This window comes from Melopsittacus undulatus, chromosome 8 (genome assembly GCF_012275295.1).
Source record: "Melopsittacus undulatus isolate bMelUnd1 chromosome 8, bMelUnd1.mat.Z, whole genome shotgun sequence".
NCBI classification, from domain to species: Eukaryota; Metazoa; Chordata; class Aves; order Psittaciformes; family Psittaculidae; genus Melopsittacus; species Melopsittacus undulatus.
Window position 1 is genome coordinate 17,224,332 of NC_047534.1, and position 278,891 is coordinate 17,503,222.

At 50.0% G+C, this 278,891-nt stretch overlaps 9 protein-coding genes across 22 annotated transcripts in view; 7 read left to right on the forward strand and 2 right to left on the reverse strand.

The window, feature by feature from the left end:
- Nucleotides 1-4,948: 4,948 nt before the first annotated feature.
- LOC101880044 (syntaxin-binding protein 4-like) lies at nucleotides 4,949-39,979 on the forward strand. Its single transcript, XM_034065846.1, has 21 exons — nucleotides 4,949-5,020; nucleotides 10,871-10,966; nucleotides 11,782-11,851; nucleotides 12,773-12,847; nucleotides 19,631-19,716; nucleotides 20,348-20,468; nucleotides 23,406-23,547; nucleotides 23,743-23,849; nucleotides 24,558-24,711; nucleotides 26,248-26,320; nucleotides 29,257-29,354; nucleotides 31,474-31,570; nucleotides 32,632-32,759; nucleotides 33,310-33,402; nucleotides 33,964-34,029; nucleotides 34,112-34,300; nucleotides 34,592-34,708; nucleotides 35,887-35,936; nucleotides 36,803-36,933; nucleotides 38,272-38,329; nucleotides 39,102-39,979. The coding sequence occupies exons 1-21, from the start codon at nucleotides 4,954-4,956 to the stop codon at nucleotides 39,205-39,207; spliced, it is 2,124 nt and encodes a 707-aa protein (XP_033921737.1). The 5' UTR covers nucleotides 4,949-4,953; the 3' UTR covers nucleotides 39,208-39,979.
- Nucleotides 39,980-47,099: 7,120 nt separating this feature from the next.
- On the forward strand, nucleotides 47,100-86,574 carry SEC14L5 (SEC14 like lipid binding 5). The gene is made up of 17 exons (XM_034065664.1): nucleotides 47,100-47,172; nucleotides 50,610-50,713; nucleotides 52,633-52,708; nucleotides 67,116-67,265; nucleotides 67,377-67,508; nucleotides 69,671-69,799; nucleotides 70,453-70,678; nucleotides 72,686-72,798; nucleotides 77,100-77,289; nucleotides 78,134-78,222; nucleotides 78,734-78,804; nucleotides 79,444-79,615; nucleotides 80,269-80,403; nucleotides 80,792-80,929; nucleotides 81,695-81,940; nucleotides 82,291-82,469; nucleotides 83,554-86,574. The coding sequence occupies exons 3-17, from the start codon at nucleotides 52,646-52,648 to the stop codon at nucleotides 83,657-83,659; spliced, it is 2,139 nt and encodes a 712-aa protein (XP_033921555.1). The 5' UTR covers nucleotides 47,100-47,172; nucleotides 50,610-50,713; nucleotides 52,633-52,645; the 3' UTR covers nucleotides 83,660-86,574.
- A 2,009-nt stretch (nucleotides 86,575-88,583) lies between these two features.
- On the reverse strand, nucleotides 88,584-98,127 carry NAGPA (N-acetylglucosamine-1-phosphodiester alpha-N-acetylglucosaminidase). 2 transcript variants are annotated; one of them, XM_031050394.2, is made up of 10 exons: nucleotides 97,448-98,127; nucleotides 95,744-95,883; nucleotides 95,442-95,550; nucleotides 94,997-95,125; nucleotides 93,797-94,005; nucleotides 92,686-92,733; nucleotides 92,204-92,332; nucleotides 91,038-91,154; nucleotides 90,794-90,854; nucleotides 88,584-89,929 (listed from the first exon to the last, which is right to left on the reverse strand). In XM_031050394.2, exons 1-10 carry the CDS (start codon nucleotides 98,017-98,019, stop codon nucleotides 89,707-89,709), a joined length of 1,737 nt encoding a protein of 578 aa, XP_030906254.2. In that variant the 5' UTR covers nucleotides 98,020-98,127; the 3' UTR covers nucleotides 88,584-89,706. The 2 variants fall into 2 exon arrangements, with proteins under 2 accessions (XP_030906254.2, XP_033921576.1); XM_034065685.1 differs by lacking the exon at nucleotides 92,686-92,733.
- Nucleotides 98,128-98,944: 817 nt separating this feature from the next.
- ALG1 (ALG1 chitobiosyldiphosphodolichol beta-mannosyltransferase) lies at nucleotides 98,945-108,639 on the forward strand. The gene is made up of 13 exons (XM_005150744.3): nucleotides 98,945-99,199; nucleotides 99,308-99,385; nucleotides 99,650-99,753; nucleotides 100,226-100,374; nucleotides 101,119-101,208; nucleotides 101,842-101,952; nucleotides 102,864-102,985; nucleotides 104,063-104,101; nucleotides 104,667-104,726; nucleotides 105,521-105,631; nucleotides 106,593-106,707; nucleotides 108,016-108,091; nucleotides 108,411-108,639. The coding sequence occupies exons 1-13, from the start codon at nucleotides 98,977-98,979 to the stop codon at nucleotides 108,543-108,545; spliced, it is 1,413 nt and encodes a 470-aa protein (XP_005150801.2). The 5' UTR covers nucleotides 98,945-98,976; the 3' UTR covers nucleotides 108,546-108,639.
- Nucleotides 108,640-110,712: 2,073 nt separating this feature from the next.
- On the reverse strand, nucleotides 110,713-116,784 carry EEF2KMT (eukaryotic elongation factor 2 lysine methyltransferase). 2 transcript variants are annotated; one of them, XM_034065850.1, is made up of 8 exons: nucleotides 116,623-116,784; nucleotides 116,470-116,532; nucleotides 115,412-115,492; nucleotides 115,117-115,218; nucleotides 114,808-114,941; nucleotides 113,728-114,035; nucleotides 111,896-112,045; nucleotides 110,713-111,189 (listed from the first exon to the last, which is right to left on the reverse strand). In XM_034065850.1, the coding sequence occupies exons 1-8, from the start codon at nucleotides 116,698-116,700 to the stop codon at nucleotides 111,089-111,091; spliced, it is 1,017 nt and encodes a 338-aa protein (XP_033921741.1). In that variant the 5' UTR covers nucleotides 116,701-116,784; the 3' UTR covers nucleotides 110,713-111,088. The 2 variants fall into 2 exon arrangements, with proteins under 2 accessions (XP_033921741.1, XP_033921742.1); XM_034065851.1 differs by lacking the exon at nucleotides 115,412-115,492.
- A 52-nt stretch (nucleotides 116,785-116,836) lies between these two features.
- Nucleotides 116,837-119,811, forward strand: NDUFB6 (NADH:ubiquinone oxidoreductase subunit B6). Its single transcript, XM_005150670.2, has 4 exons — nucleotides 116,837-117,118; nucleotides 117,200-117,292; nucleotides 117,819-117,863; nucleotides 119,654-119,811. Exons 1-4 carry the CDS (start codon nucleotides 116,939-116,941, stop codon nucleotides 119,720-119,722), a joined length of 387 nt encoding a protein of 128 aa, XP_005150727.1. The 5' UTR covers nucleotides 116,837-116,938; the 3' UTR covers nucleotides 119,723-119,811.
- A 5,914-nt stretch (nucleotides 119,812-125,725) lies between these two features.
- On the forward strand, nucleotides 125,726-185,815 carry CAPN15 (calpain 15). 10 transcript variants are annotated; one of them, XM_034065251.1, is made up of 18 exons: nucleotides 125,726-125,818; nucleotides 131,190-131,550; nucleotides 131,640-131,810; nucleotides 134,785-134,825; nucleotides 135,366-135,418; nucleotides 136,459-136,604; nucleotides 141,990-142,308; nucleotides 170,110-171,613; nucleotides 175,230-175,438; nucleotides 175,651-175,834; nucleotides 178,893-179,116; nucleotides 180,310-180,435; nucleotides 181,153-181,305; nucleotides 181,482-181,643; nucleotides 182,332-182,561; nucleotides 182,745-182,905; nucleotides 183,198-183,376; nucleotides 184,019-185,815. In XM_034065251.1, exons 7-18 carry the CDS (start codon nucleotides 142,133-142,135, stop codon nucleotides 184,194-184,196), a joined length of 3,486 nt encoding a protein of 1,161 aa, XP_033921142.1. In that variant the 5' UTR covers nucleotides 125,726-125,818; nucleotides 131,190-131,550; nucleotides 131,640-131,810; nucleotides 134,785-134,825; nucleotides 135,366-135,418; nucleotides 136,459-136,604; nucleotides 141,990-142,132; the 3' UTR covers nucleotides 184,197-185,815. The 10 variants fall into 10 exon arrangements, with proteins under 10 accessions (XP_033921142.1, XP_033921139.1, XP_033921141.1 ...); XM_034065248.1 differs by lacking the exon at nucleotides 136,459-136,604 and having other exon boundaries at nucleotides 184,019-184,196; XM_034065250.1 differs by lacking the exons at nucleotides 135,366-135,418; nucleotides 136,459-136,604 and having other exon boundaries at nucleotides 184,019-184,196.
- Nucleotides 185,816-232,312: 46,497 nt separating this feature from the next.
- Nucleotides 232,313-235,848, forward strand: PRR35 (proline rich 35). Its single transcript, XM_005150742.2, has 2 exons — nucleotides 232,313-233,925; nucleotides 234,918-235,848. Exons 1-2 carry the CDS (start codon nucleotides 232,313-232,315, stop codon nucleotides 235,846-235,848), a joined length of 2,544 nt encoding a protein of 847 aa, XP_005150799.2.
- Nucleotides 235,849-249,639: 13,791 nt separating this feature from the next.
- Nucleotides 249,640-278,891, forward strand: part of PIGQ (phosphatidylinositol glycan anchor biosynthesis class Q) — a 32,183-nt gene continuing 2,931 nt past the window's right edge. Inside the window, exons 1-10 of one of the 3 annotated variants that reach the window (XM_034065331.1) lie at nucleotides 249,640-249,660; nucleotides 253,204-253,904; nucleotides 259,465-259,596; nucleotides 260,767-260,887; nucleotides 266,333-266,459; nucleotides 267,646-267,799; nucleotides 269,365-269,476; nucleotides 272,227-272,307; nucleotides 273,601-273,715; nucleotides 277,389-277,450. In XM_034065331.1, the coding sequence (XP_033921222.1) occupies nucleotides 253,231-253,904; nucleotides 259,465-259,596; nucleotides 260,767-260,887; nucleotides 266,333-266,459; nucleotides 267,646-267,799; nucleotides 269,365-269,476; nucleotides 272,227-272,307; nucleotides 273,601-273,715; nucleotides 277,389-277,450 (1,578 nt within the window). In that variant the 5' untranslated portion in view covers nucleotides 249,640-249,660; nucleotides 253,204-253,230. Of the gene's footprint in view, nucleotides 249,661-249,681; nucleotides 249,718-249,787; nucleotides 249,834-253,203; nucleotides 253,905-259,464; nucleotides 259,597-260,766; nucleotides 260,888-266,332; nucleotides 266,460-267,645; nucleotides 267,800-269,364; nucleotides 269,477-272,226; nucleotides 272,308-273,600; nucleotides 273,716-277,388; nucleotides 277,451-278,891 lie in introns of those variants that run through there. The other 2 variants (XM_034065330.1, XM_034065329.1) reach the window with 2 other exon arrangements.

Here is a 278,891-nt window from a genome sequence, read left to right on the forward strand (position 1 = left end):
ATCCTTTGACAAACATGTAGAGGAGAGGTGGATATAATAGGTTAGATCTTAGGCAGGAATTCTTCCCTGTGAGGGTGCTGAGGCGCTGGCACAGGGTGCCCAGAGAAGCTGTGGCTGCCCCATCCCTGGCAGTGTTCAAGGCCAGGTTGGATGGGGCTTGGAGCAACCTGGTCTGGTGGAAGGTGTCCCTGCCTGTGGCAGGGGTTGGAACTGCATGAGCCTTAGGGTCCCTTCCAACACAAACTGTTCTACAATTCGTGATTCTATGATAGTAACATAGCAGAGAATTGCATCTGGTTGTGATTTCCTGTTGGATAGAAAGGAAAATCTCATAGATTTTTTTGTATCCCTACCTGAGCTATTACTTTATATTTCTGATCCTAATGGTGCTTTCTAAAGCAAGAAGGTGGGCATCTCCTGCACTGGGTGCTGAAGGGGAGGGAGCCTCAAGGCAGCTGTCCCTCAGCTGGAGGTAGAGGAAGATTTGTCATTGTATTTAGAAGAAAATCCAGAGAAGCGAAAGAGCGCATACTACCATGGAGCCTGCAGACCTTCACAAAGAGCTTGGAAACTAGCATCGTGTAAGTGCAGGAGCTGGTCACTTCAAACCCTGGAAGTCAGAGATGCTGCCTGTCCCTGGGCAAGCAGCCCTGCTCTGTCACAGCACAGTATGCGGGGCCTCTCCAACTGAGGAAGTGGTGGAGTTGTCTTCTTGGCTGTCCCACCAGGAAAGTTGCATCTCCTTTGATATGCTGAAGACATTTCTCTTGTTCTAGCTTCAGACAAGGTGGGTTCTCCACCAGCTGAAGGAGTTCCATGGGCTGGGGCTGCCCATGCCTTCCAGATCTCTGCCATCAGTCAGTGCTGAAGGTTAAGATGCATGAAAATATTAGTTCCTGGTTTTCAGCCTCAGTGTTGGGGCTGGAATAATTGAGGGGATTGGTGGCTCTATGTCTTTGCTTGTGTGGCCTTAATGTGATCTGGAGAAGACCCTGCCTGAGTAGACAAGCTGCAAGAACCCCCAGTTTTAACTGACAGTGTGTGTCACAAGAGACAAGCCTTGAGCAACACCTTCCCATGCAGCTTTGCATTTTCTGCTGAACATCTCTCTGCCCCCATGTTGACCATTGATGCTCCAAATGACATTAAACCCATGAGCTCTACACCTTGTGCACCAGGTGTTCCCAGAGCTCTTTGCTTGTAAGTCTCTATAGGAAGGGCAGAGGGAGACTTGAATGAGAAATAAAAATAACTGTACTTGGTTATGCTTCTTTCAGGCATTCTCTTCCCCTCCTTTCTTTCTGAACCCCAAATGTAGAACTTCCAGCCTAGTTGATTCTATGAGTCAATATTACCACCATCTTCTCCACCTGCTTGCTCTTGGCGGTGGTCAGTTTGGTGGTGTGGGGGATGGCATGATGCCCTGGAGGAGGCAGTGAGGTGTTATGTAGGGCACGGGCACACTCTGTAATGCACTTCCTTTCTCTGCCTCTCCCCAGTGCTCCCAGTTTCTCTCTTCCCCACTTGTGCTTCATCATCTCTTAGGAAAATGTGGGTTTTATTTTGCTGGTGGCATTTTTTTACCTTATGGTCCTGCTCTGAGACTTATTTTGATTCCCCTAATAGCTTTGCCCACCCTTGCTTATACATGCTAGTGTTAAATAAAGCTGACTGATAGAGATTCACTCAACTGTTTAGATTAAAAACTCTTTTTCAAGGAAAGAAAAACTTTGTACATAGAATGCTGGGTTTTTGTTTCAATGAGTTTAATGAGTTTTCAAACTCATTTTCTAGCAGATGTGTAAAAATTGAGCATCCAAGTTGAGCAGGTTTGCGTGCTGTCAAGCCCCTTCTCTCCTCATGCTCACCAACGTGCTTCTCCACCACCTGAAACCCTTGTGGTTGGGTTTTCTCTCTTTCTGTAGCTGCTTTTCACTATAAACCTCACAATTCCCCATCCCACAGCCAGTACTGCTGCAGTGAGTGCCTGCCTGTGAGGAGCCAGCCCTGATTTGTGGGGACAAGCACTTGTGTTTCCTCCATCTGCGAGTGTGATTCGGTGGCCACTGTTCACCAACTTTGGTGCTCACGCTGGTCTTTCCCAAGAAGCAGGGAAGGAAGTAGACAAGACAGATCAAGGGAGAAATGCAGAAGAGGCTTTTATCCACAGACAGGCTAAAGGCTGCTTTCCCAGAGTATCCTTTGACAAACATGTAGAGGAGAGGTGGATATAATAGGTTAGATCTTAGGCAGGAATTCTTCCCTGTGAGGATGCTGAGGCTCTGGCACAGGGTGCCCAGAGAAGCTGTGGCTGCCCCATCCCTGGCAGTGTTCAAGGCCAGGTTGGATGGGGCTTGGAGCAACCTGGTCTGGTGGAAGGTGTCCCTTCCTGTGGCAGGGGATTGGAACCTGATGAGCTTTTAGGTCACTTCTAACACAAAGTATTCTATGATTTTATATGGTATGATGGAGCTTACTGTGACCTTGGTTGTCCCCCAGGGCTTGTAGGGATGCTGGACCTGTGTCCTCCCACTGCCTGCAGCTCCTGGGATTTTTTTTCCATTTCACACCATGCTCACCAAGACCACAGCCCTGCTGCTGCCAAACCCCAAACAAGGGGCTTGTCCTAGGTGTGTGCCTGCTCTCTGGCCATCCTTGGATAGTCTGTTTTCATCCCTCCCTCCTCAAGTCCCAGAAAACAGAATTCATGGTCTCTTACTGCTTCTCCTGCTGTCTGACATGCATCAAGGCAGGGTGGAAGAGGCTGTTTAAATGCAAATCAAACTTCTGACCTCCCAACAGGCAGCAGAACAGCTGAACTTGCTTTGCATTAAGAAGGAAATGCTATGGACTGGAAAAGATGCTAAAAGAAAAGAAAAAAACAACAAAACCATCCTAAACCCATAAATGCTACAGTCTGTTATTACTTCCAAAGCTTTGTGACAGATTTTAAGCCTTTAGGGATGGTGAGCACACATGACCTGCAGTGAACACTGCCCTTCATCCCTGGAGGGGCTGTTCCCAGAGATACACAATAGGATTCATCCAAATAATTATTCTGTTGTCTTAATGATGAGCATGACAGTGCTGCTGGGGGCTGGCAGAGCTCCCACCCCGCTGCTTTGGGAAGGCGCTTGTGATGGGCCGTGTTGGCTTTGGCTTGCATAAGCTTTAATCTAAAGTTGGAGATGTTTTTAGCTGATCTGTGTTAATGTTGGGTGGAATTAACATGCATACGGGGAGACCACGTGACCCCTCCGGCCTTCCCCCCCTTCCTGTATTTTTGTTGTTGGTTTTTGGCGTTTTTTTGTCATCGCTTGAACGGATTCCTGCCAAATCGGAGTGGCTGGTGCTGGGCAGAGCGGGGCTGCTGCTGCTGCCAGCAAGATGCCCGCCGTCTCTGTCCTTTACAAGGGAGTCATCATCATCAGCAGGTAATCCCTCTGCAGCTGGGGCAAGGACTGGAGAAGGGGCATGGGGCAGTGCTGGGGTTGTGGTGGCCACCTCTAGCCAAGGGTTGTCTGCTGTGGCTTCTCCAGGACCAGGTTGCAGTGGCAGAGGAGTCTTGCACACAGCAGAAAGAGACAAGGATGCCATCACTGGTGCCTGTTGTTGGGTTTCTTGCACCTCAGATTGCAAAACTCACTTCTGCTCTGCCGATCGGGCGTCGCACAGGGATAAAAGTTGACCGTATTAAGTAGGCATCTGCTTTACCAAACCCTCCGTCCTTATGTCGTGTTTCAGACCCGTCCGAGCTATTTATGTTCATTTGTGGTGGAGTTTCTTTGGTGATTTACTCAAAATACTCTGAAAATCATGATAAATTGAAGCAGTTGGGGCCCAGGGCTGCTCTGGCTTCCTGGGACACCTTCCAGTCCCAAGGCACCAGATGCAGCCAGTTGTTTGCCCAGCCTCTTGAATATGTGAAGCATTGTAGGAATATCAAGGGGGGATATTTTTACTGAGGTGAAAAAGCTCCCAGTCCAGATCTTAGAGGGGGTGTTACTGGCTTTGCAGAACAGCTAGACATTTTGAGAGGTATTTTGGAAAGAGATCTTCTGAGTTTATTCCTCTCCTGCATCTGCCAGACTTAGAGGAACCTGTTTGTGCCCCACAGCATTGTCCCTTCTTGGCTGTGTCCAGGTTTGGGATCCAATATTGATTCAGAAACTCTTCTCCACTTGCAAATTAAATCCTGGGAAGTGGAGCGGTTTTGGAGCTACTCATCCCCGTTTTCCTTCCTGGCTCTGGGTTTTTCACATCAAGGTCCACCCATCCTCATGGGGTGCCCACCATGGGCCACCCAAGGAGGAGAAGTGCCAGTGGTCCAGGTTTGGAGTCTGGTGTCACCTTGCCAGAGGATGTCTAGGGGGAGGCTCAGGTTAATGATGCTCTTCCACCCACTTTGGTGCACGATGAGAAGCTCCCACCTCAACCTGGCAAGGCAGGGACCTGAAGCAGCTCAGCAGATCTGTGCATCCTCCTTTTCCAACCTCCCTGCCAGAGGGATGGAGACTGCCCACAGATCATGCCTCGCCATCTTCATTACAGGCTGTCTGTATTTGTGAAACTGCTTTATTCCTGGAACATTGGTCTGAGCTCTGATCTCATTTCCTGGGAGCTGGACAGCTGTCCAGCCCTGTTAATCTGGGGTAATGAATCATAGACAGGTCCATCAGATTTGCTGGGTGGGGAAGATGATGTCCAGCCCTGCACAAATTCTCTCATTTATCTGTAGAAACTTAAGGGGTGGGTGAGAAGGGGTTGATTTTTGCCAGTGTGGGCTTCATATGCGGCACCGTCTCCCTGAACCTGTGTGTCTACATCGTTCCATAGGCAACGTCTGGGGCGGTGGGAAGGATGTGCTTGTGTGGGTGTTGGTTGGTCACCTGGGTGTCTGTTTGCTTTGGCCTATGAAAGAAAGATGCTTCTCTTCTCTCTCCCAGGACACTGATGGGACCATATGGGATGGATCGAATTGTGCACTGCTTTGATTTCTACGACTGTGCCAATGGGCTGGGTGAGTTCTGAGGGTGCCAGGGTGGGCAGGGGCAGCTCGAGCATTCCTCCATCCCCAGCACCTCTGTCGTGATGTGCCTCCCTGTGTGAAGTCTGATCTCTCACAGGAATACTGGTCCTGGTGCCTGCCTCTGTCAAGCATCTGCTGGCACCTTTTGCAGCTGAGAGGTTAAAATAAGGTCAAAATCCTGACTAATTCCCTGTGGATGGTGAGCAGCTGCAGTGCTGGGAGCTCTGCAGGAGCCCAGGGCAGAGCCCGTCCCCTGAGCAGGATGGGGGGAGGCTTGTCAGAATGTTCTGAATTTATTACATTAAAATTTACAATTAAACTAATAATAAAAGGTAAATACAAAGCTAAGCCCTTCCCAGCTGCCTGCTCCTGCCCTGCTGCAGGCCCTGCTGGGAAGCCACCGCTATGGGTGATGCAGAGCGTAGCAGCTCTCCTTGGGCACAGGGCTGTGTGAGCTGGTTTGGGAAAGCTTGGCCCACAGGTAAAAGTATGAGCACTGAACGAGTCAGATGTCCTTCCATGGAGCTCTGAACATCAAAGCATGGGAGAGAAAGGAAAAGGGAAGGTAATATCTGTAAGAATGTGAGAAAGAGTCACAGGTTCATGAAGCTCAGCCCAAAAGGATCCCGCATAACCTCTCATCTGATCTCTGTGTATCCAGCAGCATAAATGCTGCTGCTCTTCCATGGACTTGATAAAATCCTGTGATCCTGCATTAGGATTTCTGGGGGTCCACCTCATGGCCTCTTCCATCAGTTTTAATCATGAGCGCAGCCTGTCACCCCAGAAAGCACTCGTGGGCCTCTTGGTGAGGTCCCTGGGTGACCATTGAGGACCCCTCCTGGGAAGTCAAACTCACCAAAGGAACAAATTCAGGTTTCCTGAGACCTGCAATTAATTGTAAACTCATTACTGGCTGTTTCCAGCTCGTGGGTAATGGGGCTTTCTGCATGGAGCAGATTTGCTGACACTTCCCCCTGTCTTCTGTTTATGAGGTTCATGGGACCTCAGTGAAATATGATATTTTAATCTCCAGAGGTTGATTTGGTCGAGTTGATGGGATTTTAGCTTTTGGGTTAGATTAGCTTGTTAAAGGAGGAGACCCAGAAAAGCCTGACTGGGCTGGCACTGACCTCTGGAAGAAGCACACAGATGTTGCAGCCCACTGTGAGCCACTTTGCTGTGTCCAAATACTCTTCCTTTCCCCCAGTCTGTGTGTGAGGGTCTTCGCAGGGTCTTGTGGACCCTCTACAGGGTCTTGTGATGTGTTGCAGGAAGGTATAGTGTAGTTTTCTAATGCCACCATCAGCTTTCTCCATCCTCTTCGAACACCCAAGATAAATGATTGTCCTTCAGAAATCACCCCTCTCTGCCGACAACCAACTGGTGCTTGCAGGAGCCCCATGTCTGCCGTAGGTGTAGCTGCTCAGAAAATGGCTTCTTTGGGGGGAAAAAAGTACCTCCATAAGTTTCTTCTGTTTGGATGTGCATGTTATTCCAGCAGAGTCTCTTTAGAACATCATCAGCCCTCTCAGTGCCAGCTTGGCAGGTCAGCGTTTGGCCCCGGGTCTGTTGCTCTGTGGCTTTAGGTGGCAACCCACATGTGAACCTCAGCAGAAGTTCAAAGGGGTTACCTGGGCAGCTCCTAAAACCTGAACTTTGAATTAAAGAATAGCCATCAAAGGGAAGTGCTGATTAAGAAGCCTTTCTCAGAAACACTGAGATCCCATTATCTTGACCTTCATCTTCTTAGGACAGGGCAGCGAGTGATTCACCTCCAATCTGTCCCTTCCTCTAGACAGAAAAAGCTGGCTGGGGCTGCAAGATCAACAGGGGGATTAAAGGAAATGTAATTGAACATTGCTGGCTTAGGTCTGTGCCGGCAGCCGGGAGCACGGCACGGCAGCCGGTGGGATCGGGATGCGCTGGAGATGATTACAGTTTGGCCAAACAACTGGCTTAGCCAGGACACCCCTTGACCTGTGGTACAGGGAGCCAGGAGCAGGTGAGATTACAGCCTGAGAAGTTGAGAACTGCAACAACGGCATTAGTAGGAATGGGATTAGATGCACCAGAGAAGCTCGAGGGTCTTGAAGGAGTTTATAGGATCACTAAGAACCTAAAGAAAATGCCATCTGAGACAGTCTAGCCTGTATTTCCACCTGGAGTTTCACCCTAAGCATTTGTTCTGCAAACCAGAAAATACTGGGGATGTGGGCATCAGCACCAGGACCTTTGCCAGAAAGGAAAGATTAGATAGAGGAATCCAAAATAGGCTAGATTATCTGGCCCTAAGTATGACTTAATAAGCATTATACCAGGACTGTGATAATTAAAGAGCTGTTATTTACCTAAACTGGGTCCCAAATAGGAATTTAATTAAAGTATAAAATACTTCAATCAAATACTTTTTATAAAGTTTATAAAATGCAAAGACTTCCAAGCATTCTGCCACCACAATCTTGGACAGTTCTGATTGGTTGCAAGCAGTCCAGGGCTGTCCCATATCTTGATCTGTGCCTGGGCAGGGGTAAGCCCTTCTTTCTCCTTCTCTTCCTCCTCTTCCTCCATCCTGCCATGGTAAGAACTTCCCAGTGCACTCCTCTGGGGTAAAGCTGCCATCCACAGTGCCTCCGTGGCTGGGAGGATGGTGTGGGCAAGGCCTGGCAGCACCCAGAGGGTTTTGGTTTGGGTTAAGAGTCAGGGTGTTTTTCCTCCCCCCATTAAAGTTGGAGTGTGTCTGGGAGCAATACTGTGAGTAATCACTGATTTTAATAACAAGATCGGATTTTCTCCTGACATCGCTGGGGATAAAGGAGGATTTGTAGATACTGCAGCTATATTAAGGCATTATTACAATTGATTTGTGGACACAAAAGGGAAATGAGTCATTATTGAGTTGATACCTCGGTAGAGGAGCCTGTCACAAGCAGGTCCCATTGTGCTGCTGAGTGATGCTGCAGCTGTGCCTCTTCTGAGATGCAGATTTTTACATTGTTTGTCTAATGTGTTTTACCATTCCTAATTAATTCATGTTCCTGTGTGATGAAAGATGTAGGATGACTTCCTGACCTTGGCTTAAGCTGGACTTCCAGTGTCCTCCCTGTCCAGGAGAACTGACAAGGCTTTGCTTCTGCAGGAACCCCCCATGCCAGGGGTTTCCCAAAACCATCCCAAGTGTGAGACTGCTCCCCAGGGTCTCCCTCCCAGCAAAACCCACTGGCAGCCACCAAAGCCTGGTTGGAAGCTGAGGAGATTTCCAGCTGAGCATCTTCACTGATGAGAAGGTTTTACTTTCTCTTACCATCTCTTCCCTGCATTGCTCCCATTCCTTGGTGAGGCTCGGACCACTTGGAGATACCTCTTTTGGGCAGTATTTCCAATTTTGATGAATTTCTTTTAAAATCATAGAATCATAGATTAATTTGGGTTGGAGGAACCTTTAGAATTCATTCAGTTCCAACCCCCTGCCATGGGCAAGGACACCTTTCACTAGACCAGGTTGCTCTAAGCCCCATCCAGCCTGGGCTTAAAAACTGGCAGGGATGGGGCAGCCACAACTTCTTTGATCAATCTGTCCCAAACTGCAATGGAGAACAACATTGGTGTCTGTTCCTGACATATTCTTCTGTCTGTTCCCAGTGCTGTCAGTAAAATGGGTCCTCACAGGGACTTGGGTGTTAATACATGAAGTTAATACATGAAGACTGGGGAACGAACTCCAGCACTCAGAAGGCCTGGGGTTTTGCTTTCAGGAGAAGCGGTGATTGGTGCATATAGGAATGAAACGATTGTAATGATCTGTTTTTAATCACAGTTTTAATGTAAAGGTGACTTGAAAGACAGGGTATTTCCCTAGATGTAGCTGAAAACTGTGTGGGTCCTCAGAGCAGGAGAGCTAGGGATGGAAATAGCACCATAGTTCCAAGTAATCCTGATCCAGGGTCTACTCTGCTTCCTTCCTGCTTGTTTTGGAAAGGGTTTTTGTGTTATAGAACCATAGAATCATAGAATAGTTAGGGTTGGAAAGGACCTTAGGATCATCCAGTTCCAACCCCCCTGCCATGGGCAGGGACACCTCACACTAAACCATGTCACCCAAGGCTTCATCCAACCTGGTCTTGAACACTGCCAGGGATGGAGCACTCACAGCCTCCCTGGGCAACCCATTCCAGTACCTCACCACCCTCACAGTAAAGAATTTCTTCCTTATATCCAATCTAAACCTCTCCTGTTTAAGTTTCAACCCGTTACCCCTTGTCCTACCACTACAGTCCCTAATGAATAGTCTCTCACCAGCATTCCTATACTAGGTAAGAAGCTGTGTTCTGCTCCCCTGGAGGACTGTGTTTCTTGCATGGGGTCACTTTACGCACCTCAGGACCTCACCAAGGCTTGGAGCAGCTCATAACCCCCGGCAGCAGCAGAGGATGAAGCTGCTTGGTGCTGGCAGTGCCCATCTCTGCAGTGCTGCCTGTCCTCAGCGTGCCCTCCTGCCCAGAGCAGCCAAATGCCTGACCAGCGGCTCACAGGAGAGATTTGTTAATTAAAGCCAGGCTTTTTAATCCTTCTGTCCATGGCCTGGATCTTGGAAGCAGGACTTAATGAGCCCTGGACAAACAAGTCTCTTGGGCCTTTTCCTGCCAGCCAGCTTACACATGCCAGCAGAGACAGGTCCCATGGCTGGAGAGGCAGCTGTGCAGAGCATGAGCCCTTTACCAAAGTGCTGTGGGGCACATGAACCACCCTTGGGTTTCAGAGCCATGATAAAGACGCTTCTTACACCCTGGCTCCTGCCACTGGGCTGCTCCTCCAGGGTCCAGACACTGATGAGAGGTGGCTGCTCCTGATGTCCAGCTCTGCTATTGATGGCAGCTTCCAAGGCTGTGGTGATGTTGCTGGACCCTGTCAGGAGGGTGAACTTGCAGTGGGGATGTTCTCACAGCTGTACTGGAGCTGGGGCTTGTCCAGCCATTGTACTTCAAAGGGGATCTCACAGGGAGAGCACTCCAGTAACGTTCCTTTCTAAGCACAGGCTGAGACACCCACAGCAGAATAGAATCCTTTCCCATCATGGATGAACTTGGAGCTGTTGTAGTGAGTCCAGAGGAGGCCACGGAGATGCTGTGAGGGCTGGAGCAGCTCTGCTCTGGAGCCAGGCTGAGAGAGCTGGGCTTGTTCAGCCTGGACAAGAGAAGGCTCCTTAAGGGGAGACCTTAGAGCAGCTCCAGTGCCTAAAGGGGCTACAAGAAAGCTGGAGAGGGGCTTTGGACAAGGGCCTGTAGGGACAGGCCAAGGGGGAATGGCTTTAACCTGACAGAGGGGAGACTGAGATGAGCTCTTAGGCACAAGTTCTTCCCTGTGAGGGTGCTGAGGCACTGGCACAGGTTGCCCAGAGAAGCTGTGGCTGCCCCATCCCTGGCAGTGTTCAAGGCCAGGTTGGATGGGGCTTGGAGCAACCTGGTCTGGTGGAAGGTGTCCCTGCCTGTGGCAGGGGGTTGGAACTGGAGGAGCTTTAAGGTCCCTTCCAACCCAAACTATGACTCTGTGGGTTTAGTGCTGGGGAAGATGGTGGCTCCTTACCTATTAACCTACACCTTTCTCAGAAACTTTGTCTCCACAACTGCTCCAAGCAGTACCCTCTGTGTTGTGTCAGCAGCTGCATCCTCTTGATTCTACTGCTGCTGCTTGTGTAGAGCAGGGGATAGTGGGGGCTTTTCACAAGTGGTTTTTAAAGGCGTGTCAGGCAGTGCTGGGGTGCCTGGGAGCTGGAACAGCATGTGAGATGTCCTGTGGAAATGGCAGTTCTGCCTCTGTGTCATGGCACTTCTTTTCCTCCAGGTATTAAAGTGATTGGTGGCATCAAGGAACTCACTGGAGATGAATATGGAGTTTATGTCAAGAGGATCCTTCCAGGGGGTGTTGCTTATGCGGATGGTGAGTTAAATCTGGTGCTGAGTCCTGCAAAGTCTGAGAAAAGCCCAGATCCAATGTGTTTATTTTATACATTGTCTTATTAAACATTTCAGGTGCTTCCTTCAGATTTTCTAGCAGTGCAGGCATTTGTTTAGTGTGGCAGTCACCGTAACATCCACCTGCAGCCTTGCCTTGGCTTCTCAGTATATGCATGATTGCTTCATGTCTTCAAAGCAAGATCCACCTCTTCCACACACAGAACTTTGCTTTGCTGCCTGTCCCTTCCCACATGCCACTCAGTGCTTGTAGCTCCAAAATGACCCGAGATCCTTCTGCAAATTCAGCTCTGCTCTGGGGCACTGATTCCATTCTGAGTAGCTTCAGATGAGCAGGTATTAGGCAGGGCTCTGCAGAGTTCACCTTTTGTAACTTAAACCAAAAAGATGCTTTGGTTTGGTTTTTTTTTTCCCCCAAATGTTACAACATTATTTTTCCACCTAATAAAGAAAATGGAAGGGAGAACAGGTGGAAATGCCGCTCATGGTTTTCTACCTGACCTCAAACTGCACATAGTAAAAGCTTTATTGTGTTTTTTGGGTACTGACTTTCGTAACTTCCCCCAGCTGAGGAAGTGCTGCAGCACTGTCATCAGCTGCTCAGGGAGGTTGCAGAAACCTCATCTCTGGACATCTTGAAAAACAGGTTGGAGGAGCATCTCAGGCACAACCTATGCATATTTCATCCTGTCTCTGGGCAAAGGGAGGAACTGCCCAACCTCGCCCAGTCCCTTCAAGCTGTATTTTCTGAAGTTTCTACCCATTAGTTTTTTTTTCTAGGGCGCCTGCAGCCAGGAGACCAGATCCTGGAGGTCAATGGAGAGTCCCTAATTGGGGTTACAAGTGAGAGGTACCATATCCGGATGGAAATTGTGCATTCCTGTTGCTTTTGTATAATTCTGGGAAGTGGCTCAGTCTGCAGGTTGAGGACACAAGAACACTGTTTTGTCTGTACTCCGAGGCAGACTATGCTGTTCCTAAGAGCCAACTTGGGAATTATCAGACACACTGTATAAAAACAGATGGCTGAACTCAAACTGTGCTTGTGAGATATTCTGGCATTCCCCAAAATACAGCTCTCGGCACCCCCACTCCATCTGCTGCAGCTTCCCAGCAAGTCCCACAGCTCCCAGCACAGGAGATTAGCCAGTGCCTAAGCAAGAGCTCTGTGCAGGGATTCCCTCCGGAGCTGCAATCCAGCCCCTCAGCTCCCTGATCCAGAGGAGTACTACACTTCTGGGGCACCTCTTTTCATTAATCATGGTGTTAGCCTGCTGGTTGCCTTCCATTCCTGCTGGATGGATGCTTGGGAAGCAGCACGAGGAGCTTCTCCTGTTCCCAAACCCCCAGAGCAGCTGGGTTTGAAGACAGTCCCTGAGGACATCTCTGCAGTGTGTGTCTCAGCACACTGCCCTGACTCCCATGGGGACACATGTATTTTGAACCAGAAAGCAGCTATCCCTGAGATGGAAACTTCCTAAGGAAGGAGATGTGCTGGGAGGCATCTGCCCACCGCCATGTGCATCTTCTGGGTCTCCTTGTTACTGGGGACTTCTTGTTTATTGCAGAAGTGAAAAACCCAGGCTGCGACTTGGCTGCCCTGTACAGGGCAGGGAATGGGGGTGTTCCACAAGCATCCAGATATAGTGATGGGTTGATGCCCAGGCCACAGGTCTCTGCCAAGTTTGCTGTGAGCTTTGGTAGGTGGCTGGGTGAGTGGTGGAGCACTGCAGTGAGCTGGCACTGACATGGGTCTATCCTTATCTTGCAGGGCTGTGGACATCCTGAGGACAGCATCGGCCACCAGCCACATGCGCCTTCTCATAGCCCGTGATGACGATGCCAAGTAAGAGGTGTTACCTGCACTGGGACTGGGGATCACAGCACTTGTGGGCACCTGAGCTGGGCTGCCTTTGAGCTAACACGGCTGAAAGCCCATGGTGAAGACAGATGTGGCCAAGGGTCTTTGATAACCGTACACTGGTGGGAATGCGCTGGAGCTGTAATGGGGAGGAAGCAAAGCTGGTGGCTTCCAGCTGCAGACTTGGCTCCAAGCCCAGACTGTGCCAGGTCTGTAGGGCATCCCGGCATCCAGCAGGTTTCTGCAGGAGGACCAGGGCAGCTCCAGCCTTGGCTGAAGGGGGGATATGGGCTCCTTCAGCTCCCTGTGGCCTATGACATCCTGTGCAGACCTTTGGATGAGTATGTACAGGGGCAGCAGGATCTTCCCTTTCCTTTTGTGTTAGATACATCGAGTTAAGGTCTTCCTGAGTGGATTCCTCCTTCTCAGGGAGGACAAGCAGTTTCTCCCTTAAAACTCTCCCCCTGCTGCTCCCTAGAAAACCTTGTTTTCTCTAGACTCTCTTGGAGGTTTCGAAAGGAGAAGGAAAGGGTTCAGTTTTGTCTTGGCTGGATTTAAGCTGTATGGAACAATGAGAGAGGGCAGGGTTGTGGAAACCAAAGTATGGGATTAGTAGAGTCTTTGCCTGCATCCCCTGGGAGATCTGGCACTATGTGCTGGGGCATCCCCTCCCTTGCATAGAAGCATATGTCTGAATACTTGAGGTGCACCAGGAACCACCAAAATGAGAGTGGGTCTGGGCAGAGAAGTCATGCGCTGGTGGCACTGAGGCTTTGCACTGCATATGAGTGGCTGGAGATTACAGAGGAGTTTGCTCAACATTCCCACATCCCGTTAGCATCAGAGGTGATGGTTCCATTCCTTATCCATCAGCAGCTGTGGAGCGTTACTGCCTTGGCAGGGCAGTGAGAGCGCTGTAATGACAGGGATGAGACTCATTTTGACACAGCAATACACTGGTGGAAGAATTATTTGCTATTAATGACACTATTACCTACACACTTCCAGCGAAAATAGCACCTCAAATGGTTATATTAAGTGCAAGTGGTTCAGCAGCTGCTGAGGAAGCACTGGGTGAAGTGAGCAGGTCACACAGCCAGACTTCTTTGGAGGAAGGATGCACAGGATGCACTGCTTCACCCCTGCGGTCCCTACACTTGCCTTTGTGGGGAACCAGCAGTGGGCACAACACACTGTCCCCTCTGCATGGCTGTTTCCAGGGCTGGTCCCCAGCAGGAGGGATGGGTTGCTGCAGCTGAGCACCTCCCTGTGTCCATCAACAGCAGAACTTGCTTAGGGAAACTTCATTTCTCAGCCAGAGCCCCCAGAGCAGGTTTTCTGCCTTCACCCAAGCTTTCCAGTATCTCGGTGTGCCTCCTGTATCTTAAATTGCAGCAGATATTTCTTACAGCCCTTGGATTTGTCAGCAGCTCTAGCTCCTTGCTGCATCTCCTGGCAGTCCCTGTGAAGGAGCAGCTCCAAAAACCCACTGAGGGACACTCAAAGGGCAACAAAACAATTTATTTGGCCTCCATTTGCCATTGGTTATCTGTTAAATCTGCAAAAGGTTAGCCAGCGGGAGAGCGGGGAATAATCACTTTAGTTAGTTATTTATTTTGTTTAAAGATTTGCAGAGATTTCACTTATGTAATCATCTTGCAAACTGTTTAATACACAAATACACAGTTCCAGGATTAAGGGCTGCAGAAATGGGGGAGGTATTTTTTTGCTTTCTACTTTCTTTTCCCCTTAGTTTTGTTTTTATGGATGCCCTACTGTCTTTTAAGTGTGTCCTTGAGAGGAGATGGCTCTTTGGGTGGGGACTGTCATCTCTGGAGGTGGTATCACAGACATGCTGCACCATGAACCCCCACGAGTGGAGGGCAGCCTTGCACCTTCCCACTGCTCAGCAGTGTGGCTCATGAGGCATGAAAGCTGAAGGAAGACACAGGGAGGAGTGTAACTCAGTGTATTCACAGACACATACATGCAGGTTATCTTCATAAACTCTGAGCACACAAGGCGTGCTGGAGGAGGAAACGCAATAGCTCTGGGTTTGGAAGACGGTCCAACCCGCCTGCCAGTTTTCTCAGTGACTCAGCTGAGCAGCATTTTGTTGTGGTTGCCCTTGGATGAGTTTGACTCAGAAACACTATTATTTGTCCCTGGAGTTAATTATAGGCCCAAATTACCTGTGCTTTTAATGGAACTCAGTCCTGGCGTGTATAAGATGCATGTTTTCAGCCTGTCGCATCAGCCATGCTGCAGAGAGCAGCTGTAATGCTAGGGCTTAAAGCAGAAAATTCAGATTTTGAGCTGGACATGCTGCGTTTGGAAAGTGGTTGGATGTGATTTTTGTCTGTGCTCATCTTTAGCTAATGAGGATAATTCTATTGCATACATGTAATTATTGTTTATTCATTCGCAGCCTGAAAGTTGCAATAGTTCCTTGTTCTGGTGCATTGCACAGATATCATCCTGGTCTTTCAGGTTTATCACTGTGAGAAAGCCAGTTTGCAATGCACCTCGTAGTACCTGCATGATAAAACACTAAATACATTGTATCTCCACATGACTTGCACTGTCAGCTCAGGGGGAACGGGTTCTTGCATTAACAGGGCTTGCTCAACAAGCAGGAAGGAAAAGGAAAGCAGTCTGCTTTTCTCCAATATCCAGGAATCAGCAGAGAGGCTGTTGCTGGGGATGATAGAATCATAGGATGGTTTGGGTTGGAAGGGACCTTAAGGCTCATCCAGTTCCAAGCCCCTGCCATGAGCAGAGACATCTTCCACTAGACCAGGTTGTTCCAAGCCACATCCAACTTGGTATGAATGCCAAGTTATCCCATTTTTCCTGTGAGCCCTGCATGTGAGAGTGGCAGCTCAGCCCATGGGCTGTCCATTTGGTGCTAAACTGGACAGGAGCTTGGCCAGCTCCAGCAAGCCTGGGGTGTCCCAGGGTCATCGGCTGCTCTTTGGGGAAATCCATGTATCTTTCTACCCAGAAGCTGGGAGGCATTGGTGCATGTCACTGCTTCCATAGCGTAAATGGAAAAGTAAAGCCCAGCAGCAGTGTGATGTGCTGCCCTGTGCAGCCAGGACTTGGGCTCTGTGCCAGAGCTGCTGCTCCAGAGCATCAACCCAACTGGACAATGGTGGAAATGCTGCAGCTGCTGTGTGGGAAAACTTGCTTTTGTGGTACTTCAGGTTCACGGCTCCCACTGCCCTGCAGGCTTTGGTTTTTTTGAGACAAGCTATTCATTTATCTGGTGTCACAGTCTCCTCTTTCTCCCCCAGCTGTGGTGCAGAGCTGAGGTTTCCAGATGCTCTGCTCTCATACAACCTTTGAGATAGGATTCACCCTTTGCTCCCCCAAGAACAAAAGGGCAGGACAAAAAGGTATTATGAGATAAACCAACAATGTTCTGCAGGAAAATTGATCCCCCATAGCTTAATCTGTAGCAAAGTCGGCCTACAGCTGGTTGCTGCTGGCAAACCCCATTATCCTGCTCCATGCCATGGGTGCGAGCTCTGTTACAGGGATCCTCCAGACCTCAAATGAAAAAGAGCTGTGGAAGCAATTGTTAAAATGAGCTTTCCACCTAATGCAACCCCATGGTTTGATTTTTCTTAAATAAAGCTGGACATTTTAGCCCTGCAGGAATCTGACAATTTAGAATGTTTTATTAAGGGTCAGATTTTAAATATTAAAGACATCTCCTGGTGTTTAGAAGTACAAAGCAAGACCCGTTGGCATTCCTTCAGTGTACTACATTCAGTGGCAGCGTCTGGGCATCATCTGCTCACTCACGAATTCCTTCAAATATAGCACAAAATTAATTTCTGGGAGATTGACACCAGAAAGTGTGCTGCTTGCTGCTGGGAGAAGCATGTACTTCAGGATAGTCATGTGTTTATGTCCTTGCTGGAGCTGGGGCTGCCAGTATTGACCAACAAAGCAGGAGCTGGGACAGAGCTACATGATGCAGCATTTAGTCACTTTGTCCCTACAGCGAATGGCTGCGCTGGATCTGGGCTTGACAGCAACCCTGGGCTGCGAGCAAGTAGTTCAGGCTCTGAGCAAATAATGATGAATAGTCTTTTGTGGATAGACTTAACTACATGAAATAAACAACAACAAAGAGTGCTCAGGTCATACCTGCCCTTGCTTATAACAGAGGTTGACGGCCTGGATCTGTGATTGGGGCTGCATTGTTTAGTAAGATTTAAAGAGCTGCCTGACTAGTTGCATTTGCATTGACTAAGAGTTTTTCAGCCATTGTTTTAAGTTCATAACCTGTTCTGTGCTCTGGTGAATTATTATCTGAGGAAAACGTAACAATAGATGACCACAGAAACATCCAGCCCAGAACAAAAACCCGGCTGCTCGTGGCTTGGTAACTACTGGAAATAATATGTTAGCTTCCAGCATGTTAGACCTGCATTGCAATAGGTCAGGGAGGGACAAGGCCATCCCTGTATGTGTTACCAGTGAAATGGGAGTGTGAATCAACAATAGGAATACAAAGGCTTTACTGGAAAGTTGGAAAAACTCTGCTGAGGTAAGACCTATCCAAGGCTTAATCCAGGGAATCACAGACCAGCAAACCACTGTCCTGCTGCTATAGGATCTAAGTAGCCTGTCCACTCTCTCAGTGCTTTTACACGTATTTCAGTGTCTGATGCTATGAAACTCCCTGTTAAAACAGGTTTGTGGAAGGTGGGCATTCTGAGCAAAGCAGTTGTCTGTCTTTAAGTCCATGGGTTCAGTTGACAAATACAACAGTGTTAATGCAAAGTACTGGGATTCCCCAAGACATTCCACTGAGTATTGTGTGACACTTGGATTTGAAATTAGCATTAAATGGAATAAATAAGGCATAGATTTGATGGCAATATTAGATAAGGCAGGCATTGGTCTTTGAAGTTTGTTTGATGAGCTGGTTGTTAATGGGAAGATGGAAATTACTGAGAGCACTTCCAGCAGGAACCTAAGGAGCTGATGACTCATTCATCATTTAATATTGTTGACTCTAATCTAGCCAATAATACATAACTTCTGTCCCGGTAAAGTACGCAGATGACACAATGTCTGCTTGTGTGTAAGAGCAGTCTTCTCACTGAGGAAACTTTGCTGTGGCTGGCTTACTACAGATTTATGTCTTGAGCTTGTCTGACAGTCAAGTCTGAGAACTATTCACTCATAACCAGGTTATTCCTGTGGCTATAGCATCAAGAAGACACCTTCCCATGGGGATTCCCTCATGCCTTCAAAGTGGACATCTAATGTGGCTACAGAAGCACTTTCAGGGTCCCTCCCCATTGCTTGGCTGCTTGTGTAATGACACATGTAAGAAATGAGTCATCCTTGAGGCTCTTCTCTCTGCCAAAAGGTTGGATCAGTCAGGTAGTGCTGGGTTATGAAGGGAGAGGACCACACAGTTGCAGAGGGGCAGCATGCTCCTGGCAGTGAAGAGCCACCATGGCAGAGATGGGCACAGCAGGCTGATGCTTGAGCATGGCACCCCGTTTCCATGCCTCCTCATCCCAAAGGATATGAGAGGCTCACAGCAGCTCAAGGAAGGGTTTCAGAAACACTGCAGGAAGTGGTAAACATGGTTTCTGGGGGTTCTTAATGGGCTTTAAAACTCAGCATGTTCCATTTGACAAAAGGAAGGTCAAGAAGCAGTTCACTGTTGTGCACAGGTAGTTGCAGCTCATCAGGGGCTCAGCATGCTTGAGTAGTTATATGGTGGTCAAACTCAACCTAGAAGCAAAGCATTAATGAAGGCACTTGGGCACTGAGCCATCTTTCCATGGATGGTGTGGATGAGGCTACATTGCAGGGATGTAATTCAGGAAGCAGGGGTGGCTTACCTCAAGACAAAGGGATCACACTAACTGTGGGCTGCCATTCTTCCCTGTTCTTGAATTCCCTGACAAGCCCTTCTGATCTTGATAGCTGTACATTTACTGCACACTTAATGCATGCAGGTCTTTGTTAAGGAATTACACTCCAAGAGTTTAGCCTAAGAAGTTCACAAAGGACATTGCCATGGATTGATTCAGAGTAGTGGGATGCTTCTTTTGCATGTGCTTCAGAAGCCATCTTCCACCTTTACCACAGCAAGAGCTAGAAGGATCTGCTTTCTGTCTAGGAAAGGAGAATTAATACCAGAATAAACTACACTTAACTATTCGAGAAGGAGTCAGCAACAGGCCAAGCATTTCTGGTTTATGTTTGCATAGTTGCAGCTCCTTCTGGCAGTCTGTGTGATTTGTGTGGCCTCTTAACAAAACTTTGGAGTCTTTCACTTGGGGGTGAAATTATTCCAGCTGATTCCTGGGAGGCTCAGTGTGGTGGGGTGCAGGGCTGGGGTGCGAGGCAGGGTTCCTGTGTTCATCAGGCCTCCCTCAGGAAGAACAGTCCCCAGCACCAGTGCTTGTCCATATGTCCCTTCTGAGCTCCTTTTGCCCAAATTTGCCCTCAACGCTTCCCAGAGCAGGGAAGGAGCACCCCAAAGCTCCAGCTCATCACCGGAACATGCATTGCCATGGGATTGATTATTTGCCTCAAGCCTTGCACAGCCTCCTGAAACCAGTGGGGTTACCCTTACAAATGAGGAAGCTCTGTCTGCTCCCCACTGCTGGCAGGTGCTAGCCCTACAGACTTGGTGGTAAACTGCTGCCATCAGAGGCACTGCTGTGGTATAATCAGGTGAGGAACAGTTTTGAGCAGCCGCTGACTATGCCCTGGTTTTGTTTGCAGGAGAGAGTTTTCTGAGCTGCTGGAGAAGTTCGGCTCCCAGAGCAACACGGGCTCAGCACGGAGCTCACCAATCCTGCATGGCAGCAGTGAGTAGCTCAGGATGCTTTTGGGGGGAAACCAAAAGCCCCTCTTGCTGCTGAGACAGTTTTCCTTTGCCCAGTGTTGTATTGCAGGAGTGGTGATTGGATTTGTGTAGGTGTTTGGGTGGAGGTTTGAGGAAGAGAAGTCCTGTAACTGCTTGCCAGATCCCCACACTCTGCTTCATTGGTGTGCTGGGCAGGTTAACTCATCAGCACCTGCCTCTGCAGGTGCAGCTTTCTGCTATGGATTTCAAAGCATTTCAGCAATAATTCATTCAATGATTATTAGGTTTTCATTTGCAAAAGGGAAACATTCAATGACATAAATGGGGTCAACCCAAGCAAGGTGCCAGGACACCAAATCATGTGTGCATAGGGAAAGAAGCCATCCCTCTGGCTTAGCATCCTTCCCCTATGCAGAGGTACATAGGGCTGGCAGAGGGGTGAAAGGCCCAACTGGAATTATGCTGAGGCAGCTCCAAGTTTCTTCTCTATGAGCAATAAACTGAGGTCTTCAAATATGTGATTTATCCCAAAAGGCTGGGAAAATGGTGTCAGCTCTCAGTGTTAGAGTATGTAAGGAGGATGATCCTGGAGTATTTGTGTTCCCTGCACTGACTCTGACTTTGCTGTTCAGGTCGGTACCTGGAAAGTACATCCTCAGGCTCCTCCTCACGCTCCCAGAGTCCGCTGCTGCTGAGCCCTGCCAATTCCCATGGCCCCTTCATCGGGAACCCGGTGCATCCCCTGAACGCACAGTATGTATGGGTCACGTAGGGCTGGCCCTGCAAACCTATCCCTTGGTCAGTCATGAAGATCGTAGAATCATAAGACTGGAAGGGACCTTAAAGCTCCTCCAGTTCCAACCCCCTGCCACACGCAGGGACACCTTCCACCAGACCAGGTTGCTCCAAGCCCCATCCAACCTGGCCTTGAACACTGCCAGGGATGGGGCAGCCACAGCTTCTCTGGGCACCCTGTGCCAGCGCCTCAGCACCCTCACAGGGAAGAACTTCTGTCTAAGAGCTCATCTCAGTCTCCCCTCTGTCAGGTTAAAGCCATTCCCCCTTGTCCTGTCCCTACAGGCCCTTGTCCAAAGCCCCTCTCCAGGTTTCTTGGAGCCCCTTTAGGCACTGGAGCTGCTCTAAGGTCTCCCCAGAGCTGACACTGTCTTAGAGGAAGATCCAGTAAATAATTCCAGTGCTTGAAGAACTTCTTTGTCCATCCTTATGCCCTCTATATGGCCATATCACCACGATGGCGAGGAGACTACAGCATCTTCTAGAAGTCCTTGTTGCAGTGGTATCTTGACTGCTCCTGGGAAGCCTGGGCCCAAGAGCTGACAGCTTCCCTGTAGAGGCAGTCAATATGCCTGCAATATGGTTAACCACACAACTGCTCCCCTTCCTCTTCTCTGACACCCAGGGGGAAGCTGTAGCTTACAGCCCACGGAAGAGACCCTGCACATCACCTTTATCGACCATGTCATGAGCAGAGTATCTCTCAGCTCCAAGTTTCCTGTGTTTGAGTGTTTGTGTGAGGCCAGCGGTGCCTTCAGAAGGTGTTTCAGGAGCTTGTTTTCTATTGCCCTGCTTCCAGCACGTTGACATCATGCAAAAGCACAAGCACTGCCCTCTTGATGCAAATGCTCTGACACCCTTTGTTTTGGTTTCAACAGTGGCTGCCTACAGACACTGCATCCTTTTGTCTGTAGAGCATCTCCTGAAGCATGTGTTTTCATGTGGTCATCTGTCCCTTTCATATTTTGCAGGGTCAGAGGTTGGGACAGGCAGAGCTTGTTTGTCTGTGAGTCTCACCTCCGGGTGCTCGGGGTTGCCCTCCTCAAGAGGGACAGCTCGAAGGCTGTTAACAGTTGTGGAATTGGGACCATGCTGTCCCCAGCATTTGCAGCTTCCTTTCTTTTGCCAGCATAAACAAGCCAAGTTGCTGGTAAAGAGAATCAGCCCTCACTGCAGAACCAGTAAATCCTCTTGCTAAATACCAGCTTATTAAGGATTTGCAGAGGACAAATATTTGGCACCAGAGGTTTAAGCTGCTTGCGTGAAGTGAGAGACCCTTACACAGGAGAGACCAGCTCATCTCCTTGGCAGCTGGTTTGGACAGATGAGACATCCTTGCTCTGCTGTTAACCCACTCCAGGCTGTGATATAGGCTGGAGGGGACTTGGTTTGGTGACATCCTCACTCACCTGCTCTTCTGCTTGTCTCCATGGCACTGCCAGTCCCCCATGGTATTCTCCTGGGAGCAGCAAGAGCTGTTTCAAATCCCAGACCACTGATTGCCGCTGAGCAAGGTCAGCCACAGAAATGTCACTTTGGCCATGGGTCTTTTCATGCATGTGGCTGCCATCCCTTCTACTCACCACACGTTGTTCCCAGGCTGTGGCCTCCCATCGTGGTGTCATCTGAAGTTCCATCACCCCATGGAGCAACGGGACTCAGATATGATTCAGTCTTGCCCAAGATAGTGTCTGATACTTTGATTTTAAAGAAGAGGTTTAGAGCTAAATTTTGTGGTATTGTTTTCCTAAAATATTTCTTAGAGCAATGTTTTTTCATCAGACTAAGCTGCATGCTGCATGAATACAGTCCCTTTCCCCATCAAAGCCTTTCCCAGGGGCCCGCTGCCAGTCTGGGGGTGCTCTGTCACTAGGGTGTCTGACCACTGGGGATGGCACTGCTGTGAGCACAGGGCAGTGACACACTGGTGTCACTGTGAGGCATGGGATGCACATCAGTAGCTATCGTTGTGTCTCAAGTTATCAGGTAACACAGGGAGGAGCCTCTTTGGTGAGTGCTTGCTATGGAAATAAACTGAGAGAGAAAAGCCAGCTGACCCCAGCCCATGAGGAGGAAAAGGCTTGCTAATCCCACCAAATCCTTCCCAACACCTCCCTGTTGCAATGCTGTCCATCAGTGCATGTCTGGTCTGTGAAATCTCTGCTCCCACAAACACTCGCTGCAATCCCTAAACCTCCCTCCTGGCACAGAGCTGCCTGCTGTGGCCTGCTCTGGGTGGCTGGTTGGGTCCTGTCTAGCAGGCAGCTCTTGGAGGGTAGGATTCAACACTGGTGCTCCATCTGCAGCACATCTTTGATGGGGCAAGTCATCTCTACCACTGCCAACAAAGTCAATCACAGGAGGTAGGTATTTGCTATAAAGATGCTTAAGGGCTCATTTCTTAAGGTATCTTGTGAGATTTTGAGTCCAAACCTCAGGTAAGCCATAGCTCTGTGTCCTGAGCTTCAATTTAACCTTTGCTAAGGGCTGGTTAATAGCTGGCCCATTTGCAAATTGGCATCTGGTGATTTAGCTGGATTCAGACAACAACCACATTAATCCTTTGTGTCCTTTTGCCTATAAAAACCCAGGCTGACAAATTCCTGTTAAAACTTTAGTTTCTTCTCTCTTTATTTGCTAAATGCAAACAAGTAGTCCCCAGCATTTGGGATTATGTGAGCCAGTTATCTTCCTAAAGCTGCACAATGTCTGCTGAGAAATGGGAGTCCTTACCTCCTCTTTCCATGGTTGGTTGGAAGAAATGATGCAGAGGTAGGAAAAGTTGGGAGAAGTTAGAAGGCTCATGCATGGAAAGACTCGCAGGCGGTTTGTTCAGTGACATGGGAAAATAAACCAGATCACCTGGAATCACCTGCTAACATCTTTCCCTTGCAGCTACTCCACTGAATCAGGAATCCAGAGCATTTCTATAGCAAACTCCTCAGGCTTAGGGCTGACAATCAGTGGTGGATCCAACAGGCCTGATGGCCCCATGGTTTATGTTCAAGAGCTTCTGCCAGATGGTGACTGTTACAAGGTAAGGCAGCGTGGAGACCCTCGGTGACTTTGCAAACAGGGGCCTCTCCTAGAGGATGTAGCTGTTCTGAAGCAGCTTTTCTAAGAATAGATGAATAATGTGTTGCATGGACTAATGATGATTTTGGCTGCAGGAGAAGGCTTTGGGGAGAGAGACATTCCTTCCCAATGCTGTGACTTTCTCCTCTTTGTTTAGGATGGTCGGCTCCGACCTGGTGACCAACTGATTGCTATCAATAAAGATTCTTTGGTGGGCAGCACATATGAAGAGGCCAGAAAAACAATTGCAAAAGCCAAATTAAGGTGAGCATATTTCCTGTCATCATCATGGTGCTGTTGAGTCTTGGGCAGAAACTCTTCATTTTATACCAGTGTTTGGCTTTAAGAAGCATGAGGCTTTTTAGCCTTCATTGATGCTTCAACCTTTCACAAGGGCCTGTAGGGACAGGACAAGGGGGAATGGCTTTAACTGGACAGAGGGGAGACTGAGATGAGCTTTTAGGCAGAAGTTCTTCCCTGTGAGGGTGCTGAGGCACCTGCACAGGGTGCCCAGAGAAGCTGTGGCTGCCCCATCCCTGGCAGTGTTCAAGGCCAGGTTGGATGGGGCTTGGAGCAACCTGGTCTGGTGGAAGGTGTCCCTGCCTGTGGCAGGGGGTTAGAACTGGATGAGCTTTAAGGTCCCTTCCAACCCAAACCAGTCTGGGATCCTGTGGTCCTGATAGGTGGTCATATGAGGAAATCTTGAGTGCATGGATCATCCTGAAGTGTAATCCAGACCTTCCCAATGTTCTCGTCCTCATGAATATCCCCCATCAGTCCCCAGCAGAGTTCTGCAACAGAACTCAAGTTCAAACAAGCTACAAGGCGAGTGAAGATCCAGCTACACTGGTGCAGGCTACACAAGCTTAAGTGAGATTATCTTGGAGAAAGAGCCACAGGCATGGAAGTTCTGCAACTTGTGCTTCTTATTTTCTTGTTGTTACAATGTTCTGTACTTGTTGTTTGTTTAAGACATGAAGGAAGCACAGAAGTGGCCTTTATTCCTGGAAGGGGACGGTTACATCCTGGACTGTCAGTGCATAACAACATCCCATTGCCACCTCCAAAGGCTGTGGGAAACGGTCTGAGTTCCTGCAGGCTGAAGGTCCATGTGAGGTCCCCAGAGGTAGGTTGATGTTCATCTTTAAGACTTATCTTGCAGACATCAGTCTGTGATCTTTCTTTGATCAGAAAACTCTTCTTTAGGGACTGCATGGCAGTCCTTCCAGATGGTGGGAAGTCTGTAATGCTGATGTATATAGCCCTGGTTTACAGCCAGGTATTTTAAATCTGAAATATTGTTTCTTCTGTCTTGGATTTGAGACATCTGTGGAGGTAATGAAAGGAGTTTCATCTCCAGAGCCTGCATTCAGACCTGCTTCAGAAGTCTCAGGTTTTAAAAACACAAACCCCTTCTGTGGATAGGAACCTGCATCTCATTCAACACCAGTCATAGAGCTGGAAGGGATCTCCGGAGTCGGTTTGATCTAGTCTCCTACGCAAAGGCATGAACAACTTCCTACCCAAAGGCAGGAAACACTCTTTATTTTGCTCTGATGAGGATGAATCCACAGCATTCCTCAGCAGCCCAGTTCTGTTCTTCACTAGTCTAATGATAAACCAGGCTAATTCCTCCCATGAAGCCTTGCCCTGTATTTGTGTTTGCAGAGCCAAGTACTCAAGCTGTGCGTGATGAGGCAGTTTAACCACACAACCCTCATGATAATTTAGGTCTGTGGCTGGATTCTATGCATTTGTCACCCCTCTCCTGCACTGGTGCTGTTCCAGGTGTCTCTTCTGCTCTCTTTCACATAAGCTTCTGTTAGCAAAGGCCATCAGGGTGTTCCCTCCATACAAGCATCATTCATAAACCATCTTTCTTTCCAGACCCTATGGAGGCACAGATTGGCAGGAATGTCATACACATACTGGCTTTGGGTGTAACAGGCTGGAGACATGCTCATGAAAGTCAGCCTTAGCCCACATATATGTAGCTGGGTGACGCAGTTAGATCCTTCACTGGCAGAAGGCTGAACTTGTGTAAAGTTGTGCACCTGTATGAAATTACACTGCCAGCTGGAATTCAATTGCTCCTTTCCTCCTTTTGCCCCTGAAAGATGGAACTTTTAATGAGGTCTGGGCTTCTACACTAGGGAAAGTTTGTTCCGGCACCCATGGTATCTGCCTCTATGTCCTCAGCACTTGTCCTGTGCTCCTCTTAGCATCTAAGTTCCCAGCTGTGGAAGCTCCGTCTCGGTGGTGCTCAGCATATCCTACCCTCTGACTATTTTTCCAGCCATGACCTGGCACTTAAGAAAGGCTCTGCACTGGGTTCAGCTTCCTGCCATGCTCACTGTGATAACTCTGTGTTTTGGGGCAAATGATAAACTGGCTGTGGTCAGGTGCAGGACCTCACTGGTAGGTTGGATGCAGAGGCTTAGGGAGAACCTCTATGGGAAAACCATACAAGGTTAAATGCATCCTCAGCTGTCAGTCACAGTTCCAGCTTGGCCCATCTGCACAAGAGATGTATATGTGGGACCTTTACTCTTTATAGGACAGATGGGTTTCTCTCTCTCAAACACATCTATCTTCTGCTTTTTATTTATCCCAGCAGATTCCGCTTAGCAACTGTTTGTGCTGTTTTCTCTTGTTTTTCTAGAACAGACATGAAAATAATTTTCCTGTGCCTTCTTTGTCACCAGACATTTGCCCACCAGAGCTTACTGTGTCAGGTAAGAGCCCTGCTAAACTGTTTCCTTTGTGTAGGTGACAAGCACAGCCTTGGCTCTTCAGTGTTAAGGAGGATGGAATTAATTCTGATCAGTGTTTATTCTGCTGTAGTGGAATCTAAAGGGGTGATAATGACCCTCAGCCTGCTGGGAGAGAGGGAAGGCAGCAGCTTGGCTTTCTTAATGGGTAGTAATTATGTTAATGTTTGTCCATAGTGGCAAAATTCTTTACTAAGGCCTAAGAGGTCTCAGGTATTCATAGGAAACAACTTCTCCCATTCCCGGCCTGTGGTTCAGCTGCAGCAGTGTCTTTGCCCATGTGCAAAGATCATGTCAGACTTGCACGCAGCAGCTCTCCTTGCAGGCAGCATTCCCTTCTGCTGGAAATGGTGGTTCCTTGGGACACAGCTTAAAAAAGTCAGCTAATGAGAGCTGTGCTGTACACAGTGACCTGGGGTGTTATGCAGTCTATGATGTCAACACGAGGAAGTGAACTCAAATCATCATGTAGTTTCACAGGTCTTATAGAAATCAGAGAAAAAATCAATAACTGCCATGGTCCACTGCCAAGGGAGATGTCCTCCAATAAGATATTCCATATTCCTATAATACGAAGGTTACTCCTGCCATAAGCAAAAGATGGGCTTTCCCTGATGAATCCCTAGCAAGTGCTACCATCATTCTCATGATTCAAGTTTGCCAGCCTTTCCTTCCCCATGCATTGCCAAGGCACTGGCCCTGCTTGCCAATCCCTGTGCCATGTTGTAATTCCCATCTGGAAGGCTGAAAGCAAGACTGCAAGGTAAATTGTGTTTAGTCTATACATGGGATTAGCAGGAGAGACAGGGAGCAGACAGTGCTGGCTTGGGTGTGCATCAGTGTTCTGCTCCCAGGGATGCCTGTCTCAACATGGGCAAGCTCAGCAGGCTTCATGCTTCCATGCTGCTCACTGCAAAGACCCTCAGACTACCCTTGCTCTGTCCTCCCTGTCCCGAGCATCCTGCAGCCTTGATTTTGAGTAGGCTCTTAGGTGGCCACCATTGACAGCCAGAGGTCCCAGTGATGGTATGTAAAGACTGGGTCATGTAGAGAATCCAGCAAATAGCAATGACCTCATTGCTTCCTGACTTAGCCAGGGGATTTTATTACACACAGGTTTTTCACGTGAGACGCTGAGGAGGCTTTGTGTCAGTGTTGTCATCCATGAAACCAGACAACTGGCTTTGAAAGAGCAGCAGCCAGGCCTGGAGCTTGGGCCAGTGACTGCCGCTCTCTCTGTGCCTGATGGCTGCCCTGAATATCTCCATATCCAGAGCCAGCAGGAAAGCCACGTGGAGCTAATCCTGATAAGCCATGCGCTGAAGGGTAAAAGCTCTGCCCTTGAACCTGGAGAGTAAAGTGTTGGTGGCCGCTCTAGCAAGCCCATTTATTACCTCTTGCTGCTTCCCAGCTGCTGGTGTTAGCAGGGCGGATGAATACCTGGATTAGGAGGATTACACTTGTGCAGCACCTCCCCTGGCTCTTGCTGCCTTCTCCTTATGCCTGGTCCCTGCCCTGATGGGCAGGAGGGGTTCAGGAGAAGCGGTGTTCATTGGCAATCCAGGGCTTCCTGTGATGTTAAATAAATCCCAGGCAGGGGAAAGAAATTGCTCCCTCAGCAAATCCCGTGCCACTGGCAGGAGAAGCAATTTTGTCACCAAGCAGGGCTGACAGCTAGGGTGTGAGCAGGGCTACACCTTTGGAGTTTGGGAGCTCTGGAGCAGGTAACGCCTTCTGCAGCCCTTTTCCCAAGGAATGTCACGTTTCCTTATAGACAATAGTTAATCACAATGGGAAAGGTGGGGTTCTCTTGAGGGAGGGAGGAGCACAGCTGGCAGGCCATGGCAGCAGGGCTTGTACTCTGGACCATACCAGCTGTGAAGGCAGTGCTGGTAAGGATGATCTCAGGGCAGCTTTTTGCTTTCCTGGTGCCATTTCTGCCTCTTTCTCCCTCTGTGTCTGCCTCATACAGCATGTGGCTCCTTCTACCCAAAACCACTTTCCTGCCCAACTGAGGGTGCAAGGCTTTCTGCAGTCTTGGGGAAGGAAAAAGTCTTGCACCAGTGTTTTTCCGCCTTGCTTTAAATCCATTGACTCCCTTTTCCATGGATGTTGTGAAAGCCAAGGCTGCATTTTCCATTCTTTTATCTTCCAATACCTAAAGAGGCTACAAGAAAGCTGGAGAGGGGCTTTGGACAAGGGCCTGTAGGGACAGGACAAGGGGGAATGGCTTTAACCTGAGAGAGGGGAGACTGAGATGAGCTCTTAGGCAGAAGTTCTTCCCTGTGAGGGTGCTGAGGCGCTGGCACAGGGTGCCCAGAGAAGCTGTGGCTGCCCCATCCCTGGCAGTGTTCAAGGCCAGGTTGGATGGGGCTTGGAGCAACCTGGTCTGGTGGAAGGTGTCCCTGCCTGTGGCAGGGGGTTGGAAGTGGAGGAGCTTTAAGGTCCCTTCCAATCAAAATCATTCTATGCTTCTATGATTTTATACAATGTTCCGTTTCAGTTCTGTTTAATCAATCAAAGAAGGCAAAATCAGGCAGGTTGTTGCTGGTTGGTTTTTTTTTTTCTTTTCACAGATCACCATAAATCCAGACTCCACAAAAATTTGTGATCGGACATTTCCAAAGTGCTGGTTTTGCACTCCTAGGTCTGTGGATGGAATGTCCCATTTCAAACCCTGCAGAAGCCCAGTTTCAGCAAGGGTTTGCCCCAGTATCCAATCTTTTCAACTGTGCTCTAGCTTAGCCTTCCAGGACTGGATTTAGTGAATCCTGGTCTTTGATTTTTGGCTTTCTGCACACACTTTATGTTTCATGCAGCAACAGTTCTCAGCTGTGCTTTGCAGGTACCTTTTTCCTCTATGAAATACTCCTTCATGAACTTTATATTTGCTTTTTCAGCACCTGCTTCAGCATCTAATCACAAAGCAGGTTCAGCCACCAAATCAAAAGTAGCACTGGATCCTCATATCCGGCTCAAGGATGGGAAACTGGAGCTGGTAAGTGGAATGAGCATCTCTCCCCAAAGTGAGATCTCCTCTCAACCCTCTCCCAAGGTATGCTACACAGAAAATAATCCTCCTTGCTTCCAGCTGCCACCACAACAAACTTAAGGTGAATGGTCTCTTTGTATAGATATTGTGTGAAAGAACTGATCGAGACCTTTTGGCTTTGAATCTTGGAGCAGTGTCACACTGAGGCATGTGACAACCAGGTCAGGGGGTCACTATGTTGCTTATTTTTTGGAGAGACTAAAAAATGCAAACCTGAATAGATAGAGTTGAAGAGCCCCAGCTCGCTTCTTTGCGCCAAGTAAACCTATAGCACTTGATCAGTGCTTTCACCTACACACACATCATCCTCCACCAAACAGCCTGCTCCAGCCTAATTCCCGTTCACTTCTCTGGGATACCAACCAGGCTGTGCTGGGAACACCAACAGTGATGTGGGGTGCAGAGCCAGTGTCCAGTCTCTGAAGGTAAAAAGGGAGAAGAGGGTGTATTAAAGCATCCCAGCTGTGTCTGAAGGGGAATTTAAGCACACTTTGTTTCCTCTTGGCGATTTCCCAATGCTCCAGGGAGCTCCAGAAGTCTCCTTCTGGCAGTTGCACCTCCCTTAGACATAATGCATTTGACTCAGGGCCGTAGGTGTAGGCAGCTGCCCTCCGAGCTTGTTGCTGTCGCTGCTGGGGTTACCTCGGGCAGCCCAGTGTGGGCAAGGGAAGGCTGAAATACGGGATATCTCACCGAGGGTCCAACCAGAACTGCTGCTCCTTTCATCATTGTCTAGAAAATCCATCCCATGGGCACCTTCAGAGTGCAGGGAGTGGAGCTGCCCATTGCTCACCGAGACCCCAGTGAAGGGCAGAGTATCCCTGGGGGGGATCCATACCCCCACTCTGGTTTTGGGGTGCATTTTTCCCCCTCCAGATACTGCTGGAATTTGAAGGGCCCTTGTGCAGGGCCTGGGGACTGTGAGGGGGACCTGATGCCACGAGCATCTGCTGCCACCCGACGGCAGCCGGAGCGCTCACTCTTCCGCTGCTCCCGGGAAGGCAGCTCACAACCAGGAGCTTCTATTCTAAACCCGCATAATTCTCCCAAAGCAGGATTTAGGACTGCGTTTTCGCAGCGACCTCTGCTCGTCACGGGTATAAACGCAGCTCCTCTCTGGTGGGAGGAGGGGGGACTCTCGGCCTCCCCTTTTAAAAGCCAGTGTTACAAGTGGGCAGAGATGGCAGGGTCAAGACATGCATAGTGACCCACCGGTACAACCGGAGGTGGTTTTGGCTGGCCCAAGCCAGGAGCCAACATCAGCACCCCAAATTCCAGCAGCCTGCAGCACCACCTCGAACAGGGGTGGTGGGAAGGGGGCAGCCCATGGGCTTACTGGTGATAGGAATATGCACAAGGATTCACCTCCAGCCCCTTCCCATGGGACCGTGCTGGGCTGTATGGGTGCAGGAACTGTGTGTGCAGCCTGGGACAGGCAAGCGTTTAACTCTGGCTCTTTCCCAGAGTCTGCTGAGCTTCACTTTGTCTTTTTAAAGCTTTTAGTTGTTGCTGCCAGCAAAGTGGGGTTTGCACAGGTTTATCTGCTTCTGTGTGGTGCCCTGGGGTTGAACAGATAATATCAGTAAAAGACAGAGAATCAGGCATAATGAGAGAGCAAAGGATGCAGTGGAGAAGCAAAGTGTTTGAATGTCTCCTGTTGCCATGGGAAATACCCTATGAATAGCTTTTATCTTCTCTGTCCCAAACACAATTCCTGGGCAGTAAGAGAAAGAGCAGAGGCTGGGCTCTTGGCAGCTGAGCCTTGTTACAGCTCTACCAGCTTTTGATAAAGCCTTCACAGTCTGTTATAGCTGCAAATTTGATTGCAGTCTGTGTAAAATGTTCTTGGAGGGATGTGAATATATCCCTGTGTTTCAAGAACAGACATTTCTGTACATGTGTAGGAAGAGAGAGGCTGGAAATCTAGCCCAAGTCTGCTCCTTTGGGAGATCCTGCCTGAGAACCACTTCCAGCAGAAACCCAGCACCAGGTCTTCCCAGCACTTCCTTCAAAGAGTTGCTTTTCCAGTATTTTTCTTTTTAAAGGCTCATTGTTTCTGCTCAAGGTTCTGCAGTATCTTGGTCTGGATGTGACTGAGGAGAAGAAGAGGCAGTTACGTCAAAGCTTGACCACAGACTCGCAAGGGACAGTGGCCTATGGAGGTGAGCAAACAGCTCTGTGTGTGATGGGCTTTTCATTTCTGCATAGCTTTTCTGGCTGCTAGGAAAGGACAGAAGTATCTGCTGAAGGGTGGCAGGTAAGAGCCCTGCCTCCATATTGATGTAGCCTTGAAACAGCTAAGAAAAGTCACTAATACAAAAGAAAGCATTTGGCAGAAGCATATGTAAAAGCAGAATAAAAGAAAGATGCAGTGAGAGCTCACTTTCCCTTAAACCCCAGCTTTCCTGGTGAGAGCTGGCCAGCCGACACGCAGAAGATAGAAGCCTGCTCTGGTTTCTGTGACCTGCTGGAGCTGGTCTGGCCCACAGGGTCTGCTCCCTAGAAGTTTTTCCACAGAACTTCAAAGCCATCAGCATTGTCCCCACCACGCAGAGCATCCTGGTTGGATGTTGTTGCGCTGAGTGAGCCATGGCATCTGGAATCACGCACCTCTCCCAAGAGCTAAGGGCTTTGTAGTTGGTGGCGATAGAAATAAGGACGATTAGGGATGTTTGGCAAAGATGCTGGCAGTAAAGACGCTGCTCATGTGGAAAGGCTTCAGCTCCTGGTGCAGTCCAAGCTGCCACCATGTAGCTCCTCATGCTGTACTTCCCTCCCTGTCAGGAAGCAAAATGAACCTGGATTTTCAGACTAGACAATGTGACACCTTTTCTAAGTGCTGAAGACATTGAGTTGGGGCTTCTTGTGTTGTTTAAATAAGCAGCATGAGAAATGCCAGCAAGCAGGAGGGTGCCTTTTGTTAGACAAATGTGGTTTTGACTTAAAATATTAGAACTCTGAGGACCACAGCCTAAAAACTCTTCTGTGAAAATATCTGGAGTTTGGGAGCTTCAAAAGATGAAGTCTTTTTCAATTGGGTAAGAAACAAGAGTCTGGTAAAGAATGTCAACAACTTAAGCTCAATGGGATGGTCCAAGAACCCACGAGTGTTAGAGCAGACTTTGGCAGTCAGTGGATATCCCCACAATCGATGGCATTTTCTCCTACCACATTTTTAGCACTTTTCTCTTTCAGCCTGGTAAAAACTAGTTCTTTCTCACAGATCTTCTCCAAGCACTCAGGGATCTGATGCAAGAGGAGCTGGACGTGTCTGGTCTGGATTCCAACTCCATGCTCTTCACGCAGCATGAAGTGGCCAGTTTGCTGGATACGTCAGCTTTTCACTCTCCGGTCAGTCCAGCGCTCCTCTACATTGAATCTGTGAATCTTCCCTGGGGAATTCATGAAATTCTGAGATGGGAAAAGCTAAATTACGATTTTCTCATAGTTCTAGAGCTATAAAGAGAAAGCAGAAGTATTCACTAATCCTTTTGATTATAAGAAATGCTATAAAAGACCTCAAACTTCTCATTTTTTAATAAGGAAATGATGATATCTATGGGATGATGTGAAGGAAGCAGCCTGGCAGGGATGCAGAAGGAAATATAGTCAATCAATTCCAGCTGATTTCACCTGGTTCACAAAATGAAAGCTCACTGTAGCACAGCTATTCCAGCTGTGTCAGGGATCAGAGAGTGAAATCCCATGGGGTGCAAAAAAATCCCACACAGTTGAATTCTTCAATGTGCCTTTTGATCTGTTGCATAAAACTGCTGACTCCTTTTCAAAGTGATTCTGATTCATCATTATTCTGGGTAAGGAAAGGAATATGCCTGTCATAAAGCCCCATGCCTTTGGTAAAGCATAAGCAGCATGTAATGTCTGTCCCTCTGCCTTGTAGACCTTTGACTCTCTCAGCTGTAATGGCAATGAGGAGCTGGAGCAGCTGCAGCTGGACATGATGGATCTGCGGCAAGAAGTCCGAAGGCTAAAGGTGAAGCCTCTCCTCTAAGCAGATTTCTTGGCTGGTGCCTTCTGCTGTAGCTTGATGTAGTTTATGTGAGGGTAATAGCGTAGCTCAACCCTCTTAAGAAGTCACCAGCTCGCATTCTGTGCATTCCTCATTACAAAGGAGACTCACCCTCAGCTCTCCTTAACTGCCTCTTTCTCGCTCTCAACCTCAAATGAAAACTGATTTGTTCCTATCACTTGGAACAAAATTGATTTGCACTGAAAGTATGCTGTCACTTTCTTTAGCATTGAGTAAATGTGTTTAAAACTACACAAACATCTCACAAATAGCTCAAGTCCTTGAATAACAGAAGCACATCCTCTAATCCTGACCCAGCTGCAAGTTGCTGGCATGGATGTTAAGCACCCTGGCTGTGTCCAGGTGGATCTCTGCAGGCATGTCACAGCTCAGAAAGCATTGTGCTGGGGAGAGTGCACATGGCTGCTGCTGTAAAATATTAGCATAGGGGCTACAAGGCCAGGGCATCTTTTGGGAAAGTCCTATTGCTTGTTGCTTCTAATGCAGTGAAAATATTTTCTGTAGTCTCTCCTGAAAGAGATGGAGAACAGCAAGAAGTTGATGGAAGATGAGCTTCAGAGGCTGAACCAGGTTAGTGAAGAGGTTGAAGGGGGTCTTCGGGTGGTTTTGGTGGTTGGCAGCACATGGTATGATGACTTCTCACTGCTTCCAGAAAGCACTGGGGTTCCTTTCTGAGAACCGGATGCTGCACAGCAAGCTGCAGATGGCAGAGGTCATGCAGAGACAGGCTCACAGTGCAGAGCAGGACTATGAGGAAGTGATCCATTTGCTGGAAGCTGAAATTGCAGAACTGAAGATGCAGTTGGCAGGGAAGAAAGCAAAACACGTCTCTGAAATAGAGGTAATGCAACCTCTCAACCTGGGAAAAACCCCACAACCCGCCTGGCTCCTTCTTGCATACGTTCTCATCCTGTTTATAAAGGAGAAAAGGAACATAGCACACACGTCATTTGCTGTGTATGACCACAAGGCCAACATGGTCTCTAGCTCTGTGTTACAATCCATAGCATTTCCACTGTCCATTCCAAAAGAATAGTGCTTTTTTGTCTGTAGCAAATGACATAAATCGATGTTTCCAAAAGCCAAGGCTGAAGTGTCATCACCACCTTTCTCTTCTCTCTCCTGGTCACAGGAGGACATCCTGGAGCTGAAAAGACAGTTGTCCCTGGCTGACGGCCAGTTACGAAAATCAGAAGTCTCACGGAAGCGCCTGGAGATCTGCAATAGGAAACTGCTCCTGTTTGTGCAGGTGAAGTGCTGAACCGGTGCTGGTGGCATCACTGTGGCCTCTTACCTTAGGGGTGATTTTGCAAGTCCAAATAGCTTCCTGCTCCATAAGCAAGAGATAGCTATTTATTTTGTCTATCTCATCCTAAAAAGGCACTGTCTGTTGGTTAGGAGAATTTAGGAAATGAACTCATATATTTTCATATATCCAAGAGCTGTGTACACGCCATGGTGCAGGTTTTGCCTGGTGGCTATGCTATCCCCAGCTCACCCCATCCCACCACCACGATGCTCCAGCTGAGGCTGTCAAAATCATGTCCTTTAACCTTCCCTTTGTATAACTGATGTTTGCTTCTCTACACAACAAATGTAAACTTGCAAAGTGGGTTTGTTCTTCCAGTGCTTTTTTCCCTCCAGATTTCCTGCAAAATCTCACATGTAATTGCTTTAGTCTTTTAATTGACCCTTCTTCCACTTCACTACCTGTACTGGGAATACAAGCTTGTGTAATTAATAAGCTGGCCAACATGGGAAGCACTAGTATTCAGTCTATTTGCAACATCTACTAGTAGGCTGTCCCGAGAGCTTTTGAAATCAATAGGAAACAGTGGACCAAAAGGAAGTGTAGATGCTGTGTCCTGTGCTTCAGAGCAGGAAGAATTAAGATGCCTCTAGACTGCAGCACTACGTGTTGGTGCCCATGCAGTTTGGGCTTGACCTTGAAAATTGATTTGACTTGGCCCCAGGTTCAAGCATCAACCACTGGAACAAGATGTCTTCCTTTTCTATGCATCCCTCAGCAGTGTTTTAGAACTCACCAACCATGCATGGTTATGAGAGCTCACACATGCAGAACCCAGGGATTGCTGGTAATGATGCTGAGGGCTTGCTGAAACACAGCCCACAAAATTGTTCTTTGGAAGAGTATTTTTATATTGCATTTCATATATTTCAATGTTGGTATTAAAATACATAATTCAGATGTGTCTGTATATTTGCATAGGCTGTGAATGTTGCCTGAGTTGCAAAAGGCCTTGAGATATTCGCTCCAAGGGCAATGAATAAGCAGAAGCTGATTACTTTCATATTCAATCTTATCACCAGGAAAAGCCCATGGGGTTTGTTCTCAAGAATTATTCATTCCTACAAGTTTGAAACCTTTTTTTCTCTTTTTTTTTTTTTTTTGTTGTTGCATGGCAGAACGTTCACAAGGTCCTGAGCGCAGCCCGTCATTTACCCGATGAGAAAAGGTAGGAGATGGCTTCTGGGAACCATGAACGGCTATGTGAAAAGTCCTTTTCTGACCTTTCTCAGGGGAAGGTGATTCACACGTAACCTACCCAGAGTTTCTAAACATACTGTCACTTTGGAAGTGAAACCCTGGCAGAAAGATGATCTGGAGGCTGCTGCTGGATTGGCACTTGGTGGGGGCTGGCCTCTGCTCAGGCTTTTTTTGGGAGTGAATAGATGAAACACTTCTCTGGTTAAGTTGCCCTTGTTAGCAGATGCCCTAAGCAGATTGCCTTAAAGAAGCTAAATTTTAATCCATCTGCTTTTCCTAATATAAGCCAGCTCTTGGCTTCAGGACCATGTTAATTTTTATTAGCAGTTACAGTAACTGACAGAATGTAGACAAATGGCTGGCGTGACCCTCAACTGCAAGCACGACTGCAGAAAAGAAGTTCAGATAGGTACAACCCGAACCTATCTCCTATCACTTGGAACAAAATGTATTACAACTGTTGGGTGTGTTGCTATCTGGGTAAACCATTGGAAGGTCGCTGTCCCGTTGATAATGAGGTGAGCCCTTAAAAAAAAGTCATTTTGAAGACTGATGGGAAACCATTTTTAACTTTCTAAGATCGTTACTTCTAATACAGTGAAGGAAAAATGGTTTTGAGACATGCAAAACAATACTTTGATACCTGTCTGTAACACAGTGATGTTTAGATGTAAGTATGTATAGAAGAGAGTCTCCTGTGCTATTGAGTAATTGAGGTGCGACCTCCCCTGAATACACAGAGTTTACACAGAATATCCTTCATGGGAAGCTGGCCAGGATGTTCAATGACCAATCTATGATAGATGTATTGATGGCACTTTCCATATTTATAAGAATCAACAGTGAAACAGAAGAGGATAAAACAGACGCAGTTTCAGATACATCTCTTCCATCTTCAGATCTTGTTGACCTTTTGTTATCAGAAGCTAAAGAACTGCTAGCGCCAATCCTCTCCAGCCAGGATGGTAAGCACTGAATTAACTGGAAAAACCTGAATCCAAACAAATCTCCAGGGTATCTCTTTGGGTTATTTACAGTTTCCACCACTTTCTATATCCATATTTTTTGCCATACCAGTTAGGCCTCCTATACATGTACCTGATGCTCTTCTCCTAACTGAGATGTAATTGCCCTCCATGTATCCATGTGACTCATCCTTTAATCCGAAATGCAGACTCACAGCCTAAGGAGGCAAAGGGTGTGATCTGTGCCCAGGGCCAGAGAAAAGGCATTTATCCAGGGGAAAAACTGAATAGACAGGAGGATGGTTTCACAGAACCACAGAAATGCTGTTTGAAAGGAACTGCTGGAGATCAGAAGTCAAATCTTCTGCTCTAGGTAGGACCATCACACTAGATCAGGTCTGTGGCAGGTGTAAAAGCTGTGCTTTCAGCTCTAGTGCTGGAAATCTACAGTCTTTCTGGATAATGCATTCCCCACGCCATGTTATGCTCTTCTGAAGAAGGTTTTCCCAGTATCTAGTCTGAATTCCCTCAGGTGCAGTAAGTGGCCACTTCCCCAGTTACACTGTCTCCCACCACCAAGGAAAGCTTGGCTCCAACATCCTTCTAACTGCCCTTGGGTAGGAGTGAGATTGTCTCTCAGCCTCCTCTCTGCCAGGCTAAACAAGCCCAGCCCTCAGCCCCTGCCAGCCTCTCCTTGCAGGTTATGAGCCCTGGGGCTTCCTTTGCTGGACCACGTCCAGTTTCTCAAGAACTTTGTCCCAGGGATCCAAACCTTTGTTACACCATCCAGGTATGACTACAGCAATGCTGAGCAGATGAGAACAGTAATCTCCCTGCTTCCTTGGTGTACAGTCAGCCTTGACTCCCTTCCTTTTATAAGTCTGTGGATGGGAGAAAATCAGAGAAAAGACATCTAGCTCCAAGGGAGCCAGAATTAACTTTCCCAGTCCGGGTCTCTGAGCTCAGTCCATGAGCTATAAAAATTTACTGGCAGCAGTTATTTGACCCCACTTGTCTCCTTTCATGCAAAACAAGAGTTTCTGTTCTCCATGTCACGACCAGGTGAGTGTGCAGCCCCAAATAGGTGGCCAGTCTTTACTCTTTGATGCTATTCACCAACTGAACATGGCCATGGGCCAGTGTTGTCTTCGTTTCAAAGCACAAACAGAAGGAAAATAATTGTAGGCTTTAAGGAGCACCTCTGATATATGAGTGTGTCAGCATTTTCTGAGTTCCTGCATCATTTAAATGTGCATTATCATCATGCAGCAGTCCTACTTGCATTGGGCATGTTTTCTAACCCTACACTTATACTTGGCTGTGTGCTTCCACCTGCAGCTTCGCCATGTGACAAAGACCAGTGCCTGCCTGCTGAAGGAATCCCAAATTACAAGGAGTAGGTGTCAAAACTGCTGGTCTGTAATATGCATACTAAAAATTCCTGTTTGTTTGGTCGGGGTATTTTAATCAACTTTTTTGCTTGACAACTTTAAAGCAGATAATCAGGTAGAGGCCTCCAGATGGCTGTGTCACAGAAAAACATCCCTTCCTAGACAGCAAGAGACTTCCTGCCCTCCACAGTAAAGTATCATGTGAATTCCTGGACCTCTTTTGTTTTCTAAACTGTTCTTTCTCCTTCAGGCCAGACTGGAATTTACAGGTCTATGGCTTATCTAGCTGGCAATTTTATGGATCACTGTGTCCTGAGTAAGGGAAAAATCATCACTCAATGTGTTAATCTTTTATATTGGGGTATCAAGAGAAGTCCCAGCCAAGAAGAGCAGGGCAACATGGCTTTGTTTGGACCCTCAGTGTTTGAAGAATTTCCCTAAAACCTCTTAAGTGGGTTATATTTAACAAAGCCATGTCCTAAAGATATCTGTTGAAAAGGCATTTTGAGACCTAAATGTCTACATCCACTGTCTTAGCTGATCACCTTAATTCAACCTGAACATCTGCCAGCACAGCTTTTAGTTAGGCACACAGTAGACATTTGCAAACCATGGTTATGAAAAGCGTCTTCAGACAAACAGATGTCCAGTACAATCCACTTAGCCGTGCAAGATCCATGGACTCCTCCTCTTCCCTAAATAACCAATGTTGTCTTCATGTTATCTTCTGTGCCCTTCTCCCCACGCTATGTAAAACATTTCATTCCTCATTTACAGCCACCTTCATCAGAAGACCACGTGGCCCCCTCCTGCAAGCCAGCCCAAGAGTGACCAACCACAGCCACCAAGTCCAACCAGCGAACTGCCTCAGAAGCCCACCTAAACCTCCCATGGCTTGCTCATGCTCCAGACCACCACTATCCATAGCACAGCTACTGCTGTGCTGGGAGATGGGAAGGACATATCACAGGTGCTTCAGCTTCCAGGCAAACCAGACTGAGAAATGAGCTTTCAAACACAAGACTAACTCTTCCTAACTACCCAAGACTTTTTCAGCAACCTCCCCTGCGCGTCTACCTCCGAGTTATCATACAAGGCTATTTGCTCATGGTTTTGCAGCTTTATAGGAAAAATATTCTCAAGAGGCTACAAGGGCCTGAATTTCACTGGCAGCCTTTTAGAGCTTGTATTCTGGGCAGTAAAAGAAGCATGAATATACCCAAGAGACTCAGGGGTCTCCAGCAGATACCTTTTGGTATTTCATAAGAAAAACCAAAGCATATTTAGCTACTGTAATCAAAGCAGCTTCATCTGTGGCTTCCTAGCTGTCTTGGGATAGGTACTCTCTTTTTATTCTATTTGTATAGCTTATCCCAGCCGCAATGCTTGAAATGCAAAGCACCAGCTCAGCTAGTTGGTGGACAAAGAATGCAGAGATAACCAGCTGTTTGCTACCAGTGAGGACATCTTGCTGAACACAAAGCACTCCATGGAACGCAGAGCACATAGTGAACATAGCTCAGTAAAGGCCCTGCAGTGTCACTTGGAAATTAGATACACATGATGCAAGATTGTATTGCAAGATAGCCGTGAATGGGGTAAAGCTCTGAGATGAACAGAAGCTCTGGAAAATAAAATGGAAACTCTACCCATAAGGCAGTTGCTTTCTGGCTTGTGATTGCAGTTGCTAGTTCAGTGTCTCTGCAACAAAGACCTTGCCCGAGTCCATTTTTTCCTCCCTCTTATTTTATCTTATCAAGATGTATTGAGAAGCTGCAGGAAAATGTGGTGCATTCTGGCTTCTACACAGGATTGTTACAATACTTCAAAGCTCCTTTGTGGGGGTTCAAAGCATGTGGATCCTTTATAGCCTAAAATAAAGGCTTGAGAAAAATCATGACCCTCACCAGTATTTACTGTACTCAAAGGTATCACTGCACTGCTAAAACCATAACTGTGTGGTGGAGCTGCACAGACACATAAATAACCAGTCTGAAATATTGGTTAAATACAATTTCATAGCACAGGGTATATGAAATTTTTTGAAGGCATGCCTCAGAATATAAATGAAAGGACTTCTTTTAAAGCAATAATTTTTTTGACCACTCACAAGGAATACTCCCAGGAAGAGGTTTGCAACAAATATTAATCTTGGGATACCCTATGGCTAATAGCTTGTTCCCAGGTGCTTCTGTTTTAATGGAATGATAGCAAATACTGGTGTTACTTTTGAGTTTAGCTCTATGGCTTTGCTCTCATCTCATGTGTTACGTAGACAGGGCAGAGCTGCAGGAAGACAGGTAAGAGATGCAGGGAGCAAGATCTAGTTTCACCAGTTCAGTCTACCCTGTCTCAGGAAAAACACCTCCAGTTCCCCTGGGGTTAGATGGCAGATCCCAATCTGCTCGTAGCAGGGTGTCTTCAAATGCATTTGGCTGGAGGTTGCATCCTAGGGAGATGTCTCCAGCCACTGCTCACCACATTTGCCAGAGAACTGTGAAAACAAGATGTTGGGAAGCAGCAGGTCTTCAGCTGTACTGTGTCATTACATATACCCAAGGGCACTTGAGAAACCTAGGAGAAATGGGACAAGCAGAATTGTTTAGGCCAAACTTTCACCTTGTGGAAGTCATAGAGTCATAGAATTCCAGGCTGGAAGGCACCTTGAGGATCATCTGACCCAACGTTTCTAGGCAAAGCATGACCTAGACTAGATATTCCAGCAGCCTGTCCAGCTCAATCTTAACAGTGTCCAGTGCTGGAGAGACTATTGCAGTGACTGGTTGCTTCCACTGTGAAAAATGTTCGTCTTGTATCCAGCCAGAATCTCCCTAGGAGTAACTTGTGACCATCACCCTTTATCTTCACATGACTCCTTGTAAAAAGGGAGTCTCTGCCTTATTTTTAGCCACCCTTTATGTTAACAGGAGCTTTGTTACCAACTCTGAGAATCATGGAATTTTCTGAGAACACATGTATTGACTTCCATGTCCCTGCACACTGGAAGGGCACAGCAGGGGATGCCAGGATCCCCAGCAGGGATCAGTTACATGGTATGAAGAAAATGCTTGATGATGTTTCCATAGAAAAGTGATTTGTATTTTAATGTCCTAAGAGAGAAGATTTTGTATAAAAGTATCACAGTGGGTGAGGCCATGAGCCAAGCCTGACAAAGCTCAAACATTGTGAAGTTTTGTGATGCTAAGGCAAGGCAGAGGATGCCTTACAGTGAGATGCTGACAAGGCAGTGAGATGCTGACCCAGGGCTGCTGTGTTTTGTGTATCCTGAGCTGCCTGCTAGCAAAAGGACTGGGAAGGTATTAACTTTTTAAAACACCCAGACAGTTCTGTGCTCTCAACTTACTCCAACCTCTTTGGAAAAGAAATCCTGCAGGTTTCTGTCAGCCACTGGAGATCCTTGCATTGAGTAAGGATCAAGCATTGTGTGCTTTTCAAAGCAGTCATATTCCTTAGCTGGTTTTCATTATTTTCTTTGCATTTATTATGTTCCTTTTGCCTTTGCTTGAAGCACAGAAAACTTTCCGTTCTCTATTAATAGCATTGTTGCTAACTGCTACCTTCAGAGCAACGTTGAAAGCTAAGATATGACAAGAGATGTGCTCCTGGAGGTGATGTTTATTTCAGTGACCCAGAATAATAAACCTGTGTCATGATTTATTCCCAGGCAAGTGGAAGTAGGCAGAGCTCAGCAAGTCATGGAGCAACGACTCCTCACAGTACTACTGAGAGGCAAAAAGAGAAATGCATAAAGGAACAAACAGCACAGAAAGAGAAGTCTGAGTCTGTCATTCAGACAGCACTCAATTTATTTAGACAGGGTCTGCCCAGCACTCTTGCAGAAAGTTGGATTCTGTCTACATTTGCAATATGACAGCCTGCTTCTAAGATTGTGGAGATGTGCTGCTGTTGCAATGTGCTGTATCTAAGAGGGTCCCAGTATGACTAAACAGAAATGAGGAGGAGACTCTGAGGAGACTTCCAATACCTAAAGGGGCTACAAGAAGAGCAGCCTTCCAATACCTAAAGGGGCTACAAGAAACCTGGAGAGGGGCTTTGGACAAGGGACTGTAGGGACAGGACAAGGGGGAACCCTGTCAGAGGGTTAACCTAACAGAGGGGAGACTGAGATGAGCTCTTAGGCAGAATCTTTTTCAGCAACCTCCCCTGTGCGTGTACCTATGAGTTATCATATAAGGCTATTTGCTCATGGTTTTGCAGCTTTATAGGAAAAATACTCTCACGAAGCTACAAGGACCTTGATTTCACTGGCAGCCTTTTAGAGCTTGTATTCTTCTTAGGCAGAATTATGGCGAGGCACTGGAATGGGTTGCCCAGGGAAGTTGTGAATGCTCCGTCCTTGGTAGTGTTCAAGGCCAGGTTGGACAGAGCCTTGGATGGCATGGCTGAATATGAGGTGTCCCTGCCCATGGCAGGGGAGTTGGAACTAGATGATCTTAAGGTCCCTTCCAACCCAACCATTCTATGATTCTAGGAGGAGTATTTCTCCTAAAAATGAGTCCTGCATGATATCAGACCTTCCTGAGTGAATAAGATGGAAAATTGCAAGTATTTTATAAGCCACCAGAGAATATGCAAACAGTCCCCTTAAATGGACATAATAGACCATGTTCAACACATTCCATGTGTATGAACTCATAAAGATCTATTGAAAATGTGGTCAGGTGTTGACCTGGAAACTTTGGGGGTTAAATATAACTGACATGATGGTTTTATTTCGTATTTTTCTTATTCAAAGCAGAACTTCAGTTCTTGACAGTTGGTGGGTCAGAGGCTGGGAGACCTCTTTCTCTCACAGAATAAACCAAACCAAGATATGGACAATGTAAGTACTTAAACAGCTGCAGAGAAGGGAAAGTTGGGCAAGTAGCCACCTTGGCATTATCTTAAAAGGTGAATGTAGCAGCGAGCCATTAGCACAGTGTTTATCTGCAGTCTGGTGGGTAAAGTAACTGAATCTGCTGTAAATGTGCCGGACGAGAGCTCATTAGCTCTCAGGTTTCACCTCCACCCCTGATCTCTGCCATCTCACTGTGTGACCTTGGGCAGCGTGTTTCATCTGGTCTGAACCAGAAAAAAATGGAACTGGAGTGTCAGTTTCTCTGAGTGGCACCGGGAAGGCAAAGCTCGAGGGGATACAGGGCACAGTGTTCTGGCTCAAAAGGATCTGGCAGATGCTGTGGTCTGAGGTACTGCTGATCTGCATGTTCAGTGAAGAAAGCCTTGGTATTTTAACTTCTGCTAGCTCTTGAAACAACACATCCAACTTTTGCTTAGCTTTTGTGAAACAGAGCTAGGCTAAGTGCAAAAGTATTTTCTGTGTTCAGTTCTGGGCCCCTCACTACAAGAGAGACATTGAGGTGCTGGAGCAGGTCCAGAGAAGGGCAATGGAGCTGGTGAAGGGTCTGGAGCACAAGTGTGATCAGGAACGGCTGAGGGAGCTGGAGGGTTTAGTCTGGTGAAGAGAAGGCTCAGGGGGACCTTATCGCTCTCTAAAGCTACCTGAAGTGAGGATGCAATGAGGTGGGGTTTGTCTCTTCTCCCAAATAACAAATTGCACAAGAGGAAATGGTCTCAAGCTGCCAGGGAAGGTTTAGACTGGATATTAGGAACAATCCCTTCTCCAAAAGGATGCCTGTTCCCAGCACTGAAGGCTGCAGATCCTCCTCTTTCTCTCAGCTCCACTCAGTGACATGGGCTGGACTGAAGCCCAGTTCTAGAGAGTGGAAATACACTTTCACGTGGCTTTAGATACAGCTCTAAAAAGCAGGTGAACTTTGTTGATGAATTTTTAAAAGAGTCTCTTTAATGTTTAAACAATGCTGTTTTTCTAATGGTTGTTGAACACATGTGTAAGAGGGCTGGAAAGAACCTTAAGTGAGACAATGCAGAAAGGGCTGGGCTGGCTCCATGATGCTGGTTTCTGCTGCACCATGATCTTCTTCCTGCATGGGGCTGAGTCTATCCCAGCACCTCCAAGACAGACCACAGAATCTTCTGGCCTCACTGACTACACAATTGCCACAAACCTCCCCTCCATCTTCTTCAGAGCTCAGCTGCTTTTGTAGTAAAGTAAATAAGAATAACAATACCTGGAACAATCCAAACAAGTTTTTTTTTCTGCACCAGCTCACCTGAATTTCTGTTGTGTTTTTCAAATTAATGCCCACAGTTGAGGAATAAAAGTTGAGAGGAAGAGATATTTGCAGTGAAAAGTCCTTGGTAATGGAGGAAGTGGAGGATGGATAGTATCTATCTCCAGACCAGGTGTCCTTCTGGCAGATGTTCTCTAACTACAGAGACTGGCAGGAGATCCTGGATGAGCTTCTAGGAGGTGAGAACTTCTTTCTGAGCAACTCCTGTGAGAAATACTGAGGGTTGAATGCCAGCCCTTGAAGCAAGCCCCACTCCTAGGTGGCGGAAGTATAGCAAGAGGCTTCAGAGCCTCGGGAATGCCAGGGAGTGCTGGCTCTGTGTCAGGAGAAAAGGCAGCCTAGACACTGGAAAACACCAAGGTGACCTTTCAGTGGCAGGAATCATAGAATCACAGAACAGTTTGGACCTTAAAGCCCATCCAGTTCCAACCCCCTGCCACAGGCAGGGACACCTTTCACCAGACCAGGTTGCTCCAAGCCCTGTCCAGCCTGGCCTTGAACACTGCCAGGGATGGGGCAGCCACAGCTTCTCTGGGCACCCTGTGCCAGTGCCTCAGCACCCTCACAGGGAAGAACTTCTGCCTAAGAGCTCATCTCAGTCTCCCCTCTGTCAGGTTAAAGCCATTCCCCCTTGACCTGTCCCTACAGGCACTTGTCCAAAGCCCCTCTCCAGGTTTCTTGTAGCCCCTTCAGGCACTGGAGCTGCTCTAAGGAGAAAGCAGGAATTCTAGTCAGGGCTGCTCTAGCAGAGGAAAGGATGGGATGTTACTCACCAAACTCTCAACTAGCTTTTTCAACTAGAACAAATGGAAAACTACTGCAATTAGGCCATAAAGTAGTAATGGGCTGGTGTAAGTTTTGTAGCAAGAGAACAGAAATAGCTTTTTACTTTTTTTTTCTGTTTCCTCTGAGGAAACTTAACAGTGATGGAAGAACAGGAGACAAATACCATTTCTTGAAAAAAAAGAAATCCCAACCTAAGTTTCATTCTGAATGTGAAAAGGCAGCATTTATTTATAAAGAACGCAGATGCTGCAGACCTTGGTAACTGCTGTTTACAGAGCAGTGTCAGACTGGGCTCCTCGGGCTGAGAGAGCAGAGCAGAACACTTCAGGAAACATTGCTGATCAGAAATAGGACCACAGCTTCCTGAAATGCCTGCCCAGATAAGGGGATGCTCTACAGCTGGAAGTGATAAGGAAGGAGGAAAAGAAAAAGCTGTGGTGAATGGGATTGTGATGTTTTTCAATAACAACACACAAAGCAGCAGCTGGTCCCTACAAAGATCTTGAAAGGAGGCTTTGAAGGTGCAAAACATTCCCAGGCTGGGCTCCCAAATCCTCCACCACTTCTTGGAGCCACATGTTGCTCTTGCTCCAGGACCAGGCACCTGCTCAGCAGCTGTATCTCCCACCCCAAAGCGGCCGCAGGTTGGGCATCTCTACCTCCAGCAGAGCCATGTCCTTAGAGACCCTCCCCAGATGGTGACAACCATCTCATACAAGCCTCGTGGTTTGACAAACTCAGCACGCGCTCTTGAAGCACAGGGCAAGCACAATCCCCTCAAGGCTCATGAAACAACATTCAGGTTTTTCAAACATACAGTGGGAGAAAAAAAGTGGAGAGGTGAGAATGCACCTCAGTGTCCTCCTCAATGCCACTGAGCTGGATGGTCGCCTTTTACCTTGCAAGGAGAATCCAGTTATGGGAACATTTCATAGAATTATAGAATCCCAGATTAGTTTGGGTTGGAAGAGACCTTAAAGCTCATCCAGTTCCAACCCCCTGCCATGCACAGGGACACCTTCCACCAGACCAGGTTGCTCCAAGCCCCATCCAACCTGGCCTTGAACACTGCCAGGGATGGGGCAGCCACAGCTTCTCTGGGCACCCTGTGCCAGCGCCTCAGCACCCTCACAGGGAAGAACTTCTGCCTAAGAGCTCATCTCAGTCTCCCCTCTGTCAGGTTAAAGCCATTCCCCCTTGTCCTGTCCCTACAGGCCCTTGTCCAAAGCCCCTCTCCAGCTTTCTTGTAGCCCCTTTAGGTGCTGGAGCTGCTCTAAGGTCTCCCCTTAAGGAGCCTTCTCTTGTCCAGGTTGAACAAGCCCAACAGAAAGTGTGAGTCTGCAGCTGTGTAACAAATCAAACCTCGGTGAACTGCAGCGACAGTTTAAGGATGGGGTGAGCTGCCCCCTCAGCTCATGCAGTCCTGACCCCACTGTGATCTCTGGCTCTGGGCCCAGTCTGGGAGCTGCAGCTCTGTCCGCTCTACCCCAGACCCCAGTGGGTTTCTGCCCCTCACGGCCCGGTGACTGCTGGGAAGCTCCTGAGGTACAATCCCGGCCAGCCCCGTCCCACACCGTTCGCCCTCGGCCGGGTCTGCAGCCGCCTGAGCCCCGCTCCGCGGCATGGCGGCGGGCGCGCACGTGGCGGGGCCGGGCCACCCCCCTCCCCCGCAGCACAATGGACAGCGCTCTGCAGCGCCGCGCGGGGCGGGGCCCGGGGCGGAGCCGGCGCTGGGGCGGGGCCGGCGCGCGCGGCGATTGAAGCGGCGCTGGGAGCCGGCGGGAGCGGCGCAGCCCGGGCGGGGACCGCGGTCGGCACCGGGGCTGCCGTGCTCGGGATGGGCCCGGCTGGGCCCCGGCGTGTCTGTGGTGAGGGGTCGGGACCGGACCGGGCGGCACTGCTCGTCTGCGGGGGTCTCTCGGGGCGGCTCTGTGAGGGGGGCTGGGGGCTGGGGGCTGGGGGCTGGGGGCTGAGGGCGGCCGCTGGACCTCACGCCGTGCACGGTGTGGCGGAGCCGGGAGTAAGCGGGGCGGTGCCGGTGTTAAGGTGGCGGGAGCCGTGTCTGTGCGGCTGTGGGTAGCTGAGCGGGACGTTCTACCCCAGTGCTGCGGGGGTTATGGAGGGAGCGGATGAGCGGCTCCCTGCGGCGGGCCGGGGCTGACCGAGGGTCGCTTCGGCTTTATTTAACACCAGAAGTGGGTTTCGAGTTCGCTGGTTCGTGTTGGTGCGGCCGTGCCGGGCTCGGGAGCGGTGCCTCCGGCCCCAGCCCACCCTCCGTGCCCCTGCAAGTCCAGAAAGCCACCCAAAACTGGCCCTGTGGTGTTTGTGTGCTCAAAGGCTGGCGCTGGTGAACTGCTGCCAAAGGTACCGATGGATTTGGGTCAGCTCCTCTATAAAACCCCGCCGGCTGGAGGGCAGCGTTAAGCCATGTGCTGTACCTGGGTCACTTGGTTTAACTCCCCCAAGTAGCTGATTTGGCTTGCGGGTGGCAGGATGGGCTTGTGGTGGTGGCACCACTGGGCTGGTGGGGTTCATGTGTATAAAGAAACTTTCAGTGAGGAGGAGCTGAGATGGTTTTGTGCTGTGGCTTTGCTGCACTAAGTGATCTGTTCACTGGAGCTGCTCTTGGTTCACGTGTTAAGCTGAAGTGCGGCTCTTTTCCTAAATTGAACTTGAGTATTGAGCTGTTGACAATAGCACTGATGGACAAAGTGGCATACATAGTAGGAGTTCTGATGGAGTAGAGGGTGCAGAATAAGCGGCTTTCCTTCAGGAATGCTTGTGTACTGTTGCAGGTTGGCAAATACCAGTAATTTTGTCTGTGGCTGTGCATAATAGGTCAGTTGGTGGTTCCTTGGTGAGAAAATTGTGTTATGGAGGTGTGGAAGCATTAGTCATGAAGCTTAGTTTGATATATACAAGGCTTAGAGAGCAGAATGCTCTATGCTGTTTCTTTTTCTTCTTCCCCTCTCAGCCAAAGAGACTGTTCCTCATGGTGCTGTGAAGAATGTGTGAATGCTGTTGTTTGAATGTTTGTGTTCTTGGCCTTGGATTATAGTCTACAGCAGAACCCCAGGCATCTCTGCAAGGTGTACAGAGTGGGGGCCAGGCTCTGTGCTGGCCTGCAGCCCTCTGTGCTGCTTTACCCTGGGACCACAGCAGTTTCTCAGGGGTAAGGTGAAGTTCTGCTTGAGAAAAATGTCTGCTTCTGAAAGACAGCAAAGACTTCTGCTGGCACCATTCTGCTTTGAAGCTTCCTTGTGTCAAGCTGTGAAAGACTTGTTCTCAAGTTCTTACATGAAAGAGTTCTAGTGAATATTCTACAGCTTGGTACCTTCTTACCATGCAATGGTTTGGGTTGGAAGGGACCTTAAAGCTCATCCAGTTGCAGCCCCTTGCCATGGGCAGGGACACCTTCCACTAGACCAGGTCACTCCAAGCCCAATCCAGCCTGGCCTTGAACACTGCCAGGGATGGGAAGATGTTGTTAATGTGTAAAGCATCAGCTGTTGTGTCAACATCTATGGAGTGAAAGGCATCTCAGCAGAAGAAGTATTGCACACCTTTCTCTCCATCTTATCCTAAAAGCCCTGCAGAGTCCCCCTTTTTTGAACTGGCAATACCAATTTAGCTGGCTGCTGCAGCTGCCTTTCACATGCTGCAATAGTAGTTGAGGAAGTCTGGAATTCTGCTATTTTCAGCAGTTCTTTGTCAACAACAACTCAAGAAAACTGCTCAGTTCTCCTTCAGCTAAAAAGAAGCCACCACAGGTGGAAGAAGTTAATAAAGTCACTTGCTGCCCAGTTTCACTGCTTAACAGGCAGCTCTAATGTGGAAAGAGCTGAGTGAGTTTGTATTAGCCCAGATGAGAAGCAGGATTTGGAGGCTTTGGTTTGAGGCTTCATATGTATTTGATATATAAAGTCAACTTCTGATTTCCAGCCATCTGCATGTTCTGTATTCCATCAAATAAGTGTCTCCTACAAATATCAGAATAAAAAGCATATGGAAAACCCCTTAGGTACATAGTTGATGATTCTAAATAAAAAGGAAACACATAATATCCCTGCTTCTCTTCCCTTTGCTGTGTCTGTAGTGATATGTGTCCCTTATGGGAGCCTGTGTAGTCTCCAGGCTCAGCTGATCTGTAGTGGTACCTTTGAGTGCTATGTGTTTGCCACTTCTGGTTAAGAATTTGCCTTTTCTCTGAAATGCTCCCTAAGTTACTGCAGGAACATGCAAGTGCCATCAGGGCTTTGTATCCTTCCATGTCATGCCCCCTTCCCTGCTCTCCTCCCCTGGTACATGCCAGCTGGTGTAGCTCAAGCTTACAACTGACTTTCTGCCTTGTAGGGTTTGGTTCTTCAATTCATGTGTGAGTTGCTGCATGCGCTGTGGTGAAGGGGGCACACAGGCTTTGCAGGGAGTTGTAGCCTGTTGGGTCTCCGTGCTGCTGGCACTGCTGTCAGCATGTCGTGGGATGCTTTGTGCAATGTGGTAGCTGCTGCTGCTCCCCTCTGTGTTCAGGTGTGCAATAAGTGAGACACTTTAACAATCTCAATTAGATATTATTGTGAGATATTTTGCTTCCGTGCATTGTCAGCTTCAACTTCTGAATTGTTACCAACTGCACTGGGCTTGGCTTACTGAAACGATGCCCTTCTCTGGTGTTACCCTGCCTATGGCTATAGGTCTGCCTCTGGCTGTGGGTTGGGATTTCCAAGTGATCAGGCTGTAGTTTAGTGAGTTGGTACTCTTCAGCTGAGCTGTGGCTCTTACTATGTGCTTTTAGCCCAATGAAAATGCAAGGTAAGCAGGTAGCCTGGGCCACTGTGGAGGCTGGAGTGGTATGATGGATGTTGATAGGAGCAGGCTTATTCTGTAGTTGTGTAGTTCCTTTCTGGTTTTCCTTAGAAGGTGACCAAAATTATCTGTTTATAACTTGAGTCGAATACATGAGAACTTTAAAAGCATGTCTCTTTTTTTGGTGCTAAAGCTCTATGAGGATGTGTGTCTTCAGCTATTACGGACCAGCTGCCTGGTGGTAACAGCTGAAAATCTTGTTATTAACACAAAATCTCAGACTGATTTGAATTGGAAAGGACCTTAAAGCTCATCCAGTTCCAACTTCCTGCCATGGGCAGGGACACCTTCCACTAGACCAGGTTGCTTCAAACCGTGTCCAGCCTGGCCTTGAACAAGGCCAGGGATGGGGCATCCAGTTCTAACTATTGGTGCTCATCAGCATCTGTATCTGTGAACAGCTTTCACTGCCTTTCTGATCCAATTTTTTTTTTTCCCCCAGGAATTCTAGCTGGAGTCCTCTTTGCATTGAGAAGCAGAATGACTGCCTCGTGGCTCTGTTCTGAGGAAAGGCTGTAGAAAGTCTGTCACTGCTCTTTGCCTAAGGTATGCAAGGTTTCTAGGGCAGGAGCGAGTTATCAGCTGTCTGTCTTCCACAGCTTCCCATGGATATAATAGTTACTGATGCTTTTTCTCAAGCTTCCCTCAGCTAGAGGAGTACAGGGCAATAAACCTGTGACAATCAGTTTTGCAGTTGCTGAGGACCAACGGAGCTTTTCAAGCAGCATGGACAAGGCTGTTGAAGTACAGCTTGTGCCATCCAGTTCTGTTGGTGATGACTTTGTTTGTGGGCTGTAGGTGTTTTCTAGACTGATCTGTCCTGAGACCTCCTCCTGTGGAGGTCCCTGACTCCCTTCTACAGAGTGCAGGAATTCCTGGTTTAGCAGGTGAGGTCAGAACAGGGAGCAAGTTACAGCTAAAAATGTTTGAGGCTTTTTTTGCTATATTTGCACTTCCTCAGATGGTTCCTGCACAGCCAAGGCATGGCTCTTGCATCATCATATTACAGCATTGTGTTACAAGGTGCCCCGTGCCTCTTGGCTTGGGTGTCTGATAAATGATAGCAGCCTGGGCTTCCTGGGTGTTTGCTTGCCCCTGTCTGCTCACTTCAGTGGGAGCTGGATGCTCTGCTGATGCATTCTGCCTACATTTCTGTGTGGACTGGGTTTTAGCACCAGTAAAACTGCTGCAGATCCAGCAAGTCCTGAATATTGCTGCTTGGATAATGTGATCATCTGCAGAGTAACTGTCCAATTGCAAGACCCTTCTTCTACAAACACTTCCTGTTTGCAGGTACTCCTACTTTTTAAAGTCTATTTCCCCTCTCTCTGGCTTAGATTTTACTGTGTAATGGCATTTTGCAGCAGTCTGTCTGAGGGATAGTCTATTGCTGTTTGCCTTTTAATTCATGTTTCTCCTCCATTTTTGGGCTTAAAATATCAGGGATAAGTTGACTTAATGCTCTGACTGTTGAGTTCACTGCGTCACGTTGCCGAGGGCTGTATCTGCTTAGCAGTAGAATTTGAGTGGGGTGGAATCAGCATCATGTCTCAAACAAGACGTCCAGTCTTTTGTGTTTCTGATGCCCATAGATGGTATTAATAGAAACAATATAATGGAAACTAAAGGAATCACAGAAAGCTGCCTAATAACTGCCTTTAAATGGTCTGTGTAGTTCCTTGAGATGCTAGTTATTGATGCATATTTGAGGGTTAAAGCTCTAGCAAGAGAGTCTGAGGGAGGAATCCTGATGAGCACAGTGAGAGGAGGCTTGGAGAAATGAAATGCTGAGAACGGAATTGTTTCCATTGCATGCAGTTATTGCCTTGGTTCAGCTGGAAGCAGTGGGCATCCAGTCAGTGGGATGTGATTGCTAGCTTAGCATCAGGCATGTTCTTTAGGCATGCTGCTTCCTTTTCTTTTAGTGGGTTAAAACAACTGAATGGTACTTTGTACACCACAGCATTTAAAACACCAAGATATAGGAAGCTGTGGAAGCTTTCAACAATGGGGATTTTGCATAGTGATTGCAAATCTAATGCAGAAAAGTGAGGTAGGGAGAAGAACTGCCATCTCAGCCTTGCACAGCTCCTAAGACAGGCTCCTTCTCCAGAGAAGGAAGAAGAATTGTACTTCTCCAGAGTACAATTGATTCTGGCTTTACATCTGCTTTGTGCTTTAATTATTGTGAGTTTTGTTGGAGCTCCATGTTTAATTTACTGCAGTAGTGTTAGAAAGCAGGAAAGGATTCTACCGTGTGCTGGATTGGGACTGCAGGGACTTACCTTTTGTTCTGTCTCTGCCACTGACTTGCTAAGCAGGTTACTGTACCTAATATGCCTCCTCCTCTCTATCTGTGAGAAAGAGTTAAGGCTTCTAGCAAGTTGTGAGTGAGAGAACTGTTGGGATGTATTGTAGTGGTTGTCGTAAGGGTTCTGAAATTTTCCAACTTCTTTTTATTACAGGTGCGTAGTAAAAATGGTGCAGAAATACCAGTCCCCAGTTCGAGTCTACAAGTATCCTTTTGAACTCGTCATGGCAGTGAGTAACACTCAGCACTTTTACTGCTCCAGCTGCTAAGGGCTGTGACCTCAGGCCGGTGGGAGGTGGGGGACTGCAGCTTTGGCTAATGTATCTTTGTGACAACCTTATGAGTACGCTGCAGGAACAGAGATTCAGCTCTCATTATCTTTTTGTCCTTCTATTTTTCCATGAAAAATAAAAATCAGCATCTCAGAACTGTAAGAGAGACATTACATGGGAAGGGGGGGAAGAAGCCCTCCCAAAACAACAAACCTAAGCCTGCTGTAATTACTCTTTCACAAGGAAGTAAAAAATTGTGACATTCAGGTAGGCGGAATCAGTTTGTGTCCAGACACTGTCTTTGCCTTATCACCAGATGCCATTCAGTTTAGAATCTCTCTAGATATGATCCAAATCAGTATTGTAGGATGTGTGTATCTAGAACTTGATTCTAAATCGTACTGAGCTTTTTGGTTGAAAGCTAGAAATCTTTAGAAAAATCATTTTCTGTTCACACTGTGATTGAAATGTTGGGAGAGATCTCTCCAAATTGCGATTTCTACAAGAAGCTGTAATTGAAGTTCTGCTGGTGATGCAGAAAACTAGTGTGACCATGGCAGTGTCCTTAGAGTTTAAAGACATTTCTGATATTCTGGACTTTGCTGCTGCTCCTCAAGGTGTGAGTCAAATATCATTCTGAAGGGGTTGCTGCTTGCATTTCAAGGGCAGCACTAGCATTTGGGCATTTATCTAAGTATTTATGTGCTTGCAGACTTGTGCAAGGCTTTGTTTTGTAATCTCTTGGGCATTTCAGTCTACTGGAGGCAGACTTAGTATGTGCCACTTTGCTGCTTTCTCCATCTTCTCCCCTGCAGAACAAGGACACCAGTTTTCTTTAGTTTATCAGGGATCAAGAGTGAAGGTGGAAAGCTATAGCCATTTCAGGTAGCTGACATTCCCATAAAAGGGAGAGCCTGACTTAATGCACTGCATTGCTCTTGACAATCTTGCATCTTCTAGATTCAAGTGCCAAAAGATCTGTTTTACCCCAAGTGGCCTCCTTCCATTTCAATAGTTAAAACTGGGGGAGAGATTCTTTTGGTCTTAAGTGTGACTAATAGACCCCAAAGGTTCCTCAGCTCAGAGTGGTTGCCATTCATATGATGCTCTCTGATCATCCAAATAAACGCTTTTTTTGACAGTTGGGCTCCCTCCCTAATCCCCTCTGCTTATTTTTTTCCAGTCTTACCCAGATTTGTCGTGTCTGTTAATAGCTGAGCCAGTAACATGCTGTAAAAGCACCCCAGCCAGTCTGGGGCTGATGTCTGTGATAGTGAAACTTTCCTGGCCATGTGCTTTCTGCTCTCAGTGCATCCTGAATTAGATTTAGAGCAGTATCTTCATAACAAGCCCTGGTGTAGTCTTTGCTCTGTGCATACCTTTCCACATTCCTCTTGTCTATATTAGCAGGATAAGCCTAACACCAGATGCCTGTTAATAGTCTGGCTGCTAATATAGGAAGGCTGTCTCTAGACAAATCCCCTGTAAGCTTGTTAGCAGAAAATCTAAAGGCAACAGTTTGATGCGTTTTGTTTTCAAATGGTTTAGTTTTATTTGCTTTCAGTTTTTCAGCATTACAGGACTTAAATTCCCTGAGTTTTCAGGATGGGGATTGTAAATGTCATCCTCTTGTTGTTCAGCAAACTCAAATTCCCATTACCTTAGTGAAGATATTAGTCCTCTTTCATATGAAGATCAGGTTACTTGTCCAGGGTCATCCAAAGGGCTGGAGTAGGGAGCTGAATATAGACCCATTTAGTCCCACTCTGTCCTGTGAAATCATGTGTTTGCAGCAGGATCTGCTTACTTACCAAGACTGGCATTACAAAGCAGCTTTTGAATCTAGTGGCAGGGCATGCAGGCTGAGTTGGATGCAGCTTTGTTATTGTGTTTGTGTTCAGATGGCTCTTCCATGCGTGTGGAGGCATTGCAGGCATCACAGAGCTGTCAGGTGCTTGCTGTCAGCTGCTGGAAGTTCTGCAGGGAGAGTGGGTGTGCAGTGAGGCTGTTTTGCTCTTCAGCACGTGGCATTGCTGTTAATCTGCTTCGACATAAATCTGACAGCAGCTTCCTCAGCACTGGCAATCTGCTGTTCAGCTGCTTTCATCTTTTTCCCCTCAAATGCTTTGTGTGAACCTTTTGGAGTGCTGAAGGCTTATACTGTGGTTAATGGTAGGAAAGCAGGGGTTGTAAGGGTGAACTCAAGACACCTTATTTTATGTGTCCTTGTGCACTCTGCAGCCTGATACACTTGGGCTTGTGTATCATCTGTATATCAAGAAGGGTCATACTTCCTGTGATCTGTTCAGGCTATGTCATGAGGGAAGTGGTGTTTGTTAGGAAAAATATTTTTTCTCCCAGAACCTTGGATATTTGGACTCCACTGTAGAAAATAGTGTGTGCTTCGTTGAGATAAGAGGCCTGAGAAATAGGGTTGTCATAGCCAAATGAGGCAATGGCTTCATTGCTTTCTTGTTCAGACACACATGGGAACATGTCTTTTGTTGTGTTTTGCCTTGTTTCAATTTATCTTCCTTGGGCTTGTACAGGTGGATGGTATGCTGCTCCTCCTCTAGACAGCACAGGGCTGTGCTTGACAGATGAGCTGGTGCTCTTACAGTTAATTCCTTTTGTTATTGTGTAGCTATGGGTAATTGTTTATGGATTTACACTAACTAATGCTTGTGCAGCTTGGGTTCTGGCATTCATAGGCAGTAGGTTTGACATATCTTCTAAGTCCTTGGAAGGAGGATGACATTCCCCCTTCTTGCTCTCTTTGCCAGTCCTGTACATCTGAGGAACTAAAAAGGAATCTGCTTACCAAGCCTCTTCTGGTCATTCAGGAGCTCTGAACTTTTTCTTGTTAGAAGAACTCGCCTTTCTAAAAAGGCTTAAAGAAAGGATGATCTTCCCACATCTCTTCTGATTCACAGTACTCGTATTCACCTGCTTTGTTCCTAACCTGCACTCACTTTAAAGAATCAAATGTCATGCTCTTCAAGTTATAACCAGTGCCTGACAGCTTTATTCCTTAAAAAGAACCTAGGTGTTCTGTTATCTCGTCATGTTTTTCCTTTCAATTTTATCTCTTCTGTTTTGCATCTCTTTTTAAATGGGGCTGCCCCTTCAAACGGCTTGTCCATGCTTCTTTGGGCCTGATCGTGTCTTCAATTAGATCAGTGGGTTTGAAATTGCAGATGTCTCCTGATTTTATTTTACACACAAGAAAATACCTAAGTATAAATATACCCTTTGGTTTCTTTGTGTAATAGTTGTACTTTTAAAGCTGAAAGGTGGTTTTTTTGTTTTGGGTTTCTTTGGGTTTTTTTTTTTGGTTGTTTGTTTGTTTGTTTTACTAAAATGTTATAATGAGGGAAAAATCCAGAAGGTAATTCTGCAGTAGCTCATGAGTGGTGCCTTACTCTGTAACTTGTCGTGAGACTTCTCTGTGTGGATATGAGAATTTGAGTTGGGTGAGCAAGTCCAAAATGCATAGCTATACAGGAAACAAAGCTGAGACCATGTATTTAACATCATTGTTTGCCAGTGAATTATTAGGTTTATTAGTGAATTTACTCATTTTAGCTTTGACAGCATAGGGAATTTTGTTCCTATTAATTTTAGTAGTGAGTTCAACCCTTTGCACTTGCAAATGACACCTGCCATTTTCACATGCTTTGTAGTATACGCTGAGTGTGCTTTGGATGGTTCCTAAAGCTACAGATCTGAAATAACATCCCCCCTAAGGACTCTTCCATACTTGATGTATAGTCTGAGTTGCTGCAATTGTGGTGTAAATGAGAAGCTTAATGACAGCACTTGTGTCAGTTATTTGGTCCTCTTGCCACATTGACAATGTGCCTCACATTCAGCTCTTACCGCTACTAACAGCGATTGATAGTTTCCACTGCAAGCCAAGGGTCTTCCTGCACAGCTGATGCTGAAGGAATGGTAAAGGATACAGAGCCTGAAAAGAGGAATGATCTGCTTGCAGGTTTTGCACCTTGAACCAAATCAAACCTTTATGACATTACTCTCTGAGATACATATTTTCTATGAAATGAAAGCTCTGCAAAACATAACACTAGTAGGTGAAATGCTAGGTTTAGTCGAAGCTGAAAATCTGTATGTATATGTGAATATATATATGTGTGTGTGTGTAACTTGACATTTAAGCTTACTGCATACAGGATATCAGCTTTATGTTTGCAGCCTTTGAGAGATTTACTACTGTTACCTGAAAATATGTCATGGCTTTAAAAAAGACAGACCAAAGCTCTGGCATCTGGTAGTTTGCAGCAGCAGTATCAGCTCTCAGTGCATGTACCAGTTGTACACCATGCTTCAGACCAAGCTGCTCTTGAGCCCTGCATGTGCACAATGTGAGTCGGTGCTGCTTTCTGCTTGACCTCTTTCTTGGTGCTGCCTGTGGCATGTGTTGACACATGTATGAGCAGTTCAGAGCCCTGTCTCTTGAAAACACACACATGGACAGCAGTGATGTGTGCTTCTCACTGCACCAGTTGAGTGATACTTCTGTCTAGGGTGTTTCTACCGTGTGCAACATCCTTTTGGGAAGGGGGGTGGTTGTTCAGTGGATGCATGTATGGTATGTGAGTATTTCTTACGTTGAGCATTGCTCAGTCTCTAATAAATCTGTTGGGTGGCGGCAGCTTGTGATTCTTGCCTATGTCTGCAAGTGAAAGCTTGGCCATCTGAGGTCCTTGTAAACAGCCCTGTGATTCTCTTCTAGTTTCAGTGGCAATTCTTTGCATGTAGTTAATATTAAGTGCTCTGTTTTTCAGGTAAGATAAAGTAGGAAATTGTGTATACATCTGTTTCTTCTCAGTATGGTTTAAGTAGAGGGGGCAGTAGCAAGCTAAGTGGCAAATTTAATTCAGGCTCTTAATGTTGCAGGTTTATTTAGAGTCAGAAATGGAAGCAAGCAGCAGAAAATACTCCTCCATCATATTTTCTCTCTGATCTTGTAACACAGGGTTGTAGCCCATTGAGAGCAAACATCTGTTGTCCGTGTGTGAGATGCCATTCTCATGCCTGACTCTGCTGAAGCAGTCTGGATGACAGTAGCTGGATTTGGCAGGGGTCCTCACTCTTGCCCCTGAATAATCTAGCAGATCAGCCTTGGCTACACTGACTGCACACTGGCAAAGCTGCTTTGCAGCCACTGAAGCTTTGCTCCTTTCCAGCAGTTGAGGTTCTGGTTCACAGTTACATGCACAAGTCAAACATCCTGTACAACTAAAATCAAAGTGCATCGCTTCTTGCACAATGATCCCAACGTTCTTTTGTGCCAGTAGTGTTGGAGGCTTGCATATGCATTCTGATTGAAAGCCACTTTTGAAAGCTCAAAAAGCTGCTTTTGCTGTCAGGTTTAGCTGCAGAAGAAACTCTGAACACTGAAGTTCAGGTCCTGACAGCTACAATTGCTTTCCACATATCTTTTCAAAATTATTTGTGCCATTTCAACATCCACATGCATTGTGTTAAAGATGTCAGATCTTTGAGTAGCTTTAGTTAACGACTTCTTTCTGTTGCGTTTAGCACATCAAGTGTATAAAGAGACTGCTTAAATTCTGATGTATAGTGCATGCTCTCTAATGCTGTGGTGTCTTAAGGGGTTCAGTGTTCCACTGACTGATGCTTTTTGCTTGCTGCAGAACCTCTGAGCTCATCTTTTGCTGGGTAAGCACCACAGCGTGGCCCAAACAGCTTGCAGTGTAAGTTGGTGACAGATAAAATGGGAGAGGGGTGTGTGGTAAGAGAGAAAATGGTGTGTGAAAGCAGTACAACATACAAGCAGACTGATGTCTAGCAAATTTCGCATTAGTTCTGTGGGTTTGTTTAGAGTGACAAGTTCAGTGTGTGTGTTCACAGCTCATCCAGGTCTCGGGCTACTGCTGTCTTGCTACATAAGGTATGCAGATTTGCTGTCTAGATCAACTACTGTCTATTATCCTACAGTGCCTACAGCACAGATGCACCACAGAATACAGTTCTGGGGATTCCTCTATATTATAATTAGATAGAACATCCCCATCTGGAACTCCACGTTGTCATCATTCTAGTATCATCCCAGGCTAGTCTTTAAAGTAGAATCTTAACTACTTGATGTTTGTTCATAGACTCTACTTTCAAGTTTGAACACTGGAAGCAGAGGAGCATGTGCTGCAGGGAGAGCAGAGCGGTCCCTGGCAGCTGGAATCTGTCTGAAACAGCAGTGATGGTGCAGCTGATCAGAGGGCTCTGCAGAGGAGCCAAAGAAATTGGAGTAGAGCTCTAAATGCAGCATCTGCAGGAGTGCCAAAGAAGTTCCTGCAGTGGCCTGCTACCCACTGTGTCCTTGGATAGCTGCAGATAGCACAGGGTAGAGCTTTGCAGTGTGTAACCAGTATGCCTAGAGCTCAAAAGCTCCATTGGAGCTACTGGGATGTAGATAATGATGCATGGTTTTCAGATGCTGTCTGAAATAGTATTTCTGATGGATGATACCCTGGAGATTGAGAAAGAAGGAATATGCAAGGGGGAAATGTTTCAATCCATGTCACACGTGTAATCTGAGCAGCAGTTAGGAAATGGATACTCCCCTACAAAACAGAATCTGCTGTGCCTGTCAGGATTGTTAAATCTATAGCACTTGCCTCTTCACTGCAGACAAATCATCTCCAAATGTGGATGGTCTGTTTGCAGGCATGGTTTGTGCCAGGTATCTCATAAAAGGCAGCTTCCCTTGCGTATCTTTTTGCTGTATTTTGAAGGTAAGTTTGTAGTGATTGTCAGAAGCTATTGAGTTAACATTCTATGCACTTATAGAGGATCTAGTGTTGACTCAAGACATGAGGGTTCAGTGTGACTTGATGTTTTGAAACTGTACTGTCAAGATACACTATAAATATCCCATCATCTTAATGCTGAGAAGCATTTGGCAACAGAAGTCTAAAAGTAATGATCTCTGTCAGCTGGAACGATTCTTCACAACTGTACTTGTGTGTTGAGGCCCTGTGCCCTGCCACCACCTCTTCCTGGTATTAAGCAGGCTGAGAGTGAGTAATAGGCTGAGAAAAGAGCTGATGTTTCCCTTGAGATTATGGTGCAGGACATTTCCCCTCAAGTGAGTAGAAAATGTCTGAGTGCTGGTTTACCACAGCTGCTGGAAGTGGGTGGAAGAGCTGCTGATTTGTTCCAAGTCCTGGAGAACTGCTGGCAACCTTGCACATCTGGCCTGCTTAGTGTGTCTTGTGGGGATCATCCAACTCTCTTCAGCTTTACATTTCCACTAGTAAGACTGCTGGGCACGAATGGTTTAGGAGTTGATGGTGCTGGTACCATGTGTGGTTTGAAGTTGTACAATAATTCAAAGGGTCTGTAGGGGATAGTCCTTGTTTAATCACCTTCTCCAGTTGTAACATGGAGGCTTATTCCTGTGCCTCATGTTTAACCTGATCAGTACAGTGTAGCGCAGGAATGGATTTGCTCTAAAGTAAGCTACAGTTCAACGGCACTGATGCATAGCACAAGGAGACAACAGAGCCAGAGGTATCACTGTTAGCTTGTATTCCTGTAGTGACCAAAAGACCCTTCTCCCTTCTATTGAATGTGTAGGTGCAGAAGACACATAATAAGCTCTTGAGCAGGGATTAAAAGAAGTGAGAAAATGCAGCAATCCATGATGATTCTGGATCTCACGCAGCATGGATTTTTAAGCTGCTGAGCAGTGACCTGTCCAGGTTTGACCCCATATTATGGCTAACTTACATTCTCACAGCAGCTTCTGGCAATGACAGACTATACTTCCAGCTAGGCATTACTTTGTAAGTTGGCCTTTTTGCCTTTGGGGTGACTCACTGAGCAGTGTCTGTGTGATGTGACACTTGATTGGTGTGTTTTACTCTTTAAGGTGTTAGCCACATGAGATGTCTGCTCCCTTGCTTTCCTGTTTCCATGTATCTTGTGCTCTCCACCACAGGCTATGGCAGATGTGCCATAGAATCACGGACTGGTTTGTGTTGGAAGGGACCTTAAAGCTCATCCAGTTCCAACCCCCTGCCACAGGCAGGGACACCTTCCACCAGACCATGTTGCTCCCAGCCCCGTCCAACCTGGCCTTGAACACTGCGAGGGATGGGGCAGCCACAGCTTCTCTGGGTTCCTGAGTAAGTCATCACTTCCGCAGTTCTTTGTAAAAGCCTGTGTGTTGTACTATGTGACTTGACCTGCTCCAGCCCCAAGTGTCTTCTCTAGGAAGCAGAGGAGAATGCTATAGCAGAGTAGCTGCAGTGGGATATTGGTTCTTCCCAGGCAGGAGGTCAGACATGTTAGTAGTTTCCTGAGCTAGCTTTGTGCAGCTGCAGTGCATGTCCTGGTTTTGCTGTGTCACTCAGATGTGCCTTTATTGTAATAGGCAGCTGCTGCTCCCTGAATTGTTTCTTTCACCAAAATCTGAAGCAATGAGGCAAATTATTGGCTGGAGTCCAGAGAGAGAGAGAACACTGGGACAATGTTTGTAGCCTGGGTACTGTGGTCCTGTGGACTTCACTGGCAAGTCTTTCTCTTTCTAGCAAATGTTTTGTTTGTGCTTTGTTCATTTGTGTCCTGCTTGAACCCAGGACATTTTGTTTTTCTTTCCTTGGGTCCCAGAGATGTTTTCTGCTACTCTGCAGATGCTCTGCACCTCCTTAAAATTAAGTTCCCTTTTCCCTAACGTCAGTACACTTCTGTACCCCAACTATTCATTTGAACTCTCCCCTCTCCCTGTTGTTCCATGTGTTTTTTATTTTACATTACTGTGGTTAGCAAGTAGCTGGCTCCTGTTGTAGTGGTTACAAAGCCAAGGGATTACTGTGTCTGGTGAATACATATAATACATATAGTCTTGTTCTTTCTAGCACTGAGATTAACAGGAGGGACTGCAAGATGAAATGATGACTAACCTTCCTAGAAGGTCGTAATCTGAAAACATCTGAATCTGGAGAGGAGCATTTATGTATCATCAGGTTGCTCAAAAGCTAGTCCAGATGCATCTGTTTCCTACTTAAAAGTTATGAGGGATCTTGTCTTGCTTCTAGTTTTTCCTTCTCAAAAGGATGGTGATCTGGACATCTTTAGCTCAAAGCCTGTTATATATCCTCCTCGTTTCCCATTCATCTGAACATAGGTGTATACTTTCTTCCTTTATCCTGGCAAACTGTATGTGACTGTAACATGACCTTGAAGAATCTTAATACAGCTTAAAACAGTGTTTGATCATGAGAGATTTAAGTGTTCTAGCTTTTAGCACAAGGATGAAGTTTTATCCTTGTAATATATTCATACAATATTGACTGTAACAGTTTCTGTTTACATCAGGTGCATAACAGATGTTTTCTACTTAACGCAATTTTTCCCCATAGCTGAGCTTTTACACTCTGGAAAATCCTGAAGTTCATCTTGGCATCATATAAGAGTCAGTACATACTTTTTCCCTTTCCTATGCTCTTGCTCGAATCTGAAATAGCAGATCTCCATGATGCTGTCACTAAGGAATCACTTCAACTATGAAAAACCCCAACCAACAAAGCCCTGAGGGCACGATGGCCATGCAGCCACTTCAGAGCATCACTTGTCAAGTAGAAGATGTCTTCCTGCCAACTGTCATTCCAAAATAGCTTGACGTGTTTCTACATGACTTCATGCATAGCAGCATTCAGCATGCAAGCTTTACTTTGCTAAAGGATCTACATGCTGATAGGGAGAGCCCAAACCAGTTTGCTTATTTGCTGTGTATTGGTGAGAAGCTTGAAGAATCGCCTCTCTTAGGTGACTGGTGCAGGGAGAGCCAGATCTACTCTGGGAGTTGGGATGCAGCTGCAAGACTGAGAGGATAATGTTCCCTCTGGGATACTAATGTGTGAAACTAGATCATCTACCAAAAGGTGCCTCTTCTTGGAGCACATCAGAACTACCCAGGACCCAGCAGAGAGTGGGCTGACAGAAGCTGACAAAAGTCTCAAGGTGTGCAGGAGGGTTTGGGTTTTGAGGTATTTTGTTTCATGCAGTAATTCAGTGCTTGGAAGTCCTGTTGTTGTGGATTCCTGAGGCTTCTGTGTAGTTGGTTACATGGTCACTTGCTAGGAAGGGATGTTGAAACCTGCAGAAGAGAAACAGGAATAGCTGTTGGAAAAGACCCTGCCCTCTGGCCATGTTCTCTGGCTTATACAGGGAACAGAAGTGATACAGCTATAGTCAGTTTGCAGGAGACTAAACTGGAAGGGGAGCAGGAAAGCACTTGCATTGTCAATATGTAACACCTCGGTTCTGCTAAGGCAAAGGACTCTGCTTTGGAGAGGAAGGGGTTAGGCAGGTGAAGTAGGGGGATTCTAGAGGAGGGTAATGTCTCCTTTTCTCTGTGGTTGTGAGGCTGTAGAGTGTTACTTGATTTGGTCACTTGTAGAAGTTGTTAATGTTTGGCATCTGCCTGACCCTCAGGGCAATCTCACAGATGCTTTTGTGTTTTTGTTGGGTTTTTTTTGTACTGGTTATGGTGTATTTCACCTCCCCCTCCCCTCCTGCCAAGTGTTAAGAACACTTAAGTGTGGCCTCCTTCTGTTTTCAAAGACTCCTCTCACAAGCTGATTTTCTTCTGTCTCAGTGTTGGTACATCTGTTTGGCCAGCAGAGGTAGAGCCACTCAGAAGCATTTCCCAAGAGACTGCAGGGACACCTTGGTCAAAGTGCTCTTTACTGATTTAATCTTCAGCCATATCACTGTTGGCTAATCATTGCTTGATGTGACTAATTGTTTGTCAGCTTTGGCTGAGATGGGACTTTAAAGCTCATCCAGTCCCAAGCCCCTGTCATGGGCACGGACACCTTCCACTAGACCAGGTTGCTCCAAGCCCCATCCAACCTGGCCTTGAACACTGCCAGGGATGGGGCAGCCACAGCTTCTCTGGGCACCCTGTGCCAGCGCCTCAGCACCCTCACAGGGAAGAACTTGTGCCTAAGAGCTCATCTCAGTCTCCCCTCTGTCAGGTTAAAGCCATTCCCCCTTGTCCTGTCCCTACAGGCCCTTGTCCAAAGCCCCTCTCCAGATGTTTTGTAGGCCCCCTTTAGGCATTGGAGCTGCTCTAAGATCTCCTCAGAGCCTTCTCTAGTTCTGTCAATGGCTTGGAAAACCACCTTGAAACATTTGTCTTTATGACTTCCCTCCCATTTCTCTGTTGGAACAGAAATCTAGTGTTTTTGTGGAGGATGCTGGGTGCAAAGGATGGGTTGTTCTCACAGGTCAGTCCCTTAAGTGGTAGAAGCTCAGGCTGTGTTAACAGCACAGCTTTATTGCGACAGCAGTGTGGTGCTTCAGCTGTCCTTCATATGATCTCAGGCATCTTCAGCTGCTGTATTTTTAGAGTAGTTGTGCGAAGAAGATTAGCAAAGGACTTGGAATCCCTTTCACACATTGGTATTTTCTCAAATATGGAAATGTATCACCTCTTTAGGTGATGGGTTCAGACTGATCTTTGTTATATCACCAGGATTGTGCATAGACATGTCTGAAATAGTGACTGCACTCTGTTAGTGGTTGAACTGTCAGTAAAACCAAGACCAGGACATTAGGAAGCTGGTCTCTGGGTCAAGTGCATACTTAGTGGAGAAAGAAACAGCTGTGTGATGAGATCCAGTGGCGTTATCTTCAGGTGGGAGCCAGAGGTACCTGGATTCAGTGGTGTGGGGAGCTTCAGATTGGCCAGTGTGTCCTTTCTGTGGTGAGGAGGCTCTTGCAGTTCAGTACCCCAGTGAAGCAGTTGAAGTGAGGCTTTGGAATGGTATCTGTACTTTGATCATTAGTAGAACAGCTCTTGTTTCCCTGCAGACTCCCTCAAATGTTCCTGGCACAGCTGTACCCCTGAAAGAGCAGAGGGTGAGAAGCTGACATCACCCTATTTGGCAGCTCCTTCTGCTCCAACTGCTTTGCAACTCTTAAATTTGTGGGCAATATGAGTACTTGAGGCAAGAAATCTTTGGCCAGCCCTAATTCAAGAGAAATAGCGGTAGCTCAGCCTTTTGTTCCTGCTTGGTGAAGGTGGAGCCCTGGCACATGCCACGCTACCTGCTTCCTGGCACTGTGAGCTGAGGTGGAGGAGACTGTGCCTGTGTTCAGGCAGCATGGGGCATGGTGCTGTGAGCTGAGGGTAAGGAGGGCTTGGCGCTCCTTGCAGGAACAGAGCTGTGGGATTTTATGGGTGTTTGGGTGAACTTGTGATCTGCTGTCAAAAGTATGGATAATCCTAGTACCATTCTCAAGGTAACCTGGCTCTAGAAGTGGTGTCTAACCTCTGTGCTAGGTACTGTTTTCCAAAGCCATGGGGTTATGTGGGGCAGCCTTCTTTTAGGGTAGGAGTTTCAGTTATACTTGTTGCAAGTGTGTTAAGGGCACATGTAAGAAGTAGCATGGGACAAACAGTTGCTAAATATTCTGGTATTCCAGTGGCCTACAAAGGTGTTCACAGCTTTTACTGTCTACTGAGGCTTCAGTAATGAGGAATGGTGGCCTGGAGAGGCTCTTGCTTGTATGTGCTAGAATAGAAAAGCTTATCAAGGTAAAGGCTTTGACCTCCAGATGGCATTATAAGGTGGGTTGGAGTCTGGAGGATTGGGAGAGGATAGGTAGAGGCACAAGCAGAAAGTATTAGCTTTGCCTGAGAGGATTAATCTGCTGGCAACTGCAGATACCTGAGGGCAGGTAATGAGGGATGCAACCCCTCTGCTCTGTGACCCTTGAGGGAAGTGCAGTGTAACTAGGAGTGGATAGCTGGGAGCATCTTGTAGCAATACCTGATGGGCATCCATGAATTCCCATTGTAACAAATTAAGCTGCTTAAAGAAACGTGTGTGCTTTTGTTGCGTGGAGCCAGGTGGATTGGTGTTGGAAACTCACTTGCTGTGGGAAGTTCTGTATTTATAAAAACAGGTTTTGTTCTTGTAACCAGGAGTGAAGGCACGTGCAGTGGTCCCTCAGATATGGGTAAAGTTCTCAAAGAAATGTGGCAAAGCAAGCAGAACATTACTCACTGACTTGGAGAGGACAGCTTCAAGACGTCTGCACTTTGTTTCTGGCTAACTCAATGCTGGCAGCCTGTTTGCTCTTTCCTCCTGATACTAGAGCAACATGATAATCTGAAATAACTTCTATTCCATTCAGAGGTCTAGGAGCAGGAGATAGGGAATGTGTCCTTAAGTGCCTGAGCTATTTTAAGAGCAGGTATTGTTCCAAGGTACAGGAATGGGGCAACTAGCCTTCAAACTGCTGTGGTAATGGAGACTGCAGCTACCCTGAGCGTGCCCACAGTGCTGTGCATGCGCTTCAATTGAACTGATCTTTATCATTATCACATTAATGTTTTTATGGTAGATAAAGATATAAAGACTCATGAGAGCACTATGTGCTGTATAAAGCAGCTGTCTCTTACAGAAGATAGGAAGATAGCAGCTGTTTGTAGAGGTTGGGCTCAGCTCTGGACTGACAGCAAAAACATCTTATGACCAAACCAGCGTAGCTCTTGGAGTGCTATGGAAAGAGAGCACAGGTTCTCCCTCCTGCTGTAGCTGAACCCTGGTCTGCTTGTACTATTGTTGCTTGAATTACGTATTTACAACAGCATCACAAAATGCAGAATGTTTTTCAGAAATGCAGGGAAAACATTCCATCCTGCAAAGAACCTGCAATGTAATGAGAGGTTAGGGAGGAGTCATGGTAGCTACCATTTATGCAAGGGCCATGGAAGCTGGATTTTTGCTACAGCTGGTGAAGAAGCTTTGGGTAAAAGGCTTCAGAGGGTTTGGTTAATTAAAACTTCAGAACCAGGACAGAATTATAGAAATGGATAAAGTGAGTAGCCAGTAGCTGGTGGCCTTACCCTTGATAGGTCAGGGCAGCTGGAACTGTTTCACACATCACATTTTAAGGCAAAGGAGTACTAAATATTTTTCAATAGCCTTCTTCATACAGGCAATGCCTGACTTGAATGTTGTCGTCTCTGGGTCAAGTCTTTAGCTAGCAGAAATCAGCAGAGCTGTGCTTGCTTTTGCTAGCCAAAGATTAGATTCCTGATGTTTGAGTTATTTTGCTTCTACTTCTTATGTGAAGGATAAGTTATATTAAGACATGCTTAGCTTGATGACTGACATGAGCAGATCTTGGCTCTGTTCACAACTATTTGGCTTTAACTTCAACCTCTGTGTTGGTTCCCTTTTCTTCAGAGGTGAAGGGCCTCTGTTCTGTGTGGCTTTTACTGTAAGGGAATTAATTCATTTGGAAAGAGTTAAAAGTTGATCTATCCAGAAGCTGAAACTTGCTTTGTTTTCATTCCCAGGCATATGAGAAGCGCTTTCCTACATGTCCAGAGATCCCAGTCTTCCTGGGGAGTGAAATCCTTCATGAATCCAGGAGTGATGATGGAGCTATACATATCATTGAACGGAGCTGCAAACTGAATGTGGATGCTCCTAGGCTGCTGAAGAAGGCAAGTGGAACCCTGGTGTTTGTTGACTGGGTCAGATAGATAAAGGCTGCTAAAGTTACTCTTTCTCTCTTTTTTTTTTTTCTCCTCCTTTTGGTTCTTTATCTTTCTCAGATTGCAGGGGTAGAATATGTGTTTTTCATCCAGAAAAACACAGTCAACTGGAAAGAGCGAACTCTCCGCATTGAAGCCCACAATGAGACTTTTGCCAACCGTGTTGTTGTCCTTGAGACATGTAGCTACTCAGTAAGTGCTTCCAACCCTTCCTTCACAGACAAATAGAAACAAAATCCTGTACTCATATACAGGGTAAGGTTGCTTGGCTGAATTTGAGCACTGGACTGTAGTGTACTATGGTTAGATACTCTTAGACTGGGAAGACTGTTGGATCTTAGGGTTTTCCAGTGCTTTTGTAGACCTTGAGAAACTTTCTTAGATTGACTGTGCTTCTCTGATTGGAGTGCTAGGCATTACAGTGAGAGTAGAAAACACAGCGTTCCCTGAGTTTGTTTTTGGTTGAAATTCAAGTTAGCAAAAGCATTTGGAGCTTGAGTGTGTATTTAGATCTAGATATTTAGAAGGAAATCCTCAATATTTATTATGATGAGGGCCAGAGAGAACTCCGGCAATTAGTTTTGCCCACAAATAAGCTGATAAAACTTGCACTTGTTATGATCTTCATGCTTGAAATATTTGGAGGAAGCTCCGGAGCTCTGTTTGTGGTCTAAGGTGTCTCACTTTGTGGCTGTATCTTCAGCAGGAGTATGCTTTTTCATTGTAACTATGCTGTTAGGGCTCAATCACCATTAGCTTCATCTGTTTCTGGAAGCAATCAGATACTGCTCTTTGTTCTCCAAACAAAAGTCCAGATCCTGTTACTTACCTGCCTCTTTGGCAACTGGACAACAGCTCAGCTTCTTGGGAGTAAGCAAACTGTAAGTAGCTGCTGTTTCAGGCAGGACAAAGAGTTGAAAAGCTGTTAAATGTTTTTGGTGCTGATGGGGTTTCCTGTGGCAGAGATCACTTGCTGGCTAAAAGGGACTTCCAGAAAAACTGCAGTAGATCAGGCTTCTGTCACTGTGAGAGCTGCTGACAGCTCCCAGGTCAGCTCTGGAATTGCTCAGACACTGTTGCACTTGCTGATTTCGGCTGTGTTGCCTCCTGCTCATGTCCTTGGGAAGGAAAGTCAGCAGCAGGGCTCAGAGGGAAGCACTCTTCCTGCTCCAGGGCGGGAGCTCGTGGGCTGCTTCCCGGCTCTATTTTTATCAGTTCCCTTTTCCCTGCCAGAGTGCACCGGAAACAGGTTTATTCTCATCTTTCCTTTTCTGCAGTGCTCTCTGAAGCAACTTGGAGAAATAGGATCCTGCTCTTGCACTTACTTAATATGTTCCCCTGAGGGAATTTGTGTCCTTTATAGAGCTCCCATCGTTGTGTGTGGACTGGAATTTCTTTCTGTCTTGTCAGTTTGTGAACAGCAGCACCTGCCGAGAACAGGCTGAGCCCTCTCAGAAAAGGGTTAAATTTGAAAAAGGAAAAGATTACATAGGTTTTATGTAGAGTAACTGAGAGGAACTGGATGGAAAGGAAAGGTGTATATGGATACTGAAGAGAGACACTTTATCAGGAACTGTAATGATAGCCTGAGGGGTGATGGATTCAAACTAAAACAGGGAAAGTTCGGGTTAGACATAAGGCAGAAGCTCTTCCCTGTGAGGGTGCTGAGGTGCTGGCACAGGTTGCCCAGAGAAGCTGTGGCTGCCCCATCCCTGGCAGTGTTCAAGGCCAGGTTGGATGGGGCTTGGAGCAATTTGGTCTGGTGGAAGATGTCCCTGCCCATGACAGGGGGTTGGAAGTAGATGAGCTTTAAGGTCCCTTCCAACCCAAACCAGTCTGGGATATTGAACTGACAGTGGGAAATCCCTCTGCTCTGTCATGTCCTGTGTTCTGAGGGGAAGACCAATATAAGTGGTTGAGTTTCCTGTGCAAAACTAGAAATAAAGTTTTGTGTTTCTCCTCTTGCAGATGTAGGGATTTTCAATTGCATGTGCAATCCCTGCCTTTCTGTAAGGAAACTTTGACAGGATTTCAAGAGACAGGTCACTATTTTAATGCAACTTTTGCTATGAATATTACTGTTCAGGTCAGCTGGGGCAGGGAGAGTTTTTAATCTTGTGCATGTGAAGAATGCCTGGTTAACCACAAACATCAATATGTCCGGTTCATGATGCATTCCATTACTCTGGGAGAATTAACCTGACTGTTATCTGTTGGTGCCTCATAGGAAGCCTTTTCCATGTCCTTACTCTCTAGCTCTGGAGATTAAATAGCCAGCTGTACCAGGGGCAAGGGCACTGATATGTTGTGAGATGTCTGCTACCATCCAACCCTGTGTCTATCTTTGGGCTTAGGTTCACCCTGAGAATGAAGAGTGGACTTGCTTTGAACAATCTGCATCTCTTGACATCAAGTCATTTTTTGGCTTTGAAAGCACAGTGGAAAAGATTGCCATGAAGCAGTATACCTCGAACATCAAGCGGGTAAGATTGGCTTTCCTTTGTGCCAGAAACCCCGGATTCAAACACCTGCTCTCAGTGTGCCTCTGAGAGACAGACCCAGTCTAGTTTTATACCCTTGCTGATGTCTCTGAAATCTCTCAGTAAGAAAAAGCCAGTGTACAATGAGCAGACAAATAGCATGCTTGCTGGAATGTGTCTGTGCAGAGGAGGGAGCAGGCTGTGCCAGAGGAGGATGGCAGTGGATGTGGTGGGTGCCAGGCTCCTCGCACACTGATGACAGTGTTCTTCTGCAGGAAGAGAAAGTTCTGGGTAAAAATTGGCACCCTGTCTCTAAGCTTGGGAAGAGCTGTTTCCTTTTGGTGGCCTTTTCTTTTCTCTGGGCTGCATAGGAACAGGGCAGCTAATTGATGGCTTGGGAGCAGAAGAGGGGATACAAGTGTTATAAAGGTAGCTGCATCCATAGCATTGGTATTTCCTTGACCAGTGTTGTAATTCACCATTTGTATGGTGCTTTCATACTGGAAGTTTTCCAGCAGGGTTGTGCAGGTGGAAAGAGACAGCTATTTTCTTCTGTTTAACAGCATTAGTCATCTGTCCTGAGGAAAGCTCTCCTGCACCTTGCTGGTTCTGGGGAAATGGGCTGGCTTTTTCCTAATGAGAGTTATCCCCTTCAGGGCAAGGAGGTTATTGAACACTATCTGAAGGAGCTGATCTCCCAAGGGATCACATTCATCCCCCGCTGGACACCTCCCCGTGTATGTGGGCAGAAGGATGAGCAAACCCCAGCCGCTGGAGAGGATGCTGCTGCTGCTGCTGCAGCCCTTGACTCTGAGGCTCTTGGAACTACCAAAGAGCAAACTGGCAGCTCCTGCCCTCCAGCAGAAGCTCTCAGCTCTGATGGTATGTGATGTCCAGATCTAAGTGCCTTGAGTAGCACTGACTAATAAGTTTAGGTTTACTACTTTTGGTATGAGGGTTTTCTTCTGGATTGTGGGTGGGGAGGGAGGAAAGTTATTTTCTCCAGGAAAAACACAAACAATTTTCTTCAAGAAAAACACAAACAATGGAACTTTTTCCAGAAACAACCCTGAAAAGCCAAGAAAAACTGCCTGCAGTATGTTTAGTTTGAGCATAGGAAGAAAACTTGGTTTTAATCTAACTTTAAGGTACTTTATACCTTATATTTGAGAAATGTAAAGGTGTCTTGAGTATGCTATACCTAAATTATAATGAAACATTTTAGCTATTTCAAAATTAATGTTCTTGGGGATTTGTTTGGATGGGTTTTGTCCCTCTATCAGGCCAAGACAAACTTGTGGAATGTTGCCTAATGCCTTTCTCATACAAGATGCTTGAATTGGATTTTATCTTTCTAGATCTTTGTGTGTTGATCGGATGATATCTTCTAGACTAAATGAAAATCTTCTCTGCAAAAAGAAATAGGAGAGACTTTTTAATTGAGAGCTGTGGTATTAGAAAGAGGAATTGTCATTCCTCAGAAGGAAAGACAGCACTTGTTTTGCTGAGTGTAACTAGGGGAAAGGCTTGGAATTTGGAACTATCAATGGTTCTGGTGTCACCAGACCTTCTCTGGTAAGAGAACTGGAATCCACCTGGAAAAAGAATCAAAAACCTCGAATGAGAAATATTCATGTGCTTTGGGATTCAAGTTAATCTGAGAGAGGGACTCTTCATCAGGGACTGTAGCAATGTGATAAGGGATATTGGGATCAAACTTACATAGGGAAAGTTCAGGTTAGGTATAAGGAAAGAGTTCTTCCCTGTGGTGATGTGCTGGAACAGACTGCCTAGAGAAGTGGTAAATGCTCTATCCCTGGCAGCGTTCATGGTCAGGTTGGACAGAGCCTTGGGCGACATGGTCTGGCGTGATGTGTCCCTTCCCATGGCAGGGGGTTTGAACTGGATGATCTTAAGGTCCTTTCCAACCTGAACCATTCTATGATTCTGAGAGTGGCAGATCCCATCTAGCAGAAGAGGAGAGTAGCTCTTTTTTATTTGCTTATATTCATGTTTAGGAAGTGATCAGCTTCACTGGGACTGCTCTCCTGTTTGCTGGCTTGGTGGAATCAGTGGGGGCATAGCACTTCTATGCTATAATTTCTGTATTATCAGTCAGTACCAGCATATCCTGTGGGTGTCCAGGCCTTATTCTGTAGTTAATGTGACTTGCTGAAAGTATTGATGAAGAGCTAGCTCAGAGGTGGGTCTCCCAGCCCTCCTTCTCATGTGCCTTCGTACCTCCAGCACAGCTATTGGCCTGTGCTTTGCTTCCCTTTGGGTACCACATTCTCCTTGCTGGCATCTGCACATTCAAGCTTCGGATGGCACATCTGCTTCTGTCTCTGAATGCTGGCAGTCTCACACCCCTTGTCCTTTGTCTCTGATCTAGAGGGAACTTGAGCTGCTGGTTTGCACAGGGCTTCTCCTCATGCCTTAAAATCTCCTTTGCTGTCAGAAATGGTAGTGTTAATGGTAGTGGTGTTGTCCCTTTCTGGTGCCTATAAGCAGAAAAATATTTCAGTTTTCAGCCAGCTGGTTTTTAACTTCTTTTCCTGGGAATTTTGCATGGGATCTGTAGGGCACTGGGGGATTTAAGTGCCCAGGTGTTGGAGATGGGTGCCAGAGCTCAAATTTCTTAAGTTCCTGCTGGAGTAGTTCAGGGTTGAATGAAATATTAGCATTCCAGAAGACAGGAGGAGTGATTCTTACACATTGTCTGTGTTGTCATGCCCTAATCACTGTGAGAATATCCCTCACTTCCCTTAGGCATCAAAAATAAGGGCTTCTGAGCTCTTTCAGTGTAAATCCTAAGTAACCTGCTGTGTAGAAATCTCCTTTCTGGTTATGCCAGGTCTCCTCTAAACTGTTCTCTCTTATTCCCTCCAGCTGACAAGCTGGATGCTGATTACATTGAGCGCTATCTGGGCCAGCTGACCCCGATGCAGGAGAGCTGCTTGATCCGCCTGCGCCAGTGGCTGCAAGAGACTCACAAAGGCAAGGTGGGTAGATGAGGCAGGGAGCATGCTGTACAAGCCTTAACACAAGGTTCTTGTACCTCATGTGCTTTCAACCCTCCAATAAACCCCAGGCTCGTGGACAATTTGTGTGCTAAGACTTGGCTGTGTTGGCAAGGTTGGGTGAAAGGCCAGGAGGAGCAAAAAGCCTGTGTGACCTTGTGATGGGATCTGGTGGTATCAGACCCGTATTGGTTCAGTGCTCTGTGTGGGAAGGTCCCCAAGCCCAGAGGTTTTGCTGTGGGTTTAGAGTAGGCATTGGCAGGGGCTTGATTGCCCAGACTTTGGCCAGGACTGTTTCAGTATGTGGGAAGTAGAGACAGCCGCACTTTGTGTGTTATGTAAGCCTCTAAAATAGAGAAGCTGAGGCCACTAGATGTGTCAAGTACAGCTGGAGTTGGCCAGCTAGTAGAGATAGAAACGCATTTCCCTAAAAAGCAGCAGAGGTGCTGTGGGCTAGAGGTATCCCTACTCTGCTGAAATATATCTCTGTTTCAGCAGCTGCTTGGGCTCCTCCTGGTTGGACTGTCTAGGTCAGGCCAAGAAGTAACTGGTATGTGGATGAGCAAAGAAAATATCTAGAGCAGTTTGAATGCCCCAAGGGTGATCTAACTTGAGGTTTCCTGATAGAGAGATTGAGTGGGATGGAAGTACTAGGGATAGCAAAAGACAGTAACTGGGTGAGCTGAATAGATAAATAGTGGAATGTTGCTTACAAAGAGGGGAAACCAGGAGAAATATTGTTGGAGCAAGTGGCCCTCCTTGAAAACAGAGTACAGCTAGGTAAGGTTTCAATAGTAATAGCTTCCCAGCTTAGAAGGTAACTGCTCTGTCAGCCATACAGAATGAGTAAGGAGGTATTCTGCAGTCACAGGCTTTGGATTTGTCTTTTTCTTTGAAATGGCCTTTCCAAAAGAGGCTTCTGTGCTTTCTGTGTGCTTTGCTGTGTCTTTGAGAGCTGAGAAGACGTGTCTCATCTGAGTATAAGGGGAGGTATAAGAGCTTAAACATGACATAAAACCCTTGTTTCTTCTTGGAAAAACTGTCTATGTAGAAATAAAATAAAACAGATTTAGTGCTATAGTTTTGTTACTGAACTCAAAATCCCCTTCTGTGAGAGAGTGTGTGTGTGGGTTTTATTGGTACCTATGAATGTGGATGGAGAAACAGTTACCAGAAAACCACAGGCTGAAGAGAAGAACAGGTATTGAGGTAATGTGTGAAAGTCTCCCAGCAGCCGACAGGCTCCAGAGAATACCAACACTGTTGAATCTCTGAGCTGATAAATTGAGAACACCAAGCATCTGCCAAATCTGTCCAAGGCCACTGGTCTAGAGTAGCATCAACAACAGGTTATATAACTCAGACCATGTCCAAAAGTATGCTGGCTGCTAGATGCAGGTAGAGCCTACAGGAATATATACACCCTCAATAGAAAAAAGGACTGAAGGGCTGTTTGAACACCTACCTGCAAGCTCCTATCATGTCACTATGGTTCTCTGCCTCTGAGTAAACAGCTGGGGCTGGCCTCACACCTAACCAGGTAACAGTGTGTGTGCACTGCTAATAACAGTTTCACTGATGAAATGGGCTCTACTAAGTATTGATTGTGATCTGTCTCCCATGATCAACCTCCCATCAGATAAAAGGAGTTTGACAATAAGCAGACATAAAGCAAAGGGTAAGAATCAATGCCCAGGCATAATTATGTTATGAAATATGGGGTGCAAGGCTTTTCAAGTTGATAGTGACCTGTACAGTAAACAGTGTGGACTTCTGTGTAGTAGGAGATGTCTCAGCTATTGGGTAACCAGCTGAAAATGAGCCCTAGATGAGAGTAAGACAGTGAGACTTTATCCATGCATGGCATCTCCAAGGACCCTGGTTTCAGGTTGAAGAAGCACAATTTAAATGGTTGGGGTTTTCTGGGGGGGATAAAGGGGTAAGGAGTTAGGTGGATTTTGATTGCTTGTCAGTGTAATAGAAAATGAGGAACTTGCCCTACATGAGTTGAGTTTTCTCTGGAGAGGCTGTTACCTTGCTGTGGGACTCTGCTCTCTTAATTTGAAGCAAGGCTGTCCTTATTCCTCTATCAAAAAGTGATTGTAGATCTTCTGTTTCTTTGAAAATCACAGAATCCCTGATTGGTTTGGGTTGGAGGGACCTTAAAGCTCATCCAGCTCCAACCCCCTGTCACGGGCAGGGACACCTTCCACCAGACCAGGTTGCTCCAAGCCCCATCCAACCTGGCCTTGAACACTGCCAGGGATGGGGCAGCCACAGCTTCTCTGGGCACCCTGTGCCAGTGCCTCAGCACCCTCAGAGAAGGTGGTGATGTTCCTTTTTATTCTTATTTTTTTTCCTCTTTATCCTGTTTCACTGTCCAGTCCCTGTTCCCTCCAAAGAAGATACCCTTTAGGACCAGATTTATCATTGCTTTAAAAATTTGAGTAGCTGAAGAAACAATCATCAAATGGTGTTAAAATTGCAGATACTTAAAGCTAGGAATCAATGGCCTTGCACAATGCAGAAGAGTATATGTAGTTTCATTGGTAAAGAGAAAATTAGGCTGAGATTAAAACTTCATACGGGAGTTACTGCTTTGTTTGGATAAAGGTAAGAGACTACACTATGGAGTAAGTCCCTGGAGGTCCCTGCCTTTGGTCTAAACAGAAGTGCTAAATTTGCCTCTTATCTGAGGCTATGGACTATATAGGCTTGAAACATACCAAAATCTAAGAGCCATTCCATCTTCTGGGTCTTAAAGGAGATCTGGGTGCTGTTGTAGATGTTTATGGGGTTTGTCTGTTGTCTGGGGAGTAATAGCTTCCTCTGAGCAGCAGAAACACAAACATAAATCAGCTGATGAGAGTTCTGCTGCTGTTACCCTTGCTCTGATGCAGAAAACTTTGGTGGTGTTCTTATAAATACCTTAGAGATCTTATCTGGGATGGCTTCCCTCTTCTTTCCATGAGAGATAAATGCAGTGTTTGCTGCATTAGAGTATGCTGAAGATTGTTAATCTCCTGTCTCTTCAGGTGCTTCTAGGCCTTGCTTTAGGCTGCCTGAACCCTACCCCTTTCTTTAGGTGGAATCAATTCTTAATGTCTTGCAGTTTCATAGCAGGTTGTGATACTGGGGTTGCTCCCAGCCTGACACACGTGATGGCTCTGCTTTCTCCCCTGCTTTCTGTTGTTGTGAGCATGTCAGTGAACAAATAAAAGAGCTTTGACTCCCAAACATGAGCTTTTATTTGTCCTACAGGAGGGCTCAGATTGCTTAGGTCATGCTCAGTCAGTACAGACACTCCAAAGGAGGCTATCCCTGCTTGCCAGAACTTGAATTTTTAATGGAAGCTTGATGTAGCAGATGAGACCGAACACTTCTGGGGGAGTTGGGGTGAGGAGAAAAAAGCAGGGCAGCATATGCAGCTAGAATCCATTTGGGTTTGCAGCTTGATAGGCTTTTAATCAACTTTGGCCCTCTATGGAATCTGTCAGGTTTATTGTTAGTTCCTGATGCTTAGTATTACTGGTAAATCTTTGATTTTTATTTTCAGCTAAGAGGGAACATGTGAGATTGAGGAGAAGGTTGGAATAAGCCATTCTACAGACCTGGTTTGGGAAAGCTTTTGTGCTGCTAGAATTACTGATAGAAGCTGTTGGGGTGAAGTGATAGAGACTTGACCAGACTAAAATAACTACTTGTAGTTCTGGTCAATATGTTTGTTTGGCAGGAGTTAGTATGATGTGATGGGGCAGGGAAGCTTGTGAAAGAACTCTAATGCTTTCCTGTTGAGACAACACCAGAGAGGGATTGTCAGCAGCAAAGCAGAAGGGGGATCTGCATGAGAGCTGGAATTGGTGTAGGGAGTAATCACTCAAAGACTATGGTGTCATGATCTCACTGCAAACAGTGGTTAAGCTCAGGTAACATGTTACCTATGGATGCTTTCCATACTTCGATTTTCCCCTATGGGCAGTCAGCTTGCAGCTCTTGCTTTCGTACAGTATTTTGTTTGTCCTTTTGGGACAGCTACCTGAGGGAAACCTCAGGAAGCTCATTTTGCTGGGGCTTTGGGATCAGCGAAAGGCTTCTCACAGGCTGTAAATCGGTTTCTGCTTTGTGCTCCTAGCACCATCTGCTGCATTCAGCTGGATTAGGTGAGGAGGGAGGCAGAAGGAATGTAACTTTATCCTCTTTTTAAGAGGCTAAAAATGGTACATGCTTCTCTGTGGGCTTTATGGAATAGTGCAGTCTCGATCTTGGACTTTCTCTTCTCTCAGATCCCTAAAGATGAACATATCCTTCGGTTCCTGCGGGCACGGGACTTCAACATCGACAAGGCTCGAGAAATGCTCTGCCAGTCGTTGTCTTGGCGCAAGCAGTACCAGGTGGATTACATCCTCCAGTCCTGGAGGCCTCCAGCCCTCCTGGATGAATACTACACTGGAGGGTGGCATTACCAAGACAAAGGTGAGAAGCTGCCCCTTGCATTAGGGCACGGGTTGATTATAGAACTTGTGAGTGTTGACAACTTAAACATTAACAAAGCCACTCACATGTAAATAGCCACTCAGTTTTACTGTAACTTTATTTTCTCTGCACTGACGAGGCAGACTAGAGTGAGTCCAAAGCAGCATCAATTTGATAGGCTGCCTCTGTATGTGATTTTTATCCTTTTAAAATACTTCATATATCAAAAAGACCATGATCAGCAGGTCAGTGGAGGTTATCTTGCCCTTCTGCTCTGCTCTTGTGAGGCCCTACTTGCAGCACTGTGTGCAGTTCTTGTGTCTTCAACATAAGAAGGACATGGAGCTGTTGGAGCAAGTCCAGAGGAGGGCCATGAGGATGATCAGGTGCTGGAGCACCTCTCGTATGAAGACAGGCTGAGAAAGCTGGGGCTATTGAGCCTGGAGAAGAGAAGGCCACTTGGAGACCTCATAGCAGCCTTGCAGTATCTGAAGGGGGCCTACAGGGATGCTGGAGAGGGACTCTTAATTGAATATTGTAGCAATAGGACAAGGGGTTTAAACTGAAACAGGGATGTTCAGGTTAGATATAAGGCAGAAGCTCTTCCCTGTGAGGGTGCAGAGGCGCTGGCACAGGGTGCCCAGAGAAGCTGTGGCTGCCCCATCCCTGGCAGTGTTCAAGGCCAGGTTGGATGGGGCTTGAAGCAACCTGGTCTGCTGGAAGGTGTCCCTGCCTGTGGCAGGGGGGTGGAACTGGATGAGCTTTAACGTCCCTTCCAACACAAACCATTCCATGATTCTGTGTTTTCATGTAGCCCTCTCTAATCCTTATTTTTTTTCCTAAGATGGACGACCACTCTACATCCTTCGTCTTGGCCAGATGGACACAAAAGGTTTGGTGAAAGCTTTGGGAGAGGAATCATTGTTGCGACATGTGAGTTGCGTTTTCCTCTCTCACCCAAAGTACTCCCATCTCCCTTGGGGTGTTTAGAATGCTACAGAGCTTCGGCGATCTACCTGCCAGACACAGTTCCTGTGTTGTGTGGCTGGCAACTCAAAGATGGCTTAGTGATGTGGCATGGCACAGCTGCTCTGTCTTCCTGCAGAGACAAAGTGAAGCTTTTGTAATGGCCAGAAAGAGGCTTTCTGATAACCTGCAGTTCACTGTAAGCTTTCCATGGCCCTCTCATGTAGCTCAGCTAATAACATTTGATCTTGAGATTCTTCTACTTCATCTTAGATTTTCAGTATCTGTACCTTGTATGACCAGCTCAACTTTTCAGTACAGAAGCCTTTTTAAATGTAAACTTTCATTCTGTTTTGTACCTGCAAGTTCTCAAGCTGGTGTGCTTCTAGGTTCTGATTTTTGAAATAAGATCTCCTGCCTGTCCTGGTTTCTCACTCATACTGAGGCTAACCCCACTCTGTACTGGCTTTCATTTCAGGTTCTGTCAATTAATGAGGAAGGACAAAAGAGGTGTGAGGAAAACACCAACATCTTTGGCCGCCCCATCACGTTAGTACAGTTAATTTTCTTGTATCCTTACAGAGTTTGAACTGACATGTTGAGAAAAAAACCTTCTGTGTGAAGGTTTTAGATGATGTCCTTAAGATGAAACTGCATATAGATGGCAGTGGGTCCATGTTCTAGGCTGTTCCTGGGCTTTGGGTGCTGTACATAGTGGACTTAAATGCTGATAAATTCTACAGCTTCATATGACAGCAAGTATTGCTCCTTCCTTATATCTTTTTATGCCCCGTTTCAGATTAATGTAGCCTAATATTGGTGATTTTAATCCAGATCCTTCAATTTTTTTTTTTTTTATATAGGAAACTGCCAGTTTCCACCTTCATTTAAAATATACTTTTTGAATTATTTTTTAGGAATAGGCCTGGATGCCTTCATCTTCTACCACACTGACACCATATGTTCTTGCCTTTGGGCTTGGGTGTCTGTTTTACCTGAAAGCTCAGCCAGATTCAGGCTGTCTCTGCCTGAGTGGAGATCTGCTTTTCAGTGCAATGCTGCTCTCCCTTGGTGGATTCACTAGGTCCTGTACAGGCTGCAGTGTTACTGAAGTAGTCTGTGGCTCATCAGCTGAGCAGCCACTGTGCAATGAAGTTCTGATGGGTCTCTTTCCATGTGTTCTTTTAGATCCTGGACATGTCTGGTGGACTTGGAAGGATTGAATATGCGGCATCTCTGGCGGCCTGGAGTTAAGGCCCTGCTTCGGATAATTGAGGTTGTGGAGGACAACTACCCTGAGACTCTGGGAAGACTGTTGATAGTGCGAGCACCCAGGGTTTTTCCTGTGCTCTGGACTTTGGTGGGTGAAATCTGGACTGCAGGATCTTGTGCATGTACAAATAGCTAAATCATCCAATCAATGAGTTCTGCTTTTTTGAAAGGTTAGGGAGGGAAAAGCTTCCAAGGAACTTGTGGCTCAACTCCTGAAGAGGCCACAGCATCACTACAGAGCAAGCCATAACATGCCTGTAGCTCATTTGGTTCCAGTGGTTGTCGTCCACCAGGGCAGGACAGGATGTCAAAGATAAACTGCAACTCCTCATGCATGCCCATGGTAACCCAAAGTTGGTGAGGTTTTATATTGATGGGAGAAGACAAATGGGGTTTGTTTTTAATCTCAAGCTGGAGGACATTGAAGAGTAATAAAAAATGTGGTTTTGCCTGGTGCCTGATGGCTGTTCTGGCAATGTGAAGATATCGTTAAATTTCTTGTGAGGTTTAGTTGTGATATGGTGACTGCAAGCTTATTTTACATGAGGTAAAACCTGTTGTGAGATGATACTGTACACTTGCCATGTGTTACCCTTTCTCTAGGGAAGTGGTCTGCTGGTCTGTATTCCTGCTGCAGAGGCCTTTCAGTCTAGAGCCTAAAGCATCCATGTAAGATGGTATAAATGTTGTCTCTAACTTCACTCAGTGACAGTGATGTCTTCTATCCACTTTCTATTTCAGGTTAGTCCCTTTATCAATGAGAACACGAGACAGAAGTTCCTCATTTATAGTGGGAATAACTATCAGGGTCCAGGAGGGCTGGTTGATTATGTGGACAAAGATGTGATTCCAGACTTCCTGGGAGGAGACTGTATGGTGAGTTTTCCTTCCCATTGTGCAGGTGGAATCTGCAAGCATCCTCCATTCACTCCTCCTCAATGCCCTGGCCTTCCTCCATTCCATTCTGAAAGACGACTAAACCTCTGTTGTGGTGGGGGTACTTCTGCTCTGAGCACAGTGAAGTTAACTTGTGCACAGACTTCACCCTGAAGTGATGTTGCCTTGGAGAAAGGGGGTTTGAGGTTAGGTCTACATGGAGCTTAGGTAAACTATTGTACTTCAAGTAATTAGTTTCACTGTGGAGTCTTACACCAGCTGATGGTGTCAGCCTCTGTCTGACAGGCAGTGAGGGTTTGTGGTACAGGTGACTTGATACTTTGCCATTAGATTAGTTTAGACCCTTGTATTTGTCTGACTTTTCCAGTGTACTGTCCCAGAAGGTGGCCTTGTTCCCAAGTCACTTTATCAAACAGAAGATGAGTCAGAGAACTCGGATCACATCCGGTTATGGACAGAAACTATTTATCACTCTGCAAGTGTCCTCAAAGGAGCTCCACATGAGGTACAAACCAGAACTTCACAAGGCTGCAGGGAGGGTAGGTTGCAGGTGTGTTGCTTCTGTTAAAGGCTGACTAGAACAATGAAGTGCTCCCAAAGGTGATTCAGCAGCATGCCTTTCCTGGGAAGGCTAATGCCAGCTAAAAGCCAGGAGTGTGGAAGTGAAGAACAGCAATTTGAGGAACTCTGTCTTCTACTGTGGCTTTATCTTCTGTAAGATACAGTCTCTTCCTCCTCCTCCTCCAGGGAAATAAAACTCCCTCAGTTTACCTTCTTGATAGTACAGTTTCCATTCTCAGTGGTGTAGCTGGGACAGCAGTAGTGGTGATTTAAGAACGTAAGTACTGGGAATGTTCTGATGGGGATCATCAGAAAACAATGTTCAAAAGAGCAGCACTTGAGTGTCAAAGTAGTCCACCAGCTTCATTGATAGTGAGTAACTGACTTGGCCTGCTTGATTCTTTAAAAAGCAGCAGTGCCTTTTGGAGTGCTCTTTGCTGTCTGGAATGCTTTGCTGCAGTTCTGCTGAGGTTTTCCTAGAGCTAGTAAATTATTTACAAGAAACTTTGATACAGGGGAGAGATGGGGTAAAAACACCTTGAGTAGATGTACTGTGGCAGAAGTCTGGTGATGGGAATGGGTTTGTATTCTCTTTAGGAATCCAGGTCAATAGCTTAACTGAAGAATGGTGGAGAAAAGCATGTTTGTAGAGTAGCTGTCCCCTTAGAATATGACTTTCTACAATGGGCTTGTTTTGTTCCCTTCTTAGATAGTTGTGGAGATTCTGGAAGGGGAATCCGTCATCACTTGGGACTTTGACATCCTGAAGGGAGATGTGGTGTTCAGCCTCTTCCATTCCAAACGAGCTCCTCAAACAAGTCACAAAGAAGCCACATTACCAAATACTTCTGCTGCTGGGGACAATATGCAGCTGATTGACAAGACGTGGGTCCTTGGGGTGGATTACAGCCATATGGAATCTCCACTGGTTTGCCGGGAAGGAGAGAGCATCCAGGTCAGATGTTTTTGGGTCCTGGCATGGATCTAAGGTGCCATGGCGGCAAGGAGAAGGAATTGATGGCAAGGCAAATCATGTTGTGCTTAGCAACAGTTGTGGTCATTGTTCTCTTTATTCCCTGTGAAAGTGTCTGCTATCGCAGCCCTAATTTAGAGTGAGCGATTGGAAAGAGACTCCATAATCCAGGATAAAATAATTGAATATAACCTTTTGTCACTGGCCTTAGAGATGTGCCATGATGTGTGCTCCCCAAAGTAAGCAGCTCCACTAGTTGCTTTTGATTTTGCTAAATTCAGCCATTTCTTAAGGCACGTGATAATCATTTGATGGCACTTTTTCTCTCCCAGGGATCTCATGTCACTCGCTGGCCTGGCTTTTATATTCTCCAGTGGAAGATGCATGGCCCTCCCCCCTGTGCTGCCACCAGCCTCCCTCGGGTGGATGATGTTCTTGCCTCTCTGCAAGTTTCCAGTCACAAATGCAAGCTTATATACTACTACGAGGTGCTTGCGTCCAAGGACTTCAGGTAGATGTAATGGGGGGGTTCTACTGCGTGACTTGCAATAGAGAAGTCAAAGGAGAGAACTGAGTGTGAGTTAAACATCGATACGCACACCCTGTTTAGGTCACTGGTTTCACTGATGGTAAATTAGATGGGAACAAACTTAGTGGCATTTTGCACAAAGAATCTCCTTTAGTGCTGTAGGTAATGAGACACCTCTTAGCTGTATGTTCACGGTGGAGTCTGTGCTTCAGTTCTTTCTGACAGCTACCTGAAGAAGGGGGGAGAGTTTAGACTGAGGAGTCTTTATCTTAGGACAATTATGAAGAGTTACTTTTGGGGTAACTTATCAAATACCAGCTGGGTTATTTCACACATAGTTAATTTGGCACTTGAGAAATCTCAGTGGTGAATAAGTGAATGCAACGACCCAGGCAGGATTTGCGTTGCTTCTTCTAATGCTAAAGATACTCCAATCACCCAGTAATTTAAATTCTTTGTAAGTACTTGACCTTTTGCTAGGAGATGGAGGAAGTAGAACAGATTTGGAGGTGGTAGCCTTGGGAATGTGACCTGGCTAGATCCTGTGGAGTTGGAGCAGCAGCAAACTCCTTACTCTAGTCATTCAAACCTGTTACTTGTCACTTGACCTGCATAAAGTATGATGGGAAGAGTAGGCAGTCACAGCTATAGTGAGCCCTGTCTGCTTGGTCAGAAAGAGCTGAAGCCCAAGGCTGGACATGCGGAAGTTGAGTCTCTCATGCTTAGCAGGCTGGAATTCCTTGGTTAGCAGTGACAGCTGCATCACTGAGTATTTGGAGTGCTCCTGAGCATTCCTTTCTGCTCAGGGGTAGTGAATGCAGCCCCACAGCAGCTCCAGCTGCATCCTGCTCCCAGAGTAACTGGTGAGGTGTATGTATAACATGGAAAATGGATGTCTCTGGAAAATTAATTTGTCGTTATGACATGGAGAAGATTCTTAGTTGAAAATGATGGGACAAAATATAAAATACTTTTGCAAGTGTTAGAGTGCAAGTTGATCTGTCAGATGTGTAGAGTTCTTCATTAATAGCTGCCTTACTAACAAATCTGTGTTGTTCTGTCCCAGGGGATCCATGTCGAGTCTGGAATCTTGCAACAGTGGCTTTTCCCAGCTGAGTGGAGCCACCACATCATCCGGCCAGTCCCAGAGCAGCTCCCATCTTTCTAGATAGCAGGGCTGAGGCTGCAGCAGTAAGGAAGAGTCACCCAGGGCATCCTGGCCCCCAGAGCTGCTCTGTGCACCAAACCAAAGAGCCTCCAGAGGCTGAGCATGGAGACAGTCGTTTGCCTGACCACAGGGAGCAGCCATTTGAACACAGAGAGGCTTCTGGGAGCTGCCGTGAGCATCAAACCTTAGCATTCATATGGCAGACTTAGAAATTTTTATATCAGATGTCTACTTCTCAGTAGTCTTTTCCACAAATGGGTTTTGGATGAATGTCAGTTTGCATGAATCTGTGTTACTCCACTTGAAAGGGCTCTTTCCAGTCAGTTCTTTTCCTACATAGAGGAGACTGATGTTGCCTTATCTGTTTGCTCTGTAGGACTATTCATCTGTAGCAAAACGAATCTAGTTTCCTGGGTGCCCAGGGTGCCAGTTACACATCAGAGTGTGAAATGGGCCCTTCAACCGCAAGGACTTAAACTGGAAATTCCTTTATACAGAGAGGATGTTTCAAAAATCAGTTCCAGGGTCAAACCTAAAACCTCTTCTGATCTGGCAGGATGCTACTAGGAAATGGGCTGGACTCTTTTTAACCCACTGAGACACAAGTCATAGTGGGTTTTGAGAAGGGAATCTGACTCCAGCAAGCAGCATCTTTCTGAAAGACTAGTGTTCCTCTTTCCTCAGGTTTATAAGCAATAATCCAACCTATCTCATCAAAGTGGATGGGAGGTGAATCATACTATCAAGGGCTAAGAAAAGCAATATTTTATTTCCTGAAGGCACAGAATTTTACAGCAGTATTATAGACCTTGCTTTATTAAAACACAAGTTAACTTGAAGAGAACACTTTAAGAAAAGGCATGTATGTATGTAAGCTCTTACTGAAAGGTATTTATTCAAATACTAGCTTATCTAAATTAATTTTTAACTTATTTGTAACTTCAGAAATGACTATTTATTAAATCCAGACACCTTTTTTAATGGGATGAACTTTGTTTAGAAAGGCATAACTGGTTGTCTTCAATCCCAAGAACTCTTTCTACTGAGATTCTACTCTTAGGGATCGCTGGATGCTCTCTGTTAAGGGCTGTATCATACCCAGCACTTGGGTAAAGGCTGTGTGTTGCTGTCTCCTGCAAGGGGGCGTGACACTCTAAGGCCTGGGGACTCTGGAGGGATGTTTCTTAGTATTGAGAAGTGATGATGGAGTTAGGAGCTGGAAGAAGATTGTGCATCTTTGACACACCAAAAATACCACCTTCATCCCTCATCTCCACTGATTATTCCAGAGAATAGATGTGCAACAAAGGCACCAGTGATCCAGTTATCAGGTTGGGTAAAGAAGTTGTGTTCTTGTCTAGGTGGCAACAAAATGAGAATAGGTGTCATATACTTAACTGCCCTTGGGCAGTGTCTGCAGCTGGCAGGACTTGTGATGTGGACAGATGTTTGCTTTTGGATCCAGCTGTGCTGCGTGAAGACCTCATCCCCACCATGGAGGTTACCTCTGACAGATCTGCTGCCTGCGGAAGCATCAAGAAGACTGTTGAGTCCTGCAGGGGTTGGAGCTATCCCAGCCAAGCAGCTCGTGTCACCTGTGGCCTAACCTGAAGAAGCTTCCAGTCCCCATCTGGGGAGAAGCACAAACTGGGAGCACAGCTGGTGGTGGAAGTACAGTTCTTCCTCGGCACAGCCATCCATGCATTACCCATGTCATCTTCCTCAGCAAATGCTTAGTGCTGCTTTCCCTCTCACCAAGCTTTTAAGGCTGATGGAATCTGTGTGGCCAAGAACAACACACATATTCCTACTCATCCTTTTTTAATGACTGCTTTGGAAGAACCAGGCATTGCAGGAGAAGAAAGGACCCCTGATATCTGGAACAATGGGAGACAAAGAACTCTGTGTTCATATGAGCTGTTTGGGTGTTTTCAGGGTTGGAGGCAAGGCAGTTGCTCTCCCATCTTGCATCTTGCACTGTAAGAGTGGAACAGGTAACTAATGCAGGCCACAGGGAAATTCTGCTTTCAGAGTTCCCCAGGTATTCCCATGGACTTCACTGTTTCTCACAAATGAATGAAACTTCTGGCTCTGGCATTACAGCATCATTGGAGTCTGACAAAGGCAAGAGCACCGCCTTTGCTCTGGAAAATCAAGAGTACTGAACTAAAAGCACATGTGTGTATGCCTTATGTCAAATCCTTTACCTGTAACTAATTCTGATGCTAGAAAGTTTCAAATGGACTCCCAAAGCACCAGGAGCAAACCCAGTCTCGCCCTCCCTGTGCTGATGCAGGATTTCAGCTTCTTGTGTAGCTGGTCATGTCCCATGGTGGTGACATTCCAGTTTCCCTTGGCTTGCTCTGGTTAAGAATCTCTTCCATTGCACTGGATTATTATTTTACTGTCAAGCAGGGCCTGTGCTATTCTCCCACCAGTAGCTCATTTGTGTATTTAACTCCTGTCAGTGGGGCACCTGGAGCGAGGCCAGGGCTCTGAAGGAGCCAGGAAGAGCCAAAGTGTTGGTTGCAGGGAGCACTCTCTCGTCCTGCCTCCAGAGAAATCACAGCCTCCTTTTTATCCCTGTTCCTCAGCAGTATCACCCTTCAGTCCAAGAGATTCCAGCTCATGTCTGTTTAGGAGGCAGCTTGTGGTGGCTTCTTTGTCAATTTTAAGCAAAACTGGCTACCAGTGTACTTGGCTACCACTTTCAGTAATCCAACAGAAATTGCTTTCTTCCTGCATGTTAACAGGAGAAGGCTGGCACCAGCCTGGATGCTGTGGCAGTCCTCTGCTTTTTAAATGTGACTTTGCCCATTGGCACATACAAGAGAAGCAAAACTATTTTAAATCATCTTCCCTCCTCCCCCCTTCTCCCCAAAATGACATCAGAAAATAAACCGTGCTCTTTCCTTCACAGCACCCTCTTGTGAATTGAGATGGGGACAAGTTCAGGGTCCCAGCAACAGCTCCTTGGTGAGGTCAGTGAGCTCAGGCTGTGTTGAGGTAACTAAATGGAGCTCTAGCTTACTGAGGAGCTTTCCCCTCTTTCTAGTATTTCATATGCAAAACATAACATCTACCTCGAAGAGCTGTTGCCATGGTTCATATGCAGTGATGTGGGGCTGTAGGCACAGTGTTGTGCATCAGTAACAGTTAAGTAGGGCCATGGGTGAAACCTTTATTATTGGCAATTCCTACAGCTTTTCCCAATCCTGCCATTTGCTGGATTCTGTTCCAACAGAACAAGGGAAGGCAGACACAGTGTGGCCCCAGAGGGCAGGTGCTGGAGAGGGCCACGAGGCTGGACTGCACTACTGAGTTCTTACAGATTCCCAGACTGGTTTGGATTGGAAGGGACCTTAAAGCTCACTCAGTCTCAACCCCTTGCCATGGGCAGGGACATCTTCCACTAGACCAGGTTGCTCCAAGCCCTATCCAACCTGGCCTTGAGCACTGCCAGGGATGGGGCAGCCACAGCTTCTCTGGGCACCCTGTGCCAGTGCCTCAGCACCCTCACAGGGAAGAACTTCTGCCTAAGAGCTCATCTCAGTCTCCCCTCTGTCAGGTTAAAGCCATTCCCCCTTGTCCTGTCCCCACAGGCCCTTGTCCAAAGCCCCTCTCCAGCTTTCTTGTAGCCCCTTTAGGCACTGGAGCTGCTCTAAGGTCTCCTGTTAAGGAGCCTTCTCTTGTCCAGGCTGAACAAGCCCAGCTCCAACAGACTGACTCCAAAGCAGAGCTGCTCCAGCCAGTGCAGCATCTCTGTGGCCACCTGGTTAATCCTTGTGACTGACCATTTCCTACCTTTTACGTTTGAAAAGGGCTTTTTAAACTGCTGTAGACAGAAGTGACAGGCACTGAAGGCACCTCCTGGTGGTTTCTGGGTCTCTTGCACTTGCTGGGGGGGGCAACAGTGATTCTGTCTGTCCCAAGGGGAGGAAAGCCTGTGTGACCGCAGCCGCTGCAGGTCTGTAGAGGCGTCAGCTGCAGTCACAGGCACAGGCTTGTTCCCATCACTTTTGGGGGCTGGGTGGGTTTAGGTGTATCCCTTCCCTTTCAGTAAGAAGAAAGTGACTTGTACTAAGAATTTATGATCCTAATTTAATTAAAAGATTTTGAAAAGGCTGTCATTACATCATCTTAAATCTGCAACACTTACTGCAGCTTGGGATTGCTGGTGGGAAGTGGTGAGCCTAGGTGGTAAGCCTGCTCAACTCAAGGAGTTTGGTCTCAAGAACTAAAACTGATGATTACTTGCAACCTGTTTATAATGATGCTTATACCTAATTATTTCCCTCTTGGAAGGGGAAACTGAAATCATGTGCACTGGCTTTTACTGACGTCAACATCCACTCCAAGCTATAAATTATACTTAGAAGCTAAATGGGCATTAATTATTTTAGCAGCACTTTCTCTCCTTGCAGCTGTCTTATCTATTGCAGTCTCAGCCAAAACTCTCCAAGTGCTTTTTAAGAGCCCACCAGCACCAAGCAGGGAGCTTTGTACTGTGACCCTGGCCAGCACATGGACATGGTTACAGTGTCTGGAGGCTTGGGGAGGATCTGAGCATTCCTGTATGTTGGAAATAAAAAATCTCTCTGAAGCACATGGTGAAGTGTTCGATGCAACTGTTCAAACTGCAGGAAGCTTGGATTCAAGCATGAGTGCTGCTCCTTCCCCCCATGCCTGGGGTGAGGCTGGGTTCAGCCATTCCTGCTGTTTAACTCAACTGTGCTTGAATTTATTCCTGTACAAGCAGCATTTTTTGTCTGTTTTCCATACCACAGCGAGGTCCAAGCCCTCATCCTGCACTGTAAATGTCAGTTAAAGTAAAAAGGGCCCCAGGGCCTTCCAGTGGCCAACCCCAATGACCTTGGAAAGATTGTGTCCTCCTGTAGCTGAATGGTAAGAACCTGAGCTCCAGGCAGTTACTGTTAATAGACTTTATTCAGGGTTCAAATTGCCTCTGTAAGTAATAGAAAAATAGAATCTTCCATTTACAGGTTGATTTGATGCCAACAGTGGCAGAAAAATTACATAGCCTTTTCCTGGAGAGATTAAAAGCTGCATAAAAATGTTAATATCGGGCTGAGATGGGCTCTAACCTCCTTGCAGCACCAGAGGTGCACATCTGGGCTGGTTGTCCCTCATATGGAAGCAAATTCAAAGTCTAAATGGGTTGTGCAAGTATGTATTCTAGTAAAATACCTGATTCCAGCCGAGGTGCTCAGGCTCTGGGGGCCTGAAGCACTTGTTGGCCATGGGCTTGTCCTGCTGAGGGAAGGGCAGTTCCAGCAGCAGTGAGCAAGGGCTACTGCCTGTGCCAGGCTGCTGCTCAGCACATACCTCCTGGACTACTCTTAGGAGGAAGGATTAGGTAAGACAACACCCCAGTCCTGTGGTCAGCCCAGGCCAGGTGAAGAACATGCTGCCAGCAGCCACCATGCTGTGCTGGCCTTGGAAGCTCCCATGGGGACAGGAGGAGACTGGGGAATGCTGGTTTATTGTGAGCTGCTCTAACAGCCTCCACCAGCTGCATCAGTGTTCTGATAAAGTCTGAGCTTAGCAGGGAAGGGCAGACATCTACAGAATGTACCATCCTTAGGCCAGCTTCCTTAAGCCTAGCTTTACACAAAAGGCAATTTATCTTGCACACTAAAAGTACTTCCTGCTGCTCTAGTGGAAAGGGACCTATCTGAGGTGCCCATGGCTCACATTCCTCACCTGTTTCCCTCAAGAAGAGAAGGGAACCAGCCCCTTTCCTGCTGTAGCTGTGGAGTTCCCTTACCCATCTGTGTGTGTGGGCTCATGCCCTGTATCCTCTCATGGCAACTAATCACTGCAGTTGGCTCTGGCTGGAGCAGCAGGGGATGGCTGATAATCTGGCCATTTTCTCCACAGGGCTGAGCCAGCAGCAAAGGGAGTTTCTTGGACTGAGGGATCTGCTGCCGCTCTGGCATTAGTCAGGAGTTTGAGATGTGAGGTCAGAACAGCCTTTGACAGTCAGTACAAGGTGCAGGTAAGATCCCTTGCCTCTTCTTGGCCAGGACTCTAGAGGAGGGCTTCATTCTGGTCCTGAGCATCTTCTGTCTCCCATGCGGCCAAGGAGGAGGTAGGACTGGCTTCCCCATTCATCTTTCTCAGTGGCTGATAGAGGTAGTCACCACCCTCCTGGTGCCTCTCTGACCTGGCCTTGAGGAAAAGGCCAACATTGCCCATGGCACTGATCACAAGCAGCAGAGCCAAGACAGAGGTTGTGGTGATCCAGGTTTTCCTGTGAGACAAGAAAAATGCAGGTGAGTAACACCCCTTGGCCTGCCTTTACACAGCCCAGTGGGCAAATGGTTCCTCAAGGTTTGCACTCCCTTTCTCTGCTGGCACAAGCTTCTGGTTCTGCTCTTGGGCAGGTAAGACCATGATCTGTGAAGGCCTCTAACAGGCAAACTGTAGAATCCCAGACTGGTTTGGGCTGAAGGGACCTTAAAGCTCCTCCAGTCCCACCCCCCTGCCATGGGCAGGGACACCTTCCACTAGACCAGGTTGCTCCAGGCCCCTGTGTCCAACCTGGCCTTGAACACTGCCAGGGATGGGGCAGCCACAGCTTCTCTGGGCACCCTGTGCCAGAGCCTCAGCACCCTCACAGGGAAGAGCTTCTGCCTAAGAGCTCATCTCAGTCTCCCCTCTGTCAGGTTAAAGCTATTCCCCCCAGTGCTGGGTTTAGCCTTCCCTCAGCAAGAGCCCAGCTCTGCCCACAGAGCCACAGCAGCCTCACCCACATGCTAGGAGCTGTGTGCTGGTGTGGGTCCTGCCCTTGACTGTTGCAGTGCAGTGGTGGGAGAGGAAAGGGAGCTCCTGCCTGACTGGAGGCAAGAGCTCTCACTGATGGGGGCCTCAGCTCAGCACCTGGCTGATAATGAAAACTTTAGCACCTTCCCCTTCCCATCAGGAGAGCTGTGGGTACCACAGAATCCCAGCTCTATTGGAACCTGAACAAAGGTGGTTTGGTCAGTGAAGTGGCAGGTCTTGGAGCTGCCCTGGCACCCAAGAGGTGGTGTGGACACCTCCACCTCACAGTGAGCAGCTGCTGGCATGGACTATGTGTATGTATACATGTATGCTATGAGTATTACACACTTACTCTGACAGAGAGAATTTTTCTTTGCTCCTTCCTTTACTCTGGGAAGCCAAACACTGCCCGTCTGAAAACAAAGAACAGAGGGAAAGAAGGCAGTGGTGGGGGAGGCTGTGAAACTCCACCAAGAACAGGCAAGCTTAAGTTAGGGGACAGCTACCCAGAGCTGATAACTGAGCAAACACAATGCTGGACACTTAAGTGCTCTTCTAACTTCGGTTTTAAAGCCACAAGCCCTGACCAGAGGTACCTTTGTTTAACTGGCTGGAGGTGATGTTGCAGCTGCCCGTCTCCTGGTCACAGGGACATGAGTGCTCACAGGGACATCGTTCCTGGCAGTTTGGCCCGTACCAGCCCACGGGACACTCTGGGGAGTACAAAAGAAGCTGGTCATTGTCAAACCTTCACCTATCTCCAATCCCCCATCTACCACTGCAGCTGCCCCAGCACAGCCCTGATTGCCTCCCTGAGCTGGCTCCTCAGCTTCAGGCCATGTGTCACCAAGGTGTTTGCATTGATTCTGCCTCTGCAGCAGCCTCTGGGCTTGTGAAAGCACAACAAGGTGGTTTTCTCCTTTTCTGTATCCGCCCTCCAGCCCTGCTGCGTGGCTCAAAGGCACAGCAGGGGCATCAGTGGCTGGTTCTTACAGGGAATCAAGGGCTCTTGCCTGAGCACTAGCATGTGGAGGCCTCTGTGGCTGAGTCCCAGGTTTCCCGCAGGCTGCTATGGCTGTTCCACCTGCACCAGCCTCTGAGTCCACTGCTGCTGCAGTTTGTGTCCAGGAGTTTAGGTAAAAGGGATGGAGCTGGCTGAGTGTTCAGAGGCTGGGAACAAAGTGTCACTAAAGGTACTGCGCACACAAGAACTTTACATCCACACTGTAATGAAGTGGTGCTGTCACCAGAGCAGGCTGCTCAGTCAGATACAAGGGGAGGCTTGAGTACTGAAGCAAAACTGGAGTGGTTACGCCATGGAGAACATCACCAGCTCTGGTAGCACTAACAGGTGTAAAGCTGGAGATGGAAAGTTATAAGCCAGAACAGCTCTTTGGAGCATTTCACAGTCATGGACTGGAGTCACTTGAAGCCCAGCTACAGGCAGGGCACAGTGCAACACCCTCAAGTGTAGGAATTAAGTATCCATGTTCTACCCTCACAAGTTCTGGGGAAGCAATGCTGTTCTCTGGGGCAGAGAGGAAGGAATCCACACTTCTCTAACAATGAAGAAAATTCCTCCCTCTCTGCTCCTTTCTTTCCCTTCTAGCCAGCCTAAGTAGCACAGGGAAGCCCCTAAATGCTGGGAGCTGGCAGCTCACACTCCAGCTATGAAGCCCTCAGCCCGCCTGGCAGAGCTCACCTTTGCTTTGCCTACACGAGGTGGCTCAAAGGCAACACAAAGCCCTCTCCCAGCCCTCACCTTGCTCACAGCTGGTGCCATGATAGCCAGCCGGGCAGGAGCAGGCTCCATGCACAGGGTCACATGAGCCACCGTTCTGGCACCGGCATACCTGGGCACAAGCAGCCCCATAGAATCCAGGAGCACAGGCTGTAGGAGACAAGAAGAGGGGTCATTAGGGCCCTCACTCAAAGCCAAGCAAGCCCACCCGTGCTTACACCCACCACCAGTCACACACAGCTGATGGCTGCTCAGAGAGCAGAAGCTGAGTCTGTGCTGCCTTGAACAAGGAGCCAGAGCTCCAAAAGCTTCGTCCCACACCACCCTTCAGATGCTCAGACTGTAGTTAAAATCATGCTGCAAAAAAGGAGCATCACACTGTGTAACCCTTCCCTTACTGCTCCCTCTTGGGGAATCCCCAGCCTGCCACTGCAGGCAGCCAGATCTTGGGAAGTAGTTCACACGTGCTGCACAGGAAGCAGTGGAGTGGAAGTCAGTGTTACCTTCGCTGCAGTTGCTGCCCATCCAGCCAGTGTCACACAGGCATCCAGCTGTGCAGATACAAACAGGCATTAGCAACAACAGAGAAAGGCTTGCAAATAGCAAGAAAACAAAATTAGGAGCCTCTGCTTCTGGCGTTCCCTCTTAACTCTCTCTGCCAGGGATCCCAGGGAAGAGGAATCCCCAACTCACAGATTAAGCTCAAATATGCTGCACCCACTGCAGATGCCAAATGCAGCAGAACCTCCCACTGCTTGGGTCTGAGACATTAACTCAGGGTCAGCAACACTGAGCTCTGCCCAGTCACTTCCACTGCACTGAGTGTGGAACTAGGGAGGCAGCACAGAAATAGGAGAACAAGACTGTGCAGCCACAAAGAGCAGGAGCTGGGGGTGAACATCACGGCAGTCCCTAGAGTCAAAGCAAGTTCATGACAAAGTAGCAACTGCACACTCATAAAAATCATGAAGCAGGAGAGTCAAGAAGGAACAAGGAGAGAAGGGGGCAGAGCTCAGTGCTAATACACCGCCCTCCACATCAGCAGGTTTACAAACAACCAGGAGCAAAACCCAGGGGGCAGAAAGGGGAACACAGACACTGAGTTTGAAGCCAAATCCTATTACAGGCCCAGCCCTCCTGCAGCCTCCAAAGGCAACATGTTCCAACTGACTGTACCACTGCTTGGGAGGCTGGAGGGGAAGGGCAGAGCAGATCAAAACACACATCAGGTTGGACAAGGGCTGAGGCACTCAGCACCAGCTGGCTTCCAGCACATGGGCTGGCCACACATCTGCACTTCCAGCCCCAGAAAGGCTATGCCCCACAGCCCCACCTCTCCAAAGAGGCAAAGGAAATGGCTATGGCTGGTGCCAGTTCCACACTGGCAACGCTTCCACACACCAGAGTGTGTGAACTTTTGAGCAACATTTCCGCACACCAGAGCAAGAAAGGGCTGTGTGAAGCAGCCAGGGCTGTGCATGGTGATGTGCTGAGGCTGCCCATGGTGCCACACAGGCAGCTGACTGGTATCCCTCAGGTCTGTGCTTCCCCTGGAGCTACCCACAGGCACCCACTGGCATCTATCTCAGTGTCAGAAGCACCACAGGGACTCACAGTCAGTGCAGATGCCGTGCAGGCTGCAGTTGGAAGGGCCACAGTCCAAGATGTCACAGGCTGGACCTCTCCAGAAGGCCCCGGCACAGTGGCACTGCCCCTGCACACAGGTCCCATGGCCATTGCAGTCCGTGGGCTCGCAGCTGGGCTCGTGGATGCACACAATGGTTGAGATGTTCCGTGGGCAGCGCCACATGCTGTCAAAGGAGCTGGGAAGAGACGGGTCCCCTGAGGCATGCAGACACCATGCTGCTCCCAGCCCTGCACAAACCACATTTTCAACCCAATTCACACTAGCAAACATTGATAATGGGAAAATACAAATGTAAAACTGGATTGAGTCAATGTCTTAACTAAGTGTTGACTCCTATGGGACAGGAGTCATGTCAAATACAGCATTACAGACAGCAACATGCAAAGTGTCCCCTTAAGCAGTCACAACTCCCCCAACTTTGGCCTTTCCTTGAATATTTTCTGCTTTGTTATAGGGGATGTCATTGTAGTTATAGCGACACTTCGGCTTTCTTCTGTAAGAAGTTCTTCCCTGTGAGGGTGCTGAGGCACTGGCACAGGGTGCCCAGAGAAGCTGTGGCTGCCCCATCCCTTGCAGTGTTCAAGGCCAGGCTGGATGGGGCTTGGAGCAACCTGGTCTAGTGGAAGGTGTCCATGCCTGTGGCAGGGGGTTTGAACTGGGTGAGACTTAAGGTCCCTTCCAACCCAAACCAGTCTGGGATTCTGTGATTCCATTCTATGAACTGGCAGACTGCAAACTGAATTTTAAATTCCTTTGTGTTTACAGTCAGAAATGACTAAAAAGCTAAATCAAAAGTAAAATACTCTTTAGGTTCCCTCACATGAGGCAGGACAGGGTCTCCAAGTCACTGCTTCTCTTCCACAATAATAAGCTATTGACAGATCTCCACGAATTCCTGTGCACATGCAGCTCTGAGTCTCCCAGTCTAAGAGCTGTGCCTTATGTGATTCCCACATTGGGCCACTCAGTCACGGCAGCAGCTTTGCTGCATGTCTGAAAAAGCTAAACTGTAATCCTGAGTGACTAAGTGGGAAAAGATATGTCGTCACTAAATGACTTTAGAGTCCCTCAAACCCTGTCCCTTGCACGATGCTGAAAAGCAGGGGCAAGGGCCGAGCTCTGCACCCTGACAGGAGCTGTGGGGTTCCTGTGCCACCAGCACCTACCAGTGCTCAGAGGGGTAGCTTGCCAGGGTCCCGTTCAAGACCAGAGTGGCAGAGCCTCCCCCATCCAGGTTGATAGCATTGATGAGTCCCTGCTGCTTCAGAAATTCAGCCATTTCCCAGAGGTTGACCCTGCGAAAGCAAGCACTTGTTCATTACTCAGTTTGACTGCAATGAAACTGCTCTACAAGGAGCTTGGTCCTTCTCCTCAGTGGAAGTGGGTAGCTCCCTCTCATCCCACATAAGATGACTTGCTGCCTGGAACCTTCACTGGCCTCCTCTGGCTCTGCCCAAAAGACACCAAACAGCAGTGCCTTCAACTTCAGCTCTACAAGTCCCCACCTTAAAACACATCACTGGCAGCTGCAGCGTCCCTCATGTTCCAGTGACGGGATATAAAGCCCCATCTTGCACTTGCCCCAAGACCCTTCCCCAGCCCTGGCCTTACCCTCTGGTTTCTGTCTGTCCATCCACATGAACCAACACCAGCTGCCCCTGACTGTCGTGTCCAACTGCAGTCCTGGCTGATATCACATTGATGAACTTGTCAAAGGTTCCTGTGAGGAGAGGGAATAATTTGCACACCAGCTGGGTGACAGAACTGCCTGCTGAGACAGATCTGGCTATGAAACAGCTCCCAGCAAGGAGCTTGTCTGAACTAAAACATGAGAACAGAGCTGAGGTTCCTCTTGATCATCCAAACCCATCAGAAGCACAACCCAGGCTGAAGCCAGGCACTGCAGGATTTACCTGTGGTTTGAGTGTCACTGCACTCAGCCAGTTGGCTCTGACTGACGTACACTTCTCCACCTCTCAGGAGCCAAACTACCCCACTCACGAGCTGCACAAAAGGGTTTTCTTGATCCAAGACATCTTCCTCAGACAGGTAACTAGGAAAGAGAGAGCAGGATGAGGAATGGATCACATGCACCCTCAGTGAGTGTGCAGACAGCACCAAGTTGGATAGAAGTGCTGGTCTGCTTGAGGGTAGGAAGCTCTGCAGAGGGATCTGCTCAAGCTGAGTCCATAGGCTGAGGCCAACTGTATTGAGGCTCAACAAGGCTCAGTTCCAGGTCCTGCACTTAGGTCACAACAACCCCATGCAATGTTCTAGGCCTGGAGAAAAATGGCTGGAAAGCTGCTCATGGAAAATGACCTGGGGACGCTGGTCAGCAGTACCTGAACATGACCCAGCTTGTGCCCAGGCAGCTGAGAAGGCCAATGGCATCCTGGCCTGGATCAGCACCATTGTGGCAGCAGGACCAGGGCAGTGACTGTCCCCCTGTACTGGGCACAGGTGAGGCTGCACCTCGAATCCTGTGTTCAGTTCTGGGCCCCTCACTACAAGAGAGACATTGAGGTGCTGGAGCAGGTCCAGAGAAGGGCAATGGAGCTGGTGAAGGGTCTGGAGCACAAGTGTGATGAGGAACAGCTGAGGGAGCTGGGGGGTTTAGTCTGGAGAAGAGAGGGCTCAGGGGGGGATGTTATTGCTCTCTACAGCTACCTGAAAGGAGGTTGTAGTGAGGCGTGTGGGGGTCGGTCTCTTCAGAGTAACAAGTGATAGGATGAGAGGAAACAGCCTCAAGTTGTGCCAGGGGAGGGTTAAACTGGATATTTGGGAGAATTCCTTTGCCAAAAGGCTTGTCAAGCTCATGCAGGAGCTGAGGGCTGTGGGTGAGGGTCAGATACCTCTGGCAGGGCAGTGTGGGTGCTAGCATAGTGGGTGTCTGCCACAGGCTGCCTGCTCAGGAAACAGGGTGAGACCTTGTGCAGAACATTGGAAAGAGCGTCATGTTCACAGGCCTGGAACTTCTGGGGGACTTTAACCATCCTGTCACCTGCTGAAAGGGCAACACAGCAGAGCATAAGCAATCCAGGAGATGTCTGGATTTCTGCTTAACAGTGACCAACTTAATGTGAGACAGACAGTTGTTTTACTGTCAAGGTTGTTCAATCACAGGAACACATCTGCCCAGCCAGACTGTGGAGTCTCTGACCTTAGAAATGTTCAAACCATGACAGGACATGACCCTGAGCAACCTGCTCCAGCTAAGCCTGTGCTGAGCAGGGTATTGGATGAGGCATCTCCAGAGTCCCTAACAATCCCAAGGTTTCTGTACTGCATTCTGCCTCTCCTCTGTGGGGAAGAGAGAGACCTCTTCCCCTTTTACCATGATCTCTGCTGCATGTTGGGAGGGGAGACACAGGAACCTAAACAGACAGAGATCATCAGAGTAACTGAACCAGTTTCTCTTCCTCCTGGGAAAAAAAGGCCAATGGTCAGAGAGAGCTCCATGGGGTGCAGGTAGGACAGCCTTCATTTCAGCACTGAAAGCATTCTTCTCCTCTAACTGGGAGAGGCCAAAGAGGCAGCGCCAGGGCTGCCTGCCTCAGTGGTGCTTACCAGTCCTCAGGGAGGAACAGAGCACTCTATAGACAACCCCAGGTTCTTACCCGAACACCATGGTGCCATCCTTCCGGATGCCAAACTGGGCATTCTGCAGACCTCCTGAGTTCCTCACCAGCTTCCCATTACTCACAACATTCCCGAAGCACTCTCCAGTTCCCATGTCAAAGTACCCGCCGTTCTGGGCCACCAGACACCTCCCAAGCCTTGCGGTCTCTTCCACAGTTGCCCTGCGGTGCTCTTGGCAGCCGCCTGTGCCACCCGGCTCCAACACAGAGAAGGTCCTCAGGGGGTTCCTCACAAAAGTGAAGTGGCCATAGACAGCCCTGCGGTCCTCACCCTCCGGGGGGATGTAAGACACAAACGTTCTGGTGGTGGCCACCGGGCCACCTGTGCTGTTGTCGCTGGGCCAAGCTTCGTGTGTTACGTTGCCGTACTTGAGGGGCTGACAGTCTCTGATGTGCCTGTGGCTGTGCTGGGAGCCGTGCGGGGAGGGGAAGTAGGGCTGGAGCACAGGGTCCACCGGGGAAATCCTGCAAGGAGAAGATCCAGTTGTCCCAAGGCTGCCCTGGCCAAGTGCCTCTGCGACCCTAGGTGGTGGGGAAGGCCTCGCGGCCATCCCTGTCCCCAGGAGATGCCGGTATCGCTGTCATCCACCCCAGCACGAGGGAGGCTGTCCTGCTTCGCACCCCCGCAGCCAAGCCCACCTCGGGGCACCCGCTTGGCTGTGCCGGGCCAGAGCCCCAGGAAAGGAGCAGCAGAGCGGGAAGGGACCCTTCACACCGGGACTGCAGAGCTGGCACCGCCCCGGCCACCCGCGCGGACACTCACCCGGCGCTGCGCACCGCCTGCAGCCAGCCCAGCGCCGCCAGCGCCGCGGCCGCCACTGCCCGCCCCACCGAGACCGAAACCGGCACCGGCCTCCGCGGCCCCCCGCGGCCCCCCACAGCACCGGAGGCCGCCATCTTGGAGGGCGCAGGCAGCGCTCCCCCTGCCGGCCGGCGCTGGCGCAGCCCCAGCGCTGGGGCCGCTTCGCGCCGCTGCAGTCGCTCGGCACGGGGAGGGCAGGAGGGAGGGAGCGGGATCCTGACCCTGGGCTCCGCTGTAGTGAGACCTCCCCTGCAGTCCTGATCCAGCTCTGGGGCACAGCACAAGAGGGACATGGAGCAGTTGGAGTGAGTCCAGAGGAGGCCATGGAGATGCTGCAAGGGCTGGAGCAGCTCTGCTCTGGAGCCAGGCTGAGAGAGCTGGGCTTGTTCAGCCTGGACAAGAGAAGGCTCCTTAAGGGGAGACCTTAGAGCAGCTCCAGTGCCTAAAGGGGCTCCAGTTCAATGGCAGTGTTCAAGGCCAGGTTGGATGGGGCTGGGCGCAACCTGGTCTGGTGGAAGGTGTCCCTGCCTGTGGCAGGGGTTGGAGCTGGGTGCACTCTAAGGTTCACTCCAACCCAAACCAGTCCGTCCAGTTCTGTATCACCGGGCTCCTATCGCCGCTCTGTCACCAGTCCCGTCCCACCTCCTCAGAGCGCGCTGCCGCAAGGGGGGGTCCCGCCACCTCTTCCCTGCGCTGGCGCCGCAAGATGGCGGCGGGCTGTGCGGTGTCGGTGCTGGCGGCGTCGGTGCTGGCGGCAGCAGTGCTGGTGCTGGCGGCCTGGCTGTGGCGGCGGCGGCGGGCAGCGGCGGGCGGCGAGGGCCGGGTCTGTGTGGCGGTGCTGGGGGACCTGGGCCGCAGCCCGCGGATGCAGTACCACGCGTTGTCGCTGGCCCGGCACGGCCGGGACGTCACGCTGCTGGGCTACCTCCGTGAGTGAAGGGAGAGGGGGAGCGGGGGCCGAGCGGCCAGGCCTGAGGGGACCCTGCCGCTGCCGTTCGGTAGCGGGGTCACTCTGACGGGTCTCTCCCATCTGGCAGAGAGCAGGCCGCACGGAGACGTGCTGCGGAGCGGGAGGATACGGCTGGTGCCCGTGACAGACCTGTGCGGACTGCGAGGTGAGTGCGGGGCGGCCCCAGGGCTGCGGCGGAGCGAGGGGGACCGGGGCTGGTGTTCGGGAGGGGAAACGGGGTTTAATGGGGGAAAACCAGCAGCCAAGGGGGGTGTTAGGCCTCGTTGCCGGCGGCTTGTGCTGGTCTGCACCTTCTTGTGCGTCTTTATAGAGCACAGTTATTCTAAACCTTTCTGGTTCTGTTACAATGTGCATATTTTTGCCCGGAGAGCTGTTAATATTCTTACAGGTTTTTTTTGTCCTTTCCCAGTTGGTCCCAAGCTTTTCCAGTATGTTGTAAAAGTCGTTGTGCAGGCAGTGCAGTTACTGTACGCAATGCTGAAGATAGATCAGCCATCCTATATCCTTCTCCAGGTATGTTTTAGGGCTCATTTTGATAAATACACAGGGTATTTTTAGCATTCTCAGACACATTCTAATTATTTGAGAGCTACAGCTGGCCTAAGCAATGGTGTAAATCTGTATCAGGTGATATTTTTGGCTCTGAACTTGGATTTTCTTGTTAACATCTCATGTTTGTTCTTTGGTTAGCTGTTGATCTTTTGAACTTCCTTAGCATGGATAGTAGTAAAGAATAAATCTTAACAGCAATATATATGTATTTATTGGAGGGGAATGTTGATCCTGATCCAGCAGTAAAATTCCAAGTGCCTACCAGTCCTTTCAGGAGAAACCAGCAGTTCTATAGTTGGTGAATACAGAATTGTTCATTAAGATCATTTAAAGCTATGTAACCTCAGTCATTTTCATTTTCCTGGTAACTGCTTAGTGTTTGTCACTGGATATCAGTTTTATGCTATTCTGACTTGGTTTATTCCTTAAACAGAACCCTCCAGGCTTACCTGCCATAGTTGTGGCCTGGCTAGCATGTCTCTTCTGGAGAAGCAAACTGATCATTGATTGGCACAACTATGGATACACTGTAATGAGTCTGAGCCACGGAAGAAATCACCCACTGGTACAAATTGCAAAATGGTTTGTACAGTTATTTCTTCTCGTCTTTATAGGTTACATACCTTGCTGAATTTGAAAGGATGAAAAACAGCTGGCAGAATATGGTGATATTCTAATGGCTTTAGTCTGCAAGAGGGGAGATTGAGATGAGATTTTAGGCAGAAGCTTAAGCCTTACTCTGTGAGTTTTAAGGTACCTTCAGTCCAAACCAGTCTGTCAATGTATTAGCAGAGGGCTGTTTTTGTGAAGGGTTTCTGGATTTTGCTATGTTAAACTACTTTCTGTTTCAGAAAGCAGGTTCCATAGAATGCATTTGTCAAGCACATAGTAAGATGATGTGGTGAAGTAGGCAGTTGCTTTTATGTGCATGTGCAAACTTTGATCTTGTTATTATAATGTATTTATATGTACTGTGGGGTGTTTTTATTTACCCTCTAATGTGGCTTTACAGTCCAGCTCATTTTTGAATGTCTGTTTCTTGCTCAATCTAGTTGATTTTATGTAGATAAAGGCTTTAAAGGCTTTTGAGTGTGGTGTTCTTAGGCCTTAAAGGATAAGGAAATGATGGTGGATCCCTTCTCATAAATTGATCCTGCCTCAGTACAAGGTCTGAGTACAGTCAATAATTGGTGATTAAATCGCATGGGGCAGTTGGGTTTCTTTTGGTTCTGCTCGGCTTTGCATCAGCATGTGCCATGCTGGACAGTTGTTTGGCTGATACAATTGCCTGCTTGTGATTTCTAACTATGATTTCATTTTTGTCAGGTATGAAAAGCTTTTTGGACGTTTGTCTGACTATAACTTGTGTGTCACTAATGCAATGAAAGAAGATCTCTGGGTGAATTGCAACATAAAGTAAGTCACACACCTTTAACAAATGAGTATGCAAAATAAAATGAAAGAACATATTCCTGACGATTCTGGGTCCAGAGGAATCATACAAAATCAACTTTCTTAAGCTCATCCATCAGCACAGTTTTGTATGAGGTTGTGGAGTCGGGACATTCAAGTATCTTCATTACTCTTCCTAATTAACACTGCATTGATGAGAAGGTGGTAGGCTGGGGGTTGTGGAGGTTTGCTCCCAAGCTCCTTAGAATCAGAATGAAGCAGACATTACTGCATTTCTTAACACTTAGTCTGCTCTACAAGTATTTGTTTTGCAGTCAGAAGGCTTTAAGATCCAAGTTACTCAGGATCGGTTACAAAGTTGAAAAGTCAGGACTATGATGCCTGCGGTTCTTATGGTTGCATTAGACCCCTTGGATGTGCACAGGAGAAGGGGGGCCTTTGTACAGGAATATGTCCACCTGGGTATATTCCAGGAAACTTCAGGAACACAGAAAGTTGTCAGACTCAAAAATTAATGATTTTGCTGGTTGATTTACTTAATTACCTTCCATGTTACCTTGTTGCAGCCTGTCACTGCACCATATATATGTTGTTATATGGGTTCTTTACTGACCTTGTGAATTTATTCCATTGCAGGGCAGTAACACTCTATGACAAGCCAGCTGCTTATTTTAAGGAAACACCATTAGAACTTCAACATCGTTTGTACATGAAGCTAGCTGAAAACTATGAGCCTTTTAAACCACGGTATGTGTAAGTCAAGCGTGCAAGTTGCAGTAAGGGTAACAGTTATTGCACTGAGTTACCAGAAACACTGTTGCATGGCGTCGGGGTTTCACTGAGCACCAGCAGGCAGAGTGGGCTCTGTGCCCTTAGCCAACAGCTGCTGCTGTGCAAGTTACCTTCATTGTCCTTAGGAGAGGCTAGTGAAATGCTTGAACTGTGATAACACAGTCCTTGACGTGTGAAATAACAGAAGTGTTTGATTTTTGAAGCGGTTGGCAGAAGCGCTGAGGCAGTCTGTAGGAGGATCTCTCGAGGGCGGACTTAGCAGTTGTCTAGTTCCAACTGAGCTGGGGGACAGTGGCTGGCTTCATTAATAGTATCTCTTCACTGACCACAGAGAGTGTTCAGGATCTTGGTCTAATAAGCATTAAACAGTCTCCTCTGGTTCTGTGTAGAATATCTCTTATAGGTTTATAGGGGAGTCACTTTACCAAACTAATGCTTGAAAAAGATATGAAAGCTTTAGTGTGTAGCAGTTTCGGTTTGGAAATGACTGCCACAATGTGAGTTCTGAGTTTGATTGAATAAAATGCACTCTTGGCCTCCATGCTGTACTCTATGTTTGAAGCAGAGCTGGAAAGAGGCTGGCTGTTTTCTCAGCTTGTTGAGGAAAATGCTTTCAGAAGGTGGAGTCGTGCCCATAGCAGGAGTGTCAGGAGGCTCTTGGTAGCAACAGGAAAGAGTAAAATGGTCTCTCTTATGATCAGCTCTCTTTCTCTCTGCAGCTCAGTATTGTAATGACTGTGTTTCTAGGGAAGTTGAGCAGCAAATCTGACAAAGTGTTTGGAAATGCAGGTCAGTTCAGCACAGTGTTGTCTCTGTGTGTGCTGGCTGTTTATGTAGCCCATCCTCAGAAAATTCTGTTTCCTTAGTACAGAGTCTGTCAGCTGGAGTGGTGAGAAATCAGCCTTTACAGAAGTGGATGGAAGCAATGGACACGTGAAGAAGAGCAGAGCACGGCCAGCACTTCTCATCAGCAGCACGAGTTGGACAGGTGTTGAGACAGAGAGGGCTATTTCTAATGTATAGCCACTGTTTAACAAAGAGAAAAGATGGGCTCTTTGTACTTCCTCATACTTGACACGCTGCAGAGGCACATGTCACCAGTGGCAAAATTGTGTTTTTCATTGAATCCTAGAATATTTTGGGTTGGAAGGGACCTTAAAGCTCATCCAGTTCCAACCCCTGCCACAGGCAGGGACACCTTCCACCAGACCAGGTTGCTCCAAACCCCTGTGTCCAACCTGGCCTTGAACACTGCCAGGGATGGGGCAGCCACAGCTTCTCCGGGCACCCTGTGCCAGCGCCTCAGCACCCTCACAGGGAAGAACTTGTGCCTAAGAGCTCATCTCAGTCTCCCCTCTGTCAGGTTAAAGCCATTCCCCCTTGTCCTGTCCCTACAGGCCCTTGTCCAAAGCCTCTCTCCAGGTTTCTTGTTGGCCCCTTTAGGTACTGGAAGATTGTTGTGAGGTCTCCCCTGAGCCTCCTGCTGGCTGTAAGAATTTGAAGACAAGTTGTAAATTATCTATCTCGGTGACTAAAAATTAATTATTTGTAAAGTTGTTTTGCAATGATAGAGGCTCAGCTTCAGGAATGATTAGAAGAGATTTCCTAATTCTTTTAATTTAAGGTATATTATCTTGAATGATGGTGTAAATTAGGTTAAAAAACTAAAACGTTTGCTCCTTTATTTATGATAATATGTGGAAACAAAGCCATCACTAGTAACCGTGGGCAGGGTTGTCTGTACCTCTGATTTAACAGGGCAGTTTCCTCCATGAGTTATCTACCTTTAGAATCTAGAAAATTTTAACTTGATAGCTTTGAGGGTGTGTGGTATTTGGGCTCAGTTGTCTGCCATGTGGCCAATATGGGGAGCAAACAAGCACATGAGATGGTTATAGATTTGTGATTAGATTATATGGTTACAGCAGATTTTTAACAGAAGCATGGTCCATACTTCAGTCACATAGGGGAAGGTGAGGAAAGTTTTGACTGTGGTTAGTTAATGACAGTAATTCATTATAAATGATTGAAATATGAATGTCACTAATAAAGCCTTCTCTTTCAGAGGATGAAGACTTTTCAGTCCTTTTAAAAGCTTTAGAAGGTAGGTGTGAAGGATTTAATCTTGCCTGTTCCAAGGGGAATGGTTGTACTCTGGACAGTTAGGAAGGGGTTTGCTAAAGAACAGTACATTCAAAGGTGTGTTAGATTAATTAGAAGTGGTTTAAGAGCTGTAGCTGAACTAGAGAAGTGCAAGGTCTGGATTCAATTAGAGTAGTTGTCACAGAGAATTGTATTTCTGGCTGGCTTGTGGACTACAGTTTTCTAAGCTATTACATACACTATCCATAGGCATGTGCTCATAGGAAAGCACCTTGTCTTCATAGACTTTGCAGCTGTACTTTTGAACTTGATATATTGAAGCAGCTGATGTGGTGTAGTCAAACAAATGCTTCATAAATAGTGCATGTGAAATGGACCATCATTTATTTCAGTTTTAACACCAACATTTGACATGTTTAACATTCCTGAGTTTGCCCCTGTTTTACTAGGTATATGCTTTTAAAGAAATTACTTGAAGTAGGAAACTAAACAGTTAATACCCTGTGATCATTTTTAAACCAAACTGTATTTGTCAGCTCTAAACAATTTTTATTTATCTTTTCCAGGTTATGAGCAGTACATCAATGAAGGAGTCAAGCTTCCACCTTTAGTATGTGTGATAACAGGTGATAGTTTATTTGCACTACAATTCTTATCAGTGCTAATGCAGAAGACTTCACTGTCACTTCTGCACTGTGCTGACTCTTGTGTTGATGGTGAAGAGACAGGAGGGAGTAGTGATTTACAGTTGGGCTATTACAGCTGAGCAGTCATGGTACACCTTTAAAGAGGAGAAGCTCTCAGCCTCACTTTGTAGCACAGCTATGCATTACTCCACCCTCAAAAGAATATACACTCAGCATTGAGATGCTGCTGCAAAAGAAACATAAAATCTGATGTTTGGAGTGCTAAGCAGAACAGTTATTTAGTGCTGGAAAAACAGGAGCATCAAATGAAATTTTGCCAAAGAATTACATAGAGTGAATGTTCCTTGGTTAACTTTCTCGTTAAGATCAAACTAAAACTTAGTGTGATTTTGAAGTGCCAGTTGTACTGATCAGATTTGTTACTAGTTATTTGGTTATCACATGACAATAGGCAAAATGCAGGCCAAGACTGAGGAAACTGATGGGCTGATGAGGCCATTTATATGAGCTTGAGCAAGCCTGAGTGGGGGTCCTGCAGTTAGGTCACAACAACCCCATGCAATGCTCCAAGCTTGGGGAAGAATGGCTGGAAAGCTCTCATGGAAAATGACCTGGGGATGTTGGTCAGCAGGAGCTGAACACAACCCAGCTTGTGTTCAGGCAGTCAAGAAGGCCAACAGCATCCTGGCCTGGATCAGCACCATATGCACAGTTCACAGTGTTTTCAGTTGTCTTATTAAATATTATACATATTTTTTCCTGTTTTTAAACAGGTAAAGGACCGTTAAAAGACTACTACAATGGACTGATAAACAAGCTGCACTTCAAACATATCCAGATCTGTACACCATGGCTTGAAGCTGAGGATTACCCTCTTCTGCTTGGTAAATAGTGGATTATTAAATAGGCTTGAGAATGTGTGAGAAACTACACAGCACATTTGCAGAGAGCTATCAGAGACTTTGCACAGAAGCTGGTAGGATATAGTAAGTGAATGAAGTTGTTGCTTAGTGATGGGGTATTTGTGGGTTTGACTCGTGCAAGCTAAATTTCTCCAAATAGAGTTCTTCACTGTAATCCCGAGAAGTAGGTGTAGTACCCGAGTTGCTCTTTTAGCCTGTTCTTTGTACTCTGTTTCTTTTAACTGGGCTTGAATACAGTGTGCCCGTGGATGTGGATGTTCCAATTGACTTTCAGGGTCACTTCAGTACAAGAAATCATAAAGTTCTTGGCTGGGCAGCCAAAAGTAGTTGAAATTCTGAATTGACACATCTTTGGAATAGTATTTGCTCAGCATGTTCATTGTATGAGCATAAAGTGTGAGTAAGCTTAATAAAGTAGTAAAATACATATCCAATTTGATCTGCATTCTGCAGTGTTAGAGCCTACCAATTTCTGTGTCTGTAAAACACTGTTACTTGGTACTTTTTAACTAATGTCTATAAAATCACACTGTAACGCCTCTCGTTTGAAACTATTTGAGCTGAAAGAGGTCGCTAGTGAGCCATGCAGTGATCCCTTCTGGACTGTGGTGGTGTTTTCTGGGGCAGTACCTGTTCTTAGCAGGTGAAGAAGCAGAAAGGCTGATTAAGATATCTGAAATGTTAAAATTCCCTGAAATTTAACATGCATTTGCCAGGTGTGTTTCTAAATCCTGACTGATGTTAGTCACAAAATATACTGTGCTTTTTTTCCTTCCCAAATGCTTGAAATGGTGTGGTCTGTTTGGTGCTGAAGGTAGCTCATGTTCAGCTGCCATCACCCACGGAAACAGGATGATTTGCAGTAAACTGGCAGAGTTGCTGTGGGGAGTTCAGCCTCTCCTCTCTTCTGTTTGCTTTGCAGGCTCAGCAGACCTGGGTGTGTGTCTCCATAGATCATCCAGTGGTTTGGATTTACCCATGAAGGTGGTAGATATGTTTGGCTGTTGTTTACCTGTGTGTGCCATACATTTTGAATGGTAAGAGCTTGTTTATGCTGCTACACTGTGAGTGGATGATGCAAAGCAGCATTTATACGAAACGGGAGTTCAGTAACTGTTGCATGTACCAGATGCCATTGCAGTATCACACCATAATCATGTTTTAGTCCATAAATAGCAAGTAAAGGTTGTTTTATTTTTAATTTAAAAATTAACTCAAGTTTCTATAGAGTTGGGAGCATTTAAAGCAACCATTTGCCTTAAATAAATAACTACACTGTAATCCTTTGCTTACATGTAGCTCCTTTAAAAAGAAGCTTCCTTCTGCACAGATGTGTCAGTGTTCTCTGCAGGAAGGAGTGTGTGTGTGTAGTGACTCTTACAATTTATGGCCTTTGGGGAAGCAGGAGGTTTAATAAAGGAAGACAAATTCTCTGTGAGGATCTCATGAACTGGCTTGTGGACAGATTTTTCCTTCTGGGTTAATCTTACAGTAAATTATTGACCTAATTTTTAAAGTTTGTCCAGATGAGTGGCCCAAAGACAGAGTGAGAGGACTTCCATACTGTAATGGTAGATTTAAATATCCTGACATAGAAGGGAGAAACTCTTTAAATGCCGTCTTTGTGCCATGTTCCTCGAATCCTAGAGTGTTTTGGGTTGGAAGGCACCTTAAAGCTCCTCCAGTTCCAACCCCCTGCCATGGCCAGGGACACCTTCCACCAGACCAGGTTGCTCCAAGCCCCATCCAACCTGGCCTTGAACACTGCCAGGGATGGGGCAGCCACAGCTTCACTGGGCACCCAGTGCCTGCGCCTCAGCACCCTCACAGGGAAGAACTTGTGCCTAAGAGCTCATCTCAGTCTCCCCTCTGTCAGGTTAAAGCCATTCCCCCTTGTCCTGTCCCTACAGGCCCTTGTCCAAAGCCCCTCTCCGGCTTTCTTGTAGCCCCTTTAGGCACTGGAGCTGCTCTAAGGTCCCCCCTTAAGGAGCCTTCTCTTGTCCAGGCTGAACAAGCCCAGCTCTCTCAGCCTGGCTCCAGAGCAGAGCTGCTCCAGCCCTTGCAGCATCTCTGTGGCCTCCTCTGGACTTGCTCCAGCAGCTCCATGTCCCTCTTGTGTTGTTGCCCCAGAGCTGGATGCAGGACTTGACCTGCTGCTCCCACTCTGGGGATGCAGATACATGGGGGGTTATGGCCTCAAGCACACATGTTGTCAGGTGTGAAGCTCATATCCAGAAATCCCAGATGATAGAGGTTTTGGGTGGCACTGGGCAAGTTTTACTTGTGTTTGTCCCACTCCCTGCTTTTTTTTTTCTCACGTTTTCTTCTGTGACTTATGTTCACAGTTTACATGAACTTGTGAAACACAATGAAAATGGTCTGATATTCAGGGACTCAGATGAACTTGCAGCACAACTAAAGGTAAAGGCCTGACTGGTTTTTCTTTCCCACTAGCTGTAAGTGCAGAGGTACCACCATATGAGCTGCCCTTCCATATGTGCTGTTACCACTGTGTTTTGCACTCTCTGAAGATACGGCTTTGCCTGGGGAATGATACTGGCCTCACGTCTATTTGAATATGAATCTGAAGCTGGTTTAAATGTTGTCACTGTTATAGGACCAGACATAAGAGTGCTCTCTTCCTTCAGCATTGCAGTTCAGGGTTTGTGTTGGCAAGGCTAGAATGAGCCTAAAACGTGATATGATAGTATTTTAATGTGGTTTTCCTTTTAACTTACAGATGCTTTTCTTGGAATTCCCTGCCCTGGAAGGCAAACTTCACAGCTTCAGGAAAAACCTCCGTGCATGCAAGCAGTTGCGCTGGGATGAGAGCTGGGACCAGACTGTTCTGCCTTTGCTTGGGCAGAATGAGTGACTTTTTGTGGGAAGGAGGGTGTCAAAACAGCTGATACCCTACTGCATCTGCCTGGATCTGCTCAACAGTGAATAAACACTTTGTATTGGCTATAGTTGCAGTTTTTAAGTACTTCATTTTGGAACCAGTGTTTGCGCGCATCTCTTCCTTTACCATTTGGGCTTCTTGCGTGAGTACTTGTGTTGACAGTGCAGCCGAGGCTGTTTGTTGTGTGCTGGCATCAAGTCTTGAGGGAAGACGTGAATCCCATGCTGAAAAACTTGATCCTTGCCATCTGCACTGCCTGCCCTTCCTTATCCCTTGCGATGAATCTTTAGCAAAGTGGGAGGGAGGTTTAGTTGCTCTAGGAACTCGTGTGCAAAATCTGTTACCTGTGCTGTGTAAAAGTCACTTTTTTTGGTGAAGATACTTAAAGAACTATTACCAGATAGACCCTTTGTACAGTAAGCACTCTAGGAGGTGATGTGGGTGCGTTTTCTTCTGGGTGGGAGATGCCCTTTATTAGAATTACTCAGGCTGAGGCTACAGTGGGGATTTTAATTTTTCCAGACAGTTAAGATCACAGAACTATAGAACGTTTGGGTTGGAAGGGACCCTAAAAATCATTAAGGATTCTTGGCTCATCTTGCCTAGACAAGCTCTGGCTATTCTCTTGTATGATTTATTGAGACAGAACCATTTTGTTTTAAAGTTTTCTCTTTTACAGTGTGTACAAGAAGGTGAAAGCACAGCCACTGGTATGTGGCAGCTTTATGGAGCACTTAGAGGAAAAGAGACCTTTCAGTGAATGTTGTCCCTGTACACTGAACAAATGTGCCCATTTACTATGAGAAAGAACAGCAAAAGCTTCCCTTTTTGAACAGGTGACTAGAAAAAGACAAAATAAACCCAAAATATTTTATTAAAGTCCATATAACTTCATAAAAGGGTACTTTACTTCATGAGTGCTACTAAGGAGAAAAATTGACTGCTACAGCTGAACTCAGGACAGACACCTTCCACCAGACCAGGTTGCTCCAAGCCCCTGTGTCCAACCTGGCCTTGAACACTGCCAGGGATGGGGCAGCCACAGCTTCTCTGGGCACCCTGTGCCAGCGCCTCAGCACCCTCACAGGGAAGAACTTCTGCCTAAGAGCTCATCTCAGTCTCCCCTCTGTCAGGTTAAAGCCATTCCCCCTTGTCCTGTCCCTACAGGCCCTTGTCCAAAGCCCATCTCAAAGTTCTTTGTAGCCCCTTTAGATATGGGTTTTCAAGCAAAATCCTCTCCAGTAGTTTGGCCATTCCTCTGTAGATATCAATGTGCACATGGAGATAAATTAAGCACATCCCTAATTAAACAGTAATTTCAAAAGCTTCAGAGAGGTTTCACCCTTCCATAATGCATTTTTTTAGATCCAAGCAAGCAGTCTGTACAGAACTTTGAGCAACTTGAAGAATTCGGTGTTGGGGAGATACAGGAGCTCCTGTGGGGGCTGCTAACACACATTTACTCCAGAAATAGCACCTGTGGGTTCTTCATTCTTGGGAAGAGGTAGCTAAAACCTGTGTGGATTTACTTCTGCACATCCTACTTACTGCTAGCAGTCACGGCCTCCTTCAGCTTGAGGAGCAAGGTGATTCTTGCTCAAGATGGTTCAAGTTTCCCATTGTCCACTTTCTCCATCCTACAGACTGAGGTGAAAATATTTGTTCTTTTGAGTAGCTTTTAAAACAAGGCAAAGAAAAGGAAGTCAAAAGAGGAGAAAGAGCAGCATATTTCATGTTGTGCTTCAGGACCAGTAGCGTCCAGCAAGAAAATGATGAGTGGATTATGGAAAGCTTCAGAGAAGGTGCGGTCAGTTCATCCTCCTCTACATAGGGCAGGGATACAGTGTATGATTCTGGTTTTGATTTCTGGCTAGTTTGAGAGGATGGCTTCCCAATAGCGAGTTGTGAAGTGACAGTTCTTATGTGCCAGGAATGTGAATCAAGTTTATGTTATCACTGCAGAGTAAAGATGCACCTGATTTACAGCACCTGATTTACCTCTTCTTTCAGCTTTTGACACTATCTGCTACATTCACTGTAGGCAGTTTTCATTATTCATTTTTAAGATGGCCCAGACTGCAAGTATGCAGGTACATACAAACAAGTATAAAAAGACACAGAGCATTACAGCTGGTTTTAATATTAAAAATGTATTTATTCCAGTGAAACACTGCTTTTTTCCCTTGTCAGTGTGAGATACTCATCATGTGCTCCTGCAGACATGCTTCCGTTAGAAAGCAAAACACGGTCAGACAAAGAAATCCAGTTCATTTCTGTTGTCTTCTACAGAACCAGAGCACAATATGATCAGGACTGGTTTTCATTTTGCTTAAGGTTCCCAGGTACCTTTCAGGGGCAGCAGTAATTCACTTGCTGGTAATTCACTTTGACAACAGCCCGTGCATGGAGTTGTATCCTCGGTGCCTCTCCTGATGGTGTCTAGAACTTAAGATCCCCTTGTTGCCAGGATGGGATATCTCCTGTTGCTCTGAAAACTGGAATTCTATTTGCCAAGTCTATATAAATAGCTGGAGAATAGTTACATTTGGATGCACATCACAGAGGAAAACATGGTTGCTGTGGGCTGGAATAATCTGCCACCCAATCCCAGCTTTATCTGTAAGGGAAAACACTGGGAATCAGATTTCTGCTTCATAAAATGAAGGGCAAAGACTGCATGTCCAATTCTGTACTAAGATCTCTATCATGCTGTTAAAGTAAGCCACAGGTGATTGCTTACCAGTAACTTTTCTTAAACATGAACAGCAATGCTTCTGCTATGCACTGGGCATGATTTTGTGAGTTAACAATGGGCTGCAGATCAGCTGCACCACTGGGAGACTACAATAGATGGACTTTTGAGGAGTCTGTGAAGGAAAATCCCAAATCGCTCCCTATTGTACTTCCTAGAATCATAGTTAGGGTTGGAAGGGACCTTAAGGATCATCTACTTAATCTCTAGCCGGGCTTTTTTAACCCTCACATAAAGGTTTGAGGCTGTATCTCTCTTATCACTGTGACAGTGCAGCATGTTTTCCTCCTTTAAGCTTAACCCTTTGTTAGTTCCTTCTTGCCACCACACTTCAGATTCATCTCAGGTTGGCACTGACAAACACAAACTGTGATAGATGGGGCAGAGCAAAAAGCTAAGTTCCCATCTGAGCAAATCCATGTGGGAAAGGGACTGCTTTTAGGCAGAGCACTCTTAAATCCAGTTCTAGGATAAAAACCTCACTGTTGGGCAATACCCATCATCAAAACCTGCTCCTGCTCATCTCTGCTTGGGGAAAGAGGCCAAGACTGTTGATGAAAAAGGCACGTACCGAGTTGAGCCTGAAAGAGGTGATAGGTGTCTGGATTCCGGACTGTGGAAGCAATGTAGACCTCAGGAGGTTTTCTGTCTGCTCTGGAAGTGGAGAATTGCTGTAGCAGACCAACAAGGGCTCCAATGATCTCAGGATCATACACCACATCTGTACAAAAAGGAAAACATGACATATTTCTTGAGCATGGAGTAAAAAGCAGAATGGAAGCTACAAAACAAAAATATAAAATATTCACCTTGCCAAAAAGTGTGATTTTTGTATTCAGGATTAAAAATTCCCAAGAAGATTTCTTGGAAAACACCTCCATTTTGTGTGCTAAGTCAAGCTGCCCTCATCTCTAGTATCACTAAAAATCATGAAAAATCAGTGCTCCGTATTGTAAAGGTACTGTCAGATAATCTAATTAAGCACAACAACACAAGCAAAACCCCTGAGCGCTGGTGTTCTGCTACAACTGCCCTTAGCAGAAGCTGGGTTGTTACAAACTGTATTTTAGAGGCTGATTGCAAAGGAGTTGGTTTGAATTGCAGCTGTTTTCATAACAAATCATTTCCCTGAGAGCAGAAATAGTGATGGAAGGTCAGGCTGATGATGAAGGGGCACAAAACATCAGCCTTACCAACCAGCACCATGATCCTGAAATGTGTCAGCCCTGGTGGGGACTGAGGCTCAAGAGGTGGTGCTTACTACACCCAAATGTGGAGGTATGTGCATGTACCACCGACAGACATCTCTGTTACTCTTAGAATCACAGAATCAACCAGGTTGGAAAAGACCTTTAAGATTATCAAGTGCAACAGTTCCCCAGCACTGCCAAGGCCACCACTAAACCATGTCACTGAGGGCCTCATCTACACGGTTTGTGAACGCTTCCAGGGATGGTGACTCCAGCACTGCCCTGGGCAGCCTGTTTCAATGCCTGACCACTCTTTGGGGAAGAAACTGTTCCTAATATCCACTCTAAACCTCCTCTGGCACAGCTTGAGGCTGTTTCTTCCTGCCCTATCACTTGTTACTTGGGAAAAGAGACCAACTCTCACCTCACTACAACCTCCTTTTAGGTAGTTGTAGATAGAAGTTTTGGTGCCACATAGTAAGGGGACATCCTCAGTAACTACTAACAGCAAACAGTAGGTATGTATTGATCACCTCCAGGTTTGAGCTGCCTTCAGGAATCCAGCTTGGGCTCTACAGTACAGATGGCATGAGGTAACACTCAAACCCTGACTATTTTATAAGATGCACATATTTAATGCATTAGGTGACCATTTAATGACAAAAGCAGAATATTTTGTCATATTTCACCTGTATTCTTGGGTAATTTTTGCTTTGCAAAGCCCCAGATGAGGGAGTAAAATCTTCTAGCTACAGCTCAGAAATGTTCCCATTGCTACATTTTGCAGTATTAGGGTTTTTTATATGATTCCTCCAGATTCATATAGAGGGGAGATCAAAAAAAAGGGTTGTGATTTGGCTGTTTGGTGGGTTGGTTGGTTGTTTAATATGTTATCCCCCAGGAGAATGCCAAGATGGCCTGTTAGTATTGATGAGGCTCTGAGCAGTGCTGGATTTATCATCTGTTTCTGGATCTTAAAACATAGAAGGGATAAATAGAACCATAGAATTAATTTACTTTTTAATGTTACATACACAGCTGCTGAACATCTGGAAAGACTAAATGATGAAACGGACTGGGAGAAGATCTGTCACATATCTCCAGACACAGTGACTGAGACAGGGCTGAGCACATCCTGCACACAAACACCTCTGTGCTTCCCCATCTAACCTGTGTGATCACCCACCACGAGCCACAACCAGGGGGAAGGTACCTGCTGCAATGATGACATCAGGTTGAAGAGCCAACAGTTGTTTTTCTGTGACTGAGCCCCACTCTAGTTCTGCAACAATTACTTTTGGGTTTTGTTGATTTGCTCCTTCTGCCTTCTGGCCTCCAGATTCCAGCTGGATGTGCTGGGCAGCTTCAGGCTCCAGGACAAAGCCATTCAAACAGATATTTTGCTTCAGCTGTTGGAGAACACGGTGGTGGTAGTCACTAAATATGTATGTCTTGGGATTGCAGGTTTTACAGATAGCAATTCCAGTGAAGCCGATCCCACTTCCTAATTCCAAGACTGTCCTGAAGGGTAAAGAAGTACTTAGCAGGACTCTAAATGGAGCTGGGAAATTAAACCACCTAGAATCTAAGCTTTGTCTCAGATAACACGGACAGCTGGTGAATATTGAAGAAGCCATGGTAAGGATAAAAATCAATCATTTGAAATACTGCCCCAGTGTGTAGTACAAAGCACTCCCACCATGGGGATGGGACATGTTCTCACCTGGTTTTAGCCTTCTGCAGCATGGGTGGCTTGATCTAACCAAGCTCTTTTCATACTCAGTGCAGAGAAACAGACTCTTGGGTAGCACAGTTCCTTTCCTTGTGAGCTCCATATTTTAAATTAACTTAGATGGATATTTCCTCAAAAGTGCCTGTTCCTCTCACCTGCTTATGAACAAAGCCCAGAGGAGGAGATCAGACGTGTGCACCTGCACATTGACTGTATAAAGGCAGATGGGATAAACCTCACCACACAGTGAGTACAGTAGTTACTCACTAGACACTGCAGTAGCTGAAGTTGAGCAGCCAACTCCACAGAGCAGGTCAGACCACATGGTGTGACAGCTTTGATCTTAAAACCTGTCTTAAAAGTGCTGCAAGGTCCTCTGCCGGATTCAAGTTTGACTCTAACATCTGACTGTCAAGAATAGACCAGAGCAGCAGTTGCCAGCAGCCAGAGGGTGTAGTCACTGTGGTTCTTTTGGAGGTACATTGTTAAGTTACAATTGTGTGGCTCACTCACACTGTGAAACCTCTCTTCCCATCTTTCTGTCCAAGCTTGTGTCAGTACCTGTTCCTGAAGCCAGAGGGATTCTGCAGTGCCCACTCGGCAAGGTGCAGAGCAGCCTCCCATGTGACAAGCCCCGTGGTTCCTTCAGAGATAACTGCCACACTCTCAGAAAGGGTGACACACTCTCCTGTAGGCTGCGGACACACAAGGCAGCCAAGGTGGATCAGCACAGACACGAGCTTTACAGTTTACAACCCATATTAGCACCTGGGAGAAGGGAGGAAGCACTCCAGGGGTTATTGTTAAAGCCGATTATTGCTTACTTCAGAGGATTAAAATGATTTATAACACTGCAGCATTGATTCTTACCAGTAAGTAGTGTTTGTAACAGTGAGTAGATTCTTCTTCATTTAAAATAGCTCCCAGTGCATCATACAGTTCATCTAAGGGCTCAGCTACAGCAGATTCATGCTGTGGGAGACAGAACAGGCTGGGTTTGGGTAGCAAATCGTAGTGAAATAGGAAACATACATTAAGTCATGTTTTAATACACTCTGCCATTATGTTTTATTCTGAATGCTGTGGTTTGTTACTACACAAGGTCAAACCGGCCTCTTTTCAAGGAAAAAGATAACTAAGTTGCAAGAAACACCAGAAGCATTACCTTTTTGATGAGTTCAGTTAGAAAGCATCTTCTGTACCGGGCTGAAAGGGGATATTTCACACACAAAGGGTGGAGAATGGTCTAAAACAAAACCAGCAATTGAAGCCAGTTACCAAGTGATGATTTTATGCCAGGTAGGAAGGGGCTAGGGAAAAAGCAGGGCTCTTTGTGTCACAAAGTGCATTATGATTTAGTCATTAAATAGAAAAAGTGATGCTGAGCCAAGAAAGGAAATTGGATTACTTTTGGTTGGTTTTCTAGTTCCAGCTCTGTGGCAGAATAGGTGGTTTTCCTCTTTTTGGAAAGTAAATAGCAAAACCAAGTGGAAAAAAAGACTGTTTTGGTCTCTTGCTTTTCTTTTTTATCTCTTCCAGAGAGGAGCAGAGGAGGTCACAAAGATTCACTGAGGGGCTGGAGCAGCTCTGCTCTGGAGCCAGGCTGAGAGAGCTGGGCTTGTTCAGTCTGGACAAGAGAAGGCTCCTGAAGGGGAGACCTTAGAGCAGCTCCAGTGCCTAAAGGGGCTACAAGAAACCTGGAGAGGGGCTTTGGGCAAGGGCCTGTAGGGACAGGACAAGGGGGAATGGCTTTAACCTGACAGAGGGGAGACTGAGATGAGCTCTTAGGCAGAAGTTCTTCCCTGTGAGGGTGCTGAGGCGCTGGCACAGGGTGCCCAGAGAAGCTGTGGCTGTCCCATCCCTGGCAGTGTTCAAGGCCAAGTTGGACACAGGGGTTTGGAGCAACCTGGTCTGGTGGAATGTGTCCTTGCCTGTGGCAGGGGTTGGAACTGGATGAGCTTTAAGGTCCCTTCCAACACAAACCAGTCTGGGATTCTGTGATTAAAGACATCTGTGCTTAGGCACAGGGGTCTTAATGTTGACGCTAAGAACAGCTAATAGCAGGAAGGGAAGACACAGTGCTGTTCTGCCGGGCACAAGGAAAAGCCGTGACTCTATCTTGGCAACGATGAGCAAGCCCAGCTGCGGACAGCGAGTGCTCATCTCCCCGAAGATGCACTAGCCGGCCATGGCACCGCCGCGACACGCAGCATCCTGCCTCACCCTGTGCAGAATATCCAGGAGCAGCGAGGAGCCCCGCGAGGTCCGGAGGCCGTGCTCGAGCTCCTAAAACGAGATAAACAAAGGTAATGATGCTCCTCCGTACCCGCGGGCGCCTCCCGCCGAGGGCAGCCGCCCGTGCCCGCTGCTCCGTACCAGCCACGGGAAGGCGCGGAGCTGCCGGGCCGCCAGGAAGCAGCGCTGGAAGCGGAGCCCCAGCTCCGGCCCGGCCATGACGCCTCGGCGGGGCTCGAACCGCCGTTATCCGGTAACGAGCCCGGTGCTCTCCGGGCTGCGCTACCCAGACCCGAGGGCGGCACTGGCTGCCCCTGCGCGCGCCCTGATGACGCCATCTGCGCGCCCTGGGAACGTCATCGCCGTGCGCCTCGGCGAAGGACACGGCGCCCGCCCGCCGCCGAGAGCCGATTCAGGCCACACCGGGAGCGTGATCGGGGCTGGGGCCGGCGGCAGCATGACCGGTTACACTGAGGACGAGAAGCTGCGGCTGCAGCAGCTGCGGGCCCTGCGGCGCCGCTGGCTGCGGGACCAGGAGCTGAGCGAGCGGGAGCCTGTGCTGCCGCCGCAGCGGCTCGGGCCGGTGGCCGCCTTCTGGGAGCGGTTCCTGAGGCCCGGGGGGCTGTGGCGGCAGCAGGTGAGCCGGGAGGGACGGCGGAGGGCGCCGGCAACGCCGGTACCCCCAGGCCGGGCCTGACGCGCGTCCCGCTGCTCGCAGGTGCACAAGGTCTGCCAGACCGGCGGGTTCGTGCTGGTGCGAGTCCTCGTCCCCGCCTGGATCATCCTCTACTACCTGAAGTACCACGGCACGGTGCGTGTGGGCGCGGGGACACGCGTTAACCCCCGTGCGGGGGGGTCATGTGACACGAGGTTTGGCATTGACGTGCTGGTTCAGTGTCTGGTCCGGTGACACTGCGCTCTGTGCCCCCAGGTTTCTCCTTGCTTGGGTGGCACAAATGTATATTTCGGGGGGGGTCTTTCATGGCAGTGAGCGGCTGTGACTGTGCCATCTCCTGTGAGCTGGGAAGCTGTGTCCTACTCATTGCTTTCCTGAAGGAGCAGAGATCCTGGGGATAATGAGGCTGGTGTGGGGAGGGGGTGGCCAACATGCTGCTGGTGCAACAGACCCCTTTTGCTCATACGCTCTAACCTTTCCTGGGAGGTGGAGCCTTGTTACCCTCGGGTATTGCTTTAACTGGTGGCAAGAGCCTGGCTTAACCAGCCCTGAACTCGGTTGTGTTTAGAAGGTCCTTTCCCCCATGCTGGAATTCCTGTCTATGGTCTCTGGGTAACGCTCTTCTTCCTTTCCCCCTTCCCTCTTTTCTCCCGCCTTCCAGAAAAAGCCTCTCGGTACCATTACGTCAAACCCACGGATATTCCCAGTAAGTCTTTAACACTTGTTTTATCTCCCAGCTTTGTAAGCCAGGCGGGGAGGTGGTGACAGGGTGAAATATATCTCTGTGCAGTAGCCATGCGGGGGCAATTTCTCCATGGATGTGCCTGATCCCATGGGCAGGACAGTTGCAGTATGTTAAAGGAGTTTCCATCCAGACCTCAGAGCTGTCCCTGTTTCAGCAGGATATTTGAGTACCTGGCTGACAGCACTGCCCATCCTGGGAGAAAAACACACGTTCTTTGTGGGAATGCAAGTGTTAGTTACAGCACAACAGCGACTTTGTGAAGGATTTGGGTGTTGGAAGCCCCTGTGAAGGTGGGATTAATGCATGGAATGACACCAAAGGGGTTTTGCTTCTCTTGTGGAAGCTAAGCTCCACTGTTTCTGATAGTTGCAACTTTTTTCCTTGACACATTCCTAATTGTGCTTTATCTAAACTCAAACTAAACAGTTCCATCCTTAACAAGCACAGAGCAGCATGCTGAAGGTCAAGCTGTGAGCCTCAGGCTTCAGCATAATTACTCAGCCTAATTGACTTGAGTTAGGTCAGCTTGGTAGGCCAAGGCAGAGCCTGAAGCTGTAACAGACAGCACTTGAGCATCAGATTGGTTTCAGAGGGGTTACATGGATCCTCATGGGCTGCAGGGTGTAGGTTTGGAGGCTCATGTAAAGTTGTGCTCTGCTGAAGGTGGTTGTGGCATCCAGAGGGACCGGGACAGGCTGGAGAGGTGGGACCATGTGAACCTCATGGAGTCCAACCAGGCCAAGTGCAGGGTCCTGCACGTGGGTCATGGCAGTCCCCAGCACAAACACAGGCTGGGCAGAGACTGGATTGAGAGCAGCTCTGAGGGGAAAGACTTGGGGGTGTTGGTCAATGAACACCCCCATGACCTGGCTTCATTGAGCACTTGAGGCCAGTGCTGGGCTGCATCCACAGAGCATGAGCAGCACAAGAGGGAGGGGATTCTCCCCATCTGCTGTGCTCTGGGGAGAGACCCCCCCTGCAGTCCTGATCCAGCTCTGGGGCAACAACACAAGAGGGACATGGAGCTGTTGGAGAGAGTCCAGAGGAGGCCATGGAGATGCTGTGAGGGCTGGAGCAGCTCTGCTCTGGAGCCAGGCTGAGAGAGCTGGGCTTGTTCAGCCTGGACAAGAGAAAGCTCCTTAAGGGGAGACCTCAGAGCAGCTCCAGTGCCTGAAGGGGCTGCAAGAAAGCTGGAGAGGGGCTTTGGACAAGGGCCTGTAGGGACAGGCCAAGGGGGAATGGCTTTAACATGACAGAGGGGAGATTGAGATGAGCTCTTAGGCAGAAGCTCTTCCCTGTGAGGGTGCTGAGGTGCTGGCACAGGGTGCCCAGAGAAGCTGTGGCTGCCCCATCCCTGGCAGTGTTCAAGGCCAGGTTGGACACAGGGGCTTGGAGCAACCTGGTCTGGTGGAAGGTGTCCCTGGCCATGACAGGGAATTGGAACTGGATGAGCTTTAAGGTCCCTGCCAGCCCAACCGCATCTGGGATTCTCAGCAGTACTGTCAATCCAATATACCTTTTTAAACCAAGACAGTCTCGGAACATTTAGCTGCTGTTCTGTAGCTGAATAGCTGGGGTAAAGCCAGGGCAGGTTTTAGATCATGTGGCTGTGGTGTGATAACAGCACCTGGGGAAATGCTGAGTGAATGGGGGTGTTTTGAGCGAGCGGATGGTGTGTGTGTGTGTAAGCTGAAGTGAGGGCCTGTGCTGGGTGCAAGGGATGTTCTTACCAGGCTCTCTACTTCCTTCAGGGGGACAGAATTTTAGAGACCGGAGAAATTATTCCACCGTTGAAAGAAGAACCTGGTGAGCACCACTGATGGCTGAAGGCTGATTCCGTCCTTCAGCGAGCAAGGCGAGAACTGCAGCTGCTCCCTCTCTTCTATAAAGGAGCCTATATTCTGCAACACCTCGGCTTTTCTGTCATTTACTTTCCCCTTAGTCCGCCTGATTCCAGTTGCTACTAGTATGGGAGTTTCTGTTGCCTTTGGTGAGGATTATTGCAAAGTGCTGGTGATTCCTAACCCCCACATCCTCAGATTTTTATCTGACTGACAGGATCTGGCAGCAGGATAACACGGGCCTCATAGTAGCGGGAAGGGTGCTCTGTTCCCTTGGGATTGCCCACGGAGGGGGTCACGCACAGCAGCTGTCCTCTCCCAGTCCTTCTCCACCAACCAGTTGTAATGGAGCCTTCCAGTGAAGGCTTCCACCTACATCATCACACTTCTCTGTTGAGAGGGGGGAGCAGAAGTGGTGCTGCTGCCAAAAATCCTTCCCTCTTTGCCCTTTAACACTTTCTCCTTTGTCTTCAGCCCTGAGTTGAGTCTTCCCACCCTCACTGGCCCCACATTCCTGCAGAACTTCCTTCTGGGGAAGACTGGCTTCCGTGACCCTTATGGATCCCTCCTAACATGAGATCAAAGTATTTTAGTGGCTACTTTGGGGATAGAAATGGTTCAACCAGCAAGCCAATGGGTTAACCTGAGGTCCAGAACCTCATGGAACCATGTGTGAGCAGTGTTTGTGAGGTCAAAGTGCTAGGTAGGAGCCCCCCCACCCCACTGTGCCTGGGTTACGAGCCAGAGCCCTCAGAACCCTTCCAGCCACACACCAGCAGGAGCATGGCCAAGACCAGCATGGAAACTCGTCTGCAGCCCACTGAGATAAGGGGGCCAGTGGAGCTCCCAGCGGGAAATCATACTCAGCCTGCATCCTCCCGAGCCAAGCTGAGCCTCGCTTCCTCCCAGAGCCTCGCTGAGCCGGTGTCCATCTCCTTCCTCAGGTAAAGGCAGCTGATGGCAAGAGGGGACTGACATGGAAGGGTGGGCTCAAGGAGCTGTAGTGTCCTGGGGCAGGGGGAGCTGGAGGGTCAGTGGAGGCTCCTGGGAGTTGGTGCAGGCTGTTGGGGGGTAGCAGTGGGAGTAGGGGAGCAGTGGGGTTAACAGAGAAGTTGTTAACAGGTGACTGAGACCTGCATGTCCTTCCTGTGGCCTTGGGAGTGGCTGCCCCATGGCCGTGGGGGTCTCTGTCCCTACTGGTCCCCCATGGTGTGTTGGCTACCCTCAGCACGGAGTTCCCTGTGGGCGCTACCCCACACTACTGTGGCCTGAAGCGCACCTTCGCCTGCACCAACTTGCTGCTGCTCAGCCTGGTCGAGGATGGAGAGGCTGATGATGCAGAGGAGGATGATGATGCAGACAGGAAGGCTCCCCCCAGCCCCCCTACACACCCACCAAGCTCCATGGATACCACCAAGCCTGCCACCCTGCTGGTGAGTGACTGCAGAGGGTGTCCCACCTCCCTGTGGTCCCCTGACCCCCACTAATGAGACACTGGTTGGGGTGCCTCACATCTCCAAGATGTGTGTGTTTCCTCCCACCCCTCTTCACCCCACTTCTGGAGTGCTTGTGAGGAACTGTGACATCCCCTTGGGGCACCCTGCACCATGAGGATGCCTGATGCCTTCAGGGCTCCCAGATTCCCTCTAGGAAGCCCTGATAGTTCCTCTAGTGGGAGCCCTCTGGAACTACAAGGAATTCATAGCACCCCCAGAGTCCCAGGGACATTTCCCCAAGGTAGCATCCTTAGAGACACCCCTGATCTCACACATCCCTGTAATATGGTACTAAGGTGGCTGTTGTAGGCCACAGGCTCAGTCCCAAGGACTGGTGTGGATCAGGTTGTGGGTCCCCAGGATTGCCTGGGCATTTTGGCACAGATAACCCTCCCCAGGCAGAGGGGATGATGCCTCTCCCTCACCCAAGGGAGGGGGTCAGTGTCCCAACCCCTTCAGCAAAGACAGTTCAGGACACAGAGCATGGCCATGTGCAGTTGCAGCAGGAGCATTCCTCACCATCGCCTTGCCCATCCCACTGAAGAAGACGGCACGTGGTGCTCAGCGAGGAGGTGAAGACACCACCCCGGTGACAACATGCAGAACCCTTGCAATCCCTGTGCCTCTCCACAAATACAGCATGGCTCTTCCCTGGGGTCTTGGCCTCAGTTACACACCTCAAATTCTTCGAGTCTTGTTTTCCCCTTGTGCTACATGGGGTGATGTGTTTATCTCCCCAAGGAAACCAAAACTCTCCTGGGGTTGTACAGTATTGTTCCCTTCCGTGTCCTCTGCGTGACACACACCTTACACACAGGAACATGCAGGAGTATATGGTAACTTCTGCATAACTTCCTTCTTAGGTCTCTTCTAGCTAAAACAGATCACTCTGATCAGTGATAGATACACATATATATATATAATACCTAGTCAAGAGTCAAAAAGACTCCAAACAGCCAAAGGAGATGGTGGATGACCTTCTCCCTCAGAGGTGGTGCACCTGGGCCATGACTTTCTGTCCAGCCTTTGGGAGAGCTGCTGGGAGCTCTTTGTTCCTCAGGCTGCAAATGAGAATGTTGAGGGCAGGTATCAGGGAAGAGCCACTGGCCAGTCCTGAGCTAGGGTAAGGGGGGAAGTGCCCATGACAAGCTTGGTATCAGGGGGGTAAGGACCTGATGCACTTTGAGGAGGAGCTGCTGGTTCCAGCACTGGCTGCAGGAACTTTGCAGAGAAGCCTCCCTATGTGTCCTCTGGTCTTTGTCAGCACTGGGCATCCCATCCTTCATTCTGGGTGAGCTGCTTCTGCTCCCGCTTGGCTTCCAGTTCCTCCCACCCCACACAGTATCCCTGGTAAAGTCCTTTAATGGAGGAAGAGATGGTGAGGATACAGAGCCTGTGTTTGTCCTGACATACAGGGGAAGCTGTGAGGATCCATGTGGCATTTGCTTGTTGGATCTTGACTATGGGGCTGGAGGTGCTGCAGCCTGGGGCACAGGGGGAACTGGCTGATGCTCTTGCAGAGCTGCTCTATCAGCTTCGAAAAGCCACAGTGACCAGGAGAGCCTTTGTGACTGGAGGGAAGCAAGTTACACTGTTGTCAAGAGGCTTGGGGTGACACAGACAGCGACAGGGCAAACACAGCTTTACTTCAGTCCCCTGGAAAACCATGGAGTGAGTCCTTCCAGAAGGCACAGCAGGTGGAGGAGGAGATGGGGAACTGTGCCTAAAAACCGTGATGGCTTTAGTGATAATGTGATGAGGTTTGGTCAAGGCAGAGCAGGGGATGAGCCTGACTTGCCTCCCACGAGGCTTTCAGTGCTACTCAGACTTCGCTTACCGGAATGCACTTCCCTGAATTATTGATGCTCTGCTGCATTGGTGAACGTTTCTCTTTATAATCAATGACACAAATAGGAAGTTAACCTGGAGTAAGTGGAACCCTGATCCCAAATGAAGTTGTGATGGTACAATTTACATGCCTCAGTTTATACACCTAAAATTCAGTGTTGTGAACTGCAGTTCATGTGACTTCCCAACAGCTGGAATTCAACCACTGCTTGAATTCACTGTGTGCCTGGGTGAAGTTAGGTTTATCCATTTATTCTCCAGAGACATGCTGATAAGTAATTCCAGCCAGGAATTCCCCTGGCACACCAGAAGAGCTGATGGCAGCAGCAGGTTGTTTCAGACCATGTAGGTACAATATTGAACCTCCCACTGAGCATGCAGTGACTCTTTCACTCCCTGCTACCCAATGATGCTTCTTACATCTCCATTAATAATCATATGCATAACAAAAAGGACTTAATTCAGTTGCCCACACATATGAAGAGACATTTTAGGTGCTTTGAGGATCTTTGTCTCCAAGTGCTGCTCCTTAAGGATGAAGATGTCTCGTGTGGTGGGCTTGCATGGACATCTTGGACACCCCAGGGTACCACACGTGGCACCGGTGCCAATGTGCAGGCACCAAATGGTGTCTAAGTGTGTCGCAAGCTTGGTGGTTAAGATGATGAAAGGTCTTGGACATCATTGTGGAAATGCACCCATCCATCCACACAGCTCCAGCACACCTGCCTGGAGCTTCTCACGGGCACAGGCTGGGAGAGCACCGAGCCTTGGGATCTCTTCAACCCAGAAGGCAGTGGGGGATGGCTCTTCCTCTGATCCACCCTTAAGAACAAGGGTCCCCATGTTGTCTTTATAGATGACTGATGGGTCTCACAATGTGTGGCTATAACAACTCCCTGCACAGAAAGCCTGACAACCGTTTATTTCCCATCTCCGTGAGCCAGCCAGGCCTGGCTGGCCAACATCTGGGGTTGTGCTTGTATTCACTTGTAACAGAGGAAGGGGAGCACCTGTGCACTCTGAGCTCAGCGGTGCTGCACCAACTGCTTCACTTCTCAGTAGGGTGGGAGTGTTTGAAGGTGCTGCTTGAACAGGGGAGTCTGGCAAGGGGTGGGTTGGGATACCATATAGAATCAGAGATTGGTTTGTGTTGGAAGGGGCCTTAAAGCTCATCCAGTTCCAACCCCCTGCCACAGCCAGGGACACCTTCCACCAGACCAGGTTGCTCCAAGCCCCATCCAACCTGGCCTTGAACACTGCCAGGGATGGGGCAGCCACAGCTTCTCTGGGCACCCTGTGCCAGCGCCTCAGCACCCTCACAGGGAAGAACTTCTGCCTAAGAGCTCATCTCAGTCTCCCCTCTGTCAGTTAAAGCCATTCCCCCTTGTCCTGTCCCTACAGGCCCTTGTCCAAAGCCTCTCTCCAGGTTTCTTGTAGCCTCTTTAGGCACTGGAGCTGCTCTCAGGTCTCCCCTTAAGGAGCCTTCTCTTGTCCAGGCTGAAGAAGCCCAGCTCTCTCAGCCTGGCTCCAGAGCAGAGCTGCTCCAGCCCTCACAGCATCTCCATGGCCTCCTCTGGACTCTCTGCAACAGCTCCACATCCCACTTGTGCTGTTCCCCCAGAGCTGGATCAAGACTGCAGGGGGGTCTCCCCAGAGCACAGCAGAGGGGGACAATCCCCTCCCTCTCGTGCTGCTCACGCTCTGGGGATGCAGCCCAGCACATGGGGGGGGTCTGGGCTCAAGCGCTCACTGAACCGGGTCACGGGAGCTGCTCACACCCGTGAGCTCGAAGCGGGGGCTGTGATCCGCAGCCCACGGACGCGCAGCAGCAGCAGCGGCACCGCGGGCTGTGTTCGTGGGGCAGAACCTTGAGTGCCGCCCAGGCCCCGCTCTGCTCTCCCCGCTGGCCCGGCTGCCGTTCCCGAGCACAGCTGCACAGCGCCCGAGGGCTGAGGCAGCTTCGTGCCAGCGCCAGTGCGCTCCAAGTGCTGCCAGCTCATTACCGTAATGAGCCGGGTGTGCCGGGCAGGGCCGCGCAGCCCGGGGCTCTGCTCCCTGCACCGGGGCCGCCCCACCCCGGCCCATCCATCTCCTCACACGGGTGCTTCCCCCGCCGGGGCTCGGGGGGTTGCCGTCGCCTTGGAAGATGCCCGTTGTGCCCACCCGTACCCGCGCTCCTCCCCCACCATAGCGCCGGGCAGCTGTGGGCCTCGGCTCGGGCCTGCGCACCGGGGAAGCACCGCCCTCGGCACCGACCCCGGCCCGGTGACACTCCCCGCCGCCGCAAAGCACGCTGGGAGCTGTAGTTCTTCGGCCGCGCCGGGGCCCCAGTCCCAGCCGCTTCTTGCCATCCCCCCCGCTCCCACCGGGAGTGGGTCGCTCAGCCCCGCTCCCCCGGTTCCGGTTCGCCCCCGGCCCGCCCCGCTCGCCCCCCGCCTCCCGCTTCTCCCGCGCGACGCCCCTCGGGGCTTGTAGTCCCCCTACGCTATTCACGACGGCCTCTGCGCCGCTTTCACGCCGTAGCGCCCGGAGGCCGGGATGGGGCGATACGCCACGGCGGCGGCGTAAGGGCGGGCTCTGGGACTCCGGGCAGGCCGGGCCGGCGGCGGAGCGGGAGGAAGGCGGCGGCGGAGCCGCCGGGCGGGAGCGGGTGGAAGTTGCTCTGCCCGGGGCAAAGTGTGGGGCCGGGGGAGGGACGGGAGCAGCAGCGCGGCTCCTCCATCCCCAGGTAAGCGGCGGCGGGGGGGGCAGGAGAGCGGGGGTGGTGGGAACGGGCCGCCCGGGGCCTCCCACTGCAGTCCCGCGGGCCGCGACTCCCGCCCGCGCCGCCGGCTGGGTGCTCTGCCGGTCGGACTGTCCGGGTGGGCCCCGGCACCCCCGGTCCGCCCCGCACTACCTGTTGCCGGTGGGCCCAAGGCCGGGGGGGCGGCGGGGGCTGGGTCTGGAGGCTGGTGTCGGGGGTTTTGGTGCTGGGGCAAGCCGGAGAGCCGGCAGCGCCGCCCCGGGGCTCTGCGGCTGCTTGGCTGCCCTGTCCGCGGGGAGCTCTTCGTACCGCCGCCCGGCCGGGTTTAATGCATTTGCGAGCCGCGCAGCAGCCGTGCGGGGCCGGGGAGGTTCGCGGGTCCCTGCGCTGCAGCCCTGAGCCTGCCTGCGCCGGGGTCGGCACAGCCAGAGCGAGCCTCCGGGTCTCCTCCGGGCAGCGGAGCCTCGCCTATGGCAGCGAACTGGCTCGGTGCTGCTGCGGGCCAGGTCCGCGGCCAGAGCAGAGACCCTGTCTTTCAGGTCTGCATTCTAACCTCCAGCGTAGAAACCTGCCCGCTGCGGGCTCAGCGGGGTTCTGTGCACAGTTTCGGGAGCGTTGGGGAGTTTGCCCTTCAGAACCGGTTGGCTGGCTCTGATGCTTGGCTCCCTGAACCATCCTACGGCTGTTTGAGCCCTGGTGCCTCATCAAGACCCCTGGATTTTACTGCATGTCAGCCTCTAGATCCTGGATGCAGAGGTCTGTAACAGTGGTTGGAAAGGCTCTGTACACTGACCAGCCTCTCCATTTTCTGAGCAGCAATCCTCTCCCCCTCCTGCGCCTGCTGCTGGGGTACATCCAAGAAACAGGAGACAGGCATTGTGGGGTGATCATCTGGTGAACTGCTGGGGAAGATGGAATAATGTGCACGTTGTATTTGAAATGTCATACTGTTTCCTCCAAGTGTTTTTCCAGATTGGAATCTCAACTACAGTGCTCCACTGGCCTTCAGGCTGGGATGCGGATGGGTGGGTTTTCATGGTTGGACAGAAGGTTATCTGAGAAGTGCTTACTGCACATGGCCAGGGGCACTTGAGCAGGGATGGTGGTGTGCTGCTGTGGGTCAGTCAGGAGGTAACAGAGACCAGAAGATGTGTTTGGAGGGAATTGAGATGGAGATGAGCAATACAGGTCACAGCTGGTGGAGACAGGCTGCAGATCCCAGGCTTAGCCCCTGTTGATCTGAACACCAGGACCTTGCCGTACTTTGCATGTTGTCAGAGGGACTTGTGTTTCAGGGCTGTGCAAGCTGCCACCTTCCCTAACCTGGAGCAGACCTATGGTGGGAGGGTGGCTGAATGACAAACCAGCCTCCTGCAACACTGCTGGTCGCTTTTACAAGGCCGTTTCTTGAGCCCCAGTGCCAAACAGACTGGCTGATGCCCCTGAGTGAACCAGAGCAGGACTGAGCTCAGCCTGAGGAATGGGCTGCGGTGGCATAATGTGTCAGAGAGGCATGATTCAAATTGCTGTGATTTTATGTACGTGGGGATAGTAACTCGTTTAAAGTTGCATCAGCTCCTGTTTGTGTCCAGGGCTTTAGCAGTTGGAGGCGGAAGGCAAGACCCAACAGTGCTCCCTTCTCCGCGTGGGGTTGGAGGGCTGGAGAGGCCTTTGAAGCTGTGATGTGACTTGCTGTGTTTGCTGAGCCATGTTGCATTGGCAGGAAAGGAAGCAGCCTCCTCAAGCCTGATGACTTGGTGCATAAGGGAACCTGAGGCGTGGGCCAGGCTTAATGTTTTCTAAGTTGAAATAAATATTGAAAACCAACCCAAAACTGCTAAAGTTGCATGTAAAAAAGATTGGGCATCCTGCCCAGGCTCGGGGCTGTCTGGTAGTGGCAGGAAGACTGGGTGACCCTGTGGAGGGGCCTGATGCCCTCATGCGATGCAGTGACACCTCCACCATTCTCCTGGGTTCTCCACCCATTATCTGTGCTTTGAATCCCAGAGCTTTGCAGAGGGAAATGAAGATGATATTTTATTTGGAATTCATAAGAATCATAGACTGGTTGGCTCAGAAGGGACCTTAAAGCCCATCCAGCCCAGCTCTCTCAGCCTGTCTCCAGAGCAGAGCTGCTCCAGTCCTCCCAGCATCCCCATGGCCTCCTGTGGTGAAGCAGGGGGAGGCTGGAGTGAAGGGCTCTGGCTGCAGGGCACGAGGAGGGACCTGGGCAGGCTGTGTCCTGCTGCTCTCTCCTAGCACGCAGTGCTGGGAGGAACCTTGTGAAGGGCTGATTTGCTGGAACGTGGGGCTCTGAGAAAGGTCATGTTTGGTGCAGGCTGGGGAAGGCGGCTTGTGGGGGTGGCACAGGTGAGTCAGTGGCTTCCTCCTCATTTTCCATCATAATCCCACCTCCGGAGTGCAGCGTGCTGCCTGCCTGCTCCCCGCAGCCTCCTGCATCTGCCTGCCGGTGCCTCAGCCTTGCTGGCAGCTGTTGGGCCCTTCCCAGGCCATCGGCGCAGAGCAGGGCAGGGAGGAGCAGCCTCCTAACGAATTCCTGCTATTTGGAATGCTGATGCTTGCCTTGTAGTTAGCAATGGCAGCTGAGGCAGGCCAAGGGAGGCAGAGGGGCTGTTGCCTGCAAACGAGACACATTTAACTCTTGCCTTCACAGTTCCTTCCCCCTGCATTAGCAGCTTTCAGGTTGGCTGATACAAAATGCGAATGCTATTCCCAACATTACCTTGTGTTCAGTGGCTTAAAAGATGAGGAGGGGTTTTGTGTGCTGTTTCCTGTTGCTGCTGCCCTGGTGCCTGGGCAGAGGGAGAAGGGGGAGCACTGGAAAGGAAATCGGATCCAAAGCAATGTGCCACCAGCAGAAAGAGCAATTGTTTTCCTGCATTTACATTGCAGAGTGTCGTCCTGCTCAGGCAGCCCCTGTATGACAGCCAAGATAATACATTTATATGGCTGTAATTAGTGGGATGTGGAGTTTGCTGGATGTCTCGGGGGCAGCATGCTTTTCACTCCAACTCCAGCAAATAGATCAGGGAGGATTGGAAAGCCGCCGTGGGTTGCTTGAATTGGCCCTTTGGGTTTCTGGAGGTTGAATACATAACTGCTGATATTTCCTATTGTGCAGTACCCTGCCTAGTTGAAAAGAAAATAACTTGAGGGAACATGGGGCTATTTTTGCCAGCTTGAGATGATCAAGTTTGATTTGTAAAAACTGAAGGCAGGTCTTTAGGCTTGTATATTAAAAGCAGTATTAGAACTATCTCCATTCCTCTACATACGCATGCTTCTGCCCTGTGCCAGTGGTGTAAACTCTAATGTGTTCATCAAGCAAGAAATGGCTTTTCTGTTCCTGTAGTGCAGCCCCTTCTGTAGCCAGCAAGGGCATGAACTGAATGCTGGGGGCTTGAGTAGCATCACAGAAGGGTGGTGAGTGCACAGTGTCTGGAGGCCAGGCTGGTGTCTCAGCCCAGCTTGGGATTGGAGCCCTTATGAAAGCTCTAGGTATATCAGTTCACCTTTGCTTTGGTGGAATGGAGACCAAGACCTTACCAAAAGCTATCATTCCCCTTTGGCCATATCATCCAGCTGCATTTCTGGTGTCGCACTTCCTATGGCACCAAAGCTTCTCCTTTGGCTCCTTGTTCCCAAGTGATTTGGGTTTAGCAAAGACTGAGGAGATCACAGGCAGCTTTCCAGCTTGTGTTGTGTTCTTCTGACAGCAGAAGGTCCTTCTGTAACAAACGGGTTTGCAGAGAAGCCAACTCTCTGGCAGCCTGGCTGGGTAACAAGTTCCCTCTCCTGTGTTAGTGCTGGTCGGTGGAAGTGGGAACAGGGTGCAAGGGTCCCTGTGTGCTGGGCTGTGTCCTCCCCCTGCAGCAGCTCTGCTCTCCAGAGAGGCATCTGCACTGATGTGCTCAAGGTCTTGCTCTCCAGCTCATCTGTGTCCATCTCCTGCCCACACCATTCGTGTCAGCAGGCAGAGCTGGGGCAGTCCTTGGAATTGCAGCACAGTGACAGGCTTTATGTTAAGCTGCTGGGTGTTAAGCAGTTTCTCTTCGTAGCCCATGTGTATGCGAACACATCCCCTACAGGAGCAGTGATGTGGTGTTATGCAGGCTCATGTAGGCATTTGTGGGTTCTCCATCCTCTGGTGTTTGTCTCACTCCCTCTGTAGCTCTCAGCAGCCTTTCCAAGAGTGCCTTGGAGATGCTGTAGGCTTGGAGGTCCTGATGGAGCCAGTGCTGTGCAGACCCTTGAGCTGGACATATCAGGATGGTTCTTTAGAACCTTAATCAGCCCCTGATTTACTTTTTACTGGTCCCTGTGTGGTGTCTCTTGCCTGCATCATGGCCTTCTCCATTGATCTGAAGGGGGCCTACAAGGATGCCAGAGAGAGAAAAGCTTTCTAAGGGACTGTAGCAATAGGACAATGGGTGATGGGTTCAAACTGAAACCGGGAAAGTTCAGGTTCTAAGGCAGAAGTTCTTCCTTGTGAGGGTGCTGAGGCGCTGGCACAGGGTGCCCAGAGAAGCTGTGGCTGCCCCATCCCTGGCAGTGTTCAAGGCCAGGTTGGCTGGGGCTTGGTGCAACCTGGTCTGGTGGAAGGTGTCCCTGCCTGTGGACTGGATGAGCTTTAAGGTCCCTTCCAGCCCAAACCAGTTTGATTCTGTGATTCTCAATTTGCTGGTTTGATTCCATTAGCAGCACGTGTCCAGGTGCTCACCATAGGTTGTCTTTTCCTCACTGCCTGGAGGCCTCAGTGGTGCAGAGCATGGAAAGAGAAGAGCTCTTTGTGAATTCACCATAGCTTACCCCAGGGACACCATTCTGCATCTGACCAAGTGGCTGTGGGAGAGAGGGTGAGGGGTGTCAGGCAGAACCAGATCTGTTGCTCCTGCATGCTTCTGCCATGCTCCCAAAGAGGCTCAGTGATTCTACTGTTCTGGCTGAATCCTTATTTGCTTTTTCTTGCTCCCTCACCAGTCTAAAACAGAGAAAATGAGACTGTGCTGGTGAGCCAGAGGGTTATCGACAAGGGTTCTTGTTGCCTCCATCTGATAAAAACCTGTTCCAAAGGAGACAGCACTTTCAGAAAGTATGAATTTTGTTAAAACACCTTGTTTCAGAAGCAGAGAATATGAAAGGGGAAGGTGAAATGTCTTGGGGGAGTGAGGTTTACAGAGGCAAGTATTCAAGCATTGTGCTTTTCAGGGGTGGAATGGGCACGTTTGGCATCATCAGATGAATTTGTACTTTGGAATTGCCAATGGATGTAACTGTTAATGATGTCCAGGCCATGTGGAGTAATGAACATCTCTTTCTGTGTTTAATCATTCAGGCAGTGTGCCCCTCCAGTCATTCCTGCGTTCACATCCGTATCCCTTTGGAGATCCTGTCCTGCTGCTGTCCAGAATCCTCCTTGTTGAGATACTGCAGTGCTCCAGAGGTGTTGTGCTACCTGGGATGACTACAGCTCTACCAGGATGCTAAGCAGGGAGTAAGGCCAGTGGTGGGAACAGAACTAAAAAGTCAACACCAAAGGTTCTGAAACCACGAGTAGAGGATCGGAGTTCACCCATAAGGAGACAGGATCCTATCTCCCAGCAGGACCAAGCTCCAGCCCGGGATGCTGCGGGAGGCACAGACACTTCGGAGCGCTGCATTCAATTGGATGCTGAGCGAATGACTGAAGATGCGAGGTTGGTTGTGTGTGCTGGTGTGATGCTGAGAAGCTGGGGGTCTGAGCAGCCATTTATTCTTACGAGGCTCTTTCCTCTCTGTCCCCCAGCCTGGTGCAGCAGCCGCTCCTCCTAGCAGGATCATTGTGCTAGAGACCATCTAGCATGTTTCTCCACCCTCACCGCTCTGCCGGTGCCAACAGCAGCCGCTCCATTCCAGGGACACCAGGCTGACTTCACACCAGCTGGGCATTGGACCTGCAGAGCAGAAACCCTGCTGGGTGAGAGGCTTTTCTGGCTCTGTGCTGGGCTGGGAGGGGCTGAAAAGAGACCTTTTTTCCTCTGGTCTGTAAGCACTGTTACCTTGCTTCTTGTCTCGCACACGTTGTTCTTGTCTGTCTTCCTTGTGTTGAATCCTTTGTGTGTTCACCTCTCCTTGCTGTGTGTGAAGGCCATGCGCTCATATTTGTGGGGATACTGGTGTCCCCTGGTTTTCTCATGGCTAAAAACAAACTGTAAGAGTGGAAGAGAAAATGTGGGGTCCTCCAGGACCTCACAGCCCTAAGATGTGGAAACCGCATGACTGCCTCAGTGGGTGTTTGAGGCAGTGCAAAGGCAGGGAAATTGGTTAATCTAAGAACCTCTGCCTTGCTTTGCAGTCACCACTGTGCTGTGGCAGTTCCCAGCCCAGGACTGGGACATGGAGATGACTTTGTTGTACCTTACATGATTGGGCTGCTTTGAGCTGGTGATGCAGACCCTGCTGTGCAGAGACAAGATGAGGTGGTGGGAAGCCAGACTGAGCTTGTACCTTCAGGTTACGCTTGTGTGTCCACTGAAGGAGAACCTCTGATTGTGGTGTCCATGCATTCAAATGAGCCAGGCTTATGTGGCCTTTTCCAGGCCAGGGTTTTGGATTAATGGAACGAGCACCACTTTACTGTGTGTTGGCTGATCTGGTCTGCTTATGGGCTAGCTGAGTCTTGATGTGACTTTGGTGTCCAGCTGCTGCAAAAGGTGTGCAGGAATCTCTTTGGTTCAGTGTCAGAGAAGCCAGGCCATGAGTGGTGACTGTCACCAGGCAAGGGTCGGCTGAGATCTGTGCCATGGCTGGTTCTCAACTGTGGGAGGGGTGAAGTAACATTCCTGGTCTTGGATCATTTTGGATGCAGCCTTGGAGTGTCTCCTGAATGCTACTGCAGGTGTGCAAAGCCTTTGCTCTGTTGCCTGACCTTGCTGTGCAAGGTGCTTTAGCAAGCAGAGCCTGCTGGAGGGAAGGTTGGGGTCTGTAGCATCCCATGAGGCTGAGGCAGCACAACATGTCTTGCAAGGCATTTGAGAGGGACTCTTGTGATGTGATCTCTCATCTGCTTGTTTAGGTTAACTGGGGTTCAGGGTGCTGCCTGCAGCTCTTGGTTAAGAGGCCAGCTCTGCCATGGTGGACAGCGGGTAGGGCTGGCTTTGCTGTAGCAAAGGCAGCTTCTTACTCAAGGCATCTGTATTATACTTCAGCATTCTCATCTTAAAGTACAGCATTTTCCTCATGTGATCGTTACATTTGTTTGAATAAGTGCTCTCATGGGCAAATATTGCTTAAGGCGTTGTGTAATTGAACACATCCTACAGTTCCAGCTGTAGTGGTGTAGCTGAAGAGGAGCTGCTTGTGGCGGAGGCAGTGAGCCAGTGGAGCTGCTCTGGTGAGGGAAGGGGGGAGTATCATAGTGTCAGGCACTGTCACATTCAGATCACTTCAGTTGTATCAGGTGTTAACACCAGCTAGGGGAGGCCATGGAGATGCTGCAAGGGCTGGAGCAGCTCTGTCCTGGAACCACGCTGAGAGAGCTGGGCTTGTTCAGCCTGGACAAGAGAAGGCTCCTTAAGGGGAGACCTTAGAGCAGCTCCAGTGCCTAAAGGGGCTACAAGAAACCTGGAGAGGGGCTTTGGACAAGGGCCTGTAGGGACAGGCCAAGGGGGAATGGCTTTAACCTGACAAGAGGGGAGATTGAGATGAGCTCTTAGGCAGAAGTTCTTCCCTGTGAGGGTGCTGAGGCGCTGGCACAGGGTGCCCAGAGAAGCTGTGGCTGCCCCATCCCTGGCAGTGTTCAAGGCCAGGTTGGATGGGGCTTGGAGCAACCTGGTCTGGTGGAAGGTGTCCCTGCCCATGGCAGGGGTTTAGGACTGGATGAGTCTTAAGATGCCTTCTAACCCAAAACAGTCTGTGCATCTATGAATTCCAATTATAGTATCATCTCCTGACAGAAATAATGAACATCAGTGTGCACAAGCATTCATGTGTTTTTCAGGGTTGCCCAGGACAGTTACAGGGGTGTTTTGGAGGTGGAGAGGGGTAAGCGGTAATGTGATGCTTCTCCATTAGTTTACTGTGCTGAGCTGTGCTAAAAGGGGAACTGTCATCTTGCCCACCCTGGGTTTTGCTCTACCTGTCCCACTTCCTGTGTGCTCTCCCGGATCCCTGTGCTCTCAGGGAACGTGGCAGCCTCTTGTGCACTTCTCAGTAGTTCTTCTGCTTTTATGTCCTGGTTGGTTGTGATGAAAAAGCCAAAAGCCACTGTCGTCTGTCAGGCTCATCCTACCTTTGTGCTTGCCTGAGGCACAGCCAGAGACATGGTGGTTTAGATCTAGGCCATCTGGTTGGAAATTGGGACGTGGTGCTTGATTAAAGCCAGGAAAGGCCAAATTGCATAAAATTGGCAGAAGGAGACACCCAGGTACTGCCGCCCTTGTGTGAAGAGCCTGTGTGACTCTGGGCAGGACAATGCAGTGAAGACTGGGAGGTGTCTATAGGAAGGGATGCATCTGGATGTGGTTTGGACGTGGTTTATTGCCTGTATAATCTGTGTTAGAATTAAAGCTGTGGCTGGAGTGTGTGGGGACAGTGTGCTCAGGGACATCTCTCCCTCTTGCCATCTCTGAGACTTTGCTTTCTAAGTCTGTACTCTGGGTTTTCACTGGCTGCAACTCTGCCTCTTGCTGCAACTTTGTTCCCCTCCCTTCTGCAGTGGCCAGCTCTTCATCTTCTTATCTGTCAGCTTAGCATGATCTGAAGATAAAATCCCTGGTGTCCTTTTGGGTCTGACCTCGTGTTTGTGCTATGCCTGGGCATCTATGGCCCTCTTTAGTTCACCTTGCTGGGTGATTGGGAGGAACTTGATGGGTCATCAAGTCCAGTTTCCTACTGCTGAAGACAGTCATCTTGTGCAGGTCAGGAACTAACTCTGTGCTTTATTTCCCCAGTACTTCTGGAGCAGCTGGTCCAAGGATCTGCTCTTTGAGAGGTTAGAAACCCTCCTCTGACTTCCAGTATCCCATTTTCCTGGGCTGGTTTATTGTACCTGTGCCATTGCAGAGTGTCATCTTGCAGATGAGAGATGACTTGCAATTTTCCTGGTTCTCTGTAACCTTTATGTCCTGCAGCAGTTGTGGCTCCTGATGCAGATTTGTTCTGAGAAGCATGTTGGAAGCCACTTTGTTTTCCCATTGCTTCTTGTGGGGAGTTTGGTTTTGCTGGGACCCTTTATTTCTATGTCGTACTTTTGAGTGTCTTACATGCAGGTGGAGTTCTGAGCTGCGCAGTTATGCGTGGTAGAGTACAAAAGATCCTTTTCTGTGCTACTGCTGCTTTTTTAAAGTTTGTCCTTGCTACTTGTGCCATCTTGCTCCTTCAGGAGGGAGAGATGTTGTCAGAAATGGCTGAATCAAGGTGAACCTGATAAAGAAGTGTGTTGAAGAGCCAGTGCCTGGCTCTTACTCGTGGCTCTTATTCATGTTTATCTCTAGCTGTGAATGTGCAATAACAACAGTTCTGTTCTGCACAGGCTGGCACAGCCTCAGACAGGAAGATCTGCTGTTTACCAATCAACACTCTGCTGTAAGTGAGAAAGGGGGGAAAGAAATGTTTTATTGCTGCTGGGTAACCCAGAGTGTAGTTAAACCTTTCTGGGGGAAAAAAAGAAAGAGGAAACTAAGAGCACATGTGTTACTCAAGATGCATTTTTCCTGGCAAGAGTCCCATGTGTGTGTTCTTCCAGCAAAGCATCCCTGCTTCTGCTCCTTTCCATTCATTCTATAGCATATTGGTAGCAGGCAAGTAAAAGCTTCCTGGTTTTATAACAAACTGCTCACAGCAGGCAGTATGTCGAGGGGATTTTTCAGCCTAGTGTATTTTCTAGCTGGGGCAGGCTGTGGACTGAGTTGGATGACAGAGCTCTGCTACAGGGATTCTAAATACAGGGAAGAAAAGATCTGGAAATCAGATCTGCTGGTAAAGCTTCCCCACATTGGGTGCTGTGGCTTGGCTTGTTTTGTTTCTTGCCCTTGCCTTTCTTTCTGTGGCATTACCATGATGTTGCTAATGAGACAAACCTTGCCAGCCCACACAGGCTTTTGTTAACACTGTACTCAAAGGCAGCCACAATTAGCTGGTAAACCAGAAGATACAAGAATCTTGTTGCACTTTGTTGCAGCAATGTTAATTGGCTTAGTAGAGTGCTTGTGTTTTAGAGGTTTGGTTGGGTTTTGTTGGTTTTTTTTTTCAGACCCTTCTTCAGCACTGCCTTTGTTGCCATTTACATGCTTATTCAGAAAAGGACCTTCCTGCTCTTCAGTTGTCAATGGAGATGGTGTTTGAAGTTAACCCTTATTTTGAAGAAACCTTCTTGTCTACTGCTTCTCTCTCTTTTTCTCCTTGTAGCTTGTAACTAAGATGTTGATGGCCCTTTCAAATCTCTATAATCCCCTCTTTCAAAGTGACTATGCTAGATTTGCAGTAGCTCACTGGATAATCTGTCACTGGTCTGCAGTGTCCTGTGCAAGGGAGAAGAGGAAACTTTTCAGACTTTGATGGCAGTTGCTCTGTGGCTAAGCTGGCTCTACAGTAAATCTACTTTTCCTGTCAATCTTTCACTTCAGGTTTTGGGCACATTTTCTTCTGCCTGCGTACTTATGAAGAGTCAGTGCTGGGCATTGACTGCATTTCAGCCCAACTCAGCTGCTGTGTATGAGCTTCTTCTGTGTTAAAGTTGGGCCAGAACCAGTTTCAAGGCAGCTGAAGGAAGGTAAAGATCCTCAAGCTTGCCTTTGCATGTTGCTGTCTGTGGCTGGAAAGCTGTGCTGCTCTTCTGGACTTCGTTAAAGCATAGCATGAAGTGTGAGGTCCTGTTTGGTGCTGGTCTAGGCCTCAGGTTAAATTATCCTCTTACCTCATGGATAGCTCATCTGGAAATCCAGGCAGCTCATTTCATCTGCTGATACCTCTGCAAGCAGTGCACCAAGCTTGTTTCTCACCTGTTTTGGAAAATAGATCATTTGCAGCTTCCCGTTCCCCAGGTTTCCTCTAAGGCCGTAACATCTGACTGTCCTCTCTGCTCTCAGCCCCGCTGCCCCATAACAAATGTTTGGGTGGGCAAGTTTTACCCTTCTCTCCATGTTCCCTATCCTCCCAGCACTGCCTATCATCTGAGTGCCTTGTGAACCTGGAGACTTCCTGACCCTGGGAGGTGAGGCACACTTTCCCGGTGGCAAGACTATGCCCTGAGGCACACAGGAAGCATGAGGGCTAAAATAGCCTCTCACATCCCAGCTGAGTGTTCCGACACTGGCCCATCCTTCCTGTTATACCTATGCCTCAGTCTGTCCTTGGACACCTTCCCTTCCCTCTCTGCCAGAAGCTTTGCAAAGGAACTGGAACTGGCTGACTCCTTAATATCCTGCCAGACTGCAGCACTCAGGCTGCCTTATAGTGCTGTCTTGGCAGGTGAAGGCAGGGAGAAAGCAGCAGAACTTTGTTTCTTGTCACCAAGACACCAGCTTTGTGCAAAACACAGAGCATTCCCATCTGCTTGGCTGCTTTGTGCAGGGGTCCTGCGGGTGATTATGGGAGCTCTTGCTGCACCAGAGCCATAGAGCTCTTGTTGGGTCAGTGTTTAACATCTTGAATTGCATCTGCCTGAGGTGGATGTCTTGTTGCTTGACTGCTTTTCTCCCCCCTGCCTTGTGGAAAAAGAGAGATTATTCATCCTGGGGTTGCTTCTGTTACCAGGGGCATTGCAGACTGGTGAATCTGAGTTGTGCACCGCTTGGTAATTGCTGGTACCTGGTTTGGCACATCCTCAGGTTGGGCCGCCCTGCTTTGTATAGCTGGGAGCTGGCTGTATGTCATTTTCTGTGCACACAAATGCTTGAGCTTCTTTTCCTTGCTTGGTTGGCATGACACACCTCCCGGACTCCACTAAGCAATCCTTCTTTAGTTATCCCATACCATATAAGCCTCCTCTGGGGCTTTATAACCTTTGTATGCTGACATGTCTCATGCTGTGCACTTTGCCCATCTTTGTACACTGCTCCCTGCTTATCCTGGACCGTATTTTCACACCTGTCCCTCAGTGGTAGGTAGGGAGCTCTGCTGTGCATGGTGGTAAGATTGGTAGAGGGCCAAGGGTCTTCATGTTGTATGAAGTGGTCTCCTCCAGCTTGATGCCCCAGGTCAGCTGTGCTCATCTGCCTCAGTGAACTACTTTGTGTTTAAGGATGTGTGAGTCACAATCTGCAGTCCGTAGGGCTGTGTATGGGGATGGGACATTCAAAGCTCTTCGAGAACCCTTATTTCTCCCTTAAGGCAGCAGGTTGCATGTAAGTGAGCGTACAGAGCTCCTCCTTTGCTGTTGCTGGTGATACTGGGTCCCAGCCCATCTCAGCCAGCCCCCAGGCAGGGGAGTTCACACAGCAGAGGGAGGAGAAGGTACTTGCAGCTTCCTTCTGTGTGGCTTCTTCTGGGCACAGCTTTGAGGGATGCTTTTCCCCCAGGTACATGATGTGCCTTTTCCTGGGCCAGCTGCTGGCCCACCACCTCGAACAAGAGCTGTCTATGGTGTGGGGTGGCTGTTTGTTCATTCCTGGATCTTCCCTGGAGCAAGGGAGTAGCTCAGAGGTGAGCTTATTTAAAGGTTGGGGTAGTGGAGGAATTAATGACTTGACAAAGTCTTGTCCTCGAGTCTGGGAGGCTGAAAACCTCCCAGAGGCAGGGACCTGTCTCCTCTTCCTGCTGCATGCCAAAAGGAAGAGCTTGGGGCTGATTTTAGGAGGATCCTCAGAAAAGTTGATCCTGCAACCTCCTAGATAATGCTGAAACACATGAAATAGTTCCTTTTTTTCTGTTTGTTGCTCTCTTCAGAGCCAAAACCCACTTTGAAGTTGGAGGGACGGAAAGGGGGTTGGGCAGACCCCACTTCCCACCCTTCCTGCCTGCTTTGCTTGGGGTGGTGTGATAAAAGAGCTGGGCCCAAAGGGTCAGACTACCGTCTGCTGTTGAGGGTTTATCTGGAAGCATCCAGGCCACTGCTTTGCTGTCTGTGCAGCAGCAGGAGGAACCTCCATGTGGGAGATTTGCCATCCTGGAGTGCCCTGTGCTCAGAGTGCTGGTGAGGCACTTTGAGGAATGGCCTGCATCACAGATCAGGGTAAGCATGTGCACATGGCTTGGGGGTAGGAAGATCAAATCTGAGTTTATTTTAGAAGCAGTATTTTGGGAACAGTTAAAGTGTCAGCTGAAACCTGGTAATTATTGCAGCTGCAAGGGGCAGAAAAACCAAAATCCAAACTCAGCATCTTGCTAAGGTGCTTAACTGTTAATTTCCATGAGTGAGATCCACCCTTCTCAAGACACTTCAATCTGTTCACATTGTTGCTTCCTCTCCGGATTAGATAGGTGGAAGCAGTGCTTTATTAATTAGAAGGAAAATCCTGCTTCCTCCTGCCAAGGAGCTCTTGGCAGTTTGCTCCCCTTCAGCAGCTGAAGCCTCCCCTGTTCTGCTCTGGGCAATATGCCTGTAGGACATTTCCCGGGGCATCTCTCTGCCCAGTGGGAGAAGCTCCTCCAAAGTAAGGGTGAGTGCTTCCAGAAAGGCTTTCTGCTTTGTGGGCTTCTTTAATTGAACCCTTCCCTCACTGTAGTGTAGTTTCCATTCTCACCTTTCCTTTTTGCAGGCTCCTCATTTGCTTAGTGTTGGCCAAAGGCATTCTCTGGTGCAGTGCAGCATGGCGAGCACATACACGCTTTGCATTGAGCTGTAATGCTGCTGCTCTTCCTGTTCCAAACAGGTTTGCCCTCTCCCCTTCTTGGGCCAGCATTACCCCCTAAATATTGTTCACTGGCTGCTCTCACCTGGCGTGAGGGGTCACCCTGAAGAAAAGGATTTACTGCTTTGCCTGGAGAAATCCGATTTCACGCAGCACTCTCAGCCAAGCAGCCCACTTAGACCAGGCAGTCTTGGAGATCACTACTACTTAGCTAGGTTATCCTCCACCTATTTATAGATCCCTTCCTCTCCCCAGCTCCACCCACTGTGGGCTTTTACTGCACTGCTTTAAAGCAGGATTCCCAGGCTCTGCTGTCCCTGTGGAGCATTTGCTTTGAGCTCAGAGACCCTGGTGCAGAGCTGGTGGAGGAGGATGGGCCGAGACCCAAGCAACACATTGGGATCCAGCAGTAATGCGGGCAGGAGGCATGCCTCTCGCTTATTGTGGTGAGCTAAAACTGGTGTTTCCATGTGGAGGAGGAGGCAAAAGCTTCTGCTTTTCCAGCTTGAGGAAGTGGTCTCAGAAGAGCCTGTGGAATTGCTTTATTTGGCAATTTAGCTGTGGAGAGGGGGGGGGAAGCTCTTAACTGAGCATCCTGCCTTCTGTTTCGCTCAGCCTACAGTGAACTCTTCAGGGCTGTGTTTCTACCCATCTTGCCTTTATTTATGTATTTTATCACAGTAGAACCCAAGCCGTGAGGTGAGAGGCAGAGTTTGCTCTTCTAGCAGGTCTCAGAGTTACATCCCCTGTCCCTTTGCTGGAGCGCATACAGTGCTGGTGGTGGAGCAGCCGCAGGTGTGCAGCAACTGATGGCTCCAGCTAGACTCGAGCTGATGGTACTTAGAAGTACTCCTCCCCTCACATCACATGGCTTTCATTTAGCCAGAAATTCAGATTTGTTACAAATGAACTGCTTGAATAGCAGGAAATGAGAGGGGAAGTGCCAGGAATCCTCTTTGGCTGGATCTGCAAAAATCACTGCACTCTTGCTGCTGGGCAGGTAGCGGGAAGCACAGTGTAGGGATGTGTTGGCTGATGCTCAGCAGTTGGGCAGACCAATTAAACTGAGGAAATCAAGATAAGGAATTCTGTGGTCTTGGACTTTTTCTTCCCCAGTTTTATTTTGTTAGTCCAGGCTTTGCAGGTTACGGAGAAGAGACCGTGACAGAGGAGCTGACATTCTCCAGCTAATGGCCTAATGAAAGCACATTCTGATATTAAGCTTGTAGCAAAACTGCACCTGCTCCTTGAGCTGCTGCATTTGGGAGTCTGTTATCTGTCAGGGTCTTTCTTGATCCCTTAGATCAATCCTGGGATTGAAAAACTGTATTTTAGGAGTCTTCATTTCAGCCTTTTTATGGCACAAAGTAGTTTCTTTGCAAGGTCTGTCTGCTGTTCATTCATCTCTCCAAATCCTGGTGGGTAATTGAATAAGCTCAGCTGTGCTGGTTTTTTCTTCTTCCTTGTTTCTTCTTTTTCACTCTGTTAAATGTTCCCTTGATCCGTTCCTCCTGACATGCATCCCGATTGCCGGGCCTTTTTCCATTAAGGAGAGACATGTTTAACTTCTGTGAATACTGGAGGACGCAGAATGTTTCTCTAGTTTAACTGTGAGGATGTTCAAAGAACAAATTCTAAACTGTAGGAAAGAGAGGGAGAAAAGGAGGAGCAGTACCTGTCCCTGTAAGTAGGGGCATGCTCAGATCAGCTAAAAACTGGCTTGAGCTGAAACTATTTCATTGCACTGTGTGAAACAGCCACAGAAAACATGCTGGTGCAGATACCCCGTCTGCCCAGTTTCAATCTTTCTGTGGTGGGGAGTGGGAAGAGAGGGATATTTCATTTCATGTACAAGAAAAATTAAATACCCTGATCACACACAAGCCATCCAGTCATACCTTTTGTAGTGGAGGGTAACAAAAACCTGTGTGCTGGTCAGAGCCCAGAGCTATCACAATAAAATCACCTTTCTGTGTGTGTGGCTCCCCAGGGTGTTGGTTTGGGCTTTAGGTGAGGCTTGCTTGTCCTATTTTCTCCCGCTTTACTGCGGTGGCAAGGGCTTTCTGCTGGGCTTTCCTCCTCTAGTGGGGCTGCTTCCCCTGCCTGGGGGAGTGGAACTGGGGAGAACCTCTTCTAGAGCCCCTGTACTCCCAGTCTTCAGGCAGCAAAAACTGGATTTAGTGAAACAGCCCTTCCCATCCCCCATGATGGGGATCCTGGTCAGAGCATGCATGAATAGGCTTCTAAAACTGGAGGTTGTTGCTTAAATCATACCTTATCTTTCTCTTTTTTTTTCTTTCTTTGTTTTCCCTCTCTCTTCTGTTATTTTTTGTTTGTTTGTTTGTTTTCTTTCAACTCTTGATCAGAACCGACCTCCCTTTCTCCAGTGTGTCAGGATCTTTGCAGCAGCCCATGCCGCAGCGCCTCGCCTATTCCACCTGAACTGCCATGCCACTGGCTTGGACCTAACCTAGGATAAACCTCGGCGTGGCCTGGGTAGGGGGGAACCATGGGGAGCTCTGCCTCATCGCTGGCTGCAGAGACGGAGTCGGACCATGGCTTCAGTAGCACACCCTACCCCGGGCATCCAGCCGTGAGCTGGTATAGGAGTAGTCACAGTGGCCCTGTTTGGGAAAGTGCCCTTATAACACGGCAGCATCAGCATTTACACCACCGGGTGCGAAGGTAAGGAGGAGGGGAAGAAGCCTGCTTACCTGCTTACCTCTCTGCTTGAATCCAGGGTGGTGCATCTGGGAGATGAGTTGCTTTGCATCGTGTTGGATGTGCGGTCCTTTTGTCCAGAGGCTCAGTGCAGCTCCTTGTGAAAGCTAGAGCCAGATTTCCACGTGTGATGCCAAGCTGTGTGATGCAGAGCAGACTGCAGGACTCATCCCAGCATTCCTCACTCACCTGAATTGTGCAGGTGACTGCCTGGGAATGTGATCTCCATTCTTTTAAGGAGTGTACCATTGGCTTCTCTTCTTGCTGACCTGCCAGCTACACTAGGTATCACAGATGGAGGATTGTGACTCCAGGTTGGGGCGTGAAAGTATCAAGAGCTTCTGAACTTGGCAGAAGCTGTTAACATGCAAAAGCAGCAAAATGCTTTTGAATACTAGATCCAGGAGAATGAAACACACCAGAATTACTCTGCAAAAGAGCTTGGTGTTTCCACCCCTCAGTGTCCACCCCCCAATTTCTACCCCTCAGTATCCCTCCTTGAAACACCTCAAATGTGTCTCCAAGTCATTGCCTCTGCCCCTTCCCCATCAGCCACTTGCAGTGAGGAGTTGTTCTTCATGTTGAAGGGCTGGTGTCCTGCATTCAGTCTCTGACAGGTTGAGAGGTATGTTAAAAGCATCTAAAACCCCTCTGCCCGGGGGCTTGGCTACAGGGGCTGCTGTGTTGTGTGCTAATAATATTTGAGCCATTGCCTGGTGCCTGCTCTGTCTAGATTCCAGCCTCGGTGGGTGGTTATACCTGCTTGAGTTTGGAGTTGCTAGGCTTTCAGGAATAGCTGCTTGCTTCTGAATGTCCCTGAGCTGTTGTGGCTTTCCACTGGAGGTGTTTGCTGTGACAGTAATGTAGTATCTGTAGTGTAGTCCCTGTTTTCTTGCATTTCTGCTGCTGTGAGTCCTGGAATGTGCTTCACAGGGTTTGGTGCATGACTCTGGGAGACTGAGGCAAGTGCCATCACACTTTGCTCCTTTGTAGTCTTGTCTTCAGTTTCTTTGTTGAGCTGCTAACAGTGTTAAACCAAGAAGGTATTGCCTTTGGTCTCAGTTGTGGACTTGAGTTCCTAGAAATGCCCAGGAAGCATTTATAAAGGCTGTTTTGTGCAGTTCTCAACATTTATTGCTCTGTGTACCAAGTATTGTGGCTGGCCTGCAGTTCTGGTAGGTGGTCTGTTCTGGGGAGGTTTGTCATTCTGGTTTAGAGTGATCCTGAAAATAGAGCTGGGTCCTTCCTGCAGGATTAGAAGAAGGATGTGGGGGTGTTGGTCAATGAGCAGCTCCCCATGACCTCACTTCAGTGAGTGCTTGAGCCCAGAACCATCCCCAGAGCGTGAGCAGCATGAGAGGGAGGGGATTGTCCCCCTCTGCTGTGCTCTGGGGAGAACCCCCCTGCAGTCCTGACCCAGCTCTGGGGCAACAGCACAAGAGGGATGTGGAGCTGTTGGAGAGAGTCCAGAGAAGGCCACAGAGATGCTGTGAGGGCTGGAGCAGCTCTGCTCTGGAGCCAGGCTGAGAGAGCTGGGCTTGTTCAGCCTGGACAAGAGAAGGCTCCTTAAGGGGAGACCTTAGAGCAGCTCCAGTGCCTAAAGGGGCTCCAAGAAAGCTGGAGAGGGGCTTTGGACAAGGACCTGTAGGGACAGGCCAAGGGGGAATGGCTTTAACCTGACAGAGAGGAGATTGAGATGAGCTCTTAGGCAGAAGCTCTTCCCTGTGAGGGTGCTGAGGCACTGGCACAGGGTGCCCAGAGAAGCTGTGGCTGCCCCATCCCTGGCAGTGTTCAAGGCCAGGTTGGATGGGGCTTGGAGCAACCTGGTCTGGTGGAAGGTGTCCCTGCCTGTGGCAGGGGGTTGGAGCTGGATGAACTTTCAGGTCCCTTCCAACCCAAAGCAGTCTGGGATTCTGTGGTTATTCCTTCTGCACTGCTGGCTTCCCTGTGTTCCTAGCAGAGCTGGGGAAGGTGTCAGCAGCTCACAGATGAATGCCCCAGTTTGCCTCTGCACAGTACCAAGGTTTAGGGACTTCCAGTGCAAAGCTGGCACAGGGCACTGAAGAGGTTGTCTCTCTGAAGCCTCGTGTGTGCCAGCTGAGACTGTTCGTGATTCAGAGTCTGTAGCTTGGAGGAGTTTGAGAAACTAAGTGAAATCTTGACATGTGGAAATAAATTTCCTGAACAACCAGGCTTTGTGGATGTTGGGAGCGGATGTTGGAGCAAGAACAGGAACTGCCAGTCTCGGTGCAGATAACACCAGTGTCCTGTTAGGACAGGAGTGGTTCTTCTGATAATTTTGCATATCCCCTGCTAAAGGGAGAAGAGAACTCATCCCAGCAAAGTGCTGCATGATTCCTGGAGACAGGAAAATCACTGGCCATGATTCAGTGAGCAGTGAATTGCGTGGGAAGAGCTCGCTTTAGGCAGTGATTATGGAAGTGGGTTCAAAAGACCTGCTGAGATCAGCCAGGCTGTCAGGCATCAAAGTACCTGCAGTTCTTATGGCGAGGTGGGTGAGACGAGAGGGTGAAGAAACAGCAGAAGGCTGGCTTTCAGAGAGCAACTGATAAATATATTCCCTTAAAAGAATGAAGTCAGTCAACAGAACAACTCAGGAGAGGCAGCTCCTGCCTGTGAATGGCCTCATCCCTGGATTTCTGTAGCACAAGAAGGAAGTGGAGTACTGAGAAGTCAGTTCAAGGCTAGACAGGAGTTCTGGAATAGACCTGGCTTTTCCTGCTCATTTTCTGTTCCTGCTTGTGGCCGCTTTCAGAGCTGGTAGTGCTTCAGATGCTCTAGAGCAGCACACAGTCGAGCCTGCTCTTACCATCCCCTGTGGGAATGAATGCAGCCCTTCCCTGGCAGCAAAACAGGGAAGCAAGTGCTTCCTAAGTAACTTTGGTGTGTACTTGGTGGGGGACCACAGGAAGGTGTTCCTCAGGGTGAGGTGCTGTTTGGCTTTCAAGGTTTTGGAAGCTGGGAGGAAGCTGCATTGTCTCTTGCTGCCTGGGGTTCTGGTGGTCTAGAATTCTGTCTCATGAAGGTAGGTGGACAGGAGGGAGAAGAGAAAGGGCTTTCATGGGAATAGCAGTAGACTTATCCAGATTTGAAACCCTGGTCTCTTCTGGGCCAGGCTGCAGAATCTCTTTCTCTGTATCAGCTTCCCACTTTTTAAACAGGAGCAGGTCCCTGTCTTCTCCAGTGTGCCAGGAGGACACTTAAGGACTAGAGGCATCAAGTGTCATATACATGTTAGTTACAGGGATCTTACTGCTGAAATGTCTGCTTATGGCAAAGATGTTGTTTAAAAAGACATCCAGGCAAATTTCTGGCTTAGTTACAAGTCCCCTTGGGCTTCTCCTTGCTTGTACACTTAAAGTTGTTTGACCCAGGCTCTTGTTGAATAAGAGTGTCCAGCTGAGCCTGCTGACCATTGTGGCCAAGCTTCCTGATGTGCCAAACCCTTCATGAAGCTGAAAGCAGCAAGATGCCATGCCACAAATCTGGGTGGTAGGACACAGGTCCATTGCTGCAGCTGCTGGAATTGGATGGTTTGAGAGCTGTGGGCTAGGGGTGGCTTCTCCTGCTCCTGGAAGTGGTGGTGGCACCTCTCCAGTGTGCATCCTTCCACAGCTGTTAGGTGTTAGGAGGGAATCTGGGCACTGAACTGTCTCCCAGGTGAGATTCAAGGGAGTGCTTCTGTTTCATAAAGTGGATTCATAAAGAGAGACAGCAGGGTCCTGTTGAGAACTGAGAACTGCTCAAGTTTGCTCTGCTCAGGAGAGGCTTTGTGGGGAAAGCATTGCATGGTCTGTGCAGTTGAACCTCAGTGGCTCTGCCTACCACTCACTTTGGTTGAAGCTCTCAGAGCTCCTTTCTTTTCCAGAGAATATGCATTTTCTGGGGTTTCCCACAGCATTCCACTGAGTCTTTGTATTTTCTATACAAGCCTCTTCAGAATGAAATACCTCTGGGCCTCAATGACTGTGGAGGGAGGAACAAGCTTTATGCTTTAATGCTAAAAATACCTAAATTTCTCTGCTTTTAGAGAGGAGCGAGGAGACCTGCTGCTGTTGTTGGCAGCTGGTGGGAGGGCTCTTGTGTACCCCCTGATCCCCAGAAACACCACAGGAAAGAAACCCAGAGTGAGGCATCGTGACCTTGGTGATTGTGAACTCCATGGCTTAAGCGTGTGAAAAGCAGCCAGTCAGAACTGCTGAGGGGTATCACATGGTCCTGTCTTGGGGGCTCTGAGCCATTTTGAGGCTGGTGGAGATGTTGGTAACAGAACACAAGTGTGCTCATAAATGGCAAGGAGCCATTTGGAGAGGGAATGTGGTTGTATGCATCTCCTTCCCACCCTCCTGTGTGATAGCGCTTTGCTTCCAAGCACAGAATAAGCAGAACTGGTGTCTGGAAGATGTGTTTTTTGCTGGGGAAACCAAGACCCAAGGGTGAAGGGGGATGTCTGAGGGGAAAACTACTGGTAAAGCATTGGGTGACTCTGAAGGGTGTCCCTGCTTCTGCTTTCTGTCATCAGACCTCAGGTTGGGCATCACCCTCAGTGGGTCAGTGTCCATGCCCTGTGTCCCGAAAGAGCTGGGGCTGGGGCAGGCACAGCTCCCTGTTTCTTACCAGCAACCTGCTGGGTTTGGGTATGCTCAGAGAGTTGATTTTGCAGAGTTGATTCTTGAAAGAATCACAGACTGGTTTAGGTTGGAATGGACCTCTGGGCTCCAGCTGATCCAGGTCCCCTTCCAGTGCAAAGAACAGAAACATGTGTGCCTGTGGAAAAGGTGGGGATACCCAAAAACTGCTGACTGTATATCCACAGAGGAGGGATGAAGAGGGAAAAAGAGACAACTCTTCGAAACCACAAGGGTGCCAACATCAGCTCTGATATTCAGGCATTCCTGTTCTTCACACCAGAGCCGAGCTTCTGTTCCCCAGGGGATGCAGTGAGGTGGGCGCATCCCTCTGTGGGTTGTGCTCCCTGTGGAAGTTGCTGTGGCATCAAGTTGAGCTGAGATTTGGTAGAGTAAAATGATGCTGCAAGTTGGTATGGATAGCTGTTTGATGGGAACATCAGGCTTGTAGCTGTTTGCTTGCCAGTTCTCATGGAAGCACACAACAGCTGTAATAGTGTCTTGCTTAAGCCAGAGCAGTGCCAAAGAGCTGGCACTGGGACATGCTTCTTCCTGTGCCTGGGGCTTCCAGTCCTGCCCATCCAATTTCCATGCTTGCTGCTCTGCTCCAAGAGCCTCGTAGTTGTTTAAATTGAGACTATTTATAGCTCTGGAGCTGTGAATAACTTCGAGGATGGTGCAAAGCAGCAGAGGCTGACATTCTCAATAGATACCCACACAAGCTGTCCCTTTGCTCCCCATCTGCCCCCTAACTTTCCCCATTTCCATCCCTGACAAGTGCTGGTAAGTGCCCTCTCTAAAGAGAGGGCAAAATCCAGTGCAGAGAGTCAGTTTGAGCCCATATCCTCCTGATCTTACACAGTAGGATTGGCTAAAACCTGAACAGAAGTGCCTGAACCCCTTGCCTGGAATGTTGCTGGCACAGCATGGAGAGAGGGTGGACCTGTCCCTTCTATAGTGCCAGCCATAAGAAGGGAAAGCAGTGCCTACCTGCTTTTGGGGTGCTCCTAGCTGCTCCCTGTTGCTCCATGGAAGTAGGTTCAGGTCCTTCTCCAAGTGGCCTGTTGGGTAGTTTTGCTTTGGTGCTCTCAGGATACTGCACTGCATGAAGGAGGTTAATTAGCATCCAGCTTTGGCTGGGCATGGATCTGAGGTCCTGTCCTCTTTGTCTCTTTTGGGAAGAGATCCTGGAGATGTGATTTTTCTGGGAAGGGAGCCGGCCTCTTGTACTGCGTGCTGCAGAAACGTGTGGTCAGAGGGCGTGGGGGAGCCCGTTGGTGTTCTGTTTGGGGCAGGCATGCTTCCACATGCAGGTATGGTGGGAGAGGAATTGGTCGGTGGTGAATTTTTTAACTTTTATGTATTTCAAAAGCAGGGAATAGTAAGAGGAGCCAGAGAAGGGTTTATTGTTTTTCACAGCAACCCTTCTGCGTTGTTCCCTGGATGTTTTTTTGGTTGCAGAGGAAGGAGCTTGGTCTAGTGTTTCAAGACAAATCACTTACCCCCTGAGAGGTGTCAGGCTTGTAGCCTGGAGCTGTGAAGTGTTCCCAGTTGTCCGAAAAAAGCTGATGGATGGATGGATTTGATGACAGCAGGAAGCTCAGGAGCCTGGCTGAACTGCTGCAAGGAAGGACGAAATGTATGGAAGGAGTGTGGGGGAGATACTTCATTGGTTTTTTTGGTCAATGAGCAGCTCCCCATGACCTGGCTTCAGCGAGCGCTTGAGCCCAGAACCCCCCCCATGTGCTGGGCTGCATCCCCAGAGCGTGAGCAGCATGAGAGGGAGGGGATTGTCCCCCTCTGCTGTGCTCTGGGGAGACTGCCCTGCAGTCCTGACCTAGCTCTGGGGCAACAGCACAAGAGGGATGTGGAGCTGTTGGAGAATCCAGAGGAGGCCATGGAGATGCTGTGAGGGCTGGAGCAGCTCTGCTCTGGAGCCAAGCTGAGAGAGCTGGGCTTGTTCAGCCTGGACAAGAGAAGGCTCCTTAAGGGGAGACCTTAGAGTAGCTCCAGTACCTAAAGGGGCTCCAAGAAACCTGGAGAGGGGCTTTGGACAAGGGCCTGTAGGGACAGGCCAAGGGGGAATGGCTTTAACCTGACAGAGGGGAGACTGAGATGAGCTCTTAGGCAGAAGTTGTTCCCTGTGAGGGTGCTGAGGCGCTGGCACAGGGTGCCCAGAGAAGCTGTGGCTGCCCCATCCCTGGCAGTGTTCAAGGCCAGGTTGGATGGGGCTTGGAGCAACCTGGTCTGGTGGAAGGTGTCCCTGCCTGTGGCAGGGGGTTGGAACTGGATGAATTTTAAGGTCCCTTCCCACCCAAACCATTCTGGGATTCTGTGGTTCTCCCAGGGTCACGTAAAGAGCTCAGATGGAAGCCACGAGCCCATCCACGTAAGAGTCTGCAGCATCTGTTCAGGCATGTGTTAACCTCACGCTCCTGCTGTCCTGGTCCATGAGAGGGGGTGTGAAGGCAAGAACAGCCTTCTGCTCTCTGCCCATTGGAGGCCAGAGGGCTCCCTTGCTCCCCGAGTTGTTCAGTGACCAGCCTGTTCCATGGGTTCATTCTGGAGCTCATTGTTTTCCTCCAAAGTTACCAGGTACTGGTTGCTGCAAAAGCCATGTGCTGGATTCCTCCAACCAGTAAGGTAATCCAGTTTGGCACTGGTGGCTCTGGGCTTGGGTCTCAGGAATGGAGAGGGGAGGACACCCATAGCTGCAGGCTCCCTTCGTCCACTCCAATCCCTATGGCCAGTGCTTGGATTTGAGCTGAAAGGCTGCCTTGATTCCAGCTCTGCTTCTGGTGCTTGGAGGAGACGGAGGGGAGCATGTGCTGAACAAACCCTCTGCAGGCCTTTGTTCCCTGGTGAAACATCCCTTCCAGCCTTGCAAACAGACAGGCAGTTGTTCAGGAGACACAGGGAAGGTAAGCTGTACTTGGGTGCTGTTTGTGTGCTGTGAGCTGGGGCTGCATCTTTCTGTTCCTGCCCAGGGATCCACAGCCAAGCCACATAGCTGTGTCTTAGTGCTGACAAACTGCTTTGGGCATTTTGAACTGGTTCCCATCCCGTGCTCCTGCCCTTCCCACTCTGTCCAATACTGGCATACCACCAGCATCGCAGCAGCAGCCTGTGCAGGCTGTGTGCATCCTGCAGCATCCCTGCCCACAAGCATCACTGAGTCCCTGCGAGGGGTGGGTGCTGAAGGTCACCGTGAGGAGCTGTGAAGAACTGATCTGAAGAGAAGGAGGCTGCTCCTGTGTTCCAGATGGCATTTCTGAGGCTGCAGCAGGACATTCAAACCAGAAGGGAAGTGGAAGTGAAGTGTGAACACAACCCGCAGCCCTTCTGGATGGTGGCGGGACACTCAGCAGGAGGCTTGGGGCAGTGCACAGGGTAAGTATCAGAGTTTAGGCTGCAGGTGCTTTGGATACTCTGCCAAGTTGGTAGCTTGCTGTGAGCTAGAGGGGCCTGTCCTGCCCTTGCCCGCAGCAGTGCAGAGCTCAGCTTTGACCCACACGTGTGGGTTCAAGCTGTGCTGCTCCCAATGCTCAGAGGAACATGGAGCTGGGCTCCTGCCTTTCAAGTGTGGCAAGTTCACTAGGGCAAACTATAAGGTGCTGTGGGGCTGGTCTTGCCAGCTTTTGATGGGGAGGGGCAGGGTTTCTATGCCTCCTAGCATTCTGTAGCATTCCCCAACTGTAGAGTGAGAAAAGGTGGGCACAAGCAGGATCTTCCTGAAAATCTGATTCTAACCTGCATATCTTGAAGAAGTGACACTGTAAATAGCTAGATGGATAGATGTGTGTGTGGATGGATGTATATTTATTTCCCCCCCTGCCCTGATTCCTTGGGACACAAAGGACAAGGCCCTTTTTATTCAGCACCCTGGTACATGGTGATACATGCCCCATGTAGCACTGGGACTTATGCCACCAGCTGGAGCAATCAGGTTCCTCTTTAACTTTCCCTGCTGATGAGCTGAAGCTTCTTCTGCTGCCTTACCCCACAGCTGCTGTGTCTGTCTGTGGGGAGGGACAAATGTGGAAACATTTGGTGTTTCTCAAATGTGGAAAAGGCTTTTCTGCAGAGCTGCAGGATTACAGCTGTGGCATTAGCTGCGTTGGGCACCCCACTGCTTTACACCTTCCTTGGGGAATCTCCCAGCAAAGCCTGTCACAACAGCCTGTTTTTGTAGAATCCCAGATTGTTTTGGGTTGGAAGGGACCTTAAAGCTCATCCAGTTCCAACCCCCTGCCACAGGCAGGGACACCTTCCACCAGATCAGGCTGCTCCAAGCCCCATCCAACCTGGCCTTGAACACTGCCAGGGATGGGGGAGCCACAGGTTCTCTGGGCACCCTGTGCCAGCACCTCAGCACCCTCACAGGGAAGAACTTCTGCCTAAGAGCTCATCTCAGTCTCCCTCCTGTCAGCCCGTTTTTTCCCATGGGCTATGTTTTACTACAGCAGAGATAGATGCTGTGTGTGTTCTGGCCATGCTGGTATATGCTCTGCAGCCCTGGCTCACTCGGTATATGTGTTGGAACTGCTGCTGGTGGTGACGTGGTGGGGAGGGCACAGCCACTGACAAGACCCATCTGTCTTGTGCAGCATTTGAGCCTGCTGCAGGCAGGTCACGCGTGCTCTTCCTCTCCTCTCTGTCAAGTGCCCACAGGTTGGCAGTGATGTCCTTCAGGTTGTCCTTGAGGGGTGTGTGTGCTGAGGTTACCTAAGAGCAATTTGTGGGGGACTTGAAGAGGATCCAGAGCTTTAAATGAGAGCAGGAGCTGCCCTCCTTGGTAGGAAGCACTGTGTCCTATGCAGGGAGGGATGCTGAGCTGGTAGAGGAGCTGCAGCATGGCCTCATTCATGCAGGATGCTTCTCTGCGGCATGTGGATATGTGAGGGCTAATTGCACGTGCTCAAGCCAGGAGCATCCTCTAGATTCCAGCTGTCAAAGCACTAACTTAAGTATGTGACATCTTTATGAGGCAGTAAACAGGCAGTAAACAGTTCTACAGTCTGAATTAACTGAGTCAGGGCCTCCAGGGTCCTGTATAACTTGTAGGGGCTTCCCTGGTAATTCCCGGCTGCTCCAGGACTTGGCCGGGTGTGTTGCTGGCTCAGTTAAGGTGGCAGTAGCTCTAGAGCATGAGGCATGAACAGAAGGAGCAGACTGGGGTGTTAGGGGGTTCCTGTGGCTCTGCCTGCCCCAGCACAGCCTTGTTCAGAGGGTTTGAGGCTGCTGGAGATCCCATGTTGAAGGAGCCTGTCTTGCTGCCTGCACTGGGTGCTGTGCAGAGCAGGCACAGGTCTGGCTCTGCTCTCCCCGTCCAGGGGTGGTTTGGTTTTGTACATACCAAGGCTGTTCTAGAAGCCCTCAATGTAAGGAAATGGAAATGGCTAGTAGGCTGGAGAGGGGAAGCATTCACAGCCAAACCACAGTGAGATAACATGGTTTATCCCACTGATTATCTTGGTAACTGTTGATAACTGTCCTTGCTAAAGTTCAGACACATGAGAAAGAGAAGTGACCTTTGCAGGTCAGCTGCAGACAAACCCAGTGCTGTTGGCGGGACTCAGCCTGTGCACAGGATCCATCTTCTTCCATTTATTCCATCTGTGGAAGGTGTCCCTGCCCATGGCAGGGGCTTGGAACTAGATCCCTTCCAACCCAAATAATTCAGTGATTCTTCCTTGCAAGAAGGAACTGGACTCAATTGCTGGCTGGAGCACCACAAACAGGTACTTCAGTTTGAGAGCTCACCAGTGCTAGTGTTGGGTTGGTATTTTGGCCTGCTCTGGAGGTACAGGGCATCATTCAGCTCACCTCTGACCTGGCAGGTAGGAATGGTGTTAAACCAGTGCTGGAATGAGAAGGTAGAAGGCAGGGGTGATATCTGGGGTGAGAGTGGTCCTTTTCCTGTCCTCTGGTGCCTCGGTGGCTGCAGTGGGGAAGTCCTGCGAGCAGCCACCAGCCTGTGGATGCCCTGGACTTTCTGTGCCATTCTCTGCCTGCTGTATTTATCAAACCTGACACTTGAGCTGCTGTGGAGATGGATGAGTTTCTATTAACTGTACCCTGCGTGTGCCCCCCTGTGAGGGGAGTCCAGCCATAGCATTGCAGGAGCTGAAGGCTGGAGCACAGCAGCTGGAAATGCAGCATGATTTATTCACTGGAGATGGGAGAAATGGGAGCAGGCAGCTTTGTCGTGGTGTTGTTGCTCCTGATCTGTTTCTCCTCCCTCCCCTTCCTTTCTCTTTCCCCACCACTCTTCCAATTTTATTCTAACAGCATCACAAATTGCAGCATAAATCTCAGCTGAGCAGCAATTTGGATTGGCAGCCACAAGTAAATCCCCTCTTCCAGCCTCCCCACATGAGAAGGGAGGTTGCACTGAGAGTAAGAGGCTATGGGTGAGTCCTGAGTGTGCCTGGTTTACATTCCCATCAGGTTTTCTTGGTTCTTTCCAGTTACAGGATCCAAAACATGTTTATCCTTAGTACCACATCCCTCTAGTCCTGGGAAATGGGATAATTCTTCTCCCACCCCAGAGTCCAGCACTGGCAGGTGGTGTGTTGGAAAGTGATATGGAACAGCCTATAACATGGCATGGGAGGGATGATAGCATGGTTTGCTGTTGTTTGGGTGTGTGACATTTAAAGTTGTTCCCTGTTCTTAAAGATAGTAGAAGATTGTCTTCATCTGGGCAAATGGACTTGTGCTTCCAACCTACCCGGCACATGTAGGTGCTCTTGTTTCCTGATGTGTGTACCCTCTCAGGGCTGTGCTGGGAAGAATGGCAGGAAATAGCCCTGTGTGGTGCATGAAGGGCAAAACCTTTGCTATTTAGTTTGTGTAAGGCTTCTGTCTACACACTCTCACACCAGGACGTGTTTCCCACCACCTGTCCTGTCTCCTTGGATGGATGCTTTGCCTGTGTTTGTAGCCCTGTCCCCACCATGCTTGAGCTTGGCCAACCTTGTGTTGAGACCAGGTATCACCACACTAGAGTAAAAATACCGTCTGTGCCTCTATCTTGGCCTCTTCTTGGCTGTGCATGGAACTTCAAAGACATTTTCCACTTTGGGTTCTTCAAACACTGAGCAAGTGTTGGAAGACACAAGGATGGGTAGGCCTGGAGTCACCAGGACTTGTGTGATGTACAGTGAGAAAACCAAGGTGCACAGGTGAAAGGCATCTGCTGCAGAAGTGCTTTAGAAAAGAGTGAGATTCCAGGAGCTTGGAGTATCTGGGATTTAGCAGAGGAGAATCACTGGGTCAGCAGCTGCTGTGGTGTCTGGGCACTGCAGGGCTCCAACTCCAGGCATGCACGTCGCCCTGCTCTGTTCTCCAGGGAGCACAGGCTCTTTTGAGGTAGACCACAGACCACCACTGACAAAGAATTCCTCAGCTGACTTAAAGAAGGAGAAATGCAGACAAGTTGTAGAGCTTCTCCTTCATCCAACTTGCTTTCCTCTGCAGGGGTTGCTGTTGAGGTGATTGTTCAAACCTGCCTCAGGTGTGGGGAGCTAGTGGGGGAGAATCAAGTGTCCCTTGGTCCCAAGTGTCCACCCTCCTTGCTGTCTCAGCTCCACAGATGAGGGCAGTTTAAAGAGTTCAGTTTCTTGCTCCTCTCCTTGCCTCCTGCACTCTCTGCTGAGAGCAGATGAGTCTTTACTGTAAAATGTACCTGTAGAAGCCAGCCCTATCTGTATTTTCTTTCCTGCCTTCCCACTGCTTTCCCACTTCCCCATGAAGTGTCATTCAGAGCGCTGAATGGCTCTTTGTTCTGTGCCTCCATGCTTAGATCCTTCAAAGAGCAGCCTGTGCTCCGCTTCTCCAGGGCCTGTTTCAAATGGGACCTGGAGAGAGGTGATCAAGACTTACTTGATCACCATGCCTGGGTCTCTGAGCTCCTCCAGTGCTTCTGCAGCTGGGGTGAAGGAGGAATACTCTGCTCCCAAGGGGTTTGTGTAGCTGCTTCATCTCCTGGTTAGATCCTCTTTAACCTCATCTTTGGCTCCAGGTCTGTCCGGAGATTGGACATTCATCTCATTCAGGAGTGCTCTAGAAAGGGACCAAGAGTCCTGATATCCTGGGTTGCTATAAATCTCCTCACTAGCACCAAAGGACCTAGTGCAATGTAGGTGAGAAGCTGGAAACTCATTCCCAGCCCTTGCTCTGATGTTTGCAGGCAGAGGTGAGGTGGTTCTCTGCTCCTTTGTGGCCAGGCACTGGGTGCTCAAAGATCCTGGAAGCTCTCTAAATCAGATGTGTATTTTGTTCTCTTAGGATTCACACACACACACACACGTACACAAACCCTTGAATATCTGTGATCAACCATATGCCTCTGTTTTGAGCTAGAATAAATAAAGTTGGAGATTCCTCCCAGGAGCACCTGGAACTTCAGCACCTGAGGAAAATCATCAGCTAAAGGAGCTGTGTATGTGGTGAGAGCAGGAAGAACCCATAAAGACAGTTTCAGCAGAAGAAGAGGAGTGTCTGAAAGTCTTTCATCTTCCCATTGGCAGTGCTCAGATGTGACTCCAGCTGCTTTCTATTCTGGGATGCAAGCAAGTGCGTGCTCCCACACTTGGTTATTACTGCTCAGACAGCAGGTCTGGACTGACCCAAAGCTTTGGAAATCGTTCTGCTCTTGAGTAAGAATAATTTAGAGGATGGTAAATGAAGGAGCATTGCCAGGACTCAATAAATTCACATTTGGTTTCTGAACTTGTCTTGGACTTAGTGGTCTGTCAGTGCTTTGGTTGCTGCTTAGATAGGAGGTCACATGGAAGTAGAATCCAGGGCTCTCCAAAACTCCTCACAGATATATATGCAGAAGTGAGTACACGTATAAGGTCTTTTCCAGATGCTGATGGTGTTTTTTAGGCAGCAGTGAGAAAGTAATTCCCAGTTCCATCCAGAACCTTTATGGAAAGAGGGAATGTGACAGCCAGGCAGATGTTGCAGGCCAGGGAACACCCAGCCGTATCTGTGCATTCACTGGAGACCACACTGGAATTACATTGCTTCTGAGGGGGCTTTTGTGGTGCTGCCTGTTCTTTCATGGCTAATTCCAACACCTGGTATCCCATATCTTTCTTGTTATGGGTCCCCTACAAGTTACAAGTTTTTATTTCCTGGCTTCCTGGATTGTGAATGCTACATAGCCAACCTGGACTTCAATTATAAGTTCAAGATGCAAATATGAACATCCCACCTGTGCCACATTGCTGGATGGTCCTTAACATTGTGTCTCAGCCCAGAGACCTTTATGCCTGAAGGTTCATCCCATTTTGAGGCTGAAGGCTTGGGACATGACTGCTCTAAAGAGGGCTGTGCTGAGCCCTGCTGCTTGCTGGCAATCCCAGGTGTGAGGGCAAGCAGTGGTGCCTGGCTAGCAGCCATGGTGCTTGCTTGCCACCAGGATCCCAGGTTTACAGGCAGGTACGTTTTTCAGCCTGCTTCTTCCGGGCTGCTGCTCATCTGTCTCTGTGAGTGATACAGATACCACTTGACTGTGGTGCCCTCCCCTCTCTGCTCCAGCATTTAAGTCTCTGTGTCATACACAGCTTTGACAGCAAGGGCCCACCCCGCTACAGGCTTTCACCATTTGTCAGAATAAATTGCTTCTTCCTCCTATTGCATGGAGGAAATGCTGGTTCATTTGCCCTGAGTCTGAGGAGCACCTGAGGCATCTTCTCCCCTCCTTGTTGTTCTTCTTCCCCGAGCCTGCAAGGTAGAGCATGGCAGCAGGCTCCCAAATCCACAGCCCATGCAGCAACAAATTGTGTGCAGTCTGGCATTCATCTGCTTGACCTGATGTAACCTGGGAAGGGGACTGGTGCTGGAGAAGGTACGGATGATGCAGGAGGAGGAAAGGCTGGAGCCATTTCTGAGGTTGGTGGGCTTTGCTGCTCTTCAAAGCCTCTACTTTCCATGCTGGCCCTTGCAGCCAAGGTGAACAAGCAAGCCCTTGGCCCCACTTCATTCAGGTCAGTAGGGCATGGAGGGACATGGCTCCAGGGAGCACCAAGCTTTGCTGCATGTTTATTTCAACACCTGACAGTGAATGTGAGTGCACTTGAAAGTTGTGTGTGGAGTCAAGGACTCAGCAGAAAGAGTGAGTGTGTGCATGTGTGTACAAGCTCTGATATCCAGTTCACCAGGGGCAGTGCCCTGTGCTTCTGTTCTGTGCCTTGAGGGCTGCCTTTGGCATCACTGTTCTTTGGAGGGGTTACAGGTGTGGTTCCTGAAGAAGAAGAGAGGACATGCAGGTTGCCCCTCTGCCTTCTGATCTCCCATCACTGAAGAAGATACTCAAGCATGTCAAGAAGTAGTAGGGCTTCCTATTTTGTGGCACTGGCTCTGGTGGGAACCTGCATCCTCACCATTCCCCTTGCTGCCAGGTAACAGTTGTAGTGTAGCTGCGGTGGCTTGATCACTGTGCCCTGATCTAACCCTAGGCTTGAACTCCAGAGATGTCAGGAGCTGCCAGAGCTCCTCTCTTCCTCTGTCCCTCAGCAATCTCTTTCTCTCTGCACATCAGAGCAAAGCTTGTTGGCTGAGTTATGAAGCATGAGCTGCTTTCCTGAGGCACAGGGCTGCCTTAGCTTTTCATTAAGGCTGGTTAACCATTCTGAAGAGAGCCTGACAGCCACTGGCAATGGACACAAGTGTCCTGTTGCTTCCATCTTGCCGGAAGGCATCAGGTCCTGCTCGTGGTACCTTGAGATGTTGCCTGTGGGAGGGCACTGTCTGGTGTAGGACAACGATGCTGCAGTGCTTGCTTGGTTCTGGAGAAGCTTCCTTATGTGCAGAAAGAGGGACTGTAGGGATAGGACAAGGGGTAACAGGTTTGAACTTAAACAGGGGAAGTTCAGGTTAGAGATGAGGAGGAAGTTCTTAACCATGAGGGTGGTGAGGTACTGGAATGGGTTGCCCAAGTAAGTTGTGAATGCTCCATCCCTGTCAGTGTTCACGGCCAGGTTGGACAGAGCCTTGGGTGACATGGTTTAGTGTGAGGTGTCCCTGCCCATGGCAGGGGTTGGAACTGGATGATCTTAAGGTCCTTTCCAACCCTAACTATTCTATGATTCCAAAAGAGTAACTGACAGCAGCTCTGCCTGGAGCTGGGATGGTGGCCAAGGGAAAGCCCCAGGAGAGGAGGAGGAGGCTCAGGGCTCTACTTCCTTCCTCTGCCAGGCTGCAGTGCTGTCTCAGACCTCAGGAAACACAAATGTTTCTCTCTCCCTCCATTGCAAATGGTACTGAGCTCTTGATTACTGTTGCTTTTTCCTTAATTGCACCTTGGAGCTATGCCTTGATTTATTCTTTCAGGGAGAATTCAGGGGGAAAGATGGATGTTTCTCAAGCAAATAGTGCCGTGCCCTGTGCAGCTGATGATGAGCAGGGCTAGGTGCTGATGAGACAAAAGGAGAGGGGTTTGGCAGGGTCCTTCTGCCACCTTCCCCCTGGTCATGCCTGCGTTGCAATAGCTCTCACCACTCCTCAACCCCTGCAGGGCCATGCGTGGGGCCAGGCCGCCTTCTCCACACTGCATGGTGTCTTCCAACAGCAGTATTCTGCCTTTTGGTCCTCAAAGGCAGCAAATAGCTTTGAATTCCCTTTTCATCCTGGGAAAAAGGGATTTAATTTACACTCTGAAAGTACAGGGTGGTGTTTTGGAGCTGAGCTGGTGGCACTCACTATGAGAATGAGGCGGGGGTGTGGAGTTGCTTACAGAGCATCACCCACGGCTCCTCAATCCTGTCCGTGCTCTCCAGACATGAGACGTCTTAAGAGATGTCCTCTAGTCTATTCCCTCCCACATTTCACGTGAAATCCTGCCACTTTGAGCTCTTCTGGCCATCCCTGCCACTTTTCCCAACCCAAGCATCATAGCTAAGCATGGATAAGCATAGCTAAGCTGTCCCCATCCTGTTGGCATTCCCGTGGCAAATCTACAGATGCTGATTAATAGATGTCCTCCCTAGACTTGGTGAGGAGGGTTGATGGCAGGACCTTGGGGAAGAGCCAGCCCAGGAATTCTGCACTGGAGATGGTTAAGAGGCAATAATAGAGCAGGGAGCACAAAAGAAGACTGTCAGATCTGGGGGAGTGGCACACATCCTTGATGCAGCAAAAAAGGACATCTGTCCTTGGTAGGTAAGCTTTGTGTAGGTCTCAGTGATGTGCTTAAGACAGCAAAGTCTTGCCCTTCTGTTAGGTTAATACTGTTTCCCCTTATCCTGTCCCTACAGGCCCTTGTCAAAAGGGCATGTAGTGATGAAAAAAAGCCTTCACTGGGGGCCTTAGAAGTCTGTGCTCCTGACAGGGGTGACACCTGCGTTGATATGTCCTGGTCACATTAAACTGCTCACCAGTTTGTCCACATCAGCAGGAGCCCTTGTGGCTTCAGGACAGGCTGCCTCGAGAGTGACATTTGGCTTCATATTGGTCCAGGTGTGTTTGTCCTTGGGTTCCTGTGGGAACAGGAGGCCTGTAGATACTTCTGGTACCTCCTTGGCACACCTTGAGATTTGAAAGACATTGCTGCATGGAGGGGTTGTGCTACAGCTTATCCCAGCGGATTTGGTGTCTTGCTGATCTCTGCTCTTTGCATGATTGAATCAATGTCAGTCCTTGCTGTTGCCAGGACCACATTTCCTCTGTAATCTCTTCCACTGCCATGTCCAGAGTATTTTGGCTGAAGGTGGCAGCTGAATGCTGCAGCCAGGTCAGCAGCATCACTCTTCTTCTGCCAGATATGAACCTGCTTGGCCTTTGATCGTGTCCAGTCTTGTTGCCTGGCAGCTCAACCACCCTCCCCTTATCCTGATGCACCTTTTTCTGTTCATGTGTATTATCAACCAGGGAAAGTGTCTACTAGGATTGACCCCTTGTAGGCTCTTGAGACATTTTGTGAGCTGCCTCGAGGCAGGGAAGGATTTATGGGCCAGTCAGGAAATGATTAAATAGGCTTCTGGAGCGCCTGCCTTTCCTTCAAAGTCTGCCTTCCTAACCAGAGGGATCTGTTCAGAGGTTGAAACTTTTTGTTCTTTTCAGCAGAAGCATTAAGGCTTCTCCACATGTGAATAATTGCAGACTCCCTCCTGCTGGGGCTGTTGAAGTGAAACTGTGATGCACATTTGTACTGAATCTGTTATCAACATCAGTGAGCAAGTGGTGGAGCTCAGGCACCTATCGTGTGTGTGCCATGAGGGTGTCATATAACCAGGAACGTCCCTGGCACTGGATCCAAGTCTTGTCTCTGGCTGCTGGAGTGTGTGATCAGCCCTTTTCCTTGATGGCTGATGTTGACCTTTTGTCCTGTCTTCTTGGCATGGAGAGTGAAGCATCCAGGAAGTTTGGTTGGTGCCCACTGGCTGCTGGCTGGGGTCACTGTGAAGCTTGGCTCAGCAGCAGGTTGTTCTAATGAAAACTTCTCAAGAAAATGTCATTTCAAATTCTCTTTTGCTGCTTCCAGAAAACCTTTCCCCTGGAGTTGCTTAAAAGATGAGTTTGAAGAGCCAAAAGCTGAGTTCTGGCAGCTCTCATAATACCTGTGTTTCCAAATAAGATTGGCAAGAACCTTTGTCATGATCATAGAATGGTTTGAGTTGGAGAGGACTTTAAAGCTCATCCAGTTCCAACCCCCTGCCACAGGCAGGGACACCTTCCACCAGACCAGGTTGCTCCAAGCCCCGTCCAACCTGGCCTTGAGCACTGCCAGGAATGGGGCAGCCACAGCTTCTCTGGGCACCCTGTTTGGCTGTGGATCACTTTGGGCTGGGGACCAAGCTGTCTTTCAGTTTTTCAGGGTGAAGGCCTCTGTTTGAATGCTAGGTGTGAAAGTCTTGGGGTTTTGAGCCTTTCTATACAAGCCGTCTTTCAAACAGGTTATCGTTTTATTCAGTAGCAGAAGTGTACTAGAAGTGAACTAGACGATCTTTAAAGTCCCTTCTAAACCAAACCATTATATGATTATCAAACCTGTTTAAGGATCTACATAGTATGGTACTGGCTTGAGTTAATGATGTAGCTTTTCTTCACCTAGTTTAATACTTGGGTGCAATTGGCGCTTGATAGTATTTGCTCTTAATTTCTCCAGATACCCAGAAGACCAGGGGAACTGGGTACAGAAATGGTAAGTGAAGTAGTTGAGTACAGGAATGATGGCAGCAGTAGCACTGTGCTAAATCGATTCCTTAACTGTGATTGCAACTGCACTAATTTCCCAGGATTGTATGCAAGGAGGCAAGACAATGTTATTAATAACAACCACAGTCTGGAACTGGTCTTATTGAGAAACAGTGTAGCTTGAGAGGAGCTGAGGCTGTGCTGGTGGCTATCCCCAGGGCTGGAGCTCCACAGACACCTTCCCAGGCTGTTCTCCCAGTCTGTCTCATGCCGATCCCATGTGCCAGCGTAGCACGTTCGCCATGCCGCCATCCTGAGTTTTGAAGAGGTCAGGTTGCCGTTGGTCATCTCCTCTGGGCCCTACATCCCAATAACCAATAGCAAAGGAGGTGCTACTGGTCCCTCACCAAAAGCTCGTGAATCCAGAGCTTGCAAAACCTCGCACAAAGCTAGTATTGGCCTTTGCTGGCCTCCTTGAAATACTTGGTCTGCCTCTTCCTTTCATAGCCCCAGGGTTTCTTGTTGCCCTAGCAGAGATCTGGTTAACCTTTTCATTAGCAAAGGAGCCTTTAAGAATGGTCTTGCTTCAGCGTGCCTGTGCTGCAGAGTACTCTGCTAGCTAAACTGGTTTTCTTCTGAAAGACAGTATCCTACAACACCGAAGCAATTAATGTATATTAAAGGCTAAGGATGCACGTCCTGTTTTCTTACAAGGCAAGCCTTCCTGATTCTGGTTCTGCTTTGATGGCTTTGCTTCAAGAACGATGAAAGTCTCATGTCTCCAGTCCATCAGTCCAGGAGAATGCTGCCTGTGTGTCCTTTACCTTGGAGGAAAGCTCGTGTGAGGCATGCTCCTTCCAAACGTATGCCACTTTGCATTCTTGCGGCACCATTGGGCCTGCAGCACCATTGGGCCTGCAGCTCCAGTGGCCATGTATCCAGACAGGCAGATCTCATCAAAGACCCTGCTCTTCTCCCTTTTCCTAGGCCAAACCCAGGGATTTAAGCTATGAAGAGGGCTCTCCAAGTAATGATGATCTCAGGAACTTTCTTCCTTGTCAAAGCCAAACTTTGGAGCGTGTTACAGGAGCTTTCACAGTGTTCCTGTCCCAGCTGTGCCTCTGCCCTTCTCCCATTTCCCACCCCACTCTTGACATGTCCTTTAGGTCCTCTTTATGGCCAGCAAAGCATAGAGAAGCATGATCTCTGCCCCACTTGCACCCTTTACAAGTGGTTGTACTTACAGAGCATTGCCTTGGAATGCCTTGCATTTCTTCCCTGTCCTACAGCAAAATGTCCCCTCCTCTCACCCTTAACATCTGGCAAGCCCTGGTTTTGAGGAGGTGAGGACAAAGTAAACTGCAGGGAAAGCTGCAGTTTGAGAGCATGTGCTGTGGTTTTATTGGCTGCCAGGAAAATATACAGCTAACTGAAGTCCGTCCAGCTGTGGGCAGTGTTCTTTCTCTCAGGCTTCTCATTAGCAGAGTTCAGTTTTCCCCTGGGAACTTCTCATTAGAACTCGCAGCCTCTTCTCTCGCTGCCTGGTGGAGCACATCTGAGCTGCTGGAGCTGTGTCCAGTGTGGGAAAAGTAGAAGCTAAACAGAAAATGTGCAAGAGGTTTGATGCAATGGAACCAAGAATCTCGCAGGAGTTCATCATCAGCTTGGGAAATGCTTAGGGTCTCTCTGAGCTTCTTGGCACTTTCTGAGGAGGGTTATGTGGTGTTGATGGGGCTTTAATGGCCCTGTTCACTGTCAGGTGTGCACCCTTGCATGGTCTCCTGCTGCAGAATGAGATTTTTTTTCCTTTCTACTTTCACATCATCCTGTGATGAGTAATTTTCATCTGCTACCGTTGCCTTATTAAGCACAACAAACCTAGTTGTCCTGCTTCAATTCATTCCCAGTTATTATCCATGGAAAATGCTGGTTTCTGCATCAATGCAATTGTCCTGTCCCAGGGAATGGTCAGGGGCTGGGTCAGGTCACCTCCCCGCACTGTGCTGGGACTGGAGGGAGGTGACCTCCAGAAAGAAGGGGTGTCCTGGCCAGGGGAGAGTTTGGGGTGGAAGTGGGACAGGCTGGTCCCTCAGATGTGTTTCCTCCCCCTGTCTAAGCTGTGTTTCTCGGAAGTAGTTGACGGGTGAGGCCCTGGAATGGGTTGCCCAGGGAGGTTGTGAATGCTCCATCCCTGGCAGTGTTCAAAGCCAGGCTGGACAGAGCCTTGGGTGACATGGTTTAGTGTGAGGTGTCCCTGCCCATGCAGGGGCTTGGAACTAGATGATCTTAAGATCCTCTCCAGCCCTAACTATTCTTTGAGTCTATAATTGCCATTAAAGAGAGAGAGCAGATACAAATATATGATAAGTAAGTACTTGTGTGATCTCCTCCGACCTGATCGCCTCAACTAAGAGACTTAATTCCCAACAGACCCATATGTCTTGCAGCAAAATACACTCTGGGAAGTGATAATTCTGTGTTATTGGCTCTGTGGTGTGTTCTCTCCTAAGCAGACTGAGGAGGCTGCACTCGCTGATTGATATATGGGGTGTTTTAGTCCTAAAAATATCTTTCCTGGATGTTGGAAGAATATTGCTGTCCTTCATGGCTTCATCTCCTGTGACAGGGTATAAGGGTGGTGGATTATGTGGCTGAGAACACTGGGGCTGTTCAGTCTGGAGAAAGAGAAGCTGCATGGAGACCTCATAGCAGTATCTGAAGGGGGCTTACAAGGATGGTGGAGAGGGACTTTTCATTAAGGACTGCAGTGATAAGGCAAGGGTAATGGGTTCAAACTAAAACAGGGGAAGTTCAGGTTAGATATAAGGAAGAAGTTCTTCCCTGTGAGGGTGCTGAGGTGCTGGCACAGGGTGCCCAGAGAAGCTGTGGCTGCCCCATCCCTGGCAGTGTTCAAGGCCAGGTTGGATGGGGCTGGGAGCAACCTGGTCTGGTGGAAGGTGTCCCTGCCTGTGGCAGGGGTTGGGACTGGAGGAGCTTTAAGGTCCCTTCCAACCTTAACTATTCTATATGGTTCTATGCAACATCACCCAGAAGACAGAGCCAGGGTCTTAACAGCAGTGTGTGACAGGAGGACGAGCTTAGGATGAAACAGGAGAGGATCAGACTGGCTATCAGGAGAAGCATGTTTGGGCCAAGGACACCAGTTAGTGGGGTTTGCTGCCCAGATAGGTTGTGTAGTCTCCATGCTTGGAGGTTTTCAAGACCAGAGTATATAAACGTGAACAATTTGCTGTGATCTCAGAGATGCAGCTTGAAGGATCTCTGGACTGGAGACCCCTGCAAGGTTCCTTCTGACTTGAGGTCTGTGCTGGTGCAAAGTGAGAGCAGAGGCCAAAGGGGCATGCCCCTTCTGATGCTTTATTTTTGCTTGTGCCCCTGTGAGCCTGGGGGAAGGTCACTGGTGTTGAAGCCTGGTTTTATTTTCTTGTCTCGTTTTGGATGATTGGATGAGTGGGAGAGGCAGGATTTGGAAATACTTATGCAACCTGCCCTGTTTGTATGATGCTCACACTGAGCTGGTGACACTTCTATAGCCTTGGAGGGTTAGGAGTGTGAATCAGAGGCTGTTTTTCTCCACTGATGCCTCTATAGAAATCTGTGAGATGTGGAAAGTCCCTGTTCCAAGTGTTTTTGTGTTGTTGTGCTGCAGCCTTCCCCCAGTCCAGCCTACCAGCCCTTGCCTGGCTCTGCAGGAGTGAGTCAGCTCAGCCAACAGCATCTCCTCGCCCAGGCTTCATGACGTGGAGGCCCCGATCCCAACTGTGCCCTTCTAACAGTTTAACTGCCAGAGCGATGCTGTGTGGTTGCTGACCTCCTGCACCCCCTTCTTGCCCAGGCACTGGTTTCTTCTGCTCCGGCTGGCACTGGAGATGTGGTAGGTCCACATGGGATACGATGCTGAGCGCTCTTAGGTCACAGCGCCAGTGCTGTTGAAAGATAGAGAGCAAACAGCTGGATGGGGAAGAGGGGAAGCGTTTCACAGCTCATAGACAACTGAAGCAGGTTTTTGTTTGGGAGTTTCGATGGTTTTTCTTTTTCCTTTCCAAAGGTCCAGTGCTTTTTCTTGTCTTTGTCAAATGAGGCTTTTGCTACAGTGTGTTCTGTCTCAGAGAGCTCAGGGCTTGTTTGATACTGAATAGAACAATTGATTTTTATTTATGTGTTTATTTACTGCGTGAGTGAACTGAAGCAGGAAGTTTTAAGGCTTTAACTCTTCTGGAGGAGTTTTATTTAGAGAAGCAGCCTGATTCCGTTGCTGTGTGTGATTGGCACAAGTTCCTAGCATCCTGCCATCAGTGTGTGCTCTGCAGTGGAGCCCCAGGATCTCTTGCTCCAGTGCCCAGGTCACCTCAAGCCATTCGCTTTGGCAGTGTTCATCAAGGTGCTTCTGTCCAGGGCTGGTTGCTATCTCTTGCCCTGGAGGTGCAGATCACACCAGCTTGGCTCACCACCAGCTCCCTGCCGGCAGGAAAGACGCAAACTGCAGGTTTTTGGGCACTTCCTGGCCTTGCACCCTGCCCTGTTCCTTCCTGTCTTACCCCACTCTGCTGCGGCTCCAGAAAAGCCCAGATGCCACGCAGAGTGGTGGAGACCCCCTGGCTTGTTCGATGGCTGTGTGGGAGCTAGGGCTCTGTAGCAGCAGAACACAGAGCTCAGCAGAGACTCCTGACTTCATTGCTCCGCATAGCCCTAGGAGGGGTCCTGAGGTGGGTTTGGAAGGTCACCACCTGGTGCCTTCTTAATCCATTCCTTATCTTGTCCTAACAATTCTACCCCTCTTTGGTTAGATGTTCCTGCAAATCAGCAGGAAGCAAAGGGCTGGTGATGTCCCTGCAGTAACTTTCTGTTCCCTTCTAGTAACATCCTTCCCCTGCCACCTCTGCACACTTGGAATTGGTGTCTTGAGAGAAAGAGCCACGTGTCTTCCGGGCAGCTCTGCTGCTAGGTCCTGCCTGCACAGGCTGCCTGCCAGCAGCCCTCTCCATATGCTGTCACCTCGGCAGTGGGCTCCCTGTGGCAGTCCTTAACTGAGCACCAGTGCGGTTCAGCATGCTGAAAGCTGCCTGCTTGGTTAAATACCTTCTATATTACTTTTTAAGTTTTATAATTACATTGTTGTGATTGCCAAGGTAGATGCAGCCCTGCCAATGTGGTGCTGTCTCCTGCCAGCTGATGTACACCACGTCTTACTTGGGTAGAGCTGCTGTGGTGGGAAGCGTGGCCCTGTCTGTGCTGCTGGAGGTGTGGGGCTCTTGGCTGTTTCCATTTCCATTTCCTTGGTGTATGCACCCAAAAAGAGCCTCTACCAGATCCCAGGCTACCAGGAGCCTTCCTTATTCCTGTAAAGTGTCTCCTTCCTGAGCAACAATGTCTCAGTGGGTGATTTTGCCAGGTCTCTGTGTCCTCTCCTACACACGTGCCTGGGAAGGTGGCAGGGGATGTTTATCTCAGTTGGGTTTTGTGGGGCTGGTGAGCATGTGTGTTATCATACAGCAGATGGGGCTGGTGAATAGGTGCTGGAGACAACTGCTGTGTTTCCTCACGCAGGCTCCTTGCCTGCCGGGAAAGGAGCCAGCCAGGCTTTGTAGGGAGGAATACAGGCTGGGGCAGGCTGCAGATGGGTTTCTCCTTCATCCACTTAACTTCTGAGTGGGAGCTGCTGCTGTGATCTGCCATGTGCTGGTGTGGGTTGTATCATGTAAGGGCAGGTTCCAGCCTTGTGCCCTCTGTGGTCTTTGGACCCTTAAACTAAGCCTGGTGTTTCAGGCAGGGACTTGAATTGTCCATCAGTTTTAGATGGGGAGCTGATGGCTCATAGGGTACCAATGAAGATGCATGTCCCATGTCCTCACCCATTTCTGTTCATCTCCCACTAGCTTGCAGGGAAAGCTGCATGGCTGCTGGGCACCAGTATGTGGTGCCTGGGGAGAAGCAGGCAGGGATGTCTCCTGTCAGAGCTTGCCACACTGGTGGCCCTGTTGCTGCAAGGGGAGACACATCAACCCTTCCCACCCTTGAGGGAAGAGCTGATGGCCTGTCTGAGAGGTTTTGGGTTTTCCTGAGAGCTGACAGTGGGGAAAGGCAAGTAGGTGGAAATCCCAGCAGTACACAGGATGTTGTCCATGGAGTGGACAGTGTTGAGAGTCAGCTCCTGTGGCATGTGGGAGAGGAGGGAACCAGGAGAGGGACAGTGCATCCAGGGTTGGTATCAGAACTTGGAGGAGAGCATTATGGTGTCCTGGCTTCCACCGCCTTTGCTGCCTCAAGTTTGAATCTCCTGCCCAGTCAAATGAAGGTGCTGCCTCCCCAAGCCTGCAGCTCATGGCTGGTGCTTCATCAAGCAGGTCTGGTGATGCAGCTCATCATGTGGTACCTCTGTCTTTTAGTTACCCTGGTTTTTCCTTTCTCTCTATTGCTATGGGAAGGGACAAGGGGATTTCTTTCCATGGTTCTGTGGTTGCATGGCCAGAAGCCTTGGCCACCTGGGTAGGTCCCTGCGTGTGCGTGATGTGTGCAAAGGTTGGTGGCTGGAGGCTCCTGATCCACAGTGAACAATGCAGCATCTACATGCAGGGGTGGATTTTTGGGAGCCAGTGTACAGTGTGGGTGACAGTGTGGGACACTGCAGGACAGACATGGCACAGGTTGCTGACAGCCTTTGCTTGCCTTTTGCTGATGCCTGTAGTTTGATGAACCTCAGCCAGTAAAACAAATGGATGTGACAGGATCATGGTGCCCTTCATGGCCCCATTTGCTTCCCTGCCTCTGCTGGAACTGGGTGAACAGCTCCTTCCCTCTCTCTGCTTGAGGAGTGATCTCTCTTCTTTCCAACCTGGGCATGGTGCTGCCAGAGGGAGAGGATGTGCGGCTCCACAGCTGGAGGCCTTCAGGCAGAGAAATCAATGTTTATATTTCTCTTAGCTGGGAAAGATTCCTGAAATAACTCCAGTAAAGAAATACCTTGTAAAGTTCAGGCTATGAAGTCATGGTGTATGAAGCAGAGGAATTTTCAGGCTCTCTCTTGCAATAAAATGGATTTCTTGAGTTCAGGCTTTATTTAGAGAAATGGTTGATTTAAGAAGGGAGCTGAAGACTGGATGTGATCTCTTGCTGAGGGGGAGCTGCTCTTCCTATGGCTGTGGAACACCGTCTGGAAATGTGGTTGGGTTGCTGCTGCTGGAATATTCCTAGGGGAGTTTCTCATGTACCCAGCCATGGGGAAGGCCACCCTCCTCCTCCATGGGGTGGCTCTTGCTGCATCCTGTGTCCTCTCAGGACCCCACTGGTGCAATGCGGGCTGCTCAGTGCCTTGGGAAGCTGGTTGCACAGGTGCTGTGCATGGGATTCTGGAGAGCAGCCAGAACCTGGATCCCTCCCCACCGGCATCTCAGAGTTTTTCCTCTGTGCCATTAAACATCTTTCCCGTCTCTGTTCCAGCCAGTGTCAGGGTTGCACTAGATCATTGCCAGAGCAGGAAGAGTGGTGAACCCACTGTGGTGCAGCTCCCATGATTTAGGCTGCTTGTTCCTTGGTCTGACTTGGCCTGAATTTGCTGTTCCTGAGAAGAGCTGAGGGCATGGGGTGGAGTTGGAGGCTTCTCCTGCAGAGCTGTCCTTGCCCAGGATCTTGGGCAAGCAGGACAGTGTGGAAGGGGTTGGAGGGGCCCGGCTTGGCTGCAGAGAAGTGCAGCTGGGCTGGAGCTTGGGTTCAAGGTTGGGACTTTAGACTTGGCTGCATTATCTGGGAGCAGGAGTGCACGGCAGAAGGGCTCCAGGCTCGTGCTGCGCAGCTACCTCAAGGAGAACTGGTTTGCCCTTGTTTGGAGGAGGAGGAAACAGAAAGCTCCGTTTCAGCCCCACCTTTGCTCAAAGCTCCAGGAACTGCCCCTGAGCAGGGGACGAAGGGCACCAGGCAGGGCTGGGATTCCTTCTGTCACTCATCAGCATATGTGTGAGCATTGCTGCACCTTCCTGAAAGTACAACTGAGGGGAAGGAGAGCTGCTTCGTGCAAGCCCTGAGGTTGCTGTGGGCTGCAGAGCTGGTGCTGCTGCTGCAGTGCTCTTTGTGAACATTGAACCTGCCTAGAAATCCTTGTGAGGACTTTTTGCCCTGCCACAACATGCGTCGGACCTATTCTCCGTTAGGGTTTCAGGCATCTCTGAGCATCACTGGAGGTTGAAACCTAGGGCTGGTGCTGATGGTGTTACTTCTGCACTTCCCAGGTAAGCAGGCAAAGACCTGGAGCTGGGGCACAGTGCTCCTGAGCTCAGAACCTGCAGGGGACATGTCCCAGCACTGGTACACCACAATCTACCTTGGCTCCAGCACAGAAGCTGCTGCAGGCAGGCCAGGTCAGACTTCTGGCCCCAGAGCCTATATCCAGGTGAAGGCACCACTGTACACCACAAACCTGGTTTTCCTGGCTTGGTGGTGTCAGGTATGCGATAACACAGTTATCCCAATGTAGATAAATAGTGTTCCCATGATGGTCAGCCAAAAGGGGAGAAAAGAGACAGGAGCAGAAAGTGAAGCTGGAGTGACACCAAAGGGGGAACGAATTGGCCCTCAGAACAGCAGGTAGGCACAGCATGGTGTCACCTCCTCCAGAGCTGCAAGCAAGCTGCAGATGTACCAGGTGTTGAGGGTGGGTGCAGAGTCAGGGTGCTTGCTCACCAGAATGCATCCCTGACATGAGAGCAGGGCCAGTAAGGCTGGGGCTTTTTCTTCTGCCCTTCCTGAAGTGTTTTGGATGGAAGCCAATGCATTTCCATGCACTTGGAAAAATGGTTTGTCAGTACCAGAAGAGTAAGTGCTTGGAGAGCAATGACTGGATTGATGGTTGTCTCCTCTCTGGAAGCAAGATGCTGACTGTGCCAGACCAGGACACATGCGGTACCCCTGTGGTCAGGGTGGCCTTGGCCTCATGCTGTTGTCTTCTCTCTTCCAGCCATTCCCACTCTCCTGGCTCCATGGCTGCTGTCCGCGAGTGGTCCTGCACCCGCTGCACCTTTCTGAACCCCGTTGGCCAGCGGCAGTGCTCCATATGCGAAGCGCCCCGCCAGAAGCCCGACCTCAACCACATCCTGCGCCTCAGTGTGGAGGAGCAGAAATGGGCTTGTGCCCGCTGCACCTTCAGGAACTTTCTGGGCAAGGAAACCTGTGAGGTATGTGGCTTCACCCCGGAGCCAGGACCCAGTGGCTCCCCCTTGCCCGTCATCAATGGCATCTTGCCCAAGCCCACCGTGCTTGTGGAGCCCAAGGGCACGTCCAAGGAGGAGGCTGCCAAGGCAGAAAGCAGCAGCGAGGACTCGGAAGGGAAGAGCCCTGATGAAGCGGAGCTGGAGAGCGGCTGGGCTTGCCAGCGCTGCACTCTGCACAACACACCGGTGGCCAACTCCTGCTCTGCCTGTGGTGGCCCACGCAAGCTCTCACTGCCCAAGATCCCCCCAGAGGCGCTGGTCGTCCCTGAAGTCATCACCCCCGCTGGGTTTCACATGGCCCCCTCTACGCCCCAGCCTCTAGTCCCTGCAGAGATCTCTGACAGTGATGCTGTGGCCACCCAGGGCCCAGTGGCTATGGAACAAGAGGGCCAGAAGGTACCAGCCTTTGGTCCCTTTTCCCCGGGGCTGCAGAACAATCCTGTCCCACGGAGCCGCCGGGAGGTACCCCCCCACCTGCAGATGCCAGGTGCTGAAGCTCCTCAGCCCGTGGCTCAGGGTGCAGTGGGGCAGAAGGGCTCTCCCCAGGGTCAGACCAGAGCTGCCCCTGCTTCCCGCTTCCAGGATCTGCTGTCCAACAAGCGGCTGGGGGTGCTGGAGGAGGAGATGGAGGTCAGTCCTTCCCATTGGAAGTGCAGCTCCTGCTCTCTGCTTAACTCTGCTGGGGCTGGTAAATGTGAGGCTTGCAGCACACAGAAGGGCAGCGACACCATCAATCTGGCAGGGGACTCGGTGAGGTTTACCCCGTGCAGCCCCTCCAGCCCAGACTTCACCACGTGGTCCTGTTCCAAGTGCACCCTCAAGAACCCCACTGTGGCCCAGAAGTGCAAAGCCTGTGGCTCCTCCAAGCTGCATGGCTTCCAGGAGCATGGCACACAGAGTGAGCCGTCCCCACGCTGCCCTGACTGCAGCACTGGTGACAAGGGCTGCTGTTGTTCCTCGTCCTGCGGCGGCAGGGCCCCGTCCGCACGCAAGGTCGCCCGTCTCTTCCCGTCCCAGCTGCCTTCCAGCCAGGAGAAGCCAGGACAGTGGGCTTGCCCTGCCTGCACCTTGCTCAACGAGCTGAAGGCCAAGCACTGTGTGGCCTGCCATACCCCGCAGCAGTATGTGGCCCAGCGCAAGGGCCTCAAGCCCCTCAAGAGACGGGAGAGCATGCACGTGGAGAAGAGGCGGCAGACGGATGAGGGGGAGGCCAAAGCCCTGTGGGAGAACATTGTGACCTTCTGCCGGGAGGTGAGTGCTCACTGAACTGCTCTTGCTCCTGGTTGTGTTTGGAGAGGGCCCTTCCTGCCTCCCCCATGGGGCTTGGCCATTGCTCGGCACAGGAAAACTGCCTTCTGTGCCCCAGAGATGATCTTCACCAGCAACAGCAGGGTTCTAGTTGCAAACACTGGAATGTAATGGTTGGATGCAAGGGAATCTCTCTGGTGAAAGTGACCCATACAATTCACTCCTGCTTCAAGGATGACAGAGTTTGAGTGCTAATTCTGAAACATGGTGATGTTTAGACCTCAGAGCAGCCTTCCACTATCTGAAGGAGGCCTATAAGGATGCTGAAGAGGGACTCTGTCAGGGACTGTAGTGATAGGACAAGGGGTGTTGGGTTTAAGCTTAAACAGTGGAAGTTCAGGTTAGATATAAGGAAGAAAGAAGTTCTTTACTGTGCAGGTGCTGAGGCACTGGCACAGGTTGCCCAGAGAAGTGGTAAATGCCCCATCCCTGATAGGGTTGAAGGCCAGGTTGAACAGAGCCTTGGGTGATATGGTTTAGGGTGAGATGTCCCTGCCCGTGGCAGGGGTTGGAACTTGATGATCTTAAGGTCCTTTCCAAACCAAACCAGTGTGGGATTCTATGTTTTAAATCAGTTAGACAGAACATCTGGGCTGAAGGGGACATTCTTAGGTAGTCAGTGCAGCTCCTTCCCTGTCCAAGTGTGGGGAAAGCTGGGAAAGAGTGTGCCCAGGTTTGCTGGTTGCACTAATGACACATGTGTGTGCAGGAAATGTGAGGATGGAACAGACAAGCTCAGAGCACTGGCAGGGTGCAGGCAGGGGAACTGCTTCTGCTCCCAGCAGCTGAACATGTTTGGGAACCATGAGCTGGGCCTTGGTGGTGTTTGGGAATGCTCAGCTGCAAATGGCTTGCCCCTCTTCTAGGAAGGATGGCTGAGGTTTGGCTGGAGCCTGGATCGGGATGAGGGTTTCAGGAGCACACACCACTGTGAAGGGCCCAGCTCCATCTGTTGGGTTTCAGTCTCAAACACTGTTCTGATGGCCCTGGTTTTAATCTGAGTGGCATAAGACACTCCTGGGAATGCTGCTCTTTCTCTGGCCTCTTTCTGCGGAAGCCTTCAGCTCTTCTGAACCAGATGGAAAGGGTGTTGCAGTCCCATTTTGGCATACAGACAAAGCTTTTCCTGCCTGGTCTGAGGAGTGTGCCCATGCCTGTGACTTTCCTGCAAGACAGGGACTATAGGGATGTTTGACTTGGGTGGGAGTCTGTTGAGGATGATCCTGGTTTGGGGTTGTGGGGTTTTTTAACTGTTAGGTGTACATCCTAACAGGTGCTCTTGCTTATTCCACTGTCTCACACTTCTCTGATTAACCATCCTTTTCCCTTTCTGAATGACAGCATGCAGCAGCACATTCTGCAGATCCAGAAAGACAGCCCAGAGCTCTTGCTGTCTGTGTCATGTCCTGCACCTCTCTCTGCAGAGCATTCTCATGTGCTGGGGAGGCTCCATTTCTGTTTTCCTCTTCCTCCATCCATCACAAAGTTCACTACTGGTAGTGCTTCCCTTGGTCCATGTAGTCCAGGGGAGGTGGCAGTGGAGATGGTCAATTCTCTGCTCCAGAAGGACTTGAAGGCGGTTGTTGGCAGAGCAGGAAGAGTGAATGAGGTCCAATGCCTGCATTTATCAGCTTGCAGGAGAAAGAAGCAGAGCTTGTCTGGCACCATCTGTGAGCAGGCTCATCGCTGCCCAGCCATGGGAGGAGGTACCTGCTCCTCTTCCCTCCACTCCTGCAGCTCTTGTGCCTCTCCTTCCCTCCATCTCACAGGGATATTGGTGGTGATAACTTCTTTAAAGCATTTAGAAATACAGGAAGGGAGACACCATGGTGTAAAGGTAACTAGCTCATTAGGCAGGCTTCCCTGTTGCTGCTGGGGAATGCAGTGCTATGGCTCTCACATTGCCTCCATCATCATACTGGTGAAGTCCATGGGCTCCTGCAGTCTTGTCCTGGCTCTGCTGAGACCCTGGCCATGTTACCAGTGAGGCTGAAGGCTGCTGCTTCTTGAAAAAGCAGCACAGGGACTCCATGGGGAACATCAAGCTCGTGCTGTGACTCCAGGACTGCTGTGTGCTTGGTGCTCTGCCACAGCGGGGTCCCAAGGAGCCTGGCTGCAGCCCGAGGAGGGAGGCCCGGATGAGGCTGCTGTCAGGGAACAGGTGCTCCCCTGGAGAAAGCCAGCACGCACTGGGACGTGTCCTTGGCTCACATCAGTATTTGAATAGTGCCATTTCTTAGCTGAAAAACACCCTTGTGCGAAAGAGAAGCTAGAAGTGCTAATTGAGGCACCATGTAGAAAGCACTGACGCAGGATTGCAACAAAAGAGGAAACACAACTACTAGTTTGCCGTGCATAAAAGCTTTGGAATTTAAATTGTAGCTGGCTTTTGCTGAAAGAATTTAATTTCATTTAATTACCAATAACAAAATCCTGATTCTTATTCTGCCCTGTATTAAACTGTATGGAAAAGCCACCTTTCTCCACTGGTTGAAGTTCTGTGCTTTCATCCTGCCAGTGTGGCTAATAACTTCAGGATTATCCACCCTTCAGATCATTTGTTGTTCAGCCTGGAGAAGAGAAGGCTCCAGGGAGACCTTAAAGCAGCTTCCAGTGCTTAAAGGGTCTACACGAAACCTGGAGAGAGGCTTTGGACAAGGGCCTGTAGGGACAGGCCAAGGGGAAATGGCTTTAACCTGACAGAGGGGAGACTGAGATGAGCTCTTAGGCAGAAGTTCTTCCCTGTGAGGGTGCTGAGGCGCTGGCACAGGGTGCCCAGAGAAGCTGTGGCTGCCCCATCCCTGGCAGTGTTCAAGGCCAGGTTGGATGGGGCTTGGAGCAACCTGGTCTGGTGGAAGGTGTCCCTGGCTGTGGCAGGCGGTTGGAACTGGATGAGCTTTGAGGTCCCTTCCAACCTAAACCAGTCTGGGTTTTTGTGATTCTATAATTCTACATTATTTTATACGCAGCAGCTATTGCATGTGGGCTCAGCTGTGGGATATCCTCACTCTGGAATTCCTTGCCTGTTTGTGGTCTGGCCAAATACAATTGCAAAAGCTGCCCCTAACATCCTCCATGGATGTTCCTGGAGGGTGGCACAAGACTGCCAAGCTCTGGAGCAGGAGCAGCTCAGCCCTTAGCACAGGGTTTAGGTTGAGCAGTGTTTGCCAGCTGGCTCCTTGCAGGCTTGCTCTCCTCATGCTTTGCCACTTCTAGAGCAGCCAAGGTGCCCCCTGGGCCAGCTTTTAGCACCAGCACAGAGCGTGAGATGGTCTCTGCCAGGGGCGGTTCCTGTGAAACACAAAAAGGCAGATTTGAGCTGCAGGCTGGAGAGCTGAGCCAGCTCATGGCTGGGCTGCATGCTGGACCCAAGGCACAAAAGCATCTATGCCATTGTCAGCAGACACCCAGCCCCAGTGCTGTCCCCTGCATCACAAGGGGCTGCCCAAGGGGGAGGGCTGAGGGTGCAGGGGGTCTCTCCGGGCCAGCCTTGTCTTAATGGATCCCAGGATGCTACACAGCTGCACACTGATGCTCTCCTTGCTTTTTGCTCTCACAGAACAAAGTCAATTTTGTAGACGACAGTTTTCACCCTGGGCCCAAGTCCGTGGGATTCCCAGAAGGTGACAGCGTGCAGCAGAGGGTGAAGCAGTGGCTGCGACCCCATGAAATCAACTGTAGCATTTTCAAGGACCGGTCAGTGAAGTGGTCAGTGTTTCGGACACCCAGGCCCTCAGATATCCTCCAGGGACTGCTGGGAAACTGCTGGTAAGGGCAAGTGAGCTGGCCTGGCACCTTCCTGCCCCTTCCTCCTTTCCCCCCTCCTTCATCCAGATCTAGATCAGGCCCCTCAGCCCTACTCAAACCCATTTATACCCCCAGGTGTGTAGCCCATCCTCTGCCTCACCTCTTACCATGTCACCTGCATGGCTGGGCAGCTGCCTGCTGCCTGCCCATGCCACAACCCCTCCCACTGGCAGGTTCCTGAGTGCCCTGGCTGTGCTGGCTGAGCGGCCTGAGCTGGTGGAGCGGGTGATGATCACCAGGACACTGTGTCCCGAGGGTGCCTACCAGGTGCGGCTCTGCAAGGACGGCACGTGGACCACAGTGCTGGTGGATGACATGCTGCCTTGTGATGAGTGCGGGTTCCTCCTCTTCTCACAGGTCAGTGGCCCTGGGGGGGTAAAGGAGTGATGGGATGAGAACTGCTCCACAAGGATGGGGGATGCTTGTCCCCAGCTCTCCCAGGAGAGGCAGTGGGAAGAGGTACTGCTGTGAGACACCTACTCTCGTGCTGCATGGGGGGTTTGCAGCTCAGGATCCTGCTTTTTGCTGCACCCTTAGGACAGCTGAGCTCTTTGAAGCCATAATATAAAGCTATTTAGTCCCCTTTGGGCATTTTTCAGGCTGTGATGAAGATTCATTTGCAGTTGCCCTTCCCTCACTGCTCCCCACAGTTTAATAGCATGAGAAGCCACCTTCATTCTTTGCAGCAAAAGGAAACTCTTTTAACCTGAGTGTTTTGTGCTGTGGGAGGCTGAGGGAAAGCTGTTGCCTTCCTCTGTGGGGAGGTCTGGCAGCTTGGCTTTGCCAGGGAGGGACCGTGGAGAGGGAAGGACAACAAATCAGCCTGTTTCGAGCCAGTGCCCAGTTGCTCTGAGCACACTCAGGTGGCATCTGCTGGGATGAACAGAGCTCCCGCAGCCACTTCAGGCCATCAGCGCTGTCGTGCCCATCCCGCTTGCCAGGCCCAGCAGCACTTGCTGGGATCATGTCCATGAAGGAGACTGAGAACATCTTTATTGAAACTCAGGCAGCAAAATCTGACAAAGAAAACAAAGTGCCACTGTCAGGAGGAGCCACAGACCCAGGACTGATGGGTTTGACTTTGTTCTATCAATTCCAGTCCTCTTAAAATACACACAGCCCCACACCACGTCATCTGTAGATGTCAGGACTGAACTCTGGCTGGGGAAGTGAGGCCTGAAGGTAAGGACAAGGGGGAATGGCTTTAACCCGACGGGGAAGATTGAGATGAGCTCTTATGCAGAAGTTCTTCCCTGTGAGGGTGCTGAGGCGCTGGCACAGGGTGCCCAGAGAAGCTGTGGCTGCCCCATCCCTGGCAGTGTTCAAGGCCAGGTTGGATGGGGCTTGGAGCAACCTGGTCTGGTGGAAGGTGTCCCTGCCTGTGACAGGGGGTTGGACTGGATGAGCCTTAGGGTCCCTTCCAGTGCAAACCTTTCTGTATGATTCTATGATTTGGGGAACCTTAATGTTGGTACAGCTTGAGTGTGCTCAGTAGCCTGTGCCCTCTGTGGGGTGGAGGTTGTCCAGTGCTGGGGCAGCTGCTGGTTGTTGTCCCAGGGCTTTGTTGAAGCTCACAGGCCTCTTGGGGCAGCAGCACAGTTGGCTCCAGAACCCTCCTTACCCCTGGCTCCAGGCAGGGACTTGCAGCTGTCCAAGCTGCCTGTCCACATTCCCAGCAGCATGGTGGATCTTCCCTTGGGACACAGGGACACTGAGTGGGGCAAAGCTGCTGAAAGCCAGTCCTCTTAAGGAGAAAACTTTAGAGAGGGGAAGAAGGAAGAGTCAGTGTGTACATTTTGCCTCTCAGTACACAGAGGATCCAGATGCACTTCTTTATTTTCAGTGTAAGATTTACCTGTCTCTCTATTTTCTTTTTTAATTTCCATCCATCTTTCCTCTCTTACAAATTTCAAGTCTATTGTTGTTATTATTATTGATGGAAGGTTTTCTCATGGGCTGGCCTTGCCTTACCTGTGTTTCGAGGGGCATCTGAACGTTAGCAAGATTTTTCCATCAAGTGTTTAGCTCTGGAAGCTGGCTGTGGGAGCTAAGGAAGGAAAACCAGAGTTTTAAAATCAAAAGAAAATCAGGTTCTTTGCCTAGCTCCCTGGCTGCAGCTCAGGCAGAAAAACCAACATGGATTTTGTTGAGTGAAGGACTCAAACCCCAGTGGAAAGCACTTGCAAGCATTCTTTATCCACGGGAAAGAAATCGTCAGGGCCCTCCTTTCCTCTCCTAGCTCTCGGCTGCCACCTGGGAGTCGCACACAGTCACACTGCACCAGGGCTTTTACCCTTCAAGCACTGGCTAAAAACGTGATTTTCTGGGCTTGTAGTGGATGGTATTGTCTCCTTGCCTTCTGCCCTCATGCACCTTCCCCTTGGCATCCTCACTGCAGGCAGGGGTTGGGGCTGAGGTGTTTCACATGCTGGGGATGAGAGGGGGAGCATGGCTGGAGTGCTGGAGTCACCCTGCAGGGACTTGGGCATGGTAGTGGCGGCTGCACCCCAAGCCCATGGCTGATGGAGGCTTTGCAAACCTGGGTGCATTAATGCAGCATCTCCATTTCTTCCCTACCTATAATCAGCCTAGAGATGCCAAGAGCAGTAGCCTGGCACCAGAGCAAAGTGTCTCCAGGGGGAGCTTTCCACCCTGGAAAACTTGCATCTTGTCACAGCATCTTGCCACTGTCCTTGTGCTGGAGTAGAGGACTTTGCCTATCTGCCCGAAGGATCTTGGAGCTTGTCCTTGAAATAGTGTCACTGTTCCATGGGTAAAATCTACCCGGTCCCACCTCCGTGTGTGCTCTAGTCAGCCTTCTTCACCAAAGGTGTGTTAGTTTTGGTTTGCAGCAGTGTGTGAGTGAAAGGCAGCTGTTCCAAATGTGCTCGATAGCCTCTTCCATTATACTCCATCCCTGGCAGTGTTCAGTGCCAGATTGGACAGAGCCTTGAGTGACATGGTCTGGTGTGAGCTGTCCCTGCCCATGGCAGGAGGGCTGGAACTGGATGAGCTTAAGATCCTTCCCAACCCACACCAGTCTGGGATTGTATGATTATTAAACCCTTTTCAATCCAGGTTGAAGCAGAAGGAAGGGACAGTTAGCTTGTAATGTGGGCACCCACCCTGCCAGCCTGACTGCTTAGGCACCTAAGGGTGCAGCTCTATCTGACAGACATTCGCTCCAGGATGTTTTCCTAAGTGGAATTGAACTGTGCAAATAAAACACTTAGCAGTCAGAGAATGGGTTCTGCCTCATGCAACCAAGCTCCTAGTGTCTGGTCTTGCTGCTCCTGCCTCTCCATCTCCAGCAGGAAGGTGGCTGAGAGGGGCTTTGCCTTGTCTGCGTGTGCTGCATTTGCTTTCCCATCCCCTGCCCATGGCAGCTCTGACATGTTTCTCCCTCTTTCCATAGGCTCAGAGGAAGCAGCTGTGGGTCGCCCTCATTGAGAAGGCTCTGGCCAAGCTCCATGGTTCGTACTTTGCCCTCCAGGCAGGGCGTGCTATTGAAGGCCTGGCTACACTAACGGGTGCGCCCTGTGAGAGCCTGATGCTGCAGGTCAGCTCCACTAACCCTCGCGAGGAGCCCATTGACACTGACCTCATCTGGGCCAAAATGCTGAGTTCTAAGGAGGCTGGGTAAGATGAGGCAGGAGGGTGCCATGGCAGGAGCATGGACACTTGGGTGGAGGGGGGAGCACTCTTGGAGAGGCTCAGAGGAGAGGGGCTGGTGGAGCTCACCACCTCATCTGGAGCACTGGTGGAGCTCCCCCTTTAAACTCCTCAGAAATTCTTTCTCCTTTGTTTCATTCTCATATGAAATGAAAACGCTGGTGAAGTTCCCTGTGCACGTTTACTGCTGTCCTGTAGGAGCTGTGAAGTGGCCGGCATCCAGCCCCCTTGCTTTGCTTTCAGTGGTGTTTGTATTGTGAAGTGCTTGACCCTACGCGTGTCTCGCGCCCATACACATTGCAGCTTTGCTGGCCATAGCTGGGCATGACTCTAGGCAGTCTGTAGGAGGCAAAGCAAAAGTGAATGTATATACAAAAAAGATGTGGATGGGCTGAGAGAATCCAGAGAAGGGCCACAGAGATGATCCAAGGACTGGGAAGCATGTGATGAAAGGCTGAGCTGGGCTTGTTCAGCACAGAGAAAAGAAGGCTCAGGGGAGAACCTTCACCATGTGCCAGTACTTACAGGGTGGCTACAAAGAAAAGAGACCCCCTTTTTACAAGGAGTCATGTGAAAAGAGGAGGGGTGATGGGCACAAGTTACTCCTGGGGAGATGCCAGCTGGTCACAAGAGGAAAATTTTTCCCAGTGAGAACAACCAGCCACTGCAATAATATCCCCAGGGAAGTGGTGACTCCCCAGCACTGGACACCTTTAAGGTTTGGCTGGACAGAGTGCTGGGACATCCAGTCTAGGTCATGCTTTGCTTAGAAAGGTTGGACCAGATGATCCTTGAGATCTCTTCCAACCTGGTGTTCTATGATTGAAGCACCTTATTGGTCTGGCAGGGGGAGCGGGAGAGCAGTTGGGTTAGCTGAAGGTACATGGGAGACTGATGTGGTGTCCCCCCGGGCCTGGCTGGTACAGATCTTTCACTCCAAATAGTCTGTCCTCACTTCTGCAGGGGCCAGCAGCCTGCAAAGGGGAGGCAGATGCACCACTTGCCTTTCTGTGTGGCTGGGGAGGCTTAGTGTTGTTGCAGAGAGGAAATATCCAGGAAGCTCCTGGGGGGAGCCTTTCCCATGCTGTGAGCAGTAGGGATGAGCTTCCCCCCATACCAGGCCTGGCAGGACATTGAGGTTTTGTTGTTCCCTTGTACAGGTTCCTCATGGGCGCGTCCTGTGGAGGAGGCAACATGAAGGTGGATGATGTGGCCTATGAGAGTATGGGTCTCCGTCCACGGCACGCATACTCCATCCTGGATGTGCGGGATGTCCAGGGCTTCAGGTGAGCTCAGGGTGGAGGCTGGTGTGGTTCAGCAGACATCCCTGCCACAGCCCAAGCAGAAATCCTGGGGATGGATAATGGAGTGCAGGCTGGACAAGACCTCAGGGACTCTTCAGTGTCCCATCCTCATGGCCAGCAAAGGGCTATTTCTGCATCCCAGGGTGTCATGTAAGTTTTTTTTTCCATATATGCTGTCCTTTCTGGGCACAGCCTCCACATGCAGGGCTGCTCTGCTCCAGCACACCCTAGAGTGCAGAACGGTTCACCAGGTCTCACAAGACACAGAGGATTGAGTTGAACTCTCGCATGAGGTAGTCAGGGCACCGTTCTCACCTTTGGAGGGTGGGGGATAGAAATGGGTGCTGCCTCCAACAGCCTGGGTGCTCTGTGAAGCCCCATTTCCAGCCACATCACACTCATCAGCCTCTTCCCTGCTCAGTCTCTTCCCTGCAGTACCTGGCTTCAGGCCCCTTGGTCAGGGAAGGGCAGAGGGATTTGCAGCAGGTCCAGAGCTGCTGGTCAAGAGCATCTCCAGCCACAGTGGGGGTGGAAAATTAGGTCTAGGGTGCTGTGAGGGCTTTGAAAGGCAGTGGCAGAAGTGGTGCGCCCTCTGCAGGGGGTTGTCTGGGTCTACAGAGGTGGGAGAGCATCTCGGAGGTGATCTTCCTTGTGCTCCCCTTCCTCCTGAGCCTCTGACACTATTTCCCCTTTCCCCAGGTTACTGCGTCTCCGAAACCCCTGGGGCCGCTTCTCCTGGAACGGGAGCTGGTCCGATGAGTGGCCACACTGGCCGACTCTGCTGCGGCACGACCTGATGCCCCACGGCAGCAGTGAAGGTGTCTTCTGGATGGAGTACAGCGACTTCATCAAGTACGGTAGCGCCCAGGAGGCAGAGCCTGTGGGGCGGGCAGCAAGGCAGGGGACAGAAAACGGGACGTAGGGGTCAAGGTGGGGCGGGCAGGAGAAGGTATCGCCAGGGTGTGCATGAGGGCAGAGCAGTGTCCACACAGAGCACCCTGCCGGGGCTGAGCGCAGCTTCCCCACAGGTATTTTGACTCAGTGGATATCTGCAAACTCCATTCGGACTGGCACGAGGTGCGTGTGCAGGGCATGTTCCCCAACAAGGCCAGTGGGCCAGTGACAGTGACATCGCTGACGGTGTTGGAGCGAGCTGCCCTGGAGTTCGCCCTCTTCCAGGAGGGCAGCAGGTGAGCTGGACCTGGGAGAAAGGCCAAATTCATCACCCTTTTGTCCCAGGCCGTCCTGCAGGGTCACAGAGCTCAGGGGTGGGTTCCCATTCCCCATTTCTCCAGTTCTCAAGGTCTGCTTTTTGTTGTAGCCAAAACCCAAGCCCTGAACATGCGCTAGTTTCTGGGGCTGGAACTTGAAGCAGTGGGAGGACTGGATGAGAGAGTTTGGATATTCAGCCTGGACAAGAGAAGGCTCCTTAAGGGGAGACCTTAGAGCAGCTCCAGTGCCTAAAGGGGCTACAGGAAACCTGGAGAGGGGCTTTGGACAAGGGCCTGTAGGGACAGGCCAAGGGGGAATGGCTTTAACCTGACAGAGGGGAGACTGAGATGAGCTCTTAGGCAGAAGCTCTTCCCTGTGAGGGTGCTGAGGCGCTGGCACAGGGTGCCCAGAGAAGCTGTGGCTGCCCCATCCCTGGCAGTGTTCAAGGCCAGGTTGGATGGGGCTTGGAGCAACCTGGTCTGGTGGAAGGTGTCCCTGCCTGTGGCAGGAGGTTGGAACTGGAGGAGCTTTGAGGTCCCTTCCAACCCAAACCATTCTGGGATCCTATGGTGACCCTTTCTCTGGATCTGCCATCCTGCCTGTGCCCTCCCCGTGCTCCACAGCCCGGCACTGGAGTGATGTTACTGTTCTCCTCTTATGGTCCAGGCGGTCGGACGCAGTGGACAGCCACTTGCTAGACCTGTGCATCATGGTGTTCCGGGCCACCTTCACCAGCGGGAACAAGCTGAGCCTGGGCCGGCTGATGGCTCACAGCAAACGGGCTGTCAAGAAGTTTGTCAACTGCGACGTCATGCTGGAGCCGGGCGAGTACGCCGTGGTGTGCTGTGCTTTCAACCACTGGAACACTGCCCTGGCAGCCCCCAACACTCTCCAGGGTGAGGGGCTCCCCACACAGCCGTGCTCCCTTGCGGTGGGCAGTGGTGGCAAAGCCCTTGACCTTCACCACAGGGACCTTGATGCGGGTAGAGGTTGCTTCCACATGCAACAACCCTGCTCCTGGGGGTTGTGGGCTTGGTGACAGTGCCACTGATCCCTCCTTTCTCCATGTGTTTCTGCAGCATCCAGTCCCACCAGCAGCCGACCAGCCACTGATTATTCCAGCTATATCCTGGCAATCTACAGCTCCCGGCTGGTGATGGTGGAGCAGGTGGAGGCACAGCCCACCACTTTGGCAGATGCCATCATCCTGTTGACTGAGAACAAGGGCGAGCGCCATGAGGTGGGTGCAGAAGGCACAGGGCAGGGAATGCCTGGGGCTGCAGTGGGGTCAGGGTGATGCTGACAGGAGGAGCCTGCACCTTGCCTGTGCTGCATCCTCAGTCTGGCAGGGGCCAGGCAGGGTTATGCCAGCCCTGGTTGCCACCTCATCTCCTTCAACCCCATGGATACACATCGCCTTTGCTGCTTGGGGTACCTGAGCAGCTGAGGATGGAAGATGCTGTTCCAGGGGCTGAGACTGGGAGCAGGGATGCTCTGAGGCCTGCCAGCCCTGACCCTGCTCTTTGCCCCAGGGCCGCGAGGGGATGACCTGCTACTACTTGACGCATGGCTGGGCAGGGCTCATCGTGGTGGTGGAGAATCGGCACCCCAAGTCCTACCTGCATGTCCAGTGTGACTGCACAGACAGCTTCAACGTCGTCTCCACACGCGGGAGCCTCAAAACACAGGACAGCGTTCCCCCCCTGCACAGGTCTGGGGTAGGCAGAGGTGGCGAGAGCAGGCAGGAGGCTTGGAGCCAGGCAGGGTCTGGGGCTGGCAGGGAAGTATGGACAGAGGGTGGGCACTGGGGTGACCTCACATCATCTGGCCCTCTCACTGCCAGAGAGACATTGAGGTGCTGGAGTGGGTCCAGAGAAGAGTGATGGATGTGATGAAGGGTCTGGAGCACAAGTGTGAAGAGGAATGGCTGAGGGAGCTGGGGGGTTTAGTCTGGTGAAGAGAAGGCTCAGGGGGACCTTATTGCTCACTACAACTACCTGAAAAGAGGATGGGGCCAAGAGGTGAGGGTCAGTCTCAGGTTAACAAGGGATAGGATGTGAGGAGATGGCCCCAGGTTGCACCAGTGGAAGTTTAGACTGGATATTAGGAACAATTTATTGCCTAAAGGGTGTTCAGGCATTGGAACAGGATGCTCAGGGCAGTGGTGGAGTCACCATCCCTGAAAGTGTTCACAAACGGTGTAGACGAGGCTCTTAGTGCCATGGGTTAGTGGTGGCCTTGGCAGTGCTGGAAAGTGGTTGGACTTGATCTTAAATGTCTTCTCCAACCTGGTTGGTTCTATGGTCAGGGCAGAGGCAGCTGTCTGACCCTGAGCCTGCCGTTCTCTTTGCAGGCAAGTGTTGGTGATCCTGTCCCAGCTGGAGGGTAACGCCGGCTTCTCCATCACCCACCGCCTGGCACACCGCAAAGCCACCCAGGCCTTCCTCAACGACTGGATGCTGACAAAGGGCACCCACAACCCACTGCTCACGCCTGAGGTCGCAGGGCTCCATGGCCCCCGGCCCCTATGACGAAGCGCCTCCCACTCCCTGCTCCGCTCCCCCTTCTCTGCACCGAGCCTCTGGCCTGGGGTCACAGCTGAGCTGTCAGTGCTGTGAGTCAGAGCCAGAGCATCAACACCCAGCACTTGGCTTGCTCGTGGGGCCAGGGCCAGTTCTGCCCACTGCCCCCCTGGCCCTGGCACCTCTGGAACCCTGTGCACTGGATGAGGAGCTGTGGGCGCGGGGCCATCTCAGGATCCCTCCTGCCCCAAACCTGCCCTGGGGCCAGTGCCCTCTGCCTGCAGTGGGGGGCTGCGGGAGAGGGGGGGCTGCAGGTTGCTGTCAAGGCCCTTCCCAGGCGCTGTGCTCAGGACTCTGCCCCCTCCCGCGGTGCCAGGGCACTGGCACTGCAAAAATAAGAATATACCTCTGATGTCTGTCCGTCTGTGTGACCCTCCGTCTGTCCCCGGCCCCTTCCCACTGTCTTGTTCCCTCCCATTGTCTGCCGCCAGGACCTGCATAGCACTGAGGTACCATAGCAGGGGTGCTGAGATCACCATGGTGCCACTCCTGGTTGGACCCCTCCATCCACCTCGCGTGTCCCCTGTGCTGGGGCTAGGGAGGAGAAGGGACTGGGGGGAGATGGCGCTGGGTTGTCTGAGGAAGCTGCTGCCAGGGGGTTTTCCTCACCCCTCAGGCTGACCTCCAGCACCACTGCTTGGGGTGGGCAGTGAGGGCATGGGGTGATGCTCAGCAGTGCTGCAGCAGAGGGGACCCCACTCACCTCGTCACACAGAGTCACTATGCAAAGGCAGCCTTTGGGAGCAGTGCCTAGAGTGAAGCCATGGCCCCGAGTGGGACTCGGTGCCCCCAGGGGCCTCCCCATGCCGTGCCAAGGGGTGATGGCTCCAGAACCGGCCTCTGGGGAGCAGCTCCCATGGCTTTACCACGTTGCCATGTCCTGGGGGGTATGATTTTGGGGGGTGGGGAAAGCAGAGCACCCTATCCTTAGAGGCCAAGCCCTGTGGGCAGCAGTGAGCACAAGGCAGGTGTCTGCAGGTGCTGTGGGCTGCTGCTGGCTGTCCCCCCCTCTGCAGGGCATGGTGGCTCTCTGGCTTAGCACAAGGGTGCTTGTGTGCGTGTGTGTGTGTGTGTGTGTTTTGGGGTGCCCTGGTGTTCCCCTCCTTCCCAAGCCGTGTGAACCTGCAGTTTGGCATGGGGCAGGTGATGCTGGGTGCTGGGATGGTTCTGGGGGGCTGCTTGCATCTCACACCCTGCATGGGTAGGGATGGATGGTGGCTTGTGGCTTTGCCCAGCCTGTCCCTGTGTCCCAGGGAGTGGGGGGTGCCTGCACTGGCATCATCGCTGCCCGCAGTCACTGAGCCAAGCTCTGTCTGTATCTTCATTCTGTTTTCTCCCTTCCCCTCTCCTTCCTCCTTTGATTTGTCGTTCACCTTTTCCCCCTCTTTCTTTCTGTCTCTGAGCTGTGAATATTTTTAACCCTGTAAATACTACCCAGCTCTTCAGAATCATAGGATATTTTATCAACTGTAAATCAAAGCAGTAATCCCTGTACCATATGAATTATCCATGGGTGGTTTTCAAACTCAGGTTCTGACGGACCAAATAAAGTTTTGTTTTGTACTGAAGCTGCTGCTTTTGCTGTGCTCGGCTGCGGGAGGGATGCAGGGATGACTGGGATGGAGAGATTTGGGGTCCATCAGAGCCTTGAGGCCGTTTCTTACAGTGCGGGTGTCTGTCGGTGACTTCAGAGGGGAGCACTAAAGAAAGGGTGAAGTTGGGTTGTAGGCTTCTTCAGGGGCATTTCGGGTAGTGGGGGCAGGGAAGGGGAACAGAGAACTTAAATTCAGGCATGCTCAGGGCTGAGCAGGGCTGCGGCGCTGCCGGGAGAGGGCACCCGCTGCCTGTCCCTGCCTGTCTGCCTTCCGTGCCAGGGCAGAGCGCCTCCTGCCTCGGTTTCCCCATCAACAGCGCGATGGGCGAGGGCTGTGATGGTGTCAGGGCTGTGGCCAATGCATCCCTGACCCCGTGGCCAGGCTTGGGCATGGATGGCTTTTGAGAATCGTAGAATCCCAGACTGGTTCAGGTTGGAGGGACCTTAAAGCTCATCCAGTTCCAATCCCCTGCCAAGAGCAGGGACACCTTCCACCAGACCAGGTTGCTCCAAGCCCCATCCAACCTGGCCTTGAACACTGCCAGGGATGGGGCAGCCATGGCTTCTCTGGGCACCCTGTGCCAGCGCCTCAGCACCCTCACAGGGAAGAGCTTCTGCCTAAGAGCTCATCTCAGTCTCCCCTCTGTCAGGTTAAAGCCATTTTGCCCAGAGAAGCTGTGGCTGCCCCATCCCTGGCAGTGTTCAAGGCCAGGCTGGATGGGGCTTGGAGCAACCTGGTCTGGTGGAAGGTGTCCCTGCCTGTGGCAGGGGGTTGGAACTGGAGGAGCTCTAAGGTCCCTTTAACCTAAACCTTTGCTCAGTTCTGTGACACTCTGCACCCTCACACCACACAGGGCTGCTCCCATCCTCCCTCTGTCTCCTGTCGGGGCCGGCTGGTGCAGGCAGCACTTTCCGGCTGAGTGGCAGCGCCGGCTGCCAGCCCGCTCCTGCCTGGGGTGGGCACCTTGAGACCAGTGGGGAGAGACAGAAGGAGAAGAATTCAGTCTTTCTTACAGCAACTCCTAATAGATTTTTCCAGGCGAAACATCTTTGCATTCAGGAGGGCCTGTCACAAACCATCAGCCTCAGCCGGGGAGAAACAGATGGAGAGTTAATTTTGGTGGGGAGGGCTCTGCTGCTCCCCTCAGTCTGTTCATGAGAGGAGCCGTGTGGCAGAGGGAGGTTTAACCCTCCTACTGCAGCCCTTGCCCTAGCCTCCATGGGATGCTGAGGGCTTGTGTGGCTCAAACCGCTGCCCATTACCCCTGTGGGGCTGCCCCACATGTGAGCAGTGTCCTCTCACCTGGCCCTGTGCTGCTCAGTGCTGGGAAACACTCGGACATCTCAGCCTAGTGACCCGATGGTGGCCCATGTCATGATGGCCAGCCCAGGTAGGAACTGCATCCTTGGAGCCACATCCTGGCCACTGTGCTGGAGACAAATCCTACTGTGCCAGGAGCCTGGTGTAGCTGGAGCATTCAAGAACTGGGTGGGCTGGTGCATGGAGGGGGCAGCATCTCCCAGGAGCAGGCATATGGATGCTGCCCCTTTCCCTGAGCCACCAGGGCACCATGGAGAGCCCTCAGGACACCCTCTGGGTCACCAGCTGTGTGGTGGTGTGGCCATGGAAGGGGTGGAGGTGAAATCAAGCTGTAGTTGTGCATCATTCACAAGGGTTGAGCCAGCATGAACTCTTCTGTGAGTCCCTGTAATTGTGTGTCAGAGGATGGGATATACTTGACACATCAGCTTTGGAGCAGCGTGTGGCTTTCACGGTACATTTGTTGTCCCTTGACACTGTCATGTCTTGAGCATGAGGTGTGAGAGGGGAAATAGGGAAGGGCAGTGAGAGCAGTGGGTCTGAAGGGAAGGATGGATGGAAGGACAGAGAGCAAGATGTGGTGGGGGAGGATGGAGGAAGAGTGCTGTTGTACTGACCCATATGAACACACTGTGTGTGTGACAGCAAGGGCAGCAAGGGGTCTGTCCCACCAGGCCCTGGCACGGTGCATGACCCCATCAAGGGGCTGTGGCTACAAAAAGCAAAGCGATGGCAGAAGTCACGCCGAAGACACCAGGTTAACTGCTGCCCATCGCGTGGGTCCCTTCCACAGATGGGGTTGACACTGCTCCTCTCAGGTGGGCGTGAGGATGCTCAGGCATGTGGAGGTGTTTGATAACCCATCAGCATGGTCACCCCGCTTTAACCTGCAGAGCCCGGGGTGTCCCCCAGGGCTGGAGGCAGAAGTGTGGGTCCCTGCTGCAGGGTGCAGGCAGGCGCTGGACCAGGCTGCACAGGGAGGAGGCATGCTGAGGAGCGAGGGCTCGAGCACTCTCCGTGATTCACTCTGACTATAATGGGAGCTGCTGGTGAATATTTTATGGTTCCCACAGGGCAGATAGAACATATTGTGCATTTTACGCCACAAATCTCCGCCTAGAGACAAAGGGAGGCTTAAAAACAGAGCAGCACCATCGCTGTGCAGGGCTGCAGAGCCGCAGCACCGGTGCAATGGCATCGCTGCCCACCCGTGCCACCCTCCCAGGCGTGCTCAGGGGTGCCCCAGCCCAGCACCGTCCCACCGGGGCTGTTCGGCAGCCGCAGGACCAGGAGCTGCGGTGGCTGCGGGGCCAGGGCCCGCCTGCTCCGCGGCTCTGCGGCGCAGGCAAAGTGCTTTGCCCGGGGCTGAGCGCTGCCAGAGGGGCCCTGCCTGCTCCTCCGCTACCTGCGCCGGCCGCTGCCTTTCCCCTCGTCAATAATGCAGCCCCTGCCCCGGCCGCCGCCTCCACTGCCCGCGATAATGGATCAGGGACGGGAACAATCGCCCCGGCTCTGCACCCCCGGGCACCCCGCACCCTCCTCACCCTCCGCTGAGGCCGATGCTCTGCGGTGGAGGAGCCTTCACGTTCACATGCAGCAGCCGCTGCCCAGCTTGAACACACCAGGATGAGGGTTTTGAGGCACTGCCTACAAGGAAACCCCATTCCCTGTCTGGGGCCCCTGCCTGGTCCTGCTCATCAGGGACATGCAGCCTGGTTGGCTCCATCGCCGTGTGCCAGGACATTGGCTCAGGCTGGAGTCCCAGCCCTGCTGCAGTGGCATGCTTGCATGGATGAGCTCTGGGTGCTGGGGGTTCATCTCACTCCCCTCCAGCACACCCTGCTCCTGGCAGGCAGAGATCCATTAGAGACATTGCCTGCAGCTGCCTGCACGGACCGGGTCTGGGTTGGAGCTCTGGAGGCAGTGGGCAGGGATGAGAGGAGGAGGAGGATGGAGGCACATGCACCAGCGGGTCAAGTCAAGCCCCTGGGTGCTACTATGGGTGCTGAGCAGCCCTTTACCACCCATCCAGAGAACTGCCCCAGCTCTCCACACAGATATCACCCAGTGGGTGAGGATATGAGATGCCTGGGAGCAGTTGGGCATTCAGAAAGGGATGACACCCCCTTCCTGAAGTGTGTGTCAGCCCTGGGAATCCCCCACAGCCCTGTGGGCAGCTCCCCAACATGGTCATGCAGTGGGGGGGGGGACACAGCCACCAGCAAGGGCCAGGCTGGGCCCCTGCTGCATCACATCCCCCATTAGCTGTATGGATGAGCAGAGCCCCCTGACATCTCTCCCCCCTCCAAATGGGCACCAAATTGGGGCACAGCAGAGCTGCACCCTGAGTGGAAGGGGTATTCTCTGGGATCACAGTGGCACATATCCAGGTGCCTTCACAGCAGGTTCGCAACAGCATACTCAGGGGCTATGACGCCCTGGCTGGGTTTCCCCAGCTCAGGGGGTGACACCAGCACGTGCCCCATGACCATGAGCACAGACAAGCCCTGGAGAAGACTTTGCTGGGATGGAACGGAATGGTTGGACTTGGTGATCTTAAATGGTCTTTGCCAACCTGGTTGATTCTGTGGTTCTGTGAAAGGGAAGCCCAGGCAGCTCCTCTCCTTGCCCTGGCCAGCCACTGCGTGGGCTTGGGGCTGAGCAGGGGTCTGGGGCTGGCACGGTAGGGCCGCAGTGGCCACAGCTCCTGGGCTGTCACTGGCTGGGCTATGGAATCTGAAAGCAATTAAAGCCATCACCAGCGCTCGCTCGGGGCTGGCTCCAGGCTGCAGGGAACCTGCCACAACACATCATGTGCTCGATGCTGCTGGCCCGAGGACCTGGCTCAGCCCCGCACCCCAGCACACACAGGGCAGGGTGTGAGGCCATGGTGAGGGGCACACAGTGTCCCCAGCCGGTAGCCACTTGCTTTTGGTGCACCTCCAATGGTGTCCTGCCTTCCGGGGGCTCAGCAGAGGCACTTGGCCACCAGCTTTGGCCGCCGCTGGAATCACCAGGTGCATGCTGTGACAAGTGTGCTGGCCAGCAGGACAGGCTGGCTCAGGGGTGTTCCTATGGGTCCTGCACCCTGCTGCTCTACCACGGGACACTGTGGGGCTGGGTTGGGCCCGGCTGGGGGCTGCCCATGTCCATCAGGGTGGCTGGAGCCCCCGGCCAAATTCTTGCCCCATGTGGTGATTATGGGCACAGCCCCAGCAGGTCAGATCCTAGGGTGGGGGCAAGAAGGAGCAGACCCTGACTCGGGGAGCTACTGAAAGGGGGTGCACAATGGAGGGGTGCTGTGAAGGGTCCATCTCAGGGTGAGGAGGGAGCTGTCACTAAGCCCCTTCTACCCCAACAGCCCCTTTCCTGCTGATGGGGAGCTGGACCAGCCACTGCTGCCCCCCCATTTTAGCAGAGGGCCTGATCCAGCCACTCCAGGAGCAGCTCCTGTGGCTAAATCCATGGCTGTGGCCCTGCCGGGGCGCGCGGGGTCCCCCCTCCTCGGGCAGCGCACAGTTAAGCAGAAGTTGCTGGTACGGAAGTTGCACATTGTCTTGAGGCACATTTTCTGTTTTTTCACTTGTGAAATATTTCTGTCAGAAGCAGTTAATGTACAAATTAGCAGCGGTGGGCTCTGGAATGGCTCCTGACTCACTAATTTGACAGGGGGGGGTTTGGTGCCCGAGCTTGCTCTTGACAGGCAAGCGGGAGGTCAGGGACCCGCAGGGGGAGGAGGCACCAAGCATGGCTTCCCGGGGGTCTTCTCCTTAAAGCCCACTCCACTGCTCCCATCCAGCCATCCCTGGCTGCAGCGCTTGGGCTTGGGTTGGGGTTTTTCCCTCCCAAATCAATGATTTTTCCCCTAAAAAGGTTCCTGTGCTGGGAACTGGGATGGGAGCCCAGGGGTGGGGGTTACACTTTTTGGGGTCCTGCAGGCAAACCTGAAGTGCATGGCAGGAGACATGGGGATGGAGAAGGCTCCCTGCCCTCCTTCACCTCCCAGGCCACTCTAGCTTTGCACTTGCAAGATGATTCCCCCCTCCTGCCAATGGCCCCCGTCCTCCTACTGCTATTAGAGAGAAACATTGATGTTCATGTTATCTGTGCACATCTTCCCTCCATCCCAAGCTATCCATGAGCCAAAGGGCTGCACAGCCCACTTTTGTTTCTCTATCTGCATAACTGGGATGGGAGGATACCTGGGGGCTGGAGACAGTGGTGGGGATGTCCAGAGCTGGCCATACCCAGGAGACACAGCCCCAGCGTTGAGCAATGCTCAGGACCATGTCAGCAATCTGTCCCTGGGCTACAGGCTCACACAGCAGATGGACCTTGCACTGTGCTGGGAGGTCAGCAGCTCTTTGGGCTGTGGCAAGATGTGTGCTAAAACCACCAGCTCATGTCACCCTCCTCTGCTGCCCAGGGACTAGCAGTGAGCTGTCCCAGGACGGAGCTGGACAAACAGGCACCTGCTGACTGTGGAGCTTGGTGACTGCTCTGTTCGACCATGGTCTTCTGGCCACATGGCTGCAAGGGGCTGGAAAGGAACACAAGGAGGTGACCACCACTGTGGGAAGGCAGCTCCAGAGCACACTTTGCAGCCCCATTTTCCTCATTTCTACTTAGTTCCTCCTGCTACTGATGTTTGCTGAGGGCTTTGTTGAGGGATGAGCTCTCCAAACTCATCAAGTTTGATATAAGATATAACCCACACCCAGACAGATGCTGCTCTTGCATCCTGTGGCCAGCACCCCCCCCCCCCCCCCCCGCGAGCAGCAGACCCCTGCAAAATCCCCCCTTTTTGGGCCAGATAGAGTGCCTGGGTGACCACATTTGGTATCTCTCATAAGGGCAGCAGCCAAAAGAGCTTTGACCTGTTGCATCCTGCAAGGGTCTCAAAGCAGCCAGGCCGCTTGGTCCTTACCTCCTCTGGGAGTCAACTCTGTTTTCAGATGTTTTATGCCCAAACTGCATGCTCAAGATGCTGATGCCCTGTGAGAGTGAGGCATCCAGCTCTGAAAGCAACAGTCAAGAAAACCAATTTGATATCATCCTGCACAGAAATAGTGTCTCAGCACAGCCGCTTCCAGGAGCCCCTTGGCAGCAGCATCGAGTCTGGAAAGGAACTGGGAGCTCCCAGTTCCCTTTTCTAAATGCAAAACGGAAGTTTGCTTTCCAGGAATGAGCATGTGCCCAGTTGGCAGGAGCAGCCAGGCTCTGGTGATACTGGCAAAGATGCTCAGGCTGCTCTCATGGCCCCACACCATGGCTTGTAGCAGGTCACTGCCCTTGAAGGAACTGCTGCAGCATCAGCACCCTCCTTTCCCTGACACAGCCAACCTCACCATGAACCTGCTCATGCCAGATGGCACAGCACCACTCCAGCACCTCCTGGCAGCTTCACAGAGACCAAAGAATCCCAGCCCAGTCTGCGTTGGAAGGGACCATAAAGCTCCTCCAGTCCCAACCTCCTGCCACAGGCAGGGACACCTTCCACCAGACCAGGTTGCTCCAAGCCCCATCCAACCTGGCCTTGAACACTGCCAGGGATGGGGCAGCCACAGCTTCTCTGGGCACCCTGTGCCAGCGCCTCAGTACCCTCACAGGGAAGAACTTCTGCCTAAGAGCTCATCTCAGTCTCCCCTCTGTCAGGTTAAAGCCATTCCCCCTTGTCCTGTCCCTACAGGCCCTTGTCAAAAACCTCTCTCCAGGTTTCTTGTAGCCCCTTTAGGCACTCGGAGCTGCTCTAAGGTCTCACTGGAACCTTCTCCACACTGAACTTCTTCCCATACCTGAGAACTCCTCCTGGTAGTGGAGCTGGCATGAGATCCACCATGCTTAAATCAAGGAAAGCTGCCTGATACATCTGCCATTTCCTAGCTTGCTTTTGGCAAGAGTATTTGACCAGGTGAATGGAAGAGTGCTCTGGATTAACATGGCATCAATCCCTCTCAGCCAGATCCAGGCTTCCCTGGGGCCACCTGAGATGCCACATCAAGGCAGGATATCAGTGCAGTGGCGAGAACCTGATGAATTCTTGCCTATGGCACAGTGCATCAGTGCAAGGAGGGCTCTGGGTGGCTTTCAGGAGCTGCAGGGGAGCTCCAGTGGGGAGCAACCCACCTGCAGAAGGGCCTGGCATGGTTGGAAAGTAGAGACAGCTCAGAGCTGATGGATACCATCATGTAATGTGAGGTGTCCCTGCCCATGGCAGGGGTTGGAACTGGGTGGCCTTAAGGCCCTTTCCAACCCAAACCAGTCTGTGGTTCTATGATACTCCAGGGCTAGAGGAGATAGCTCCCCAAAGCCAGCCAGCAAGGGTGGATGCAAGGCTCCATCCGGGGGTCCTCTACACCCCAAGGTGCCCCAGATGCACCCATCACACCACCCCATACATGGTCCAGCTCCCACTGCCCAAGCACCATTCTGGCCATGTCCCACCACAAGCAGGGAGCAGGACCGTGGCAAGAGGGGCTGCGGGAGCAGGGAGAGCAGAGCCCCAGAAGGGGCGGGAGCTGCGGATGCAGCGGCGGCCGGGGCGGAACAGCTCAGGCAGCACAAATCGACTGTGACAGCCCCAGAAAGGCTGAGCCCGGGGGCGCGGAAAACTACAAGTGAGTTTCCTTTTCCCTACCATATGGTCCCCTTCAGCTGAGGGCGGCAGGATAATTACTGCCAGCACCACGCTGGGATGGCTTGTCACACGCTGCCGGGTGCTCCGCAGCCACCGAGCGCACAGGCACAGCCTGCCCCAGCCCCACGCATGGGGGAGAGTGGGATTTGGGTTCCTGGTCCCCAGGTTGGGTCCTTCCCAGCACCAGGGGCATCAGCCTGAAGGCAGCAGCGGTGAGGAGCGAGCCGCAGCCCCCTCTCTCCCTGGCAGTGTATCCTGGGGGTGTTGCCACCTCGTTGTTCACTTTGGTGTAGGTGCCACTTCAGCAGCCACCCCCAGCTGCATTGTAGCAAGGTGTGAACATCTCTGCCTGCCTCAGCAGGATGCTCCATGGCGGTCCAGGGCCTGATCCCACTCCTGGTTGCCAGGAGACTCTCTGGGGCCAGCTTGTGCTTGGGCAGCTTTGGAGACAAGCTCTGCAGATTACCCTAAAGATCAGGGAAGGGGTAGGCTTTGAGCAAGGGTTGGACCAGACCATCTCCAGACACCCATCATGGTTTTAAACTGAAACAGGGGAAGTTCAGGTTAGATATAAGGAAGTAGCTGTTCCCTGTAAGGGTGCTGAGGCACTGGCACAGGGTGCCCAGAGAAGCTGTGGCTGCCCCATCCCTGGCAGTGTTCAAGGCCAGGTTGGATGGGGCTTGGAGCAACCTGGTCTGGTGGAAGGTGTCCCTGCCTGTGGCAGGGTTTGGGACTGGAGGAGCTTTAAGGTCCCTTCCAACCCAAACCAGTCTGTGATCCTACCCAGTCCCAGGTGTGCTGCAGCTCTGTAAGGATGCAGTTGTTGTCATGCAGGGAGGAGCACCCTCCCTGGGAATTACCCACAAGCCAGGGAACTGCTCTCCAAGGCAGAAGCAGGCTGGGGGCTGGCAGGGACAACCCCAGGACCACAAGGTCCATATAAACCCTACAGCTCTCTCCAAAACACAACCAGGACTTTTCAGACCTCCCTGTCCTCTACCAGTGCCACAACAAACACCACACTGGTGCTCTCCAGGACTGTGTAGACCAGAAAGACTGAAGCATGACTGGTTCTCATTCCCTTCAGACATGTCTTGTTGGGGCAGGGACAGGTTTGTCTTGGTCAACCCACAAGTTGTCCTCCATGTGCATGGGTCAAAGTGGGTCTTCAGTTCCCTGATTATGCCTGGCATGAACACAAGCTTCTTCAGTCCCTTCATTTAGGAAGGGAAGCATCACAGACTGGTGTGAGCTGGAAAGGACCTTAAAGCTCATTCAGTTTCAACTCCTTGTCACAGACAGGGACACCTTCCACTAGGCCGGGTTGCTCAGTTTGGATGATCCCAATGGCCTGTTGCCTTTATACCAGAGGTGGACCATGAGCCCAGTACAGATGGTTACTGGTGGTGAAGGGATTGGTTTGTCACCAGATCAGCCCCTCTTTCCCCAGTCTTCACCTCCTAAGTGTAAGGTGGGAGAAGGTCCTTGGCACACACTCCCAGATCACTACTTGCTTCTCACCATGGACCATGGGAGTGGGATGAGGGACACAGTACCACAAATCAGTGCAGCTCTTCCAGACTGTCGCAGCATCATGTGTCCAGCCATGGGCTGTACTGCCCATTGCCACAGCAGCTCCTTTTGCTGCTCCTCTGGTGGCAACAAAGCCAACAGCTTCACAACAGTTCTAAACCCTGTTCCTCATGACTTTCTATAACACACATGCTCAAGGATCTGGCCCCTGCCTTAGTTTCCCCATCACATCGGAGCACTTTCTCTGGCCTCAGCAGCATCCTGCAGGCATGGGATGCAGAGGGAACAACTGCAGCTGAAACACTGCAAGCTGAAAATAAGACAAATGATCCAGAGTCTGGATGCAGAGTCTGGATCTCTGGCAGCTTCCTCAGGATCCCCTTGGAGGCTGGAGAGAGAAATGGACCCACTCTGGCTGAGCCATCCTTTCCCAGCCATTCGCCAAGGGCTCAGCATTGTGGTGCACACACATGGTACAGCAAAGTTCAGGAGACTGAGATGCCACAGGCTCAGCACCACCTCGAGGGGTATTTGGAAGATGAACTTTCCCACACACCAAGCAGGAATATTGCTTTTCTTTATCACTTCAAAGGGGAAAACACCTCCTAAACCAAATCTCTCCTCCAACCCATACCTGGGAGGTCCCAGTGCCTGGAGGTGGCTCTGTCACCCCAGGCTTTGCCACCCCATGCCCTGCCCAGCCGGTTGAGTGAATCCCTGACTCTTTAACCGGGTCTGCAGCAAAGGACCTTAATCGAGTGATGGCACTGGGATGCTGATGTGATGTGATGTGACAGCCACCCCGCACACCTCCCGCACGCAGCGCCTGGGGCCATGGCCAGCGTGGCACCCAGCGTCAGGGCACTGGTGGCACTAGGGCTGTCAGCAGCACCGGGGCAGGGAGCACCCACCCACAGAGGGCTGGGGGCTTGGGAATCCTTCATCGCCACCCAAGTGACCCCTGACGTCACCAGGAGGGGGTTTAATACCCATGGATGGCATGGAGGCAGCTTGTTTGGCTGCAGAGCCCTCCTCCCCCTGTCCTAGTTTGAAGAGCTCATTTTCCCAGTGCTAATGAAAGTGACAGCCATGCAGGGCTGGTATTTGGGGTGATCACTGAGAATATTAATGGATGGTGTTCAGATTTAACTCTTTGAGAGGCCAGAGCTGGGCTGCCTCCACTGCAGCGGTGCCTGGCCTCCCCAGCACTGTGTCGGGACAGGGGTGGGATGGTGACCATGCTTCCAGGAAGTTTTAATTGCTCATTTGCAGCCCCAAGGGAAGCACTGAAGAGAGGGGAAGCAGAGGTGGAGGCTGCAGCTGTGGTGGTGTGTACTGCTAGCTGGTGCAGCAGCGATGTGAGGGCTTGGGGCAGCAGGGAGGATGGGTGTCTCCAAGGGACCTCCTCAGGGAGCTGGGGGAAAGCAGGTGCCAGAGGTGACCTGTCATAGCCAGGATGTGGGTAAGGAGAAGGGAGGAACTCACCTTGCAGCCAGGAAGGCTCTGGCAGTCTGAGCACATGCATGTTTGGCTGGAGATGTTCATGGTTGACTGGGATGCAGAGCTCACCACAAGGGCTCTGCAAGCACCTGCATACCTCTGTTGAGCAAACACATCTCAGAGCCCATCCTGCAGCACTCCTGGGTTTCACCTCCCTTGCTCCACCACTGGCATCTCACTTGGTTTCAAGATAACTTGGGTCACCCCAACGTCAATGTAATCGTGCATGTGAAGTCAGGGTGCCTTCCAGTTGTTGGGGCTGTAGAGCATGGGTTTGTTGCAGTGGTGAGGGGGTGCTTGAGGTGGACACCCCTGTGCACAAAGGACATTCATGTGTGATGCCTCCTTAGGAAATAAGTATCTCCTTGGGCTGCACCTCAGCAACAGATAATTGTCATGAAGACACCAGCTGAGAAGTTGTCACATCAGCCTGGCATCACACAGGCAAATCCTATCAAGGAAGAAGGGACAGGAGAGTTTGGAGATCCAGGACTGGTGCAAAGAGGACAAAGAAAACACAGACTGGTGTTACATCAACATCTATCCAAGCTTTGAGTACAACAGGATCAGCTTGCACTTTTCTTGGCTCTGCCATCAGTTGTGCTGGTGTAAAATGAGGCATGACACCAGGAACACCAGCAGAACAACAGCACTGACAGGTCGTGCTGAAGGAGCATTGTGTTTATCAGGGGAAGAGCAGCTCACCATCATCACAGCATCCTGGTCTGGACATGAGGTTTTACGGCAGGGGTCCCAGTGTGTTTAGGAGCTGAATGCTCAACTCTAAAGCCACCTCTAATTGGATGCATTTAAAGATGCCTCCTGAGCTGTCTGTCTCCCTGCAGCCAGCAGGACACAGCCCTAAAATGACACCAGCTAATTAAGGCCATGGAAACCCAAGAACTCTTCTGTGCCTTGTTTGTTATCCAAGAGCCTGAGGCAATGCTGAGGCCAGTAGGACCCTGACAGGCAGCTGGGGAAGCCTGGTAATGACAGGGCCACCAAACCAGTCGGAGGGAAAAAGGCAGAAGAGTACAGAAATCAGCAACGACAATAACAACCAGCCACTTTAATGGTGCTGAAGTGCCTACTGTGCCTTGGAGAGATGGGATCAATGAACCAGAGAGCTTTCTCCCTGCTCCTCACCTTTTTCCAGGCACCTCCAGGCTAAATGGGAAGGAGGGTGGAGGTGGCAGTGGCAGGGCACTGGGGATGGAGTCTGCAGCATGAAGGTCAAGAGATGAATCTCTTATCGGGCTGTTTTCATGCTTGTTGGGAAAACATTGCAGCACCTCCCTGGCTTGGCTAGAGAACTGTCCCACTCACCTGCTGCCTGGGATGCTCATTGGCAACCCCTTCCTATTTGCCTTCAGGAGCTATAAACCAGGGCAGAAGGTGTGTACTTAATATGCACATATATAAAGCTGGACATCACCTTCCACCCCTCACCCATGGTGAGGCTGGCATCTCCTCCTGCTATTGTCCACCCCCTGCTTTTGCCTTCCAAGAAGAAATACCTCCTGCAGCATCCCTGAGCCCATTCCCACCTCCCTCACCCTCTGCTGTTTGTAAGTCCTCAAGAGCTGCCTCTGCAGCTCTTCAGGGTGGTGGGACACACATGAATGCTCTTCACAAAGGCCACACTGCTGGGAGCCCCCTGTCCATGGGGAAAGGAGAAGGCAACTGACATCCAGAGGCATTGAAGTACATGCAGTACCACCAGAATACTCCTCACTGAGTTCTGGTACAACAGGTCCCACCTCCCCCAGGCCCTCAGTGCCCCCACCCAGGCCACCCTTCACTATCATGCTTCCTTTAACAGTGTACGGGTCAGAGACCTCCTTCCCAGCAGCACCCATCCACAGCCTTATCCCCAAAAGCATGGTCCTGCCCTACTGTCAGCTCTCCAGCCTCCAGAGCAGAGATAGAGCCACCTGAACAGATGGAGCATGCCCTGTTGCTGAGTTTACACTGACTTTCCCGAGTGGAAACGCTTGAGAGTTGATGAACCACACCAATTCATCAACTGAGAGACATTAGCTCTTCCATCTCCATTGACTCACTGTAGACATGCACCTGCTGGAAATCTCCTTCCCACTATGTGCATCCAGTCTGTCATTCCATTTTTGCCTGACAACACCATATCAGAGAGAAAATTAGATGGTTTGTGTGTCTTCTGCCATGGCTGTACCATCTGAGCAAATACTGGCAGTGCAATAGCACGTCACGGTTAGCGGCTGTCACGTTCTGTTTGTCACTTTGGCCATGCTCTGGTGAGACAGGAGCTGCTGGGGAGTTTCTAGATTTTGTTTTGAATTACTCTGAAACAAAGTCAAGGAGAGGTGTCTGGAGAGGTGAGGGCACTCAGGCTGTCTCAGAAGGTTTCCCCAGCAATATCTCATGGTCAAGGGAAGCTGATCCTGCAGAGACATAGGACCCTATGTCAGCCCTCCACTGACCACTGTAGCTCTGCATTTAGGTCTCATATAGGCTGGATGTGATTGTGCATGAGATGGTGGCCTGTTGCTATCACTGGTGGGGTGGAATGAAGGCACCTAGTGAGCTCCTTGGGGGACAAAACAGCTTCATGTCTGAAGGTGGAAGGAGGTGTAGAGATCTGTGTTTAGCCAGCATTTTCCCCCATCTATGGCCAGTGCGAGGAGCATCCTTGCACTTGGGGCTGCTCTCTAGAACTGTTTCCAGATGGTTGTCTGTCCCAGTTTCACTGGTGTGAATTGTTATCTGTAACCCAAGGGGGGGACCCATTAAACTCATCTGGCCAGAGCAAGGTCCTAGAAATACCCAGATTGTACCCAAGTGAGTGACTGGGGAATAAAGAAGATAGACAAGGACGGGACAGGGGTAAACAGTGTTTTCACCAGCACATACAGGCATTTTCCCCTCATGTCCTCACTATTTCAGCAGAGACCTCACAGCTGGCCTGTACCATCCCATTGTACCTTGCTTAGCAAAGGTGCCAGGCTGATCCAAGTGGCCAGAGCAGACCAATGGACACCAGGGGATCAGGATCTGCCACAGCTGTTTTGCCGTTAAATCCATCAATTTGTTATAATTAAAACAAAAAACCACACAATTTTCACTATTAACCATGACCTTTTCTTCCCAGCAATGAGCTAGGAGAACCTGATGTGCTCAGGAGAAGCAGCTGAAGAAGAGTCGGTGCTGCAGCAGGGGGTTGTCTCAGCTCTGCATGTGAGTGCCATGTCCCCGGAGATGTTCTGGGAAGCCTGCAGCTCTCCTAGGGACCACATCACATTTTGCCTTTCTTCTTCCATTTAGTTATGATTCTCTGAACATCCAAAGCCTGGAGTTTACATTATATGACAGAACAAAAATGTCCTATGGGCAAGGGTCTAGCAAATCACACAAACAGCAATTTACTAATTTCATGCTGCTCATAGAAACCCTCAAGGGTTTGGGATGGGACACAGACCTTTTCTCTTTCGGGGCAATTAGTTTCAATCCGGCCTTTCTAATGACTGAAGGTTCTTGCTTGCCTGAAGGCACTTCAGTGGCTGCAGGACAAGGGCCAGGGTCTCTGTGTCACACAGGTCTCTGGATTAGCAAACTCATCTCTACAAGTTGGGCTGTCATGGGCAACTCAACAAGGTTTCACCCTGTAAGCCAGTGAAAAGATTCATGATAAAGACAGAGCAGGTAGACAAAGGTATGGAGAAGCCTCAACATTGAACCTGCACATGGAAAATGTGGTCCCAGGTTAGGTTGTAGAGGCTGCTCACAGGCTTGGCTGCAGGGTCTCTACAAATAGCTCTTATCCAGGCTTGGCCAGACACAACCAGAACCCACAGCCCATCCAGCAACCCCAGCAACAGGGATTCACTCAAATAAATGAAGACATTTCTGTTCTGAGCTGGTGTCCCCAAGCTGCTGAGATTCCCTGGTAGGAGACTCAGAGCAGAAGTCCTCAGTCTGTTCTCCCTGCATGGAGCAGGACCTTGGTGCTTTCCTGGATTATCAGGACTGTTTTGCTGAGTTGGACAAGCAGCAGGACTCAGAGTGCTATTTATTCTCTTCTTGCAGAGGTGACATTCATGGGGCATCATTTTGGAGTCTAAATTTCCTCAGGTGACAGCAAGGATTGAACATTTGTCTGAGTGAAGGCACAATAAAGGACTCCAGAATCCTCAGACAAGATTTGGAGGCCTTTCTGGGGGTTGTCTGACATGTGTGTGACCTGGGACTTTCGATCAGACCTGCCTGGGAAACATCCCCCTGTGAAGCTGAGAGCAGACCCTTGACAGAGTCAATTGGGAGGGGTAAGCAGATGCTTTTACAGAGAAGAGAGAGTGTGGGAAGGGTGGACTTCCTTTCCCTTTTCCCTCAACACCTCCCTGAGCAGCAGCTCCTGTTCCTTGGCAGGGGGTTGGAACTGGATGAGTTTTAAGGTCCTTTCCCTCCCAAACCAGTCTGGGATTCTGTGATTCATTCACCTCAGTGTGAGCAGAGCTGTTGGCATGGCACGCTGCAGGAAACATGAACCCAGGGCACATCCCTTGTACCGAGGTCCCTGTCCCATCCCCACACATGGTAAGGGGCCACTATGGTCCAGCCCTGCTCCTGTACCCACAGCCGCACGTCTCCGGCCATCCTGGCTCCCGCGCTGCCGCTTCCTGTGCCCGTCAGCACCAGGACGGCTGATGGACCCTGACAGCACTGCTCTTTTTCTCACGGCCCGCGGGAGGTCGCGTTGCATGGAGCAGATGTTCCACATCACATTGCGTTGTGCCGCTCGTGCCGATGGGCTGCGGTGCCGGGAGCCTGGCGGGATCAGGGTGTTCCTGGGGAGGATGGTGATGGATCTGGCTGCTGGAGACCCAGGGCATGAAAGTGCTGCAGAAGGAGTGACAGGAGCACCCGCACATGGCATGGCAGCCCTCACCCGTGCTGGGTTGGACCGACACACTGCTTCCAGCCTGCCTGCAAACCTGTGCCTCTGTCCTCTCCCCTTCATCTCCCACCTCCAGAGCTGCATCCAAGCACAATGTACCTTTCTTTGCTATTCTTGGCTCATCCAGCCCACAGCCAGTTGCAGCCTGCAGCATCTTGCTGCTGAAGGTGGATGGTGTCCAGTGCCCCTCCACTTTGCATCCAAGTCTGCTCTTTTTTTCTGCATGCCAGCTCCCTCCCCTGCACCTTTGCAGAGCCAGCAGCAGGTTCACCCTGGATGAAGTAGCCCCTCGAGATGGGTAGGACATGAGCCTTGTGTCAGGAGCTTCTCCAGCTCCTGGAGGAGGAAGTTTGTCACCCTTTCTATCCAGACCCTAAGCGGAGGTAGAGCACTGCAATGGAGGCAGTCCAGGTCCCACAGCCCACCAGGACTGCACAGACATAAGGACAGGATGTGCATGCTGCTTCCCCAGCACAGGCTCACTCATCCTGGCCTTCCTTGGGCAGCAAACCTTCCCGTCCCTGGCTCTTGCAGTAGTTCTGCAGTCTCACTGCACAGCTTATCCATTTTTAAAGAGCACACCTCATAAATACTTTGTAAAGCACCTTTAGCCAATGTGCTCTTTTTGATTGTTTTTTCCCTGGCTATGTGGGAGGGATGCTCATGCTCCCATTGCTCTCTGGCGTGCAGCTCTTGCCAGTATCTTGTACATGTTTGCTGCTTTGAAGTTATTAGAGCTTTGCCTTCAACACTCAGGGAGAGCTCTGTGCAGGGCAGCACAGAATCATGGAAACCCAGACTGGTTTGGGTTGGAAGGGACCTTAAAGCTCATCCAGTTCCAACCCCTGCCATGGGCAGGGACACCTTCCACCAGACCAGGTTGCTCCAAGCCCCGTCCAACCTGGCCTTGAACACTGCCAGGGATGGGGCAGCCACAGCTTCTCTGGGCATGTTGTCCCCCGTAGTAAGTCACAGTGAAGGATGACAGCTCTCCCTGCACCCTGCCAGCACCCTGCAGACTCTGTTGTGCTCCATTGCTGAGCACAGCCCAGGTGAGTAGGTGCAAGCTCCTCTGGACCTTCACCTGGACCTTTGTCACACCTCCCCTCCCAAAGGATCTCCTTCCCTGCTGTCCATGTGGAGCACCGTGCAGCATTAGGAGAGCAGGACCTGCCCAAGCCAGGGCCTGGCTTGTTTGACGTGCAGCAGGTAATTCTTATCTTTTTCCCTCTTTAGTGAATCAACACGTTGTGTGGTACCAGACCAGGCACTCCCACAGCAGCTTGCCACAGAGCTACTGTCATCGCTGGGCAAACTTCATCTTCTCCAAAAATGTGCCAGATGAGCTGGAGGAAGCCTGTTCTTCCCAAATCATATCGACTGGCATGGCTTTTCTCTAATTCCTCATTGTACAGCTCCAGCAACCCTTGACTTCACCATGTGCTGATATCCTGTGAACAACCTGGCAGCTCCTGCCAGTTCAGTCCTGTTCCATTCCAGCTTCTGCTTATCCACTCTTCCAGTTTAAATGTAGTGCCATGCTTTTAGCTTGCTGCCATAAAGGAGCAAGGTTCATATGGTCATGCTGGCTGCCCCAGCATTCAGCTTCCCATTTCAAACAAATGGGATAAAACAGTCAAAGTCTCTGAAGTGGTAAGAAAGAGCTTTGGTGAAGTTTCTTGGCTTTGTCCAAGAGACAGACACAAAGTGCTGCCCCATATGTCCAAAGAAATGCTGATACATGAAGTTACCCATATTTTGCAGAACCACCACTGAGCCAACCAGTATGCGCATGGTCAGTCAACCAGCACCAGTACACCAGGAGATGCTGCCTCTGGTCCCACAGGCAGAGGATACGACAGGGGATAAGGATGGAAGGTCCTGCTGAGAGCTGGGGAAGATAGAATGGATGGAGCTGGAGGACAGGAGTGTGTCCTCCACAGGGGAACAGGAGCTGAGGAGCCAAAGTGATATGGGAGAAGAGTGGGATGTGAAACCAGGATGTGAACACCACAGCTTGTTCCGTCTTTTATACCACCGTTGCTGGCCTCTGAGCTTGGTTTCTTCTTCCCACCTGGGTGGTAAAACCATCCCAGGCAGGTTCCAGGGAGCTTTGATATTTTTCTACTTCTGATTTAATTTATTTTACCTTATTTTTCAGCTGGGAGAGTCTCACTCGTGTGCAGAGCCTCACCTCTGCAGTCGTTGGCACCCCCAGTCCAGGGTGGTGAGCCTTTCCCAGGCATGAAAGGGACATCTCCAGAGCTTTTCATTGCTTCCTTCTCCCCGCCTTGGTGTTAATGGCTGTTGAAGGCAGCCTGACTCCATAAGGCAGCATCGAGTAACCTGTGCATCAAGCGGACACCCTCGCCCTGAGGCAGGACCCATCTGCATGCAGGGCCGGCTCTGCTGCTGTCACTGCAAGGCATTGCAAGGGTCTGACCTGGTGAGCAAGGCAGCAGGTAAGCTGGGAAGGATGGGGTCTGTGGTGGGTGCATGGGGCTTGGAGCTTTGTTCCTGCCTTGTTGTTGGCCAAGGACCCACCTGCTGTGCTCTAGGCTGGGTTGTGGAGTTTTGGCTGGAGATCCTGCATCTGGTATGTGCATCCCCAGAAAACTGCCTGTGGGGCAGCAGACAGGAGCGAGGGCACACACCTGAGCCTGCAGCTCACAGATGTTGCAGAGCTTCCTGACTAGGCTGGAGGAAAGCAGCTTTGGGAGGGGATGCAGAAGTGCGAGCCCTCATTTTGCTCCTCTCTTGGCTTTGGGACTGACAGGGTGACCCATGGAAGAAGGGGCTGTAAATGAGCATGTGCAATACGTCCCTGCTATGCCTCTCTAGAGCACAGCCAGAGATGTCACCCAGCAAGGACACTTCTGTGCAAGGAAGTGGAGTGAGAGCCCAGTTTGGTCCCTCGTTAGAAAACCAAGCTGTGTGAGATCCATACACTCAGAGAGGGAAGGCAGAGAGAAGGAGAGCGCGCTTGGCCACGCACTCAGTCTTGGAAGGAGTGTGGCTATTTGCTGGTCTAGTGCAAAGCACCTCCCCAAAAAAGCAAGTGTGATGAGATCCAGAAAGCAGAAGTGTGCCAGGGAATGCTTCACTGTAAGTGGTGGGAGCATCCCAACAGGCAGAATCAGCTCCATCCGCAGCCCGAGTCCTGCAGAGCTGTGTCTTCATCTCTCCCAGCTGCCAACCAATGGCCAGGCCATGCAGCACAGACCAAAGTTCAGTCCCAGGAGAGTTCTGAGGAGAAAGGAAGAGCAAGCCGTTAAAAACCTGCCAAGAGGAGCGTGACTGATATTCAAGTCACATGCCCCTGTGAAACCCTGTGAGCCAAAGACCTGTGGCAAGCAGGACATCTGTGAAAGCCTTGAACAGCAATGAAACAGGAGATCAGATGAGTAAAAATGCTTCAAGACCTCTCTGTCTAGCCTCATCTTTTGAAAGGGGTGGTACAAGTGGTGAGCTGAACTGGGAAGGTGCAGACTGGCTCTTGTGCAAAGCTTCTCGCAGCTCCTGTACCCCTGGAGGTGTTTGCAGAGAGCAGCCCGTGAGCACAAAAGCACACCCAACGGTTCCTGAGCTCTGAGCTGCGGAACACGTCTGCACCCACTGTTCACGTGCTTCCTGGGAAGTACATATTCCCTGGTGGTGTTGGCTGCCCAGATTTTATTCTGAAATCACTGGCTACATGGTTGCTATAGGCACAAGACAGAGCAACATCACATAGGCAGCGTGAAGGCTTCCACTGCCAATTTTATATTACACAGGTCATTTGCTACACCTTTGCTCTATTTGGTGTCCCAAACATCTTTGGTCAGAGCAGCTCTTATATTGAATCAATCTCATGCTTTCCTCTTAAATGCTGCTACACTGCCCTTGCTCTTCCACTCTATTCTTCAGGTTTCCATACCCAAATTAATGTGCTGGTTTGGAAGCCCTCATATATCTGCCTATCTGTTCTTTGAATCATCTCTGGGAGCTGACCAAAGAGTGAGCAGCATCCCATGGATCCTATCCAGCCTGACTCTCCTGTGTTTTGTCCCTAACAGGATCATTTGCACATGTACAAAACGAATACAGGATGGGGATGAAGCACTCTGGCATCTGATTGTCAGCAGGGCAATCAGGAAAGCTGCAATTTTAATGATATGGAAGAAGTCACTTGTGTAGTCTCTGATTTATGACGCTCTATTACCCGTGACAGCTTAAGCTGGGACGATTTGCTTCTGCTCCTGCCTTCCCATGTTTCCTTGGATAATTTTTATTCCACAGCTTTCTTTAACTCATCTGCCCTGATTTCTAACTGTTCCCTTCTACAAATTATTTTGCTTTTTCACTGCATTTGTCCTCTCCATTCTTAAGGAGAAGCTCATCTCTGCCAGGCAAACATGCCTTTTAGTAGCTCAGTCACTGAACTTAACGATTTATCTCCCTCCAACCACTCTGGCTGTTGGAAGACAGCTGGGAATTACCTGAGTGTCTTTGCTGTGTTTTCCCTATAACACCTTTCACTGGGTTTGTTGGTTGACAGGTTCTTGTCTCCTAGACAAGTGGTTGTAGCTATATTTACTGATCGGTTTGGTGCCAAGCAATGTCAGAAACAAGAACTGCTAGAGTGATTATTGTTCAAATCCATACCTTGCTTATTCTGGTATTTAAGTTGAACCATAAGAGCTGCAATTAGCTCCAACTGCATTGAGTTTTTAGCATCTGATCAGACTTTGCACAATCCTTTGGGATCACCAATCTTCATTTCCCTTTTCCCAGCTGGTGGGATCCTCTCCCCAGGCATCCCAGCACCCTCCTCACTGCTCCTCTGCTCCCGTGAGCATCCCCAGCCTGCTGCATGGGGCTGCCAACATGGAAATGTCACTGCCTGTGCTTTGGGGGCTTCCTTGCCGGCGCTGTAGTGATGAGGGAGATGTCCAGTTTGCCCTAAATGGTAGCAGGGATTTCATGCCTCTTTTGTTGAAAAGCTTTCATTGAAACTCCAGTGAATTCAGAGGAAAAAGGACCTTTGACTTGCTCCTGACATAGAGCATTTGAAAGGACTGCATTTGGACTAGATGGTCATTATCATCCCCTTCCAATTAGACTGTTCTTGTCCATGCTATGCTATGATCTGCTGTTCTGTTCCATTTTGTCCTGTACTATCCTGTCCCATCCCATCCTATCCTATCCTATCCTATCCTATCCTATCCTATCCTATCCTATCCTATCTATCCTATCCTACCCTACCCTACCCCATCCTGTTCAATCCCGTCCTATCCTATCCCGTCCTATTCTGTCCCATCCTACCCTATCCTACCTTGTCCTGTCCCATCCTATCCTATCCTATCCTATCCTATCCTATCCTATCCTATCCTATCCTATCTTGTCCTGTCCTACCCTACCCTATCCTGTCCTGTCCTGTCCTATCCTATCCCATCCCATCCCATCCTATCCTATCTTGTCCTGTCCTATCTTGTCCTGTTGTGTCCTATCTATCCTACCCTATCCTCTTCCATCCTATAATATCCCATCCTATCCTATCCTATCCTACCCTACCCTATCCTATCTTGTCCTGTCCTGTCCTATCCTATCCTATCCTATCCTCTCCTATCCTATCTTGTCCTATCCTATCCTACCCTATCCTATCCTCTTCCATCCTATCCTATCCTATCCTATCCTATCCTATCCTACTCTATTCAATCCCACCCTATCCTATCCTATCCCATCCTATCCTGTCCTGTCCTATCATATCCCATCCCATCCTACCCTATCCTATCATATCCTATCTTGTCCTGTCCTATCCTATCTTATCTTATTCTATCCTATCCTATCCTATCCTATCCTATCCTATCCTATCCTATCCTGTCTTGTCCTGTCCTGTCCTATCCTCTTCCGTCCTATCCTATCCTATCCTACCCTATCCTATCTTGTCCTATCCTATCCTATCCTATCCTATCCCATCTCATCCCATCCTACCCTGTCCTATCCTACCTTATCCTATCCTATCCTATCCTATCCTATCCTATCCTATCCTATCCTATCCATCCTATCCTATCCTATCCTATCCTCTTCCATCCTATCCTATCCTATCCTATCCTATCCTATCCTATCCCATCCCATCCCATCCCATCCCATCCCATCCCATCCCATCCTACCCTATCCTATCTTGTCCTGTCCTACTCTATCCTATCCTATCCCATCCCATCCTATCCTGTCCTGTCCTATCCCATTCCATCCCATCGCATCCCATCCTATCCTATCCTATTCTACCCTGCCCTATCTTGGAAGAATGAACAAGGTACTTTATTGCCATTGTGACACCATTCAAAGTCAGGATATCCCCCAGGCTTCAGGAGATGCCTGGCCCAGGTTTGGCCCTGGGGTAGGACTCTTATAGTTATCATTACAGAACCACGGCCTGGTGTGGGTAGGTTCTGCAGCGTGCATGTCATGCTGGAAAACAAGGCTGGAAATGTGCCCTCATCCATGACCAGGGACAACCTAGTTACCATTGTCAACTGTAATCTGGTGTCCATAGCTGAGACCATAACATAGAGTTACCTACAAAGACCCATCACTTGAGCTAGGCACCTTTCTCCTAATTCTGGCCTCCACCTTCCACCAGAAAGAAGTAAGTCTTCTGCCCCCTTCTAAACAGCCCTGAAGGTGCCTACACATAGGCTTTGTCCAGAAATGAAGACTGGGCTTTCAACAGCAGAAAGGCTCAGGTTGTTGCTGATTCTCAAGGCTGAGCTGGTGATGTGTGTCTCTGCCAGGGTAGCTGTGGGTGGTGATCTGGGGCTTCCAGTTCCTTGGTTTCTGGGATTACATGGGGAATACTCCAAGGAGGTTTCCATTAGGAAGACTCCAGAACATGCATAATTTAGTAGTTAGCTCCCCAAAGTTGGTACAACAATCCCAAGATTGTTTTATGCCCATGGTAAATTTGTGATCTCAATCTCTATGATCTCAAAGTGTTACTGGAAAAGCATCAAACCCACATGCCAGGTGAGGGGAACTGACATGCTTAATATCATCTAAAGAGTAAATGAGGGGTCTGTAAGTACCAAGTTTCTTCCAGCCTAAGAAATCACCTCTTCAAACACAACTGAATGGGATGAGTGGAGAAAGTCAAGGGAAGCCATGACTTATCTCTGTTAACCACATGGTGGTACCTGCTTCAGAAGACCAGTAAAACCACAGCAGTTAGATGCATGTGATTTCCCAACGGTATCAAATTCACCCAGGCTGAAGAATTCAATGTGATGGTAAGGACAAGAGGGGAGAGGAGAAAAGAGGAAGATGATATCCATAGGAGAAAAAGAGGGAACAGTTATACTGTTTTGCTGTGTCCTCAATGCTGGACCCATCTCTTGGCCCTTAACAGCAGCATCAAGTAGCTGGGGTGGTGCTGGGACCACTGCATCTTCCTCCCAGGTCTGCTGGAGGCCTTGGAGAAGTCCATTTGTGCTCCTCCCTTCACTGTGGGACTGTTACTGACAATATCCCCTTTTAGGACAGCTTTAATGTTTATGGACACCTTTGACATTCTAGGACTGGGTGGGCAGAAGGGCTTTTATTTAGTGGGTATCTCCATGGAGAGATACCACCGGTGGAGGTGCCCACAGCACACCAGCCCTTTGCCTCTCTCTTCCAAGACATTTAACTTAACGTGTTGCTGGTCTTCACCCCTGTTGCTGCTGGCTTTTCCCCCCTCTCTCCCTCTCTCACCCCCCTTGCTCTCTGCTCCCTCTCCTCTCCCAGCTCCGTAGCAGTTTCCTCGGGAGTGTTCAGCTAGCTGACACATTTGCCACAGATGGATGGTGCACACGGAGACAGCTGTCACTCCCGATTTGTGGTCCACTGCGTGACAGCAGGATTGATGCCTTCTGAAGGGCCATCTCACGGAGCACATGCACTCTGACATTCTTCGAGATGAGCCCTACAGACACCTCTCAGTGGACCTCGGGAGAAGCTGGCAAGCTAACCCTTCCCACTCCCCCTCCCCACAGCAGCCCGCAGGCTGGAGACAGCAAGCACACACACACATACACACACATGGCCAACCTCCTTGGGTAGTTCTGTGCCACTACTGGCCTGCCAGGTCCCAGCCCGGCTGTTTGCTCCTGATGCTGGTGTCTGAAGTGAGGCGGGTTGAGATTTGCAAGATGGAAAGGTCACCAGCGAAGCTGCTCTTTTCCCCTCTTCTGCCTTTTTAATTGCAGGAAGGAGGGATACAGGCTTCAGTTTCTTTCTGTCAGACCAGCTGCCTCCAGCCTCTCGAGTTCCTCTAGCACAGCAAAAGCTGATAGACTGCAGCAACAGCTCCTTCAGGCCTCTCTGTCTTCTCCATCATGGATGGCAGCCTCCATCCCCAGTGATGGTTTTCATCACCTAGGATTCTCTCCACCACCGATGACCCACATAGCAGTATGGAAGCTCTCCCTCTCTGGCAGCTAGTTCTCCCCACCTCTCCACCCCAGCAGTGCACACTGCAGTGGGGCAGGCTGCCCTAACGGAGCTCTGACACTTCCTATAGAGGTTCTTCTTGCCAGCTTGAGGCCAGCTGCAAAGGGAAGGCTGACTTAGTCAAGGCTGGCTCCTATGAGAGCAAAGCCCTCTGCCCTCAGCCAGGGTGAGGGTCATTGTTTCAGCTCCCAACCACCCGTACCTGTCCTATGCTTTGACATGCAGGTACATGAGTATTCAAGTCTGAGGCCTTCAACAAAACCCTTCTGGTGAGACTTTCTGTTGGACAAAGTGAAACAGAAGAAACATTCCAGCTCTGTCCAGAAGAACAGTCTTCCAGATGCTAGATTCTATAGGAATGGGATCTGGTCCTGCCTTTGGTACCTAGAGAAAGAACATCCTTCCAAAACCAGATATACACAGCTGTAATTGTCCATCTGACTTGTGGAAGGTTATGGTCAAGGGAACAGATCTTCCAAACAGGGAAACAGAAAGTTTGAATTATTGAAAGTTTGAAATATTCCCTAGATCTAGGGAATATCAGCTGGGCCCCTCTGGAACTGACCTGAGGCTTTCCCATACTGTTCAGTTTCTGAGCCCTGTCCCATGTTACACAAGAACCTGGTGGCTCATCAAGGTCATACCAAAAGCCCTTCTTGTAAGGTCTCTGGGTAGTGTTCAACAGCAGAAACCCAGGGGACAGGACAAAAGCAGAGACAATTTACATGAGGCTTCTCTCGTATAATCTCCATGCTTTTGGCCAGTCATAGCTGAGGGACTTTTTGAACCAGGCATGATCTCTCTGTATGTCTGTATGGAACTTCTTGGTTGAGTTCCCATCCCCACAGTCCCTGGCTATGTCTGCTCACCCATCCTCTTCCAAAGCCTTTATGAGCCATTCATAAATACAGGAAGATTCAAAGCACTGCAAGGACATCAGTTACTCTGATTGGTTTGATCCCTTGTCTTCTGCCCCAGTCCATCAGAGCAGGCTGAGTCTGTTGAGTAGGAGCATGCATAAGACATAGAAAAAGTATGAATATGCGCCAGGACTCAGCTTTATAGTATCACAGGATCCCAGACTGGTTTGGGTTGGAAGGACCTTAAAGCTCATCCAGTCCCAAGCCCCTGCCACAGGCAGGGACACCTTCCACCAGACCAGGTTGCTCCAAGCCCCGTCCAGCCTGGCCTTGAACACTGCCAGGGATGGGGCAGCCACAGCTTCTCTGGGCACCGTCTGCCAGTTCTCCAGCACCCTCACAGGGAAGAACTTCTTCCCTGTATCTAATGTGAACCTCTGCTGTTTCAGTTTAAACCCATCACCCCTTGTCCCGTCACTACAGCCACTGATGAAGAGTCCTTCTTTGGCATCCTGCTGGTCCCTTTAGGCACTGGAGCTGGGAAGACCAGGCCCCTCAACAGTGGCATTGCAAGGCTCCAGAGAAGCAACTACATTGTGAGAACATGTCTGTCTGGGGAAATGATGGTCCATCTGAACCAAACACTGTCAGACCAGGCACTGGCGTGTCCAGAACTATTCCTCCAAGATCCTCAGACAGATGAGAGCTGCTGAGGCTGGGCTGCCTAAAGAAGAGCGCTCGGAGCATTAGCACAATGGATGCATAAGCTCCGAAGTAGGAGCTCTCAAGCCAGTCCAGCTCTGATGAACCAAAGACACAACCCCTGCCAGGTGCCATCTGCACAGACAGACCCTTCCAAGGAACCCTGGTCCTTCAGCTCCTCAGATGATTATAAGGAAATCTTTGCTCACAGACTCACAGGTCCCTCTCCCATGTTCAGCTATGAGCATACCCAAGGCTCCAGAATTGTTTCCATTAAGTAGCGTGGCACAACGCCATGTTTTTCCTAAATAGTTTTGGACGAGGTGGAAATGGTCAGAAAAAGATACAGGTTTGTGGGCACAGCCTTGGACCTTGTGAACACCTAGTCAGCCCAGCCAATCCAGGCTGGAATGTTTTGGGAAGGGAGCAAAATGTGTTTTTCATAGATCATAGAATCACAGACTGGTTTTGGTTGAAAGGGACCTTAAACTGGAACTCATCCAGTTCCAACCTTGCAACCCCCTGCCACAGGGAGGGACACCTTCCACCAGACCAGGTTGCTCCAAGCCCTGTCCAACCTTGCCTTGGACACTGCCAGGGATGGGGCATTTACGACTTTGGGCAATCTGTGCCAGTGAAAAATTCCTAGGTTTTGAAACTTAACAAAATACAAATAAAAAGGAAAAAAAACCAACCCACCACAAAACACTTGAAAAAGGAGACACCACATTCCAAAAAAAAAACCAGGATCCATAATTATGGACCAAGGGCCAAAAAGCCACCATTTGGTGGGGAAGGTGGTGAAACAGAGATTTTCAGCCCCTGCTCAGCAGAGCTGGGTGTGCAGCTGGCTGCTGGTGAGGCTGGAAACGGAGAAAAGGGAGGAAACTTCTCTGCTCCAGGTGGAAAATGTCCTCTAAGCATCAGGGACATCTTGCAGGACAGCAGCCTCCTGCCTGTCCTTACTGTCCCCACTGTCAGAGACACCCTGGACTGGACAGGGACATCCACAGACTGGGACATCCTGACTATGTGCCTGGACAGGCAAAGGGGGCTGCCCTGGACCATGCACCATGCAAGAGCCCCTCTTGGCCAGCACCCCACTCCAGGAAACACCATCATGGCAGCTTTGCACCAGTGTGGTGGCCCAGATGCCCAAGAACCTGGTGTCCAGGCATGTTCATGTTTGGAAAGCCCTGGGAATGCCCCATCCCTGCACATCCTGGCAGCACCAGGGGCATTACTGGGGAGGGATAAATGTTTTGCGCTGGGAGCTGAACGTGGTTGGTGGGTTCAGGAGCAAAGCTGGAGCCCTTCACCTGCTTGCAGAGAGGCAGGAGCAGGATCAAGGCAAAGGAACCTTCACATCTCACTGGCCTTGAACAGCAGATGAAGGGGGGCACTGGGAGCCAGGGGTAACAAAAGGAGAGTGGGGAAAGTTCGGGCCAGGCAGGGATTTCTGGCTGGTGGGTTTTCCACTGAGAAATTCTCTCTGCCTCTTTCATCATGATGAAGATCCTTTTTATTTCTTTATTTTTCTTTCTTCCCCCTTTCTCCTTTCCTTGTTCTTTTCCTCTTTCACCAGGCTGATAGCTGGGAGCCGCGGAGCATGTGATGCATCTTCCATATAGGGGCAGGAGCAAAGCAAGACCAACTGATGGACGCCCTAGGGCCAGACTTGCAGACAATATATAACCTACTGCATGATCTCAAACGCTTCCCACTTTCACAGAGTGAACATCAGGCAGTGCGGAGCTGCAGCGAGGGCAGCCGAGTCCCGTGTGCAGGTAAGTCCTTGGCACCTCCTGCCCCAAGAGGCTGTTCTGGGGATGGGAAAGGTGCGAGGGACCCGCTCTGTGCCTGGCTGTGGGGCAGGAGGGTGGGATAGGACGTTCCTGCTGTTATTAGTCGGGATTTTTGAACCCTTTTCAGTGCCTGTGTGGGATTCAGGACAGTGATGGGGTCTGTGTGGGGTCTGGCAGAGCCCAGCCTCAGTCTCTCCCCTTACAAACACTGACCCTGTGATGCTGCAGAGCATCTTGAGCCTGCCGCACATTCCTTTGCTCCTATTCTCGCTGTCGAGGTGTGCCGGGGCTGCAAGGGAGCATGCAGCCCCCGAGACAGTTCCCACCCATCCTGGCCTCCAAAAGGAGCAAAAAGAATGCTCCAAAAACTTTAAAAAGCACTTCTTTTGCTCAGCCCACTGTCTCCAGCGCTGCCTGCCTTCACCCTCCTGTGCTGGAATTCCCTTTGCAGAGGGAACTGTTCCCAGCTGGGGCTGGACGGGGGAAGTGGGATGGAAGGAAAATGTAAAGCAAAGAGTGAGAGACCAGTCCCTATCTCTGTGTGACTGTCTGTGTGTCTGTCTGTGTCTGTGTGTGTAAGGGGGGGGGGGTCTATACAGCCCACCTGCTGCAGCTTTCCCTGTAGCATACACCCATCCTGATGGAGGGGGAACAGGCTTTTTCCTGGGATGGTTTTTGTCCTGCTGAATGGAAAATAATACTAGCAACAGTCACGAGCTCTCCATGAGCACGCAGAGTTTTGTACTATTTGGGGTTTGAGTTGGGTTTTTTCCTGGTTTTCTTTGGGGTATCAACTGTGTCTGATGGTGATGGGGGACTGAGGACCCCCAAAGGAGCTGGGAACCTCTGTGAACTCCCAGATGCTTGTCCGAGATCCCCACGGTACCAGGCTGCGACTGTAAACGATTAAAGAGGGACAAACTCATTGAAATTAATGTTTTGGGCATTTCTGCTTGTACACCCCCAGCAAGCGCACTGGAGATAAAACTGCTGTGAGCACACAAGGGGAGGCTGGGCTGAGGGGGGTTCTTTGTTCTGTGCCTCAGTTTCCCTGTCTGTGCACTTCACTCTTCCCAACTCCTGCCCTTCGCTGCGGTCCCTCTGTGCACAGACAAAGGCATCAGCCCGGGGGAGCAGCTTTTCATTAGGGCACCAGAATCCAGCCACAGATTGTCATTAAGCTCTAATTAGATGAGGGGACTCCGGTTAAGACAGAGGCACCTCTCTCACCACTGCTGTAAGCTTATGCCAGGAGAGAGGGGGACAGTGACTGCTCGCCATTGCTCTGTGTCCCTGGGACAGCAGGGGACATCAGCCAACAGCTGATGGCAAATTTGCCACCTTCATGGTGGCAAATGCTCTCAGATTTGCCTCACTGAAATGAGGGAAAAGCAAACATCCCTCCTCTCCTCCATCTTTTTTAAGCTACCTCCAAGCTGGCTGCACTCAGCTTCCCCACTGCAAAATCAGCACAAGGGTGGCAAAGCCAATGTCACCCAGTGCCTGGGTGCCTGCTGGTGAAGCAGGAGGTGCCCAGCACACAGCCAGAGGGAGAAGCAAAGGTGTCAGGGATCTTTTCCCCCTCCTTGTGGGATCAGCTCATCCCCATCTCCCACTGCTTTTCTCCGCTGCTAACCCTCCCAGGTTTCAAATGTGGGACAATTTTTAGGGCACTTTCAGACAATCTGAAGCTTAAAGTCAGCCCTGACCCTTCTCCCAGATCCCAGACTGGTTTCACTGAGCAGTGCTGGCTTTGGTGATGGAGACATCAAGAGTACAAAGCATCCACTTCAGCCCCATCCCACCCTGGATGAGCACCACCTGGAGAAGGTTTCACCCCTGCAGTGCTTTGCCCCACTCCAGGATCATACCCTGTGTTTCTTGGTGGCATCTGCATTACCACAAAGCAGCAAGGGCACTGTCTGCATTGGACCAACCCTGCAGGGGCCAGGGACCAAATGCTGCCCCAGGGTAGAGAGCAGGACCTGTGTCCTTGCCTCCAGCCAGCACCAGTGCTCACTGGACCTGGAGATGCCCTCATCTTGCTCTCCTCATGCTGGGAGGTGGGCTTGGCGGACAACCTTGGCACTTGGGCTGCTCCCTGTGTTTGCATCAGGCTTGGGCTCACTATTTGCACCCCAGTCTGCTGGAGCAGAGCAATACTGAGGTGCACAGCTGAGGGCAGAGCCGTTGCTATTCCATAGATCCTCATCATGGTCATGCAGAGACTGGGAGAAGCATCCTTCAGATCTGGGGAAAAAAGGCATCGACTCCATTCCCGATGTGCCACATTGCAAGGAGGGAGCTGAAAGCGGGGCTGGAGAGAGCCACAAACAGGGCAGGGATTGCAGAGGCACTGGAGCGCTCCCCTGAATGTGGGTGTCTCTCCGGGATTGCAGGGCAGTTTCCCAGGCACACTAAACCTGGGGCAGGCACCGATCCTGCTTCTGGGAGCTCCGGGAAGGGCTGGCAGAGGCAGCGGGGCTGGCACAGCTGTGTGGCTTTCAGAGATACTTGATCGATAGCTTCTTCCTCACCACCCCCATTCCCCCAATCCCCACATGCATTTTTCATGCTAACCCCTCCTGGGCAAAGGCTGTCTATGCAGGAAGAGAAAAAGAGAACAAACATACAAAACACAACAAACCACAGCCCAAATCTACTTCTGTTTCACTGGTCCCTGGAGGTTGCTTTAGTTTAAGGGCCAATCTATAGATCCAAGGTAGGGATTATCTTTGCTCTGCGAACAAAGAGACATGAAAAAGCTCCCTGGGGCTTTTCTTCAGCTCTTCAGGTTGGCCCAGAGCTGGGAAAGGCCGAGTGTGATTGTACAACATAGTGTGGGCAAGCTAGGGAGGCTGAGATTGGAGCTGGGTGCTGGGGTGCAGTGGTGAGCAGTGGTGAGCAGTGGTGAGCAATGGAGAGCAGCGGGGAGCAGTGGGGAGCAGGGGGGAGTCCACAGCTGCCCTCCCGAGGGTGTAAAGGGGCTTTGGGGCACCTTGTCCAGCTCTGAGTCCATCCATGTGTGCAGAGCTGGGTCTGGGGTGATCCCAGGAAGCCAGTGGATCCATGGGCCTGTCCTGCCTGGCCCCCCAGGACTGAAGAGCTTAGATGAAGGTTTGGTATTTCCTAGAACTAGGAGCAAAACTGCAGGGTTTGAGCAAAGGGCAATTTTCAGGGTGAATCCCCTTTATCTGTCTGTGTTGTCTGGGAGGGGTATTCCTGTTTTGCTCCCCATTTTTGGGGGACACCAGTAAGACCCAGGAGCATCCCACAGCCCATGTATTGCCGGTGCTCCTGTAACTCTCCCTCCCATCGCCAGAGCCAGCCCAGGCTATGCAGGGATGCTGAGAGCCCCTAGCAGCTGCCTATGTGTGTGTGCTGAAGGACTGATCCCATGGGCAGGGCTTGGCTCTTTCCAGGGTCCCCCATTCCCATGCTCCCCACTGCACGCCTGTCACCCTACAACAGGCACGGGTTGCTCCATCCCCATCACCTTGGGAGCATGTCTGTGCCCATGACACCCGGGGCCAGACCCCTCTCTCGCAGAGGAGATTCCAGCAGCATTGCACATACTGCCTGCATCCCAAAATTCACATTATTTCCCAGCGCTGGGGCTGAAGGTGACAGCAAAGAGCTCTCATTGCCCCACAGCAGTTGTCCTGGTCCATAAGGATCCTGGCCAGCATGGGCAGCTGAACAGCATCTCCCTGCAGCATTCCCACGCACAGCCAGGACCAAGGGTCAGGCATGCGGCCGCAGCAAGATGCCATGTCCAGGTCCAGCTTCCCGGCTCCGACGACGAAAGGGCACAGGCCAGGAATAGAAGTGGGGAGGAGGACACGGTGACCTTTCCAGTGACAAACAGAACTTTCTGACTACCTGCAGGAAGGCGCAGGGCAGGCTTCCCAACCGAGCAGGGCAGCGAGTGCTGCAGTGCCTGTGGGGAACCCTGGAATGAACCTGCCGGTGCCTGGCTCCGGTGGTTGTACAGCTCCAGATGCGTGGTGGGCTCTGGCTATGGCTGGGAGCTCTCTGGACGCTCCTGGAGCTGAGTAGGGAGGGAAGAGGGGACGGTGCTGCCACCAGCACCTCCAGCCCCATCTCCTAACAGGGTCCTGGGGCTGCTGCCCTTGGGACACCCCTCCAGTACAAAGATGCTCCTCGGCTATGGCCACCTCTGCCCAAGGGGACATCAGAGCAGCAGGGAGTGTGACACTGCAGCCCCCCGGGGGGAATGCAGTGCATCTTGGCACCCCACCAAAGAGGACCCCAGGATTAATCTGTGGAAGCTGCATCCATCCCCTCCTTTTCCTCCTGCTGGCTGCCAGCACCCTCAATGGAGAGAAGCAGCCATGCTTCTTCCCCCCCCCCCGCTGTCCCCTGCTCGGAGGGCGGGTGGGGTACAGCAGCCACCTTCCCCTGGCAGATGGCATGGGCAGCCAGCACACGTGGCCCTGTGCCACAGCAGATTGGGGCCGGCTGCCTGCAAAGCGCCCACAAAGGGAGGGATGTGTCCCCAACACAGCTCAGGGACAAGAGCAAAGCCAGGGCACCCCTCCGTGCTGCAGAGCCACTCAAGGGGGGGGGGGGGGGGGGGGGAGTGGGGACACGTCCCTGCACTGTTGTGCCGAGAACACTGTGAAATACCAAACACAGGATTCACCCAGACAACATGGAGATGTCAACAGTGAGGGGGAACACAGTGTCCCCTTGCTTGGCCCCAGAGAGATGAGCCAGGCTAGGGCATCAGGCAGTTGGGGAGGGTCTGATTTTAGGTCTGACCATGCCATGCTGGTCAGCCCAACACAGATGTCTGGAATGGATCCAGCATCTTGCAAGGGGTTTCTCAGGCTACAGCTGTCCTTGGTCTCTCCAGACATGTCCAACACTTAGGTGGGTACCAGACACCAAAACTGTGTGTCCTGGGGATCTTTGTTGCAGGAGAAAGGGACCTGCAACAGAAGGGGGCACCCAAGGTCTGAATCACCCCCGGGGTGGGGGGCTTCTATCTCTCTCCGTGGTGCTCAGCCCCACACAGGGATCCCAGGGCATGAGCTCCACGGTGGGCACAGGGTGGGGATGATGATGGAGCTGCCCCAGCTTGAGGGGACCCACGACATCGTGCAAAGGGGTGCACCTGATGCTGGAGATGTGATGCAGGAGCTGTCAGGGCAAGGGCTGGAGCAGGTAAATTATTAATACTGGAGAAAACCAGGCTGGCGCCCTGCCCACCGCCCGTCCAGGGGAAAAGCTGACAGTGGGAGCGGAGTTTTCACGTCCAACCTCCCGGCCGGGGGGCTGAGGGCTGGAGCAAGGAGCCAGCCCGGAGCCACACACTTACCCAGCCCCAGACCAGCCTCTCGCCGAGCACGTTCTCCTCCAGCCCAGCTGGTTTCGCTCTCAGCCTGCTCCGTCTGTGCACATGAAAGCTTTTTCTAGGTCTGAACTGCTTTTGGCAAGCCGGGCTCCTGTTGGCCTGTCCCTCTCCCCGCCACCCTCCCCATGGCTGGCTCCCCGCGTCCGCTCCCGTCTGGCTCCCGCTCCCCCTCCCCGGTCGAAGCCCTGCCAGGGCCATGGCAAATCAGCGAGAAGCCTGCGGGGCAAATCGGTACAAATGAGACCAAGCAAGAGGGTGGGGAGGGCCGGCGAGGGAGGGGGGATGGCTCCTGGGCTGGCTCTTCTGTTCTTGAGTTTGATGTTTCCTGCAAACAACCCTGTAAATGCTCAGGAGCGGCTTCAGACGTGACCGGCCCCCAGCCTCGGTGGGGCTTGGGTTCCAGGCCGGGGGAAACCCCTCGCCCCGCAGCTCCCTGGCCCCGAGCAGGGATCCAGCCGGGACGGGAAAGGGGGACAAGCTGTAAGTCCTGACATTTCAATCTGGTTTGGTGCTGGAATGGGGCGGGCAGCGGGTGGAAGGTACTGACGGCAGCTGGGGTCTCATCGCAGGTCTGGGTGGGGGAATAGAAACACACTACTAAGGACCTGCTCAAAACTGCCTTCTCCCTTTGATTTTGCACTCTCACCGTTCATCCCATGGTGCCTGGGTATGCCATGCTGCAGCCAGGGGGGCAGGAGCTGGTACCCGAACATGGGATGTGCAGACTGTGGGAATGGGCTGAGGCATCACCGTGTGCAAGCACACGATCATTTGCAAGGGATGCTCCTTGTTCTAAGTCACCAGGCTCTTTGCGAAGCCTATTAAAGGCGCTCAGCACCAGGGAGGTCATATGGGGCCTTTCTGCTTGGGTTGCTCTCCTAATGACATGTCCCGTTGCCTGCACTGTGAATTTGCTCATGTGAGTCTCTGACGATAGGAAGTTTGGGGCAGATTTTGGATGCTTTTCCCACAACTGTGTGGTGGGTTGGAGAGGTCTGACTTCCTGCTGGAAAATGAAGTGGTATGTCAGGAGCCTGGGCAGGTGCAGAGCATGGGTTAGTTTTAATGTATTTACTCTCTGTGTTGGTATAAGAATCATAGAATTATAGAATGATTAGGGTCAGAAAGGATCTTAAGATCATAGTCAAGAAGAGCAATGGAGATGTGATAAGTATTTGCCATTGTGAAAAAGAAATACAAATGGAGGGGAAGGGGGAAATTTAGCAGTAAGACAATATTATCTGCATTTTTTCCCTCTAAACCCCTCTTAGTGGAAGTGAAAAATAAACTGAGAGGTTGAATTAATTGTTGCAGATTAGTTGCTGAAACACTTAATGGTGCCAACCAGGAATACAACTCCTCACACCAGAGAATGCGTGTTTACAGTTATTTGGGTAATTAAATCAAGAAGTCACGCAATGAGGAGCAGCTCACAGCAGTAAGGGCCTTCTTAAAAACAAAAAGGCAAGGAAATGGGGTCAGAAAATCCCAGATATGCAATGTGGTGTTAGCAAATCCTGGGACAGAGATGGGGAGAGGTTTTCAGTGTCTGTTGTGTGCTGCCTGCATCCGGCTCTCATCCTGTCCTGCTTTCCCACCTCCACTGGGAGGATTTGCTTCCCCTCTGTCAAATCAGGGATGGGAGGTGGTGTTGGGTGCGTCACCCCCCCCCCCCCCCCCATCCCCTTGAGTCTTCTCACCCTTTCCTGGAGCCCCCCTGGTGTTCCAGAGCCTTGCTGGACCTGCAGCCAGTGGGGGAACCCCAGTTTGAAATGGGAGCAGACAGAAAGTCACCCCCTTCCTGCACAGGCATCCCGGGGACTTCCACAGCGGCTGCTCCCAACATCCCTGGCCTGGCACATTCCGGTGCTGCCAACTGTGGTGCTGTGCAGCCGGGGACTCGCAGGACCTGTGGCACAGCACAGGTTAATCAGCTTGCATTCCTGCTTTATCCACCAGCTAATAGCATCCCTGCCTAACGTCCCAGTGGCTTTGCCTCAGGCCGTTCTTACTCCTGCTGGTCATTCCTTGGCTAGTACAGACCTCACTGGGTGATTTTGTGTCCAAGTGCTCTCTGCTCTGCTCAGCCTCCATAGCATCCCTTGGCTCCCATCACCATCCGGCAGCCAAAACACTGCCCACGGTGAAGGACCAGGGGCTGAGATGCTCTCCCATTTTTTGGGGGGTTAAGGAGCTGGCAAGACAGGGAGCAAGACCAGTGGGCAGCATCACTCTGGGAGCCACCTTGATCTGCATTAAGGAAAAACAACCAAACACCCTCATCAAGCACCAGGCAGAAGGCAGAGAAGTGTCTGCTGCCTGCAAGGGAGCCTGCAGCATCACAAATGTTCCTGCCTGAGACTAAATACATCTTTCGAGGGGAAATCTGCCTGCAAAGGGGATGCAAAGAGGAGCACTGGTCCCCGTGGGCTATGTCCCGCCTGCTTCTCTCCTCTGCTGGGAGCATGTTATTGTAGAATCTCCGACTGGTTTGGGTTGGAAAGGACCTTAATGCCCATCCAGATCCAACCCCCTGCCATGGGCAGGGACACCTTCCACCAGACCAGGTTGCTCCAAGCCCCGTCCTACCTGGCCTTGAACACTGCCAGGGATGGGACATTCCTTATCCCCCAGGAATAATCAGTCTCTCTCCCTGACTGCTGGCCCAGGGTAGCCCCATTCCTGTGAGAGGGGTTCTGGCTGGTTCAGCTCCTGCAGCTTCACTGGAGTCAATCCCAACTACCTCTTCTGCTCTGCAATTCCCCTGTTGTTTCCAAGCTCTCCCAATCAGCAGCAAACCATCTCCCCTTGAGGATTTTATTTAGCAAGTGGAGTTGCTTGTGCTCACCTAAGGATGGGAAGGGAGAGGCTCCTAATGGGTTGTTTTGGAATGCATTTTACAATGGGCTGGATTTCCTGGATGTGGTCACCAAATGTCACCGGTGCTGGATTAGTGCATCAACCTCACCCCCAGTTTAGTTTATTGTCTTGTACCTTAAATATACCCCATCCTTTGCCGTTCCTTGGTGGCCGTTCTTTGTCATGATTTAAACATCTCCCTCACGGCTGCATCCTAAAATCTCTGGCTGGAGCCAGTGCCTGGAGCTGGCAGGTGGGAGCAGGGATGAGCCTGCATCCTCCCGGGTTCAGCCACAGCACTGCAAGAGCCCCCTTTTGCAGGGGTGGTTGAAATCCTGCTCTATCTCAGCCATGTTTTGGCTAAAAAGAAGCTTGTTCTTTAACTTAGGGGAGGGGGATCTTTCAGTGATTGCCATGGGAGAGCCAGGATCCCAGGCAAGAAGAGGGAGGGGTGTGCTCTGTGTGTCTCCTACAACCTGCAGTCCCCTTCTCTGCCCACCCCTGCCCACCCCTGTCCTCCTGGGTGGGCAGGAGGGAGGGAGTGATGAGTGCAACTGCTCGTGGGTCTGTGTCCTGAGGATGCACTAAGGCTCTTGGGCTGCAAGGAGTGATTCCAAAGGAGGGCTGCATGGCTGCCACTCTGCTTGGGAAGCCCCTGGGGACACTGATCCATTTCACAAAGTCCCAGTGCAGCCAAGCGATCCCCAGACACTGCTTGCTCCATCCCATGCTCTACTGGGATGCACAAAGATCCCTGCAGGAATGGGATGGCCACTGGCTTGAAGTGCCCTGTGGCACAAGCAGCTCAGGCTCATCAGGGAGCACTCAGGGTGGGCCAGGCTCATCGCAGTCTCTGGAAGGCTGTGAAGCAAGTCCTTGCAATCCTTTCCAGCCTTGTGGATGAAGAGAAGGTGCCAGGGTGAATTTACCGGGGGCAAATTATGCCAGAGCAGTGTGACTGCCCTCTGTGAGGAGATCACTGACTGGCTGCCTGGATGGGGGGGAGGAAAGGGATGTTGTTTGAGTGACCTTAGCAGGGCTCTTGACAAGATTTTCTGCAGTATCCTCATGGCCAAATTGGGTAAATAAGGACAAGGTGGGTCAAAAAGTGGCTGGACTTCCAGGCTCGATGGGTTGTACAACACCTGGTTGGAGAAATGGACTGACAGTGACCTGCAGGAGCTCAGCAATGGGAAGTGCAAAGTCCTGCTTCTGGGATGGGATAAAAATCAGCTTTGTAGGAAAGGAGCCATGCATATCACATGAGCAGAGCCAAAATGTGGTCAGCCAGGAGCTGGGGCAAGAGGGGAGAGGATGGGAAAGACCCTGAAGAAAGCAGGAAGGGTTGAATGGGGACCTGAAGACATGGACAGGGAGGGCATTTGAGGTGTGTGAAGTGTCCAAGGATAAATGGAAAGTGGAAAGGAGAATGTTTTTAAGTATTGGTACTGAGGAACTTGACTGCAGTGGTTTGGGAAGGTCTTGGAGCCTTCTGGTGGGACAAGGGGTGACTAAATGCACGCAAGGTGACAGGGCTGAGTGACCAGGAGGAAAGGAGATGTGCCACCATCCCCAGAGGTCTGCCAGCTGGAAGGCTGAGAGGGGATCATAGAATCCCAGACTGGTTTGGGTTGGAGGGACCTTAAAGCTCATACAGTCCCAACCCCCTGCCACAGGCAGGGACACCTTCCACTAGACCAGGTTGCTCCAAGCCCTGTCCAACCTGGCCTTGAACACTGCCAGGGATGGGGCAGCCACAGCTTCTCTGGGATCCCAAATTCCCAAGATTTCCCATCCCTGGATCTCCCAGGGCAGCTGGCCACAAACAGTGGGATGCTGTCCTGGGCTGTCAGACCAGCAAGAGCAGGAGAAACCTCTGAAGGGAGGGAAGAAACTTCAGAGGTCAAGGAAACTGGAAGAGGTTATGGTAATTTTTCATGTGCAGCATATCATGTCCAGCATGAAGATGACTACACCAAGCACCTTCCAGCCCCTGGAACAGGAAAGATGACAGTTTGGACCTCCAGGAACCCTGCACATCACAGGCATGACACAAACTTTATCATGTAGGAGAGCTAGGCCATGCCTTCCTATTCCACCTGCATGCACTCCTTAAGCCCCACCCCAAGTTGTGTCCAGAAGTTCCTTCTTTTCCCCTGCTCACCATGCCAGCCTTGGAAACCATCTCCTCTGCATCTCTTTGGATGCCTTGCAGCCATGCTGCTGACCCTCCCGGCTTGCACACAGCCGCTTTCCCCTCTATCCAGAAGCACATTTCATTTGGAGACTGACATTGTCCTCATAGATTTAGGGGTCTGTTTGCCTTTGAGCCACTGACTCCAAAACTGCAAGCCTCTGGTCTCCCAGGGCTCCATTAGCAGGTAGAAAAGGAGGTGGAGGAAGGCATAGAAAACTCCTGTAGTGGAGCCTAGGTGCAAGCTTGTGTGGGTGGTTGATATAATGTGGAGAGACAGTCTTACATCTCCTCATCAGGACCTGCCTCTGCCCTGAAGGGCTTGCAGCAGGAAAGGCTGTGGGAGGAAAGTCTTCTGCAGTGGAAGACCCTGGTGTCTCTGGAGAGTAGCCTGGAGGCTGTGACGGCCTGATCTCATCTCTCAAGGAGCCTGTGAGTTGTGCTGTGTGTGTCACAGGCAGAAGACAATGACTCCAACCCATTGTCACTTGGTTAAATGCTTGCCACCATGCATGCTTCTCACAGGGTTGCCCCAGGGAGTCTTCAGGCTAACTGTGATTCAGGGACAAAGAGCTGCTTTCTGGGGGTGGAGGCTGGAGGCAGAGGAGCTCAGAAGAGGTCAGAGACATAGAAACAACTCTTGAACAAGTCTACAAAAGGGTGAAGATTTTGACCCCAATTTAGGGAAGACCTGTATGCGTGAAGGTGCTCTGGGTCCGGCACACAGCAGGAATGCATTCAGCTGGTCTGAAGGGCACTCCAAGGCTGGGCAAGGATCCCAGGCAGCCTGGACTTCTGAAGTGATTCAGAGAAACCTCCAGGAACAAACTCGCCAGCAGAGTTTCAAGCTGACAAGCAGATATTCTTTATTGCAGCGCCGGGAGACACGGGGGATGGCTCCTAACGTGTGTCCCACTATTGCTCCACAGACCACCCTTGTATGGTCACTGGGCATATTACATCATTTTCCAGCAAGTTTGCCGCAGGCACACAAAAATGTGATGGTGGTCTTTAAGGGTCGTTTACTTTTCCCAGCTTAATTGACATTACAGACATAGCAATCATCCTGTCCTTCTACTTATCAGTTAAAGTGCTCCCATCCTGGCCACCAGCTAGTCCCAGATACTCCCCACCCCCAGGTCCTGTTTTCCATTCTGCTTTTCTCACACCTTTTGTACTAAGGTTCTGAGGACCTGAAACTATGTCAACTACCTTCAGGCACCACGGTTATTTTCCATTACAAAGCCATCAAACTTATCATTACTTAGAACTGATTACATTTTGTGCTTTTGTGCCTCCTTGTATTAAAAGGCAGCAGTACTCAGGAAGATGGAGCCACCTCACATCTGGGCTGGTGTTTAGAAAGAGCTACAGAGTGGCTTTGAGTCTGCAGATGGCCCTCACCAAAAGCTCTCCATGAAGGAAATGTAAACTTTCCCAACCTGAAACTCCAGATCATTCCAAATGCTGGAAAACTTAAGGATGGGAATCCAAATGCTGTCAGATTTGTAGACCATGATTCTAACTTTGACCTGCCCAGGGTTGTGAAGCACATGGTTTGGTGATCCCACACATGGAGACATTCAGCTGGTGAAGAACCTCCCAAGCAGCTGAGCCATTCTGAGCTATGAGTGCTGGGTGGGCAGACGGGGAAGGATTGCAGTGTGGGGCAGACGGGAAGCCCCAGGCCTTTCTGGAAACATTTAGGTGGCTCGGAAGAGATTTTGGTGCAACTATTGAGTGAACCAGAGGGAGGTATATCTCAAGGTGGGAACAGCTTCAAAGCCGCTGATGTAGAGACCCCCAGAGGCAGAGGGAGCTGGGTGGCCTCACACAGTCACTTTACAAGAGCAGTTCAGTACAGAGCTGTGGGGTGGGGTGAGGATCAGGATAGATCCCACACCTGGGAGCCAGGCCTCCCTCCCCTTGCCCAGTGCCTGCTGCTTTGCCGTGGCCAATTGCCCTCATCCCAGACACCGATAAATGCTTAAAAGCTCAAATCACAGCACCCCAGGCTATGAAATCAAAAAGGGACCCGATAGCTGCTAATAGCTGAGCAGCCCCTGCGGCAAAGCATGTAAAGTGGGAAAGTGGTTTTCATTGATCAGCGATTCCCTGCAATGCCTCTCTGCCTATTCCAGCAGGGATAAATACCACGGGAAGCACCAGAATGAAAAGGTCTGGGTAATGGCAGGAAAGAGATGACTTTGTGTGAGATCCCATGGAAAAGGTATCCTCTTCCTGCTCCCCACTGGACCATCCTGGCTAGCTGGGTCATGGGGGCAGTGTGCTCCCTGCCATCACAGTGCCAGGACCACGTTGCTTGGTGTGATACTGAGCCCCAAAGCAACCTTGACAGCCCAGAAGTAGCTGGATGGACATAGGTGCAGAAGAGTTGTCCCTGCAGTTGGTGCTGGGTGTGCAGGTGACTGCAAATGAATTCCCACCCATGCGGGGTAGGACCCGCACATAAGAGACCACAGGAGCCCACTGTGGCAAGATGAGGTGTGAGGCAGGAGGTTCATCCCAGCACCACTGAGTAGAGGACTTCAGCACCTTTCTTGAGCCCCTTCCTCCCTGCCATGTCCTATAGCCATCTGGGAAAGGTTGAGGGCAGCCAATGTCCATAGGAGCGTTGCAGCTTCCTGGCAGCCTACAGGCAGCACTGGAGGACTCAGAGGACAGCAGCAAATGAAGGAAATAAATTTGAGAGATGGAGTCTTTGCTGCAGCCAGAAAAGCTCTTGGGGGTCTGCAAAAGCAGATTAGGGCAAGTTCACAGTAGCAGAGCAGCTCCGATGAGCCCACATGCTGCAGGAGACCTGTATTTGAACCAGACTGCTGTACTTCAGAGTGTTTTTGTCTCTCTTCCCCTGACCCGCGGGCGCTGGCATGCCTATCTATGAGTGCAGAGGGCTGCAGGGTGGGTTGGGTGTTGACTAAGGAACCCACCCAAGCCCCTTCCTGCAAATGGCTCCTGCAGACCAGGAAGAGGCTCAAGGAAAGGGAAGAGGTCTGGAAGTGTTTGGCCCTATGTCCAGCTCCAGCCTGGAAAGGAGAGGGTGAAGCCGGGGTGTGATGGTGAGCTGATAGCTGATGGCTGGACACAGACTGTGGTTGCTGCTTCCTCCAGCCAAAGACTGGGGACCAACAAGCTCAGAAAGCTGGAGGATAAAGCTCTGTGGTGTGCTGAGAGGATGCTCTGGGGGCTGAACATCTTCACAGCTTCAGCTGACACGTGCTGCATACAGTGGCACCCATCCTGCTGTAAGGATGTGCTATGATGGATATGAGGTTAGGAAAACTGGAGGAGCACCAAAGATGCTTTCCATACATCCTGGGAATCTGCTTTTGACTGTTATTAGAGACATGAAGTAGATTGTTCAGCCTGGAGAAGAGAAGGATCTGGGAACACCTTAGAGCAGCTCCAGTGCCTAAAGGGGCTCCAAGAAACCTGGACAGGGGCTTTGGACAAGGGCCTGTAGGGACAGGACAAGGGGAAATGGCTTTAACCTGACAGAGGGGAGACTGAGATGAGCTCTTAGGCGGAAGTTCTTCCCTGTGAGGGTGCTGAGGCGCTGGCACAGGGTGCCCAGAGAAGCTGTGGCTGCCCCATCCCTGGCAGTGTTCAAGGCCAGGTTGGATGGGGCTTGGAGCAAGCTGGTCTGGTGGAAGGTGTCCCTGCCTGTGGCAGGGGTTGGAACTGGAGGAGCTATAAGGTCCCTTCCAGCCCAAACCAGTCTGGGATTCTATGATTCTAAAACTGAAGCAGCACCATAGATGCTTGCTGCACATCCTGGGAATCTGTTTTTGATTGTTATTAGAGACATGAATGGACATTTGATGTGTTGAAGTTCAGTTGCCTTAATGGTTGTGTGCACTTCCCTACATCCCTGTAACTGGAGCTCAGGCTGGGGCTGAGATTTAAGTACTGGGGCACTGGGGAGTAAGTTCTCTTTCCTGGGCATCTCTCCCTTCTTCCTTCCCTTTGTCTCTCCCTCCCTTTCTTCTCCCCTTGTCTGCTCCCTCCATCTGACCATGCCTGCTCCCCGCGGCATTCCCGGGTTGGAGAGCAGGGATGCTGCAATTCCCAGGCACAGGTGCTGTGTCCCTGGCGCACGCTGCCCGCAGGCACGGCCCCGCTGCCGCGGCTGACAGCCCACTGGAAATAATGTGTTATGGCAGAGAGAGACTCAGCAGACCACAAAGATCTGCTGGTGTGGGAACTGCTCAGCAACCAGGAGCCGCTGTGCCTGGCTCCCAGCTCCGGGGATGCCTCCGCTCCGGCACATCTTGCCTGGCTCACGCTTCCCACTTGCTCCCTTTCCTTTTCTTTGCTTTTTCCTATTCTCCTACCTTTCTGTTCCTTTCTGCAGAGTTAGGGAGGTGGGGTCCGTCTCTTCTCCCAGGGAACAAGTGACAGGACAAGAGGAAACGGCCTCAAGCTGCACCAGGGGAGGTTTTCACTGGGTATTAGGAACAGTTTCTTCCCCAGAGAGTGGTCAGGCATTGGAACAGGCTTCCCAGGGTAGTGCTGGAGTCACCATCCCTGGAAGTGTTCACAAACCATGTAGATGAGGCCCTCAGTGACATGGTTTAGTGGTGGCCTTGGCAGTGCTGGGGAACAGTTGGGCTTGATGAGCTTAAAAGTCTTTTCCAACCTGCTTGAGTCTATGATTCCATGAAGCAGTCAAACTGCCTGTCCCCATGTGGGACGTCTCAATGGCACCACCAAGCACAGGAGGGGAACAAACACCTTTCATAGAAGCGTTGGAGGAGGAGGATCAGGTGTGCAGGAATGGAACAACCAGTTCCAGTCTCACAGCAAAGATTTAATCTGCCTCTGGCATATAAACAGCAAATGATGTTTGTTCAACTGACCTGCAAACAGGCGCCATGCATCACAGCAGAGCCGAGGCACCCAACTCCCGGCTCAGCCCTTCTTTGTTTCTTGTCCTTCAGCAGGGGGGCAAAAGGGGCAAGGGATCAGGGCACGGGCAGGATGCTTGGAGCACCACAGGCTCAGTGGCTGGAGCCAGGGAGAGATGCTCGCTTCCATCCCACTGCATCCTTTCTGCTGCCCTGAGCGCCACAGCGTGTGTGCAGAGCGCTCCTGGCTCACAGGCCTGACACACACAGAAGTTAAGGACAAGCACGTCCCTCCAGGCAGGCTGTCACTCACTGGGAGAACCTGCAGGCAGGAGGCCCTGAGCCAAGGGAGAGATTAGCCCTGGCTGGTACAGGTCAGATCTGCACCCCTGGAGCTCCTGCAGCATCCCAGCGGACACGGGTTCATTACCAGGGGATGTTTTTGCCTATTCTCTGCAAGACCAGATCTTAGCAGCAGGGTCAGATTCCAGCTCAAGTGACATGTGGGCATGCAGTGGGCTGTCTCCAAACCCTGCCTGCAGCTCAGCCTGCCCTGCAGGCTCCTGCACTGCATCGGGGAAGCCACAGCACAGCTTGTTCCTTGTCCCCGTCACAGGCAGGAGAAGGTCTCTGCTGTTTGATGACAAAAAAAGACCTCAGGAAGAAAGTGGAAAAGGTCCTATGCAGGTAATTCCCTCTCCCACTGTGCAAACACTTTCACCACACTCCCAGAGGAAGGTGATGCTGTTGGTGCTGGTGGTGAGGAGGGTGGGTAGCAAAGCATGGAGCATCCTTCAGCCCAGCACAGCCACCTCCTGAACATGGGGCTGGTGGGACTGTCTCCTTCAGGGTACATGGTATTACAGGCTGTAGCCAGAGCAGACATGTGTACTGAGAGTGGGATGCTCGGGGAGGAAATCTGGGGCTGTGGGGTGATCAGCCAGCCCCAAGGCCATGGGATCATGGCAAGGAGCTGCCTGCAGCAAGCGTGCACCAAGCCTTGGGAGGTGGAAAGCATCACGGAGCTGCATGGTAACAGTCGCTTCCCTGCCCATTCCACTCTGATCTCAGCTTTTCAGCCCTACTGTGCCTGTCCCTGCTGGGAGCTGCAGATTACATGCAGCAGGATGCAGGCTATGGCTGGGCTGAGCACACTCCATTCTGATGGGGAGCAATGACCATTGTCAGGTCCTTGAGCCACTGCCTGGACCGATCCCTGGGCAGTTCCTGGTCCTGGTGCCCAAAGCTGCAGCATGCCCCATTGTGTGCCTTTCCCATCCTGCACAGTTTGTCTCCTTCTCCCCAGAAGCTGGGAAGCTGAATGGCTCCAGCTGGAGATGGAGATGGTGCTACTCCTTCCCCTTTCCTTGGCTGTGCATCCCCGCACCAGGCTGGCTATGAGGTCTCCTGTGGTAGAGCTCTGCCCTGGGAACTGCCACATGGGGGAAGTATTTTGTCTGTGAGAAATGAGCCCCACCACACAGAATGAGCCCTCAAATCCGCTGCCTTCCCCAGGAGGAATGCAGGTTTTGTTCTAATGGGGAAGAAGCCGGCAGGTCCCTCCAGGGCAGAGTGGTGTCTGGAGGGGTGACGCAGGCATGTGCATCCACGTGCTCTGTGACTCCAGGAGATGCTGCTTGGCCATCTGTGAAGAAGCCCAATTCCATAAGTGTGGATCCTATGGAGATTAGGGTCCTCTTGGAGACAAGGAGCTGGGGTGCTGTGTTTCCCTGCCTGCTCCAACAGGGCAAGTGTAGAGTCTTGCATCTGGGGAAGAACAACCCCATGTACCAGTACAGGTTGGGGGTTGACCTGCTGGAAAGGAGTGAAGGGGAAAGGGACCTGGGGGTCCTGGTGGATAGGAGGATGACCATGAGCCAGCAATGTGCCCTTGTGGCCAAGAAGGCAAATGGCATCCTAGGGTGCATTAGAAAGGGTGTGGTTAGTAGGGCAAGAGAGGTTCTCCTCCCCCTCTACTCTGCCTTGGTGAGGCTGCATCTGGAATATTGTGTCCAGTTCTGGGCCCCTCAGTTCAAGAAGGACAGGGAATTGCTTGAAAGAGTCCAGCGCAGAGCCACAAAGATGATGAAGGGAGTGGAACACCTCCCTTATGAGGAGAGGCTGAGGGAGCTGGGTCTCTTTAGCTTGGAGGAGACTGAGGGGTGACCTCATCAGTGTTTACAAATATGTAAAGGGTGGGTGTCAGGATGATGGAGCTAGGCTTTTGTCAGTGATATCCAGTGGTAGGACAAGGGGCAATGGGTGTAAACTGGAGCATAGGAGGTTCCATGTGAACATCAGGAAGAACTTCTTTACTGTAAGTGACAGAACACTGGAAGAGGTTGCCCAGGGAGGTTGTGGAGTCTCCTACATTGGAGATATTCAAGGCCCGCCTGGACAAGTTCCTGTGTGATGTACTCTAGGTTTCCCTGCTCTTGCAGGGGGGTTGGACTAGATGATCTTTCGAGGTCCCTTCCAACCCTTGGGATTCTGTGATTCCAGAAGGGACAGGCTGCAAGGCCAGCATAACCCAGTGTCCCCAGGGAGCCTGCAGTGGAAAGCACACAAGGACCAACATTGTCAGATGTCTGGATGTACTCCAGACATTTCATCCCTGGGGAAGACTGAAATTGGAATTGGGAACCTGGAATTGGGAGGGGTGTTTTATCCCAGAATGGTTCCCAGGCTGGATTATGCCTGTCCTGCCACAGTACAGGGCCAGCCCTGTGCTGCCAGGAAGGCAGAACTGCCCTTCTAGCATCAATACCAGGTTGAAGTCAGTCAGTCAGCCTCTCCCCATCCTGTCTGTCCATCTGACTGTCCTTTTTGCACTAGGACTGCACATTGAGGGGTTTAGATATCCTTACTGAGCCCAGCTCTGTGCTACTTTTGGAACATTCTGAGCTTTGGAACATCTCTGTTGGCTCCAGCACTGAGGCACCCCATGGGATGCCAAAGATGCACAGGTCAGTGCCCAGCTCAGTGTCCAGGGCTGCTGATGGGCCTCTGCTGTCATTCCCTGTCCTCAGCAGGGAAATGGTCTCTGGGCTTGAGCAAGTCCCTGAGTGCTTCTATGTCACCTCGAGGAGGTTTAGCTTCAATGCCTCTAATAGTGTTTGTTTTCCTTCCCTTGGGGTGATTTGACAGAAGAGGGTTAATAATGGGCCCAGCAATGGGGTCTGGGCAAAAGTTCCATCACTGGCCTGGGTTTAAATCCCAACCACAGTAGCTCCAGAACAAGGTGCCAGCAGCTCCACTTCCTGGGGCCAGGAGGTGCCCACAGAGCTCCAGGCATAACTCACAGCTCCACACTTTCCTTCTTCCAGAGTACACAGTGGTTCCCAGAGAGGTGTGGGAAGATCAACGCACCGTGCCCCTCTGTTCCCACCAGGAGCCATCTCCAGGCACCCATAGCCATGTCTAAGGATGATGTGGGCTGCAAGTTGACCTCAGTCTACAAGCACAAGGAGAGGAAGCCAAAAAAGCCTCACTATATCCCGAGGCCATGGGGCAAGCCATACAACTACAAATGCTTCCAGTGCCCCTTCACCTGCATGGAGAAGTCCCACCTCTACAACCACATGAAATACAGCCTGTGCAAGAACTCCCTCTCTCTCCTCATCGAGTCTGACTGGCCCTACAAGAAGGGCAACCTGCTGCACCCAGAGCTGCGGCTGCTGCACGCAGCAGAGACCTCCCGCCTGCATGGGGATGAGCAGGAGACCTGCAACTCCTCAGCCACATCAGGAGGGTCGGTGAGGACCAAGCAGAACATCAGGGACAGCCACGAGGACAAGCCAATGACAGGGGTGGACATCCTGCCTGCTGGTGAGGGGGCTGGTGAAGAAGGTGGCCATTTCCAAGAGGAGGAGGAGGATGTTGCTGGCCTCTTGAGGGAGATTGATGCAGGAGAGAAGGAGAAGATGGCAGAGGCGGGTTGCCAAGGTGACCCAACTGAACCAGAAGTGAATACTTTGGTCTTGGGTTTCAAGAACAAGAGGGACAAGCCTTGCAAAGAGGTGGAGCCCGACTTCATCATCACAGATGTCTTCTCCCTCAAGAACCATGTCATGAAAAGCAGGGAAATGGCCTCCCCAGACCTAGATGCTAAGCCAAAGCATTGCAAAGTGCCAAAGAAATGCCTGACTAGCAGCGGGATCCTCATGGAGCAGTGGAAACTGGTGGCAAATGGGCAAAGGAGGAACACACCTGAGGTCTCCTCACCTTGTACTGACAGCAACATCATCCCATGCTACCCCCCTCCAGCCTACAGCGACTACCACGAACCTCAGGGCCTCAACCTCTCACTGCTGGGTATTAACTACCCATTAAACCCCAGTCTCTTCTCCTACCTGAGCCCCACCATGGCCAACAGTACTACAACACACCAACACTTGGCTCAGCTGCCCTTTCTGGCCTCCACAGCCCAGCTGATGCACCCACATGCTTCCCACTTCCAGCCTCTGCAGAGCCCTGAGCGCTCAGCCTTCCTTCCCCGCTTCTACTACCCCTTGCTCTTTGAGCACACCTTTGGCTCCACTGAAAGCAAGATGCCCTCCAGCAAGCCAGAGGCCCAGCAGCTGATGGGCTCTGTCATGCCCACACCACCCCAAGCCAAACCTCCCAGTGAGCCAACCAAACCAGGGCTGCTGAAGGTCCCAGTTCTGAAGACAGGTTTTCCTTGGTCCAAAGGTGTCAGAGAGGAGCCAGCCTCTGAGCTCAGCCACCCTGCCGTGCTGGGGCAGGAGGAAGAGGAGAAATGGTTGTGCCAGGAGAAGGAGAGCAACCCTGCACTGGGCCTCAGCAGCCTCCGCAAAAAGCCATCTGCTGACATCTACCAAAACATGATGGGAATAAAGGATGGTGCTTTTGCCCCCAGCAGCGTTCGGAAGACAGAGCTACCAGTGGTGACCTGTCTGGAGAACAACAGCCCTCCAGGCAACTCCCTGAAGAGGAAGTTCTCTGCCAGTGGGCTGGATTTGATAGGACCCGAAAGGCTGATGCCTGGAAAACTCGGCTACCAGAGCAGGTAAGGTGCCTGTGATCTCTCTGAGTCCTCCTCACATCTTCATACCCTATCATATTACTGATTCACCAACTTGGCTCTAAACCATGAGAGGAGTCTCCAAGGGCTGAGCACACTCCAGGCTGGTGGGTCCATACCACACCTGAGCAGGGCTTTCTGCCCTTCAGGAATGAAGGATCTGGGTGATGCCACCACTTGCTGTCCTTCACTGTCCCCTGTTTCATATGGAGCCAGCAGTGGTGTGGTGTCAGTGTGCTGTGGACCTGTGCTCTCCAGGCACCAGGGAACCTCCTCTTGGGTTTCCACCTATCCCAGGGTTGCTGGAACAGTCATTGCCTATTTTTAAACACAAGCTTTTGCATTCCTTTGATTTGCCTTCTGGTTCCAGAGCCCAGAGGGAGAGTCACATTTCCAAACATCTCCTTTTACCTGGGGCTAGAAATGTGCACAGCTCCTTTGAACAGTTTCAGATCCTCTCCTGGTTGTGCACGTCCAGCTGTGGCTCCAAGAAAATGTCACTGTAAAACCTTTTGGGTTGGCTCCTGGCACCTGGAAGAGCTTTCTTAGGAGAAGCTCTCAGTGTTTTTTTTATCTCCACCTGCCTCTTCCCTGCTCTCAGGCTGGCTGGAGACATCCTCTCCAATTGAGCTTTCAGGACTGTAGGGTGGTCATTTCCATCACTGTTCTCCAGTGGCTCAAAAAGACAGCGAACCCAGGACTGGCCAGCTGAAGCTGGGGTCACTTCTCACCACCATCTCCCCAGGCTGGTCTCTCCCTTTGTTGCTGGGTGTCATGAAATAGCCTATGTCAGGGTCTGTGGGAAGTTCCTGGGAGAACAATGCCAGGAGCAGGTCCAGTCAGGGCTCTGCATGCCCAGACCAAAGCCCTTCCTGGAAGGGCCTCAGCAGTGTTGGAGCCCTGGCTGAACCCTGCACATAGGCCCAAGGATTTTCCTATCTCTTTCCCTACTGACTGTATCCATTTCCTCTCTGCAGTGCTTCAAGGGACAACCCAGGCCACATCCCCAAAGCCCTGAACCACTGGCACATGGAGGTCTTTGCAGGCCAACCTGAGGAACTAGAGAGGGCCAACAACACTGAAGTTCTCCCCTCTGTGAGTGATGGCCTGGACCATGGCTCCTGCAAGCAGAGCAGACCACAAGAGACTTCTGACACCATGACAGACTCTGAAGCCACAAACGTGCTTATAGGGGAGCTGTCCAAAACCTTAGAGGAGTATCAAGAGGTGGAGAAGAAACTCTCTGATCTGGCGAAGGAGGACACCCCTGGGCAAAAGGAGCTGAGGGACCAGCTGGTCAAAATCCGAAGGGAGCTCTACCACATCCACGAGGCACTGGAGAAAGCCACCAAACCCCATGAGGGACCTTTGGACCTCTCGGTGAAGAGATCTTCAGAGGGTCTGGAGAAGGTCCAGCAGGCCAAGAAGGAGCCCTGCAACATGAGCTTGGGAAGTGAGAAGCTCCACATCAAAGACCAAGGGGCCCTCAAATGTACAGCCCCCGGGGAGGCTGGAGACGGGGGAGAGCTGCCAAAGTGCCTCCTTGAGGCTGAGAACAAAACCATCGACCTGCTGATCAAGATGAGCCGCTCCGAGAGCCTGCGGGCATCCTCCTCGGAAGCACACCTGGGTGCTGTCATCAAAGCTGAGGTCCTGCCCCTCACCATGCCCCTGGAGCTCCGGAGCGTGATGGAGCCCTACTACAGCCGTACCACCAAGTGCGAGGCTGACTCCAGTGTCCTGCTGTGCTCCGATGGCAGGTCTAGCACCAGCCAGGGCCCTCAGCTCCCGGTCCCCAGCGAGGACGTGCCGCTGGGCTGCCGGGCCATGCAGCACTCCCTGTCCTGCAGCCTTCCCAGCGAGACAGACACAGGCTGTGTCCACAGCCCTTTGCATGCTGACCCCTAAGTCAACCTCACTCGAAAGCCCCTGGATCTCATTGACCACCTCATGCTTCACCTTCCCAGTCTCCCACCTCTCCACTCTCCCTCTCCCCCATGAATAAAAGCTTAACCACTGCCTGGCTGGGGACATGTTGCGTGGGGTCCCAGCCAGCTCCCCGAGCTGACCCCACAAGGTGTAAAAAGCCAGTCCCTGTCCTACCCCACTGTTAAGGGCAGTGCTGCTGGGCTCTGCATGCTCCACAGCCTCAGGTCCCTGGTTCTGGATCTCCCTTGGAAAGGGAAGTCACCAGCAGGCAAAATAAGAAAGGCGCTGAAAGCACAGAGCTTCTAGCAGAAGGGTCATCCAGCCCTTTCATCAGAGACACTCAGGGAGTTCTGCAGCCCATCTGCCATGGGTAGATACCAGACAGGGTATATGGAAGGCCAACCTTCAATCCAGCTGTGGTTGTGCTGAAGCAGACTGTGGCTGTCACCTTATACAGAGGAAAGACACAATGGCTTCAACCCATGGAGGCTTGAGGGTCACAGCAGGGAGTTGGATGTGCAGCTGGACTGACCCAGAGGCCACGTACTTCTCACATTGTGGAGACAAGAACATTCTGCCAGCCACAATGACAAGATGACACAGAAGCCACTTTGCCACAGCTCCACACCTGGGTCTGAGCTCTCCTGTCACGTGTCGGGGGCCGCTGGGTCGTAGGGACTTTTCCTGTCCATCAGACCCCCAGTGTCTGGCTTCTTCTTTTGCCTTTCCACAGAAGGGAACTTCCCTGCCTCTGCCCCAATGGCCTTTCCCATGCAGACATGATGCATGTTCCTCACAAAGGCCCCAGTCCTGCAGACCTCCCATGAGCTCTTGCCCACTTGTCCTAATCCCCAAGTGATGACACATGGGACAGCAAAATGGGTGAGATGATGCTGCCATGAACCTCACAGCTCAAGGGACAAAGACCCTAAAGTCATCTGTGAAGGGACAAAGCTAGACCAATGCTGAGTGGCCACCCCTCAGCTAGAGCACTGGAGAGCAATCACCCGGGGCAGATGCCTGCTCCTTGTAGGATCCATTGGTGTCCCAAAAGGCCACCTTCTCCCTATGCTCACTGCAGACTCTTGCCTCCAATGGGCAAACTGGTACCCACCACAGGACAGTGAGACCTCCCATCCCCTGCCACCCTGCTGAGCAGCATCTGCTCTGGCTCAGGATGTCCCCATGCTTGGGCCAGCATTTCTTGGGCTCCCTCCCACTGTGGCAGGTATAATGTGCTTGCCTCAGCTTGGAAAACCTGGGCATACTCCCTTCTCCCATCCACTCTCCTGTTCAGGAGGTGGTGGGGTCTCCTGTTAGCACCAGAGGCCTTTACTGACTTGACATGGTGGCAATGAGAAGAGCCAGGATGGGGACAGGAGGGCAGGACAAAGAGGACAAAACAAGCAAAGCCACAAATAAGGGATCTACACAGCATAGCAAGGGAGCTTTAGACACTGGCTTTTCTCTGGGCATGAAGTGGAGAATCCTACTTTGGATGTCTCAGAAGGCAAACCCACATATCAGACCTAGGACCCACAAGTACTTTGATGGACCCAGGCACAGAAGAGCCAGCTCTTCTCATGTGATTGCTCTCTGGCCAAAGCTTCCACCTCATCAGAAGGGTTTATTTCTCACTCAAGGACTTTTCTTAGGGCACACAGGGAGATGGTGCTGGGCCTTTCTTTCTGGGTTTGAACAGTGCTGTCATCTTTGGAAGGTGTAAGACCATCAGCAGAGCAGCCCCCACCACACCAAGCACCTTGCTCACATCACCCACTCCCAACAGCCTGCCAGTCTCTGCAGCCTCTTTTGCCACCCTGTAGCCCCCCATCACCCTGTGCCCCCCTGTCACCCTGTGCCCTCCTGTCACCCTGTGCCCCCCTGTCACCCACCCCTCTGTAGCTCACTTGCTCATACAGCTGCTGTCTCCCATGCCAGCACATCCCTATTCCTGTATCTCAGGGCTCCCTGCTCTCCCCACACCACCTTCTTTGTGCATCTTTCATGCCAGGACCATCATCCAGAACACAGAAAAGCACCCACAGGCACAGCAAAAAAGCTGGAGCCCCATTTTCCCATGACATCCTTCCTTGCCCACCCAGCCTTTACCTCCTCTGAGGAACAACCAGATGTGTAGGTCCCTCACGCGCCCAGGAACCCCATCTTATCCCAGCCCCAAGCGTCACACTGTTTTTCTTAGCAGATCCCCATCTGAACGCGGGAACCTCAAAAGGTCCAAGGCACCAGAGGAGTAGCTGAACTCTGACCAGCAGCCCTGGGCTTCAGCAGTGTCCGAACCACTAGGCAGTGCTGCCTTTCACCCCTCTTAGATGAGATGTTGCCTGCACAAGAGCCACCTCTCCCTCCCCAGCCCTTGACTCCATCCTGCCACCCTGAGCTGGGATGCTGCCCTGCGCCGTGGTGCCCATAGCTGAGAGCTGGGCACCCTTCCCATGAGTGGAGCCAGCACCAGCATCCCGCATCCCTCTCCATGTCACTCCTGGAAGCCGGCGGGTGAGCGGAAGGTGGGGGCTGATCACACAGTATTTATTGTTCACAGTTTTACGAATGTACAAAACAAAAACCAAACCATTAAAGAGAAAAACCTCCAAGCGGGGGTTGCTGCTGTCTGCTCTTTTCTGCTATCTGGGGAGCTCTGCCTGCTCTGGTGCGTACTGCAGCAGTCCCATAAAGCCAAGAGTATCCTAGTTCCTCCTGCAGAATCCCTGCATACACACACAACCTTTTCCTTTGGAAAGAAGCATCCAACTCCATGGAGCTGCAGCACCTGGGTCCTGCTGGAGGGAAGAACAGAGAGGAAGGTGTGAGGTCAAGTCCCACATCCCCTGTGCCACCCTGCCACCTGCCTGTGCATCCTGTCCCTGGGGTGCTGGTGACACCTCCTCTCTGCCCTGCCATGGACTGCCAAGGGCAGTCCCCAGCCCAGGGGACTCCTGCCTGTGGGCCACTGGGATGGGACCTTCAGGAGGTGACTGAGCTTGTGGCCCCATTCCAGCTGAAAAGATGTAAGCATTTACCTTTGCATTTAAATAATGGATGGGAGTTGAACTACCGGGGTGGCTTATCCAGCCTGCAATCTGCACCCGCAGGGCCCTCAGCCCACTCCAGTGCAGGGCCCATTACACGGCTATTTGGTCACCCTAAAGGCATCTGATATCGAGCCATTACCTGCTCTTTATGGCATGCCCACCTGATAGACATCTTTCTTGGCCATGGTTGACCAAAGTCACCCTATTTGCATGTGTCATCATCCATCCGTCCCACCAGCCCCCCCCAGCTTCCCTGCCAAGCCAAGACCCTTCCCATTGGCAGCTGGAGGATCCAGCCAAGTCCCTGCTCTGATGGGGTCAGCAGCCCCCCTTCTCCCAGGCTGGGGGAATGTGGGGTGACAGCAGATCCCCAGCACAGCTCCTGGTCAATGGAGCTGCACAACTTTTATGGGTTTCTAACCCCAGGTGGGTACAGCTGCTCCTGCTCAAGCATTCCTTGTCCTCCGGGTTCAGGAGCAAAGGAACGCTCAGGGATTGGGAGGGGGGCAAGTTTCCTACTAAACAAACCCTCAGGGAAGGCTTATCTTGGGTAAGGCAGTGGAAGGAACAATTTCAAGGTTCCTTGTTGCTCTCCCTGTCCCCTTGGCACAAGGACATGGCCCCAGGGAAGCTGAAAGCAGAGGACACTGAGGGTGGGTTTGCTGTTTTCCAGCCACATTGGTGTGGCTGTGAGCTTAGCTCCATGTACTGCTGGGGTCAACAGAAAGGGGAGACAGCACAGGGACTGCCCAGGCACCCCGGAACACAGGAATGGGGCCACAGATTGTGGTGAAGGATGTCACGTCAGGCTGCTTCTCATGAGCAGGGCAGCCCCAAGCATGAGGTAGGAGCATCCCAGAAACCCCATAAAAATGCTGTGTCCCCCAGAATCCCTGGTTTGGTGGCAAAAGGCCAGCAGCAAGTTTGGGGGGTGCATCCTGTGCTGAAACAGGACAGTTGCTGCAGAGCCACAGCCCCTGGGCTGCCTCCACTGCACCCCAGCCAGGCAGGGGAAACCAGGGTCCCAAGGGATGGAACTGCAAACACCCTTGATTTGCCCACAAGTAAAAGATGGGGTAGACCCAATCCCATGTTCAGGGGAAAAGGGTGCTGCTGTGCACTGGCAGGGTGCTCACTATAGCACCATGAAATGGGGCACATCTGATGCCAGGTCAAGTTAACCCCTTCCACACACCAGTCTGGCTGGGGGATATCCAAGTGACATGGGACCACATGGATTTGGAAGCTGTAGCTGATATCATAGAATCAACCAGGTTGGAAAAGACCTTTAAGGTCATCAAGTCCAACTGTTCCCACAGCACTGGCAAGGCCATCACTAAACCATGTCACTGAGGGCCTCATCTACACCGTTTGTTGAACACTTTCAGGATCGGCAGCCTCTTCCAACACCTGACAAGCCTTTTGGTGAAGGAATTGTCCCTAATATCCACTGTAAACCTCCCCTGGTACAGCTTGAAGCAGTTTCCTCCTGTCCTAAATGACTTGGGGAATGCAAGTGCTGATGTGCCCTGTCTGTGTGTCTTATTTATCCATGTCAGTGCATCCTCAAGCCACCTGTGGCAGGGCCAGGGACCCAGGCACTCACTCGTAACAAGGAGCGACCATGTGGAACCAGCTGGGGACCAGAAGTGGTTCCTTCCCAGCACAACCAGTTTTCTCTTACCCCAACGTGGGTAAGCCAGAGCTGGGAGCAGTGGAAAGTTACCGAAGTTGGGCTAAAGGGCCAAGGTCGGCCAGGAGATTCCTGAGCCGACATGTGAAGCTGCAAAGAGAACTTGGAGCAGAGTTGCCCTGTCTCGGGCATGAGAAAGGCAATGAACTGGCTTTGCAGCATGCTCTTTAACTGCAAGCCGAGGGCAGGCAGAGGTACCAGGCTGGAGCTGGGAAGACAAAATGGGAATTGCCCCCAAAGGGTCCCCATCATCCCAGGGAGCACACAGGATGGCAGCTCCAGAGCTGCTCAGGCAGTGTTGTGTCCTCCATATATTCTCCATCCACTCATGGTGTGCAGCCAGAGTGAGTGAGCATGGAAGAGCAGCAACCCCATCTCTTAAGCTTTGAGTGAGGAAAACAGAGTACAAAACCCTACACAATTTCTTTGCTGTGCTTTCCTTCTCTCTGTTTTTGCAATTGGAGGTTTCCTTTCCCTGCTCTTGGATGCATCCAAATGGATTGTTTCCCTGTGTATTTGCCCTGGGCAGAACCATTCTGGCTTTGGAATTGGATCAAAGACCCACAGAGGGAAGCACTGAGGGTTTAAGTACTTAAAAGAGCTGGGGCTGGTGAGAACAGAGCTCTGGCTCTCATGAAAGTTGATGCTCCCCCAAGGCAGACAAGCGGAGCAGGGAGAAGGTTTCCCTCAGGCACCACAGGCTGAGGATGCTGTTTGCTGAGTCCTGCCTGGAGGGTGGGTGCAAGTGGGCTGCACTTGCTAGTGCCAAGGCAGTGTGGGAGGCACCAGGGCTGGGAGCTCCCCACTGCTGCACCCTTCGGTGCAGGGGAAGATGCTGAGGGGCAACAGTCTGGGAGGGAAGGAGATGTTCCTGAAAGGCAGAAGCTGCCTGAAGAGCCAGGAGCACTGCAAACCCAGGTATGGTACCTGGGCAGACCTGGTTTCCCCATCCCAGGCAGTGGCCACTGCAAAGCCAAAACATCCTCATCATTGTCCTGGATCTAGAGCTGCAGAGGCCTAAACCCCCAGAGCCACTGTTATTTTCTCCCTTATTTCAGGTGTGAAATACCCAAGGATGTCAACAGTTTGTGGTTTGGGTGAGAAAGGGGAGCAGAAAAGGCAGCTGCTTTCTTAGTAGGGCCCACCAGCACAGCAGCCTGCAAAATTCCTCACCAAGATCTGGAGCAACCCTTCCTGGGGCACAAAGATCTGCTCCAGTAATATCCATTACTGGATAATACCCCCCTGATGGGGTTCAGCTGTGCCCTTGGACCTCCAGAACACTCCCCACCAGGCTCAGCATGAGGCTGTGTTTGCAGAAAGCTGCTTTTCATCTCCCATGTCCTATATGGCCTCGTGATGTTCTCCTGTGCCAGTACATGTGGACACTTCACTTTCCTTCCCAGAATCAGTGTCGAGAGGCTGCAGGAGCCAGGCCAGGGTGGGATGGAGGGAGCCAGCTGGTGGGACCACTGCCATGGCCCTGGGGACAGGCTGGTGCCTGGGGCTGGTGGGGAGAGGGGTGGCAATGGGGACACTGCCACCAGGGCTGGCTGAGGCTCACCCATGGCGCTGCTCCAGGCAGGAAAGTGGCTCCATGCCAGCGCTCTGCTGTGCTTCACAGCTTTTAGACCTTTCAGTCCTGCTCAACAGGGAGCTTGATGTCTCAAAGAGGATTAACTTCCCAATCCTCTTGTGAGCCTTGTGGGAGTGGGAAGCTGTGGAGGAGGAACCAAGCAAGGAAGAAGCCGAGGTGTCAGCTCAGCCTTTATCAAACCTTATAAAACCTCCATAGAATCACAGAATCCCAGGCTGGTTTGGGTTGGAAGGAACCTTACAGCTCATCCAGCTCCAACCCCTTCCACGGGCAGGGACACCTTCCACTAGACCAGGTTGCTCCAAGCCTTGTCCAGCCTGGCCTTGGGATTAGCTCCATGGGCTAGCTAACTGGCAGCAAGGGTTCTGGGGTGCCCATGACCCCCTACAGGACAGTGTCAGGGCAGTTCTGGGGACAAGAGTAGTTAAAACTTTCCTTCCTGAGGGGATTTCTGTGATGGCTGAAAAGGAGCTGAATTCCTGCTCTCACTTGTCATGTAACTGGGTTTAGGAAGCCCCAGTCCCAGTCCCACCCTGCACCTGGGGATCAGGCTCCGAAAGCACTGTTCCCCAGTGTCCCCTCAAGCCCTGTGTGTCCCCAGCTGGGCAGTGCTGACACTTTGGGGACAGTGGGGGAGTGCAGCTGGAATGAGGGATCAGCTTGGGCTGGAGATCATGTTTCTGTGGATGGCTGAGCTGAGGATCCTCTGGCTTCCACCAACAGCTCGCACAGTCCTGGGACACTGCTTCCTGTCCCACAGACAGACAGACATACACATACATACACACAGACACGCACAGGCACACACAAGCACAGGCACACACAAACACAGACACACACACAGAATTCGTTGCAATTTGGTAATTATTGACAATCATCTCCCCGTTGTTCGGACAGACGGAGCCGCCTGGTGTCTGCTCAAAGACATGACAAGCCTGTAGCCAGCCAGACGGACACACGACAGTCGGACACCAGACAGCCAGGCACCCCACAGCTGGACACCCAACAGTCGGACACCCAGCGGCTGGACACCCTCCTGCCACCCTGCTTCATCCCCATGGCCACCCACTTCTGCTCCCAGCAAACAGAGCCCTCGGCAAAATCTCCCCATGATGACAGTGATCCAGAGCCCTGGAGTACTCCAGCATCCAGCCTGGACCTGAGCTACAGGAGGGTTTCACACTATGACCGCTAACACTCCACTGACCACTGTGGCCATCTGTGTCCCCCTGACCCGCTCTCCAGCCATGGAGGTGTGCTCTAGACAGAGAAATATTCCCCATGAATGGGTCTGGGTTGTTTCCCACAAGTCTGTGATTTGGTAGCAATGGCATCAGCTTGTCCCATGGGATGTCCCACTGGCTGCCTACACACATGCACAGTGCCAGGCAGGTGCTGTGTCTGTCTCAGCAGAGACACAGATAGAGCCCTGTAGACCCTCAAGCAAGAGCTGCTGTCCCTGGGCCAGGGGAAGAAAAGCCATGAGGGGAGAAGTTCACCACTACTGCTATGAGTAACATGCTCCAGGAAAGCCTGAACTGGACTCAAATGCTTTTCCCTGTAGTTCATCTCCATACCCTCATCCCTGAACCCTGCAGCTCCCCACGCTGGCGTGGGCATGGGCTGTGCCTGGGCCATGCCATGACACAGGCATTTCCTGAGGACCAGGGATGGCTTTCAAACAGGTTGTGACAGAGCCACGGTCCTGGAAAGGTGAACAGGAGCCCCAGGGCCAGGCTGTGTTTATTTATCCTTGTGATGGAGCACACAACAGTGAAACAAAAGGTCAGAGCCTGTTGCCCTGGGAGATGGTTTTTGAAGCTGCCTCCATCCTGCTGGGGCTGGGGTGGAGCGCCGGGTGCTTGTCAGTCAAAGTAATTTTGTCAGCTTGGCCGGTAATGGGTCTGGAGCAGCCTCCCAGAGCTATGAGCTTTGGGGATACACTGATTTACAACCAGGAGCACCCTAAACACACCGAGAGAGGAGCACCCAGCCCTGGGGCTTTGGAGGCAGATCCCAACCCTGCAGACAGCCAGACCCCAACTCACTTCCTTCATCCAAAGGACCAGGCACATATAGCCCCTCCAAGCACCCCAATAGGTGGGCAGTGTCTGATCCAAACTTCATTTACATTTGGACCATCTGAGTAACAAACAGAGGCAAACTTCTTCATGCCTTGGCCAGGTTTAAGGTGTTGGTTTGAGCTTGCTGTGAGCAAGGATGCATTGAGCACTGTCAGCAGGCACTGCTAGGGAGGGAGGGCAGGATCCCACCAGCCCCAGGCAGGCTGGTCCTGGATGACTTTGCTTTTAGTTCTCACCCTCTTTCTTTGAGCTGAACTGATAAACACCACCATCAACTCCAAACATGGCCTTGCCCAGCTTGGGAGCCAGGGTTGAGCAGTGTGGAGATGAAGAGAAAGCTGTGCCCAGAAGCCCAGCTGATCTGCCTCTTCTAGAGCTTCTCCATTGCTGGCCCTCAAAGCTTCACATGGCAAAAAGCACCAGACTCCTTTTTGCAAGTGGGGAGACTGAGGCATGCAACCAGGCTGGCAGCACACAGGGAGGCAGCCAAGAAGCAGTAAGACAAGGCAGGAGCCCTGAATCAAGGTGTAAGTATCCCTGTCCCACACCAAGAGTGCTTCACACTAAGGGTAAGGTGCAGCAAATCAGCCCCTTTGCCTCTATGTAAAAGCCCCAACTCTCCCTGCAGATGGGCACCTGGGGGCTTCTCCTCCCTGTGGCAGGAGCAGGTAGGTGGGAGATGGATGGATCCTGGGGGAAAGGCACTTTCTTTCTGGGCATGAGCCCAGCAGGGAATAAAACCTGCACAGATCAGCCCCTGTCTCACTGCTTCTGGTTGTTAGCACAAGGAGCTTTTGTGTTTACCCAGACTCAAGGGCAATCGTCCGTCACTAACAACACAATATCCCTCAGCCTTGAGCCCAACGGGGAGCAGGACGGAGCTGGTGGGAGAACAGGCAGCACCCAGGACATCAGGACAGAGAGGTACAGACCTGTTGAGCTGGGCTGATGGTCATGCAGGTGGCCATTGGCCTGAGCTGTGCTGGGGACAGCATCAAGGCCTTCTTTCTGGGCTTAGACCCATGAATTTGGGGTCAGGTTTAGCTCAGGACACACCATCACAGGACTGAGGGCAGCTTTGGGTGCCCTGAGCTCAGGAAGCAGAAGGTGGACACTCCTCCTGGCTGGCATGTTAGCTCCCTTGTGGTGACTCAGTTTCCCTATCTGTAAAATCCAGTGTCTTGCATTTTGAACTCTGTCCAGCAGTCATGGGGGTGGTGGAGGGCTCCAGTTCTGGTGACACAGAGCACAACCACTTTGGGGAAGAAGGGAGAAAAGCTGTTCCCTGGCCCTGAAAGCAGCAGAAATTGGATTTCCTCTTCAGTCACACTGATCCCCATCATCACATATTTGTGTTTGATAGCTCTGCAAGTATTCAGGGGATGGTTTTTAGCAGTGGTGACAATTTGCACCCAGTATGCCTCAGCCTAGCTTCCTTCGGCTGAGGCTTGGGAAGCATTACTTTTGCAGGCAGTGCAGAGCTCATGATACTAGGCAATTGTGGGACACAGGGTGATAAAGGCGCAACGGTGGCAAACAACTCAGAACAGCCAAGTGTGTCCCTTATGATATTAATTATTATCACATTTAAAGCAAAGATAACTTCTGCCTCTCCAGGAACTTTAAAGAGGCCACATTTCTGTTAATATTTCTCTTACCAGCTTCAGCCAGTCCTGGAAAGCACACAGCAGAGCCAGGCTATCATCTCTACATTCTAGAGGACATTCCTTATGGCTTTAAAACAGAGGGAGAGTGGGCAAAAGAGAAATTGTGATTCTCAAGGTGGCTCTCATGTCTGAAAACACTGCGTAGGTTGACTGTGTCCTTCAGAGCAGCATCTCTCTTCTTCTTCCTGACAGGTTGTTGGCTTTTTCAGGAATAAGTTTGTTTGGATGGGGAGGGTCTGCCCTTACAAAGGCACATGCTGGGCAAGTGTCACATCTGACCCAGGTAGGGTGGAGGCATCCTCATTGTCTAAAGTGCTAGCATGGACAGGACATTGTTTGGAGAGACAGGGCTTACAGGGTTAAGAAGTGTTAAAGACCTGAGAGAAGCCACTAATCTCAGGAACTGGAGAGGTGGGGATCCCATCCAGTGTGCTCACACAGGGCTCTCCTTTACACATAAATTCTCCAGCCAGATCTAGCACCAGCCAAGCTGTCCTTGAAGCCAATGGACCTTTTTGGCTGTCTTTCAGCTGCGGATCCAGCTTGCTGGCTCTTTGTCAGTTTTGTGCCATGGTCCCTGTTCGTCTTTATATCCTGAGCACGTCATTAGCTATTATGGCTAGAATCTGGTCTCTGTCGCATCAGAGTGAATCCAGCCTAGCACCAACATCTTGACCTTGGGAAGACAGCAAGCACCTGAGCTCAGAGCATATCCCCAGAGATGGCAGCAGGCAGGACAGTAACGGTACTGCTGCTTTCCCCAAACAGGGACAAGGGATTTGTCATGGATGACACTCTGGAGACCAGCCAGCAAAAGGAGAAGCTTCTGAAAACCATCTACACCCTGCAGCTAAAGTCAAGCACCACACTGCAGGCAGCCAGCCCGCTGCTGAGCAACCAGATTGGCATGGGCATGGTGACACAGCACCATGTCCACCAGCTGGTGGATAAGGCCAAAAGCCTGTGTGGAGATCTGGACAACATTAAGAACCTCCTCCACTATTACCAGGATAACCTGGTTCGGCAGATCCCCAACCCTACTGGCAGTCGCTATGGGGGAGTATGTGGAATCCACTGCTCCTTGGATGGCTCCATCTACGTAACAGCTGAGAGTGCTCCCTGGGTCCATGTCCTCAGCAGCACAGGCCAAACACTGCAGTCCCTGCCTTGCCAACAAATGGGGAAGGAAAGTGGCACTTTCTTGCCAGAAGATGTGACTGTGACTCAGACAGGAAGGGTGGCTGTGGCTGACATGATGAATGGAGCCATCCGAGTCTTCAAACCTCGCACCAGCCACTCCAAGGGGGAATGGATAAAGATCAGAAAGGTTGGCTCCCCCAGAGGTATTGCAGTAGACTCCATGGGCAGGATCTTGGTAGCAGACTATGCACAAGGCCAAGTCCACAGCTTTAGTCTGGACCATGCCTTCAAGATGCTCGACATCCATTTGGTGTCCAATCTGCAGGGACCTCGTTATATCAGTCCAGCACCCGGTGGAGGATTTGTGGTCAGTGAGGAGTGTGGAGATGTCAAGGTCTTCACCAGCAGCTGCAAGCTCCTCTTCTCCCTCAGCAGCAAATACAGACACCGGTTTGGTAACCCAGCTGGGGTCTGCGTTGATGTGGCTGGCAGCATCCTAGTGGCAGATGAGCAGCTCCGGACAGTCCACTTGTTCCCAGAACATGGAGCTCCTGTCTGCCTGGTGTCCACAAGGCTGCGGAAGCCGGCTGGTGTGGCTTGCTCCTCCTCTGGTCACCTCCTCGTGGCAGACACAGGGGAGAACTGTATCAAAGTCTTTAAGTACTGTGTGAGGCCCCTGTACAGGCCCACCAACCCTGGGGCAGCATGTGGTGACCCCATCCTAACACCCAGGTGCTGAGCTTTAGATCTGCTGCTGGGCAGTGAGTGAGTGGGTCCACTGCTTCCACAGCCGGGCATTATGCCTGTTCTTACAGAATCATAGAATGGTTTGGGTTGGAAGGTGTCCACGACAGAACCATGACAGAAGGGACCTTTAAAGCTCATCTAGTCCAACCCCTGCAACAAGTAAGGACATCTCAACTAGACCAGGTTGCCCAGAGCAATATCCAGCCTGGCCTTCAATGTCTCCACGGATAGTGCATCTACTTGACTGCCTTATCGCCCTCCAGCTTCTCCAGGTGGCAGAAGCAAGGACTAGACTGGCTGATTTTCTTGGACCCACCAGCATAGCTCAAGGAGGACTTGATCAGGACTCATAATTGGCCAGGCGTTGGTGCTTTGGCAAACTTGTTAGCACCGTGCCTTTTTGCAAAGCTAATATAACTGTTTCTCTTCCCTGCACACTGGTTTTATATGGCCATAATTCCACCTTCCTGATGCCAGAGTATGAGTGGAGGGGTAAGGTCAGGCTGGAGTTGACACCCATGGTCTCTCAGGCACACCCAGGTTTTCAGCAGACTTCAGGAGAAAGGTAACATGAAGGTAACTCATTCTGTGTTGCGTTCCTGACCTCTACAGGGAAGCAACCACTACTACATGGAGTAAATGGGATTTGGGCATGAAGGATTGCTCACACCCATCCAGGTCCTGGGGCTGAGCCTGCCCTGGGGTCCTGTTCTGCCCCTGAAGGAGGGCTCAGGGAACCTTTATCAGCAGGGGCCAGGGACACTCGGACAGGGTGTGGTGATGGAGGGAAGGGAGTTTTCCTTGTCCCTTCTCCAGCCTTGACATGCACATGGTGCTGTACAACACCATGGCCTTTACCTGTGTCTGAAACCAGGGTCCAGTCACCACCATGAATCCCACGAAGGATGCTTTTTCCTGCCTGTCCCTGGAACAAAAGAACACATTATCTGGTGCTAAGGACAATGGACACCCTGTGGTGCCCTCCCAGACCTTCCTCCTGCAGGGAGAGCCCAGCAGCAGGGAGGGTGTCTCTGGTTTGCAGAACAGGGATAAGCCTGTCCCATCAGATGCTGAGGCGCTGGCACAGGGTGCCCAGAGAAGCTGTGGCTGCCCCATCCCTGGCAGTGTTCAAGGCCAGGTTGGATGGGGCTTGGAGCAACCTGGTCTGGTGGAAGGTGTCCCTGTCTGTGGCAGGGGTTGGAACTGGATGACCTGTAAGGTCCCTTCCAACCCAAACCAGTCTGGGATTCTGTGATCCCCTCCCTTCAGGTGAGCTCCGAGAAGACCCATCCTCCCCTGCCTTATTTCCAGTTCTGTGGCACCCAACAAGAAAAACCCCAAAACCTTTTCTCTAGCCTGCCCCGTTGGGTCTGCATCCCCCATCTCCGCACCCCCTCCCCCTTTCCATGCAGGACCCCCTGAAATTGCCCAGCATCCCCCTGAGCTGCTGCCACCCTCCTGGTCCCCTCTCACCAGCACCCATGGGTGAGTTCCTAGCCTTCGGCGACTGGGTCACAGTGGGGTCCTGTGAAGAAGGGCGAGCCCCTGGCCTTTGGGGATGGGGGACTACGGGGTTCCACAAGGAAGGCGAGTCCCCAGCCTCTGGGGATCAGAGACGATGGGGTCCCATGAGGGATGGCAAGTCCCCAGGCTTGGGGAGCGGGGTACAACAGGGTCCCGCGAGGGAAGGGGAGCCCATGCGGCGCCCAGGCCGGGGTGACGACGCGTCTGCCCTATGGCCGGGCGCTCCTTATCGGCCGGCGGCACCGCAGGAAGGCGTGAGGAGAGCTGCGGTGCTCGGCGCTGCCGGGTGAGCCGGGCCACAGCCGCGCCGGGTGCCTGCAAACCCGGGGGAAACGGCAACGAGGTGGGGACCGAGGCACCGGCACGGGGCGGAACGCGACAACCCGGGCCCCGGCGCCGGCCGGCCCCGCCGCGGTGCACAGCCCGCTCCCGGAAACGGCGCGCGCGGCGGAGCGGGCGGTAGGCGCGGGGCCGGAGCGGGCAATGGGGCTCTACCGGCCCGGGGCTCCTTCCGCCGAGGCTGGTGCGGGCCGGGCGGGGTCCCGCTGGCCTCGGGGCAGCCCAGGGCTGGGGGGTGGGGGTTCAGCCTGCCCTAGGCTGGGAGGAGGGTGTGGGGGGCGGCACGGCGGTGCTGTTGTCTGTCAGCTCAGCCTGCACTGAGAGCGCGGGTGAAACCCGCAGAAAGGGGGATGAGCCCGAAACTGGTGGGGCTCGTGGGCATACAGCCCTGCTCCTGCAGGCAGCCGAGGCCAGCTTGCTGCTGCCTTCGGTATTTCCTGGCCTGGTGGCCTGAACCCTGTGGAAGACCTCAGGATGCTTGATGATCTTCAAGGTCTTTTCCATCCTAGTTGTTTCTGTGATTCTGTGCCCAGTCATGGGTCAGCCAAGGAGCCAGCACCCCCTGGCATGGTGACAGTGGCAGAGCAGCCTGTGTGGGGAGAACAGGGCACATCCAGCTGTTTGTCTTTGCTTCTCTGCCTAAAATTCTGAGGTGAATCAGTCCTGGGTCCTTAAGTTGTTTGTTCATAAACCAGCAAATTAAATGCCCCATCCCTGGCAGTGTTCAGGGCCAGGTTGGATGGGGCTTGGAGCAACCTGGTCGGGCGGAAGGTGTCCCTGCCCATTGCAGGGGGTTGGAACTGGATGAGCTTTAAGGAACCTTCCCACCCAAACCTGTCTGGGATTCTTTGATAAATGCATTTTAGGTGGTATCCATTGCTGGTTTTGCTGTGCCCATGATTGTTGCATTGATGCTCTGTGGCATCTTGGGAAAAGGTAGGGGTTTCCAGCAGAAGTGGGCAGATCTGTAAGACTTTTGGCACCTTATGAGCAGGGACTAAGCACATTGGTGTAGGATATTGTGTCCCTGCCCGTGGTAGGGGTTGGAACTGGGTGATCTTCAAGATCCAACCCAAATCAGTCTGTGATTCTATGATATTTCTTTTAAAAGCATCAGTGTAATAGTTGACTGTGGTGACATTTAAAATGTCAACTTTGAATTTCAAACAGTCTGTTGAAATAGATAAGGTATCACGACCAGCTGTGGATTTGGGAATACCAGCCTTGCCACCTGAGCTCCCCTGTTACTGCCTTATGCCACATTAACATATGAATATTTGATCAGCTGGTTTACAACTATCAAGGTGTTTAGTGCAGCTTGAAAATTATATCAAGATCCTTCTCTTCTGCCCGTAATGTCCACAGCAGCCAAAGGACAGATGATGTGCTTGGGTATTATTTAACCTGAGCCATAGCCAAAGTAGCATATAACTAAATTAATTTAAAAGGTTGGGGAAGGTGGAGGAATTAAAACTCACAAACTAGACAAGATAAGGATGAGAAGTTTGTCCTTGGTGAGAAGTTTTCCCAGATATCTGTGGCTATCTATAAAACAAAAACCTCAGTGAAAAATAAATGTTTGAATCGAGTCAGTTGATAATTCTTCTCTGATATGTCCTATGGATGGACAAACCTTTAAGAAGGTCAGCTGTGTAGAGACATGGGAAGTTTCTTGTAGTAACAATCTCAAGTTGTGACATCTCTTGAGAAAAAAGAAGCATAAAAAATCAACTGTCCAATATTACTGGTCATAGGTTCGATAATTAAAATAAGAACACTGAAAAACTCATTCAAGAACTTATTTCCCTAATTTTTCCCTAGGCTCTTTAAAATACTGAGCTCAATTTCAGTTTCTGGAATATTTGGTTATTGGTAAACTCTACTTGTAAGGTTTTGGTACTGAGATACAGCTAGAATGTTATCATTCTAGCTGAACATACTATTTTAAATAATTTCTGAGCATATGTGTGCATGAACATGTCACATTTCACCTTTCAGAGCCCCTGTATTCATATAATTTATTTCTTTTTTCCTGAGAGTGTGTCTGTGGGTCTTAGCGGAAAAGAACAGAAATCCTTCACTCTGGGGATGGTGAATGGCCTGGTCTAGTGGAAGGTGTCCCTGCCTGTGGCAGGGGGTTGGAACTGAATGAGCTGTAAGGTCCCTTCCAGTGCAAACCAGTCTGGGATTCTATGAAAAGGGAAAATTCAATCCCAGAAAAAATCCAAACTACTGCTACTCACAGATACAGCTACTGTGGTGCTTTTCCTTGTGAGGAGTGAGCTGTGTACCAAGGAAGCTTCACCTTGCTGCCTGGAGCAGCTGACAACCCATCCGTGAGCAGACCTTTTCTACTGCTTGGCAGGACTGTGGGGCTAGGAGCAGGTTCATCACTCTCCTTTGCTACTTCCCCATCACCTCCTCCACATGGAGCAAATTGCCAGGTGCTGAGATTTACTGGATCAATTGTCCTGTATTAAAAAGAGAAACCCAAACCCACCAGAGGCCTTCACGTTATGCATCCTCTTTGTGTGGTGTAAATACCCTCTGTGCTGCTCTTTCCAATTGACTGATCCCTTGCAGAGGAGCCAGCCTCGGGGCCTGCAGAGTTTTCGCAGCTCTAACAAAGCTCTGAAGGACGGGAAAGGACAACGGGCATTGGAGTCGGACTGTTCTGCGCCAGTGCTCTCCTTACAGCGATTATATTCCTGTTTGAAACCTCCACCTTATTTAAAGAGACATTGTCAACTACCTCAAAGCTCCTTTTTCTAAATCTTATAAAGCCATTGAGATGTGTTTTAATGACACAAAGGAAAACATTGTAGATAAAGAACACTGATAAAGCAGAGATTCTTCTCCTTTTTCAGGGTCTTGTATCTAATGAACTAAAAGAACTACATAAACTTCAATCAGTTAATCACTATAGTCCCTTTTGACAAAATTATTTCTGTTTCCAGATGAGGGAAGTGAGATGAGTGATCTGCCCAAGGTTGTTCAGTGAGTATGTGGCGGAGTGCACAGGAGGCTCTGAAATTATCTGGCTTTATAGCATAACCCAGTATTTGATTGTCAGTCATAGGAGGAAAGACTCCTGAGGCATCATGGTGCACTACAATGTAGTCCCTGCTCTAGGAAGTGCCCAAACACATGCAGTGTCAGATCCAAGATTTGAGCCTGGATGGGTTCCTGATCTTGGCTGCTCTGATGGGCTGTGCTTGTCAGTGTACAGTGATGGACTGCTCCAGAACTCAGGGAAGGGCTTTGCTGAGAAACTCCAGGCTCACCACCCCTCACTTCAAAGACCGCAGATTATCAGGAACTTCCTAGATGCTTCTCTGACATGTGTCTGTTGGCTGTCAGTAGTGTCATTGTGCAGGTGGCTGGACTTAGTGTTTTAGAACTTGGTTGCTCCCCTGAGTCCTCTGGTCAGCTCCCATTTTCCTTGTATTTAATCACCATTCTCAAGCTTTATGTCTGTGTTTCTTGGCAGGTGTCCCATTCATCCTGCATCACTGCCATGGTACTTAAGGTCTTCTTCCCGTCATGCTGCTCCTCAGCAGAAAGTGGCATCTTGGTCGGCCGCTGGCTCTCGGAGCAGAGCTCTGCTGTCATCCTTGCCGTGGTGCATTTCCCTTTCATTCCTTTCCAGGTGAAGCAGTATCTCAGTGAAGTCCAACAGGTGACTAAAATCAGTGTTTCTGTGCTTGGCTCCTGGAGCAACAGCAAGCAGGAGAAAGAAGAGAATCTCAGTAAGTTCTTGGAAGACCTTGGGACAATATTCTCCCATGAGCCATGGATTCAGATAAGCAAAGAGGGAGACAGCAAATTCTGGAGCTGTTCTACTTTTCAGAAGCACTCTAACAACCCTAAGGAGGAAGAAGTCATCTTAATATACTATGACCAGCGCAAAGTCATGCTTTCCCATCTGCATCCACCTTTGGACACAGCTACCTCCACTGACTGTGAGACAGATGATGCTTCAAAGCTCTCTGCTATCTTCCACACAGTTGCAAAGAGTAAGATACTCTTCATGACAGACAGATACGATGACGGGCCCATCAAGCTGACCCACTGGCAGTCAGATGGCGCTGAAGCCAGTATCATTGTGGAGCTGATGAAGCAGGCCTCTGTGCCTGCATGCATGCTGCTGACATTCCTGCTTTCACTTGTCTCTGGGATCTGCAGGAGCAGGTAAGTGGTACAGCTTACGTTTTTCATGGAAACGTGATTTGTGTTTAGGCTTTCGCAGGGTTCCTATTCAACTCTAGTGAGAAACACAGTTGGTACTAAATTGTTCTGTTGGACACAGGCTGCCACAGAATTGCTACTAAATGTTAAATAATAGACTGGTTTGGGTTGGAAGGGACCTTAAAGCTCCTCCAGTTCCAACCCCCTGCCACGGACAGGGACACCTTCCACTAGACCAGGTTGCTCCAAGCCCCATCCAACCTGGCCTTGATCACTGCCAGGGATGGGGCAGCCACAGCTTCTCTGGGCACCCTGTGCCAGCGCCTCAGCACCCTCACAGGGAAGAGCTTCTGCCTAAGAGCTCATCTCAGTCTCCTCTCTGGCAGTGAGAAGCCCTTCTCCTCAGAGCTGCTCGATCCACTGCAATCCAGTCTCCCCGAGACTGTATTTGTGTTTGGAATTGCCCCAACCCAGGGACAGGACCTTGCACTTGGCCTTGTCTGGGGAGGCTTCCTCAAATGTGGTAGAGCTCTTCGAGGAGCTGTGAGGCTTTCTGGAGAGGCACTGATCTTCTCCCCTTTTGCAGCAGGGGTAGCTGAGCCCCACTTTAGTTTCATTGCAGCTGAAACCTTGGTTTTCCAGCTATTCCATGGATGACAGAATGACACGGGGATCTCCTCAATGGCTTGACAACAAACAGGGCGTAGGGAGTCACAGCTGTCAACCCTCCACTGCTGTGAAACATCAGCAAATAGTGTGTTTAAATCCATCATCTCTGTGACACAAAGTGGTGCTGCAACCTCAGTGCCTTAGAGCAGGTTACAGGGAACCCTGGTCTCCAAGAATCCTTGGTGAAATCCCATTGTCACAGCCATGAAACTGAACAGGAAGCTTCAGATATAATGTGTGCCAAGTGCTTGCACTTAAGAGGAATTCTGTTCAGATTTTAAGTGGAGAAGCCCTTCATTATAAAGATCAGCCTGCCTAGAGAGGTTGTGCCAGAGAGTGGAGTTGAGGTTCCAAGCTGCGAGAGGTCATTTTGGATATGAAGTTTGGATAACAACAACTACTGTGTTCGTGGATAAATCTTCTCAAGTACAACCTAAGGGTATGGAAATGGAATCTTTTAGCAGGTTTCCGGTTGTATGGTACTGTCATAAAAAATTTACAGTGAAACTCTTCATAAGCAAAGATTTTCTGACCAATTGGGTTACGCATTTAGGGACACAAAGGGAAACCTGCCCATTTTTGGTTTACTGCATTGGAAGAGATCTGGGGTCAAACCCAAACCTGATCAGGAACCACTGGATCCTGGGACTGTTCTGTAGACACTGACTGTGCTCTAATGGTTGTTAGTAGTAAGTAAGTCAGAACTTTGGGGGGAGCTCTGAAGGTTCTTTTTCTGGCTGTCTGTGGGCTGTGGTTGACTACCAACAAACGGGATGATCCTTTTGTGCATAGCCACTTAGTCTCGAGGTCAGATTTGCCCACCTCAATCAGTGCTGGGACTCAAGCCAGGCTTAGAGTGAGGTTAAGCCTGAACCTCACAGGTCTCCAGAAGGCCACAGTCTGAGTGCTTCTTGGAAGCTCGAGCTCAGTCTGGCAGTTTAGGCACAGATAGCTGCTACCTAGTTTATTGGGAGCTATTCTGACTTCAGAATATGTTGACACTTACCTTACAGGTATTTTAAAACATCAGTCTTGGAGAAACAGAGATTAGCACCTGGCTTTATGCCTCCTGCTTGACCTTTTCAAGTAATTTAATGTAATTTGGTTCAATTTAGCATGTGATGTGGGGTACAACCTCCTTTGTGCCAACAAATACAAGGCAGAGGGTGTTTGAGATGTTACGTTCAAGAGTCTTTCCAATCCCCTTCTCCCTGTGCTGGAACAGGACATCCTGTAAAATTAAGTTCTACCAAATTTTTGCTTCTGGTCACAGATCTTTCTTTCCCAGGTTTCTGTGATATTAAGGGATACTAATCTTTGAAAAGCTAAAGAAAGAGATGAGTGATGTCCTCTCCCACTGCAGAGGCTTGGGGCTTTTTGGATATGCCACTGTTGAGTATTTGCGCTGGGGAAGCAGGGCAGCAGCTTCTCAGAAGCAAGCAATCCATCCAAGCTGATCCATTGCTCCCAAGTCCTGTACATCTCAAAGTAAGGCATTTCTCCAGCACCACCTTGTGCTAAGGGGTGGCCACTGCAAGGCTCTCTTCAGAGGGACTCCTGTGCAGGATTTCCATTACTGCTGCAGGTCTCTAGTGTGCTGTTGGGGACATCACGATGATTTAGTATTGAGGCAATAAACTCTGTGTGCTCATTGTAAAAAAAAGCCCATTTACAAACACCCTAGTCTCCAGTTCCTCATCTGGAAAGCAGGCACTGCTCCTTGCAGGAGCAGAAAGACAGCCAGGGGTTGTAATCAATGGAGGTTTTATATGTGCATGTGATCCAGATTTGGAAAGATTGCTTTTCATCTGATAGCTGAAAAACCCACTCTCACTCTTGGAATACAAAGTGAATTGGAAAATCAAGATTTACTCCTGCAGGCTCTGTTAATTTATTGCTAAAATTCCATATATCTGGAAATACTCCAAATATCTTCTGCTGCCTAAATAATGCACCAATACGGTGTCACTGTTTTGGACTTGGTTGGTTGGTTGTTTGGGTTTCATATGGTTGGTTTTCCATTGTACTTCTGAAAGTATGTAGTCATACAAGCTATTCTATATTCTGCATGGTAAACAAGTGGGAGAATTTCTGGCAGCACACTGTCAGTGTGCACAGGGGGAAGAGACCATGCAAGAAACATTTTTGGCTTTCTTCCTCAGTACTCCTAGAGATGAGAGCTACTGTAGCACATCTTGCAACTGTTATGTTGAGCTTTTTGCAGTATGTTTGTATATTTGGGTTATTTTATGTATATTTACATATATATATTGGGGTTGTTCAGCCTGGAGCAGAGAAGGCTCTGGGAACACCTTAGAGTAGTTGCCAGTGCCTAAAGGGCCTATAAGAAAGCTGGAGAGGGGCTTTGGACAAGGGCCTGTAGGGACAGGACAAGGGGGAATGGCTTTAACCTGACAGAGGGGAGACTGAGATGAGTTCTTAGGCAGAAGTTCTTCCCTGTGAGGGTGCTGAGGTGCTGGCACAGGGTGCCCAGAGAAGCTGTGGCTGCCCCATCCCTGGCAGTGTTCAAGGCCAGGTTGGACGGTGCTTGGAGCAACCTGGTCTGGTGGAAGGTGTCCCTGCCTGTGGCAGGGGGTTGGAACTGGAGGAGCTTTAAGGTCCCTTCCAACCCAAACCATTCTGGGATTCTGTGATTATTCTGTATTTATTTAAATAAGTACATATATGTGTTTACTTTCCAAAGAAAGTGCATAAGTGGAATAGAGGTTGTATTTTTGATATTAAGTGAGAAGAAAAGTCGGTCACAGTACACATGGGCACAGACCTCTGCTGTGTGTGTGGGCCTGTCCAGTTCCATTCAGGAGCTGTGTTCACCCTTGGCAGGCTGCAGTATGTGTACATGTCACTGGGTGCTGCTGGGTGTGAGGCTGCTTTGGAAATCATTCTCCCTTGCACAATACATTCCTTGGGCAGAAGAGAGCAGCAGCCTCCACATTGCTGGGAGAGGGTGGGGAGGCTCTCAGCCCAGTGAGTGTCTAGCATAGGGCCCCAGAGCCGTTGCTTTCTACTTGAACTGAGGTGGTCTGGCAGCTGCTGGTTTGAGCAGTCATGTTTCACCTTCAGCCATCTGGAAATAACCTCCCAGGTAGAGCATTTCTCCTTTCCCCTTCTTTGCATTTCAAGTGCAATTCTTTGCTCTAGCAAAGATTTGCCACACCAGAATCTGTAACCACTGGGCTAGAACATAATAGGAAGAGAAGACTCATCTGCACTCATGTCTTGGTGGATCTGCTACCCCAGGTCTGTGAGATCAGTGGCCAGTGCCATCCTCCCTGTGCCTTCCTCCCCCGCTCTGCACTCCTTCCTCCGCCACTTTAGATACCACCTCCTGACAGGCAGCTGAAGAGCAGTGCATTCATTTGTCTCTAAGGTGGGAGGCTGTAATGAAGAGCTGAGTAACTGGGAGGCCTCAAATTAAGCAGAATGATTCAGAGCACACTGCATGTATTTCAGAACCAATGTGTCTGGAACCTGAATGGGGAGGGCAAAGGGGGCACTTCAGCACTCTGGTTGGTTTTATGCTGACAAGCGTTGCATGAAGGACAGTTGAAAGGGCTCAGGAGTATGTGGGGAGGAAGGGGTAGCAACTCCAGTTTAGAATGAGCCAAACCCTTGTGATTTGTGTATAAATGTATAAAGAGCAGCCGGAGCCCCAGTCTGCCCATCTTAAGTCTTGCCCTGGCCAATCCTGAAGGTACTGTGCTGCTGGCCACCAGGCTGGTCCTCCAGGTGAAATCTGGGGAAGGCATGCACCCTTTGCTAGGGCATCACTCATGATCCAAACAGCTGCACAATTCCAAAGGAAAGCAGGATACGAGGAATAATTTTAGAATTCGGAATGAATGTAAACTGCATTTGGAACATACCAAAGTAGTAAGAGAGGTGAAGAAAGTGACTAAAAGTGAGCAGAGATTCCCGGACCCTTAACAAGAAACAGTGGAACACTGTGAAAATAGTGAAACAACCACTGGGTATAGGAAAGAAGTGATACAAATTACATCCCCATCCATATTTATTCCCCATAAACAACATGGTGCTTTGTGTTGCTGTTCCACTGCTGTGCTTTCTTACCTGGCTGGATACAGAGGTGTCATTACACAAATCACCATCATTCCTTTCTTTCTAGGTTGTGTGGTAATAAAAGTAACTCCCCAACATAATTGAGCGTCACTTATTACTTTTCTTCTGAGTCATAATAAGAGAACCATGTGAATGTTTCCTCCCCTACAAGCCTAATGTGGATGTTAACTTTGAAACCTAATTAAATGCTAAATGTTATGTTAGATACATAATGCTGGTCACCTCTAGGAAGGCAGTGGAGAGAAGGTTTAAGTGAAGACCCTGAGAAAGGAGTTTGGAAGTAATAAAGGATCAAGTGGAAAAAAGATAAAAGAGGGGGAAAAAGAAACTGCAGGAGGAACACAGCCTTTGTTACACCAAGCTCACACCAGATTGGGGGTTGTGCAGCAGTTATGCTGTGTTGTTGGGTGGTTGTGCTGTACACACAACTGCCTTGACTCCAGTCTCCTGGAGACTCAGAGTAGTGTGCAATCCCAGGGTTGTATCCAAAGCAGAGGGTGGAATCAGGATTGCCTTGTGGCTTCCTTGGAAGAGCAAGGCATGTGGGTTTACAGAATGGTAATGAGAGGCTGGGCTGTCTGTGTTAGATGCCTTGGTCTGGAAAGAATTAACTGCCTTAATCCTGTTAACTTTTAAGAAAGCAGTTAACATCTGATACTCTGTAATGATAATGTGATGACACTGTCTCTGGTTGCACAACCTTAACTTCACACTGCATGTATTGCATGGAATTTGCATGCTGGCCAGTCTGCTGTGTGTCAACAGCAAGCACATTCCCATGCTGTTTCTGCAGGGTGCTCAAGTTTTGGCCTTTGTCTTTCTTGTGGAGCAAACTCTCAACTTGTGAGCAGCTGGGACATCGCCTCCAGCACCTTCAGGTCATCAGCAGTAACAAGAAGGCTCAAACCCAGACTCAACTCATGAGGTATGGAGTACATAGAAAGCCATGCACATCTTTGCTCTAGCCCTGTCCCCTCCGGGGAGCCCAAAGCATGGATCCTGTGCCCACAGAGCACTACAGAGTCTTCACTGCACCAGGTCATGCTACCTTCCTTGCTCTAGTCCCTGCTAGTTTCAGATCTTTACACTCTGTTTACATTAGTTATACCAGATATATGCCTTTTTCCCTAGCCTGGGAAAGGCAACTAGGATATTGCCCACAGAAAGCTTATTCTGCACCACGTGTGTAGTGTTTTCCTATGGGTACTCCCACAGGTTCAGTGCTTTCATGTGTGCTGCTGTTAACTAAAAACTGCAATCAATATTCAGTGGCACTTCCCATAAGATTAGGAAGGTTTAAATGCTGGCCAATTCCACCGGCTCTTTTGGGGAATTTTTCTTGCAGTAACTGCAGAGCAGAGACTCCAACCACAGTAGCAAAGTCAGTGTAACAGAAAAAGCAAACACAGCATAGCAAGTGGAACAGGGAGAGGCAGAGATCTGAGGCAGATACTGAATGCCCTACAGCCATTACACAGTGAGGCTTGTTCTGTGGGGTTCTCTGATCCTGCAGTAATAGACTCCCAGGGAACACTTAAAATAGCTCAGCATATTTGAAGGCCAAAAGTAACTGTGATTGTTTAGGCTGATTTCCTGAATAACTCACGTAATGGAATGCATTCAGAACCTCTTAGCAGCAAAGGGGCAGCTCAGGAACCCTCCTGGGTACATGCATGTACCCAGAAACACTATTTATTACATGAACTAGTCATTCCACTAAAGTATACCTATTGGAAAGCCACTGGATCTCCATGTGGATACTCCCAAGTGCTGGGTGCCCTAGTATTGGTAAATCCTCCCCATGTGTATGTATATACACACTTTGTGTGACATTCTTTTTTTTAGCTTCAATCCCACTCTTTGATCCCCTTACGAAGAAAGGGTTTGTGGCAGACCCTGAGTGGCTCCGTGCTTAGCCACTGAAGTAGCAGCACACCACTGAAAGTCAAAAGATCTCTATACTGTGCCCCTTCAGTGAATTGTCCTGGTGTCCCTGGGATGTTAAAGATGCTGTGTAAGTGAACCCAATGATTGTCACTGAAGCAAGAAACACTTCCTTTTTCTCTAACACCCTTTCTCTTTATCCTGCATGCAGGAAAGCCAATATCTTTGTGTCTCTGCTGATTGATGTGTCTCTGGGGATACTGCTGATGTCCTGGCTGTATAGAAAGAACAGAATTGGTCACCTTGCTGACACCCTCATCCCTGTGGCTGATGTAAGTCTGGTGAAAGCCATTTCTCTTTGACCTGCTGTGGGTACCGATCAGGTCTTGCTGCCTGGGGTAGGGGTCAGGAGGCAATGCCTCAACCCCAAGAGTTTCAGAGAGAGTCCTGTCTGAAGTCATGCAAATTATATCTCCTCAAGAGCAGTGATATCTTCAAATCAAGCCTGCTGGGGCTGCTGAAAAGAAACACAGCCCTGCTTTGCATGTGCAGTGAATAGTAATTAGATGTTTAACCAGGGCTGCTCCAGCTCCTAAAATAACAATTAGGGCTTGGCCAGAGATCTGCAGCTGTAGGTTGGATGCTTATTGAGCCAGAACACTTTTATTCTGCAGTCAACAGGAAGTGTCCTCAAGTTGTTCCTATATGGGGTGTTGGAGGGTGGAAAAAAGCTGTAACCTGGGTTGAATCTGATAAACTGCTGAAAAGTCAGACTTGATAGCACTGTAGCAGTGCTCATGGAAAGGAATTTTATGGGGAAATCCAAAGGCATGAGCTAGTTGGGGTACAAACACATGAAACCCTGTCTCAGAGTTCTGGTGTGCAGATGATGAAGTAGGAAAACTTGCTGTGTTCTGTGATTTTCTCAACCATAACTCCTCTTGCCCACTAAGATCTCTCCACATCAGAATAAGTTAATGAAGAACAAGTCTGACTCACACTAGCCTGCTTTTCTGGTGGTTCTTTTTAGGTGCAGTACTCCAGTATATCTGTTTAGTGGCAGTACGGACCTTATAACGTACTTCAGACGCTATGCACCAGATCACTAATCTGAAGTCAGCTCCATTTTAAGAGCTTCTGTGTCTTGGGAATACATGTGCAGCCAGTGTTGAGTGCTGCTATGTTGCTGCACAACCTAATTCTTTCTCTGCCCACTTTCTTTTAATTTCTGGGAGCAAAAGTGGATCTTTCCATCGGTTCCTTCCTAGCAGCTGGAGAACGTTCTCTCTTTGTTCTTTCTCCAGTTTCTTAGCTGGGAGAGATTTTATTCTGAGTAGAGAATTGCAACAGCAATTTATTTTTCCTGCTTATGCTATATATTTTTTTGTTTGTTTTGGGAAGAGCTCACGTTTCCCTTGATGATGAGCTGCTTGTCTTAACCTTTTAATTGTACAAGCCATAGATAGGTCTGATAATTCTTGTTCATGCTGCGTTTTCATGAATGTGTATGTGTCCAGCTCAGCTGTGGGTTGTGATTATTGCTCCTTTTGTTATCTTTCATGGTCAGACTTCTAAGGATTGCATGCTTCAAGGATTGCTGCTATTCAGCAGCAGTGGTGTGGTAGAAAAGACCACAATTCTTGCAATACACTTACTCCTGTATTTGAGCTATACACTAAAAATATTTTTCTGAGTCTTATTATGAAGTCTTTTCCCTTACAGATATTTCAGCAGGAGAAGTTTAAGTTCTCTAGAGCTTTCCCTGTGGGATTACTGTAAGTGTCTAGCTCTCAGAAATCTGATTTCTTAACAAGTCCGTGAGGAAGTGGCTTTTGGCCACATTCCTGTTTGCACAGGTGTCTCCAGGAGGGGTTCCATCTGCCCACTGTCTCTGGCAGATGATGCTCTTCATGCTCAAGGTCTGTCCAATCCCAGCACCTCTCCTGGACAGGCTTCCTTGTGGGAGCTGCTTTTTCAGGTATTTAGCTCAACTGTCACTCAACTCACACATCATTGTGTCAGTTATTTTCACCATGTCTCCTGCACATGCAGACTTCATTCCGTTGCTATCTCCAGGAGCTGTTTACTTATTTTCCTGGAAGTGCTGACTCCTCCCTGGTTGTCGGTCAGTGCCTTTCTGCTACTCCAAGCTTATCAGTTGAGGCCACTTACAACTTTTCTAACTTTCCAACCTTACTTTTTTCCTTCAAGATTGTGGACATAAAATCATTTGGAGTCCTTTTACTGTCTTTAGTAGGCATTGATTTATATGCATTATGTGCAAACCTTAAAAAAATGCAGGTCTGAGTAATCCCAAAATATCCCAGTGATTTTAGCATGTTGTATGCAAGCCAGCACCGCTTCTTTTCCAGGATGACAGCAAAATCTCCTCCTAGCCATGCAGCAGTAGGTTTCCTCTTAGCTGCTGAGTGTCCATCTGGTACACATTATTCCCATCACTTGGGCTCTCTCAAGTGCTTATGTGTTGCCAAATCCAGTAAAACAGACATTCCTATGTGTGGAATGAGTTACTTTTCCATTCCTAATGCTCTTTCATATTCTGCTTTTGATACGTGCCCGAGATCTCATGGTGGCATTGACCTTACAGCTCTGTATCTGTTAGTAAATAGAACATTATGTATATTGTAAGATTATTATATATTATAAGGTTATGATACATAACCTTATTTTAACCTTATTTGCTTGATTGATTTTAGTATTGACAAACTAAGCGTTTATAATGTATAACCTCACTGGTTTGATTGATTTTAACATGGGCAGAATGGAATGGTAGCTGTGTGGGGACTGGATGCAGTGCTCATTTTTTTTCCTAGCAGACATTTCTCTGGAAGGAAGCAAATGCAGGTAGGTTATTTTGGCTCTCAACAACTGCCAGGGTCACAAGCTGAGCCTGCTGATGTGAGGATCAGGCTGTTCCCTACCCAGCATTCGTCATCTCCTGGTACAATGGTTCTCAAATCAGCACTTAACAATTGTTGCTGATGCACAAGACACCGTTGAATGCAGCTCCCACTTTCACAGCTTGATGACTTGTGCTGGGCTGACTGTAATAACAAGTCGCTTTTGTCAGTAAATGAGGCAGATGTGATTCAGAACCACCTAGGGAGTCACTGGCAAAGGGCTGTGTGCAGTAGGAAGGACTGAATTTGGGAGCAGGCTTTCAAATCCAAGAATGAAAAACATGTACCCGCACAACTCCTATCCTCCTCCTTCCTCACAATCCCACCAGGCTTCCCAATGGTTGTCCTTGGGTTCGCCTTCCACAAGACAGTCTTCCTCCAAACGTACCTGATTCATAGTGCTACATTTGTCTGTTTTCAAAAGAAATGCTTATTAAAAAAATACCCTTCTGGAGAGAGGCTTTGGACAAGGGCCTGTAGGGACAGGACAAGGGGGAATGGCTTTAACCTGACAGAGGGGAGACTGAGATGAGCTCTTAGGCAGAAGTTCTTCCCTGTGAGGGTGCTGAGGCCCTGGCACAGGGTGCCCAGAGAAGCTGTGGCTGCCCCATCCCTGTCAGTATTCAAGGCCAGGTTGGATGGGGCTTGGAGCAACCTGGTCTGGTGGAAGGTGTCCCTGCCTGTGGCAGGGGTTTGGAACTGGATTTGTTTCAAGGTTCCTTTGTTAGAATCGCAAGCCAGTCTGGGATTCTAGGATTCTGTGGTAAACCATCTTCTTTTCTTCCTTCATCACCTCTTTCATCCTTGCTGATGTCTCTTTCTTAAGCTGAATCTCTTTGAAACAGTTAAATATTTATCACAGATCCTGCCTCCAAGAGTATTACTGGACCTTAGAGGTAATTGGATGTAGTATGTTCCTATTCCCACCTGTATCCCACTTGCAGTGCTCTTTGTCCTTTTCCATCTATGTCCCAATCAGCATTAGACCCTCTGCATGTGGAGACTAGACAGAAGAGCATGACAGTAAAGAAATTATTTCCACAGTGTTCTCATCTGTTAGTTTAGTCTGCAGTTTGGTAATGTCCCTACATATTTTTATGAAATGCTTCCAGTTCACTGCATCTTATTTTTTGATACTGGCTTAATGTTCATGACTGCAGCAGGAGAACTGGGCTCCCAGTCACCTTTCCTGATTCTGATTGCTATTGATCAGTTCTAAAATATCTGGCAGGAAAACAGCCTGCAAGGTTATGCCTTTGGACTCTCTTTTGAAATGCTTTGCCCTGCTAAACAAGAGCAAGCCAGGGCACCTTCCCGAGCTGTGTCCTGTCAGGATTCAGTAGCACCTCTGGGACTGGCAGCTCCAGAAGTACTCAGTGCTGAAGCCCAGCCTTGCTGCTTTCAAGCATGTAAATATTTCATTAAAATCCCCAAATGCTTTTTCTAAGTTACCAGTCCAACATGTTAAATATTAAAACTAGTCTATTTATAAAGCAGCACAAGTGGGATTTTCAGAGGCTGAAGCTTTTACTCACAGTCCCTGTTCATGTGGGACAGTGGGAGAGGGCATTTCTCCCAGTATGTTCCCCAGCTGTTTGCTGGAGGTTCCCACTCTCAGCTACCTCAGTCACAGCCTGGTCAATGGACTTTACCACTGGTTTCAGCTTAGGTGAGTAGGTCAGGTGCAAACTACCAAGGAGCAGAGATACTACATCTTCTGCCCTGTGCACTGCAAGTGGGACCTCCAACAGAGGAGTGGGATGGAAAGAGGAAATCAATAAATACATCAGCCTGGATGAAATCACCAGAAATTGTGTCTAAGCCCACAGTGATTTGGGGAAGAGCTATTTTCATCCTCAAATGAGGGATGGAGGTTTATAAGGAAAATAAGGCCCCTTTCTCAGTTATTCAGAGGGGTTCTTCCTTACTAAGATGCCGTGGGTATCTCTCCATCAAGAGACAAGGCAGTAGTAGGTAAGAGCAGTGCTATATAGCATGGTTAATCTTGCTCATGACACAACAGGGTATTGAGAAAGTTTGTTTACGTATTAAGTACATTTGTATAATTGTGTTTTCTACCCCGCTGTAAACACATAGAGGTTATGATACAACAAAGGGGAATGGCTTTAACCTGACAGAGGGGAGATGGAGATGAGCTCTTAGGCAGAAGTTCTTCCCTGTGAGGGTGCTGAGGTGCTGGCGCAGGGTGCCCAGAGAAGCTGTGGCTGCCCCATCCCTGGCAGTGTTCAAGGCCAGGTTGGACTGGGCTTGGAGCAACCTGGTCTGGTGGCAGATGTCCCTGCCTGTTGCAGGGGTTTGGAACTGGATGAGCTTTAAGGTCCCTTCCAACCCAAACCAGTCTGGGATTCTATTTGTTTGTAAAAAAACACTTTTTTTTTGCCCAAGAGCGCACTGCCATCTTCCCACTCTTAAAATCCTGACAGCCTGACCCACAGGTTACCTGCTCAGTTCTGACTTTTCAGCTGACTCTCTAAAGAACTTAATTTGTGCACCAGCATTTGCTATCTACTTCAAGAACTCTCATTACGCCAAGAAATCCTACTGGCCACGTACCAGCAATGGCTATAAACTAACACTAGGCTCATGTTCCCAGCACTGAGACCATTTAAGCAGTTCAGCTTCCTCTCTGCTGTTACGTTTGGATTCAGTAAGCAAGCAATAAAGGTGTGTTCCTGATTTACCTAGTTGTCTGTAAAGTAGTTGTTTGGCCTTTTATTCCCATTGGCTTGAAGGGTGTAGTAAGAACTCTTTGGGGGGCAGCATGTGCAGTGCACTGGACATGTTCAGTGCAGCAGCAATCTTTCATCTTAGTGCATTCCTTCCATGTGTTTGTAGCATGTAGCTGAAGAGCTCCAGGACCTGCTTCAGTGGCTAATGGGAGCTCCAGCTGGACTGAAAATGAACCGAGCTTTGGATCAGGTTTTGGGACGCTTCTTCCTTTACCACATTCATCTTTGGATAAGTAAGTGTGGTTGTTTAACTTTTCAGCCTCTCTTTTCATCTCTTCCCTCCCGAGTGTTTAATGTTTGCCTAGAGGTGGATAATGAATCAAAATGCACTACTGCAAGTACAGACTTGCCTATAAGTCTTCCTGCTGTGAAAACTCAAGCCAAGGTTGGATTCCCACACAAGGAAGTCATGCATATTAAGTAAAGTGCTTATATTGATGCTTTGCAAGAAGTGCACCTCACAACGGAGCTTGCTTCTCTGTGCCATTAGTGGTGAGTGTCCAAGGGAAGGCTTTCAGTCTTATTTAGACTTTTGTGGTCTCTGCCATGTAAGAGGCAGCCAAGAGGACCGGGATGAGAAGTGTGCTCCCAGGATGCACACACCAAAGTTTGTGCTGCCTTCAGCTTAGTGCAGTTTTCTTATTTCAAGTCCCTCCTTGAAATAACACACCCCTGTTCTCCTTGATAAGCCTCTTGATGAAGGAGTACATTATGATGGGCATGTAATTCTTAGTTATTTTACTGATTTACAGTGCTCATCAGTCAAGCATGGTCTTGTTTCTATGACTTTGCTCCACTTCAGTGATGAAAGAGGCTGTGCCTCCGCTCTGATTTACTTGACAAAAGCCATATGGGGTGCCTTGTGTGGGAACAGCAAAAGGAGAGGGATGGTTGCAGGGAAGGTTGATGTGTGCAGTTAAAAATGTAATTAGGAACCTGAACACAAATCTAGTAAAGTAAATCACATGGGGAGCAAGGTGACTCTCTTTGTTTAGCTCTTTTCAAGCTAAACATGTTCTCTCCTTCCTTACACAGCTGCTCCCCTGGACATGAACCTGGGGTGAAAGAGAGTTTTTTTTGGCCCTCCTGAACAGAAGATGGACCTACAATAAATATGGGGATGGGCTTTGTAGAAGGGCATGTAGTGACAGGACAAGGAGGAATGGCTTTAACCTGGCAGAGGGGAGACTGAGATGAGCTCTTAGGCAGAAATTCTTCCCTGTGAGGGTGCTGAGGCACTGGCATGGGTTGCCCAGAGAAGCTGTGGCTATGATCTAAAGGAGTTTGCCAGTTTTACTTCCACATTTTCATAGCTATGATTGCTGGAGCAATGCTCTAGGGTGGGTGGTAAAAAGTCTTTTGAGAATGTTAACAGGAAGTTATCTCAGTCGAATACTGACACTCTGCAATGTTCACTAGGCTACATACACCTGATGTCCCCATTCATTGAGATGATCCTCTGGTATGTGGGTCTGTCAGCTTGTCTGGGCCTGACCGTGGCTCTCTGCATCCTCTCTGACATCATTGCACTTCTGACCTTCCACATCTACTGCTTCTATGTCTATGGAGCCAGGTGAGGTGTTCTCTTGGATGTGTCATGGGCTTGTTTGAAGAGAAGTGCCACTGAAGGACCTGCTTGAGTGAGTCCAGAGGAAGCCATGGAAATACTTCCAACCCAAACCAATCTGTGGTTCTGTGAACACTTAGGCCATGTCTTTAATTTGTGGAGCATTCACTCCTGGTGCAGTTCTCTTGAATTTAGAGTTTAACCAGCAATTAATTTATTGCATTGTTTTATGCATGTAGAAATGTGGCCATAGCTGTACAAGCAACCTTTCAGTTCTTCTGTGTTTAAATATTTATTTGCTGTGGTAGTGACCTGGAAAAATGAAACTACGTGCCAGGCAGAGGACGTGAAAGCAGTTCACCCGTCCCTTTGAGGCAACCTTATAGCAGTTGCATCCTGCTCAGTAGTTTCCAGGGGAGCTGGAGGAGAGGAGGAGCAAAGGGGAAGCCTTGTGCTTCTGGAGAAGCCCCAAAGTCTGCCCCTGCCTTGCTTCAGAGGCTCTTGTCTGCATCATGGAGCAGAGATGGCAGGTTTGGTGTCATTGTCTGCTGCTAATTGTACAGAGAGTGGAAATAGGGAAAGCATTTTCTCAGCTGATTGCTTTTCCCTTGTGAGCAGCAGGGAGCCAGTCCACCCACCTCGGCTGGTTGTTAAAGTGCAGAGCAGCTGTCTGTTATCTTGTACCAACCTGCCCATGCTGTGCCTGGTGCCCACTATGGGGAGCCAGGAGTGGACAGCAGTCACCCACACCAACACAGCCTCCACAACACTTTGTGTTCCTGAAGCTGCCAGAAGAATTTGCTGTTTCAGATGCTGATGAAGCCTGAAATCCCCTTCTGAAACAAAGCACATAGTGAAAGGAGAGCAGGCATGTGTGAGCAGGCAGCCAGGGGAGGTGGGGCAGGAGCTAAGGCAGGAAAACTGCTTGTTGTCATGTCAGAGTGAGTGGGGAGAGTGTGGTCTTAGTCAGAGCCGTGGGGCAGATGTGTACCAGCAACCTGGATATGTCCTGTGCACCCTCCCACCTGGGGATTAGTGCACAGAGCAGTACCTGCCAGGCTGAGGGCACCCTGCCAGTTCCTTGAAGCAGTTGGTGTTCCTCAAACCAGATTCTTCTCTTGGATAAGACTCCTTGCCTCTGCTTTCACAATGGTGCCTTGAAATCTGAGCAGCTTCTGTGCATTAACTAACCAGGTTAACCAGTGTGGCTCTAATAGCTCAGGCTTTCTCAGGCTCTGTTCTGCCCCACGGATTCACAAAATCAGACAGGTTGGAAAAGACCTTTAAGATCATCAGTCTCCCCTCTGTCAGGTTAAAACCATTCTCCCTTGTCCTGTCCCTACAGGCCCTCGACCAAAGCCCCTCTCCAGGTTTCTTGTACCCCCATTAGGTACTGGGAGCTGCTCTAAGGTCTGCTGAGCCTTCTCTTCCACAGGCTGAACAAGCCAAGTTCTCAGCCAGTCTCCAGAGCAGAGGCACTCCACTGGGCATTGGGTGCAGTGATAAGAGCTGGTTTGTGTGGAAGCTCAGTAGCTCTCAGCATTGGTGCTCAGCATCTTCTCTTTGCTCAGGCTCTACTGCCTGAAGATTTACGGCCTGTCATCGCTCTGGCGCTTGTTCCGTGGGAGGAAGTGGAACGTCCTTCGGCAGCGGGTGGATTCCTGCTCCTACGACTTGGACCAGGTAGTGCTGCAGCACCATGGGCTCGCTGCAGGATGCTGCCCATGGGCAGTACAATCCTATCCTACCTCAGGTAATGGTGAGACAGGAGCCACAGGTGGCTTTGCGATGCCCACAAGTACTTTGCATCTGTGGATCTTCATAGCATCCAGACTGGTTTGGGTGGGAAGGGACCTTAAAGCTCATCCAGTTCCAACCCCCTGCCATGGGCAGGGACACCTTCCACCAGACCAGGTTGCTCCAAGCACCGTCCAACCTGGCCTTGAACACTGCCAGGGATGGGGCAGCCACAGCTTCTCTGGGCACCCTGTGCCAGCGCCTCAGCACCCTCACAGGGAAGAGCTTCTGCCTAAGAGCTCATCTCAGTCTCCCCTCTGTCAGGTTAAAGCCATTCCCCCTTGTCCTGTCCCTACAGGCCCTTGTCCAAAGCACCTCTCCAGGTTTCCTGGAGCCCCTTTAGGCACTGGAAGCTGCTCCAAGATCTCCCCTTAAGGAACCTTTCCTTCTCCAGGCTGAACAAGCTCAGCTCTCTCAGCCTGGCTCCACAGGAGAGGTGCTCCAGTCTTTGCAGTATCTCCGAGGCCTCCTCTGGGCTCACTCCAACAGCTCCATGTTCCTCTTGTGTGGTTGTCCCAGAGCTGAACACAGAGCTTCAACCAGATGCTTGTGCTCTGCAGCAAGCCCTGCACTGCTCTGCCTGTTCAGGGGGCCTAATTCTAGCAAGTGTTGAGCACCTTCAGGCACCCTGGTGAGCTGTGGTGCTGCAGATGCTCACAGCTTGGGAGCAGGGGATGGTTTCTTTGGAGGGAGCAGTGTACAAGTGTAGCCCAGCAGTGTTGCCACAGTAACAGACGTGCCAGAGTGTCTGTTCAAAGGCCCCATTCCATTCACGTTGTGCTGGAGCTGGGCCCACACATTCTCACTTGAGCAGCAGAGGCAGGATTCTGCCAAATGCTGTGAGCTGTGCTTAATTTCTGAAATGCCAAGTAAGAGTTCAGAAAAGCCTCTACTGCTCCATGCCAGCAGTTGCAAACATCACTAAAATAATACTGTAATATTTGGTAACTTCCAGGGCCAGAGCTCTTGCTCTATTCAACCTTCTCACACCACAGTGGAGGAGCTGGGTTTTTGTCTCTTTGGTGATGAAAAGCCAAACTGTGCCAGGAACACAGTTTGCGTCAGTGCTTGGTCCCTGTTTTATTTGAAGAGAATTGGTTTGGTACTTCAGGCTTCATCCTGCTGCTCTGGAGGCCAGTAGGAATGATGTTGTTGTCCTGGCTGGGAAGAGACATTCAAAGCAGACCTTAAAAGACTTTTGGAAATGTTAATAAACTGTAGTGGAGTGACAGAGGAAGGAGGAACAACTGCTGGGAAGGGAATGAATTGGGTTGTGATCTATTTTTGGTTACGTGTGTGAAGCCTGGATGTTCATCCACCTCTGTGACATGGCTGTCTAGGTTATTTTCTTTCCTAATATACCATGAGCGTGATCTGTTTGTTTGCAGTGCCCTGTGTTCCTGTGGTCTCTGTTCTGGAAGAGGTGACTGAAAACTGAAGAGTCAGATTCCTATTTGTCATAAATCTGAATTTCTTCTAGCTGGAATTAGCTAGACTTATGCCAAATGGGCTGTCCCAGAGTAAAAATAACTCTTTCTGTGGGCAGTGGAACTCATGACACCTGTTTTCCTAGGGATTTTTCTCCTTCATCTTCAAAATGCTGCTTCCCCCATCCCAGTAGCTCCAGCTTTTTTCTCTCTCCCAGTATCCATCATTGAAAGAGGCAGAACTCCTGCTGCTGACAGTATTTAGCAACCAAATTTTGTCAGCTTTTCACCAGATATTAAAATAAGGAGGAACAAAAATATGTTTCAGTTCCCCACAAAATACCCTACCAAATTTCTACTTCTTTGTACCCTTACACACTTGGCTGGTAAAAACTAAGCAATGGCTCTGAAGCTCACGGGATAGGGAGTAGACAAATTTAAGTCTTGTTTCTTAAGGAAGCTGGCCTGAAATAGGAAACCTTGAGTATTGTGTGTAAAGGAAAAAATCAGGATCCAGCTTATTTATCTTTCCAAATATACTCCTATAATAGCAAGCCTTCTAAAAAGGCCCAGTGAGAGAAGTAGTACTGAAAATATTCTCCTCCCAGAGGAGGGCCACAAGGATGATCAGGGGGCTGGAGCACCTCCCATATGAAGACAGGCTGAGAAAGTTGGGGCTGTTCAGCCTGGATAAGAGAAGGCTGCGTGGAGACCTCATAGCAGCCTTGCACTATCTGAAGGGGGCCTATAGGGATGCTGGAGAGGGGCTCTTCATTAGGGACTGTAGTGATAGGACAAGAGGTAATGGGTTCAAACTAAAACAGGGGAAGTTTAGATTGGATATAAGGAAGAAATTCTTTACTATAAGGGTGGTGAGGTACTGAATGGGTTGGCCAAGGAAGTTGTGAATGCTCCATCCCTGGTGGTGTTCAAGACCAGGCTGGACAGAGCCTTGGGTGACATGGTTTAGTATGAGGTGTCCCTACTCATGGCAGCGGGGTTGGAACTGGATGATCTTAAGTTCCTTTCCAACCCTAACTATTCTATGATTCTGTGATTCTAAGGTAACAGCGTTATTCACATAGGGAGGAAAAAAACTTGTGAAGGAGCCTTGCAAACTTTCCTTACCTCAGTTTCCTATTCATCTATTTCTCTTTTATGTTATTTTGCCATTGCTCTCTAATAATTGTGTTTCTTTTTTTTCCCTAGTTATTTATTGGCACTTTGCTGTTCACGATCCTGCTGTTCCTCCTGCCTACAACTGCACTCTATTATTTGGTGTTTACCCTGGTAAGATTTAACCCTTGAAACCAATCATATGCTGTCTTCTGAGATCTTGAAATAAGGGTTTCCTTGTCATTTATTGTCATCCACAAAGAGGATATAAATTTGTCTGGGTGTCCCAGGAAGGCTTCTCACACAGCCCATGTGGGCCAAGCAAGTGGAATTCACAACAAATCCTGGTCAGTGGGACAAGCTGTTCTTTCACTTGGAAATAATTGATCCATCCCATGTCTGGGGTGATGGCCTATCTAGTTTGATCCAGAACTTTCTTTTTTTTCAGGGAATTAAGTGGCTCTGTTAAATGCTTTCAGACAGGCTTTGCTCAGAGGGTTGGGCTTCTTTAGTTTTCTTGTCTTCCCCCAGTATGACCGCTCCTCTCTGAGGCCTGCCTAGAGCAAAATTTTCCACAGACAGTGGCCATCACATGATTTCAAAGCCCTTTTTTGAGCCCTCTCTTTTCAGATGAGCTTGGCAGCAAAAGTAAATGCAGTCTGACAAAAGGAGTTGCTTTACTCAGGGGACAGAACACACTGAGCAGGAAGCTAATTTCTGGCTGCAGTGCTCTTGCTTAGATGCTCTACATGGGATTTCTTCAGGCAGAAATAAGCTGCTTCAGTTCAGTGTTGGAGAGAAAATTTACATTCACTGGCACACAGTGATGGAGGTGACTAGTAATGGAAGCCTAAATTCTCCCTTTCAGACTATGACCATTGGAAGCGGATTAGCTCTCATGTTCTTGCAAGTCACAGCCTCTACAGCCATAAGAGCTTTGTTCCAGTTAAACACTTCAGCTAAGTTTGTCAAGGAACCTTGTGCAGGGTCTGGCTGCCCAGCACTTCCAGACATCTGACCCACACTGGGAGGCTTTTGCTTACCACAGGACATTTATCTTAGCATTCAACAATGTCAAACTGCACATCAGCTTGTTAATTTCATAGAATCGTAGAATGGTTTGGGTGGGAAGGGAACTTAAAACTCCTCCAGTTCCACCCCCCTGCCACAGGCAGGGACACCTTCCACCAGACCAGGTTGCTCCAAGCCCCATCCAGCTCGGCCTTGAATGCTGCCAGGAATGGGGCAGCCACAGCTTCTCTGGGCACCCTGTGCCAGCGCCTCAGCACCCTCACAGGGAAGAACTTCTGCCTTATATCTAATCTAAACTTCCCCTGTTTGTTTAAATCCATTACCCCTTGTCCTATTGCTATAGTCCCTGATGAAGAGTCCCTCTCCAGCATCTAGTTTGCAACTGCTTCATCTCCTGTTTGTCCCAGAATTTCTTACTAAACTATTTCTCTGCAGCTCCGTTTGCTGGTGGTGATTGTGCAAGGCCTCATACACTTGCTGGTGGACCTGATTGACTCTCTGCCTCTTTATTCAATCCTCCTTCGGCTCTGCAGATCCTACAGACTTGCAGGTAAGTCCTTAAGCACTGCACATGCAGAACTTCAAGGGTTTTATATTATTCACTTTATTTTGATGCAGTGGATCAAAGTATTGAAGCAGTGGGTAGCTTCTGAATAGAAAGATGCAGGAAGGGCAGGAAAGAACCTAAGGATCAAGTCATAGAATCACAGATTGGTTTGGATTGGAAGGGACCTTAAAGCTCATCCAGTTGCAACCCCCTGCCATGGGCAGGGACGCCTTCCACTAGATCAGTCATGCAATTATCCATACTGTTGACAACTCCTGTGAGGAGCACGATGAGGACAGTGGCAAGAAATGTGATGCTGAAGCAGAATTTGGAGTACCTTTACAAAGCCTGTGGCAGCCAAAAGTGACATCCAAACAAGCACAATATAAATGAGTTCATCTTTTAATTCCAGTTCTAGAGTAGTGGGTCAGGTTGAAGTTCTGAGGTTAAACATGCTGTTTATCTTGGGGTTTGGGCTCTGAAACACGACAAATTACAAAACCACTTGGAAAATCTGCTGTTTCAGTGGGCTGAATCTACAGTGGCTGTGAATCAGTGGAACAGCAGCACCGTGCTGGCTTGACTAACAGAAGTCCTGAGCTGCAGGGTTTGGATTAACTTCAGAGCTCTTTACAGATTTCAGATAATTGTTCTCTTTTTGGTTCTAATCTGTCACTGTTTTGAAACCAGGAATTTTTTTTCCACTTTTGGTAAACATCAACCATGGTTGCCACCAGAGTAAATGGTCCTTTTTGAATGGGTTTAACAGGTTAATCTAGTGAAATTCAAGCATTATGTTATTATTTTACATCCATTTAAAGAGCATGAAACAAGAATTTAAAATTTGAGAGCTTGATCATCACTAAATACAGACTAGTCAGAGAAGTGCCAGGCTTGATTTTCGGGATGGAATAGCTGAGCCATGTTACTAGTTCTGTTGCTTTTCCATGTGTGCCTTCAGCAGGTTCCTATGAATTTCCTGGCAGAAACTTCTTAACCCTTCAGAGCTGTCTTGGAGAAAAGGAAATGCTGCTGAAGACAAATGTCTCATTAAACAGCAAGTTGTAGGGTAGAAGGAAGTCTTGTTGCCACTGAGAGATGTAAGGCTATATATTCCCATCAGTCTTAGATCAGCCAGCTACCTACTGCAGGGTAGTAAGCCTCCAGCCAGACAAAGGATTGTCTTCTCAGTTGAGTTTGTTGCCTGACTTACTTTCTTTGTTGGCTCCTCAAACCTTTGAAAAGAGAACACTGCAGGAGGAGGAGGCATCTCTGGGAATGTCTGCAGCCTGTGTTCCTGCCCCAGAAACATGGCATTGCCCTGGTAACAGATGGAGCAGTTGAATCACATTCAAAGGACTTTAGAGAGTGCACATCACTTGATGTACTCACTGCCTAGGTTTTGCCTCCCTGTTCAGACTCAGAACTTGGATCAGTCATGCTGTGGAATATGTTATGGCAGCTGATTTTATAGGCACTGTTAAGATGGTTCTGCTGACATGAATGGATAGTTTTTCACAGCAGCAAGGGGTTACTGCAGTGTTTAAGTTCAACTCAGTTCAGTCATGGCATGTGACCTCCAAGTTTTTTGAGTCAGTTTTTGAATTGACAGAATTACACTGCTGAAGCCTGGGCCGGGACAGGTGAATGATCAATCCATATGCCAGAAACAAAATCCATGCTTTCTTTCCACACATGCAATGTGAAATACTTTGGACCTTAAAAAGCCTTTTGCACGTATGTCAAAGGTGATGTCCTCTCTGCGAGAATTCTGAGCTGCACAGCTCAAGGGATGGCACCCTGGTTGGGATGGGTACACGGTGATGTTGATTCATAGTGTGAAGTAAGGTGTAGCAGTAAGGTTCAGGGCTTTCAAACTCTGCCCACACTCAAGTTACCAACATGCTGTTTGATCACAAAGAGGTCAGTTCGTTTTCTCTGTGCTTCTCTTTCCCAATATTCACATCACAGATTTGGGGGCCAGTTTTGTCATAGTTTTGTAGGACCTGTCCTGGTGGTGTCTCCATGATTACTGGAGTCCAAAAAACCAGTGAGCTTGCTTTAGTGCACTGGCACATGAAACAAAGCAAGTGGGTTCATGTGCTGACCTCTCCTGTGTACAGAAGAAGCAGAACCCTGAGCTCTAGAGCTGGATGGCAATCCTCTTCTTAGAGGGATCTGCAGTAGACTGAGCTTTCCTGCTCTTTCTGTGCAGACTCCTGAGCTTTGTAGTAATCTACAGGTTGTTCTAAACTGAATTTGTAGCCTTTTTGTGCGTGTATTTTTTTAGAAGTTCAAGACTCTTGAACAATTAAATAATCTAAGAGATTGTTGGCTTGCAGCTCTAGAAGGGAAGTGTGTGGCCTTGACAGAAGCGAGGTTTTCTGCTCTGATGGACCTGAAACTTCAGTGTCCACTTGTCACTGTCTCTCTGTGACATACTGCCTGCCTGAAGAGTAGTTGCCGGAATGGGTTAGACACTTCCTCTTAGCCAAAACTCAATTAATCACCTTCAATGTTTTTTATCATCCAGCACATTTGCTTATTGAGACCCAGGGTACTCAAACATCTTTCTGAAGCCGCTGTGGAAGCCCGTGTTTCAATATGGTGCTGCAGAATGCAGATAAATTCTTCCTCTCTTATACAGAAAACACTTTATGATGTGGGGAGAGGGTTTAAACCAGATCTCTCTGCTAGACAAGAGCATTCTTTCCCAGGAGTAAACTGTATGGTTTTAATTAATTCAAAGCTTGAAGAAAATTATAAGAAGTTTGGGCTTTGAATATGGAAGAGTTACATAGATGCTATAGCAATGGGCCTCGCACAGAGCTTTGTTTCTATGTGTACTCCTGAGCTACTGTTTGATCTGGTCCTGATCACTTCATTGCTCTTGCCTCATCATCTTATCTGTAGAAAGGAATAATAGGGGCACATTGGCTGGTTCAGGTTTGCAGAAGATGGATAGGTTTTACTTCTGTGAAGGAATTTGAGACTTTGCAAAGCAAAATGCCTCTCTAGTCCTTGTTGTTGCCTTTGTTGGAAACACTGTATTAAATGTTCATGTGCTCTATATCACTGCTGGAATCCAAAGCTTTCCCATTTATCTTTACAGTGTTGGTAATGTAGCAAATCCAAGAGGAAATATAAATGTGATGTTGATGGGGTTGTTAGCATGTTAAAAACATCTGAATGCTGGGATTAATAGTGATTGCTTTGAGCTGTTTTTAATGCCTCTAGGCCATTCTTTTTCTCCCTCCATCTGAAGAGGGAGAGATTTGCACATGTGCTGTTTCCACATGAGCACAAGTTCAAGGTGAGTTCTCTGCCTTCTGTTTATGTGGAGTCCCCATTCGTATAGGAGTTCGGGAAAAGAGAAAGGTTTTTCCAGTCCATTTGTCATCATTAGGCCTGGCTGGCTGATTTCTAGGCTTTGTTCTAGCTTAAGGACTGTGTTTTCAAGCTGCTTTTAATGGAGAAACACAGAATTTGTCTTGCTTAAAACCACTGTAAAAAGTATCTCTGCTTCCTGCTGAAAATTGCATAAGGGTTCACAAATCAAGAGAGGCTGAAGGCTCCATTTCTAGAAAATTAGTGCTCAGCCAGCAGAGCTGAGCAGCAAATTACATGATCTTTCCTCCAAGCATGGATTTGGTTTCCTTGTTTTGTTTCATTTCAGCTGGTGTGAAGTTCAGAGTCCTTGAGCAGCAGGATGGAAAACCTCTTCGCCTCCTTATGCAGGTAAGCCACGTGTTCCCTTATGCTTCTCAGACCATCCCCAAGGTCCTTCTCCCTTCTGTAGCAGTTCTGATCTGACCCCACTGAAAGGCCCCACTTAAATATTTCAGCTGTAAAATGCTGAAACAAGGGAAATACATTTCACATTGCAATGACTGGCTGCTGCTTTCTGTTCTTTCTAATACCCTGCTTGAGACCTTAATTTCTAGAGTCCTGCATGGTGTGAAAGGAGATGTAGAAGAGAGACATGGTACTCTGTTACTGCTGGAATTAAGACTTCTTGTACTTATCACCTTCCTTCCTGGCTCTGTGCAGTTTCATCTTAATAATTGCCGAACACTGAGAGAAGCAAAACGCAGCAGCTAAGCCATGCAGAATGAAGGACCAGTAAAAGGTCTTCCCCTCCAGATGTGCTTAAAGGCCTTAGCTGCTCCATGATGCTGGCAGGATGAGTGCCTGGGTGAGACAAGAGAGGAAAGGGCCTCCTGTTGTTTTCCATAGCTGCTCTGGTAAGGAGCATGGGAAAAGCTTACCTGTGCTTTTGTAACCTCCCATTTCCATGCTCTATCACCAGAGATGCTAAAGGAAAGTGATGTGATGGCAGCAGTGAAATTCTCATTGTGAGGTTCCATTTCCTGACTTTGCACAATACCACAGGGTCTCTGTTCTTGCTCTTTGCATCCCAGGAGGAGAGCCTGCAAGAGGTGTATAGAATTTATGGCTGGGGTGTGTGTAGGAAGGAACTGTTCCCAGTTCTTTTTCTTTCTCCATCCCCAGTCCAGCCCCATTTCAGCAGAGGTCAGATTAGCATGGAAGAAGCACACCAGCTAGCAGCAATTCAAAAGGGAATTCCTTCAACAGATGTCTTCTAGGGCAGAACAAGCATTTTCCAAGCATGTTGTCTTGCCAGTTCCTGTCTTTGGGTAGGGTAGTGGTATGAGAACCAAAATCTGCCATCCTCCATGGCCAAAAGACTCCAGAAAAAGGAAACCAGACACCAAAGATGAGGCACTGGAGCTGCTGAGCAGAGAATTTGGCATCTGTGTGTTTGTGAAATAAGGTGGGTAGCTTCTCCAGAGGAGAAAGATCACGGATTAGAGAGCAGAGCCAGTGAGTCATAGGAACATGATGAATTTTCCTTGGACCACTGCAGAAAGATCCATTTGCTATCTAGAATATAGCATAAGTCATCATCTTAAGAGGTAAAGTGCTTTAGTTTACGTCTCTCTAGGCCTTCTGTTCAAATAATAATGAGCAGAGAGTCAGTAAAGGCACTTTATTCTCTCTTTGTGCTGGTGAAAATGAAAAATGGGTTTGTGTCAGAAACTCTGCTGAACTTTCTCATGGGTCTTTTGAGAGGACAATTTAAAGAGCCTGTTTTTAAGTGATAAGCTAAAATTCTTATTTCTGGTACATGATGATGTTCCTCTCTAGAAGTTTTGCA

What these genes read in the sequence shown, in the direction of transcription:
- SEC14L5 (XM_034065664.1), top strand. Translation starts at nt 52,646, where the DNA reads ATGGTGCAGAAATACCAGTCCCCAGTTCGAGTCTACAAGTATCCTTTT. An exon ending in AAGAGACTCACAAAGGCAAG is followed by an intron (nt 72,799 to 77,099) that starts GTGGGTAGATGA and finishes CTCTTCTCTCAG; the next exon opens with ATCCCTAAAGATGAACATAT. An exon ending in CTTGCGTCCAAGGACTTCAG is followed by an intron (nt 82,470 to 83,553) that starts GTAGATGTAATG and finishes GTTCTGTCCCAG; the next exon opens with GGGATCCATGTCGAGTCTGG.
- CAPN15 (XM_034065251.1), top strand. Translation starts at nt 142,133, where the DNA reads ATGGGGAGCTCTGCCTCATCGCTGGCTGCAGAGACGGAGTCGGACCAT. An exon ending in TTACACCACCGGGTGCGAAG is followed by an intron (nt 142,309 to 170,109) that starts GTAAGGAGGAGG and finishes TCTCTCTTCCAG; the next exon opens with CCATTCCCACTCTCCTGGCT. An exon ending in CGGGATGTCCAGGGCTTCAG is followed by an intron (nt 180,436 to 181,152) that starts GTGAGCTCAGGG and finishes CCCTTTCCCCAG; the next exon opens with GTTACTGCGTCTCCGAAACC.
- PRR35 (XM_005150742.2), top strand. Translation starts at nt 232,313, where the DNA reads ATGTCTAAGGATGATGTGGGCTGCAAGTTGACCTCAGTCTACAAGCAC. An exon ending in AAACTCGGCTACCAGAGCAG is followed by an intron (nt 233,926 to 234,917) that starts GTAAGGTGCCTG and finishes TCCTCTCTGCAG; the next exon opens with TGCTTCAAGGGACAACCCAG.
- LOC101880044 (XM_034065846.1), top strand. Translation starts at nt 4,954, where the DNA reads ATGGGACCATATGGGATGGATCGAATTGTGCACTGCTTTGATTTCTAC. An exon ending in ATTGCAAAAGCCAAATTAAG is followed by an intron (nt 23,850 to 24,557) that starts GTGAGCATATTT and finishes TGTTTGTTTAAG; the next exon opens with ACATGAAGGAAGCACAGAAG. An exon ending in TCCATGTGAGGTCCCCAGAG is followed by an intron (nt 24,712 to 26,247) that starts GTAGGTTGATGT and finishes TTGTTTTTCTAG; the next exon opens with AACAGACATGAAAATAATTT.
- ALG1 (XM_005150744.3), top strand. Translation starts at nt 98,977, where the DNA reads ATGGCGGCGGGCTGTGCGGTGTCGGTGCTGGCGGCGTCGGTGCTGGCG. An exon ending in GGATTACCCTCTTCTGCTTG is followed by an intron (nt 105,632 to 106,592) that starts GTAAATAGTGGA and finishes TTTGCTTTGCAG; the next exon opens with GCTCAGCAGACCTGGGTGTG. An exon ending in AACTTGCAGCACAACTAAAG is followed by an intron (nt 108,092 to 108,410) that starts GTAAAGGCCTGA and finishes TTTAACTTACAG; the next exon opens with ATGCTTTTCTTGGAATTCCC.
- NDUFB6 (XM_005150670.2), top strand. Translation starts at nt 116,939, where the DNA reads ATGACCGGTTACACTGAGGACGAGAAGCTGCGGCTGCAGCAGCTGCGG. An exon ending in GGGGGCTGTGGCGGCAGCAG is followed by an intron (nt 117,119 to 117,199) that starts GTGAGCCGGGAG and finishes CGCTGCTCGCAG; the next exon opens with GTGCACAAGGTCTGCCAGAC. An exon ending in ACCTGAAGTACCACGGCACG is followed by an intron (nt 117,293 to 117,818) that starts GTGCGTGTGGGC and finishes CCCGCCTTCCAG; the next exon opens with AAAAAGCCTCTCGGTACCAT.
- NAGPA (XM_031050394.2), bottom strand. Translation starts at nt 98,019, where the DNA reads ATGGCCGCGAGGCCTTCCCCACCACCTAGGGTCGCAGAGGCACTTGGC. An exon ending in CAGTGACACTCAAACCACAG is followed by an intron (nt 95,551 to 95,743) that starts GTAAATCCTGCA and finishes CTCTCCTCACAG; the next exon opens with GAACCTTTGACAAGTTCATC. An exon ending in GAAAAATTCTCTCTGTCAGA is followed by an intron (nt 89,930 to 90,793) that starts GTAAGTGTGTAA and finishes CTTGTCTCACAG; the next exon opens with GAAAACCTGGATCACCACAA.
- EEF2KMT (XM_034065850.1), bottom strand. Translation starts at nt 116,700, where the DNA reads ATGGCCGGGCCGGAGCTGGGGCTCCGCTTCCAGCGCTGCTTCCTGGCG. An exon ending in TAACTGAACTCATCAAAAAG is followed by an intron (nt 115,219 to 115,411) that starts GTAATGCTTCTG and finishes TGTCTCCCACAG; the next exon opens with CATGAATCTGCTGTAGCTGA. An exon ending in CCTCTTTCAGGCTCAACTCG is followed by an intron (nt 111,190 to 111,895) that starts GTACGTGCCTTT and finishes TTTCCCTTACAG; the next exon opens with ATAAAGCTGGGATTGGGTGG.